Raw genomic sequence first — 288,358 nt, forward strand, 5'->3', positions numbered from 1 at the left:
AACCTCAAGTGAGCTTCGAGAGTGTACTCTGCCATCAGCATCCAGCTGTACGAAGAGTAGGCCATTCTAGATTGTTTTTTAATTAATTAATTTTGGGTTTGGGGTTTTTTTGTTGTTGTTGTTGTTTTGGTTTTGTTTTTGTTTTTTTGAGACAGAGTCTCACTCTGTGGCCCAGGCTGGACTGCAGTGGTGCAATTATGGCTCACTGCAACCTCTGCCGCCAGGTTCAAGTGATTCTCGTCCTTCAGCCTCCCAAGTAGCTGGGATTACAGGTATGTGCTACCACACCATGCTAATTTTTGTATTTTTAGTAGAGACAGGGTTTCACCTTGATGGCCAGCTGGTCTCAAACTCCTAGCCTCAAGTGATCCACCCGCCTCAGCCTCCCAAAGTGCTGGGATTACAGGCATAAGCCACCACGCCCAGCCTAATTTTTTATTCTTTGATAGAACACTTGCTCTCTGGACTCATAATGACCAATTTTGCCATGATCCTAGAGGTATAGATGGGGTCCTTCTCCTCCACAAGGTCCCTGTCTGGATTCAATGCAGCAATCTCCATCAAGAACATCACACAGCAGCTAAGCACATAGCAAGCACCATTAACATATGGGTGATGGTGGATGAGACTAGAGCTGGTGGTAAAGATGGAAATGGTGGACAGAATTTGAGTGAATCTCAGTTTGAGTCTGTTAGAGCATGCTATAATGATTAGTTCCCTTTCCTTTGCCTATCATTGCCTGCAACAGGTTTTCTATACCTACCCCCAGGGCACAACTGTAGGCAGGACATGTATTCTCACGCCATGCAGCAGGGCAGGACCCAAAGACTGTCTGAGTCAGAGAGTATGTGTGGAATGACAGGAATGACCTGTGGTAGGAACTCCTGGGGGAGCATTTTCATGTGGGCTTCCCAGACCAACTCCAGTCCAGCGACAGCAGAGTGCTACCCTGTATTTAGTAGTTCTAGGGACCCCAGGAATTCTGGACATGGGACAAAGCTGCAGCCAATTTCTACTCCAACTACTGCCTCTTTGCTGTCTCGTGAAGGAACTCAGTCAGTCTCCATGGGAAGAGCAGTCCTGATCCACTCCTAAGCCTGTGTCAGCCTCTTATGTCATTTATACATACTTTTCACCAAAACGCCGCATGACATAATTTGTGGATGTAACCCAGTAGATCTACTTCTTAGTCACAGAGAATAGATCACATGTCAGTTTCAGCCCCCCTCACTGCTGACCATGCCCCTGTGGAATACTCAGTTTCTAAAGCAGACTCTCTGTAATGAGGACTGTTTTCTTTTAAGCTGCTGCCACTACTGACTGGTGGCAAACATCTATTATTTTATATCAACTTTCATAAGTACAGATTCTCAATCAGCAAGAATCAGGCATTTTAGCACTTACTATGTGTCATTCTTATGTCAGGTGCTGGGGACCACAAAATAAGTGGTCCATCTCCAAGGTAAAGGATCAGCAATCTAGTGGGGAAGACAGATATAACTTGATTGACATGATACGAAATTATAACATGATGTGGAAGGGCTAAAAAGAGGGCATGAACAAATTGTGAAAATACAGAGCTGGATATAATTAATTTCTGCCATTTTCTGTCTGAAGTGGTTTATAAAATCTCTACAGAATTTGTTGCAAACACAATAAAAATTAGATAGCCTTTTGATTAACTACATCCTTCTGGCATTTTGTCCTTATCCTTTAACCTCATTTCAGTTGCCTCCCAGTTCCCACACTATATTATTAATGCAAATGTTTCCCGTCATTATCCAGCAAGATTGTCATATGGACATATCTGTTCTGGAAGATGCTTGAGAACTTCTTTAGCTGATAAAATAATTAACCTTTTAGACTACTATGGCCACTTACTGCTAGGCACAACTCTCAGGATTCTGACGACAGTACTTAGAAAATACAGAGCATCTGTTTTGCATGTGTATGTGGTATGTATAGCCTAGCAAATAACTACTCATAAAAATAACATTTTCTATAGTTAAAGGATTGAATAATGATCATCTACATAATCATGCATCTGTAACAGTCAAATCTCAATTTTGGGGGCTCCTAAAGAACAGAAATTTTACAAAAAATCATTGGGGGCCAAGGCCAACACTACAGGAACAAAAGAGGCCACCATCTGTATATGATGACTTCAGGACTGTGGAAGAACTATCTGCCCCCCACATTTTTTCCTCAATGACCAGGCCACTTGGTTATTAGTGGAAATGTGAAAACAATGCCCTCCGACATACTGCAACTGAGAAAGAAATGAATCAAATTTAAAAATGCAAGAATCAGGAGACTTGTGAGTATAAACAGATTGGACTCAGACTCTGGGTCCTACGGAAAGATGCCCCTCTTTTCCTTTATTTTTCTCCATACTGTAAAGAACAGAATCCAATGGCTTTGCCCATGCAGTGTCAAGGTCCTCTATCATCTAGTCGCAATCCATATCCCACCTTCCCCATAACAAAGCCTTTACCCCAACCAGACTAGCATAAGCATTGTCCTTAGTTCACGCTTTCCCCTTTCCCCCCAGGTGGAGATAGGGCCCGGCAGAAGTTTTGCTGGAGAATCAGTTCTGCTAGAGAATCAGCTCCATTACTCAAGGGATGTCTCTGCACCATTACAGTGAGTCCCAGAAGCTAAAATCATATTGTAGATAATCAAATTAGCAACTCAGCCTAAGAGTAATCTCAGAAAGAAACATCTAGAAATAGACACCCAACACCAGGTACTGAGCTAAACAATGAATAGCCCATCTGAGGGATATAAATTCTGTGCCCTCAAAGGCATTACAGACTGGCTCAGGCTTTAATCTGAAAATGGTGTGTTTTAACCAAAGATCAGCATAACAAAATTTTCATTACCAAACGAAAGATAAGGGCATCATACAATAATAATAGTTGATATTTATTGTGCACTTACGGAATACCAGGTGCTATTTAAAATCCTTTCCATGTATTAACCTATTTAATCCTCACAGGATCCCTCAGAGGTAGCTAATGGTTGTTATACTTACATTACAGCAAGGAGATAAGGTCAGAGTTTGAGTAACTTGCTCAAATTCACACAATGCCTAGGTGGTAGAACCAGGCTGTCTTATTCTAGAATCCAAGCTTTTACTCAGTAGCCAGTTAAGGAAATGTCAGACTATAGGTAGAACTATATATATGAAATGGATCTTAATGCTTCAGGTATTCCTGGATAAAATATTTGCTGATTATAAGTCAAGAAAATGATACGCTTCTTATTTTCTGTTAATATAATCACTGAATTATTTGCTTTATGGAAGCAAAAAGCAAAAAATAAAAAGCATTGCTTCCCAATATATCTTAAGAAGCAGAAAAAAATGAGCAATGCCTTGTCCCAAATCACAGTAAAGTTTAAAGAATTGAAAGTCATGGCCAGGCGCAGTGGCTCATACCTGTAATCCCAGCACTTTGGGAGGCCGAGGCGGTTGGATCATGAGGTCAGGAGATCAAGACCATCCTGGCTAACACGGTGAAACCCCGTCTCTACTAAATAATACAAAAAAAATGTATCCGGGCGTGGTGGCAGTCACCTGTAGTCCCAGCTACTCGGGAGGCTGAGGCAGGAGAATGGCGTGAACCCGGAAGGCAGAGCATGCAGTGAGCCAAGACCAAGCCACTGCACTCTAGCCTGGGTGACAGAGCGAGACTCCGTTCAAAAAAAAAAAGAATTGAAAGTCAAAATTTTCTCTAAAAACATGGATGAAAGATACACAGCCTGACTGAGGAGGTTTGCTGCAAATTCAACCCATTTGGCAAATGACCTAATCTGAAACAAGTTAATTATTTTTAGAAGCGTTTCACTCAAAGAAAATATTAAATCTAATTATACTTTATATTTCCCTTAATAGTTCTAAACATAAGTCATAAGAATTGATTTATAAAGTATTTCCCATATTTCTAAGTTATACAATGAAACAATATGCACAAATTAAAAGTTATATTTATAAACAGTTTCTGGCAATAGATAAAAAGTCTTATGGTATTAAGTGAAAGATAATACAAAATTTTACATTTAGTCTCTAATACATCTTTAGAAATATGTATTCAAAGGAAATAGGATAGGATAAAATGTTATCACTTTTTTTAATGGTTATCTTTGACATGTTGAGGTTTTCTTTGTGCACTTATGTATTTCTAATTTTCTAGAATAAACATTTATAATTGTAATGAAAATAATTTAAGAGGAAATATGAACAAAAAGTCATTAGCAATGTTTCTATGCTCAGCCCTTTGAAGGAACATTTTACCGTCTAGTTAAGAAAATTCTCTTTGAACCACACACCAGATGTAAGTTTACCTTTATGAGACCTTCCAGAATTTTATAGACAGCCACTAATCCCCAAATAATAAAGAAAATCAGGCAGTCTTTCTCCAGGGGGAAAAAATTTTTTTCTTTAATTTAGAAGATATAAAATGGGCTTTGGACTGCATTTGAATTCTAGCTCAAATGTTCAGCAAATTAGTTAATCTCCCTGACCTTTGGTTTTCCCACATGTAAAAAAATGAAGTTGCCATTATAATTAAGTTCAATAACATAAGTAAAGTAGTTAGCTCAGATGACTGCAGCTCCAGCCGACATTTGACTGCAACTACAATACTATTTTCCTTTTCTCTCTCTTGGCCCTTAAATCAGGTAAAGCATCCATAATTGAGAGGCAACACAAGTGAATTTTACATAGGAACTGTATTTTGGATTCACCTAAAGGGTTAGTAGCTACAAAGTGAGGGATAGAGAAAATTATACATTATTTTCCAGTTAACATATGTTTATTGTTCTTGTCAATGTAAAATGATTCCAGTTCTTAATGAGTATTTAACTTTCAGTGGGAGAATTAAAAATGACGTTACTTGATTTAAAACACATTTGTCATAAAATGTTAAATCTACCCATCTTGTTTATTTCTTTCCTTCTGTCTGACTTTCCTTTGTATCTGACTTTCCTTCTTTCTGTTTTTCTTTCTTATATTATTTTAGACATACAGAGAATGCAATAGTTACATTATTAAACACCCAAAATGCTACGTATTTTGTTATAGTTGGATAATATATTAGGTTCAATTTGATCTATAGTGCTAAATTATATTATAATCCACATATGTCAACAAATATATCCAAAAAAATTCATTTGTTTAGTGTAAATAATTGTTTGGAATGGGTTAGAACCCTCACGGGATATCTATAACAGGAAGTTTTTTCTTACAAACATTTATAATCTCTGCCTCATCTCCTGACCTTCAAAGTTTCCTTAACACCACTCTTGTTCTTCATAATTTATTCTAACCAGGTTAAACAGATTTTACAGATCATACAGTCCTTCTCACTTAGTACCAGTGACAGAACAAATATAGGATTAGATAAGCATAACTGAGATTTTATCATAACAATGTAGGTTTTCTAAGCATTCGTTATTCTCACATTTGTGGAGCTGCTAACTCCTCTCTCCGCCTTGCTGTTTCCTACTTATTTTTCAACCCCTAGAGTAAATAATACCCATTCTGGGAAGCTGTTCTGAACACTTCCCACTCTCACTCCTCCCTGCAACTCACCATCTCCAATGAGGTTGGGGCTTCTTATTATATTTTCTCATTATGCACTGGATTTTTAACTTCATACCACTATCACAAGAGTAACTAAATTATTACTAGTATAATCCCCTGCTTCATGTCTATGTGGATAAACTATAACTTCCTTGGGACAAAGATGTACCTATCTAGTTCATCTTTGCCTCATAGGTCCTCCCATGGTATCTGACCAAGAAAAGACACCCCACAAATAAATATTGAATAAATTAATGAATGATATCTTCAGTTGCTGTCAGGTAAAGTATCAGGGTATATGCTTTCAGCTCTGCATTATCCAGCCTGAATCTCAAGGGTCCATGTAGAATCAAACTGTGGTCATTGTGTAGTTTAGCAAACAGGCAACATATGTCAAGAAACCGCTTTTCTGCTTCCAGTAAATATGCACACCAAGGTAAGGAAAGTCTGACTGCCATTCACAGGAGGTATGTGTATAACAGAAGAATACTTAGAACTACAAAGTTGACGGCAAAAGATGCCCTCTAAACCCAGGTATGTGTAGGCTACTGCTTTCCCAAGTGTTTTTTTTTTTTTTTTTCTTATGCAATTTACTGTGAGAATTGATGGAATGTCTGCTTTCAAATATACCCGGGGCTATTTCTGATAGTTATCAGAAAGATCAAATCCAATGAAGATAGAGTACAAGGCATGAACAAAATTAAAATCAGAAGAATTTAAGTTAGTGTACTTGGAAAGAATATAAAACAGAAATTTCTCTAGTGAATCAAAGTCAGATCTTCAAAGTTGCCTTAAATCCCATAACAGTAAACAAGCCCAGATAGCCAACAAGATCAGTTTTATGGAGCACAGTGGGTTTTTTGAGCTAATGGAATGTTCATTGTGGAGTAGCCTCTAGGTTTATCTATTACTTTAATAACAGGATAATTTAGGTTACTCTCTGTACCTTCTGAAGTCATGATAAACAGCATCATTCCGGGACAGCAACCAGGCAAAGAGTCAAGTGGGCAGCTTCAACTCCTGCCGGGTGCTAAAAAGGAAATAACAACGACACAAGAGTGGAAAGAAAAGCTTCAAACTCTCATTATGGCAGGCACCACAAAATTAACAAAAAGCAACCCCAAAGGTTTTGAAACAATAATACAGGCTTTTTCCTAACTTAGTTCAACAAATAATTATAGACCGTTCTAGTGAATAAGACAGGGATAGTGCATGCCTTTGCTGAATTTATAAAATGCTTTTTGAAATACAAAATAGAATCACTCATTTCTAAAGAGTACTGATAAACGTTCTTTACTCCTTTATAATTAATGATATGCTAGAAATGATATACTGTGTGTATGTCACTTAGAAGCCTTCCCAAGGTTGAACTAAAACTCATGATCACGAATTTCTACAATATAATGACAAGTGAGTGACCCAAAGGATAAAGGTTAGGGAAATCCAAAAATAATGACATGCAGGTTGGCAGGGTGGCAAGGTTATCATTTCAGAGGTCGGACTTGAGTGGGTCTTGAAAAATGGATGAGACTAGAGAAGACGGAAGAGGATGTTGAGGATGTGAGGAAAGGCATGAAGAAGACTTTCTGAAAGCAGGAGGGCAGATGGCATCCAAAAAAAAGTCAACAAGTGGATTTCCCTGAAGCAGAGGGCCCCAGTAATGAAGCAACGAGAGATGGCATTAGAAGGGTAGGCAGAACTCCTCAAATACCCCATCCCTTATAGCATAGTAAATTTCTGAGCATTCAGAAGAGAATATTGGAGGAAGCTTGCATTGAAAAAACTAATCTGGTAGTGACTGGCTCCTAAAATCTGGTTTGAAAAATAAAGCCGGCCAGGCACGGTGGCTCACACTTGTAATTCCAGCCCTTTGGGAGGCTGAGGTGGGCAAATCACGAGGTCAGGAGATTGAGACCATCCTGGCTAACATGGTGAAACTCCGTCTCTACTAAAAACACACACAAAAAAAATTTAGCTGGGCATGGTAGTGCATGCCTATAATCCCAGCTACTTGGGAGGCTGAGGCAGGAGAACTGCTTGAACCTGGGAGAGGGAAGTTTCAGTGAGCCAAGATTGTGCCACTATACTCCAGCCTGGTGACACAGCAAGACTCCATCTCAAAAAAAAAGAAAAGAAAAAAGAAAAAAGAAAGCCAGCTGGATTAATCAGAATCACCTGGAGCACTGTGGCTAATACAGATCCCAGGTCCCTCTTTCCTAGAAATTCCAATTCACATGCCTAAACAATTAATAATATGCATATTATTTAAATATATAACACATATATATTTATAATACATATTTTTAAAACTGGTACGTTAAGTGACTTTATATGTAATTCTGAGGCATAGCCAAGTTTGGGAAGCACTGATACAGAACAAGAAACAAAGCTTCTGACCATATTGACTTAGGGAAAGTGATGAAGGCCAGACCTAGGGAATTTGGACTGGCCTGACCTGAAAGGTAGGCAGGGAGGCTGCTCAGTTTAAGTCAAAACTATAAGGTACAACCGACATCTGGAAATGTTTGTAGGGACTTTGACCCCTAAAACTACATTACTTTTACATTGCTATGTTCAATGTTTGGGTGGGGAGGCAGGTATGGTTTATTGTGTAAGGACTCTAAATGAATCTAAAAACTACCTTTGCACATCTTGGCTCCATCTGTTTTTTGCTATACCCATCCCATAAGGAGAAGGCAAGTTCCTCAAAGGCAGAGAACTTGCTCCCTGTTGTATTGCAGCCCCTACAGTGGTGTTGGCACAAACTAAGCAAGCAATTTCCTTTTTAATGAGTGAATAAACATCAGTCTTTTCAATCACTGAAAAAAAAGCAGCCACCATTCATGGATCCTTGGGAACCATGTCTAAAGCTCCCATTCCCCAGGTGAAAACTAGAAAGATTCAGTGATGTCCACCATGGATTCTGAATACATTTGTATACTCTGGAGGGTTCCAAAATAGAGAAGTGATCTGGGAGAAACTTAAAGAAAGCAACCCGGCAAAATACGGAGGCAGCAAGAGTAGCAAAATCTTTATGGTGGCCCAATTTCAGCCTGATTATAATGCATCTGCCACCTGCCAACAACATGCCTTTCTGAGGGATTTTACCTCCTAAAGTCTACAAGAGAATTTCTGGGTCATAAAGGAATTCCTTCTCTCCCTGTATTAGTCCCTTCTCATACTGCTAATAAAGACATGCCTGAGACTGGGTAATTTATAAAGGAAAGAGGTTTAATTGACTCACAGTTCAGCATGGCTGGGGAGGCCTCAGGAAACTTACAATCATGGCAGAAGGGGAAGCCAACATGTATTTCTTCGCATGGCCACAGGAAGGTGAAGTGCCAAGCAAAAGGGGGAAAGCCACTTATAACACTATCAGATCTCATGAGAATTAACTCGCTATCATGAGAACAGCATGAGGGTAACTGCCCCCATGATTAAATTACCTCACACCAGGTCCCTCCCATAACAGGTGAGGATTATGGGAAATACAATTCAAAATGAGATTTGGGTGGAGACACAGCCAAACCATATCACTTCCCATTTAAGAGTTTAAGAAATCTGACAGACCATCTTCAAATGCCAAGAGTTTAGTATTCGAGAATTGGTAGGCCTTACATATTTATATTTCTGAAAATGGACAAGGCGGTAATGGCTATATAATCAATTATTCCTTCAATCCAGATATTTAAAAATTACCTTAATTTGGCATAATCAGTTGGATTGACCATGCTGTTAAAGAATCTGGCTATTTCCTTCACTAATGACCTTTAAGTACATCAGCCTAACTTTTTTTTTTTTTGAGATGGAGTCTTGCTGTGTCGCCCAGGCTGGAGTGCAGTGGCCAGATCTCAGCTCACTGCAAGCTCCGCCTCCCGGGTTTTTACGCCATTCTCCTGCCTCAGCCTCCCGAGTAGCTGGGACTACAGGCGCCCACCACCTCGCCCGGCTAGTTTTTTGTATTTTTTAGTAGAGACGGGGTTTCACCGTGTTAGCCAGGATGGTCTCGAACTCCTGACGTCGTGATCCGCCCGTCTCGGCCTCCCAAAGTGCTGGGATTACAGGCTTGAGCCACCGCGCCCGGCCCAGCCTAACTTTAAAAGAGGGAAACTAAGACCCAGAGATCTAATGCCATCCCCTGGATCAGTAAGGTCTTTGCATTCAAGAGTAAATCCTACTATATAATGCTGCCTCTTTTATTTTATTTATTTATTTAATTTATATGAGATAGGGTTTCACTCTGTCACCCAGCTGGAATGCAATGGCACAATCACAACTCCCTGCAGCCTCGAACTCCCAGGCTCAAATGATCCTCCCACTTCAGCCTCCCAAGCAGCTGGGACTACAGGTTCACACCACCACACCCAGCTAATTTTTTTTATTTTTAATTTTTTAACTTTTTGTAGAGAGAGTATTGCCGTGGTACCCAGGCTGGTCTCGAACTCCTGGCTCAAGCAATCCTCCTACCTCAGCCTCCCAAAGTGTTGGGATTACAGAGCTAAGCCACTGTGCCAGCCCTGCCTCTTTGAAAGAAAAAAAAAGCCTAGGATTTAATGAATTTCAAGCCTAGTTTTTTTTTATTACATCAGTTCTTTTTCCTTCAGAAAAGTAATCAAGGAGAGACACAACATAATGACAAACTGGGTTTAGATTTGCGTGGCTAAGATTCCTAATTTTAAATAATTCCATTTTTACCAAGTAAGATAAACTAAATTGTCCTTGACATAGGTAAAGGGAAAGCATAAAATATAAATTATGCTTAATTTCTCCAACACAAGTTTCTAATAGAGAGCCATTTGCGGGGAGGGGGCATCTGCCCCTGCAGGTAGGAATATTTTTATACTGGCATTGTTTAGAATCACTGGAGCATTATGACAATAAAAAGCAGACCAACCTGGTTTCATTATTGTTTTTAAATTTTCTGCAGACAATGCACCCGCTAACTGACTGTACCGGAGGCCAACAGCTCCCACCACTGCCCTTGGTGGGCCACTTTTAGGGGCCAATGTGGGAGATGTACTAAGAAATAATCCTATGACACAAATCACTGCCACAAATAGTGTCACTGGAGGTAGAAATAATACTGGAGAAACATAGGAAAACATTTGAGATCTTAACAAGGGATACAAAAATGGGTAGCAATGAATGAAAAGCAGTTCAAAGTATTTCTGAGTGATATGGTTGGCCGAGGGAGCCCTGAGTAGATGGTCCATGGAAGTCCCACAGAATGAAGAGAAGACTGTTCTGGGGGCAGCTCTTCAACCTCCTCAGACCAAAGAATTGGCCATCAGCTTGTCCATTAGGATCAGGCCCTGGTTTGTGCTCACCATTCTTTCTTTTATGTATTAATCATCATTGATAGATAAATATAAAGAATTGATACAATGTAAATACTACAGAATAAATTGTATGAAACTGAAAGGACAGCTCAAACTGTAACATGGAGGAAGGATCTCCTTCCACCTCACCCAGCCTCTTCTATTCCTGACTTCGCGCTGTTCGGAATACCCATCTGTATCATCCATGTGTATCATCCTATGTGTAAGGAAAACACTTCGGAGTCCAGCCTAGGGGTGCTGGCTTAATAGGCAGGTGTCCCTTTCCTCACTCACAATTCAGGTTTTACCCTCCTCTGAGGGAGACAAATAGGAAAATTGGTTTTGGGTAATACGTTCCTCCATCCTGCAGTCAAGGATTCCACTGTGCAGAGTTTCATGTTCAAAACACTTAGGGCAATGCTAAGTACCATATCTCCTTCTCAGAGAGTCAAAATGTGCCCCAGTCATACTATAGGCTCTAAGAAGTGATATGTTAGAGAAACATGTTTATCTTACCTTAGTTTTTACCAGGTATTTTTGCAAAATCAGTACAGCACAGAACCCTTTTTCCTGTTAGTATCAATATACCTGGGAACCAGAATTCTACATTCAGAATCAAGTGGAATTAGGTAATTCATCCTCCTCTGAAACGTATTTTCTAGAAAAAGAATAGTCTTATACACAGCAGGGTCTCACATTTTATTGTATTAATGAAGGAATTACTTGAAATATAGAATTCCAAAACATAAAGACCAGGCTAAATGATGGCCAAACTTGAAAGTAAAAAATGTTTACTCATGCCTGGTGTTCATGTATATGCTAAATGTAATCATAGTAGGACAATGTCGTAATATTTACTTGATTGTATGTACTCAACATTCACATGGATACACAAAGCCTTTGAGTGTTCAGTGGTTCAACTCAACTTTTTATCACCCAAGAATTCTTTTTATTGTCATAAAGTATCAAAAGGTTAAAAAGTGAGTTTTACTTTAATTATCAACTTAAGAATACAGATAAGTATTCTGAACAGCATAAAGTCAGGAATGGAGAATTTTTTATTGTATTTGAATTTAGGGTGTCTCCATTTTACAAAAAAGAAAAAAAAAAAGGCCAGGCATAGTGGCTCATGCCTGTAATCCCAACACTTTGGAAGGCTGAGGAAGGCAGATCACTTGAGGTCGGGAGTTCAATACCAGCCTAACCAATATGGAGAAGCCCCATCTCTACTATATCAAAATTAGTCGGGCATGGTGGCACATGCCTGTAGTCCCAGCTGCTTTGGAGACTGAGGCAGGAGAATTGCTTGAACCCAAGAGGCAGAGGTTGCAGTGAACCGAGATCACACCACTGCACTTCAGCCTGGGCGACAGAGCAAAACTCCGTCTCAAAAAAAAAAAAAAAAAAGCCACGCATTTCTTCAAATGTATGCAATCATTCATTTCATAGTAAGTTTTAAATTTTTGAAAATGAATGGGCATCAATTGAAATAGTGTGCTATTTAACACATTTCTAACCACCTGTTATTCTGACACTACATTTAGTGGAAATTACCTCCAAGGCCAATTAGGCTTTTCATCTGAGAAGGGTCTGGGAGGTGATAGATTATTGTTGCCAAGTAAGAGGAAAACTTTACATTCATTACTATCAATTTACAGCCTATTTTTTTTTTTGACACCTCTAAATTTTTTTTTGTCATATTCATTCCTTTCCCTTTAAAACAACATCCTTTAGTGGACTTTCTCTCCTTGGGGCTGTTATTTACAAGATGCCCTGAATCAGATTTCATTAGCTGATACAACATTCATCTTCTTTCAGGACTAGAAAAATCACCAAATAATGATTAGAGGCAGCGGTTTTTAAAATATCCTAACCATATATCTCAATTCGATATTGATTTAAGTGATTAATTTTTCTATGAGGGTACAGTATCCTGACCAATCAAATGGAATGTTTACAGGGTGCATTAATCATGGTTTACAGTTTTCTTATAGGTATGATGGATAGTGAACTGTTTATGAATCAATAAACTGGCAAAAAAAAAAAAAAAGGTATTCAGGACTAGAGATATGGGAGCAGAGACAAGACCAGCTTGATTTTAATGTTTTTAAAATTCCGGCAATCTTTTAATTATGAACTCCATGGTTTAGTTTATATTTAAGGGTTTCTTTTATCAGCTTGTTTTTACCATTATTATGCACTGAAAAATAAGTTCAAAATGTGGAGCTTTTTCTGCACTTTAATGTGATGTTAAACTGCAAACAATAACTAGTAGTGTGATTTATCCAGAGAAAACAGTATTTTAAGTAGAACTGTATAAAATGATCTGTATGTTTCATTTCCTCAGAAAACAGTCAAGATTTAAAGATTAAACCTAAAGTACAGTAGAAAGAAATAGATCAAGATTTTGCTAAGCAGAACAGATACTGTGACAATAAAAATTTTTTCTTCCTTTCCACAATTCTGAATTGTCATATTTCTTTTTGTTGTTTTCACTCTTCAGCCTAATTCACACATATACCATTATCTTATGGCTAATCAATTCATATTTCTTATGTCATTCTGTTTTTTGCCTCTTTCTTCTTGCACACCTTAGATCCATGTTTTAATCCTTTCTATTAGAACCCAGGAATTACACAGTCAGTTTCAGAAGATCTTCCAGACTCCCAGCTTAACCCCGTTTCTCACATAAGAAAATTGCTCCCATAGTTCCAATGGCTGCTCCTTCCCTAAAGAACATTTTCCAAAGGCAGAATTTTGAGGAGCAGTTCTTTCATGTTGGCACGTGCTGGACTGGAGCTTCTAACTATACAGTGTCTGGAAAGAGGGTCTCAAGGTAAACACAAGTTCATGTGTGTTTTCTCACACCCCCTAGATGGCACTGATACAAAAAAAAAAAAAAAAAGCATATTATGTGAGAATGAACATCAAGACAAAAAGCGATATATGGCAGGTCTCATATTCATGACAGTGTAGCTGCTGAGTTCCCGAAAGCCCAGGCTGATCTGCTCAGTGGGCAAGGTGGGAAACAACCTCGTCTGCCTGTCTGCAGAGAGTACACATCCTGACGTCTCATCCAGTATCCAAGGACCAACCCTTAGACAGTGTGCTTCATCTTAGGAAACAGACTCTTGGAGATTTATTTGAATTCAAAATATTACTTCTCTGAGTTGTACATTTAATTGGTTTCCTTTCAGTGTTTTAACCAAGAAATACTTCCGTTTAATCAGAAGACAGTCCAGTGTTTGAGAAAGAAGAATCTGAAAATTCTCTGATGCTCCCAGTGATATTCTAAATGTGCAATTCATCTAGGGTACGGGATTAATGTTAGAGACGGTAACTTGAAAACACTATTTGATGACACTCTTTCATTTCTTTATTCAACAGACATGTACCTGTCATGCAACAGGCATTTGCTTTACCCTGGGCATTGATTTTTAAAAAGGATAAGACACAGTTCCTGCTCTCAAGGAGCCCAGAGACCAGTGGTGGTGGGAGTGGGGAGTGGTCCAGGTGTAGACAAGAAAACAGATACTTTGAAATAGAAGCAATAAATGCTGTAACTCAAAAAAAATTTTTTTTAACTGCAAGTATTTAAGGTCTGAGTAACTATTATGCCTGAGGAAGTCAGAGGAGACCCCAGAAAGGAACTGAATTTGAACTGAGTGCCAGAGAATTGTTAGTCTTCCAGGAGATGAGGAAATACGTTCCAAGAAGGAACAGCATGTACAACAGCACAGTCATACAAGAACCCGGTTGTCTTAGGAACAATCAAGAAAGAGTCCCTGAAACAATCATGTGAAATGTTTGAGGATTAAAATACTGGCAGGAAATGAAAGTGAAGGGCAGGAAGGGGTAGATGTAAGGCTCCTTACAGTAAACATATGTTGTCTGCCCATTGTTAACTTTTTTGAGGAAGCACTCCCCTACTCCTCCTAGTTAGGAGGCTGATAACACCCTGCTTTCAGCTCCAGCTGTGGGCAAGTGAGCCAGGCCTGGCCAATCTGAGTGCTCCATATACACTTAGATCAAGTAATAGGATCACGCATAGACGCATGACCCAAACTGGGACAATCAGAATCCCTATCAGTGTTATCAGCAGGTCCAGTTTCATGCATGTGACCTGTTAGTTGCAAAGCCCCCGTGCTTAGAAGAGTCTTCCGCTTGGTTTACTGCTCTGCTGTTGCCATTTTGAAATTCTCAATAATTTCAGCTTTGATCTTATGTTTTGTAAGTGATGTCCAATGGGACAATAGGGAATGCACATGAGCAAGGAAATACACACTTCCCTTGCAATATAGCATTTATGACACCCTGTGAGCACAGCAGAGCAGTAGACTCACTTTGCATGGAAGTACCACAAGACGCTGAGTGAGTGCAAATAAGTATGTTATATTTAAAACTGAATAAATGGTGGTACAGACAGCCCCAAGAGGGTCATGTCTTCCATTCAAACCAGAACTTGCTTCCAATGCAGAAGACAAGCAATGGTGTTTTAAGAAACAAGTACAAATAACTTTATCATATCCTTTTCTCACTTGTGTTAGTTCTCTTTATTAGACAAGCTCACTGAAAATGATGGCATAGAAGAAGAGAGAAAGATAGGGCCACCCATAGTTCCTTTCCCTTTCAGTCCTTCCTTACTCATCAGTAAGCTGAAGAGAACAGGTAGATGTAAGTGCATCGGGAACTGAAATATAAACAGTTAAGTTAGTTTTGCAATCATTTCCACTGTTCTAGTAAGAACAAAATACATATGCCAAATATAAATTGTGTAATTTCAGTGATTCCATATATGAATTAAAGGCTCTTATATTTGCATTGGAAACTGGCACTGCACAATATAAATGGTAAGATTCATGTTCATAATTTAAATTTTTAATTTTTCTTTACATAGACATTCAATGGGAAATTTTTAAAACACCGTGACAAACTAAAAGAATACAGAACAAAAGAAAAAACTTTCCAGTTTAGTATATTTAGCACACTTTTTTCCTGCTTTTTGAACATGGGACCCCAAAACTTATGTTGCTAAGGCTCTGGCTATCAGGAAAGATCCTTTATTTACTTCTAGGACCCCGAGTTATAAGGACAATGTGAGCTGGAGTTGCATGTGACTATCTTGCCCAGCCAGATGGATTAAGTCATCTATAGTAAGAGAAATCAAAGCCAACATGCAAAGAGAAACATAGCTGAGAGAAAGAAAGAGAGAACTAACATTGTTGTTGAGCTCCTAAGTGCGGCAAGATCCAAAATTAACCACACACCTGTCCTTCTTTGTTATGTAAGTCAACAATTTCTCCTTTTTTTCTTTTTCTCTTTGAGTTGGCGGAGAGCTTAAATAATTTGAGTTGGATTTCTGTCACTTGCAACCAGAGTACTGAATGGTACAGCCTCATATGCTAGGCATATGTGGATTAATAAGGAAGTTTTTAAATTCATACTTCCAGAGGCTGGTGAACAGAGGCTTCAGAGAGCCAAGAAGAAAAGCAATCTGGATTATTTCTAAAATCATTTTCATAATTTTAAATTATAAATTTTTTATTTTAAAATATGTATAAAAGATATAAATAATACTTGTGAAATGTAGAAAAGTACCAGTAGAATGAATGTATATACTTAACTATCTAATATAGTTTAGACGTTTGTCCCCTCCAGATCTCATACTGAATTTTAATCTCCAATGTTGGAGGTGGGGCCTGGTGGGAGGGATTTGGATCATGGGAACAGATTCCTCATGAATGGTTTGGGCCATCCCCTTAGTGCAAGTAAAGTTCTCCCTCTGAGTTCACACAAGATCTGGTCATTTAAAGGTACGTGGCACCTCCCCCCACCATCTCTTGCTCCTGATTTTGCCATGTGACATAGAAGCTCCCACCTCACCTTCTGCCACGAGTGAAAGCTTCCTGAAGCCTCACCAGAAGCCATGTTTCCTAGACAGCCTGCAGAACCATGAGTCAATTAAGCGTCTTTTCTTTATAAATTACCCAGTCTCATGTATTTCTTTATAGCAGCCCAAGAACGGCCTAATACACCACCCAATTTTTTAAAAAATCTACCAGTGCCTCTGATGTCCCCATAAGACTTCCCCAAATTCTACAAATGCCCACACTCACTCACCTACCCCAAAGTAACCACTATTCTGAACTTTATGATTGCTTTCCCATATCATTTGGTAGCTTTTCCTGGTGGATTGTGGAAGAAGATTTGAAGGGGGCCAGGGGACCAGCTAGGAAACACAGGATAAGTCTGAGTTTGGCTGATTATCATTAATAAGTGCTTTGTGTAGCCACCAGATCGTGTTTCATTAAATAAAATGTTGGCAACAGATAAGTTGATAAAATGACTTTTTCATCACAGTTTTGTTTTGTTTGTTTTTTCCAGTGTCTTCGCCTCTTTGTTTTATAAAATCATGGGCAACTGTTCAATCAGGGCAAGAATCAAAAGCCTCACCATAACAAGACCCAATAACCAGGTCACATGAGCTTTGAATTAGGGCTAGGGGACCCAGAAGGTAGTGGATTTGCACCTGCCTCAGCAATACAGCCAGAAGAGCAGTAGAAGAGTGGGAAATAGGAAGGAAAGAAAAGAGCAAACAACCCATATCTCCTGCTACATTATCTTCTCTCAACATGTGAAAAAGCTACCAAACACACAGTATGGTGATTCTCACTCTTATCTGTGACTGCCCTTCTCTCCATTAATTCATGTTAAATGAATCACAGGGATAAAAATGGTAATATTTAGCCCAAAGGTATTCATGTCTAAATGGAAAACTTTGTGCAGTGTGGCACTTAGTTTGGAGGTAAGTAGATGAGTTTCCTAGAATGTAAGGTGAAACTTCCTTTCACATCCTCACATTGCTGCTGCTCAGAAGCTAAGAACTTCTGCTCTAACAGAAAGATTACATGGACACTGCGACTACCTGGGTCCTCCTCACAGGAGGAGCAATTTTTCTGTGTTGTGCTGAGAATCTGACATCCATTGTTTGACTTTTCTCTGTTGGGTGAATTGGGGGCTCATGATGGTTATCCATGAATGGCCTCTCACTTACGTTCTCTGAGCACAATGGGTGTGAGTCAGGCCATAGTCCTTCAAGAAGATGGCTAGAGGAATATCACTCTGCAGATCCAACCCATCTCCCATGAGGATCCCACCAACTAACCTTATGGGGAAGGGGAATAGGAAGCCCATTTTGGCCCCATATCAAAGCCACATTCTTCAGTTTTAGTCATCATAAAATTCCTATGTCTATTTCTGTGTTCTAGTCTCAGTGTCGATTTCCTACATCTATTTCCTGTGTCAACTGGTTCAGAACTCAGAGGAAAGATGGAATGGACTAATTGGCCCCCCAAAATCCCCAAACCCAACATCCCTTAAATTACTTAATTTAGCTAACTATTTATGAGACTGCCTTATAAATCATAGAAAAATCTCTCTCCTTATGAAGCAAGTTAAATAGTACACTTTGTAACACCATTCTGAGGGGAAGAAAAACGTGGATATGTAAACTTGTACTATGAAAGTCAGTTTTCTCCCTAACTTATAAAGTCTTCGATAAAACAATAAAATTTTTGACCATCCTGTTTTTCTATAAACGATAGCCTCCTTGACTACAGACTTAGCATTTGTAATGCTCTCCAGACTCCATGTAACAATCTCCAAATACTTAAATCAGCAAAACAAATTTACCCAGGAGCAACCCAGGCGCTGCCAGCATCAATTAAAAATAAGTGATGTAAAACAAATTGATGAAGGATAATTTTAATGCAACACCATTTCAACTATATATAATGCCTTCCATCTCTAAAAATAAGCAAACCTGAATAACAACAAAAAAAATTCTCTAAGAAACAAACAAACATTTGTTCCATTCAATAAAAACAAATTGCTTTTCTGTTATCTGAAAGGGGTCAGTCAAACATAAATACTGGCATTGAACCACAACACTTGAATACTTTGGCACAAGTGTTTTTAAACCATTCCTTTGCATGATTTAATAAAAATTGTACTACCATTGGAAAAATAATGAAACAGAAAACTTTGCAACATACAATTGAGTGATAATTAAGCTTCATTATACTATGAATGATTTATACAGGATTTATTCCTTAGTGCTCTTGAAATTATATATTTGAAAAAGATTGGTTTTAAAAATAACATAACTCCAAAAGCTAGAAAATTTTCTACTTTAAAATTGTTTTCTCCAAATAAATAAGAAAAATCTGCTTCTAAATAAGTCATCTGAAATCTTTATGTACTCAGTTCTCTTCAGTACTCAGTTCCTTCCACCCCACCAACTGCCCCCAAGTTTTTCTTTTCATTAGTTCCTATTCTGATTGTTCCAAATATTTTTCAGATTGCTCAGACCTCAGTGCTATCTCCCACCTAAATTGCAGTGATTCACTCATTTTACTGCCACTAACAGGCTTTCATTTCCATTCTCTCCTCCCCAAAATCTCTTTATGTCTTCATGCATTCTCTACTTCTTCCCCAGTTGTGGGTCCTTCCTGTTCCAGACTAACCTTGAGAAGCTTTTCCTTTATTCCATCTTCCCTTCTGCCTATTCCCCCCATCATACAAAGGTGATCAGGACTTCTCTTTTCCTTTCTCACAAACCACCTAACAGCTATTTGGATCAAGTCCAAGTCCCAAATTCACTTGCCTACCGAAGCCATGGAGGTCATACAAGTGAGATACGTGAACTGGGTTTAAAGGATAACTTCCGGGCATGGAGATTGTGTGATGAGTGGGGAGAAAGGATGTCATTCCTAAGGTGGACAACCAATTCCTTGGTGCCAAGGAACCAAGTTCTAGTGCCAAGGAATTGGTTGGTGCCAAGACGGAACAAAGTCCTAGTGTTGTCAGATCTCCCAGTTTTTCAAGAGAAATCGGAAGTTGTGGTTTATATAAAACCTCCCAATTTGTAAATGTTGATAACTAATTTTTTAAAAATCTTTGAACACTCTGTGGACCTCAATCAAAGCACATCTGTGAGGCCCGTGGTCACCCAGTCTGTTGCCTCTGCCTAGCCCTGCTACCTTCCTGTCCTCAGAGTCCTACTCCTTACTTGCTTTGCAGTCCAGCTTCCAGTCACACCACCATGCTGAAACTCACTGCAACCATCTCTGGCTCCTTCTCAGTCCTTACCATCCCCAAATTGCCATAGCATTTCACATCAGTGACTGACACTCCTAGAAGTCCCCTCTCTTGGTTTCCATGACATGGTGTTTTCCTGTTTCTCTTCTTCCCTCCTTGACTATTCCTTCACCAGTTCCTCTTCCTCTTCTTTACTTCCTGCACCTTTCTACACTACCTTGGTGATGCAGTCAGCCACACGTGTGGGAGGTTCATATGGAGAGAAGGCCTGGAAAATGAACTCCACGGGGGCACCTTTTCAGAGGACAATGTTGTTTAAGATAAGCACCAACAGTACTTTGCATGCAAAGGAAGAGATGTGGCAGTGTTTCTGATCCTTGAATGCACAAAAAAATCATCTGGGAAAAGGGTCGGATTTTAATTGGTCTGAGCTATATCCTAGCCTCAGGATTATTTAAAAGCCCCTCAGGTGACTTTTTTTTTTTTTTTTTTTTTTTTTTTTTTTTTTTTTTTTTTTGAGGTGGAGTCTCACTCTGTCACCCAGGCTGGAGTGCAGTGGCGCCATCTCGGCTCACTGCAAGCTCCGCCTCCCGGGTTCAAGCCATTCTCCTGCCTCAGCCTCCCGAGTAGCTGGGACTACAGGCACTCACCACCACGCCTGGCTAATTTTTTTGTATTTTTTTAGTAGAGACGGGGTTTCACCGTGTTAGCCAGGATGGTCTCGATCTCCTGACCTCGTGATCCACCCGCCTCTGCCTCCCAAAGTGCCGGGATTACAGGCGTGAGCCACCGCGCCCGGCTTTAGGTGACTCTTAACATGCAGCAAAGATGAGCACCACTGGTATAGACGGTGGCTAAGTGACTACTCAAAATTGATGGGTTCCACCTAACGCGAATTGCTACTTTCTAGGTCTGCCAGCCAGGGCAGCTCCACTGACTCGTTCAACGAGTATTGTTGAGTGCTCTGATGTAGCCTTGCAGTGGGACTACAGGAAGGAAAGGGAACTGGCTGAGCCAGCACAGGTTGCTGAAGTTGCTCTCTCAGATTGTATCTTGGATCATTTAAATAAACTTTTCCATGAAAGTAAAATGTTTATTTCACTGTAGTATAACGTGAAGAACTTCCTACCACCAAGACTTTTCTTATGGCTTCTAAATGGAAACCTTGCAAATCTGTTTCCTATCTCCCTAACTCTGTATACCCTATGAACTTTACTTCTGTGTGTCCAACTGCCCTCAATTTTCCATTACTGTATAATAATGTTTTCATTCTCCCACCCATTAAAGTGGGAAATCCTGACACAATCCTTGACTCCTCCCTCTAGTTTCTCCTTTATAGATAATAGTGGGTCTTCGTGCTCACACTGTTTCTGCCATCTGCCTGTGTCTTCCTATGTCCACTACCACCTTCCAACTTAAGACATTGCTGCTTCATGCTTGGCCCATGGCAGTGGTTCTCAGCAATCTCCCTGCTCCCAGCCTCCTCCTCAATCAGTGCATTGTGCTCTGGGATTGTGTGTTTTCCTTCTTACAAACTTTCTCGCACCCTACAGGAATAGACTTAGAGACCTACAGCCTGAGTCTGCTGAGGTACCTCACTCTACCACCCAGTGTCTCCATTAAAGAATCAGGGATGTGCTGAGATTGTTTGGCAATAGTTTCTTGCGCCTGCTGAGCAGGTGGGGCTAGAGCCAGAGTCTTCTGAACAGTCAGGCAGGTGGCCAGGAGGCTATAAAATCCCCTGAGAATGCAAGGGTAAGCTTCTATCTCCTGGCCGAATTCTCACCCACAGAAGTGGCTCTGCTGCTGCTGAATCTATTTCTGTGAGTGAGAATTCAGCCAGGAGAATCTAAAGTGTCTTTTGTATGAACTTTGGGAGACCCATGTCTCCACCTGGGGAACACACCAAACAGTCTCCTGCTTTCATAGCTATCATCAGCCCTCTGTACCTAGGATGCAGAACCTACAGATCCAACCAACCATGGATCAAACATAATAATTTTTAAAAATTAAAAAAATACCAATTTTAAACTACAGTATAACAGCTATGTACATAGTATTTACATTGTATTAGGTATTATAAGTAATTTAGAGATGATTTACAGTATATGAAAGAATGTTCGTAGGTTATATGCAAATATTATGCCATTTTATACAAGGGACTTGTACATCTGTGGATTTTGGAGTCTGCAGGGGTCCTAGAACCAATTCTCCATGGATACTGAGGAGAACTATACTTCCAGATGGATATATTTGTGGATTCTTTGCCTCTGAAGGACTTTTTATCATCTCACCACATCTGCTGTCATCTTTCTATATGCTACAACACTCTCCCAAAGTGACAGCCCCATAGATCTGCAGTACCCAACAATTAAGACCCACACTCCTTTGGGTTGGCATTCCAGACCTTTCTAGTTTGGCTTCATAAGTCCTTCTGGCCTTGTCTCCCTCTATACCTGTATACCTACCTGATATGGTTTGGCTGTGTCCCCACCTAAATCTTATTTTGAATTCTAGCTCCTATAATTCCCACGTGTCATGGGAGGGACCTGGTGGGAGGTAACTGAATCATGGGGACAGGTCTTTCTCATGCTGCTCTCATGATAGTGATTAAGTCTCACAAGATCTGATGGTTTTACAGAGGGAAGTTCCCCTACACAAGCTCTCATGCCTGCTGCCATGTAAGATGTGCCTTAGCTTCTCCTTTGCTTTCCACCATGATTGTGAGACCTCCCCAGCCATGTGGAACTGTGAGTCCATTAAACCTCTTTCCTTTATAAATTGCCCAATCTCCAGTATGTCTTTATAAGCAGTGTGAGAACAGACCAATACATTACCCTATGCTCTAATCCCAATGGGCAGCTTGCAACATTTATTAAGACCAAGAAGAATCTGAATCACTGAGATGCCCCATCCAGAAAAAAAGAGTACGGCCTTTCTTATTCTCCACTTATTGAGTTATAAAAACACAACATTTCTGAAGCTGCAACTCCAGTATGATGTGCAATGTTGGAAGCTTTAACGAAAATTATTCCTGTTGAGTTGAATAAGCCTGCCCATTTCTCACTTTAACATTATGATTATAATATTACATAACACTTCATAGCACTTGACAAAGTACTTTGCTTATATTATCTCTTTAATCCATATAACAATCCTGTGAACATTTGCAAATTAGGAAATCGAAGCCCAAGGATATTATTTTGACTTTCCCAAGGTCACACATATCATACCATAAAAACTAAATCTCTTTCAACTACTTTACACAAATACAGATGGTTTTCACTCCCAGATCTTCTGATTTTAAAATCCCAATAACATTTTACTACCCAGTCATGCTTTATTTACTAATGTAAACCTCCACATTGTTCACCAAAACTCACAATGGAAATTAATAAAATAAACTACCCGTCTTTGAGGATTTCAGCGCAAAAGCTATGCTTCCTTGGTGATATCATTCTCTTTTAGAGCTATAATAAGGAGCATATGCCTCTCTGTAGATCAGTGTTATTATAAACTTGATATACCAAGACTATTTGAAGACGGAGAAATGAAAGCTTGTAAAAGGCACTGGAACTGAACAAAAATGATAGTAATGAAAAGGTAGGAAGACAAACAGCTTTCAGCAATTACAATGTTCTGCACAGAAAGCTGCCCAATATCAAACATTGGCCTCTTTATATTGTCATGCAAAAACCTAACTGCACTATTTACCTTCTATAATGCTGAAGAGAGGACCAAAGAAGCCAAGCGTCATTTCTTTATTATTGTCATGTGCCATGGATTCCAACACTAGAAGGAAGAAGTAGAGATTATAAAATCATAAGTATCTGCTCTGTTCTGATACTGGTAAGGATAAAGTGTGTTCCTGGAAAAATCCTTGGCATACAGACAGAATGTGGGGCTCGGTCAGCTGCAGTGAAGGAAGGAGGCATAGGAGGAACTCTCAGGACCCATCTCATGGCACACTCTTGGGAGGGCTCAAACAGCTCAATTTAAAAGTAGTCAAATTTGAAAACCCTTCACAGAAAATATGTACTCACTTTTAAAAAGGAACACCTCCCAAGGCTTTCGCTCAGCTATAAGAATTTAACCCAAAAAGGAAATACACAGACATAGACACACACACACACCCCCCCACACACACACAGACTCACACACATAATAACAATAGTTGAGACTGAGAAGAGCAGCAGAGGGGGCAAATAGTCAAAGAAGGGTTAAAAAGGATATTTAATTTTTACTATATTCTTTTGTACATTCAGGGTTTTTGTCCAATAAATGTGCATTACATATTCAAGAAGTTAAATATAATATGAATTGCAGGTTTTTTAACCTATTCTTCAAATATGCATACCCTGTGACCCAGATATTTCTCTTTCAAATATATGTACAAATAAATGCCAACAAGTCTGTATAAGGATATTTGGTGCAGTAACGTCTGTAATACAAAAGATTAGATGGGATCTAATTTCTCTCCAATAGGAAAATGGTTCAATAAATTCTAGCACATCCACTCAGTGTAAAACTCTGCAACCATGATAAAGAATAATATAGCCACAAACAAAATGCTCTGCAAGATAAACTGTTTTACAAAAAAATTAAAATATATATACAGCATGTTACCACTTTTAGCAAAATGTGTATGTACTTAGATGGATGGATAGATAGATAGATAGATAGATAGATAGATAGATAGATAGATAGCTATAGATAGATAGGCAGGCAGACAGACAAGAAAATGTATATTTCTCTATTTATTTAGAGATATTCTAGAAGACAAAGGAAACTAGTAACAGTGGTTTAGTTGGATTTCTGAGAAATTGGTAATTTTGGGTAAGACAAAAATTTACTTTTTATTATATATCCTTTTTACTTTTAGTTTTCTTATCTTGGTTCACATTAATTTTTTAATTACAGAACGATTTTTTTGGCCAGGTGTGGTGGCTCATATATGTAATCTCAACATTTTGGGAGGTTGAGGCAGGAGGATAACTGGAGGCCAGGCATCTGAGACCAGCCTGGGCAATATAGCAAGACCCCATCTCCACAATAAAGTAAAATAAAAATTAGTCAGACATGGTGGCACATGTCTGTAGCCCCAACTACTTGGAAGGCTGAAACAAGAGGATGCTTGAGCCCAGGAGTCTGAAGTTACAGTGAGCTATGATTGCACCACTGCACTCCAGCCTTGGCAACAGAGCAAATCCTTGTCTCTAAAAAAAAAAATTTTAATTTAAGATTTTTTTAAAATCAGTGTCTCATCACAGTGATAAAGAAAACTCACATCGGCTACCTATACTGATCAACTTTGCTCTTTATCCACAAATCTGAACGATCAAGCATTAACAGTGCCTGTGGAGCCTCAACAATCCAAAAGAGAAGGACCAACGTGAGCAAGGAAAACAATCAACCCAATATGAAAGAAGACTACTTAATATTCCCAGTGATATTTGAGATGATAGATGATAGCACCCCTCCAAAACACTAAGGAAATAGAAAACAAAGTGCTCTTGGAAAGTAAAAATATGTTTAATAAATATATACATATTGCAGAATCAAAACAAAAAGATACCAAAAATATGAAAGAAAAGTTGAAACATAGGAGATAAATCTTCAATAACACACTTTCATCAAATAAAAGTTCTGAGAAGAAAGACCAGAAAAAGAAATGGAGATTAAATAATCAAATAAATAACTGAAGAATATCTCCCAGAACTGAAGAAAGACCTGGGCCCTCATACTGAGAGTCCCAGAGAGAACCACACAGAAGACATGAACAAATCCTTGGGAAATTAAAAATCCCAAAGACAAAGCAAAAGTTCCAAAAGTCCTTCCTCGGGATAAAACGAACCAACAAAAAACAGGTTTCTTACACAGGAATGAGAACCACAATGGCATCAGATCCATTATCTATTGCACTCAACACTCTAAGATAGCCAGCAATAGCCTCAAATTCAGAGGAATTAATTTTAAATCTGAAATCCAATACTAAGGCATCCTACAAAATGTGGGGGGAAGACAGATATTTTCAGACATAAAATAACTGACAAACTTATTTCCCCTGTGCCCTAATATGTACCTAATATGGTTAGCGTACATTAAAGAAATATTGTGATTAAGCAGCTAAACACCCTTAAGATATGATGCCTTTCTCATGTTTAAAAAAAAAAAAAAGAAAAGAAAAAGAATTAGAAATAACAGGAAAAACAAACAAATGTAGAAAAGTTTGTTGACCAAAGAAACAGTGGCATGATTTTGAAAAATTGATAAGATTTTTAAATATTAAAATCAATTTGGGTTTTATACTTAGAATGGTTTCTTTGAACAACACAAGCTTTGCCACATTAAGATTTTGTCTTCTCTATAGGTTCGATCATACAATTTGGTACTGCAGAGAATATTTATATAATCATAACATTATAAAAATTATTTATTGATTTTCCATTTTCAGCATCAACCCACAAAAGAGAGAAGATATAAATAGAATTACCAGACAGAATATAAATCTGACATATCTTGACAATAGAAAAGTAATAACATAGCTGACGATAGTTGGGAGTTGGGTGTAGGGGAAGGGGAATCGGAAAGAAGAACAGAAGTGCTAATTTCCTCTTAGTATAGTGGAGATAGAGGATTTTGCCTAATGTTTGACAGACAAATAAATAGGACTTATGTAAATAATTTAAAGCTACAAAAGTAATCAATTGAAAAGCTAAAATATAATAGCCCTAATGGGTATGGGTGAGGGTAAAGAAGAGTATGTATAAGCAGGTGACATTCACCAATTTTTATGGCATGAAGTCAACTGACAGTAGCCATAAAAACACTTGATGCTTAAAGTTGATAAATCATCTCAATGAATGTTGGCACATACTTTGCATAAAAATTAATCTTAAAACAAGTTTTAGTGGCTTCCTCTGGTTAAGTTTGTAGGGCAACAAAGTCTTTTCATTTTTATTTTATTCACATTCATACTGCCTGAATTTTTACTTCAATGTTCATATGCATTTTTACAATTTAAAAAGAAATGTGCTCTTTGTATAGGTGGGCTGCTTCATAAATTCTAATCAAGATATTTATGTAAGTATTCTTATTATTAATTATAACAGTAACAACGAATAATGGCTACATTTTACTGCGAGTTTTTTATGTGCTAAAGGCTTATTGAGCACTCCCATTGAATTGTCACAACGATTATGATATAGATACTATTATCTCCTACATTTTATGCATGAGGACATTGAGACTTACAGATTAAGTAATTTCCTAAGGTAACATAGTTAGTAAGAAGTAGGGACACTAAGGCCCAAAGCTAGGTCTGTCTAACTCCAAAGGTCATGTTCACAACCACTAAACTCTACTGCCTGTTCTATCCTGTGATTTTGAACTTGCATTATGAAGACTCTTGTCTCCATCGACTATGTCAGCTCTGACAGATCTTTATTTGAATTCACAGGTAGCTCCTTTGACCAAAGACAATTTCGAAGACAGACCATATATATTTATATACATATCAGTTGCACTAAATGCTAGAAGATAGCAAAACAATGACCTCAAATTCAGAGAGAAGGCCAGGTGTGGTGGCTCATGTCTGTAATCCCAGCCCTTTGGGAGGCCAAGGTGGGTAGATAACCTGAGCTTAGGAGTTTGAGAACAGCCCGGCCAACATGGTGAAACCCCGTCTCTACTCAAAATACAAAAATGAGCCAGGCATGGTAACATGCACCTGTAATCCAAGCTACTCGGGAGGCTGAGGCAGGAGAATCGCTTGAACTTGGTAGGCTGAGGTTTCAGTGAGCAGAGATCATGCCACTGCACTCCAGCCTGGGCAACAAAGCAAGACTCCATCTCAAAAAAAAATAAAAATAAAAAAATCAGAGAGGAAATTGATTCAAAAAAAAAATCAAAACAACAACAACAACAACAAACTGCATGAAGCTTATGCCAGAAAGGGGGGAAATGGGACTGTCTACACAATTGAGTCTCTCAAGTTGAAAAAAAAATCTGTCATTCCTCTTTTAGGAAGTTTACAATTAGGAAAACAAAGATTAGCACTCACTTCTTCATGTAGCAAGTTACTAAGTGTCTACTTTTGGCAAATATGAATGGATTCTGGTAATTCTGTCATTCGGCAACTGTTTAGAGAATACAGCTGAATCACACTGCTTGGCACTGGGGATAACAAGGCTGACATAGACCCTGCCTTTCAGGAGCTCACCATAAGCTAAGGTGTAGTTTGAGGGGTACTTTAAACCCCAATCTCAACTAACCCCATACCTACCCTCTCTACCATTATTTTGATTTTTCATAATTATTTTAGCATGGGAAAACAAAACTTCAAGCCTGTACACACCCCTCCCCTTCAAATGGATTGCTGTCCCCAAGCCCATCTATATAAAAATTCAGAAACTATCATTAGAGCTTAGAGTCTAGTAGGGATGGAAAAGCAATTAAGCAAAATTATGTGATTCATTATACATGAATGGGCAGTGAAGTCAAGAGTCCTATCAGATTATTTATGTTACTGTTATATTAAGTGGAAGAACAAGAAGTATGGGCCAAGCCATGCAATATAGTTTCAAATTAAAGGGTAAAAAGCATCAGTCAAATTTCTTGTCTTCAATATACTTTGATAAGTAATGAGCTATATTTTTACACTTCAGAAGTATTTAAAATTTCCACATTTCTCATATAGGTATATATACCAAAATCTCTTTTGGAAATACATATTTCTATTTACCAACTTCAAACGAGCCTCAGGATAGTATGTATTATTAAGATAAGACCAAACACATCATTTTTTCTGAGTCCTTTTCATAAACTCCATGGCCAGATATTTTGCAGAAGGCTTTGCAGCTTAAAATAGAAAATGTCTTCTAGAGATAACTAAAGAAAGATTTTGAGATGAACAAGGTTAACCACTCTTTTGTGGGTCATAGCACTGATGTGCTTCAGCCTCAGAGCACAGCTGAACTTTTAAAAATCACTGACTGAATCAGTTCCCATTTCTTTCTTTCCATCAATGTCTTTAAGCTGAGTTCATTTGAGAACATTAACCTGTAGGCCCATATATGGCCAATTCATTTGATAGTTCTTCCTAATTCCTTCATATCAAATATTCGTTTTGTTAGAGATGGGAAAAATGAAGTTACCAATAATAGAAGAGACACTAATAACCCAAAAAGTTCTCTCTTCCCTCTTGCTAAGAGTGCCCGTGCTGTTTGGCTGTCCCCACTCTTCCATATATCCTGGTGCTCAGGGATGGGGGGCACACTTCCCATGCCCTGATTTCCTGTTCCTACTGCCAAGGATTTGTTCGGATGTGGGCATGTGATTTAATTCTGGATACTGTATAGGAGATATAGGAAAGGCTCTTCTTATTAACAGAAAAAAAGGGATAATTGAAGATCAATATCCTCTGCTGCTGATGTCATTGTGCCCATATGATTCCCAGAGCTGTGGCAGCCATCTTGCAACCACGTGGGGAAACTAAGTCAACAGGTCTAGCATGGCAAAACAGAAAGATGCAAAGAATTTAGGGGTCTGCTAGTAATGAGCAACTGAATCAATCTGGGGCTGTTCCACATTCAGACTTCCTGTTGTGTTAGATAATAAATCTTCCTCATTGCTGAAGTTATTTTGAGTCAGGGTTTTCTGTCACTAAGCTAAACTCATTCAAACTGGTACATATAGATTAGTTCTCTCTGTTACCCCTTTCTTCTTCCACCCAGCCAACATTTTAAATATTCTTAACATAATTTCATTGTTACTGACTTTTTTTTTATAGGTAGAGGTTAGTTTTCCTCAGTGGTAGATGTAAATTTATCTTCATGTTTTATATTTTACCTTGGGAATCTACTATAAGAAAGTGTCCTTATCAAAGATATGTGATTACTATACCTATAGGGAACAAATTATATTTTTAAGGCCATAGAAAAATCAGTGGTGTTTTTTGATAGCCAAACACATTCATTTTAACCAAAGATCCTTTTCCCCTATTTAAAATAAAGAGAAAGAAAAAAATGAGTTATAGGTGGAAGCTTTCTAATTCTTATCTCAATTTTTTTTTCATAAACTTTCATTACAGCAACTCCTCGAAGCCTGACTGTTTGGCTTTCACAGTTTAATTTCTTAGCTTTGAGTTAACATTATTCCCTAAATCTCACTAATCCCCTAAGGAAGATGAACCATAATGGTGAACTTCATATAAAAATATTCTATTAAATTTTGAAATGATTAAATTGTATACATAAAAATAAAAAGGAATGACATTGAATTTATATAACTTCCTACCAAAATTTCTACATTTTCTGCCATCTTTTCATCAATACCACTTCCAAATGTCTCTCTGTGTGAACTTTATCAAGACAAGTGTCAGAATTCATAAAATCAACTAGAGTAATTGAAAGGCCTGTGTTAATTACAAATCATAACACAAGTCAAGGTTAATTGCAATTAGACTTTAAATGTTTTGCTTGAGGACGTTAGACTTATTTAGTCTGGATCATATTAAAATAAAAATGAAATGCTTATGTATGAAATATATAACAGTATAGTATAGTTGCAGGGAGTTTAGGGGACACCACTACCCAACACTATTTAAACATTACATATTCCTGTCAAAAGTAACAAAAATAAGCAGTTTGAATATAAATTATTCTAAGGACTTTTTAGCTCCTAAATGAAAAAGTAAAGGCCATAATCTCTTAAGCATCCCTGGGCAATAGCTATTTTTAAAAATTCGAACTGTGAAAAAACTGAGATGTCAACATTCATTTCTGAAGTTTAGAGCCAATTTTGTCACACAAGTGCCTTACTAATTTTTTTGTCCCTGTGTTATGCTCTAAGGGGAGTTCTCCAGAACAAAACCTTAAGCTTAATCCAAAAGCAAATTATTCAGAACCCACCCTCTCATGTTTTTAGTGTCTTTCTAGCTCCTTGTAATGAAGAATTTGGGAGATGAGATTAGAACTTTTAGAGATAACTATGAAGATATGATAAAGAACAGTCTTACACAGGCTAGAAAGTGGGCATGAGATCTCTAAAGTACAAGATTAGCAGACAGCCTAATATGAAACTGAATGGAGCTATTCCTTAAGTTAAAAAAGAAACTATTTTCTTTAAGGACAATTTGAATGACTTTTGATAAATGTACTTTAGCTATGCAAAATATAAACATCTGGAGGGTCCAGGTGGAGGGTACATAAGCAGTCATAAAAACCAGAAAAAGCCCAGGATCAGATAGATTCACAGCCAAATTCTACCAGTTGTATAAGGAAGAGCTGGTATCATTCCTACTGAAACTATTTCAAAAAACCGAGGAGGAGGCACTCCTTCCTAACTCATGATATGAGGCCAGCATCATCCTGATACCAAAATCTGGCAGAGACACAACAAAACAAGAAAACTTCAGGCCAATATCCTTGATGAACATCAGCGCAAAAATTCTCAACAAAATAGCAAACTGACTAGGCACAGTGGCTCATGCCTATAATCCCAGCCCTTTGGGAGGCCAAGGCAGGAGGATTGCTTGAGCCCAGGATTTTGAGATCAGCCTGGGCAACGTGGCTAAACCCCATCTCTACAAAAAATAGAAAAATTAGCTGGGTATGATGGTGTGTGCCTGTAGTCCCAGCTACTCAGGAGGCTGAGAGAAAAAGGTTGCCTGAGCCTGGAGTGAGTCATGATCACACCACTGCACTCTAGCCTGGGTGACAGAGTGAGACCTTGTCCCCAAAAAACAAAACAACGACAACAAAAAATATGAGCAAACCAAGTTCAGCAGAACCACTACTTTGCCAGAACATGACCAGACTGCTTCTTTAAGTGGGACCCGGGTTCATTTCTCCTCACTGGGCAGGACCTCCCAGCCCTGACCTCCAGCCACCGACCCACCAGTATTCTATTGTCAGAGCTCTGATCTCTCCCTGGGACAGAGTGCAGGAGGAGGAGCAGGCTGCCACCTTGGTTGTTTGGAGGACTCAGGCTTTCCAGTCTGCAGGCTTTGGAGAGTCCAAGCCAACAGAGGCAGAGGCAGTTCCCCAGCATGACAGCTGAGGCAGTTCCCCAGCTGTTTTGTTAAGGTGTGGCCAGACTGCTTCTTTGAGTGGGACTCTGATCCACTCCTCCTCACAGGGCAGGTCCTCCCAGTTGGGACCTCCAGCCACCTCCACCCATGTTCTATGGCCAACAGAGGTCTAATTTCTCCCTGGGATGGAATGCCCAGAAAGCAGGGCAGGCCACCACCTTAGCTGTTTGAGCATCTTAGCCAGTCCACCCTGTGGGCCTTGGAGAGCCCAAACTAATCAGGGTCTGAACGGACCCCGAAAACAGCACAGTTGCTCTATAAAAAAGCAGCCAGACTGCATCTTTGGGCAGGTCCCTAATCCAGTTCCTCCTGACTGGGTGAGACCTCCCAACCAGGGTCTCCAGATACCTCCTACAGGTGTGTGTGGGCCAGCAACAGGTCAGTACCCCCCTGGGACAGAGCTTCCAGAGGAAGTGGCAGGCTGCCATATTTGCTGTTTCACAACCTTCGCTGGTGATACCTCCAGGTGTGGGAAAAACCAAAGTGACTACAGTCTGGAACGGACTCCCAGCAAACCACAGCAGCCCTACAGAAGAGTGGCCAGACTGTTAAAAGAAAAGCAAACAAACAGAAAAAAACAACAACAAAACACACACACACACACACACACAAAATAAAAAAAAAAACTCCATCCAAAGGTCAGCAACTTCAAAGATCAAAGCTAGATGATAAGGCCACAAAAGAATCAACTCAAAAATCTGAAAATTCAAAAAGCCAGACTGCTCCCTTTCCCCTAAATGACTGCAATACCTCTCCAGCAAGGGCTCAGAACTAGGCTGAAATGACAGAAGTAGGCTTCGGAATGTGGATAAAAATGAACTTTCCTGAGCTAAAGGAACACGATGTAACCCAATGCAAAGAAGCTAAGAATTAAGATAAACAATGCAGGAGCTGACAGTCAAATGCCAGTTTAGACAGGAAAAGAACTGACCTGATAGAGCTGAAAAACATACTACAAGAACTTTTCAATGCAATCACAAGTATTAATAGCAGAATAGACCAAGCAGAGGAAAGAACCTCAGAGCTTGAAGACTATCTTTCTGAAATAAGACAGGCAGACAACAATAGGCAAAAAAAGAATGAAAAGAGGCTAGGAGTTGTGGCTCATGCCTGTAATCCCAGCACTTTGGGAGGCTGAGGTGGGTGGATCACAAGATCAGGAGATCGAGAGCAAACTGGCTAACATGGTGAAACCCCATCTCTACTAAAAATACGAAAAAAATTAGCCGGGCGTGGTGGCAGGCACCTGTAGTCCCAGCTACTCAGGAGGCTGAGGCAGGAGAATGGTGGGAACCCAGGAGGTGGAGCTTGCAGTGAGCCGAGATCACGCCACTGCATTCCAGCCTGGGTGACAGAGCGAGACTCAAGCTCAGGCGACAGAGCGAGACTCTGTCTCAAAAAAAAAAAAAAAGAATGAAAAAAAATGAACAAAACCTGCAAGAAATATGGGATCATGTAAAGAGACTGAAACTATGACTGATTGGAGTACCTAAAAGAGACAGGGAGAACAGAACCAAGTTGTAAAACATACTTCAGGATATCATCCAGGATAACTTCCCCAACCTAGCAAAACAGGCCAACATTCAAATTTAGGAAATGCAGAGAACCCCAGTAAGATGCACCACAATATCATTCCCAAGACACATAATCATGACATTCTCCAAGGTCAAAATGAAAGAATAACTGTTAAGGGCAGCCACAGAGAAAGGCCAGGTCACCCACAAAGGGGAGTCCATCAGACTAACAGTGGACCTCTTAGCAGAAACCCTACAAGCCAGAAGAGATTGAGGGCCAATATTCAACATTCTTAAAGAAAAGATTTTCCAACCTAGAATTTCATATCTGGCCAAACTAAGCTTCATAAGTGAAGGAGAAATAAGATCCTTTTCAGACAAGCAAATGCTGAGGGAATTCATTACCACTAGACCTGCCTTACAAGAGCTCCTGAAGGAAGCACTAAATATGGAAAGGAAACACCATTCCCAGCCACTACAAAAAGACAATGAAGTACACAGACCAGTGATACTATGAAGCAACCACATAAAAAAGTTTGCAAAATAACCAATTAGAATCGTGATGACAGGATCAAATCCACACATAACAATTATAATCTTAAATCTAAATGGGTTTAATCCCCCAATAAAAAGACACAGAATGGAAGAAATCACAGCCAGAAAAATGGCAGATAGGAGACAGGACTAACCTGCAGCTCCCACTTGGACAGATAGAACTGTGGAGGGTCATGTGGAGACTCGCACTGTGAACTTTTGCTCCAAGAAACACTGCAGGAACATACCAGGGAAACGGAAAAAATTCACGGCCCCTTTGAAAGCAGTGACTTGCTGCTGCAAACTCCGTTACGCAAAAAACTGTGAGTTCCCAAAGTATGAGAGGGAAAACGTTTGCTTCCAAACACAGTCCCCACTGGGGAACCTAAAAATCCAGACCACAAGAGAAGAATTTAACCTTACCTAGAGCTGACATGGATTTAGGGAGCCAAGCAAAATATAAAAGTAGAAGAAGCAGTGGCAAGAGCCCTGCAGGCAGTCCTGGTCCCCAGCTCGAACCCAGCGAAGCCATCCCTTGCCTTATCTCACAGGGAACCTCAGGAAAGGCCACCAGTAGAACTGGGGAGGGGCCACAGGGTGAAGGAAGCTTCTAGCTGAACTTTATAATAACTTCAATTAAGCATGAATTTTTCTGAGCAGGACTCAGGAGGCAAACAGGAAGTGCAGATATGAGCACAGAAGCCACAGCCAAAGGTGCAGGCAGGTGGAGAGGGGTGAGGGCTGAGAGCTCTGCTTCCTTTCTCAGCCAGGAGGCTTATAACCTAGGGCAAGATCTCAGCTGTGCTGACCAGCTGCCTGGGTATGAACTTTGTGCTGTTCACAGGGCACGGTGGGACTGAGACGCCTTGCTGGCTTCATGGCAGCTGAGTGAGGCCTCTCACTGCCAGCTTTCCCTTACTTCCCTGGTGACCTGCATGACATAGCAGAGCCAGCCATAATCCCCTGGAAACATAACTCTACTGGCCTGAGAACCACCTCCTATCCCCCACAGTACCCACAGCAAGCCCCACCCAAGGAGAGTCAGAGCTCAGACCTGCCTAACTCTGCCCCCACTATGGGTTTTTGCTACCAACCCTGGTAGCCAAAGACAAAAGACATAAACTCTTGGGAGCTCTATGGCCCCACCCATCACCTGAGAAACCCAAGTATTTAACCTGGTTAATGTAGGGCAAGAATATATCGCCCTTCAACTACTGCAGCTGGTGTTGTCCTGAAAGCATCAACTCCTGGCTGGAGGTCAACAAACTCAGGCCATTACAGCAACTCATAACAGAACAATCCTGCTCCAAAGGAGAAAACAACAGCTAATTCCATCATCTGCAACATCTTGACTAACCAGAGGTCCTGAATCTGTCCATGTGACAACTTCACTGCTAGCACAACCAGCATTCAATAAAACCAGTGCACTAAACAAAACTACAACCGAGGACTTCCACAGATTCCACTTCACTCCCTTACAACCTCCACTGGAGCAGATGCTGGTATCCATGGCTGAACAACCTAAAGACAGATCATATCACAGGATTCTTTGCATACATGCCCTGGCACCAGCCTGGAGCCTGGTAGCCCCGATGAATGGCTAGACCCAGAAGGGCAATAGCAAACTCCCTCACTGCAGTCTGGCTCTCAGGAAGCCTTATCTCTGGGGTAAGGGGGAGAGCACCCCATCAAAGGATCACTCTGTAGGACAAAAGAATCTGAACAGCAGCCCTTGAGTTCCATATCTTTCTACTGAAACAGTCTACCCAAATGAGATGGAACCAGAAAAGTAATTCTGGTAATATGAGAAAACAAGATGCTGTAACTCTGCAAAAGATCATATTAGCTCTCCAGCAATGGATCCAAACCAAGAAAAAAATCTCTGAATTGCCAGATAAAAGATTCAGAAGGTTGACTATTAAGCTATTCAAGGAGGTACCAGAGAAAGATGAAAAACAACTTAAAGAAAATTTAAAAACAATACAAGATATGCATTAAAAAGTCTCCAGAGAAATAGATGTCATAAAGAAGACAACTGCAAGTTCTGGAAATGAAAGACAAACTTAGAGAAATGCAAAATACACTGGAAAGTTAATAGAATCAAACAAGAACTTCCTAGCTCAAAGACAAGGCTTTTGAATTAACCCAACCTGACAAAGACAAAGAAAAAAGAATTTTAAAAAATGAACAAAGCCTCCAAGAAATTTGGGATTATGTTAAGTTACCAAACACAAGAATAATTGGTGTTCCTGAGGAAGAAGAGAAATATAAAAGTTTGGAAAAAATATTTGAGGGAATATTCAAGGAAAAATTTTCTGATCTGGCTAGAGATCCAGACATCCAAATACAAAATGCTCAAAGAACACTCAGGAAATTCATTGCAAAAAGATCATCACCTAGGCACATAATCATCGGGTTATCTAAAGTCAAGATGAATAAAAGAATCTTAAGAACTGTGGGGCAAATGCAACAGGTAACCTATAAAGGAAAACCTATCAGATTAACAGCAGATTTCTCAGCAGAAACCCCACAAGCCAGAAGGGATTGGGGTCCTATTTTTAGCCTCCTGAAACAAAATAATTACCAGCCAAGAATTTTCTATCCAATGAAACTAAGCTTCATAAATGAAGGAGAGATAAAAATCTTTTTCAGACAAACGAATGCTGACAGAATTCGTTATTACCAAGCCAGCACTACAAGAAATGCTAAAAGGGGTTTTAAATATCGAAACAAAATCTTGAAATACACCAAATTCAAACCTACTCAAAGCATAAATCTCACAGGGCCTATAAAACAACAACACAAGATTAAAAAAAGACAACAACAACTAGCATGATGAATAGAACAGTACCTCACACCTCAATACTAATATTGAATGTAAATGACCTAAATGCTCCACTTAAAAGATACAGAATGGCAGAATGGATAAAAACCCACCAACCAAGTATCCTCATTCTTCAAGAGACTCACCTAACACATAAGGACACACATAAATTTAAGATAAAGGGGTGAAAAAAGATAGAAAAGATAGTCTATGCAAATGTAAACCAAAAGTGAGCAGATGTAGCTATTCTTATGTCAGACTAAACAGTCTTCAAAGCAACAACAGTTTAAAAAGACAAAGAGGGATGTTATATAATGATAAAAGGAGTAGTCCAACAGGAAAATATCACAATCCTAAATATACATATAACTAGTACTGGAGCTCCCAAATTCATAAAACAATTATTATTAGAACTAAGAAATAAGATAGACAGCACAACAATAATAGTGGCGGACCTCAATACTTCACTGACAGCACTTGAGAGGTCATCAAAACAGAAAGTCAACAAAGAAACTATGAATTTAAACTATCCCCTAGAACAAATGGACTTAACAGATATTTATAGAACAATCTATCCAACAATTGCAGAATATACATTCTTTTCATCAGCACATGGGATACTCGCCAAGACAGACCATATGATAGGCCACAAAACAAGGCAATAAATTTTTAAAAAATCAAAATTTTATCAAATACTCTCTCAAATCATAGTGGAATAAAATTGGAAATTAACTCCAAAAGGAATCCTAAAAACTATACAAATACACGGAAATTAAATAATCTGCTCCTGAATGGACTGTGGGTCAACAGTGAAATCAAGATGGAAATTTAAAAATTATTTGAGATGAATGCTAATAGTGACACAACCTACCAAAACCACTGGGATACAGTAAAAGCAATACTAAAAGGAAAGCTCATAGCATTAAATGCCTACATCAAAATGTCTTAAAGAGCACAAACAGACAATCTGAGCTCCAACCTCAAGGAACTAGAGAAATAAGAACAAATAAAATCCAAACCCAGCAGAAGAAAAGAAATAACCAAGGCCAGAGCACAACTAAATGAAATTGGAAAAAATACATAGAAGATAAATGAAACAAAAAGCTGATTCTTTGAAAAGATAAACATATCAGTAGACCATTAATAAGATTAACCAAAAAAAAAAAAAAGAAGAGAAAAGGTCCAATTAACCTCAATTAGAAATGAAACAGGAGATATTACAACCAATACCACAGAAATACAAAAGATCATTCAAAGCTACTACAAACACCTTTATGTGCACAAACGAGAAAACCTAGAGGAGACAGATAAATTCATGGAAATATACAACCCTTCTAGATTAAACCAGGAAGCAACAGAAACCCTGAACAGACCAATGACAAGCAGCAAGATTGAAGCAGTAATTTTAAAATTGCCAACAAAAAAATATCCAGGACCAGGTGGATTCAAAGCTGAATTCTACCAGACATTCAAAGAAGCATTTGTTCCAATCCTACTGATACTATTCCAAAAGATAGAGAAATAGAGAATCCTCCCTAAATTATTCTATGAAGCCTGTATTACCGTAATACCAAAACGAAGAAAGGACATAACAAATAAAAGAAAATTATAGGCCAATTTCCCTGATGAACATAGACGCAAAAATCCTCAACAAAATACTAGCTAACCAAATCCAAAATCATATCAAAAAGGTAATTCACCATGGTCAAACAGGGACTCAGGGTTGGTTTAACATATCCAAGTCAATAAATGTGATACACCACATAAACAATTAAAAACAAAAATTACATTATCATCTTAATATATGCAGGAAAAGCATTTGACAAAATCCAGCATCTTTATGATTAAAACCCTCAGTTAAATTGGCATAGAAGGGACATACCTTGAAGTAATAAAAGCCATCTATGACAAACACACAGCCAACATTATACTGAAAGGGGAAAAGTTGAAAGCATTCCCCCTGAGAACTGAAACAAGCCAAGGATACCCACTTTCACCACTTCCATTCAACCTAGTACTGGAAGTCCTAGCCAGAGCAATCAACAACAGAAAGAAACAAAGGCATTAAATCAGTAAAAAGGAAGTCAAACCGTCCTCTGCCACTGGTAATATGATTGTATACCTAGAAAACCCTAAAGACTCATCCAAAAAGCTCCTAGATCTGAAAAATAAATTCAGTAAAGTTTGAAGATACAAAATCAATGTACACAAACCAGTAGTATTGCTATACTCTAACAGTAACCAAGCTGAGAATCAAATCAAGAACTCAACCCCTTTTACAACAGCTGCAAAAAATAATAATAATAAAATACTTAGGAATACACCTAACCAAGGAGGTGAAAGACCTCTACAAGAACTACAAAACACTGCTGAAAGAAATCATAGAAGACACAAACAAATGGAAACACATCCCATGTTCTTGCTCATGGATGGGTAGAATCACTTGGGGAAATGACCACATTGCCAAAAGCAATCTATAATTTCAATGCAATTTTCGTCAAAATAACATCATTGTTCTTCACAGAACTAGAAAAATCAACCCTAAAATTCATATAGAACAAAAAAAGAGCCCACATATCCAAAACAAGACTGAGAAAAAAGTACAAATCTGGAGGCATCACATTACCAGACTTCAAACTATACTACAAGGCTATATTTATCAAAACAGCATGGCACTGGTATGAAAACAGGCCCGTAGACCAATGGAACAGATTAGAGAACACAGAAATAGAGCCAAATACAGCCAACTGATCTTTAAGAAAGCAAACAAAAACCATAAAGTGGGAAAAGGGCACCCTACTCAACAAATGGTGCTGGGATAATTGGCAAGCACAGAGAAGAATGAAACTGGATTCTCATCTCTCATCTTATAAAAACATCAACTTGAGATGGATCAAAAACTTACATCTAAGACCTGAAACCATAACAATTCTAGAAGATAACATCAGGAAAACTCTTGTAGACACTGATTTAGGCAGAGTTTATGACCAAGAACCCAAAAGCAAATGCAACAGAAACAAAGATAAATATAATAGATGGGACTTAATTAATCTAAAAAGCTTCTGCACAGCAAAAGAAATAATCAGTGGAGTAAACAGACAACCCAAAGAATGCGAGAAAATATTCACAAACTATGCATCCAAACAAGGACTAATATCTAGAATCTCAAGGAACTCAAACAAATCAGCAAGAATAAAAAACAGAAAATCCCATCAAAAAGTGGACTAAGACAAGAACAGACAATTCACAAAAGAAGATATACAAATGGCAAACAAACATATGAAAAAAATATGCAACATCACTAATTATCAGGGAAATGCAAATCAAAACCACAATGTAATACCACCTTACTCTTGCAAGAATGGCCATAATTAGAAAATCAAAAAATAACAACTGTTGGCATGAATATGGTGAAAAGAGAACACTTTTACACTGCTGGTGGGGATGCAAACTAGTACAACCACTGTGGAAAAGAGTATGGAGGTTCCTTAAAGAATTAAAAGTAGGATCCAGCAATCCCATTTGATCCAGTCATTTGATCCAGCAATCCCACTACTGGGTATCTACCCAGAGGAAAATAAATCATTATATGAAAAAGAAACTTGTACATGCTTATTTATAGCAGCACAATTTGCAATTGCAAAACTATGGAACCACCTTTAATGCCCATCAACCAATGAGTGGATACAGAATGTGGCATATATTCATCATGGAATTCTACTCAGACATAAAAAGGAATTAAATAATGGCATTAACAGCAACCTGGATGGGGGTGGAGACCATTATTCTAACTGAAGTAACTCAAAAGTGGAAAACCAAACATCCTATGTTCTCACTTAAAAGTGGAACCTAAGCTATGAGAAAGCAAAGGCATAAGAATAATATAATGGACTCTGGGGACTCAGGAGGAAGTGTGGGAGGGGGTCAGGGATAAAAGACTACACATTAAGTGCAGTGTACCATGCTTAAGTGATAAGAACACCAAAATCTCAAAAATCACCACTAAAAACTTATTCATGTAAAACAAACACCACCTCTTCCTGAGAAACTATTGAAATAATAAAATAAAATATAAAAAAAGACACAGGATGGCAAGCTGGATAAAGAGTCAAGGCCCATTGGTATGTTGTCTTCAAGCAACCCATCTCACATGCAAAGGCACACATGGGCTCAAAATAAAGAAAAGGAGGAAAGTTTACCAAGCAAACCAAAAATAAAAAAAGCAGGGGTTGCAATCCTAGTTTCTGACCAAACAGACTTTAAACCAACGAAGATCAAAAAAGACAAAGGGCATTACAAAGTGATAAAGGGCTCAATTCAATAAGAAGAGCTAACTATCATAAATATGTATTTACCCAACACAGGAGCACCCAGATTCATAAAACAAGGGCTTAGAGACCTACAAAGAGACTTAGACTCCCACACAATGATAGTGGGAGATTTTAACACCCCACTGACAATATTAGACAGATCATTGAGACGGAAAATTAACAAAGATAATCTGGACCTGAACTCAGTGCTGGATCAAGTGGACCTGATAGATATCTACAGAACTCTCTACCCAATTTCAACAGAATATATATTCTTCTCATCACTAAATGTCATTTATTCTAAAATTGATCACATAATCAGAAGTAAAACACTCCTCAGCAAATGCAAAAGAACTGAAATCATAACTGTTCTCAGACCACAGCAAGCAAATTAGAACTCAAGATTAAGAAATTCACTCAAAACCATACAACCACATGGAAATTGAACAACCTGCTCCTGAATGACTTTTAGGTAAATAATAAAATTAAGGCAGAAATCAGTAAGTTATTTGAAACTAATGAGAACAAAGATACAATGTACCAGAATCTGGGACACAGCTAAAGCAACATTAAGAGGGAAATTTATAGTACTAAATGCCCACATCAAAAAGTTAGAAAGATCTCAAATGAACAACCTAACATCACAATTAGAAGAACTAGAGAACCAAGAGCAAACAAATGCCAAAGCTAACAGAAGACAAGAAATAGCCAAGATCAGAGCTGAATTGAAGGAGGTAAGGACATGAAAACCCCATCAAAAAGTTAACAAATCCAGGAGCTGGACTTTTGAAAAAAATAATAAAATAGATAGACTGCTAACTAGACCAACAGAAAAGAAAAAAGAAAAGATTCAAACAAACACAATCAAAAATGATAAGGGGGATATCACCACTGACCTCACAAAAATACAAACAACCATCAGAGAATACTATAAGCAACTCTATGCACATAAAGTAGAAAATCTAGAAGAAATTAATAAATTCCTGGACACATACACCCTCTCAAGACTGAAGCAGAAAGAAATCATACCCCTCGATAGGCCAACAACAAGTTCTGAAATGAGGCAGCAATAAACAGCCTACCAGCCAAAAAAAAGCCCAGGACCAGATGAATTCACAACTGAATTCTACCAGAGGTACTAAGGAAAGCTGCTACCATTCCTACTGAAACTATTCCAAAAAATCAAGGAGAAGGGACTCCTCATTAACTCATTCTATGAGGCCAGCACCACCCTGATTCTGAAACCTGGCAAAGATACAATGAAAAAAAGAAAACTTCAGGCCAATATCCTTGATGTGCATTGATGCAAAAATCCTCAACAATATGCTGGCAAACCGAATCCAGCAGCACATAAAAAAGCTTATCCACCACGATCAAGTAGGCTTCATCCCTGGAATGCAGGTCTGATTCAACATATGCAAATCAATAAATATGATTCATCACATAAACAGAACTAAAGACAAAAACCACATGATTATCTCAATACATGCAGAAAAGGCCTTTGATAAAATTCAACATCGCTTCATGTTAACAACTCTCAATAAACTAGGTATTGAAGGAACATACCTCAAAATAATAAGAGCCATCTGTGACAACCCATAGCCAATATCATACTGAATGGGCAAAAGCTGGAAGTACTCCCCTTGAAAACCAGCACAAGACAAGGATCCCCTCTCCCACCACTCCTATCCAACATAGTATTGGAAGTTCCAGTCAGGACAATTAGACAAGAGAAAGAAATATGTATGAAATGGAGTTTCTTAAGGAATATTGACTCATATGATCAGAAGGTGAAGTTCCACAGTAAGCTGTCTGCAAGCTGAAGAGCAAGGAAGCCAGTATGAGTCCAAAAATCTCAAAAGTAGGGAAGCCGACAGTGCAGCCTTCCACCTGTGGCTGAAGGCCTGAGACCCCTGGTGTAGGTCCAAGAGTCCAAAAGCTGAAGACCTGGAGTCCAATGTTCGAGAGCAGGTAGCATCCAATAATGCAGAAAGATGGAGGCCAGAAGACTTAGCCAGTCTAGTCCTTCCATATTCCTCTGAATGATGAGAACACATGGACACATGGCAGGGAAAAACACACACTGGGGACTATCAGAGGGTTGTGTGTGGGAGGAGGGAGAGCATCAGGAAGAATAGTTAATGAATGCTGGGCTTAATACCCGGGTGATGGGATGATCTGTGCAGCAAACCACCATGGCACACATTTACCTATATAACAAATCTGCACATCCTGCACAGGTACCCCTGAACTTAAAAGCTGGACTTTTAAGAAAAAAAGAGAGAGAGAGAGAGAGAAAATTTTTAGCTAAAAAAATATATATATATTATTATTTTAGCATGAGAAATCAATTCAATTGCCTAAAAAAATTTTTATTTTCTCAACAGGGTCATAATATAGTTAAAATGGTTAGTGTGCTGGAGAAAAAGCTTCCATAAGTGGTCGGTGGCCTCAATTCTCTTCTTGATTCTCTGTAGTCTTTAAAGACATCAATAAATAGATATATTTTTATTTTCATATAGCTGAGTTCCACCTAAAAGAAATATTTAAAAATCCCATGGAGATAAGCCTGAGTTTGGTTATTTGGAATCTTATTTAATACATTGCTCTTTTACTTGGTAGTTTATCAATTCCTGTCAAATTACTGCATAACATTTCAACATCTATGATTCCTTAAAAAATAAATCACAGGCTGGGAGCAGTGACTCTTGCCTGTAATTCTAATACTTCAGGAGGCCGAGGTGGGCAGATCACTTGAGCCTGGGAGTTTAAGACCAGCCTGGCAACATGGTGAGACCCCATCTCTGTGGAAAAAAAAAAAAAAGTTGCTAGACATGGTGGTATGACCTGTAGTCCCAGCTTCCCGGGAGGCCGAGGCAGGAGGATCACCATCTGAGCCTGAAAACTTGAGGCTGCAGTGAGCCATGATTGTGCCACTGCACTTCAGCCTGGGCAACAGAATGAGATTCTGTCTAAATAAATAAGTAAATAAATAAATCAGGGATTCCCGGGCAAGATGGCCAAATAGGAAGAGCTCCAGTCTGCAGCTCCCAAAGAGACCAATGCAGAAGGCAGGTGATTTCTGCATTTCCAACTGAGGTACCCAGCTCATCTCATTGGGACTGGTTAGACAGTGGGTGCAGCCCACAGAAGGCAAGCAGAAGCAGGGTGCGCATCGCCTCACCCAGGAAGTGCAAGGGGTTGGGGAACTCCCTCCCCAACCCAAGGGAAGCCATGAGGGACTGTGCCATGAGGAATGGTGCAACCCGGCCCAGTTACTATGCTTTTCCCACGATCTTTGAAACCCACAGACCAGGAGATTCCCTCGGGTACCTACACCACCAGGGTCCTGGGTTTCAAGCACAAAACTGGGTGACAGTTTGGGCAGACACTGAGTTAGCTGCAGTTGTTTTTTTTTTTTTTTTTTTTTTTTTTTACATATCCCAGTGGCACCTGGAACACCAGCGAGACAGAGCCATTCACTCCCCTGGAAAGGAGCCTGAAACCAGGGATCCAAGTGGTCTGACTCAGCAGATCTGACCCCACGGAGCCCAGCAAGTTAAGATCCACTGGCTTGAAATTCTCACTGCCAGCACAGCAGTCTGAAGTCAACCTGGAACACTCAAGATTGGTGGGGAGAGGGAAATTCATCATTACTGAGGCTTGAATAGGCAGTTTTCCCCTCACAGTGTAAACAAAGCCACCAGGAAATTTGGACTGAGCCCACTGCAGCGCCACAAAGTTGCTGTAGCCAGACTGCCTCTCCAGATTCCACCTCTCTGGGCAGGACATCTCTGAAAGAAAGGCAGCAGCCCCAGCCAGGGGCTTATAGATAAAACTCCCATCTCCCTGGGACAGAGCACCTGGGGGAAGGGGTAACTGTGCGTGCAGCTTCAGCAGACTTAAACATTCCTGCCTGCTGGCTCTGAAGAGAGCAGTGGATCTCCCAGCACAGGGCTCGAGCTCTGCTAAGAGACAGACTGCCTCCTCAAGTGGGTCCCTGACCCCTGTGCCTCCTGATGGGGAGACACGTCCCATGGGGGGTCGACAGACATGTCATACAGGAGAGTTCCCACTGGCATCTGGCAGGACCAAGTTTCCAGACAAAGGAACAGGCAGCAATCTTTGCTGTTCTGCAGGCTCTGCTGGTGATACCCAGGCAAATAGGGTCTGGAGTGGACACCCAGCAATCTCCAGCAGACCTACAGAAGAGCGGCCTGACTGTTGGAAGGAAAACTAACAAACAGAAAGCAATAGCATCAACATCAACAAAAAGGACGACCACACAAAGACTCCATCCGAATGTCACCAACAGCAAAGACCAAAGGTAAATAAATCCATGAAGATGAGGAAAAACCAGTGCAAAAAGCCTGAGAATACCAAAAACCAGAATGCCTCTTCTCCAAAGGATCACAACTCCTCGCCAGCAAGGGAACAAAACTGGATGGAGAATGAGTTTGATGAATTGATAGAAGTAGGCTTCAGAAGGTGGGTAATAACAAACTGCTCTAAGCTAAAGGAGTATGTTCTCATCCAATGCAAGGAAGCTAAGAACCTTGATAAAAGGCTAGAGTGGTTGCTAACTAGAATAAACAGTTTAGAGAAAAATATAAATGACCTGATGGAGCTGAAAAACACAGCACAAGAACTTCATGAAGCATACACAAGTATCAATAGTCAAATCAATCAAACAGAAGAAGGGATATCAGAGACTGAAGATCAACTTAATGAAATAAACCATGAAGACAAGATTAGAGAAAAAAGAATGAAAAGGAACAAACAAAGCCTCCAAGAAATATAGGACTATGTGAAAAGACTAAACCTATGTTTGACTGGTATACCTGAAAATGATGGGGAGAATGGAACCAAGCTGGAAAACACTCTTCAGGGTATTACCCAGGAGAACTTCCCCAACCTAGCAAGACAGGCCAACATTCAAATTCAGGAAATACAGAGAACACCACAAAGATACTCCTCAAGAAGAGCAACCCCAAGACACATAATTGTCAGATTCACCAAGGTTGAAATGAAGGAAAAAATGTTGAGGTCAACCAGAGAGGAAAATCAGGTTACCCACAAAGGGAAGTCCATTAGACTAACAGCGGATCTCTCTGCAGGAACCCTGCAAGCCAGAAAAGAGTGGTGGCCAATATTCAAAATTCTTAAAGAAAAGAATTTTCAAATTTTCAACCCAGAATTTTATATCTAGCCAAATTAAGTTTCATAAGTGAAAGAGAAATAAAATTATTTACAGATAAGCAAATGCTGACTGATTTTGTCAGTACCAGGCCTGCCTTACAAGAGCTCCTGAAGGAAGCTCTAAATACGAAAAGGAAAAAGTGGTACCAGCCACTGCAAAACAAACCAAAATGTAGAGACCATTGACACTATGAAAAAACTGCATCAACTATTGGGCAAAGTCACCAGCTAGCATCATAATGACGGGATTAGATTCACACATAACAATATTAACCTTAAATGTAAATGGGCTAAATGCCCAATTTAAAAGGCACAGACTGGCAAAATGGATAGAGTCAAGACCCATCTGTGTGCTATATTCAGGTGCTATATTCAGATGCTATATTCATCTCACGTGCAAAGACACTCATAGAATCAAAATAAAGAGACGGATGAAGATTTACCAAGCAAATGGAAAGCAGAAAAAAAGCAGGGGTTGCAATCCTGCTCTGATAAAACAGACTTTAGACCAACAAAGATCAAAACAGAAAAAGGGCATTACATAATAGTAAAGGGATCAATGCAACAAGAAGAACTAACTACCTTAAATATACATGCACCCAATACAGGAGCACCCAGATTCATAAAACAAGTTCTTAGAGACCTACAAAGAGACATAGACTCCCACACAATAATAGTGGGAGACTTTAACACCCCACTGTCAATATTAGACAGAACAACAAAACAGAAAATTAACAAGGATATTCAGGACTTGAACTCAACTCAAGCCGACCTAATAGACATCTACATCTACAGAACTCTCCACCCCAAATCAACAGAATATACATTCTTCTCAGCACCACATAGCACTTATTCTAAAATCAACCACATAATTGGAAGTAAAACACTCCTCAGCAAATGCAAAAGAATGGAAATCATAACAAACAGTCTCTCAGACTGCAGTGCAACCAAATTAAAACTCAAGATTAAGAAACTCACTCAGAACCACACAACTACATGGAAACTGAACAACCTGCTTCTGAATGACTAGTGGGTAAATAACAAAATTAAGGCAGAATTAAATAAGTTCTTTGAAACCAATAAGAACAAAGACACAGCGTACCAGGATCTCTGGGACACACCTAAGGCAGTGTTTAGAGGAAAATTTATAGCACTAAATGCCCATATCAGAGAGCTGGAAAGATCTAAAATAGACACCCTAACATCACAATTAAAAGAACTAGAGAAGCAAGAGCAAACAAAATCAAAAGCTAGCAGAAGACAAGAAATCAGAGCAGAATTGAAGAAGAGACGGACATGAAAAACCCTTCAAAAAATCAATGAATCCAGGAGGTGATTTTTTGAAAAGATTAACAAAATAGATAGACCGCTAGTCAGACTAATAAAGAAGAAAAGATAGAAGAATCAAATAGACATAATAAAAAATAATAGAGGGGATATCACCACTGATCCCACAGAAATACAAACTATCATCAGAGAATACTATAAACACCTCTATGCAAATAAACTAGAAAATCTAGAAGAAATGGATAAATTCCCGGACATATACACCCTCCCCCAAGACTAAACCGGGAAGAAGTCAAATCTCTGAATAGACCAATAATAAGTTCTGAAATTGAGGCAGTAGTTAATAGCCTACCAACCAAAAAACAAACCCCAGGACCAGATGGCTTCACAGCCAATTTCTACCAGAGGTATAAAGAGGAGCTGGTACCATTTCTTCTGAAATTATTACAAATGGTGGAAAAAGAAAGACCCCTCCCTAACTCATTTTATGAGGCCAGCATCATCCTGATACCAAAACCTGGCAAAGATACAACAACAACAACCTTTTAGGCCAATATCCCTGTGAACATCAACTTGAAAATCCTCAATTCAGTTACTGGCAAACTGAATTCAGCAGCCCATTAAAAAGTTTATCCACCATGATCAAATCGGCTTCATCCCTGGGATGCAAGACTAGTTCAACACATGCAAATCAATAAACGTAATCCATCATGTAAACAGAACCAATGAGAAAAACCACATGATTATCTCAATAGATGCAGAAAGGGCCTTTGATAAAATTCAATACCCCTTCATGCTAAAAAACACTCAATAAACTAGGTATTGATAGAACATATCTCAAAATAATAACAGCTATTTATCACAAACCCACAGCTGATATCATATCTAGCCAGGGGATCATATGTGCACCAATCAGCACTCTGTGTCTAGCTCAGGGTTTGTAAATACACCAATCAGCACTCTGTGTCTAGCCCAAGGTTTGTAAATACACCAATTGGTACTCTGTATCTAGCTAACTCTGTATCTAGCTAACTAGCACTCTGTGACTCTGTGTCTAGCTCAAGGATTGTAAATGCACCAATCAGCACTCTGTCAAAACGGACCAATCAGCTCTCTGTAAAATAGACCAATCAGCTCTCTGTAAAATGGACCAATCAGTAGGATGTGGGTGGGGTCAGATAAGGGAATAAAAGCAGGCTGCCCAAGCCAGCAGTGGCAACCCGCTCTGGTCCCTGTCCACACTGTGGAAGCTTTGTTCTTTTGCTCTTTGCAATAAATCTTGCTGCTGCTCACTCTTTAGGTCCACGCTGCCGTTATGAGCTGTAACACTCACCGCGAAGGTCTGCAGCTTCACTCCTGACAGCGAGACCACGAACCCACCAGAAGGAAGAAGCTCCAGACACATCTGAACATCTGAAGGAACAAACTCCGGACACACCATCTTTAAGAACTGTAACACTCACCGCGAGGGTCTGCAGCTTCATTCTTGAAGTCAGTGAGACCAAGAACCCACCAATTCCAGACACATTTTGGTGACCCAGATGGGACTATCGGCTATCGCCACACGGTAAGACTTTCGCCTATCGTCAAGCAGTGGGACATCGACTATCGCTGAGTGGTGAGCACCAATGGACCCCTTTCGCTTGCTATTCTGTCCTATTTTTCCTTAGTAATCGGGGGCTAAATACTGGGCACCTGTCAGCCAGTTAAAAGCGACTAGCGTAGCCACCGGACTTAAGACACGGGTGTCAGGCTTTCTGGGAAAGGGCTCTCTAACAACCCCCGACTCTTTGGAGTTGGGAGTGTTGGTTTGCCTAGAACCAGCTTCCACTTTTCCTGTACTTCTGGGCTGAGCTGAGGGTCGACTGAGAGGAAAGCCATGCAGCTCCAGGGTCCCGATAACAAGTTGGTTGACCCTGTGGCCATGAGCGGAACTCTCAAAGACATGTCGCCCAAACAAGACTCACCCATCTATTCTATCTACCCTGACCCTTGCCACCTGGGTCCTAATAGGCCTGCCAGACAAACTTCTTCTTGCCTCTCTTCTCCGAGGTTAGTCCTGCTTCTAAAAATCTCTGGTGCTTTTCTAGTTTCTCCTATAAGAATGACTTCTAGTATGAACTCCAGGACTCTGTTACCTTCTTTAGGCACCCAAGCTCACCAATCAGAAAAACATAATTTTTGCCCAAATCCCTGTTGTAGGTAGGACTATCTGGAATTTTAGGGTCCCTCCTCAGACTAATAGGCCTAACAAAAGCTATTCCTGAAGCTAGGATATGGGGAGCCTCAGCAATTGTATCCTTCCTATTCATATAAGTGAGGACAAAAGGTGTCACTATTCCAACCCTGGAGATCCCTTCCCTCCCTCAGGGTATGGCCCTCCACTTCATTTTTGGGGCATAACATCTTTATAGGATGGGGATAAAGCCCCAATCCTAACAGGAGAATGCTTAGGACTCTAACAGGTACAAGTTTTTGGGAATGCGTCAGTAAGGGCCACTAAATCCGATTTTTCTTGGTCCGGTCCACCATGTGGTCTGGGTGGACAGGCAAGGGTGCAGGCTTTCAAGAATGCGTCAGTAAGGGCCACTAAATCCGACCTTCCTCGGTCCTCCATGTGGTCTGGGGGAAAAGCTAGTGTTTCTGCTGCTGCATCGGTGAGCACAACTATTCTGATCAGCAGGGTCCAGGGACCATTGCGGGTTCTTGGCTGGGGGAGAAACAAAACAAACCAAAACCGGGCTTCATTCTTGAAGTCAGTGAGACCAAGAACCCACCAATTCCGGACGCAGTACTAGTACCAAAACAGATATATAGACCAATGGAACAGAACAGAGGCATCAGAAATAACACCACACATCTACAACCATCTGATCTTTGACAAACATGAAAAAAACAAGCAATGGGGAAAAGATTCCCTATTTAATAAATGGTGTTGGGAAAACTGGTTAGCATATGCAGAAAACTGAAACTGGACCACTTCCTTACACCTTATACAAAAATTAACTGAAGATGGATTGAAGATTTAAATGTAAGACCTAAAACCATAAAAAGAAAAACCCTAGAAAAAAACCTAGGCCATAGGCATGGGCAAAGACTTCACGAATAAACATCAAAAGCAATGGCAACAAAAGGCAAAATTGACAAATGGGATCTAATTAAACTAAAGATCTTCTGCACAGCAAAAGAAACTATCATCAGAGTGAACAGACAACCTACAGAATGGGAGAAGATTTTTGCAATCTATCCATCTGACAAAGGGCCAATATCCAGGATCCACAAGGAACTTAAACAAATTCACAAGAAAAAAAAACAAACAACCCAAAAAGTGGACAAAGGATATAAACAGATGTTTTTCAAAAGAAGACATTTATGCAGCCAACAAACATATGGAAAAAAACTCATCATCACTGGTCATTAGAGACATGCAAATCAACACTACAATGAGATACCATCCCATACCAGTTAGAATGGCGATCATTAAAAAGTCAGGAAATAATAGATGCTGGAGAAGATATGGAGAAATAGGAACGCTTTTACACTGTTGGTGGGAGTGTAAATTAGTTCAACCATTGTGGAACACAGTGTGGTGATTCCTCAGGGATCTAGAATTAGAAATGCCATTTGACCCAGCAATCCCATTACTGGGTATATACCCAAAGAATTATAAATCATTCTACTATAAAGACATATGCACACATATGTTTACTGCAGTACTATTAGCAGTAGCAAAGACTTGGAACCAACCCAAATGCTCATCAATGTTAGATTGGCTAAAGAAAATGTGGCATGTATACACCATGGAATACTATGCAGCCATGAAAAAGAATAGTTTATGTCCTTTGCAGGGACATGGATGAAGCTGGAAACCATCATTCTCAGCAAACTAACACAGGAACAGAAAATCAAACACTGCATGTTCTCACTTACATGTGGGAATTGAACAATGAGAACATATGGGCACAGGGAGGGGACTATCACACACGGGGGCCTGTCAGGGGTTGGGGGGCAAGGGGAAGGATAGCATTAGGAGAAATACCTAATGTAGATAACCATTTGATGGGTGCAGCAAACCACCATGGCACATGTATACCTATGTAACAAACCTGCACGTTCTACACATCTATCCCAGAACTTAAAGTATAATTTTTAAAAAAAGAAAAGAAAAATAAAATAAAAATAAAATAAATCACAAAAGCTGCCACAGTGGCTCCTGCCTGTAATCCCAACACTCTGGGAAGCTGAGGTGGGAGTTTTGCCAGGAGTTTGAGACCAGCCTAGGCAAATATAGCGAGACCTGTTCTCTACAAAACATTTTTTTATATTAACCAGGCATGGTGATCCATGCCGCCTGTAGTCCCAACTACTTGTGAGTCTAAGGCAGGAGGATTCCTTGAGCCCACAAGTTTGAGGTTGCAGTGAGCTCTTATCAAACCATTGCACTTCAGAGCAACGGAGCAAGTTCCTGTCTCTAATAAATAAATAAATAAAATCACAACATTATAGAACTAAAATGACCTATAATTATAGACTCGCAGACTCTCAGAACTCAAAATAACACTAGAGATCATCTATACTACCAGGGATGTTAAGGGACTTAGGAAAGGTTACACAGCACAACCAACATATCATACCACCTAACACATCACACCACACAACACAACACACCTGCCAACTGCAATGTGGGAATTTAGGATGGATCACAAAAAAATATATTATTGTAACAACTGAAAAAAATTAAATATGGAATGTCTACTACATGATATTACATCATTATGATTAATTTCTTAAGTATAGTAAAGTATTTCCATCATATTTATTCTTAGATGATGCATTTTCAACTATATGGGACTTTACAACTCATTACTAATTTTCACACGGCACAGCACATGTATATGTATGTATTAATATATTGCAAGGGAGACATGAAAATATGACAAGACATGAGCAATTTTTTTTAGATGGAAGACATATGGATATTCAAATTTTCTATATGTTTGAAGATACACACTAGCACTGTACTTCTCTAAAAGCCACAATAACTCTCACAAAGATTGTACAAGGGGCTTTGTTTTGAACCTAATTGACTCTTTTTAAACATACAGTTCTTAATGAAGTTTTTCTGTTTTTCTAGAGTACAACAGATTAGAAGCAGAAAAATAAGAAGAGATAAACGGATGTTGGAGACAATCACAATTCATTCAACGAACAAGTATAAAATGTCTACTGGACTGGGGAAGCATCAACAGCCAAAATATGATCCTAGCCTTGAAGGAGCCCACAGTGCAGCTGGTGGCAGAGACACCCAAACAACCACAATGATAACTAAACACCTAATTGAGAGACAGAAGAATAAGCAGTAGATACAACTGTATTAACATCTAACGCAATAAAGCTTACAGGGATGATCCTAAGTCATAAGGAAAAGGTCAAGTTTTGTTTCATAAACTTTTGGAAAGTTAAGGAAATAAACATATTTTATAAGTATTAGGTAAAATGTTGTGATATCTAAAAGTTTAAAGCTTACAGAGAAATGTTTTCACATATTAAAAAACGTATCTGGATAGGAATACTCAATATTGTTAAAATGTTAGTTCTTCCTAACATAAATTCAGCACAATCCCAATCAAAATCCCAACAACTGATTTTGTGTATTGACAAACATGTAAACTAAAGTTTAAATGAAAAGACAAAAGACTACAAAAGCCAATACTGAAAAAGAGCAAAGTTGGAGGGCTGACATTACCTGACTCTGTGACTTACTGTAAAGCTACAATAATCAAAACAGTGTGGTATTTGTATAAGAACAGACAAATAGATCATGGGAACAGAACAGAGACCCCAAAAATAGACCCACCCAAATATAGTCAACTGATATTAAACTAAATAGCAAAAGATAATTCAATGGAGAAAGGATAGTCTTTTCAATAAATGGTGCTGTAACAACTGGACATCCACATGTATAAAAAAAAATGAAGCCAGACAAAGACCTTACACCCTCACAAAAATTAACTCAGAATGGATCATAGAGCTAAATGTAAAATGCAAAACTATAAAACTCCTAGAAATAAAAATTGGAGAAAATCTAGATGACATTTTGTATGGTAATAATTTTTTAGATACAACACCAAAAGCATAATCAATGAAATAAAAAATTGGTAAGTTGGGCTTCATGAAGATTAAAAACTCTGCTCTACAAAAGAAACTATTGAGAGAATGAAAAGCAAGCCACAGATTGAGAGAAAATATTTGCAAAACATATCCAATAAGAGACTTGTATTCAAAATCCACAAAGAACTCAATACTCAATAAGAAAACAAACAACTTAATTACAAAATGGTCAAAATATCTGAACAGACACCTCACTAAAAAAAAGACATACAGATGGTAAATAAATATATGCAAAGATATTCAACATATGTTACTAGGGAATTGTAAATTAAAATAATAGTGGGATAGGCCGGGCGCAGTGGCTCACTCCTGTAACCCCAGCACTTTGGGAGGCCGAGATGGGTAGATCATGAGGTCAGGAGTTCAAGAGCAGGCTGGCCAAGATGGTGAAACCCCGTCTCCACAAAAATTAGCTGGGCGCAGTGGCAGGCGCCTGTAATCCCAACTACTCGTGGGGCTGAGGCAGAAGAATCTAGAACTCGGGAGGCGGAGGTTGCAGTGAGCCAAGATCACACCACTGCACTCCAGCCTGGGTGACAAAGTAAGATTCTGTCTCAAAAAGAAAAATAAAAATGTAAAATAAAAAATAACAGTGGGATACTACCACATACCTATTAGAATGGTGAAAACCCAAAAAAAACTAACAATATCAAATGCTGGCAAGGATGTGGAACAACATCTCATGCATTGATAGTGGGAATGCAAAATGGTACAGCCACTTCGGAAGATAGCTTCGCAGTTTCTTAACAAAGCTTAAACCTCATCTTATCAATACTATTCAGCAATTGCACAACTAGGTATTTACCCAAATAAGTTGAAAACTCAAGTCCACACAAAAACCTGCCCACAAATGTTTATAGTAGCTTTACTCATAATTGCAAAAAAACTGAAATCAACTAAGATGTCCTTCAAAAGGTAAATGGATAAACAAACTGTGGTATATCCATATAATGGAGTATTATTCAGCAGTAAAAGAAATGAGCTATCAAGCCACTTAAAGACATAAAGCAATCTTAAACTCATGTTGCCTAGTGAAAAGAAACCACCTGAAAAGGCTACCATACTATACATATACTATACTATATGATTCAACTATAGAAGATGTTGGGTTTCAATCAGGCTGGTGGGAAACATACTAAATATAGTTATAGTAATAGTCAAAAACTCTCAGGCCTTTAAAGATAGTTATAGTAATAGTCAAAAACTCTCAGGCCTTCCAAGAGAGTTTTTGACTATTACTATATCTTTAATATTTTTCCCACCAACCTGATGGAACCCCAACAAGAAGACACTCTGAAATAGCCAAAAGGATAGCGACAATGAAAAGACCAATAGTTGCCAAAAGTTTGGAACGGGGGAGTGAGTAAGAGATGAATAGGTGGAGCACAGGGGATTCTGAGGGCACTGGAACTATTCTGTAGGGCACTGTAATGGTGGATACAGAGCATTATACATTTGTCAAAACCCATAGAATATACAGCACAAAGAGTGAACCCTAAACTCTGAACTTCATTTAATAATAAGGTATCAGTATCAGTTCAAAACTAACAAGTGTTAGTGTACAACAGTAACAAGTGTACCCAGGGAAACTGAGACGTAGGTGAGAGGAAATATGTGGGAACTCTCTGTGCTATCTGCTCAAATTCCTGTAAACCTAAAACTGCTCTAAACAAATAACGTATTAATTTTAAAACATTATCTTATGTATAATGCTCATTTTCCCCCAATGCCAAACAACAAGGTTCTATTGGAATAAGCAGCTGTTGCTCACTGTTAAGTCTTTATCTACACTAAACTGGCATTTTATAAATTGTCAGTCACTTTCAGATACGCTCAAATAATGAGCACATAAATAATGGGTAGGCTCTGGGCAGGGTTTTTAAAAGTGTGGTCCTCAAACCACCTACACCAAAATCATTTGGATGCTTGTTAAAAATCATATCCCTACTAAATCAAAACCTCAAAAGGTGACCAATCTGCATTTTTAACAAGTTCCCTGGGGATCATGATGCACAATGCGTGTGAGAAGCACTGCATTAATAGCATATAAGGATACTTAAGGAATACTCCTTCTATTTTACTGCTTGTAAAAAGCAAACAATTAAAACATACCAGCTGCCCAGTAATTGAGAACAGGTTTTTCTTCATCTCTTTCACACAAAATGACAATCAGTGACTTATTTGGCAATTTCAGGAATCTCAGCCATAAGGACTAAATTCTCCAGAAGCCCTCTATTATCTCACACTATGTTAAAGAAATGCTGTTTTTTCAAGAAAGAAAGAACTAGATGGTGAAGATGAGAATAATGCTTATGGGCCTTTTGTATCTTTTTCATTGAAGTCTTATGAATCATACTTTTAATAAAAGATCAAAGAAGACATTTCTGATGCTTTATCATTTACTATTACCTAAATTGAATAAACATTTTTCAATAAAATTTTCACATGACATTGTCAATTCCTTTTTCCCCCTAAGAAAATTAATTTCTATGAAATCGTTTTGGTCTTGACCTTTTCAAGAAGATATAATTTTCCTGCATTTCTATCAAAGAAGGTCACAGTGTCAGAACACAGGGCAGCCTCACAGCAATGCCCTAGAACAATCACAGAATGGACCTGATCAATCCCAGTTATCATCATTTCTTTCAGACTCTCCACCTTGTCCTTTTGTGATCGTGGCAATTTAACTTTAAGCTATATGGTATTGTTATTAGCTCAATTTATCTCACGGTCAAACTTCAAGCAAACTTTACTATTCAGTACATAGCAGACATGTGTCTTTCAAATTGTTGCCTCATATTCCTGCCTCCTTTCCCTCCAACCATCACATTTATAGGCCTTCCTTAGTGAAAATGATCTAGTATTCATCACTTATACTATAATCTAAGGCAGTGCTGTTCACATTTGAGTGTGCATCAGAATCGCCTGGAGGGCTTGTTAAACCGCAGATTGCTAGGCCCACCTCCAGAGTTTCTGATTCAATGGGTCTGGCATGGGGCCTAAGAATTTGCATTTCTAATGTGTTCCCAGATGATGATGATGATGGTGGTCCAGGGACCACACTTTAAGAACCACTGATATAGGTAATTTGCCACCTTTCTTCTGATACTTGTTCCAGATAATGTTGTGTGTTGTAATTTACATAAATTGCTCCATGACTCATCAGAGTGAAAATCCTAATTATTAATAACAACCTCTAGACAGTGTATTATAAACTATGCAAACTGACAACTGATGCAAATTGACAACTCCTTTTGACAGCAGCAGGGCCACCGCACAATTTATTTTCTATTTTCCCAGAGAAGACTATGGAACAAAAATTTCAAGTGAGCATGTGAGAACCCTAGCCTTTTACTAACCAAATCTTAACCAGTTGAGTCACTCATCTGTCTCTGGCTTAAGCACTTCGACTCAATTTCTACTTGCCTGACTTGTCGTCTCAGCTGATCTGTTGGACTTGGCCCCAGTCCATGAAGACCTGCCTCTTTCCACCATGAGCCTGCCCTCACTACCACCCTGCAGAAGCTGACCTGCCTTTCTAGGGTCGAGTCATGGGTCGTCTCCATCTTGGCTCCCTGAGGATGAGGCGCTCCTGCCTAACTTCTTCCAGGGCTCCCAGACTTCTCTTCTTCTTGGCTGCCTCCTCTTGTGTGTTCTGGAGAAGAATGTACACTCTCTTTCAAAGGGAATTAAAAGAATGCCAGAGCTGAGGGGGGCAAGGGCCACATTGGGAACTGAGTACTAGAAAGTTCCCCCTCGGCGGATGGCAGGAAAAAGGGAGCGTTCACACACAGGGGTATACTGTCGAAGAAATGCCAAGTCCTGCTTTCTTTGATTCTCTCTGAGTGTTTCTTCAAGTAAGGTGTCCAGCAGAATGGCTTCTTACCTTCGTATAAGAACGGCACACTCTGCTGAAAGATGTTGCGCCAGGAAGATGAAGATAAAAATCCAGAGGAAACCAAGCAACAAGAAAGCCAGGCGGCTTCACCAGCAGAGGGCACCAGACCACCAGCGGCGCCTCACAGGAAGTCCGGGTCTGTTGTAACCACTGGTAACTCTGGGGACAATGAAGGGAGGGGATACTGGATTATTATTATTATTCCCGTGTTATTAAACTTCATGGCCAGAATACTAACAAGCATTATATAAGAAAAGAGCACAGGACTTGGAGTCTGAAAAGCCAGATTCTAGCATTTTGTAGCTTTTTGACTTGGCCAAACACCCAGAGCCTCCATTTATTTTCTTACCTATGAAATGGAAGGAAAAAATAATAATCACAGCAATGGTATGTGGCTTATCAACTTCAAGGTTTGCTATGGAGGCTGATAAATAAAAGGGAAAAAAAAATCTATAAGCACAAACCTTAGTTATTTCTGGGGATGTGAACTCAAAAGAAAGTATATTAATCTTAAAGAGCAACTCACTCCTCATGCCACAGAATCCGGATGCCCAAGAATTATTTAACCTTATCACCTACTTCGGAAAGATACTTATGTTCCAGCCTGCACAGATAGTGGGGATTTATGGATTAGGGAGTCCATTCAGAGAAGCACCAAATCCCACTGGGTAATTAATGGTACATACCATTCCACCCCAATCTCCGGTACTTAGTGAGACTGGTAACAGAGAAGCCAGGACCCACAGTGTGGAGAATGCAGGGGGAAAGATCTAATAGTAAAACCAAATCCAGGCTGTCCTTCTAAAACAATTACTGGAAAATTGCAGAACCAGTCTGCCCCAGGGAACCTCAGGGAAAATATTACTTTGATTGTGTGATTGCATCTTTCACAGAGCATGCAAGAGCATTGCCAGACACTGCAAGGTAGAAGCTAAGAGCTCCAGTAGTTATATTATGCCTTTGTGGAATTGCTATGCTTAGCTTTTGTTGAAAGCAGCACAAAATTAAAATGCCAAAGTTAAAAATCACAAATTCTGAACTCAACTACAGGACAGAGTTCCAGGTGATTTCATTCTATTTTCATGTGATGGACTATTAATTGCAATCACTGCATAGAATTTTTATTTAGGATAGCTAAGGTTTCTCTTGCCTCCAAGCCCCAACCAACGTAGTCCTCTCTGCTGGGGAAATTTCTCTAACCAATCTTCCTGTCATTTGCCTCATGGGCTCGTTCAAATTGACACCTGAGAGTTAATTTACACCTTCTTATTTTACAAAAACAATCTAGAAGAAGGTACCTAGCGATCTATCTCATTTGAATTAAAACACTAAATTCCAGTTTTCAGTCTTATATGGGTTATATAAATGGGAACCCTTGGGGAGAAGCCCAGATGAACTAGGAAAATTTTTCTGTCCTTTCAATTATTTTTGCAACACATCTGTGCTGGTTACTTTTAAATCTACCACTATCTCTTCCTTAAAATCCAGCTAACAAACAAATCGTTATAACTAGTGCCTTTTTAGAGAAGGAAAACATGTCACCTCTCAGTTCTGCTATAAGGAAGTCATTAATGTAGGTTACTGAATTAGAACAATCTCTGGAGCAGTCATGTCTTTTCTGGTCCTTAGGAATGGGTCTAGGGAACTCTTTAAATTGTAACCATTATGTATTGCAATTTTTTAAAGCTACCATGTATTTATTTTAAGATCAATATAGCTTTATTTTGGATATACATAGTAGTGTGCCATTCACTGACATTGCTTGTTCCCTCCCTTCTGGAGATACAGTAGTACCATGCCTGCCCCTGTGAAGTTAGGTGGGGCCAAGTGAAATGCTCTGGACAAGGACATGAGAGAGGAAGTCCATGTGTCACTTCCCGTCAGAAGCCTTGAAGAGCCCATGCCTGATTGACCCTGTTCCCTCACCCTGTCACAGGGTCCAGCAATGTACCATATGTTGGAGGCTCCAACAGCCTGATCCTAGGGAAATCCTGAATCAGAGACACTTCCAAGTTGGACATGTAGTTTGGACACATGACAGGCAATAAGTCTCTGCTATCTCAAACCACTGAGATAGGAGGGTTGCTTATACCACAGCATAATCCAGCCTACCCTGACTGATATCACATCAGAAAGTCTTGCTCAACAATGCTCCATGACACAGACCTCTGTAACTCGTAGAGGTCAGGGAAGAGGTCAAGGGGCAGAGCTGTAAAGGGATATATGACCTAAATCATAGGTCAAAAGGGATATAGTTTTTGAAATATGATGGGAAATTGTAGAAAGAGACAGGCTTTCAGAGTCAACACAGCCCAGCATTCAAAATTTGGCTCTGAAACCACCCTTAATTACACAGACAAGTTCCTTAAACTCTCTCAATCTCAGTTTCCTTCACCATAGAATAGGAATAATAATACCTTTCTTAAATGAGCACCTACAAGCAAAATACCTTTCACATAATTTCTCAAACTGTAGCTGTTATTTTTATCATCCATTCTTATAGAAGAGAATCTGACAATGGGCAGCGCAAAGCAGAATAAACATTTTCACTTGTTCATCTTTGAAAAATGTTATGGTAAGCCTTGCCACTTATATTTTTTGATTAAACAACAAGCCCTGGTACAGGAAATACAGATTTTATTAATAGCAGTACTGGCATCTTACGAATGCAGAAAGTAACAAATATATAGATGTTAAGTACACAGAAAGTCAATGGTAGAGAGGGATTTATTTATTTACTCAATTTATGAAATCGTGACCTTGAAACTCTTATGCAAAAAAAAAGCCATTAATCCCAATTTGTAAACTACATGAAACTAGCAACAGGAGTGGTAATATAGATAAAAGACAACACAAGAAGAATTAGAATCGCTTTTAAAGCAACATTTGTCTGCTCCTTTCTCATTAAGCCTGTTTTAAAAGGTGAGGCATATTCCTGACCCTAAGAATTAAAATTCCTCACCCCAATCAATCTGGTTTTGCACATTGAGATATATTGCCTTTCTCTACAAGCTCTAAAAGATTGTATAAACCCTGAGGTAAGCAGAGATGAATTTCTTAATAAAAATTCAATTTGTAGGGTTTAGATATTATTTACTTCTTGATTGTAGAGTAATTTGTGAGCCTCACCCAGTGTGGCTACATAACTTCTTCCTCTGGCAATGGGAGTGAAATTGATTGGATCTTTTCACAGAATAACATGAGTTGACCCAAATTTTCTTCTCTCAAGTCACACATATTACCCTGCTATTTACTTTCTGTCAAAATAATCCTAGCATGCCAGCCACCAGGCAAAACATAGATATTTATCTGAGAATTTTCATCTTTGCTTAGTAAATGATTCTGTTGGGTGACAGATTCCTCTGCTCACCAAATCTATTTTAAAAAAAAAAAAAAAAAAAAAAAAAAAAAGTAACTCAGGCTTGTCCATTTGTTTCACCTTTGTCAAAAATTTCCTGAAACAAGTCCTTGCTTTTCGTTTATGCTAAAGACTCCTTTCTTATTTTGCGCTTCCAGAGCTATTAGTTTTCTGCAGTCATCACTCAGGCCTTAATTACACTCTCAAAGTCATAAAACTTCCATACACCAGCCACACCACGTGCCTGCCTCCTGGTACATGGGCCAGTTGGAGGCCCCAGTTCTTTGGATTCAGCCACATTTCATGGAGCACTGGCAAGGCAAGATGGTCCATATGGACACTGCAGTGCAGGACTTTCAGACCCCAGAGAAAAATAAATCCCATTATGTTCTCCCTGACTTGATCCGCTCAGATCATAAATATATGGACAGAGCCCCTCTTTCCAGGGAGGAAGTCGTTGCTGGAATGGGAAGCTGAACACGTGAGGATCTGCAGTGGAATTCCCAGTGAGTTGTGCCTCCTGAATGACCTCTCTAGCCAACTGTTAATCATTCAGCCGAACTTCAGTTGGGGAAAAAGTAGTAATAAAATTAAACCACTCAAATCACATAGCACATTTTAGGATAATTTCAAGCAGAACCCACAAGCCCAATAACATGCAGAGGATATTTCAAAGTCGAAAAGCATATTTAATTCTCTCTGGGGCCAAGGCAGGGACACAGTAAAGGAGACATCTAACTGAAACTGCACAGAAGCCTCCAGTGCTTCAGGCTGGAAGTCACCAAACACGATATGGAAGCTGGCCGGGGAGTCTGCATTTCCTGTGGGCTACATGCTGGGAGACTGGTTGCAATTATCATTATTATTGATCAGAACTGAACCTCGGTTGATGGTGTATGAAGTAGTATAATGATGTGAGCTTTTGGTGTGCAAACATACACAGTTCATTGACTTTACTCGCAAATCTCCACACGGTGCTCATCAACAGGATAGAAGCTGCCCCAGAAAGGAGTATCCATCCAAAACAGTCAGTTACAAGATAAACCAAAAAGATTGTAGCCAGAGAAAGGAGTTCCAAAATGACAGATGTTTGTTACAAGTTCAGAAAAGCAGAGAAAATGAGAAACAGAAGCATAAAGCTGAGGTTCAAAAGGCTTCTCTCTCGAAGGCCTTTCCCACAAAGCAGCTGCTCAGAAAGAACAAATTGCCATGAAGGCAGCCTGTAAGAAGACAGCCAACAAGAAGGCTTTACTCAAAATGCTAAAGACCAGAGCCTCAGGCATTCTGGGTCCCAGCCTAGATTATAGGTCAGAGAGACCAGGCTGAGAAGCCTCTGGTAAGAAATAATAAAAGTTTTTGATAACATGCCATCCAGATAAAATCGTGCCTCCTCCTACTTTAGGACCAGCTGCACTCCAGAGCTATTTTTAAAAATAAACAAAAGCCTAACCCTGGATCGTTATTAAAGATTTCCATGAAGGGGGGGCTGGTTGGGCAGCAGCAGAGGTGTAAGTTACAATACACAACACACAGGAAAACTTTCTGAAATCCTCCTGACTTCTCTCTGCTCCCCCGCCCCTCCCACCCCAGAGTCCTCCCTCTTGGCGCAGCTGCACCTATTCTCATTCTCTGTCTCTGAAAATATTCTAGCATCACTTGGCTGGACGTCTCACTAACCTGTCAGCATCTGCCTTCAGACCTCACGTAGTTTCAGGCTGTTTCTTAAGTGCAATCACCAGTCTTCCGTGGCTTCTTCAGTTTTTGTCTTCAACCATTTCCCTAACTGGATACAGGCATTCTGCGAGGAAGAATCCCCACTCCTGACAAGACGGAAGAAAGGAAAAGTTTATACCAATTGCCCTTTGAATATTACTTTTCCTTTGTACACACACACAGACACACACACACACACGTGTACACCTACAGACACATACATCACAATAGGCTATATGAAGAAGACAAAGTCATTAAAGTATTCAGTTTGGACTGACACTCCTCGTGACAAGATTTATTCACTCCTGTGCTCTCATCAGAACTTTGGTTACTATTTGACAGTATTAGTTTCACATTGTTGCTGAGACAAATTAGACAAACTTAGTCAGTGGTTTAAGGCCACACAAATTTATTCTCTTACAGTTCTGAAGGTCAGAAGTCTGGAAAGAATTCTAGGCCTAAGATGAAGGGATTGGCAGAGTTTGTTCTTTCTGAAAGTTCCAGGAGAAAATCTGTTCCTTGTTTCTTCTAACTTCTAGAGGCTGTGGGCTTTTCCTGGCTGATGGGAAATTCCAGCCTCTTCTGATCTCTCATTTCAATCTCTTGCTTTTATGAACACATCTCCTATTATTCATTCTGATCTCCTGTCCCCCTCTTCTAAGAACCTTTGTGTTACATCAGACCCACCTAGATAATCCAGGATAAGATCCTTAAGATCTCAAGATTATTAATTTAATTGTATCTGCAAAGTCCCCTTTGTCTATAAGGTAACATTCACCAGTTCCAGGAACTAGAACATGGACATGACTGGGGGACAATTATTTCAGTTTACTACACTGGCTCTCACATGCCACAAACTTCATTTTAAAAATCGGTACAAATTCATGCAACACAATTGCAATGTGAAATTGCCAAACTTGCAAAAGGTGAATGAATTCATAAAGTTGACCAAAGTTATGGGTGAGAGCCACTGGAATTACGAGCAAAGCCATTGACAAATGAGCCTCCTGCAGAGACCGAACTCTTCAATCCAGCAAAGCCAGTGTTACTGAAATTCCTCCTGATGAAGAGAGACCCTTAGGAAAACTAATGAAGTGCTCAACTTTTTCCTTGTGATGCAAAAATGTGATATAAATATATATAATCATACAATTATCTTTGAAACATTTTATACCAAAAATGAATCAATCATGATTCATTCTCTGTTCACTCTAAACGTGTAATTATTGTGTTAATTTTATCCCAAAAAGAGAACTTTTTATAATTTTTAGTTTTATTTTCCAAGATAACCAATAACCAATTTAGACATTTTTCCCTATTTACTATAAAGTTTTGGTCCCTATTCTAAGTGGATTCATTTTAAATGGCTGTTTTCTATTAAAAATTATCCCTAGAGAAATGGTGGGGGAGCAGGGGAAAGCCTCCAATGAAGACCCCCAAAAAGGATCCTAAAGGGGTAGACAAGAGGCCTTAGCACAGCTGCGTGGGGAAGCTGTGAAGAGCAAGGCCACGTGCCACCCTAAGCAGAGCCCCTTTCCCTATGTGGCCTAAAGATTATCCCCTTATTATGTAGCCTGAAACTTCATCCGTAAGGGAAAATCACCAGTCTGGTAAGCTTAACATTACAAAGGGATCACTAAGATCAGTGTCACATGGGAAAAGAATTTAACACCTTTCTGAAGGGGTCTGGGGAACATACCATTGATTGAGTGCCTCCAAGTGCCAAGTATTAGGTAGGGCGTAGTCTCCTAATCCTCTGCAAATCAAGTACTGTCTAAAAAAGAGTTTCTGCAAGGTCTCACAGATAGGAAATAACAAAGTCATGAAGGAAACTGGGATCTTGCTAGGCACAAAGCCCGTGCTATTTTGCCACCCCATGCTGGTTTGTCTGACTGCATGCCACAACAGATGTGTCATTGGTTTCCAGGAGCTGCCTCTCCCTGTCATAAGGGCTAGATGAGACTGAGTAGATGGAAGATCAAGCGTATAAGGGAGACCATCTGGGCCTAGGCCCTTTCCAAGGCTTGTCAGTTTTGTGAACTTGAGGAATAAGAAATGTTTTCAACCTCTCAGAAGATTTCTGCTGCCTCTGTAAAATGAGAATAGTATTAATGCTTGTCCTCATATAGTTGTTGACTTCAAGAAAACTCATCTTAAAATTCAGAGGAATAACTAGTAAGACTCAATATTAAATTAAACATGTCCATTCAAAGTTATCTCAATAAAGGCACCAACAGGAATATTTAGAATGAAACCAGCTGATTCTAAGGTTAACATGGAAAAATGAGCTCTAAGGTTAATATGGAAAAATGAACAGTCAAGAACATTCTGAGAAAAGTGAGTAATGAGAAGGTAAGTCCAAGTAGAGAGCAAAAGATATTATAAAGCTATACTAATTAAAACAATATGATATTATGCCTGGAAGAACAGAACAATAGAGCACAACAGGGAGTCCTGGAATGGACTCAAATACATGCAGGAATTTAAGATATGATCAAAGTGTCATTTCAAATCAGTAGGTAAAAGATGGATTGTCCAATAACCGTCAGAACAACTGAATAGCCATCTGAGGGAAACACATTTTGACTTTTGACCTTTCACAAAAAATAAATTATTGATGGATAGATAGATTTCAACGTACAAAATGAAGCCATTAAAATTGCTAAAAGGAAACATGGGATAAATTTTTACAACCTCAAAATCAGGTGGTCTTGAAACTATGTAGAATCTGCTGTAATATTAAAAAAATGAATTTGACTATACAATATTTTTAATTTCTACATGTAAAGAAACCACAGCATGGAGAAAAATCACCCTGTGGTTATTTCTTTTCTTCTTGTATGCCTCAAGATATTTTCATTTGCTATTTCTTCTGCCTGAAAATGTTCTTTCTCCAGCTTACATATAACAAACAGCAAAAATTATTTGCAATGTATAAAAATATTCCAACAAATCAATAAGAAAATATCAACAATACAAAAGAAAAAATGGGTAAAGACAGTAACTCACAAAAATGAAATACAAATGGCTTTCCAGCACATTAGAAAGTAGTCAACCTTACTCAAAATAAGTGAAACTCAAAAAACACTATAAGATACCATTTTTAACTATCACATTGGTGAAAAACAAAAGTGTGATTACATATTAGAAAAGTGAAACAAGGGCTCTTACACTATGTTGGTGAGAAGGTGATTAGAACAATCTTTATACAAGGAAATTTGGGAGTATCTGTCAAAAATATAAATGTACATATTTTTGACCCACAAATTCTACTTACATCAAAATTAAATATCTGTGAAACCTTTACATATACATATTCTGATCCTAGTATATCTAATAAAAATATTTTCACATGTATACAAAAAAGGGAAATTAATGCAATATTTTTTGATAATATAAAATAATACAAATCAAATATCCTTCAGTTGGATACTGATTAAGTAAGTGATAGCACATACATGCAATGAAATAATCTTGGTCAGGCATGGTGGCCTGTAATCCCAGAACTTTGGGAGCCTGATGCGGCGTTCAAGACCAGCATGGGCAGAAAAATAAGACCCCATCTCTACAAAATATTTAAAGAGTAGCCAGGCGAGGTGGTGCATGCCTGTAGTCCCAGCACTTTAGGAGGCCAAGGCAGGAGGATCTCTTGAGCACAGGAATTTGAGGGGGCGGTGAGCTATGATCACACCAGTACACTCCATCCTGGGTGACAGAACAAGACCCTGTCTTAAAAGAAAAGAAAGGAAAAGAGAGGTAGGGGAGGGAGGAAGGGAAAGCTGAGGGGTCTATTTAATCTTCATTGTCCTATGGCCTTCATTAAGATTTTCCAGATCATTTTCTTCCACCCAGGCCACTGAATTTGTAACTTCTTAAAAATTAGAGGAGGAAGAGGGGAAGGGGGAGAAGGAGGGGAAGGAAGGGAATGAAAGAAAGGAGGAAGCTAGGAAGGGAGGAAGAAAAGGAAGGAAGGGAGGGAGGGAGGAAAGGAGGTAGGGAAGAGGAAGGGAAAAAAGAAAGAAAAAGATTCTACAGCAATTAACAGGAGTGAGATAGCTCTAGGTGTGCTGAATGAACTCCAAGTTATACCATTATGTGAAACAAATCAAGGTGTAGAACAAAACATATAGTATTCTACAATTTGCATGTGTATTAGGCATATATGTATACAGCTATATATGTACATTTTAGGATCAAGGATGGAGGAAAACTTGTATTTTTTAAATTTTTTATCATGTTCACATATTATCAAAAAATTAAGAAAGAAAAAATGTTAAGCAAGGCCTTGAAATATTCGGGCAGACTATCCATTGTCAGCACCACTGAGCCTTGTTGACACAAATAATGAAGAAGTTTGCACTGAAATTCAGTAGCACTAGCATGATACAGTGCATATGCACAGTAGGTACTTGGAGTTAGAAGACATGCTTTAGTTCCCAGTTCCACATCTTAAAAGCTGTGTGATCTTGAAAAGGGCACTTACACTTTTGAACCTCGAGTTTCTCAACTATCAATAGGGACAAATAAGACAGGGGTTTCTTTTGAGGTTGCAATTGGGTAATATAGCTGAAAGTATTGTATAAACTTAAAGTGACATAAATGTGCTAGTTAACATCTAATTAATTTCTAAGAATTTAATGCCATGCAAACTTAAAGTGATATAAACAAGCTAGTTAATATCTAATTAATTTTTAAGAAGTTAGAAACTCAGTGACCTGGGTGGAAGAAAATAATCTGGAAAATCTTAATGAAGGCCATATGACAATGAAGATTAAATAGACCCCTCAGCTGCAGCAGACAAAGATGCTCAATGTGTCCAAGTGAGAGCACTGTTCACACATCTGTCCAAAGGGTGGTGTGTGTGTGTGTGTGTGTGTGTGTGTGTGTGTGTTGCGCGCGCGCTGGGGTGGGGGCAGAACGCATACATTTTTTCTTTTCAGTTTGAACCCCAATAAAGAAGTTATTCTTTCTGTTTGAGTAATTCAATGAATTCAACCTCTCCCTCTATACTGGCAGATGTTAAACACAAAGGGACACAGCCCAGAGGCAGCTGGCCATGGAGCAGAGAGCTCAGTGAAAGGCAGAAAACTCTGACAAGCCTTTTCCAGGTAGGTGGGAAGCATTTTGTCAAGGAAATTAGAAAGTCATATTTCCATAAAGTTGTTAAAGGCTTGCTATTTAATGAATTGAATATGAAAACTGAAAAAAAAAATGTGCAGATTAGTACTAAGGACGCTAATAAAGTCATCCCTCTGTCTTCTCGAGGGATTGGATCCAGGAACCGCCAAGGATATTGAAATCCACAGATGCTCAAATCCCTGGTATAAAATGGCATAGTGTTTGCATATAATCTATGCACGTTCTCTAAATTACTTATAATACCTGGAACAATGTAAAGGCCATGAAAATAGTTGTTACATTGTATTGTTTTTTATTTGTATTATTTTTATTGTTATATCGGTTTTTTTCTTTCCAAAACACTTTCCATCAGTAGTTGGTTGTATCAGAGGATGTGGAATCTGAGGATATAGAACCTGCAGATATGGAGGGCCAACTGTATGAGGAAACGATGAGCCACAGGCAGCAAGAATTAATGTAAAACAGAGAATGATCAGCAAAAGACAGAAAAGTAAAAGAGAAGCGGCATCACAGGAAACTGGATGTGAAGATTGTAATACATCTCTGCAAATTATTCGATACTCCTCTCTGCAAAAGGCGAGTTCTCTACATACTCTGTTGGTGGGATTGTGAATTAGCACAAGCACTACAGAGAACAATTTGGAGGTTCCGCAAACTAAAGATAGGGCTACCATCTGATCCAGCAATCCCACTGCTAGCTATATACCCAAAAGAAAGGAAATCAGTATATCAAAGAGATTATCTGCACACCCATGTTTGTAGCAGCTCCGTTTACAATAGCCAAGATTTGGAAGTAACCTAAATGTCCATCAACAAATGAATGGATGGGGAGAAAGTGTTCCATATACACAATGGAGCACTATTCAGCCACAAAAAATGAATAAATAAATAAAAAGAGATTTTGTCATTTGCAACAACATGGATGGAACTGGAGGTCATTATGTTGAGTGGAGTAAGAACAAACAGAGAGGCCGGGCACCGTGGCTCAAGCCTGTAATCCCAGCACTTTGGGAGGCCAAGACGAGCGAATCATAAGGTCAGGAGATAGAGACCATCCTGGCTAACATGCTGAAACCCCGTCTCTACTAAAAAATACGAAAAACTAGCCTGGCGTGGTGGCGGGCGCCTGTAGTCCCAGCTACCCGGGAGGCTGAGGCAGGAGAATGATGTAAACCCGGGAGGCGGAGCTTGCAGTGAGCGAAGATCGTGCCACTGCACTCCAGCCTGGGCGACAGAGCGAGACTCCATCTCAAAAAAAAAAAAAAAAAAAATCAAACAGAGAGAGATGAACTTCACATTTTCTCATTTATTTTTGGGAGCTAAAAAGTAAAATAATTCAATGCATGGAGATAGGGAGTAGAATGATGGTTACCAGAGGCTGGGAAGGGTAACAGGGTGGTGGGAAGAGGGGGAAGTGGGGATGGTTAATGGATTAAAAAAATAGAATAAAAAAGATCTAGTATTTAATAGCACATCAGGGTGACAATAGTAAAAAATAACTTAATTTCACACTTGAAATAAGTAAACAATTGAACTGTTTGTAATACAAAGGATAAATGCTTGAGGTAATGGATACCCCATTTACCCTGATGTGATTATTACACATTGTATATCTGTCTCAAAATATCTCATGTACCCTATAAATGTATATACCTACTATGTATCAACAAAAATTAATTTTTTTTTAATGTAGGTTCTACATCCCTTCCCCCTCGAATCTGACTTTAGTGACTGGCAAACCAATAAAGTATGTTTGGAGTGACACCATGTGACTTTCATAGGCATGAGACCTATGAAATCATAGAAGCCCCATGCTCAGAAGAGCCCTGCACTTGGTTTAATGCTCTGCTGTTACACTCGAGCTTCTTAAGAATTTTTGAACAAGGGGCCCACGTTTTCACCTTGCCTTAGGCCCACGAAGTATATAATCAGTCCTGCTTCTGAGGCTGTGTCATAAACAGCGATGCAGCTTCCTCCTGGGTCTCTGGAACACTCCTGCCGGAGAGCTAAAGCCACCCTGCGAGCACTCGCATTCAAAGAGCCCAGATGGAGAAGTACTGAGACTCCAGCCACAGTTTGACTGCAAGCACGTGAGAAACCCAGAGCCAGACCTGCCCACCTGAACCCTTCCCAAGTCCTCATCAGCAGGATAATAAATCAGTTGTCAATGTTCTAAGCCTTAAAGTTTTAGGCTGATTTTTTACAAAACAATAGTGATTTGGAACACGGGATTATGTCAGACCAGATTTGATTTTTTAAACCATGAGTTCTTAATCTTTTATGTGCAGTAAACAAGACAGGCGCAAGTAGGGACAGGTGGAAACGCTTCTTTAGACCATTTTTCTCCAGCTATTAGCTATTAAGCAAGAATGCGAGATAGTTTAGGAGAGCACATAGCCCTGGGACCCAGGAAACAAGCACGTCTTGACAAGTCACTCCTGGGGTGGAGCCTGAACCTGAAGCCAGATGAACCAGTGGTGCATCAACGTGAGGAGCCTAATTGAATGAGGTAAAGAGTGAAGAGAGATGGAACTTTATTCACCTAATTCATCTTCATTCAGTTTGTGTGTGTCCTGGGATCAACCTTCAGACTGCTGAATCCTTTTGCATTTCTTTTTTTGAGATGGAGTCTCGCTCTGTTGCCCAGGCTGGAGTGCAGTGGTGCAATCTTGGCTCCCTGCAACCTTGCCTCCCAAGTAGCTGGGATTACAGGTGCCCACCACCATGCCTGTCTAATTTTTGTATTTTTAGTAGAGACCGTGTTTCACCGTCTCTAACATAATCTCTAACTACTGACCTCAAGTGATCCACCCGCCTTGGCCTCCCAAAGTGCTGGGATTACAGGCATGAGCCATGGCACCCGGCTTCCTTTTGCATGTCTAACCTCTGATAGGGTTTACAGGGCCAAGGAATAATGACCACCATTCATCAAGGGCTGATTGTGAGCCAGACTCCCCACCTACACTAGCTTGAATCTCACATACAGCTCCATGGTCGGGGGCGGGGGGCTTGTATTATGCCCAGTTTAAAAGTTAGGAAGGGAAGCTTAGAATAATGACGTAGCTTTATAAAGGTAACATCTATTGAGCGCTGACTGTGTGCAGGCTCTGCTGTGTGTTCCATACTCATTACCCCACTGAATACTCACAGTCATGCTCTGAAGGAGGGGATCACATGATCCCCAATGACAACAGATGATACTCTCCTTCAGAGAGGTTAGGTAATTTGCCCAAGGTCACAGAATAGCAGAGCAGGGATGCTGATCTAAAATTACACACAGAGTCTCTCTACTAAGCCCAGGCTCAGCCCAAGGGACACGCTATTGCCTCCTTGAAAAGTTCCCTCTGCAGAAGAGGAAAGGGAAGGATTTACCCCCACGTTGGGAGTTTGGTCTTTGGAGGGCATAGGGGGACATCTCCCTCAACTCCCATCACTCTGTTATTAGATGATTGCAGTACATTACAGTTCGGGGGATACATGAGGCCTATTTTATAAGAGATGTCATTATAAAAAACAACTTCAGTGCATTTATTTTGTACCCCATAAGGCCTTCCATCAGAGGACTGTGCCATTCTGATTAGCTACTAGTCTAAGATTTGGCAGTGACATGGCAAAAGCTCTCTGGAAACATACAGGGTCTGCTTGCCCCCTACTCACATAAAATGTCTTTATGTGTCTCTAGACCTGGATGTCATTTGGTTCCAAGTCTATCAGGCAAGAAAGGTAGACTCGCTTAAAACAAATGCAGTCAACTGCACGTTCCAGGCTGGGCCCTATCTTTTATAAGCGTGATGTGGATCAACACACACCCCAAATTTTTCCATTTCTGTGGCTTATATTCACAAAGTTTCGTGTGTGTTTGTCTTTCTGATAACTGTCAGAGCTGATTTTGCCGGCGGTTTCTAAGGTTAACAACATCACCCCATCAGACACTTCTTTTCCTTTTCCTAGATGGGATCTTACACCATCTAGTCCCAATCATGTTTTCTCGCTTATTGTGTAAATTGCATTCATCACTCTAAAAGGGCTTGAAACACCTTGACTGCTTTCTCTTATGTGGAACTTGAAATGCATTGATTTCTGTTGCTACAGCCCTAGCTATATGTTTATTATCTGTCAGTTCTAGTTTACTTAGAAGTTGCCTGTACAGAACCCAGCAGTCTGAAACTAGCTCACCAAAAAAGGGAATCAAAAGCCATAGTTCATCCACATGTTGACACTTGCCATCCACCCTTGTAGTTCGACTCAGTATCTTTCTCTACTGGGAAGTCCCCTGACATCTGAGGGCTCTGTCTCCTTCAGTGGCCATCAGAAAAGCCCTCTAAATGCCTCCAGCTGCTAGAAGAGAAGAGAACAAAGTTGTCACTTCTTGTGATCAAATTCAGAATATCCTGTTATTGCTGCCACCATCATGAATGTATGTCACACAGCAAAGTTAAGTGAGCCTCAGTTCCCAGGAATCCGATAAAAGGAATATTCCTAAGTTAGGTCCTAGGGAACTACCTCAGAGGAATAAGGACTGGTCTGGAGGACAGAGAGTGAGCTTTATTTATTTATTTTATTTTTTATGTTTATTTTTTCTTTGAGACAGAGTTTCACTCATGTCGTACAGGCTGGAGCACAACGGCATGATCTCGGCTCGCTGCAACTTCCGTCTCCTGAGTTAAAGCGATTCTCCTGCCTCAGCCTCCAGAGTAGCTGGGATTACAAGCACCTGCCACCACACCCTAGGAGAGACAGGGTTCCACCATGTTGATCAGGCTGGTCTTGAACTCCTGATCTCAGGTGATCCCCCCACCCCCGTCCCTGTGCTTTGACCTCCCAAAGTGCTGAGATTACAGACATGAGCCACCGCACCTGGCCAGAGAGTGAGCTTTACAGCAAGATAGATGTAGTATTAGAAAAGTCATTTAACTTCTCTTAGGGGTAGTTTTTGTCTCTGTAAATGTTGATGATGATAATTCAATTCCAGGGTCATATAAAACTTACAAATAATGTCTCAAAAAAGTTTGTCTCCATGCCTAATAGACAGAAGGTCTTCAGTAAAGAGTAATTATTATTATGAAAAGCAAGCAACTATTAATAGCATTCTTTAAAATGATCTATTGTTAATGAAGTTATACTGCATATAGTTTAAATGGTCAAATGAGGCTGTCGGTCTTGTTATGATAGCACTATTCCTTATGTTATGCCTACTTTCCACTCCACAGGCAATGAAAAACTGTTTTCCAGATTAGTTGGAGTCCCTTAACACTCCCATGGGTTCATGAGCTCTTGAATTCTGGAAATGCATAACCTTAAATTTAGGGTATTTAAATTTTATTTAAATTATTTTTGGTCTACATTCTGGCTGATTTCTTTAATTTTATCCTCCTTTCTTTGTTGAAACTAAACATGGATATTAATCATGTTATCAGCTAACATTAAACTTGGATTCTCCCCAAAGCTGGCAAAAGACTCATGAATTTGTATTGTATTCAGAGAAAATAATAAAAGGAAAAAATATATGTGAATGTCACAAACAAGTATCCTATGTAATGAAATCAGAATGACTGGATCAGATCAATGGCTTCCTCAGCTTAGAACTGCATCTGATGATGACATCAAGAACCGTGTTGTAGAAGGGAGCGGTTACGCCCTTGACGTCTGTTTCAAAGTTGGAAATGTAACATGCCTCAGTACTACTCTCCCATAGCCTATTACAGAAGAACAATTAATGGACTTATCTAACGTGTTTTTATTTGTTTGTTTTTGTAGAGATGGAGTCTTGCTATGTTGTCCAGGCTGGTCTTGAACTCCTGACCTCAAGCAATTCTCCCACCTTGGCCTCCCAAAGTACTAGGATTACAGGTGTGAGCCACTGCCCCCAGCCTTAACATATTTTTTAAATAATGTTATCTTTTCTCAGTAGATATGAACTCTTGGAAGATATAACCTCCAAAAGTTTGAATTTGAAGTGTATCTTATTTATTTGTCCATAACTACATGTCTTGAATATCAGGAAATGCCCCTAGCAGTATTATTTAGACTTAACTCAACAAACCTTTATCATTCATTTCCTAGACACATAATACTATGTTAATGTTCTTGGAGGGAATACAAAATTTATTTTAATATTTATGGCCTAGAATATAATAAAATACAGATAACTCTAAAGTCTTTTTTCAGTGATTTGGAGGGCACCCTAGGATCTTGCAATATCCCAGAGTTACCATTGTGGAGATCAGTTTCTATTCTATATGGACATGTTAAGGAAATGCTGAATAAAGTCTACAAGATACAAAATGCTGGCCAAAAAACGAGTTGCTTTCTTCTCTGTGCTCTCACAGCACTCTGTTTTGTATGGAACTTGGAGATTGGCAGTACAGTAACCCGCATGCAGAGAGGTTGCCCTGCTGATTATGAAGCATTCAGTGGTCAGGTCTGCATCCTGCCCATTTTTTCATCCTCAGTCCCTACACTCAGGTGAGGCATGTAACGTACAGTCAGTAACTGGAGAGTTGAATGGTTGGATGAAGGGATAGATGAATGGATCTCTATCTCAGCCTTTTCCTTTCCATTTATTGCCCTAGAAAAGAGATAGCGATAAAGTTGATATTAAAGACATTCTACTAGCACATGGAAGCTAAGCATTAGCATTGTACATAGTGATGCTACCATTTCTACAGCAGTAGGCGTGAGTATAAATAAAGGGTTAACATCAGGCCTCGGCTAAGGCAGGCCTGCTTGAGAATGACCTCAGCTTGCATGGCCCTGTTTCCTTGGAAACAGTAGAGTTGGGATAAATGAGGGTCTCTCCCTCCTTATTGTGTGGAAAAAAAAAAAAAAACCCAAGTCGAGGGATCTGCAAGCTGGCATGCAGACCTCGGGTTTGATGAAAACCATACACAACACTGGTGGGGCAAGGGGGCTGGCCTCTCTGTGACAAGGTTACCCCACACACCTTGGCTGTCACACCTTGGCCATGTGTGGGAGAAAAGACAGAAAAAAAAAAAAAAAAAAAAAAAAGAAAGCTGTCACTAATGTAGCTGGTGCACCACCCCATGATGACAATCCTGAATCTTTTTGCTGTGTCTCCTGCCTTGTTTCCTTCCAGAAAGCTGAATAAAAGTGGTGTTAGGTTAAAGCCTATTGTGTCTCCTGGGCCTGAGTTGCCAACCCAAACTCATAACCACTGCTGAGCTGTTGCAGTTGGTAATCTTCATACTTGGTTCTCTTGTTCCCAAATGTCACTCAGCACAGAGAAGAGGGAGTTAAAAAAGAAAAACAAAAGAGAAAGTAAAATCTTCCATACTGCATTCCCAAGGATGGAAAACACAATGTTTGTAAATATTTGGGGTTACTGTGAACCTCAGGCAAAACCCACACTGGCTCCCAAGAGGGCAGTGCCCTTGATGGTCAGGTCCCAGCCAAGTCAGAGTGGAGGATTAAAGTTAATCCAGGCGGCCATGTCTGAAGTAGGCGCTGCACAATTTAAACCACGCCACCAAAGAAAGGCCATTTGGGAAAGGAAGTGCAAAAGAGAAAAAGCAGGATGAGGGTAATTGCATGACTAGGAAAAGGTCAAAGGGGCATATTCGATGAGGGTCCCTCTGGATCAGTGAAACAAGAGGAAAGAAAAGCATATGCATGTTCATCGAAATTAAAAACCTTTTTAGGTCGTCCTCTGCTGAATTCTAAGGCTTAGAAATGATTTTAAATTCCTGAAAGCAACTCCTTCCCCTCTGAGTGAATGTTTAGCCACTTTAATGTGCTTTACCTGGGAGTTTGGTATGTGCCTGCAAGCCAGGAAAATAGTTTTAACAGGGCCTAATGTTCCCTGCAGGCTTATGTGTTTTTTCAAGCACCAAACGAAGTGGACAAGCTATTGAAGCCTAAAGAGATCACACAGCTGACATCAGACAGGGCAGCACCCAAAGAATCTGGCCTGGAGTCCTTAGAACTCATGTCCACCAGGCTGGTCATTTTCAGTATTATTCAGTCATACCATTCCTGCTTTCCATGTACTGCGAGCTCACAGCGAGCAAATGAAATGGACGCCACATTTCTCTTATTTCAGTTATTCCACATACTTGGTTCCAAGGAGAAATGCACTACAGGTTATTCTCCAGGTATTTTTAAAAATGTAAGCAACCTTCAGTGGATCAATTCCAATAACTACTAATGGTCTCAGTCACATCAACATAAAATTAAGGTAGATGTCTGTGAAATTATGCATCTTCCCCTAAGAAAATCCCAAATGCAACATATTTAAAGTAGTTTATACATACTAATGATATTTTAGGTAACACTGTTTATATTGCTATAGCCCTTTCTATGTCTAAATATTTTGCAGAAATCATTTCATTTGATATTCTCAATAACTGTGTGATGTGGGAAGGTAAGTATTATTATTACCCTTCAGCTCTCTTAGAAATAGAAAGTGGTTTAAAAATGACCATAAGAACCCAGAAAGTTGTTAAGTGTCCTAGAACAAAATCTAGATATTCTGACTTCTGGCAAAATACTCCATTACAGAACTTAATAAAATTAATGAAAAACATTTTCCGTTCATTTCTACAAAATTTCAAAGTCAGTAAAACCAAGCAGAAGTTGTTAAACATTTCTCTTTCCCTCAGTAATAAGGTAACTAAGTTATGAATTTAAAACTTCTAGCTTAGCTATTAATTTAAAATTTCTAGCTTTTGAAAGACACACGGTCGTTATTGTGAAGCCACTGGGTGACGAACTCCTTCTACGTCTTTTTTATTTTCCAGACAAATATCAAGTTAAAAATTCACATAGCTCAAGTGCAAGTTTGAAAATTTAATTCCAGCAATATAAACGCTTTCATTTCCCGGGAATCAAACTCAAAATTTGGACCCACTTCCTTTAGCACTTATTTCTAACAGTTCTCTAAGCTCCAAATTTTGTTTCAGAACATATATAGTGAGCATTTCAATCTATTAAGGTAATCTTCAGATTTACTTGAGGTTCTTCCGGAAGATTCGTACTTTTCTAGTTGGGAAAGGAAATTAATGACTTCTGTCAAGGATAGAAAAAAAAAATATTTTTAATGGGACTTAGGGGCAGGAGCTTTGCAATTAAAAATACCATTTAAACATTTTACCTAAATCCAACCAAACTGAAGTGTCAGCGCAATTCTATTCGTTAATTTTGACATGATTTACTGAATATAATCCCCTTAAGTCAGAGGCTGACCTCCACAGCATCCAAGCTTCCTGTGGGATCAAAAGGAATAAGAAGAAACATGTTACTACTGTAAAATAAGCAAGACTGGTGTTGTGTGCAGGTCTGTTCCTATGTTGTCAAATGGACAAGCTTGCAGCAAATACTCGGCAATAACAAAATAGATGTCCAGGGACCTTTTTCCAGCCGACAGGCAGACAACTCAGCAACTTCAAACAGATTTTTTTTTTTCTTTAGGAGCCAATTCACTTGCAGTGTAGGCTGATAAAGCAGTATTAATCTCCTGCTTTAAATCAAGTTTCTGTCACTGGGCTCCATTAATCTCCCCCCTGTTATCAAGTGTCTCCATGGCAGGAAATTATATTTCTAAATTGAATTTTGTTCTGTTTCGATGTAGTAAGAAATATTTTCCAGACTACTAATAGGACGCATAAAGATTGTGACTCTGACAATACTGTAAGATAAATAAAAGCTATAAATTAAAACCACCTTCATTCACTACCTAGTATAATAGCAAAATAGAAAGCATTGATTACCTGGAAAGAGTAATCAAATAAAAGATTTTAAATGAAAAGTGAGGTAGCAGATGGTTAACTTTTTAATTTACCTTTTTATAGCAATTGCCCATAAAGGTAAAAAGAAAAAAAAATCAATCCAATGAGTCTCTTGGTGCTAATAAAACACATATTGATTCTTAGTGCATATGCTTACTCTACAAAATGGTCAAACTTGGGTCTACCACAGGTAATGGAGGCAGATACTGTTTACGAGCACTTCTGTGGAGGCAAATTTACAGGAAAGAAATGTCTTTGGGCTAGATTTATTATGAAAGAACAAAAACTTATAACCACAGTAAATACTCGTAAGTATTACTTACTTGTAAGTAAGGAAGAGATTTCATTTTAGGGGCAGAGATTCACTCACAGTGAGGCCAGGGCAATTCAGCCAAATGGCAGCTCAGTCTCTAGAAGAAGCCTTCAGAATACAGTCTACCTTTTTGTTGGTGAACAATACAGTGATTTCAATAAAGTTTAGATATTTTTTTCATTGATATAAATTGCTCTGTCCTCTCTTTTTTAACATAGGGTTGTCTTTGACAGTAGCAATTTGGGGAAAGTCTTTTCAAAGTGTAATTGAAAGCACAGCCCCAAATGTCCATTTAAAACTTCCTATATTTAAAGAAACATTGCATGAAAGAAGCTTTTCATTGTGCCTCAAGTGTAAGGAGTTCTAGAATACATAATTAATGCTACCAGTGTATCAAGATGCTTGAAGGACAAGTAGGATTTGACAAACGTACAAAGGGAAAGGGTTAGAAGTTTTCCAGACAGAAGAGAGGTGAAAAAACACCACTACCCCTTTCCCATTCTAACTTCTAACCTACAGACCTTGGACTGAAGAGGTGAGATATATGGATCAAATCATTACATTCTACTTAACTTCACATTCAGAACATCTCAAAGTTAGAATGCATGGTAAACAAGCCATACTAGCTTCACCAATTTAAGTATTTTGATGCTCCAGTAAATTAAACACTTAAAAGATATTTATAATGGGCTGGGCGCAGTGGCTCATGCTTGTAGTCCCAGCACTTTGGGAGGCCCAGGCAGGCAGATCACTCATGGCCAGGAGTTCGAGACCAGCCTAGCGAACATGGCAGAGCCCTGTCTCTACGAAAAATACAAAAATTACCTGGGCATGGTGGCGCACACCTGTAATCCCAGCTACTCGGGAGGCTGAGGCACAAGAATCACTTGAACCCGGGAGGCAGAGGTGGCAGTGAGCCAAGATTGCACCACTATCATCCAGCCTGGCGACAGAGCTAGACTGTCTTAAAAAAAAAAAAAGATACTTATAATGGGTAAATGAATAATAATTTGAAGTCACAGATCTCAATGTTTACAAAAATAAAACTAAGACTTCAAAATAATAAATATTAACCAGAACTGGAAAGCAAAATGAAGCAGAGTAAGTGACTTTCAGCAAAGGAGGAAATACAACATGTTCTTTGACATAGATACAAGCAGGTAGTAAAAGAAAGTCAGCATTTGAAAAACATACATCCTCCTCCTTTACCCTTTCAGCAGATCTTACTTATATGTGTGAGAAAGAAAGAAACTGCAGCATCCAAAAGTAGAGGTCGTAAGTCACATTCCTTAAGAGCAACCAACTGAGAAAGATAAGTTTGGAAAACTATGGAGCATATTTTTTATTTTTACTGTTTAACATAATTCTGACAGGAGAGCAGACAAAAACACAGTCCTGGGAGGAATGGTGGCAAAGAGAATGACAATTATTATTTTTCTATATGCTGCAATGTGACAAACTATTTTGCAAAAACAACCATACCAGATGTCTAGCCTCTGGACTCACTTTTTATTAGGATGGCCAGCCATCTCATCAAGTGCAATGTACACATCGAGGATTTACACCATGCTCCGTTTAATGCCTAAAGGTTTGGTGGCGTTCCACATGGAATTAACTGTTCACGGCAGTCCCAATTTTAAGCTGAGTTCATCTGCCAAAATGTTGCTTCAGATGTGAAATGTACTTGCTAGTGGCTAATTTTCAAAAGCATCTCATAGTCACTTACTGGTATGTAAAATGTACAGCTCAATTGCTATTCATTAAGAGGGAAAAAAATCAACATTGCCTAAATGAATTAAAAACAGAAGTCACAGACAAGGATGTAAAAGCACTTCGGTTTTTCAATAGAGAGATTTTTATACTACACTTATTGGCGTGCTCCAGCATCAGTCATCTCCCAGGCTGAATGTTCAAGATTTTCATTTTCCCCGTTAAATGGGCCCTGTTTAAATGGATCTCCTTACTTGGCAAAACGTATTTACACGCACAGTTGTGCTGGCTCAAAGGCTTCTAGTTCTAAACGTCTATAGGGAAAAAAGAGAAGTGTTAGGAGGTGACTTCACCTTGCCTTTCCCTGAGATCTGAAAAAAAAACTGCTCAGCCACAAGAACAGCAGGATGTGGTCAAAGGCGTCATTCCTCCTCTGTGAGACACAGTTTCCTCAGGAAGGAAATCTTAAGAAAGGTATCAGGAAACTATGGACTATGCCAGTCAGCTGTAAAGGGCTCAAAACTCTTAAGAGAGCAAAATGTTCAACCACGCTCTTTTTCTGAATAGAGAAACCAAATCCTGAGATCAGCCAGTGAGAAAAAGAAAAAGATCAAAAGGGATATTCTATCTCTATCTCCAAAACAAATAGCACTCATTTTCAGTTTTAAAAATGTGAGTGCCTTTAGTCACTTCCCAGGATGGCTTTAAACATGTTGACAGCTTTGCCTTGAATACTGGTGCTGGAATCCTCGTGGGCATGTTTTCCAGGCCATTTTCTTTGAATGTCAAATTGCCCAGGATGCTTCTTTATGGGCACCCCACTTCCAGAAGGCACCAGTCCTTAAAACTTGAGCTGAATAGGAGAACAGATGCTTAATTTTAAAGTATCACTTCAATTTCTAGCTAAGTAGAAGGGACTACTCCCAGGGCTAATATAAACTGTCTTTGAAGATCCAACTTCATAAATGACTGGCTAATCAAGTGTAAAAGTTTAAGGAGGGAAGACAGTTCACTCACATAGCTTCTTAATACCCATCTGGTTCCAAATAGTCTATATTTATATTAAAAGGCTGAAGATAATAACTTTTTTTTTTGTTTATGTCATTCTTAAGATACAGCAAGACCTATAATCTCCTAGAGTTCCTTCAGCTAAACTCTTCAGGAACATCACCGCTCCACTGCATGCTGAAGACAAAGCAGGATGCAAATAAACTAAAAGAACAGGGTCCTTGACGTTAGCAAAGCAGGATACAAATAAACTAAAAGAACAGGGTTCTTGACGTTAGCAGACAAAGCAGGATACAAATAAACTAAAAGAACAGGCTCCTTGACGTTAGCAGAGTTTTAAGAGTTTTTAATTCATTGCTTTCACTTAAAAATTTGGAGGTTTCCCACAAATACGCAGATTTATGTTTGTTTGTTTTAATGAGAAGATCTAGTCACAGTGGGTTCTCATTCCCATCTGGCAACAACTGACTGGTACTGAGTGGCTGCTGCTTAATCCTGGATAATCTCTAAAATCCTTCCAGGAACAAAATCCTGAGTGTCTAAATATGATGCAGCAAGTTTGTTGTTAAACTTTGAATTCAAATGGCATGAACAAAATCGACTTCCCAAGCATGAAACGTAGAATACTTCTATGAAGTAAAGTGAATTTCTGAATTGTGATAATTTAAAATAGAAAGACTGGAGTCAGTAGTGTTACACGAGATTCGGCAAAGACACCAAAGAAACACACACAGACAGTGAAATGTACTTCATTGGACCCCTTGGTTTGATTAGATGTTGGAATGTGGGATCAAAATTGTGTCTTGAAGGACAAAGAAGAGGATGGCCATAACTGGGGGATAAAAGGAAGGAGTAAGCAATCCTTATTAGCATGGTAGAGAGAAAAGGGGGAAGTTACATTCTGGGAAGACCAAGAAATCAGAAGAAATGCCTTCAGGAATTTTTGTTTAATTCCTGTATTAAAGCAAACTCTACACATAAAAGTCCTACAGATAAATTACTACTGTAACCTTTGTGTAGACTGACAAAGAAAACAAAGACTCAAATTACCAAAATCAGGAAAAAAAGAAAGATCACTATCAATCTTACAGAAATAAAAAGTTTTACAAAGGAATACTACGAAAAACCATATACCACTAAATTAGACAACTTAGATGAAATGGAAAAATTCCTAGAAAATGCAAACACAAAACAAGACTCAAGAAGAAATAGAAAATCTGAGTAAATCTATAACAGTAAAAAGCTTAAGTCACTAATTTTAATTTTTCCACGAAGAAAATCTCAGGACCAGATAGCTTCTCTTAGTGAATTCTACCATTCATTTAAACAATACCAATTCTTTGCAGTTTTCTAAAAAAATAGAACAAGAGGGAACACTTCCCAACTCATTATATGAGGCCAGTATTATTATGATACCAGAACCAGGCAAAAGCATCACAAAAAGGAAAACTATAAGCCAAGTTTCCTTGTAAATATAAGTTAGAAAATCTACAAAATACTAGCAAACTTACCCAGCAACATATAAAAAGGATCATACACCATGACCAAGTGGGATTTATCCAAGTAATGCAAGTTAACAGAGTTTGTTTGCAAACAAAAATCAGTGTAATAAACCATATAAATAGAATAAATGACAAAGACCTCATGATCATTTCAATAGACACAGTAAAAGTATTGTATCTAACAAAGTCCAACACCCCTTCTGGATAAAACCACTTAGCAAACTGGGAATAGAAGGTGTCTTAGTCCATTTGTGCTGCTATAATAAAGTACCACAGACTGGGCAATTTATAAACAATAAAAATTTATTTCTCACAGTTCTAGAGGCTGGGAAGGCTGCATTCGGTGTCTGCTGAAGACCTCCTTGCTGCATCCTGGCATGGCAGAAGAGGTGAACGCTGTATCCTCAAATGGTAGAAGGTAGAAGGGCAAAAAGGTCTGCTGAGCTAGATCCCCCCTACCCTTTTATAAGGCACTAATCTATTGATGAGGGCAAGGGCCTCATGACTTAACCACTTTCCAAAAGGCTTCATCTCTTAATACCATTACAATGGAAATTAAGTTTAAACATGAATTTGGGAGGGGACACATTCAACCCATGGCGGGAGGTATCTCCCTCAACTTAAAAAACAGCATTTATGAAAACCTACAGTTAATATCACACTTAATGATGAAAGACTGAATGCTTTCCCCCTAAGAGCAAGAATCGATGAGGATTTCCATCCAAGAATAGGATGTCCACTCTCACCCCTTCTATTCAACATCATAGTGGAGGTTCTAGCCATGGCAATTAGGCAAGAAAAATAAATAAGACATTCGTATTGGAAAAGAAGAAGTAAACTATCTCTCTTCACAGATAATATGATCTTGTGTAGATAAAATCCTAAGGAATTCATAAAAAGTTATTGGAAATAACAAATGAGTTCAATAAGTTTGCAAGACTTGAGATCAACATACAAAAATCGGTTGTATTTATTTTTATATACTAGCAATAAGCATTCTGAAAGTAAAATTAAGGAAAAATTCCATTTAAAATAGCATCAAAAAGAATAAAGTACTTAAGAATAAACTTAACAAAAGAAATGCAACACTTGTACACTGAAAACCACAAAACATTGTTAAAATAAAGAAGATCTAAATAAATGGAAAGACATCCTGTATTTGTGGGTTTCTAGTTAAGATGGCAATAGTCCTCAAATTTATCTACAAATTCAATGCAATCCGTGTCAAATCTCAAGTAGATTTTTGGCAAAAATTGACAAGATAATGCTAAAATTCATATAAAAATGCAAGGGACCTAGAATAGTCAAAACAAACTCCACAAAGAAAAGCAACTTTGATGAACTCACACTTCCTGATTTCAAAATTTTCCACAAGGCTACAGTAATCAAGACAGTACAAGACTGGAATCGGATAAGAATATAGATCAATGGAATAGAATTGAGAGTCCAGAAATAAACTCATACATCTATGGCCAATTGATTTTTCAACAAAGGTGTCAAGATGATTCTATGGGGAAAGAATAGTCTATTCAACAAATGGTCCTGGGACAAGTGGATATCCACATGAAAAGCAAAAGAAGTTGTACTCCTTCCTTAAACCACACACAAAAATTAACTTAAAGTCAATTATAGGCCTAGATGTAAGAGCTAAAACTATAAAATTCAGAAGAACACTTAGATATAAATCTCTGTCCTTGGTTAACAATGTTTTCTTAGATATAATACCAAAAGCATAAGCAACAGAAGAAAATATAGATAAATTGGACTACACCAAATTTTAAAGCTTTTATGCTAAAACCAATATCTTCAAGATAGTGAAAAGACAACCACAGAATGATAGAAAATACTTGCAAATCATGTATCTGATAAAAGAACTGGTATTGAAGATATATAAAGAGCTCTTTCAACTCAATAATAAAAACGACTCAGCTTTAAAACGGACAAAGGATTTGAATAGAAATTTCTCCAAAAAAAAAGATGTAAAATGGCCACCAAGTATATGAAAAGATGTTCATCCAATGATATAGTTTGGATATTTGTCCCCTCCAAATCTCATGTTGAAATGTGATCCCCAGTGTTGGAGGTGGGGCCTGACGTGTGGTATTGGGTCTTGAGGGTGGATTTGTCATGAATGGCTTGGTACCCTCCTTGCAGTAATGAGTAGTGATGCGTTCACATGAGATCTGGTTGCTTACAAGAGCATGGCACCTTCCCACCCCAAACCCCAACCCCCTGCTTGCTCCGTCTCTTGCCATGTGACACACTGGCTCTCCTTTACCTTCTTCCATGATTGTAAGTTTCCTGAGGCCCTCACCAGAAGTAGATGCCGGCACTATGCTTCATGTACAGCCTGCAGAACCTTGAGCCAAATAAACCTCTTTTCTTTATAAATTATCCAGTCTCAGGTATTTCTTTATAGCAATGCAAATGGACTAACACAACCAACCTCATCAGCCACGAGAGAAATGCAAATCAAATCCACTGTGAGATAACATTTCATGCCCACTAGGATAGCTATAATCAAAAAGACAGATAATAATAAGTGCTGACAAAAATGTGAAGAAATTGGAACCCTCATACATGTAAAATGCTCTAGCCCTTTGGAAAACAGTTGGTCATGGCTCAAAAAAGTTAAATACAGAGTTACTACTAATATATGACCAACAGTTACATTCTTAGGTATATACCCAAGAGAAATGAAAACAAACTTCTACACAAAAACATGTATATGAGTGTTCATTGCACTATTATCCATAGTAGCCAAATAATACAAATTTTTATTAGCTGGTAAGTAGATAAATAAAATGTTCTGTAATTCATACAATTAATGTATAATTATTCAGCAACAGAAATGAAGTACTGCTACATTGCTAAACATGGATGAGTTATAAGAACATTATGCTAAGTAAAAGAGACTTGTATCAAAAGGGCACATCTTATGTTATTCCACTCAAATGAAATGTACACAATAAGCACATCTATGGAGGCAGAAAGTAGATTAGTTGTTGCCTAAGACTGGGGAAAGGGGGATGGGAGTGACTACTAATGGATACCTGGGTTTCTTCCTGATGATTAAAATGTTCTAGACTTAGATAATCATGATGGTTGCATAACTCCATGAATATACTAACAGATGGAAAGGGTAACAATGCTCTTTGTTGTGAGGGTAATGGACACCATATTTACTACAATTAAAATTCTGTATAACCAATGCTTTCTGTAGCCTTGGATGTAAGGATTACACTCTTGGGGGATCTAATACTAAGAGGAGAGGAGCCTAACAAACCCAGCTTCTCATCTTCTCCACTTTGAACATCCCAGTTAGCCTCCACAGTCAAAGAGATCAAGAAACATAAACATAAAAGAAGGCTGTGATGAAAGTGAGGCTATGTATGAAATCTTGCTCAACTAGTTTCAAAATTCTATTTATTTGCTGATCCACCACAGATAAGTTGGATGTCAGCTTAATGTCATCTCAGCTTCCATTTCATCTACAGCTCATGCAGGCTGGGAATGTAATTTCAGGCATTAGGCTTAAATTTCACTTAAACTGGATGTTCCACTCAGCTTTTTAAAAACAGGAATTGGATTTTAGCATACTGCTATTTCATTCCCCTTGATGCTATTGTTTCTTCTATCAACTTCCCGAGTCCATTCAGAAAGAGGAAAGAGGGAGATGGCTAGATTTATACCATCTCCTTTCATTGTTCTTCCCAGAAGACAAATACCTTTCATTGTTCTTCCCAGAAGACAAATCTTTTCTGTCCAGATTCTACTCCTGGTCAATGTTACATGAACGTAGAGCAGAGCGGTACCTCAAACATTGTTATTGACTTAGCAGTACATTGGCACAGATCAAGTTGCTATTAAAAGCAATGTACTCCTGCCTCCTTCACATATGCCTGGGGTCACTTGTGTTTGGCACTTACGCGTCCTTATGTTATTACAAAACCATACCCTGAAGTCTTGCTAACTCAGTTTTTTTCTTCACTACATTCGATGTAATTTTCACATTAAGGTGTTTCTATAGACTAGACGGAATGAGAGTTCAGCTTCTTCCAGCCAAAGTGTTTAAATTTGACTAGACAGCAGCAATTGCTTTTTAATCTAAGCAAACTGATCTGTCAAAGACAATCAACTCAGGGAAGTTATTCCTGGAGGATCCTAATAATCCCAATGAGTCACGCTGCCCTATGTGAAACTCAGCCACTGAACTCTTGACATAGCGTGTCACAAGTACTTAGTGGAATAAGTACATACAGCTGAACTCTGTGTTGACACACACACTCTAGCCTCTTGCGTGTAAGTTAATGATCACTGCATTTAGTCTGGTGGAGGAGCACACTCTTGTGTGTGGTGATGTCAATTCATGTTTAATGATGTTACAGCAACTAGGCTTCATGTTGCATAACCCACTGTCCTCACAAGCACTGATCAACAGTATGCTTGATTCTTCTAGATGAAAATAAAGGGTTGTGGTGGTTTTTTTTAATGACCTCCTAGCTTTTTATTTATGTATTCATCTTGAAGCAGGGTCTCACTGTGTTGCCCAGGCTGGAGTGCTGTGGTGCGAGCACAGTTTACAGCAGCCTCAAACTCCTGGGTTCAAGCAATCCTCCTGAGGCTTCTTGCATAGATAAGATGATTGGCATGGGCCACCACCCCTGGCTAATTTACTTATTTTTTTTGTAGAGACTGGGGACTTGCTATGTTGCTGAGCCTGGTCTCAAACTCCTGACCTCAGGTGATCCTCCTGCCCCATCCTCCCAAAATGCTGAGATTACAGATGTGAACTACCATGCCCAGCCTCACCTCCTATCTTTTAAACATGGTCTCCAACCTCTTAATAATACCTGTATTAATGTAGGGCTTTGCAGTTACCAAGAACTTTAAGAACTTTACCTTGTTTAATTTTCACAGCAACACTGAGAGGTGGGTAGATGGTTACATCATTTACCTTATTAGTAAGTGACAGAACTAAGACTCAAACTTCGATCTGATGGTTTCAGGTTTCAAGGTCTTTCCAATGCTTTAAATCATATTATTAGAGTTTCTGTTCTATTGTTAGTGTTACTGGGTACTACAGTTTGAAGTTTGTCCCCTCTAAAACACGTATTGGAAACTTAATCAGCTATGCAACAGTGTTGAGGGTTGGAGGTCTAATGTTTAAGTCATGAGGGCTCTGCCTTCGTGAGTGAATTAATGCTGCAATAAAAGGGCTTTTGGCTGGGCGCGGTGGCTCACACCTGTAATCCTAGCACTTTGGGAGGCCAAGGCAGGTGGATCATGAGGTCAGGAGTTCAAAACCAGCCTGGCCAAGATGGTGAAATCCTGTCTGTACTAAAAATACAAAAATTAGCTAGGTGCCGTGGCGGGTGCCTGAAATCCCAGCTACTTGGGAGGCTGAGGAAGGAGAATTGCTTGAACCCGGGAGGCAGAGGTTGCAGTGAGCCGAGATCATGCCACTGCACCCTAGCCTGGGCAACACAGCAAGACTCAGTCTCAAGAAAAAAAAAAAGGCTTTTGAGGGTGAGTTCATCCCCTTCTGCTCTTCTGCCATGTAAGGAACAGCATTTCTCCACTGGTGGAGAACACAGCATTCAAGGTGTCACCTTGGAAGCTGAGACCAGGACCTTACCAGACATCAAACTTGCCAGCACCTTGATCTTGATCTCCCTGCCGCTGTAACTGTGAGAAATAAATTTATATTCTTTATAAATTATCCAGACTCGGCCGGGCGCAGTGGCTCAAGCCTGTAATCCCAGCACTTTGGGAGGCCGAGACGGGAGGATCATGAGGTCAGGAGATTGAGACCATCCTGGCTAACACAGTGAAACCCCGTCTCTACTAAAAATACAAAAAATTAGCTGGGCGTGGTGGTAGGCACCTGTAGTCCCAGCTATTTGGGAGGCTGAGGTGGGAGAATGGCGTGAACCTGGGAGGCAGAGCTTGAAGTGAGCCGAGATCGTGCCACTGCACTCCGGCCTGGGCGACAGAGCAAGACTGCGTCTCAAAAGAAAAAAAAAAAAAAAATTATCCAGACTCAGGTATTGTTATAGCAGCACAAAACAGGCTAGGACAATGAGGTGGGGAACGGGTAAAGGGATAGAGTGGGATAGCAGTGTTGAGAGTCCTGTTCCTGACTGGGGTCATGCTGCTGGGGTCCCTCTGCTCCCACAGACAACCCTATCAAACCATTAGATAAGGAAACCAAGACAGCAAATGGGGAAGCAGCTTGCTGAGTGGTGTCTGGTTGGGGGCAGGGTTGAAAATTCTCCCTAAGAGATGGGTTAGGTGTTATTTGAGAATGACCTCCTCTTACTAACACTTGGAGGATTGTTTTAAGAGAAATAATAATACCCACTTAATTCAATCAAAGAGCAATGAAAGAGTAGATTGGCTCAAAGGTAACCTTGAAAGAAGAAGAAGAATTACACTAGCTAATGGCCTGGCGCGGTGGCTCACGCCTGTAATCCCAGCACTTTGGGAGGCCAAGGCGGGTGGATCATGAGGTCAGGAGATCAAGACCATCCTTGCTAACACGGTGAAATCTCATCTCTACTAAAAATACAAAAAATTAGCCGGGCATGGTGGCGGGCGCCTGTAGTCCCAGCTACTCGGGAGGCTGAGGCAGGAGAATGGTGTGAACCTGGGAGGCGGAGCTTGCAGTGAGCTGAGATCCGGCCACTGCACTCCAACCTGGGCGACAGAGCAAGACTCCATCTCAAAAAATAATAATGATTATTATTATTATAATTATTATTATACTACCTAATATATATTGAGCACTTAATATTTTCCATGAATCTGGGTGCTTTACATATATTAATGTATTAAATGTTCATCACAAGCCTATGAAGTAGGTACTATTTTTCTGCTGAGAAAACCAAGACAATGGGAGACTGATTAACTTACCTGTGACTGCACAGCTAGTAAATATTAGAGCCAAGTTTCCATCCTAGGCAAACTGATTAGCCAACCTGTGCTCTGACGATAGTGTGATGCTAATAATGAATTTGAGATGGCTTTCTGAATTATGAGGAATGTCATTAGTTTTCTGACAATACAATAATGAATATTTTCATTTCAGGCAGTATTACAACCTACTTTGATTGACCCTTCCACTAAAAACACCCAAAATTGATGCATAAAATTAAAAGAAAAAAACTTTTTAAAATGTGCTGATAAGCTGGCAACAAGGTAAGGAACACTGAGATGCCTAAAATTACATGGAAATGGGGACCCAGAGAGGCATGCTGAACACCAAAGTCAGTTTTCACTCTAATGATATGCACTGATCCTTGATGACCCTGGCTTTTGTTTTTCATAAGGTCATAGGATATGGGGATACAAGGCAAAGTCTAGGGCCTGCCCAAGCCGGGGAGTCTAATAAGAGACCTCAATGTAAAGAATTCATAACAACAAAACAGACTTTCATTTGGGTTTCTAATCCAAACTCCCCCCAGAATTTCAGGTTAAGAATGTGGTTTACAATGGTTCTTTGCTGGAAATGCACTCAGATGTGTGAAAGTTGTCGACATCAAGATGGAATAGCTTGTGTCAAACCCAAATATAATAGGAGGTTAAGGAAAGAGAGGCTCATATACGCGAGCCTATGATACGACTGAGTGAGGGCTCTCATGCACATACGCCTGTGGATTTTCCAAGGACTTTTGCCAAGGACTTTCAAAATGGCAGCTTGCTACTTGTGTCACAAGGACAGATAGTGGGATGCAAAAGAACACTTACCTGACACACTGTCTCCACTAATGAACTGACTTCCACTCCTGAAATAAGCCCCAGTAACCAATGTTCTCTTTGTTTCAAAACAAAAACAAATTACGTGTATTTCTCTCTTCTACCTTTAAAACCTTCCCCTTGCCTTAACCACTTTGGATATGACTCTGGTCCCCATAGTCCACATACCCCAAATTTGGAAATCCTCTGTACATTCCCAAATAAACTCATTGTCTTTGGAGAATCTCTCTCTGTCCATTATTAGGTTGACAGACACCTGGCAGAATCAAAAAGCAAATTTACTATAAAGGAGTCAAACTTAAAATCAATCATCAAACAATTCCCACAGATAAACTAGCAAAGAATAAAAGCTTAGAGCAGAATAAGCTCTAATAAAAAACACAAATAAACAAAGCACCATAAGTGTAGAGCCAATAGGAATGATAATCATAAGAATCAAACCCCAAAAGACATCAAGTAGTGCAATTATACAATAGAGAATGACAGGCATAACCTGGTAGTGCTTTGCACTTATTTCTTGCTCTGTCCCTGCACTTCTCTGCTATCAGTTAGGAAGCCTTCAGAAATAATTTGGCACTCATACATGTATTATCTGGAAGCACAAGGACGTTGTCATACCTGGGGCAATCTTTGATTGATGGGATATGAAAGCTAATCCATAAGTCCCATCTTACATTCTTGGTGGACAATTCCGAGATGTCAGCTCTTCAAAAGGTCCTGATGAAATTAAGCTCCACTTGCTCATAGTGGACAACATCTAAGGCACTCTCATGTTGCCTTTCTCTTCTTCCTTGTTTCACTTTCTCCAGTCCCCTACTCCTGTTCCCTGGGATTACTTCAAGAAACTACCTGCTTGAGAATTTAAAATATGAATAAGGAACAAGAGACTATAAAACATGAAGAGAAGTATCTGGAAAAAATAACCAAATAGAACTTCTAGAAATAAAATATAATTTTCATTAAAAATTCAAAGGGTGGTTAAACAAAAGAATAGATACAATATAAGAAAGAATTAATGAACTGGAAGATAAATAAAAATATTTTGCATAATGCAGAACAGAGACATAAGCATATGTAAAATATGAAAAATGTGGTAGAGTGCAAATATCTACAAAAGTCAAATAGAAATTCCTGAAGGACAGAATAGGGAAATTTTGAGGAAACAATATTCAAAGAAGTAATGGATGAATTTTCCAGATTGAATGCCTCAAATCATCAGATTGACAAATCCTAAATTGCTAAAGAAAAAACATACAAAAGTAGAGCAAATTAAAAAACATAAATTAAGATGTGGAAATAAATATAAATGTACAATAAATAAATCCAAATGGGAAAATAAACCTATTTAAAAGTTAAAATTATCAGATTGAATAAAAAATTTAAATCCACCATTGAGGTATGTTAAAAAGAAGCCTGTGACATAAGGATAACAAATGATTGAAACTAGAAGGATGAAAATAGATACATATTTTAGAGAGAATCAGAAGAAAATAACTATTGGGTACTAGGCTTAGCACCTGGGTAATGAAATAATCTGTACAACAGACCCCTATGCCATGAGTTTATCTATATAACAAACCCACACATGTATCCCTGAACCTAAATTAAAAGTTGTTTAAAAAAAAAATATATATATATATAAAATATGAACAAAGTACAGCTGATATGACTATATTAATATCACACAAAATAGACTTTAAGGCAAAAGACAATGAAACTAAATAATGAAAAAAGGTTAAATTCACCATCCAGATATAAAAATTCCAAACTAAGTTCTAAATAATATAGCTTGCAGCTATATAAAGTAAAACTTAAAAGAATTACAAGCAAAAATATATACATACCAGTAAAACTGAAGATTTTAACATGCCTCAGTGGTTCAAAGCTCACTCAATAAAGCAGAAAAATATCAGTAAGGATATAGAAGATTTGAACAATACAGTTAACAAACTTTACCTGTTGACATATATAGAACATTTTACTCAAAGAGTAGAGAAGCATTTCAAGCTGAAATAGTAATTTATAAAAATTGAACACGTTTGGCCGGGCACAGTGACTTACGCCTGTAATCCCCACACTTTGGGAGGCCAAGGCAGACAGATCACAAGGTCAGGAGTTCGAGACCAGCCTGGCTAACATGGTGAGACCCTGTCTCTACTAAAAATACAAAAGTTAGCTGGTTGTGGTGGTAACCATCTGTAATCCCAGCTACTCAGGAGGCTGAGACAGGAGAATTGCTGGAACCCGGGAGGCAGATGTTTCAGTGAGCAAAGATCATGCCACTGCACTCCAGCCTGGGCAACAGAGCAAGACTCTGCCTCGAGGGAAAAAAAAAAAAATTGAACACATTCGGGGCCATGAAACGAAATTCAACTAATTTTAAAGGATTGATATCATACAGGTTATATTTTTTGCCACAAAGCACACATAGAATGAAGCACAAATGGCCAGTAAATTATAAAAATGCTGCTTAACTTTTTAGTAATTGGGAAAATTAAAATTAAAATATACAGTGATGCCATTTGACACCAACTGTATTGGCAAGATTTTGTAAATTTGACAGTCTCAAGTGCTGGCAAGAATCTAGCAAAACCACATCTCTTAGACACTGCTAAAGAGTATCACCCCTTTGGAAAACAATTGGAATCAGCTATTAAAGTTAGAGATGTACATTAACTATGACTCAGCAATTCCACCAGAAAAACTCGGGCATGTATACAGATGTACAAGAATATTCAAAGCAATATTTTTGTGTGTGTGTGTGTGTTTGTGTGGTTTGTTTGTTTGTTTGTTTGTTGAGACAGAGTTTTGCTCTTGTTGCCCAGGCTGGAGTGCAATGGCGCGATCTCGGCTCACTGCAACATCCACCTCCCGGGTTCAAGCGATTCTACTGCCTCAGCCTCCCGAGTAGCTGAGACTACAGGCATGCGCCACTACACCTGGCTAATTTTGTATTTTTAGTAGAGATGGGGTTTCTCCATGTTGGTCAGGCTGGTCTTGAACTCCTGACCTCAGGTTATCCACCCACCTCGGCCTCCCAAAGTACTGGGATTACAGGCATGAGCCACTGCGCCTGGCCAGCAATATTGTCTTAATAGTAAAAACTGGAGGCAATCTAAATGTTAACCATAAATAAGGCCACAATAAACAAATAATAGTGTCCGCCTGTGAACATGTGTAAAATTTCTCTGGGAAATATGAAGCATGAGATGCTGGGTCATAGGTACATAGATATTGAATTTCACTAAACTTTTTCAGGATTCTTTTCCGAATGGCCCTACCAGTTAACACTCTAGAAAGCTGGTTCAAGAGTTCTCATTGTGCTATATCCTCACAAAAATTTAGTATTTTCTATTTTCTAATACTGTACGTGCTATTCTGATGTGGAATCTAATTTTTATTTTAAACTTGCCTTTTTTGAGTTGCATCTTTTCGTATACTTGTTAGCCAGTCAGACTTATCTTTCTATAAAATGCCTAGCCATATCCTTTGTCCATTTGCCTATCGAGTTTGCTGTCTTATCCCTATGCAAGATTTGTTTATATATTCTGTATGTTTGGACTTAGACATTATGGATAACTTTCCCAATCTGCCATCTTCTGTTAACTTTGTGATATCCTTCAAGTGAGAAAAAAAAAAAAACAAAACCTCATAATTTTGTAGTAATCAATTTTCACCCTAAGGTTTGTGCTTTTGGAGTCTTATTTATGTTTTTCCCCACTCTCATGTCATAATTCCTTTAAGCAGTTTCAAGGTTTTATCTGTATATATTCTTTTGCATTCTTTGAGAGGTTATTTCTTAGAAACTTTACAGCTTTTGCCCTTATTTTAGGTAGTATCTAATTTCCAATTACATTTTCTGCTTGGTTACTGCTGATAAAGATGAAAGCTATCATTCTTATCTCCCAACAGTTCTAACAGTCTGCTCATTCCACATATTTCTTATATACATAAAATCATACCATCTGCAAAGAATTTCAATTTCATCCCTTCGTTACCAATCCTGATAACTCTTAATTCTTTTTCTCACATCATAGCATTGGTCAAGCCTTCAGTATTATGTCAATTAGTAACAATCTTAATGAGATCTTAATGAGAAGGGCAGTTTCCCCATTAACATGATATTTGATGAAGAATTTGTGATATATTGTCTTTATAAAATCAAGGAAATGCCTTTACATTTTGAATTTTATTACAGTTTTTATTAACAAGAGGGGCTGAAGTTTTATCAAGTGTTTATTTTTACAGCAACTGATGTAATCATAGGATTTTTCTCCCTATTCCAAAAATGTATTAATAACAGACTACACTGATTCTCCAATGCTGAACCATCATATACTTCTGAACTCAAACCTAATTCATCATTCTTGGATCCAATTAGCCAATATTTCACTAGAATTTTCATATGCATATCCATAAGTATAATAAGCGTGTAGTTTTAAAAAATTATCCTATTGAAATTTGAATCAGAATTGCCCTAGCCTCATAAAATGAGTCAGCACTTTTCTACATCTCCTCTTTTATAGAATACTTGAATTGGCTGTTTGTTAAATGTTTTGTAAGTCTCACTGTAAAAGAGGATCATTTGTAAAATTTTGCAAGCTGATTCTAAAATTTCTATAGAAACGCAGAAAGTCAAGAAGATCCCAAAAAGAAAAAGAAGACAAGAGTATCTGTACTACTAGATGTCTAGACTTAAGTATGTAGCTATGGTAATTAAAAGACTGTGCAAGGACAATAGACCAATGCAGCACAATAGAAGCAGCCCCATGCACAGATGGACACTAAATAGATGACAGATCGATCAATCAATAGACAGGAAACATAATCCTACCTCACAAAAGATATAAAAATACCTATTCCAGGTGGATTATAGATCTAAATGGGAAAACCAAAAACGTTTTAGAAGATAATATTGGAAAACATCTTCATGACTAAATGTTTTTTTAAAAAGATTTCTGACATAGGACAAAAAAAGCACTAACACAGGGGTGAGGGGTAGGTGGAAATCATGGTCAAAAGGTACAAAGTTTCAGTTATGCAAGATAAATAAGTTCTGGAGATCTACCAGACAACGTAGTGTCTATAGCTAACAGTATCCTATGTATACTTACATTTGAATAGAGGGTAGAACTTAGGATAAGTGTTCTTACCACAAAAAATAAAAGTACTAATAAAGAGATGGCAGGAAACTTTGGGAGGTAATGAACATGTTTAAAATCAATTGATTATATGTGTGTAGGTCACATTTCTTAAAGAGATTGCTTTACTTAATAATTTCGTTAACAAGGTGTTAATATTTTATGCACAGAAATAACAAACTTTCTTTTCTAGCTTATGGCTCACGTTTTCCCTCTGTATACCTCTGAAACTTCCAGGCCTTTTCTGTGAATTGAGTAGATAGATTTTTCTTTTTCTTTCTTTTTTTTTTTTTTTTTTTTTACAGAGTCTCACTCTGTTGCCCAGGCTGGAGTGCAGTGGGGTTATCTGAGCTCACCGCAAGCCCTGCCTCCCTGGTTCACACCATTCTCCTGCCTCAGCCTCCCAAGTAGCTGGGACTACAGGCATGCGCCACCACACTCAGCTAATTTTTTGTATTTTTAGTAGAGACAGGGTTTCACCATGTTAGCCAGGATGGCTTTGATCTCCTGACCTCATGACCCGCCCGCCTCAGCCTCCCAAAGTGCTGAGATTACAGGCGTGAGCCACCGCACCCGGCCAGAAATAAACTTTATCTTTTTTTTTTTTTTTTTGAGACAGAGTCTCACTCTGTTGCCCAGGCTGGAGTGCAATGCGCGATCTCGGCTCACTGCAAACTCCGCCTCCCTGGTTCACACCATTCTCCTGCCTCAGCCTCCCGAGTAGCTGGGACTACAGGCGCCCACCACGACGCCCGAATTTTTTGTATTTTTTTTTAGTAGAGACGGGGTTTCACCGTGTTAGCCCGGATGGTCTTGATCTCCTAACCTCGTGATCTGCCCGCCTCAGCCTCCCAGAGTGTTGGGATTACAGGCGTGAGCCACCGCGCCCGACCACCTTTACCTTTTTAAAGTTTAGTTTGATGTCTTTTTACAAATGCACACAGCCATGTGACCAGTACTACAATCCAGACACAGAACATTTTCATCATTCTAAAAAGTCCCCTGTGTCCTTTTGTAAAGTACTCCCCTAATCTTGAGCCCCTGATGACAACTGATCTGGTTTTTGTTCCAGTAATTTGGCCTTTATAAAACGTCATACAGTATGTCGTCTTTTGTGTCTTGCTTTTGAGGTTCTTTTATGTTGTTGCCTGTATGTTTTTATTGCTGAATAGTATTCTGTTACACTCGGTATCTGTAGGGGATTGATTCCAGGACCCCCAAGGATACCAAAATCTGTGAATACTCAAGTTCTGCCGTGGGCCCTGTGGAACCTGCGGATATGGAATTGGTGCACAGCAAATACATTGCAGTCTTTGGAGGGAGCTGCAGTCAAACTCAGAAATTCCTGGGCAGTCACGCTCTTCTCCCCGCTCCCCCTCCCCCGGAGACGGAGTTTCACTCTTGTTGCCCAGGCTGGAGTGCAATGGCGAGATCTCGGCTCACTGCAACCTCCGCCTCCCGGGTTCAAACGATTCTCCTGCCTCAGCCTCCCGAGTAGCTGGGATTACAAGCGCGTGCCACCACGCCCAGCTAATTTTTTTTTTAGTAAAAATGGGGTTTCACCATGTTAGCCAGACTCGTCTAGAACTCCTGACCTCAGGTGATCCGCCTGCCTCGGCCTCCCAAAGTGCTGGGATTACAGGCGTGAGCCACCGCACCAGGCCCAGCGATGCTCTTATACAAACATATTTGCATTACTAGCCCAGGCACCTTCATTCCTAAGTCTCTTTATCTGAGGCCTTGGGCAAAAATCTTCTCCGTCAAAGCCTTCTTAAGAAGGGGAAATCTTGGGCTGGGCGCGGTGGTTCACGCCTGTAATCCCAGCACTTTGGGAGGCCAATGAGGCAGATCACCGGAGGTCAGGAGTTTGAACCTCGTCTCTACTAAAAATAAAAAATTAGCCAAGTGTGGTGGCACACGCCTGTAATCCCAGCCACTGGAGATGCCAAGGCAGGAGAAACTCTTGAACCCGGGAGGCGGAGCTTTCAGTGAGCTGAGATCGCCCCAATGCACTCCAGCCTGGGCAACAGAGTGGGACTCCGTCTCAAACAAAAGGGGAGGGGAGGGGAGTGAGGGTGGGGGAGGCTTGAAAACACGTTTCCCCACTTTGACTCAGTCCACAGTAGTTTTCAACTCCCAGCTCTCCCCCTTCATCCTCCTACCCAACTTGTCATTCACTGTCCTCAACCCCAGAGTCCATAAAACTACAGGGGCTCCTTCAGCAATGAGATGAGCCCACGTCTGTACTTATCTACCTAACCCTCAACCAGTGCACAGTTCCTTGGGGGAAATGGAAAAGGAAGTCGGTGCCTTCTCCTGTTTTAGCCTCTTGCTTATCCCATCACAGTGATTTAAGACTTCTTTCTTTCATTTTTGGCTTGCCTTAATTGGCTACTGCAACACCTAACAGCTCCTCTCTCTCCCAGCTCAGCTGAGCCCTTGACAACAGCTAATAGTGTCAAAGCTGGAGTTCACATCCAGGGAGTCTAGCCCCTCAGTCTGTGCTCCTAGCGATGCTGCTCCACTGCCCTCTTTTGTGTTAGACTATTGCAGTCTGAGGAACTGAAGGTGGGTGGCCTGGACAAGGGTAATAAAGGTTGGCTAATTTAAAATATATACTAGACAGGTAAGTTCAATAAGACTTGGTGATGGGTTGGACGTACTAGATGAGAGGAAGAGAAGATGTCATGATCTCGGTTTTTGGCTAGAGCAATTAAGTGGTACCCATTTGCTGAGACGGGAAAGATTGGGATGGGGTGACAGACAGCTGACCACATGGAAACAAGAGCTCCTCTCTGGACATGTTTAAAGTTTGAGATTCCTAAAAAACATCCAAGTGAAGATGCAGAGGCCACTGTATATAGAACCTTGGAATTTGAATACCAATTTATTTTTTCTCTATTCCTAGATATTAGGAAAATGGAAATATTATATAAAGGAATACTGTACACACACCATCTTAATTACTCCTCCCCACTCCTACAATAAGCTTCTTTCAAAAAACAAGATTTTTCCCATCTTCTGAGAAAAATGTAGAGCCATCTCCAAATATGATTGCTAATATGAACACATAAGAGTCTCCAAATCATGAAAACCACTAGGATATCGAATTCTCAAGGAATGACCAGAAGCTAGAAGTGAGCAAGCTAATAATTCACCAATAAAAAATTTGAGAACAATTTTATGAATGACTGCCACGCATTAGCCTTATTTTACTATCGTTATCATTTTTTATCCTTTTCAGTTATTTGCTCAATCAACAGGCTGATCAACTTATTTCTCTCTAAAGAATAATGGAGTAATTCATTTAAGCCAGATATCTGAAGCTGCACTGGACACAGAGTTTACATCAAGCCGTTCTTCCCCTGCACCAATGTTTCTGTAGCTGGATTTTAAACACCTAAACATGTGCTATGCTGCACAGTTTTTAAAACTGTTTCAAATACACTTTTCACCTACCCAAGTGAATTTTATTTCCTTTAAGGGTAGAGACTAGGTCACAGTCCCTAAACCAGGGTTAAGGACATGCGAGGCACTAAATGGAATTTGTTGATTTGAAAAGTTTTCTGCACTAACTATATATCCAGCAACCACTCAGGACCACTTTCCTCCGTTTCAGTCAAACAGACTCGATTCACTCGCACAAGTACTACATATAGTAACAGTCATTAGATTCTCAGTTTATAGTTTAATGGTTTTGCAACATTAGATGCACAATATATTTTGAAGCACCAAGTATGCTTGAAATTGAACATTTTTATAAAGATAATAAAAGTTAATGACTACCCATGATCTATGATCTGACAATACATCTGTTCTTTCTCATTTTGCGATGATAAAATACCCACCCTAGCTTGTTGTGGCACAGCGAGAGAGAAGAAATACAGTCCTATTAATCACTCTTAAGTATCAGCTTATTAAGTTATAGTTTCTCAACAGGCTTGTCATACATGACTATTAATAGGCTGCAGGTGTTTCTCTAAAAGTCTTTTTATAATGCAGTTATGTCATTAAAAGACAGCATGGAATAACAGAAACCCTACTGGACTAAGAATCAGAAAGTCTAAGTTTTAAATTCTCATTTGGTTAACAAGTATCCCGGAAACCTTGCACAAGTCACCACCTCTCCGGGTCTCCAATTTTCTCACCTGTAAAATGAAGGGACTAATTATAAATTGAAGAAATAAGAATGTGCCAATTTACACCAGACCAGTAAGCAGGTTACAAAAACTCAGTACCTAAGACTTTTACCAAGGACATTCTAACAGAAATCTGCTCACATTAAAATAGCTTAAAACAAATCATAACATTGGAATTTCTGTTGCTATTGTTAACCTTAAAAGTGAATTTTGTTGCCTAAGAACTGTGGAAGTGCAGGAGAACAGAGAAACATGTTTCACATGAAAAAATCTTGACTACTGATACACACTGATGTACCTTACATTGTGGTAAAAATAACCAAATTTTTATCTATATTTTTTATAGACGGGGGTCTATGTTGCCCAAGCTGGTCTCGAACTCCTGGCCTTCAGCAATCCTCCTCCCTTGGTCTCCCAAAATGCCAGGATTACAGGCGTGAGCCACTGCACCTGGCCTCGTATTTTCATTATTAGCTAAGCGCCTATTCATAAAGAAAGTTATTACACACTCTCCAATTGACAAAAGGGTTGCACCCCAAAAGCTTGTAAGTCTAAGTTTTGGAAACATTGTAAGTGAAGCTAAGTTCTTAGTTCAGCTCACAAGAGCATAAATGATCCTTGACATCGCTGAACTATATAATATATTATAATAGCAAGGGCTCAAGTACTGAGTCCTGTGAATGGGGCTTGTGTCATAAAGAAGATGAGTTTCCTCCCCTGTTCTTGGGTAGGAGACTGGAGGTAGGCAATGATTAAAATAATTTACGTTCATCACACAGCTTTGGCTCCCTTAATAACTTCTTACACTCTGGTAGGGCATTTAGCCCTAACTGTGCTGCTGTCCCACTACCAAAGGGTCCCTCCTTCCAACATCCCTTTCTTGAGCCTTCAAGTAGTAATTCTATGACCACAGAGCAATTGATGGACATTTCAACAAATAACCCAGACAATATTATCCCTCCTAGACTATAAGCAGTTTTTAGAGAGGCTACCTGTTATTTATAAAAGCAACAATATTAGACATCTAAATGTTAATTTTAGAGACATGGTCAAGTAAATTACAATGCATCCATACAACAGAACATTATGCCACCATTCCACAAAATGTTTACAAACAAGCCAGGCACAGTAGCATGCAGCTGCAGTCCCAACCACTAGGAAGGCTGACGTGGGGGGATCGCTTGAGCCCAGGAGTTCGAGTCCAGTCTGGGCAACATATAGAGAGACCTCCATCTCTAGATAAAGCATTTTTTTAATTAAAAAAGTTTTAATGACATGAAAAATGTTGAAAACAAAATGCTAAGTAAATAAAGAAGATACTAAGTGGTATATTCTTTATGAACTCAACTGTGTAAAAAATGAATTGCTATAGAAGAAAAATAACACAATTGTTGGGTAGTAGAATTATAATTTATTGCTTTTTACCAGTTAGTACACTAATCTGCGCTTTGCAGATGTTCCCGTATTAAGTACCCCTTTTGTTATTTAAAAAAGTTAAGGGAGAGAAGTCATAAATCTCTAATTGGTAGAATTATAGAGAGCTAAAAACAGTGCTAATTATCAGGCAATGTGGAAACAACTTTGTGGGCAAGAGAGCATTCCTTTTTTTTTTTTTTTTTTTTTTTAACTGTTTACAAAGAGTTTAAACTTGTTTAAATTAAACACATTAAACAAAATTGTAAGTTTTGTGATTATGAAAATACTGTTTATCACTACATAAAATACTGTTTATGGCACTTTATAGATTCAAAAAACCTATTAATGATACTTCTTTTCTGGATTAAAGATAGTGAATGTTTATATATATATATAAAATACAGAAAATAACACAGGTATATGATTTAGAAAACAGGCGAAAAAAGTTATGAAGTGGGAAAAGTCCATCCCACTATACAACTCATTCCCAGATACAGCAAGCCTCTTATTCACCTCCTGAGAAATTTTTGTTGCCCATAATCCCATATATATTTTATTTCACATCATTCTCCTATATACTTTATTTCACTCATACCTTAGAAACATTTACATATCAGTATGTATTGATCCATTTCATTCTTTGAACATACTAATTAGTATTCTACTCTATGATTGTGACACATTATTAGTCAGCCCCCTACCGATAGACACTGAAGTTATTCTGTTTTCCTCTATCATAAATAAGGCTTCAGTATTATTGGACAAATATCCTTATATACATGAACAAGTGGATCCCTAAGATATAAATTCTTAGAATTTTTGTGTCAAAGACTCTGCGTACATTGAAAAAATCTGGTGGTGCTACCAAATTGTCTTCCAAACAATCTGTAGCAATTTACAATCCAAGGGAACACTTCTGATAAAGATAGATTCTTTAAAGCAGACTCCAATGCTTTCAATGGCCAGGAAGATAACATAAGAGTTGTGAAGCATGCTGGGCTAAGAAAATGGCAAACTGGTCGGGCGTGGTGGCATAATCCCAGCACTTTGGGAGGCTGAGGCGGCGGATCACTTGAGGTCTTTAGGGGTTCAAGACCAGCCGGACCAACAAGCTGAAACCGGGTCTTTACTAAAAAACAAAAATTAGTCGGGTGTGATGGTGCATGCCTAAAATCCCAGCTACTTGGGAGGCTGAGGAGCGAGAATCACTTGAACCTAGGAGGTGGAGGTTGCAGTGAGCCAAAATCATGTCACTGCACTCCAGCCTGGGCAACAGAGTAAAACAAAACAACAAAACAAACAAACAAACAAACAAACAAAAAAAAAATGGGAGAAAATAGAAGGGAGAGAGAAGAGGAAATGGCAAGCTGGATAGGGCATTTAGTTATTCAAAGTAGCAGCATTTACTCAATTCCAGAGTACTAAAAATGCTTTGTAGGAATACGCACCCATGCACCCAGTATTGTCAAATTGCCTCATTGCTCAAAAGGACCCAGAACTCCTGACTTCTGCATGAAATCTTCAGGTTTTGTAAAATGTTGATAACTCATTCAAAATTTTACAGACAGTATGACAAACAAAACATGTGAGTAGGAATCATCTACTGGGCCTCCAACTTGTGACCTACCCATTAAAGCTTGCGTTTCCCCAATACACAGAAGACTGCCTGAACAGTAGAGGCTGTGTTCAGCAGATTATTTCCAAGCTCGGATTTCCTTCTATTACATTTTGTTTTGGGGTTAACTCGAAAATGGATTTTATTAACTATGTGGTTAATAACTATCCCCTCAAACTATTTGGATAACTTAATCTACTCCGCCCAGATATTTTCATCAATCACTTTCCTGTACATTCCCTATATTATGTTCTTTTTGAGTATTTTATTTGTTTTCTTCCTTATATGAAACTACCATGTTTTAAGAATTGAGTCATTTTCCTATTAATATAATCTTGGTTTTCCCAAAGGTAAAAATCTAATCATTTTTCTATACTACCTTGCATTCAACATATCCATCTACATATATAGAAGAAATTGTGAGAATGGAGTAAATTAGAAAGATGCTACCTCCAAATAGTATTTTTAATCTTTGTAAAATCTCTTTATATTAAACTACACTCTCAAAAATGTGAAAAAATAAATCCTGAAATAACCAGATCTATATTTCAAACTATTCAAATTCATGGTTAAAATACTCTTTTTTTTTTTTTTTTTTTTGAGACGGAGTCTCGCTGTGTCTCCCAGGCTGGAGTGCAGTGGCGTGATCTCGGCTCACTGCAAGCTCCGCCTCCCGGGTTCATGCCATTCTCCCGCCTCAGCCTCCCGAGTAGCTGAGACTACAGGCGCCCGCCACCACGCCCGGCTAGTTTTTTGTATTTTTAGTAGAGACGGGGTTTCACCGTGTTAGCCAGGATAGTCTCGATCTCCTGACCTCGTGATCCACCCGCCTCGGCCTCCCAAAGTGCTGGGATTACAGGCTTGAGCCACCGCGCCCGGCCTAAAATACTCTTATATATATGTGTGTGTATATATATACACATATATATATACATATTTTTTTGAGACAAAGTCTCACAGGCTGGAGTGCAGTCACACAATCAGGGCCCATCACAGCCTTGACCTCCTGGGCTCAAGCTATCTCGCACCTAGCCTTCCGACCACAGGCACATGCCACCATGTGCAGCTTATTTTTATTTTTCATAGAGATGGGCCTTCTTATGTTGTCTAGGCTGGTCTTGAACTCCTGGGTTTAAGCAATTCTCCCACCTCAGTCTCTCAAAACGCTGAGATTACAGACATAAGCCACCACACTCAGTTATTTAATATTTTATTATCTATCTCTTTTACATAACTACTTGCAAAAAAACTAATATGACAGAGCCAATGTATTGTATGGTTATAAACAGAAACATATCTGTAAACATTAGTATTATAAGCAATATAGTATTAAAAGTGGTTATCTATTGGAAAACTCAGAAGGCAGTGACTTCTACAATTAAATTTCAAAAAATCAAAACATAAAACATTATTAACTTCAGTTACTATAAATAAAGCATCTGAATCTTAATTTTAGAGCTAATGGTAATTTTTAAATAATTCCTAAATTCATGTAATCTGTTAAGATATATTTTGTTAACATTTAGAAAAGACAAGAGAACCAAAACCAATGTATTAAAGGAGCTTTATAATTTAGCAAAACTTTCAATTTACATGTCTCTCAAACGTTACTGACAAACATAATGGCTGCTTATGAGAAAATTTGCATATGTCATTCTACAAACAGTAATGTCATTAATATACTATTTTTAGTTTCCAAGGGAAGATCCTAAACATTACAAATCCTTCCGTTAGCATTTCTTCGTGTATGCATGTTCCTACTTCCTGTTCAAACATATGCTGTAACTATTCAAGTCTGTCTTTTCAAAATAAAACTGATTACCCAAAAATTCAAAAACCCAACACCCAAGTGATATTAGGCACATATCACTTGAACTTGACAATTTAATGACGAAAAGCAAATTTAAGAAGTAAAAAAATTAACTATTTAAATTATAATTTGCACATCAGATTACTTTTTCAGATGTGTCAAAGCTCACAGATAAAAGTAATGAAAAGAAATGTAGTAAAATACATTTTAATTTTACCTTCATTATAAATTAAAATGAGGCATAAGAAAAACATTGAGACATAATATGTACATATGGAAAACTGGCCACTGAAAGATGCAAATAATTCATACAATATAGTGTAAGCTTTAATATATAAACTAGATGTCATTTCATCAACTGTTAGTCTAAATTTTACAATGTATATTAAAATATTAAAATGCTAAAAAAAATCATTGTAATATAGAATACACTGTGGGAAAATACATATTTGTGGCTTTATAGACAATCTAAATCCATTCTATACAATAGTTTTCTAAAATATAAATGGTACTTTACATGCAAAAGAACATACCAGCTGGATGACCTCATATAATGTATCAGAAATTAGAAGAAAACCTCCTTTTAACAAGACAGTTACACAGCAGAGGTGGAATGTAGAATCAGATTTTGCCTTAATACAATCTTGGATAAAATTAATTACGAAAAAGGACAGTCTCTACTACTTTCAATTAGCATTTTAAAAAATAAAATCTACTGTGATTTTATATTTTCTAATTGTATCACAAACAGAGAAAACATAAAAGGGAAAAGACAGAAACAGAAAACCTGATGATCTTTTATAAATTTGAAGCATCAGCCCTGCCTATGGGTTGCATTTAGGCTGCTTTTTTGTTGACATTTTCCCAAATTACTTCTGCCATTCTGAATTGTGCATCAGTAGTCAGATGAGTTTTCCAGACTTCATTATGCCATTGTGTAACCATAGCTGCCACAATGTAGTGCCACAAGAAGTCTGTCCTTGAGTATTTCCTTACTTGGGTATTCAGGTAACTTGAGCATGTTGATGCTTTAAAAGAAAAATACACCACCATTAAACAGGAAATCTATAAAATTTCTGATTGTTTTGTCTAGAAGTGAAAACACTACTCAAAATTAACATAAAACCATCCTCTCAAATTTGCATTCAAATTGAAAAACCCTAAAGTGGTATTTAAAAAGAAGAAAAAATCTGCTGCATTGCAGTTTCTCTCAGCATGCAAATGCAGTGGAAGAAAATAAGTTCTTTTCAGCTTAAAATAAATAAGCAATAGGGCAATTTAGTTTGAAGTGATGGTGTGTAACTCAGTGCTACTTATGATAGTGTAACTTTGGTGATACTTGAACTATAGTCAATTAAATTGTAGGGAATTAGGGTTTCCTCAAACATTTTCCCTCCCAAAAACAGGGGCACAAAAAACTACATAATTTGTTATCAATGATTCCAAAACCCTGGAGTGAGACCACAGCTGAGGTTTTCCTCTCAATGCAGCAACAGTTAGACCTCTGATCATTCAAAATTAATCAAAACAATTTGTAAAGCATTTAAATAAACCAATTCAACATACCATGTGCTTGAAGTTGGTAAAAGATTTGGAGTATATGGCACAGCAGCGATTGTAAAGTTTTGCAATCCACTTCCACCCATGATATTAGCAAACCCACCATGTGGGACCCTGGAACTAAGAGTTTATATCTTAATACATTGTAATCATGAAAGAAAGATATTTGTGACAGATAAATTTCAAGTTCTAAGTTAGGGTAGAAATATATCCAACTCTAGGACAATGACAACATGACATTTTTTAGTCTACAAAACCCCAACTCATTACTGTAAATTGCTTTGTGATTAGTTAGCAACCTTCCATGGAGACACCCCTCCACATTTCCATAGCTACACTATGCTTGCAACTGGCCACAGCACATACCTCAATATTGCATTTAGCATGCTACATTTACAATTATTTGCTTTCATGTGGCTCTCTATTGAAGTGGGGCTTATTTGAGAGCCCAAACAAGTCATATTTACATCTATATCCCTGGGGCTAGCAAAATGCCTGGAGTAGACATTCATTAAATTGTTAATAGATTAATATTTGATTAATTCAAGCAATAAATGCTCTGACATGTAATCCAAATGATTTCCTTGTTTGTGAAAAATATCTAGGCCCTAAAGGTGTTTTGTTTTGTTTTTCATAGTGGAAAAACTGAAAAATTCTTTATATTCCTCTTTGATTTGATATTCAGAATATCAAACATATTTTTCAAACATCACCAAACATCAAGAGACCACAGGAAGGTTAACATATAATGCATAACACATCAGTAGAAAATTTAATCTTGGGTACATGACTGTAGAGGATGTAATTACAACTTCTCAAGTTATATATACATCGAAAATAAAATTAATATTTCTTCTAAAGTTAGCCTGTGTATGTATCATGATTAAACCGATACTAAAAAACATTCTATTGCTTTTAAAATGAGGTGCTACAGTGCTTTTTGGATAAATAAGAATAATGACAAAGGAACACTTAGTGTATAGATTACTAGATACATACTTGCAAACATCTGAATAAAATTTAAAATACTTTCTTAAAAATATGATTTATAAAATAAAGCACAGTTTAGTTCACTTAAAAAAAAAGTTGAACCTCAAATAGCCTAAACAGTCTAGAAAAAAAACAACAAAGGTGGCAGACTCACATATCCTGATTTCAAAACTTATTACAAAGCTGTGGTAATCAAAATAGTGTGATACTGCCAAGAAAAGAGACACATGAACCAGTAGAAGAGAATAGAGGCCAGAAATAACCCCTCACATACATAATGAAATGATTTTCAACTAGAGTGCCAACAACATTCAAAGGGGAAAAGAGTCTTTTCAACGAAGTGTGTTGGGAAAACTGAATATTCACTACAACGAAAATGAAGTTGGACCCTTACTTTACACTAAGTAACTTAAAAACTAACTCAAAATGGATTGAAGACCTCAATGTAAGAGCTAATACTACAAAACTCTTAGAAGAAAATATAAGGGAAAAGCTTCATAACACCGGATTTGGCAATGATTTATTGAATATGACACCAAATTGATATTGAGAACATATAAAGAATTCCCATAGCAAAAAAACAAAACAAACAAAAAAAAAACAAAAAAACCCAAAACAGCCTGATTAAAAATGTGCAAAGAATTGAAATAGACATTTCTCCAAAAAAAGATAAACAAATGCCCAATAAGCACATGAAAAGATGCTCAACATCACTATTTACTAGGGCAACGCCAATCAAAACCACTTCACACTCATTAAGATGACTATCGGCAAAACATCAAAAAAACAAAATACAGAAAGTCACAAGTATTGGCAAGGATGTGGAGAAATTGCTGCTGGGAATGTAAAATGATCAGCCTCTGTGGAAAACAACATGTAGGTTCCTCAACAAAATTAACAGAATTACAATACAGAATTACCATACAATCAGGCAATTCCACTTCTGGGTATATATCCAAAAGAACTGAAAGCATGGACTCAAAGAAGTATCTGCGCATCCATGTTCATAGCAGCATTATTCACAACAGCCAAATGGTAGAAGCAACCCGAGTCTCCATCAACAGATGGCTGGATAAGCAAAGTGTGGTGTATATATACAAGGGGGTATTATTTAGCCTTAAAAATGAAGGAAATTTTAACACGTGCTACAAAATAGATGAACCTTGAAGACTTTATGCTAAGTGAAATAAAGCAATCACAAAAAGACAAATATTGTATGATTCCACTTATATGAAGTTCTTAGAGTAGTCAAATTCATAGACATAAAATAGGTGGTTGTTAGAGGTGGGTAGGGAAGGAGGATGGGGAGTTAGTGTTTAATGAGTACAGAGTTTCAATTGGGAAAGATGAAAAAATTCAGGAGATGGACGGTGGTGATAGTCACACATTAATGTGAATACTTAATGCCACAAAAGTGCACACTTAAAATTGTTTAAATGATTTTATGATATGCATTTACACACACACACACACACACACACACACACACACACACAAAGTTGAAAAAATGTACCAGGATTGTCTATTTGAAATCACTGATGATATGTATACATCCTCAGGGAAAAAAATGTTTAACAATCCAATATGAAAGAATCCCTAAAAACAGCAATTTTCTCTTCTATCTGGGAAGTCGTCTGGTTTGGTTTACTGATGAAATTCTTGAGCTTACCTTAGTAAACTAAGGCAATATTAAAAGTATGCCTGAATCTTGCTTATAAGACACTAATGCATAAACAATTCCTACTAATAGCAAGGGAATATATAAAGAACATCTGGCTATATCTCTTTGTAAGTTGAAATAAAATTCAACGTTAGTTAATTTATATATTTAACTTTTGCCCCAAAAATTAACAAGGTGACCAAACATAAAAAGGGATAAAAATCAAGCCGTTCTGAATATCCTGTGTTGTAGAATTTCAAATTAAATGTAACTATTTTATCAAGATGAGAAAATAAATGTTGACATTGATTTTTATACAAATTATAGCACAGTATTTCAATATAAGTATGATCAATCTAATGTCCTTCACACAAGTAAATTTTGAACAGTAAGCTAAAAATTCAGAAGATCCTCTAGTTTTAACATCTTAATTAAAATTATTCTACAAGCTGTTATTCATGAGCCATTCCTGAAACCTTACTCCTCTTTTCCTACACTATGAATAAATATGGCTGGCCCCCTACTTATATAATTAGATCTGATCATGTTAAGATAATAATTCATCAGGCGTAAGTATGTATGAGAAAAATAAAGTCTTTGGTTGAATATTATGACACTTAGATTATACAGTATAAATTACAGTAAACAAAAATGGCATACTTCTATTTTATTTAAAAAGTAATTGGCCGGGCGCGGTGGCTCACGCCTGTAATCCCACCACTTTGGGAGGTTGAGGCTGGTGGATCACTTGAGATCAGTAGTTAGAGACCAGCCTGGCCTACATGGTGAAACCCCGTCACTACTAAAAATACAAAAATTAGCCAGGCAAAGTGGTGTGTGCACCTGTAATTGGAGGCTAAGGAAGGAGAGTCACTTGAACCCAGAAGGTGGAAGTTGCAGTGAGCTGAGATCAAGCTACTACACTCCAGCCTGGGCAATAGAGCAAGACTTCATCTCAAAAAAAAAAAAAAAAAAGAAAGAAAGAAAGAAAAAAAAGAAAAGAAAAGAAATCAGCCGGACACAGAGGCTCGCAGCTGTAATCCCAGCACTTTGGGAGGCCGAGGCAGGTGGATCACTTGAGGTCAGGAGATCGAGACCAGCCTGGCCAACATGGTGAAACTCCATGTCTACTAAAAATACAAAACTAGCCAGGCGTGGTGGCAGGCGCCTATAATCCCAGCTACTCGGGAGGGCTGAGACAGGAGAATCACTTGAACCTGGGAGGCGGGGGTTGCACTGAGCTGAGATTGTGCCACAGCACTCCAGCCTAAGAAACAGAGCAAGACTCTTTCTCAAAAAAAAAAAAAAAAAAGAAATCATCAAGTCTGATTCTTAAGGGATTAAGGGATAATGAAACAGTAAAACATTAAAGATGGCCTTATAGAGCTATGAAATATTAATGTCAATACTATAAAAATATTTAAAAATCACTTTTTGTATTAATTCTTGGTTCAACAATTGGAACACATTTGATCTTTCAGTAAGGTTGCACTAAATTATACTACAGACCTGTAGAAAGATACGTCAGTATCTAAATAAAACTAATACAGAATCAGAATTTTCCAAAAATTAAAAAAGAAAAAAATTTGCACTTTTGGTTTTGAACGACAAGTACTATATCTATACTAACGACTGGGAGTTCGAGGTAAAATTTAAAATTTTAAAAAGCTTAAAACTTTCTGTTTGAACTCAAAATACAGAGCTCTAATTAGACTCAATGTTGAAAGGTGGATTCTTCCGTCCAAGGGGTGAAGCTAGCTCCGTGTTGTTTCCCCTCAGCTTCCTTGGCTTCTACTCTTCACCCACATCTTTCACCTCCATTCAAGTGTGGATTTGCCACACTTCATAACTAAATAATGAATAGCACACCTCTTTTCAGCATTGCTAGCAATGACTGTACTATTTAAAGTGGAGAAGCCTTGTATATCACTAATTCTAGTGTTTTACTCTACAGGAGCAGCCACCTAAGAGACAACTTAGTACTAAAAAACTTGAATAACTGATTTCTGCATCTTAAAGACTCATACTGACCAAATCATGGGGAAAATATAATAATTCACTAGATGGTGTTGAAGTATAAACCATTTAGAAAAATATACTTGACAACATAAACCAAAATAAGGTTCAGATGGCTTAAAAATTGGAATGTAAAAACAGAAATTATAAAACTTACATTAAAAAATTTATATAAACATATATATAAAATCTTAGAAGTAGGGAAGGATTTATAAAACCACAAAGGAAAGTAACGATAATCACCTTGGCAATACGGTAATTTAAAACTTACAAGTTCTAAATTTAAATTACATGGAAATCTGTATATTTAACTTTGATAAACCAAGAAAACTATTTGCAGAGTTAATACCCCTAACATATAAACAACACTTAAAACTGAATTTTTAAAGTGATTGTGGAATAACAAAGAATAAAGTCAGGTAATTCATACCACACACAAAAAAATTACATAAAAGAAATTATATGAAAGTAAAAATGGGCCGGGCACGGTGGCTCACACCTGTAATCCCAGCACTTCGAGAGGCCGAAGTGGGTGGACCACGAGGTCAGGAGATTGAGACTATCCTGGCTAACAAGGTGAAAGCCTATCTCTACTAAAAATACAAACATTAGCGGATGTGGTGGCAGGCACCTGTAGTTCCAGCTACTCAGGAGGTTGAGGCAAGAGAATGGTGTGAACCCAGGAGGTGGAGCTTGCAGTGAGCCGAGATTGTGCCACTGCACTCCAGGCTGGGCGACAGAGCCAGACTCTGTCTTTAAAAAAAAAAAAAAAAAAAAAGAAAGAAAGTAAAAATGACTATACCCTGTGCTGATAAAAGAAGTAAGCTCTCTCATTCTCTACTGACATCAATACCCTTCTAGAAGATAAATGAATATGTATCAAGATTATAAAAATTTATATATTCTCATACAAAAAAATTTCCCTTCTAAGAATTTATCTTCTATAATCAGACTGTCCCACTAGGACAGAAGCACAAAAATTCCTTATTTGTACAGCATTATTCCATAAATAGGAAAATTTAGCAATAAAGAATCAATTAAAGGAAGTCCCTAAAAAGAAAACTAGAAAGCCACTAAAAATTACATAGATCTATAAATTGAACAATTTAGTAACATATTGCTAAATTCAAAAAGTTATAAAATAACAATGGTTTTAAAAGTAAAAATTATATATGTGTTAAAAATTCTAGAAGAATAACAAAAATGTTATCAGTGATTATTTTTAGGAATAGATTGGAGGTGGGTTTTTTTCTCCTATCTGAATTGTCAAATTGTCAACTTTCTTACATAAAAAATATAATGATTTTTTCATCCTTAAGTTATTCAAGTCTCTGAGTACTTCTTGGCATTCAGAGGCAAAAAACAAAACCAAAAAAACAAGTTTTTCTTTTATATTTTTAGTCTATAACCTGTTAATTGTTATGTCTTATTTATTTCTTATTTATTTTTTATTATTTTTTTTGAGACAGGGTCTCACTCTGTCACCCTGGCTAGAGTGCAGTGGTGCAATCTCAGCTCACTGCAATCTCCACCTCCCAGGCTCAAGTGATCCTCCCACCTCAGACTCCTGAGTAGCTGGGACTACAGGCATGTGCCACCATGCCTGGCTAATTTTTGTATTTTTGTAGAGACAGGGTTTCGCCATGTAGCCTAGGTTGGTCTCAAACGCCTGAGCTCAAGTGACCTGCCCGCCTCAGCCTCTCAAAGTGCTAGGATTACAGGCACTACTATAAATGTCTTATCTTTAATACCAAAATAAATCTTTAATACCTAAAACAGTGGAAAGGGTGGTAAGTTACTGACAATTCAGAGTAATAACTCCTCATTTTAGTTATCTCTAAGCCATAAAAACAGAATATATTAAATTATTTCCATATTATCATAAAAATACTGCTTACTTGCCAGTAACAAACTGAACTGCAAGAGAAGTACCGTACCCAGACTATTCATTTATTCTTTAAAATTAGATTTCTATAGTGTGGCTCCAACTATTTTTCTAACTATACAGTTAAGAAGACTAAAAAAAAAAGCAAAATGTTAATTGTAGTTATCTCTGAATAGTGGGATCACTTAACATTAAGGATTTTAATTTTCTCCTATTTTCTCCATTGTCTAAATTTTCTACAATGATTAAACATTACTTTTAAAATAAAAAATATATAGATTTTAAAAATTATAGGCCAGGCATGGTGGCTCACGCCTGTAATCTCAGCACTTTGAGAGGTCAAGATAGGTGGATCATGAGGTCAGGAGTTTAAGACCAGCCTGGCCAAGATGGTGAAACCTCATCTCTACTAAAAATAAAAAAATACAAAAATTAGCCGTGCGTGTTGGCAGGCGCCTGTACTCCCAACTACTTGGGAGGCTGAGGCAGCAGAATCGCTTGAACCCAGGGGGTGGAAGTTGCAGTGAGCCAAGATCAAGCCACTGCACTCCAGCCTGAGGGACAGAGTGAGACTCTGTCTCAAAAAAAAAAAAAAAATTACATATATATTTTTTATATAGATATATATTCACAATTACGGTTTTTAAATATGCAGAAAAAACAAAGAAGTAAATATATCAAATTGTTTATAGTGGTTATGGCTGATGGACTGTGGTTTTTCTTATTCTAACTTTGTTTTGTAACTTTCCTAGGAGAAATATGTACATTTATAATGAAAAAAACTAAACTACATTTTCATAAATAGAAGATAAAATTCTGTTATCCAAAATGAAAATCAGACTTTTTTTTACATCTTTCAGAAATATAAGCTAAAAGATGGTTAAAGCATCTAGTTTTCTAATATCTATTATATTTAACTGGTTTCAAAAGTGAACTTTTCATAGAAGTGTGGTACCACAAATTATTTTTTAGGCCATGAATCTTGACACTTTAAAGTTTACTTTGAATTACAGAAAAACTGTTGTGTATGGGTAACATAGAGTATGTGTATGAGTTACCCAGGATAAACTGAACTGCCTTACTATTAAACCAAACCAGCAATATACAAATATTAAACATTTGGCTACTATCCTTGACCGACCTGCAGAGCAAAAAGATTTCCAAATTATAAAGTGCAATATACTAATAGTCCTAATTGGCGATCCTTTTTAATATATCAAATAAACATGATTGATCACTACTATAAATGTCTTATCTTTAATACCAAAATAAATCTTTAATATCTAAAACAGTGGAAAGGGTGGTAAGTTACTGACAATTCAGAGTAATAACTCCTCATTTTAGTTATCTCTAAGCCATTAAAAGCAGAATACATTAAATTATTTCCATATTATCATAAAAATACTGCTTACCTGCCAGTAACAAACTGCAAGAGAAGAACTCTCTCCTCTTGAGTAATGTCTTCTACAACTTCCCAGAACCACTAACAACAACAACAACAAAAACTTAGCTCATATTTCAGAGCAACTGCAGACTTCTCAATACCAGAGAAATATGTAATATTCATAAAGCACATTTTATTCTATGAAAGTCATTTACCAAAAATGATTTCATGCAAAGCTTTCATATGCACTGTTCCCACAAGAATAATTTGGGGAAACACTTCACTTTGTTAATTAATGTAAGTTTTCATTCAATAGTGCTGAAAAGCTTACAAAATTAAACGGCAAAACTTAACTTCATTCTAAGCTCTAGAGAAATTTTACCTGAATAACTGGATCTTCTCTTTCATAGCCACTTGTGTATTCTGTATTTTTTATCCAATCACTCACATCAATTTCTGGCATGCCAGAAAGCAGTAGCTCCTTGGGGGAAGAAGAAAAATATTTCAATAATTTTCTTTAGGGAAAAAAGTTATTACATTTAAATGGTAAATTTGCCTTAATTAGAAACTAATCTCACATGAAACTGATACATTTTAGTGACAGTTCCTGCATGTCATCAATAACAAGCATTACATGAGATAAAATCCTTGACGCTGATAATCTCAAGTATTGTAAGATGTGGAGATGTTTCCACATTGACAAAACTTCATTAAAACATAAGAGATTATAGTTTATATGTTTATGTGTGAACATATGCAACAACAGTTTATGCGTGCAAAAGTTTTATGAACATTATCTTTGATTTACTTTATATTTTTACAATTCTTTGCAAATTTGTTAACTTCTGTAAGGGGACAGTATTCTCAACATGGAAGTGACAACAAAGACCTGAATAAATACTTGACTAAACAAGGGGAAAAGCATCAAGAAATCCTTATCATGAGGAAAAAGGAGGTAATATAAAAATAGTTATGATTTTTAAAAAATATTTAGGCCTTTTAGGAATTCTATTCTGGAATAATTTGAATCCTTTAAAGTCAATTTTCTCCAAAGACAAAAAAAAATAAAAAATGCAATTTTCCTAATGACTTGATAAGTTTCTTTCATACAGGAAGATAATCAAAGACACAAAATCTCAATCATGTAAGTAAAAATGAAATTAAGAACAGCAAAGTATTTGCCTTTTTGTTTTCCAAGGAAAAGAGGACATGAAAAGAGCCTGTCCACTTCTCTGAATCAGTCCCTATTTCACAGTTAGATATGCTTACATAGACAGGGGAGGCAATGATTGGCCTACACTTTACACTGATGAGCCAGAACATCCATCAGGATTGCCTTTTTTCTTTTTTTTTGAGATGGAGTCTTGCTCTGTCGCCCAGGATGGAGTGCAGTGGCACTGCGATCTCGGTTCACTGCTAGCTCCACCTCCCGGGTTCACGCCATTCTCCTGCCTCAGCCTCCCGAGTAGCTGGGACTACAGGTGCCCACCACCACACCCGGCTAATTTTTTTGTATATTTAGTAGAGACGGGGTTTCACCATGTTAGCCAGGATGGTCTCAATCTCCTGACCTTGTGATCCGCCCACCTCAGCCTCCCAAAAGTGCTGGGACTACAGGTGTGAACCACTGCACCCAGCCAGGATTTCTTATTACAGGGATGTAGATACCGTGTGATTCAAAATCACGTCTCCTATAGTAACTACTCATAACATATAGCTGACCTTGTACCTTAAATAAGATAGATATAAGGCAACATCTGAGAACTCTTGAGGGTTTCCGAGATTTTTCTGTGGGTCCATGAGGTTCTCCCTTTTCCAACTTATCTGTATGAGGTTGGATTTTCTTCATATATTTCAACCAAACAACATATCAAAACAGATTATACACAAAAGCAGTTATAAGGGCCCATTTGTCTTCTATTAAGCTAGACATTAAAGAAATTTGCAAAACTGTAAAACAGTACCAGTCTTCCCATTATTTCTGTTTTGTTCTAGAAAATGCAATTTTAGTTTTTCGAATGTTCTCTGTTAACATAATAATGGATTATTTTATGTGAATAAAATATTTTACATTTCTGTTTTAATTTCAAGTACAGTAAATATAGATTGACATAACCCACATAAACAAAAACTCTTTTGTTGCAAGGGGTCCTAAGACCGAAAAGTTTTAGAACTGCTAGTATAGGGTGTGTTTTAGTCCTCCTAGTAACAGTATTATAGAATCCTCTTCCTAGATGAAGACAGTCTAGTTAGTCTACATTGACCACCCCCAAATACATTCTCTAGCTTCCTTTGCACTGTAGACTGGCTGCTTTGCCTGCTGGTTCTCTTGCCAGCTGGCTTTGGATTGGGTTTGGAGCCCGGGAAACACAGGCAGTTAGTTTGGAGGTGAGGGTACTCTCTGCTCCCCCACTGTTGCAGCACCTCTTTGCAGTAGCTATGGCTCCTCAAGTATGGCTACCACCAGGTGGGCCCTCCTTGGTAGTTCAGGCTCCCACGGGGCTCTTCACCGTAACTCCTCTACCTGTCTCTTCAGTCCTAGGGATGATAAAGGCTTTCCCTGTTTCCAGTCTGTGCATGTCTCACTAGACCTTGTTTATCCTTAACACTGCCCATACCTCTGTGATAGTCCCTTTGTTAGAGTTTCAATATTTGAACCATCTGGAGAAATTCTGTTCCCTGGCAGGACTCTGATACAGGTTTGCTAAAAGGGAGTGGGATAGGCTTTATGCATGTCTTACAGTTCATGAGTTTAATCCTTTTCCCTTCTAGGCTGAAGATAAGCTTTTAATAATATTATGCTTTCATTATTCATAATTATGAATAAAAATATCACATTGTTACATTTTTTTTTTGAAGACGACAACGAAAGGATCTTTATTATTCCACCTAACAACTGGGCAAAAAAAGTTACTAAATTGACCAAAAACAAATAGATGAAATGAGAATTCCAGAATAAAAAGTACATATAATAAAAATTTTAAATCCCAATCAATCTTTTTAATACAACAAAATAACTGAATTCATCTGTTGGAACTGTAAGTTATATAACTCATACTAATAGTTAGAAACTGAATCATGCAAGTATTCATAGCCATCAGCTTACCCAGCATCACATGACTCAACGTTTTTATATTCTGGTTCTTTCATGGATAAATTCACAAGCAGCACAGTATGGAAGAACAGCCCATACTCATCTCTTGACTTACAACTGCCTTCTATCTACAATGGATGACTATACCTCCAGTTCAGTACATTGGAGCTATTCGATACCTTCTCCTCACTAAAACTCTAGAATTTAAGCTGAATCTTTTAACTCAGATGCACATCTAGCTTAGACGTTTGCACCAAATTTTTTTACAAGTTTCCGTTCTCAGTGTAGCATAGCGCTCCCCTATGAAAGACACAAAGTCACACAAAAGGTGTGAAGCCACCAAGAAGCAGACTGGCAACACTGATGAGATCTGAGGTCAGGGAACATGGGTTCATAGCCTACCACTAACACATGCTCTATGACCATGAACAATTTCCGTATCTTCTTTGGCCTAGTTTTCTCATATGTAAAATGGGGACAATCGTACTCACCTCAAGAGATTTTTTGTGGGTTTTTTAAATTAATACATATAAAATACTTGGCAAATACTAAACGCTTAATAATAATTATTATCACTGCATAAATCAAGACCATGCCTACAATGTTGCTCTTCCCAAATGTGAATCAGCTCAACTTAGTAAAGTCAGAGTCCAAGACAAACTAGGAATCCTGATCTAAATTTTAATGTAAGAGCCACAATTAAAAACTTACCAGTAACAGACCTAAATGTGAAAGATAAAGGAATAAAGCTTTTAAAAGAAAACACAGAAAAATATCTTCACAGCCTTGGAGAAAGAAACAGTTTCTTAAACAAGACACAAAAAGTTTCTTCCATTAAAAAAAAAAAAAAAACTGATAAACTGAATTATGTTAAACCCCAAAATTTTTATTCACTGAAAAGACCTGAGTAGAAAATATTCATAATACATATATCTGACAAAAGACTCTTATAAAAGAATACATAAAGAGTCCTACAAGTCAGTAAAAAGAAAAAATAAAACAGAAAACACAATAGAAAAATGGACAAATTACTTAAATAGACACTTTGAAAACAGAGTACACAAATGGCTGTAATCATAAAAGGTGTGTAACTTCATTAGCTATCACGTAAACACAAATTAAAATCTCAAGGAAAGACCACTACTGAATTACCAGTAAGGAAATGAAAAAGATGGAAAATTATCAAATGCTAGTGAGAATGCAGAACACCCAGAACTCTCACACCTACTAATGGGAGTGTAAATTGATGCATCACTTGGGAAACTATCTGCTCACATCTACTGAAATGGGATACATGCACAGCCTGTGTCCCAGCAATTCCACTCCAAGGCATATAACCTACAGAATGCATACTTAGGTTTTCCTAAAGGCATGTTTGTAGCAGCAGTACTTGAAAGAGCCTGAAACTGAAAAGTACCCACTAAATGTTCATCAAGAATAGAAAAGACTAAAGGAGACTGAAATGCTATTCAGCAATAAAAATGAACAAATTACCAACTGCATGCAACAATATGTATGATTCCCACACACAAAAAGTTGAGCTAAGAAAGCCAGATAAATTCTATCTACATAGTTCTAAAATAGGCAAATCTCATCTATGATTTCAGAAGTCAAGAGAATGGTTACTGTTAAAGTGGGAGAATGACCGGAGGGGGATGACAGAGTGACATATGGGGGTGCTAGGATTTCTGTTTCTTCATCTGGGTGTTAGTTTCATGGGTATGTTCAGTTTGTTAAAACTTATCAAGCTATATATTTATGATGTGTGTCCTTTTCTGCATGTATATTATAATTCAAAGTTTTATAAACTTACTGATTTCAGTAAATTATAAGGCAAAGTTTTCAACAATTATTTTTGTTGTTGCTATTTGTTTTTTACATACATAAAGGTCCAGCAAACAATTAATTCTCTGTTTTGAATTTCAAAAGGCTAATTTAATCCAAGCACAGTACAGGAAAAGTCAGATTTCAGTCAGGTCTAATAATATAATAGCTCAAATAGTCCTCCATTTTTAAATGCTGAAAATAACTTCTACTGTTACATAAAAACTAGATGAATCTACGCTAACTGAAGCCATTAACTGTACAGCTAAAAAACAATCAAAAAAACCTCAAAACTTACATTTAATGAAACTAAATCACAATGGACTTCAAAATTAATTAGCAAATTTTGTTCACTGTTAACATATACTATGAATGATAAATTTAAAATACTGATACATATGTAAAATTAAAGGTATATATCAGTATCTGTATCCATATACTAAAATGAAAGGTATAAGGTAAAACTAATTTTCTGAGACAGAATAAAAACTAAATAAAATATTTCCACTGATCTGGGACTTACTATTCCAAATTATATTTTTTTAGATAAGAAAGCAGCTATATTCTATTTAAAATACTGTGCTTTATTTAGATTTAGACAACTCAAAGAGTTTAAAAATAATTCTCCAAATTACCAAAACTAAAGAGAAAAAGAAAATGGAGAAAAATGCAACATAAATCATATAAAATTAGAAATCCTGTTGGATCACAGTACAATAAAGGCAAATTAAAGTAGCAAAACAAAACATTCATTAGGGACTACAGGACAGCAAAGACGATGGACTCCATAGGTTTCAAATAAAGAATTATAAAATTATATATATGGCAATATAAGAAACTGGAGAAGAAAATACTATACAATAAGAAAAACCTTCTTAATTCTCTTTAGAAGTTTAAGAAGTTAGTATCAGCGCCCTTTATGTCATGTGATCAAATAAAAAATTCAGAAATAATGTAGAATACTGCACATATAGGAAGACTGGCCTTCAACATCTCCCATACAGAAGAAATAGCAATATATTCCATTTTAGTTTGTCACCACCTCACCTCACTTCACATTAAGGAGTTGCTTATCTGGTTATTAAGCTTAAGAGAAGGCACATCCATAAATTTTATATCAAATCTCTAAAAATGGACATTAAACCATTTTTTCTCATTTATACATTATTTCATTCATTATAGTACTCCACAATTATTTCTGAATTACATCACTAGAGTTTTGTGTTGTTATGTTACAACATAAGAACTGATGTTTTTCCTTACCAATTCATATTCATCAAAAAGCTGTATGAGGGAGGGTGGAATGAACATATGAAAGCCCTGTAAAAAGGCATTGATCTGAGGCTGAATGGCTCTTGTCATTCGAAGTTCAGTAACAAGCTGGACGTACTCCGCCTATTGAAAAAGAAGTTTTCATAATGACTTTTAAAAAATATTTTACATACTTAATACATTTCTTATTTAAGAGGTAAAGATTTAAAATAAAACTGACACCAACACTCATACACCTCAGCAAATCAGCAAGCCACCATTCACTAAGCTGTTCAGGCAAAAATTCTAGGGAATCAATCATCCATGACTTCTCTCACACCCTATTTCAGCTGACACTATCAGATTTACCTTTAAAAAACTATTTTCAATCTGACCTTGTCTCACTACCTTCATTTCAGTACCCTGGTCCAAGCTATCATTACTTCTCATCTGAATTACTGCAACATCTTGTGTCCCTGTTTCCATTTTTGCCCCTGTACTGATGCTTCTCCACATCTTAGCCAGAGTGATTTTAAAAAATATATATGTATATATACACACAGATATGTGTGTGTGTGTGTGTGTGTGTGTGTATGTATATGTAAATAACTCAGATCAGGCAACTCTCTTGCTTAAAACCCTATAATGACTTCTCATGACATCTGGAGTAACATCCAAATTCCTTTCCTAGTCTCTAAGGCCCTAAATGATCTGGCCTCTGCTTTGCTCTCTGATCTCACTTCTTTCATTCTACCCCTAGTTCATTCATTCACTTAATTCTAGTTTCACCGGCCTTCTGGCTATTTCCAAAACACAAACTTGTCCGGGCCCCAGTGTGTTTATACTTCTAGGTCATTCTCACTGAAATGTCTCATTAGAATGTAATCTCTCTGCACACAGGTGCTTTGTTTTACCCGGATATATACCAACTCCTAAAAAGTGGCTGCCACTTTGAAAGTATTCAGAAAGTATGTCATGAATGAATGCACACCATCATCAAATTCACTTAACACATACTTAGAACTTGATAAAATGGCTCTTTGTAGCATAGCCAATTTAATTCTGAGTTAAGGTAAGCTATGTATTCACTCATTTTATTTTAATACACATCATAACCATAGAAAATATTTTTACTTAAAATTTAACTGGTAATGAGCAGAGGGCATGGTGGCACATGCCTGTATTCCCAGTTACTAGGGAAGGCTGAGGTGGAAACATTGCTTGAGTCCAGGAGTTCAAGTATGCAGTGAACTATGACCGTGCCACCACACTCCAACCCAGGCAACAGGGCAAGATCCTGTCTCTTAAAGAAAAAAAATTAAAAAAATTAACTGGTAATTTAAAAACTGTATTTTGGCTTAGAACAAAATGAATTATATACAGAGAGAAAGAGTATGTGTGTGTATACATATACAAACTATGAGATGTTATAATTTATACTGTTTTTAAATCCGTATAAGTGAAACTTTGTGAGTTAAAAACAATATGCTGTAGCAGGTATATAGCTCCCACCTATCAGGAATTAAGACCCTAACAGGGAAGAAAGTCTGTTTTAGCCCTCTTCCTTTATTCTTTTTTTGGCACTCATCTGACGCTCTGTTCAAAAACAAACAAACAAACAAAAAACCCAATCAAACAAAAAACGGGGAAAAAAGACCAAAAAAAAGGCACTGAGCCAGCAAGTTCTGTATGACTGCTAGCTATGAACTCTACACAGCCCTCAGAGCTACAAAAGTGTCACAGTAGACTCCTCACAGCTCTCCCGAAACCCTGTGTGGCTCCTTGTACAATTTAACACAAGGAAAGCTACCATCTCTGCTATTCAATCTAGTCTCACCCCAAATCCCACTTCCCACCAACCAAAGGTGCAAGTTTTTCTCTATTACATAGGAATTAATCAGCTACAAGTCACATACAGGCAGTTATTATAGAGAGGGAGATAGAAATGTGTACCCAACAGTCAAACAGAAACATACACTAAATTTCTAGAGTCCAACCCGAGAAATAACATATATAAAATATTTTATAGTGATTACAGCAGTGATATCTGCATTAGCACATGATTATATTTTAGTTTATGTCTACTCTCACTAACATTGTTCACTGGATGTACTAAAAGTTTTCTGCCCCATTCATATAATTAATTATGCATCTGTGTTTTTTAAGATGCCAGGAAAGACCCTACTCTTCCCTAAAAAGACTTTTTCCCAAGAGGTTCTGGCTTTACAATCTTACAGTGCGACTCAATAATCTCTGTGGAAGACCTTAACAAGTCATGAAGCATAAAAATAAAAGATTTATGAATTGCTCATGTGAACGTTACCTATTTTAATTGCATTCCATATCTATCAGAATAATATATATTCTTTTACCAATTAATTCCTATTATTTCCTTCTACAGTCTATTTTTAAATTAATTTTTACAAATATAATACTTTCATCACACTTTTCCATTTCTTTTAGTATTTGTTATTTTCCACATGTATTTCAGTAACCCAGTTCATAGCTATTGATATCAATTTGTGAAAATCAGTTCCTTCACATCCCAGTCTTCATGCTAATTAAGTAATTTAAATGTGAATGGCAGTTGAACTAAATTATTTTTCAATAAAATAATGAAATCCTAGCTATCATAAACCCTTAATTTTTCAGTAATATAAGAGTTTTTCAAATAGTTGAAAGATAGCTGTGTTTAATGGAAAAATCTAAGTCAAATTGCTTCTAAAATGTTTCCCTGCCTCGCTAAACAGTACATCTTCAAACAGAATAAAACAAATTAATATTATCTTGACAATACGAATATTACTATAAACACCCACTACTGTTACCCATTAACATTTCAAGTGTTCATGTCGTATAGAAATACACTGGCTAAGGGTTCTAAGGGCAGAGCTTTGGCATCTCACTAGGACCGAGCTCCGGGGGCGAGGGGTGACCGCCATGTCTGGGGTTCAGTCAACTCAGCTGCTCCAGTCCGCCGGCTTTGGAGAATACAGGCGGTACAGAAAAGGCAGTGTCCCCTTTAATGCAGCACATACGCTCTACCAAAAAGCAGCCAGACTGCTTCTTTCGGCAAGTCCCTGATCCCATTCCTTGTGACTTGTGGAGATCTCCCAACAGGGGTCTCCAGCTACCTCTTATAGGTGCATGCAGGCCAACAACAGGTAAGTACCTACCCCCTGGGACAGAGCTTCCAGAGGAAGGACCTGCCTGCCATCTTTGCTGCTTCATGGCCTTCTCTGCTGATACCTTCAGGTATGGGAGAAACCAAGGCAACTGGGGTCTGGAGAGGACCCCCGGCAAACCACAGCAGCCCGACATACAGTAAAGTGGCCAGACTACTAAAAGAAAAACAAATGAACAGAAAACAACATCATCAACAAAAAGACTCCACAAAAACCTCAGTTAAAGGTCAGCAACCTCAAAGAACAAAGGTAGATTAAGGCCAAAAAGATTAGAAAGAATCAACACAAAAATGCTGAAAACTCAAAAAGCCAGAGTGCCTCTTCTCCTCCAAATGACCGCAACGCCTCTCCAGCAAAAGCACAGAACTGGTCTGAGGCTGAGATGGCTGAATTGACAGAAATAGGCTTCAGAAGGTGGGTAATAATAAACTACACTGAGCTAAAGGAGCATGTTTTAACCCAATGCAAAGAAGCTAAGAATCATGATAAAACAATACAGGAGCTGGTAGCCACAACAGTCAGTTTAGAGAGGAACATAACAGACCTGATGGAGCTGAAAAACACAACTTGAGAACTTCACAACAAAATCACAAGTATCAACAGCAGAACAGACCAAGCGGAGGAAAGAACCTCAGAGCTTGAAGACTATCTTTCCAAAATAAGACAGGCAGACAACAATAGAGAAAAAGGAACAAAAAGGAATGAATAAAACCTCCAAGAAATACGGGATTATGTAAAGAGACCAAACCTACAACTGATAGGGGTATCTGAAAGAGACAAGGAGAATGGAACCAAGCTGGAAAACATACTTCAGAATATCATATAGGAGAACTTCCCCAGATTATCAGGACAGGCCAATATTCAAATTCAGGAAATGCAGAGAACCCCAGTAAGATACTCCACAAAAAGATCAACCTCAAGACATATACTCAGATGTGTCTTCCCATCAGATTCCCCAAGGCCACCAGATCCCCAAGGTCCAAATGAAAGAAAAGCTGTTAAGGGCAGCCAGAGACAAAGGCCAGGTCACCTACAAAGGGAAATCCATCAGACTAACAGCAAACCTCTCAGCAAAAACCCTGCAAGCCAGAAGAGACTGGTGGCCAATATTCAATATTCTTAAAGAAAAGAATTTCCAACTGAGAATTTCATATCTGACCAAACTAAGCTTTATAAATAAAGGAGAAATAAGTTCCTTTTCAGACAAGTGAAAGGTGAGGGAATTTGTTACTACCAGTCCTGCCTTACAAGAGCTCCTGAAAAAAGAACTAAATATGGAAAGGAAAAATTGTTACCAGCCACTACAAAAACACACTGAAGTACACAGACCAGTGACACTATGAAGCAATCACATAAACCAAGCCTGCAAAATAACCAGCTAGCATCATCAAGACAGGATCAAATTCATACATAACAATACTAACGTTAAATGTAAATGGGTTAAATGCCCCAATTAAAAGACCAAGAATGGCAAGCTGGATGAAGAGCCAAGACCCATCAGTATGCTATCCTCAAGTGACACACACAAGCTCTAAACAAAGGGATGGAGGGAAATTTACCAAGCAAATGGAAAACAGAAAAAAGCAGGAGTTGCAACCCTAGATTCTGACAAAAGAGACTTTAAACCAACAAAGATTAAAAAAAAGACAAGGGCATTACATAATGGTAAAAGGTTCAATCAACAAGAAGAGCTATCATAAATATATACGCACCCAACACAGAAGCACCCAAATTCATAAAACAAGTGCTTAGAGAACTGCAAAGAGATTTAGACTCCCACACAATAATAGTGAGAGACTTTAACACCCCACTAACAATATTAGATCATCAAGACAGAAATTTAACAAATATATTCTGGACCTGAACTCAGCTCCGTATCAACTGGACCTGATAGATATCTACAGAACTTCCCACCCAAATTCAACAGAATATACATTCTTCTCATCACCACATGACACTTATTCTGAAATCAATCACATAATCAGAAGTAAAACTTTCCTTGGCAAATGCAAAAGAAATGAAATCATAACAAACAGTCTCTCAGACCACAGCACAATCAAATTAGAACTCACGATTAAGAAATTCACTCAAAACCACACAACTACATAGAAATTGAACAACCTGCTCCTGAGTGACTCTTGGGTAAACAACAAAATTATGGGAGAAACCAAGAAGTTATCTGAAACTAATGAGAACAAAGAGACAATGTGCCAGAATCTCTGGGATGCAGCTAAAGCAGTGTTAAGAGGGAAATTTATAGCACTAAATGCCCATATCAAAAAGCTAGAAAGATCTCAAGTTAACTACCTGACATCTCAACTAAAGAACTAGAGAGCCAAGAGCAAACAGACCCCAATGCTGGCAGAAGACAATAACCAAGATCAGAGGTGAACTGAAGAAGACAGAGACACAAAACAACCCTTCAAAAAATTCAATGAATCCAGGAGCTGATTTTTTGAAAACATTAATAAAATAAGATAGACCTCTAGCTAAACTAATGAAGAAAAGTGAAAAGAATGAGATAAACACAATTAGAAATTATAAGGTAGATATCACCACTGACCCCAAAGAAATATAAACAACTGGCCAGGCACGGTGGCTCACACCTGTAATCCCAGCACTTTGGGAGGCTAAGGCGGGTGGATCACGAAGTCAGGAGTTCTAGAACAGCCAGGCCAGCATGGTGAAACCTCGTCTTTACTAAAAGCACAAAAAAATTAGCCAGGCATGGTGGTGCATACCTGTAGTCTCAGCTACTTGGGAGGCTGAGGCAGGAGAATTGTTGGAACCTGGCAGGCAGAGGTTGTCGTGAGCTGAGGTCACGCCACTGCATTCCAGACTGAGCAACAGAGCAAGACTCCATCTCAAAATAAATAAATAAATAAACAAACAACCATCAGAGAATACTGTAAATACTTGTATGCACATAAACCAGAAAATCTAGAAGAAATGGATAAACTCCTGGACACATACACCCTCCCAAGACTGAACCAAGAAGAAACTGAATCTCTGAATAGATCAAAAATAATGAGTTCTGAAATTGAGGCAGTAATAAATAGCCTACCAACTAAAAAAAAGCCCAGGACCAGCTGGATTCACAGCTGAATTCCACCAGATGTACAAAAAAGAGCTGGTACCATTTCTACTGAAATTATTCCAAAAAACTGGGGAAAAAAAAAGGGACTCCTCCCTAACTCATTTTATGAGGCCAGCATCATCCTGATACCAAAACCTGGCAGAGACACAACAAAAAAAGAAAACTTCAGGCCAATATCCCTGATGAACATCAATGCAAAAAATCCTCAATAAAGTACTGGCAAATCAAATCCAGCAGCACATCAAAAAGATTATCCACCATGATCAAGTCTGCTTCATCACCAGAATGCAAGGTGGGTTCAACATATGCAAATCAATAAATGTGATTCATCACATAAACAGAACTAAAGACAAAAACCACATGATTATCTCAATACACACAGAAAAGGCCTTCAATAAAATTCAACATCCTTTCATGTTAGAAACTCTCAATAAACTAGACATTGAAGGAACATACTTCAAAATAGTAAGAGACATCTATGACAAACCCATAATCAACATCATACTGAATGGGTAAAAGCTGAAAGGAGTCTCCTTGAAAACCAGCACTAGACAAGGATGCCCTCTCTCACCACTCCTATCCAACAAAGTATTAAAAATTCTGACCAGAGCAATCAAGCAAGAGAAAGAAATAAAGGTATTCAAATAGGAAGAGGGGAAGTTGAATTATCTTTATTTGCAGATGACATGATCCTATAGCTAGAAAACCTCATCACCTAGGCCAAAAAGCTTCTTAAGCGATAAGTAACTTCAGCAAAGTCTCAGGATATAAAATCAATGTGCAAAAATTGCTAGCATCCCTATACACCAACAACAGGCAAGCAGACAGCCAAATCATGAATGAACTCCCATTCACAACTGCTACCAAAAGAATAAAATACCTAGGAATACAGCTTAACAAGGAAAATGAGGACCTCTTCAAGGAGAACTATAAACCACTACTCAAAAGAAATCACAGAGGACACAAACAAATGGAGAAACATTCCATGTTCACGGATAGGAAGAATCAAGATTGTGAAAATGGCCATACTGCCCAAAGTAATTTATAGATTCAATGCTATTCCCATTAATTACAATTGGCATTTTTCACAGAATTAGAAATTACTACATTAAAATTCATATGGAACCAAAAAAGAGCCCAAATAGCTAGGGCAATCCTAAGCAAAAAGAACAAAGTTGGAGGCATCACGCTACCAGATTTCAAACTATACAAGGATACAGTCACATAGACCAAGGAACAGAATAGAGAACTCAGAAATAAGATCACACACCTACAACCATGTGATCTTTGACAAACTCAACAAAAGCAATGAGAAAAGACTCCCTGTTTAACAAATGGTGCTGAGTGCTGGCTGAGTGCAGAAAATTGAAACCGAACCCCTTCCTTACACCATATATAAAAATTAACTCAAGACGGATTAAAGACTTAAATGTAAAACCCCAAACTATAAAAACCCTAGAAGTAAATCTAGGCAATTCCATTCAAGACATAGGCACAGGCAAAGATTTCATGATGAATACACTAAAAGCAATTGCAACAAAAGCAAAAATTGACAAATGGCATCTATTTCAACTAAAGAGCTTCTGTACAGCAAAAGTAACTATCAGAGTGAACAGACAACCTACAGAATGGCAGAACATTTTTGCAATCCATCTGACAAAGGTCTAATATCAGAGTCTACAAGGAACTGAAATTTACAAGAAAAAAAACAACCCCATTAAAAAGTGAGCAGATGACATAAACAGACACTTCTCAAAAGAAGTGGCCATGTGGCCAACAAACATATGGAAAAAAGTTTAACATCATTGATCATTAGAGAAATACAAATCAAAACCACAATGATACCATCTCATGCCAGTCAGAATGGCTACTATTAAAAAGTCAAAAAACAACAGATGCTGGCAAGGTTGCAGAGAAAAGGGAACCCTTTTACACTGTTGGTGAGAATGTAAATTGATTAGTTCAATCACTATGGAAGACAGTATGGGGATTCCTCAAAGACCTAGAGGCAGAAATAGCATTTGACCTAACAATCCCATTACTGGGTATATACGCAAATGAATACAAATCATTCTACTGTGGAGATACATGTTCATGTATGTTCACTCCAGCACTATTCACAATAGCAAAGACATAGAATCAACTTAAAAGCCCATCAATGATAGACTGATTGGATAAAGAAAATGTAGTACATATACACCATGGAATAATACACAGTCATAAAAAGGAACCAGATCATGTCCTCTGCAGGGACACAGAACTGGAAGCCATTATCCCCAGCAAACTTAATGCAGGAACAGAAAAGCAAATACCACATGTTCTCACTTACAGAAGTGGGAGCTTAATGATGAGAACACATGGACACATGGGAGGGAACAACACACAGTGGGGCCTGTCAGAGTGGGAGAATGGGGGTCAGCAGAACATCCAGAAGAATAGCTAATGGATGCTGGGCTTAATACCTAGGTGATGGGTTGATCTGTGCAGCACACCACCATGGAACACGTTTAACTAGGTGACAAACCTGCACATCCTGCACATGTACCCCCTGAACTTAAAATAGAAGTTGAAGAAAATTAAAAAAAAGAAATACATGAGCTACACTTCCACTGCTTATGAACGTACCCAAGCGACTTTAGGCCTTTGCATAACTATCCCAAGTATTGCATATATGCTTTTAAAAGGAAAGAGTGTGCACATGTAGATGACAATTAGTCCATAAAACACTGGCACAAAGAGTTGCATGATTAAACATTAAATATAAACCAAGCCTATCATCTCACTTCATTCTAAGATAATTAAAAGTTTATATATTCTCAACATCAAAAAACATGATTAATGTCAGCCCTCTGTATCCGTGGGTTCTGCATCTATGGATTCAACCAAATTCAAGACAGGAATATTCAGGGGAAAAAAATGGATGGTTACATTTGTACTGAACATGTACAGACGTTCTGCCTTGTCATTATTCCATAAACGATACATTATAACAACTATTTACACAGCATTTATATTGTATTAGGTATTAGAAGGATGTATGTAGATTACATGCAAATACCACACCACATTCTAAAAGGGACTTGAGCATCCGTGGATTTTGATAAACAGAATTCTGGAACCAAACTCCCAGGGATACCAAGGGTCCACTACAGTTGAGGTGATGAATATGTTAATTAGCTTGATTTAATTAATCCACACTGTACTCCTAAGACACAAAATCACTTTTGTCCCATAAATACAACTATAATTTATCCATTTACAATTAAAAATAAACATTTTTAAAAAGATAAAGAGCTGATAACAGTTGGCGGTAGGGTATCTTTCATCTCTAACAGATGGCATATCCTAGGAAAATCATATTTGCTCCCACCTGAGTTTTTGAAGGCATAAAATACTAGAATCAAGGCTGGATGTGGTGACTCATGCCTGTAATCGCAGCACTTTGGGAGGCCAAGGCAGGCAGATCACCTGAGGTCAGGAGTTTGAGACCAGCCTGGCCAACACGGTAAAACCCCATGTCTACTAAAATACAAAAATTAGCTGGGTGTGGTGGCATGCGCCTATAATTCCAGCTACTCAGGAGGCTGAGGCAGGAGAATCACTTGAACCCGGGAGGTGGAGGTTGCAGTGAGCTGAGATCATGCCACTGCACTCCAGCCTGGGTGACAGAGCGAGACTCTATCTCCAAAAAACAAAAACAAAAATTCCTCCAATGGGAACTCAAAATTATGTCATGTTTCTTTTACATGACATAATTGTACATAGATACAAGAAAAAGGAGAGGCACTTTTTAAAGATGTAGCATTTTTCAACAATTTATTCTTTATCAGTATACACTTATTATTGAAGTCACAAACTAGTTATAAGAATTGATCGTCTGATAAAAATCTGATTACTTCAGTTTCATTAGAACAAATTCAGTCACTGAAAATAGTGATCGAAGAGTCGCTTCCAAGATGGCCGAGTAGGAACAGCTCTGGTCTACAGCTCCCAGCGAGACTGACACAGAAGATGGGTGATGTCTGCATTTCCAATTGAGGTGACTGGTTCAATTCATTGGGACTGGTTGGACAGTGGGTGCAGCCCACGGAGGGCGAGACAAAGCAGGGCAGGGTGTCACCTCATCCAGGAAGCGCAAGGCGTCAGGGGATTTCCCTTTCCTAGCCAAGGGAACTTGTGACTAACTGTACCTGGAGGAATGGTACACTCCTGCCCAAATAATCCATTTTCCCCACGGTCTTCGCAATCGGCAGACCAGGAGATTCCCTCCTGTGCCTGGCTCAGAGAGTCCCATGCCCATGGAGCCTTGCTTGCTGCCAGCACAGCAGTCTGAGATCGACCTGGGTCACTGGAGCTTGGTGGGGAAAGGGGTGTCCGCCATTGCTGAGGCTTGAGTAGGAGGTTCTATGCTCACAGTATAAACAAAGAGGCAGGGAAGCTCGAACTGGGCGGAGCCCATCACAGCTCAGCAAGGCCTACTGCCTCTCTAGATTCCACTTCTGGGGACAGGACATATCTGAACAAAAAGCAGCAGACAGCTACTCCAGACTTAAGCATCCCTGCCTGACAGCTCTGAAGAGAGCAGTGGTTCCCACAGCATGGCATCTGAGCTCTGAGAATGGACAGACTGCCTCCTCAAGTGGGTCCCTGACTCCTGTGTAGCCTGACTGGACACCTCACACAGGCGGGTGCCCCTCTGTGGCGAAGCTTCCAGAGGAAGGAACAGGCAGCGATATTTGCTGTTCTGCAGTCTCTGCGAGTGATACCCAGGCAAACAGGGTCTGCAGTAGACCTCCAGCAAACTCCGACAGACCTGCAGCTAAGGGGCCTGTCTGTTAGAATGAACACTAACAAACAGGAAGAGCATCAACATCAACAAAAAGGACATCCACACCAAAACCCCATCCATAGGTCACCAACATCAAAGACCAAAGGAAGATAAAACCACAAAGATGGGGAGAAACCAGAGCAGAAAGGCTGAAAATTCCAAAAACCAGAACACCTCCTTGCCTCCAAAGGAACACAACCCCTAGCCAGCAACGGAACAAAACTGGATAGAGAATGAGTTTGATGAACTGGTAGAAGTAGGCTTCAGAAGGTCGGTAATAACAAACTTCTCCAAGTTAAAGGAGCATGTTCTAACCTATTACAAGGAAGCTAAAAACCTTGAAAAAAAGGCTAAATGAATGGCTAACTAGAATAACCAGTGTAGAGAAGAGCTTAAATGACCTGATGGAGCTGAAAACCACAGTATGAGAACTTTGTAAAGCATACACAAGCTTCAATAGCCGATTCGATCAAGTCCAAGAAAAGATATCAGGGATTGAAGATCAAATTAATGAAATAAAGTGAAAAGACAAGATTAGAGAAAAAAAGAAAAGAAACTAACAAAGCCTCCAAGAAATACGGGACTATGTGAAAAGACCAAGTATATGTTGGATTGGTGCGCCTGAAAGTGACCAGGAGAATGGAAACAAGTTAGAAAACACTCTTCGTGAACAGGCAACGTATAGAATGGGAGAAAATTTTTGCAATCTACTCATCTGACAAAAGGCTAATATCCAGAACCTACAAAGAACTCAAACAAATTTACAAGAAAAAAACAACCCCATCAAAAAGTGGGCAAAGGATATGAACACACACTTCTCAAAAGAAGACATTTATGCAGCCAACAGACACATGAAAAAATGCTCATCATCACTCGCTATCAGAGAAATGCAAATCAAAACCATAATGAGATACCATCTCACACCAGTTAGAATGACAACCATTAAAAAGTCAGGAAACAACAGGTGCTGGAGAGGATATGGAGAAATAGGAACACTTTTATATTGTTGGTGGGACTGTAAACTAGTTCAACCATTGTGGAAGACAGTGTGGTGATTCCTCAAGGATATAGAACTAGAAATACCATTTGACCCAGCCATCCCATTACTGGGTATATACCCAAAGGATTATAAATCATGCTGCTGTAAAGACACATGGACACGTATGTTTATTGCAGTACTATTCACAATAGCAAAGACTTGGAACCAACCCAAATGTCCATCAATGACAGACTGGATTAAGAAAATGTGGCACATATACACCATGGAATACTATGCAGCCATAAAAAAGGATAAGTTTGTGTCCTTTGTAGGGACATGGATGCAGCTGGAAACCATCATTCTCAGCAAACTAAAACCATCATTCTCAGCAAACTATCGCAAGAACAGAAAACCAAACACCGCATGTTCTCACTCACAGGTGGGAACTGAACAATGAGAACACTTGGACACAGGAAGGGGAACATCACACACTGGGGCTTGTCGTGGGGTGCAGGGAGAGGAGAGGGATAGCATTAGGAGATATACCTAATGTAAATAACGAGTTAATGGGTGCAGCACAAGTATACATATGTAAACAAACCTGCATGTTGCACACATGTACCCTAGAATTTAAAGTATAATTAAAAAAAAAAAAGAAAACACTCTTCAGGATATTATCTAGGAGAACCCCAAGCTAGCAAGGCAGGCCAACATTCAAATTCAGGAAATACAGAGAACACCACAAAGATACTCCTCGAGAAGAGCAACCCCAAGACATTAATTGTCAGATCCACCAAGGTTGAAATGAAGGAAAAAATGTTAAGGGCAGCCAGAGAGAAAGGTCAGGTTACCCACAAAGAGAAGCCCATTAGACTAACAGTGGATCTCTCTGAAGAAACCCTACAAACCAGAAGAGAGTGGGGTCCAATATTCAGTATTCTTAAAGAAAAGAATTTTCAACCCAGCATTTCATATCCAGCCAAACTAAGCTTCATAAGTGAAAGAGAAATAAAATCCTTTACAGACAAGCAAATGCTGAGAGACTCCGTCACCACCAGGCCTGACTTGCAAGAGCTCCTGAAGGAAGCACTAAACATGGAAAGTAACAACTGGTACCAGTCGCTGCAAAAACAAGCCAAATTGTGAAAACCATCGACGCTATGAAGAATCTGCATCAATTAACAGGTGAAATAACCAGCTAGCTTCATAATGATAGGATCAAATTCACACATAACAATACAACTTAAACGTAAATGGGCTAAATGCCCCAATTAAAAGACACAGACTGGCAAATTGGATAAAGAGTCAAGACACATCAGCGTGCTGTATTCAGGAGACCCATCTCACCTGCAAAGACACAAAGGCTCAAAAAAGAGGGAAGGGGGAAGATATACCAAGCAAATAGAAAGAAAAAAAAAAAAAAAAAAAAAAAGCAGGGGTTGTAATCCTGATCTCTGATAAAACAGACATTAGACCAAAGAAGATCAAAACAGACAAGGAAGGGCATTACATAATGGTAAAGGGATGAATGCAACAAGAAGAGCTAAATATCCTAAATATATATGTACCCAATACAGGAGCACCCAGATTCATAAAGCAAGTCCTTAGAGACATACAAAGAGACTTAGATTCCCACACAATAATAATGGGAGACTTTAACACCCAACTGTCAATATTAGACAGATCGAGACAGAAGGTTAACAAGGTTATCCAGGACTTGAACTTAGCTCTGTACCAAGCAGACCTAATAGACATCTACAGAACTCTCCACCCTAAATCAACAGAATATACATTCTTCTCAGCACCACACTGCACTTTTTCTAAAACTGACCACATAATTGAAAGTAAAACACTCCTCAGGAAATGTAAAACAACAGAAATCACAATAAACTGTCTTTCAGAGCACCGTGCAATCAAATTAGAACACAGGATTAAGAAACTCACTCAAAACCGCACAAATACATGGAAACTGAACAACCTGCTCCTGAATGACTACGGGGTAAATAATGAAAGTAAGTTAGAAATAAAAATGTTCATTGAAACCAATGAGAACAAAGACACAACGTCCCAGAATCTCTGGGACACATTTAAAGCAGTGTGTAGAGGGAAATTTATAGCACTAAATGCCCACAAGAGAAAGCAGGCGAGATCTAAAATCAACACCCTAACATCACAATTAAAAGAACTAGAGAAGCAAGAGCAAACAAATTCAAAAGCTAGCAGAATACAACAAAAAACTAAAATCAGAGCAGGATTGAAGGAGATAGGAATACGAAAAACCCTTCAAAAAAATCAATAAATCCAGGAGCTGGTTTTTTGAAAAGATCGACAAAATAAACAGACCACTAGCAAGACTAATAAAGAAGAAAAAGAGAAGAATAAAATACATGCAATAAAATTATAAAGGGGATATCACCACCAATCCTACACAAATACAAACTACCATCAGAGAATACTATAAACATCTCTATGCAAATAAACTAGAAAATCTAGAAGAAATGGATAAATTCCTAGACACATACACCCTCCCAAGACTAAACCAGGAAGAAGTTGAATCTCTGAATACATCAATAACAGGTTCTGAAATTGAGACAATAATTAATAGCCTACCAACCAAAAAAAGTCCAGGACCAGACGGATTCACAGCCGAATTCTACCAGAGGTACAAAGAGGAGCTGGTACCATTCCTTCTGAAACTATTCCAATCAATAGAAAAAGAGGGAATCCCCCCTAACTCATTTTATGAGGCCAGCATCATCCTGACACCAAACCTGGCAGAGACACAACAAAAGAGAATTTCAGACCAATATCCCTGATGAAAATCAACGCAAAAATACTCAATAAAATACTGGCAAACCAAATCCAGCAGCACATCAAAAAGTTTATCCACCACGATCAAGTCAGCTTCATCCCTGGGATGCAAGGCTGATTCAACACACACAAATCAGTAAATGTAATCCACATAAACAGAACCAACGGCAAAAGCCACATGATTATCTCAATAGATGCGGAAAAGGCCTTCGACAAAATTCAACAGCCTTTCATGCTAAAAACTCTCAATAAACTAAGAATTGATGGAATGTATCTCAAAATAATAAGAGCTATTTATGACAAACCCACAGCCAATATCATACCGAATAGGGAAAAAAAGGAAGCATTCCCTTTGAAAACTCACACAAGACAAGGATGCCATCACTCACCACTCCAATTCAACATAGTATTGGAAATTCTGGCCAGGGCAATCAGGCAAGAGAAAGCAATAAAGGGTATTCAAATAGGAAGAGAGGAAATCAAATTGTCTCTGTTTGCAGATGACATGACTGTATATTTAGAAAACCCCATTGTCTCAGCCCAAAATCTCCTTAAGCTGATAAGCAACTTCAGCAAAGTCTCAGGATACAAAATCAATGTGTAAAAATCAGAAGCATTCTTATACACCAGTAACAGACAAACAGAGAGCCAAATCATGAGTGAACTCCCATTCACAATTGCTATTAAGAGAATAAAATACCTAGGAATACAACTTACAAGGGATGTGAAGAACTTCTTCAAGGAGAACTACAAACCGCTGCTTTAAGGAAGTAAGAGAGGACACAAACAAATGGAAAAACATTCCATGCTCATGGATAGGAAGAATCAATATTGTAAAAATGGCCTTACTGCCCAAAGTAATTTATAGATTCAATGCTATCTCCATCAAGCTACCATTCACTTTCTTCACGGAATTGGAAAAAACTACTTTAAACTTCACATGGAACCAAAAAAGAGCCCACATAGCCAAGACAATCCTGGGCAAGAAGAACAAAGCTGGAGGCATCACGCTACTAGACTTCAAATTATACTACAAGGCTACAGTAACCAAAACAGAAAGGTACTGGTACCAAAACACGTATATAGACCAATGGAACAGAACAGATGCCTCAGAAGTAACACCACACATCTAATACCATCTGATCTTTGACAAACCTGACACACACAAGCGATGGAAAAGATTCCCTTTTTAATAAATGGTTTGGGGAAAACTGGCTAGCCATATGCAGACAACTGAAACTGGACCCGTTACTTACACCTTATACAAAAATCAACTCAAGATAGATCAAAGACTTAAACGTAAGACCTAGGACCATAAAATCCTACAAGAAAACCTAGTCAATACCATTCAGGACATAGGCATGGGCAAAGACTTCATGTCTAAAACACCAAAAGCAATGGCAACAAAAGCCATAATTGACAAATGGGATCTAATTAAAGAACTTCTGCACTGCAAAAGAAACTACCATCAGAGTGAACAGGCAACCTACAGAATGGGAGAAAATTTTTGCAATCTATCCATCTGACAAAGGGTTAATATTCAGACTCTACAAAGAACTTAAACAAATTTACAAGAAAAAAACCCCAATAAAAAATGGGCAAAGGATATGAACAGACACTTCTCAAAAGAAGACATTTACGCAGTCAACAGACATGAAAAAATGCTCATCATCACTGGTCATCAGAGAAATGCAAATCAAAACCACAATGAGATACCATCTCACACCAATTAGAATGGCAAACATTAAAAAGTCAGGAAACAACAGATGCTGGAGACGCTGTGGAGAAACAGGAACACTTTTACACTTTGGTGGGAGTATAAATTAGTTCAACCATTGTGGAAGACAGTGTGGCGATTCCTCAAGGATCTAGAACTAGAAATACCATTTGACCCAGCAATCCCATTACTGGGCATACACCCAAAGGATTATAAATCATGCCACTATAAAGACACATACACACTTATGTTTACTGCGACACTGTTCACAATAGCAAATACTTGGAACCAACCCAAATGTCCATCAATGATAGACTGGATCAAGAAAATGTGGCACATATACACCATGGACTAGTATGCAGCCATAAAAAGTGAGTTCATGTCCTTTGCAGGGACACGGATGAAGCTGGAAACCATCATTCTCAGCAAACTATCACAAGGACAGAAAATCAAATACCGCATGTTCTCACTCATAAGTGGGAGTTGAACAATGCGAACAAATGGACACAGGGAGGGGAACATCACACACCAAGGCCTGCTGGGGGTGGGGGGCTAGGGGAGAGATAACATTACGAGAAATACCTAAAGTAGGTGAGGGTCTGATGGATGCAGCAAACCACCATGGCACGTGTATACCTATGTAACAAACCTGCACATTCTGCACCTGTAACCCAGAACTTAAAGTATAATTTTTTTAAAAAGGCCAGGCGTGGTGGCTCATGCCTGTCATCCCAGCACTTTGGGAGGCCGAGACGGGCGGATCACGAGGTCAGGAGATCAAGACCATCCTGGCTAACACGGTGAAACCTCATCTCTACTAAAAATACAAAAAATTAGCTAGGCGTGGTGGCAGGCACCTGTAGTCCCAGCTACTCAGGAGCCTGAGGCAGGAGAATGGCATGAACCTGGGAGGCGGAGCTTGCAGTGAGCCGAGATCACACCAACAACAGATTCCAGCCTGGGCGACAGAGCAAGACTCCATCAAAAAAAAAAAAAAAAAAAAAAAAAGAATCAGTCAAATAAGAAATAAAAAATTTCCCAGCAAATAAAAAAGAAAATACTGATCAGGTTACCATTTTATAGATTTGGTGATTTTTAAAGTGAATTTCTAGAATATACTATCTAAAATGCAAGGAAAATGTGTTTTCATTGTTGACCGGAGGATACCAAAAAATCATTCAAATCCACCTAATAACACACACGTATACTCAACATGAAAAACCGTAGACTTACACTATCTGTTTTAAAAGTTTTCAGAGTAGTAAAAAAACAAATCTCATAGTACAGATTGAGTATCCCTTATCCAAAATGCTTGGGACCATAAGCATTTCAGATTTCAAAGTGTTTTGGATTTTGGAATATCTGTATATACAAAATGAGTTATCTTGGGAACGACACCCAAGTCTAAATTACATGAATTTGTTTCACTGAACCATCAGAAAGTAAAGGCATCACTATCTCAGCCACCCATGTGGACACAATCTGTGGTTGTTTGACATTACCATCATTCCTGACCGAATTTACCTGCTACCAATAAGCAATCATTTTCTTATACTTACTCACACCTAACTACTTAATGGTTAAAAAAATAAATAAAAAATAAAAAATAAAAAAGGCATACCATTAATACAGTGAAAAACCTCACATGTTCAGGGTAGCTAAAGCAGCACAGAGGCATCACCAGAATATCTGTGCCAGCTGTTAAACAGAAGCAACAAAAAACAGCAGGCTTTCCGTCTCCACTTGGAATGCTTTGTTTTGATTAGAAGGTACTGTAGGTCAGGCTCAGTGGCTCATGCCTGTAATCCCAGCACTTTGGGAGGCTGAGGTGGGAGGATCACTTGAGGTCAGGATATCGAGACCAGTCTGGCCTAGATGGTGAAAACTCATTCCTACTAAAAACACAAAAATTAGCCAGGTGTGGTGGTGGGCGCCTATAATCCTAGCTACTTGAGAGGCTGAGGCAGAACTGCCTGAACCCAGGAGGCAAAGGTTGCAGTGAGTAGAGATCACACCACCGCACTCCAGCCTGGGTGACACAGCAAGACTTTATCTTGGAGGAAAAAAAAAAGTACTGTACACCGCTTTTTATTTACTTTTTTTTTTTTGAGACAGAGTCTCACTGTGTTGCCTAGGCTGGAGTGCAGTGGCGCTGTGATCTCGGTTCACTGCAACCTTTGCCTCCTGGGTTCAAGAAATTCTCCTGCCTCAGCCTTCCGAGTAGCTGGGATTACAAGCATGCATTACCATGCCCAGCTAATTTTTGTATTTTTAGTAGAGACGGAGATTCACCATGTTGGTCAGACTGGTCTCAAACTCGACCTCAGGTGATCCACTCACCTCGGCCTCCCAAAGTGCTGGGATTACAGGTGTGAGCCACTGTGCCCGGTCTGTACACTATTTTATGTTTTAAGGTGAGAAGAAGCAATTGAGAGAACAGCAAGTGGGTCTTCTAGGAATGAGGAGTCATTCTGCTGTATGAATTTTTAAATGTTTCCTCTAGGGTTATCTGCCTCATTAACAATGGTGTTTGCCTTAGAAACCTCTCTTTGATTTTATAAACTAACATGATTTCTTGTTGTTGTGAATGCCATATTTTCACCATGTCAACTATAGGCACTTCTTCAGTTTTAACATTATCTTCATCATCACTATTATCACCACCACCTTCATTCAGAACAATTTTGGTTATTTCATCATCAATGAATGAGCAACTGGAGCCTCATAACCAGTGTTACAAACTTGTTCAATATCCACTTCTTTCTGCTCACTAACAAACTCTGAAGGTATATTTTTTTGGATATGTAGGGCAGTCAGACATCGTTTCTTTCACTTGACATACAGAATCCTTCAAAGTCACACCTTTGCTCATCAACATCACTGAACATAGTTGCAGGCCAGAGGTTATGCCAGGCATGCACAATTGTGTCTTTACTCACTGTGTTCCAAGCACTGGCAACAGCATATACAACATCCTTCATATTAAACTCCCTTTGAAAACCTTGCATAATTACAATTCTGTTCACTGATGCTAGCAGTCTATGCAATAAAGTGTTATATTTATTTTTCATTGATCTAATGAGACTGATTCAGTCACATGGCTGAATTAATGAAGTCACATTTGAGGGAAAGTACATGGCAAAAACATTATTTTTGATGAGAATTTCAGCTGGATGATGAGCAGAGCAGTTGTTTGGGAATAACAAAGTCTTGCAGTCACCATGCAGTCCAGCTTCCTTGCAGTAAACACAAGCCACTGGTATAAAGTATTTTCCCTGGTGATCCATGCCTTTTTGCTAGCATAATAATGGACTGGTAAGAAATTCATTCCTTGAAGAGATTGAGAACACAAGCTTTTTCCTATCACAGCAAATTTACACTTAAACATCTGCAGGTTGCACTAGCACATCCCTGCACATTTATTCTGTCCTTGGTAGCCTTAATCACCGTAGGGGCTGTCTCATTAGCTGTAGTCAGTGTCCTTCTGAGTCAACAACAACAAAACAGTGATGTTTTAACAGCAATATAGACTTGTTCTGGCATCAGATTTTCATCAGCAATGACCATGGCAAATTCCTCAATGAATTTCACCCGTTTTGTGATCAGCAGAAGCTCTATTGCCACAAATCTTTAAAAAATGAATATCATGTCTTTTCTTAAATTTCTGCAACCAGCCTGTTGAAAAGTCACAGTTCCCTTCAATTTGCACTTCATTATGATAGATCTTTGCTTGTTTTATGATCGGCATACCATTAACTGGCATGTGTTTACTGTTACGCTGACAAATCCACTCTTTAAATACATAATTGAGATCTTCAGTTTTAGCTTTATGCAGTGTTATTCTATTTTTCATTAACTTCTTTTCATCAAGTTTGGCGCAAAACTTCAACAGTTTATTCTTTTGTTTCTTCAAGTCATATAGTGTGGTCATTCCAACACCATACTCTTCTGTAGGACATTTCACATTTATATCGCTGTCCAGTTTCTCCAACAGCTTGACTTTCTGTGCTATGGATAAAGACAAATGCTCCCTCTTTTTCCTGTCACTGTTACCCACAGGGGTATCTGCAGGCCTTTTTGACATTCCCAACAATATCTCTGCACCACAGAACAGAATATAAGCAAAATAAAATAAAATATGTGAGTAATGCACAAATGCACACAGGACTTGGCCCCACATGGGGCACTGTGGGGAACCAGCGCTTGGCATATCCATCCTGCACGTGTGTCATTTTATTACCCTTGTGGGCATGCTTGCATGAGGGAATCTTGGTGTGTTGAAGGAAAAATATATGTGCAGCACAAGGGGGCTGGGAGGGTCTTTTTCCCTTTGGGGATGCTGAAACAACTGTATGTTGTATGCTTGTGTTCTGAGTGCCCCCGGTCATATGAGATCAAGTATGGGATTTACCACTTATGGCTTCATGTCAGTACTCAAGAAGTTTCAGACTCTGGGGTACTCTGAATTATGGATGCTCAACCTGTATACTTTTCTAAAGATGCATATAAAGAATCCACTTTAAGTCAATAATCTATGGATAAAAGTCTGTATTTTGTGCTTGTATGTGCATTAAAAGTGTATGTTAAATAAATCATGCAAAGCTAGCATTAAAAATTTAATCATATAAGACTAGCAATAAAACCATATTAAAATGAAATCGACAAAACATACTAAATTTGTATTTGCTACTTTGCTCATATTCACTGCCTTAGTAAATGAGAAACCTAGTAGTTACACTGTCTTACAGACATCCATTTAAAATAAGAAAACATCAGTTACAAGTTTTGTGCCCTTGGGCAGTTATTTAATTTCTAAAGAAAAGCAGTGTTGTAGTTACAAGCAGGCTTGAGTGCTTGCCTCAGCAGCACATATGCTAATATTGGAACCATACAGAGAAGACTAGGATGGCCCCTGCACAAGCAGGCTTGAAATTTACAGACCGCATGGAGAACGCTACTTAGCTCCTATACGCTTCTGTTTCCTCACATGTAGAAAGGGGTATCTCCACCTCACAGAGTTAAGTATAATACCCATAAGGCACATCAAACAGTGCCTAGCACATTATAAAAACCTAATAAATGTCAAATGTTTTAATGTTAAGGCTGTTTCCACACTAAATAGAGAGAAATAGCTATCTCAAGAGGCTGTTACAGGAAATGAGAAACACAAAGAACATGGTTCAGATATATGAAACACACAAAGTACTCAATAAGTAGTAATTATTATCACTAAAAAACAGAACAAATGATAATGAAGTTGATGAAGAGTAGGATGACAACACTATCAGACATTAGGTGGCCCAATCCACAACAGTGACAGTTATCCTTGAGTCCTTCCTCTTTCTCATCTTCCCGATTACCAAGTTCTATAAATTCTATTATCCTCAAAAGCTTAAAAGCTATCCCATTTTCTCCATCTTCACTGCCACTTGCCTTACATAATTCCTCATGCATGCTTCCCCAAACCAAAATGCCACAGCCTCCTCTCAGTTGTCCTGACTCCAGTACCACCCCATTTCAACCCATTCTTCACACTCAAAGCTGAGTTTGGTTGTTTCTTTCTTTTTTTTTTTTTTTTAACTGAAATTTGATCATGTCACTTCCCTCTTTAACATCTGCAATCATCTCCACAGACTTCAGAATAATTTTCAAAGTACTACTTGTGGATGCAAAGTCTTTCAGAATTTGGCCACTTTCTCCCTTCCCCACATCATCTTTTTCTACTTGCTTACTTTACAATCTAAGCTAAGCTCCACAGCTCTGATCTACTTGTGGTTTCCCAAACACAGCATGCTCTGTCACCTCTGTGCCTTCCTGTAAGCCCAGAGCATTTCCTTTTTCCCATCCTTACTCCTACTTGACCACTTAATGTTTCACCTCTGTAATTCAACTTCCATACCACTTCATCCATTCCCTGATATCCTGCCCCATTCCATCTTACTCCTATCTTCTTTTTTTTCCTCCCAGCCTGGAAGAACTTTATGACTAATATTATAAAAGTGAAGCTAACATTTAAACCCCTATAGCTTCAATTTTAAACACTAGAATTGAAAATATGAGCAAAAGAGGCCATATTCTAACTAAGAGATTCTATTTCAAATGTGGAACTAATATATATATACATCTGCCTATATTACTTGTATTTATTTAACATACTGCTTTTTAAATTAAAGGTATTTTCATCTATTTAGTTTCACTTTATAATCACCAAAGTCTTTTAATAAAACTTGGGAATAAGTGCCTCCCCCACGTGGAGATCAGTTTACACAGGCCCTCTAACAAGTTTAGCAAGTCATTTAAGGTTCAATAGTTCAAAATTACAAAAGTTGAACTCTAAACATGACGAAAAAACTTTCTACCTATAAAGTAAAAAGCTGACTCTAAAGTAACAGAAAAGTTCATAACAGAATGTATAAGCAAAAAAAAAAAAAAAAAAAAAAACCAAAAATCAATAGTATTTCTAAGAAACAGGGTTTGAAAATTTTAAAGTAACATTTTGTAAATTGAATATCTTAACAATTTTAAGCAAGGTAAAATGTGATGTGTTTCTAAAGATTTTTAAGAGTTTTATATAAATCAGGTTGCTTATTAAATAAGCACTATATGTTGAAACCTCAATAATTTGATACACAATTACTATACTGGTAACATTAGAAAAAAGAGGCTCAATTTATTGCAAGAAATGTTTATACCAAAAAAATGAAAGCTGAGAATGTATAACATTAATAATCAAGACCCTGCTATTAACACTCCTAATTATTTTAAAAAGTTAGCCTCTAATCACAAGCAATTAAACAAAATGTAAATATATAAAGTATTAAACTGAGAAACTAAAGTTTCAAGCTCTTTAATATTAAAATAGTATTCCCGCCTCTGGTGAGATGCACAATGAAGGGTATATTGAGGAATGTGAAGGCTCACATTGAGGAATGTGAGCATATTCTTATTCTTATTTAGTCAATATTTTCCTTCTTTCTAGATTTCATTAAAATACACAAATATAAAAAAATTAACAATATTTTAAAAATCTAAACAAAAATCATGTCACGGTAAGAGGGGGTGCTGCTAGGAGATGCAAGTATAAATATAGATATACCTCATACAAACATTTTTTTTCTTTTTTAAGAGACAGGATCTTGCTCTGTTACTCAGGCTGGAGGGCAGTGGTGTCATCTTGGCTCATTGTAGCCTGGAGCTCCAGGGCTCAAGTGATCCTCCCACCTCAGCCTTCAGAATAGCTAGGACTGTAGTCACATAAAACTAAGCCTGGCTAATTTTTTTTATTTTTTGTAGAGACGAGGTCTCACTATGTTGCCCAGGCTTGTCTGGAACTCCTGGCCCCAAGCAATCCCTCTGCCTCCCAAAGCACTGGAATATCATTGTTACTGGATCTTTCTACTTTGTCATATAAAATATAACTGAAAGGAGTGACAAATCTCACCCAGATATAGTATTCACAGATAAGAATCATGTTTATAGTTCTCTTATCAAAGACAATCATTTGCTTAATAAAGATTCTGTGACTTCATTACCCTTAACGGAGGGTAGGTCTCCAGTGTAAAATAAAAAAATAAACATGCTAAGGCCGGGCGCGGTGGCTCAAGCCTGTAATCCCAGCACTTTGGGAGGCCGAGGCGGGCGGATCACAAGGTCAGGAGATCGAGACCATCCTGGCTAACACGGTGAAACCCCGTCTCTACTAAAAATACAAAAAGAAATTAGCCAGGCGTGGTGGCGGGCGCCTGTAGTCCCAGCTACTCCGGAGGCTGAGGCAGGAGAATGGCGTGAACCCGGGAGGCGGAGCTTGCAATGAGCCGAGATCGCGCCACTGCACTCCAGTCTGGGCGACAGAGCGAGACTCCGTCTCAAAAAAAATAAAATAAAATAAAAAAAATAAACATGCTACAAGGTGAACAATCTAAAAAAAGATTCTAAAAATATTTTCATTCACTGGCAAATCATATAGGTTTAAAAATTAATTTAAGTGTTTCACTATTGTAATCTTCTACAGCTTAACATGATTTACATTAAAAATCAAGTAAGTTCTTCCTCAACACAACTAATTTTGCATACAGTATGAAGAACATTAGACTTGAAATTAGGAGGCTTGGGTTTTGGCCCCAGTTTTGCCACTAATTCTTTAGGCCTAGTGTCATTTCGTGTAAAATGAGAGAGTAGAATTTAAAATTTCTAAGTATGAATGTGAAAGAACTCAGCTCCTGACTTTATTTCCAAGAATTCAATCTCATTTTTTTTGTATACTATAGTATCTTAAGTTTCAAAAGGTAAAATTACGTAGCTTGCTAATAAGTTTCTAATTCCCTTTATATATCTGAAACTAAGAACCTATTTTTATAGAAAACTACCCAATACAACTAATTTTTGTGCTGTGTTTTTCATTTTACAAAATGCTAATAACAATTCTGTATGGGAGGTACTATTATCCCAACTCTACAGAAAACTGAATTCGAAGAATTGTTAAACATAACCCTTTTTAAAATAATCCACATTTTACTAAATCTATAGTTTTAAAAATGGCTCAGTGAACATTGTTTCTTATAGCTAATTGATTCTGAAGATGTCTTGGAATTATAATTCAGCTTAAAAAAGGGGAGTTCAGCATTGTTTAACCAGAAGTTGCTACTTGTAAGCAACAGAACTAGAAATTATACGATATTTTCTAATTCCAAATATCCCATGTAACATATTAAAACATCAAACCGTATTAAATCTTAAAGTCATATTATGACTTTGAACAGTGAAATTTAAAACACATGCAAAGATTTTTAAATAAAACGTATAGAGGAGATGTAATAATAAATAAAAAGAAGGCCAGGCGTGGTGGCTCATACCTGTAATCCCAGCACTTTGAGAGGTTGAGGCAGGTGGATCACCTGGGGTCAGGAGTTTGAGACCAGCCTGGCCAACATGGTGAAACCCCGTCTATACTAAAAATACAAAAATTATCTGGGCATGGTGGTGCACCCCCATAATCCCAGCTACTGAGGAGGCCAAGGCAGGAGAATCGCTTGAACCCAGGAGGCAGAGGTTGCAGTGAGCCGAGATCACACCACTGCACTCCAGCCTGGGCGACAGAGTGAGACTTCATCTCAATAAATAAATAATCAAGTTATAAAGTCAAAAAAATATCAAAAGGTCGAACAAAATTACTGGATCCCAAAAGTATGTGGAAAGCTTAAACACTGGCATTTCTTTTCTCTATTAGAATTATTTAATATCACACTTTAAAAACATGAAAGAGCAATTTTTGCAAATATTATCTTCATTTAAGTTTACATTTCTAATCAAATTTCTCAAAATGCATATGCCCAATTTATATTATCAGCTGAAGTGCTCTAGACTTTTTTAGGAACCACCTCAGCACAGCTAGCACAATTATCAAAATAATCCTTTCTAATTCAAAATCTAACATTTGATGGTTTTATTAACTTAAATGTTTTATCTGTTATGATACTGTAGTTTTTCTACAAGCGCCAGAAGAATTTAGAGTAACTAGCAAACTATCAGAGCCAAGTTACAAACAATGGTTAAGGTAAAAACTGAAATACTCACTTTGTTATTTTGTGTCACAAGAATACTCCCACCCCCAGGTTTCAAAGGCACCTCTTCCATTGCTCCAAATACATCAGTCTCAACAGAAAAAGTTAGCTCTAGACCCAGATCACTTATATCATTATCTAAAATCCATTGCAAATTTTTGGCATATTCTGGATCAATGGATGCCACATCTTGGTAATTTACAGGAATACCTAAAAAATGCAAACATACAACAGTTATAGTCTGTTTCTGCCTTCCCTTATCTATTTAATGGTAAAATACTGCCCTCTACAGATATTCTGCAAAACTGCAAAATATAATATAATCCTATTCACAGCATATTTTAAATGGATTCCTGAATTTGAAAGTCTGTTAAATTAAGCCTGTGTTTCTTTCACATTGTTACAATGTAATATTTCTTTGAAATAGCTATTCAGGAAGTTATTATAAACTTCAAAAGTGCCAATTATCTTAAGTATATTCATATTGAAATGTATTCTTAGCATAAACATACACACACTAAAATTAAAAAAAAACCTAACTTAGCTGAAAGTGTTTGGAAAAAAAAAAGGTACGTCATTTTTTTTTCTCCTTCAAACCTCAAATGCCTTACATATATAGATGGTCTCCAATCAAAATAAAAATTATCTCATCCAAAATGCTACTGCTTATCTAGTTTTCCTCAAACTGAAAGGAAAACAATATAAATAAATGTCTACAGAAATAATAATAGAGCCATACCAAGAATGTGCTTGTAGAAGGATCGTGTGAAGTAAATATTGACCAGCTGCCTATGGTTCAATGCTAATCCCAAGATCTGCCCAGCAAACCGAAAATAGTTCAAGTGATCAGGATTTACGTAAGAGTTGCTATTAGGCTGAAAAGTTGTTCCTATTGAAATAAATACAAAATAATATATTATTAAGAATCTATATGCAGAAGAAAGATCACTTCAATGCAGATAAACTAATTCACATACAACTTCAGCAAAGCTAAGGTGACATTGTGTACAAACTTCCAGAGAAATGTTCTTTGTGGAATATATAACAGGTGGTAAGTAGAATTGTAAGTATAGATAACCATTAATTCACACATATTTATCACAGTAATCTACACCAGAGAGAAAATTTTAGAGTACTTTTGACTGAAATTAGTTGCATGATCATTAGAGACACTCCGGAAATAATACAGCAGAGGATTGCACACACACACACACACACACACACACACACAAGCACATATACACAGTTTCCTAGGCAGTATGGCAATAGGCTGTTCGCTAGGACAGACATTATCCCATTCATCTGTATGTGCCAGTGCAGTAAGTATTTTTTGCTTCTTCAGGAGTAGAACGCTATGAGAATAACTAAAAATTGTAAATGTACAACTGTTAAGTGACAGGCCTAGTCAACGAACTTGATGCCTGTTAACAATGATTAGAAAATCACCTCAGTCCACAAGGTAACCAAGTCTTTCTAACAATTACCTCTGAGGTGAAAGTAAACATGCGGGGCAATAGTTACCAATTACAATGAAAATCCAATGCAATGGAATATGAATCCACTTTTATAAAACATCTAGAATAGGCAAATTTATAGATAAGTAAAGTAGATTAGTAGTTACCTCAGGCTGAGGAAAGGGGATATGGGAGAGACTGCTTGATGGGTACAGAATTTCTGCTTGGGGTGATGAAAAAGCTCTGAAAATAGATAGTGCCCGATGGTTGCACAACACTAAATGTACTTAAATGCCACTGAATTGTACACTTTCAAACAATATAAATGGTAAACTTTATGTGTATTTCACCACCATAAAAAAAGAAAAGTCTCAAAAAAAAATACTACTAGTTAAAAGTTAAAACCTAATGCCAAAACCTCAACTTTAAATAACTTTCTTTTCCTATTTTTCCTATTTTTCCGTGATGGCCACTAATTCATATTACAAATTCACTCATTCATTCAACAAAGACATAATGAGCTCATGCTACATACTACTATTGTAAATGCCTGGGCTAAAAGAAGTAACTGATAAACCTAATGAAATAGCATCAAAGAAAAATAAAAGGTAGAAATGTGCTGGAAAGTTAAATGTTTAGTCATTTTGACAATAATTCACTCTGTGTTTCATTGATCTTTGATTTCTCAGTGCTGACACCAGGTTAAACTGCTGACTAGTTTATTTAGATATTAAGGTACAAATTTGGAAGCCTATGGTATTAGTAAGTCATGTGAGTCTCATCATTCACTGTTAAGGACCTTTGGAGAATAATTCCCTGTCATGAAGCAAGACTTGATATTAAAAGCCAAAGCAAAGCTTTGTGAGATAAAGGCAGACTTCAAAGACAAATATAATCATAATCCCAAAAATATAATATTCTGAGAATAACCACAAATATTTTTTACCTGTTAAAACAATGAATGATTAGGGCTACAAAGATTTTTGATGACTCTATTTTCCTCCCCTAGCTCTGTGTTTAATTCCCTCTCTAATTACTTTCTGAGAAATCTAGATACTTAAAAAGGATAAGGAGACTTTTTTTTTAAAAAAGGAAACATATAGGGAGAAAATCTTCAGAAAAGGAGTAAGAAAATTCTAAATAGAATTAAAAGTTTATGATAAATTTTAAGTTCAAAAAACATATATATAGCTGTTACTCCCCCAACTGTTTTCATGCTCTCAGAAAAATCCTAGTATACAATAATATCATTTTCATGTAATGATAATAATAGCATATAATATTTATACTTTCTATATGCCAGGCACCGACAAAGCATTTTCACATATTAGCTAACTGAATTCTTACCACATTACAAAACACAGGTTATCATCTTTTTTTTTTTTTTTTTTTTGAGACGGAGTCTCGCCGCGTCACCAGGCTGGAATGCAGTGGCGCAACCTCGGCTCACTACAACCTCCGCCTCCTGGGTTCAAGCAATTCTCCTGCCTCACCCTACCAAGTAGCTGGGACTACAAGCACATGCCACTATGCACAGTTAATTTTTGTATTTTTAGTTAGAGACGGCGTTTTACCATGTTGACCAGGATGGTCTCAATCTCTTGACCTTGTCATCTGCCCACCTCGGCCTCTCAAAGTGCTCGGATTACAAGCGTGAGCCACCGTACCCAGCCAGGTATCACCATTTTTAAATGAGGACACGAAAGTTCAGAAAATTAAGTTTACTGGCCCCAAGATCATATCAAAAGAACAGCAGTCAAGATTCTCACCATGTATAAACCCAAATGACAAATTCATAACAACTACACTATTTCACTACTGTAAGCATCTTAATTTCATTAGAAAACAAGTTTTTAAAAAAATTATTATAGATAGCAGGTCTACCCAAACATTTGCCACATTTAGAAATTCTTGATTCCTATATGTAATTCTCTTTGTCAACTAAACCTAAGAGCGTGAAAATATTTCAGCTTGATTTTAATTTATTAATACTATGACCCCAAAGAGGAGACCGATATGGCTTACAAAAGACATAAATCAAAATGTCTGGCCAGACATAGTGGCTTACACCTGTAATCCGAGGCGGGTAGATAGCATGAGCTCAGGAGTTTGAGGCCAGTCTGGGCAGCATCGTGAAACCTCATCTCCACAAAAAGAATAGAGAAATTACAAAACACAAAAACTAGCTAGGCACCATGACTGGTCTCCCAGCTCAGGTGATCCTCCCACCTTAGCCATACCAGCTACTCGGGAGGCTGAGGTGAGACAGTTCCTTGAGCCCAGGAGGTCAAGGCTGCAGTGATCCAAGATTGCGCCACTGCCCTCCAGCCTGGGTGACAGAGTGAGATTCTGTCTCAAAGGAAAAAAAAAAAAAAAACAACAACTTTATGGGTCTATGTACTTCAACATTTGCTCTGCTACAAATCTATAACATTAAGGAAGTACCTCAACTAATGATTCCACACCAAATCTGTTTTTCAGATATTAAGCTAAGTAGACTTAGAATAAAGGATATAAAGAGAAGAAGTAAGTCTAAAATATAATGCTAGATCTAGCTTCAAAGATTAGGCCTAAATAATTAAACTCAGGGGTTCATTGAACTTGTCATTCACAAAGACACCAAATTCACCTCAGAGCAAAGAATCAAAGGTTACCAAGTTAAAGCAGGCAGTTCCATGTTCCTATGCAATTGCAAATACTCAAAAAGTGTATCCAAGAAGCCCATCACAGGGATGAATGCCTGCAGCAGCCTAGCTCTGTTGCAGCCCGCTCCCACATGCCTCCCTTAAAATCATCCTTCTTATCAAATAGGGATTTGCTGTTAGTTTGGTTGGAAGCAATCAGAAGCTACCATTAATGAAGTATTCTCTCCTGATAAAAGAATGTAAACATTTGGGGAAAGAAAAGATTTTCAGGAAAAACGAGCGACTGTGCAAAGCATTTGAAAACTGAAATCCCACCTTCACTTGGAATATGTCTTTATTAAGTTAGAGAGCTCTCAAATATGCCTCACACAAATGAGATAACTATTTCCATTTAGTCTACAATAGCAAATTACAACTCTATAGGTCACAAGCACCATTTCAACAAGGAGGGTTAATTATCTGTTGTATATGGTTAAATAAGAGCTTTATAGTAGCCAGGTCTTGATCTCTTAAAATGACTGAAAATAAAGTTAGTATATATAAATAGATTAAGAGTTGAAATTTTACATCATGATTTCTAGACTTTGGTTTTCCTAACCAATATATTTTAAAACTTGGAAACTCAAATAGAGTTAGCAAATTTTTATTTTTCCAAATAGGGACTTGTATTTGTTTAAGGCCATCTACAAGCACCATTAATTTTAATAAAATGAAAAATCTAACTCAAAAAAAGTAGACTAAAGGATAATCCTTAAATTGAGCAAATTTAGTTTTATTTTATAAAGGACTGATAAGAAACCTCCTTGGGGCCAACACTAGTCCTTGAGATAAGCATCTGGGAACCAACTGTTAAGAGGAAAAAAGGTTAGACTGAGTCAGGTTCCACTTATGATTCTACTACTTATTAACTGTGTGAATGCAGATAAAAACTCTGAATTTCAGTTTTCTCATCTATAAAATAAGAATATCCCACCTAGCTCACAGGTCTGCTGTGGAAATCAAAAATAAAATGTACTGAAATAGTGTGAAAAATGTGACAAGCTGCAGAAAAAGTCAACTAGACCGTACAACTTACCATCAGCTGACTGGGTAAACAATGCATAATCAGGATTGACTATCTCATTGGACAGAATATCAAACCATTCACGCACAACACCTTGACCCTGAATTCAAGAAATAAAATTAAGCATCAACAGAAATATGTTATACTGGGAAATTTTTTTCTAAATAAAATTTAAATATAGTTTCTTCCTTTATCAACTGAACATTAAACTTTATTCAAAAGGCATTTCAATCTTTCTTTACATACAGTGATTTCTACATCATCATCTTTTATACCCACCATGCCTTCTTCTCCATGGAACCGTACAGCAATCCCTTGCTTTAGCTTTGCACAATTTGCTTTTGACACAACTTCACAGCTACTCCTAAAAATAGAATCTAAATATGTAGCATTGGTTAATTTTACATATTAAAACTTACAATAACAAGCACTTTGTGGTTCACACATACATCAGCTTCTTTGTTAAGCATACCTCTGTGAACCAGCAGGATATCATTTTCATTCACTGGCCTATGTACCATGTCTGAATCTGGCTGTCCTGAATGCAGATGTTCATAGAACCATTCACAGCGATCTTTAAAAGGCTAGCTCAAAAAATAAGAGTAAAATATGTTAGCAGTATATCAGTTATCTAATTATCAGATTTACTAGTATGTTAAATGCCTTTTCTACAAATAACCATCCTTAGATCTTTATTTATAATAAGGAGTTACTGAATAATGTGTTTTAACATTTCAGTAACTATTCACAAAAAGGCAGAACTTAGCTGAAATAGCTTGGCTACCTAGAGAAATGTATTTTTTTTAATTCCTACATTTTCAACACAAAAGACTTGATAAATTTGGTTATGTCGCAGAACTTAATATCAGATATGTAATTGAACATATTTATTCACACCCAGAAAAATTATGTTGCATGTTCCATTTAATTTTTCATGAAAATAATCTCTTACACCTAATCTTATTTATTTATTTTGGTTTATTGCTGCTGCTGTTGTTGTTTTGAGACAAAGTCTCACTCTGTTGCCCAGGCTGGAGTGCAGTGGCGTGATCTCTGCTCACTGCAACCTCTGCCTCCTGAGTTCAAGTGATTCTCCTACCTAAGCCTCCCAAGTAGCTGGGATTACAGGCACTCACCACCATGCCTGGCTAATTTTTGTATTTTTAGTAGAGATGGGGTTTCACCATATTGGCCGGGCCGGTTTTGAACTCCTGACCTCAGGTGATCCACCCATCTCAGCCTCCCAAAGTGCTGGGATTACAGGCATGAGCCACCACTCCCAGTCTCTTACTCCTAACTTTATTCTTATTTCTATCCTTTAGAATATATGCAGAAACTGGAATGGAATTTGTTATCCCTTCCCATTCTCCACAATAAAAATTGAAGAACAAGATCTCTTGAATAGCAAAGAAAATCTCTCCTTTTTGTTCCTCTGCCAGGTAAGCAAACTGTAAGTGATCTATAATTTTTGATTAATCAGAAAGTATTGAGTACGTAGTATGTACCAACACTGCATGTAACATAAGAGCAGTAAAAACTCCATGAACTTGCTAAAAACTGTTTAATACAGTTAAAGAGATGAGACTAACATAGAGTAACACAATATAATATATATATATAAAAATAAAATATCAAGTTCTAAACAATGAAGCATGAGCTATAGAAGCCCTGGTCGTGGTAGCAAAGAGGAACAATGAAGTCAATCTGAGAGATACTACTCCTTTGAATAAGCATTAAAAGTAAGAGAAGAGGCTGGGTATGCTGGCTCATGCCTGTAATCCCAGCACTTTGGGAGGCCAAGGCAGGAGGATCGCTTGAGCCCAGGAGTTTGAGACCAGCCTGGGCAACAGTGAGACCCTGTCTCTACCAAAAAAAAAAAAGTTTTAATTAGCCAAGCGTGGTGGTATGCGCCTACAGTCCTGGCTACTCAAAAGACTGAGGTGGGAGGATCCTTGAACCCAGGAGTTCAAGGCTGCAGTGAGCTATAATTGTAGTGTGCTCACCTTGTCACTCCAGCCTGAGTGACAAAGTGAGACCTTATCTCTACAAAAACAAACAAACAAACAAAAAAGTAAGGTAAGAGCTCTGCAAGATAGAACTTATTAATAGAAATAACTTAAAGCGGAAAAGCCCTTTCCCCATAACCTACCCCCACACTCCTAGAAGGTGCTGGTGGAAATATAATGAGTAAGATTTTACGTATCGTGAGTTTAAAGATATAGTGGGGTGTAACTATTAGGGATTTAGAAAGAGATACTGGACAGTGATGCAGCTGAGACACTGAAAATAAAGCCATGAACAAAGGTGAAGTTGGAGACAGTATAAGGTTCAAGAGATGAAAGACACAGAGAACAAACACCAAGAATAAAGAAGTTTATGATCACAAGTCACGACTGAGAATCTGCTTAGCAAATGATACAGACAGCGGGAAAAGTCAAAGGAGAACCAAGGTGGTGCAATACCATCACAAAAGCTAAGAGTTTCAAGAGATCAATATGATGAATACCATCCAACACCACAAAAAAGTTATCTTCCAGGTGGCTTTTAGGACACCAATAAATTTCTTCATCTGAGCTAAATTAAATAAGTTTTTTTTAAAGATTCAAATATCACTTGTTATTAATTCTTAATAAAAACACAGTATGATTGATGAGAGAAGAACTTCTGCCTTTTAATATTTGCTTTCAGTAAGAAAAAGATAAATGCTACCTTTTTAAAGTTAAATGTGTAATTCTGTCCATACTTCTAACAGTCTTCCACATTCTTAATAAAGCACTGGTGTTACATGTTATATGCATTACTATACATATAAATTAAATATTTCATTTTCAGTTAACAAGTTGAAATATAAAGCACTTGAAATTCTAATGCTAACTATTTCTAAAAGTTTGGTTTAAGAGGAAATAAAAAACATTACACAGAAGCAATTATTTAAGTATGGGCTTTGAAGTCAGATAAACATGGTTTGAGAATCCCTCACTCTGTCATTTACTAGACTTATCTTAAGGAAATTATTAATCCTCACAGAACTTTAGTTTTCTCATCTGTAAAACACAGAAAAGAATACACCTACTTCAAGAGCTGTTAGGATTAAATTAAATAATTCAAATAAAGAAAATAATTATGATAATTATAATACTCATAATTATAATAATAAATTAGCAAACATTTATTAAGCACCTATAAGCCGGGTACTTTTTGAAGCACTTTACAATGCATTACCACATACAACCCTCACAACACTATGAGAAAAAGGGACTTTTGTCCCCATTTTACCAAAGATAAAAATAGACTAAAAGCATTTATACTAATGCTCTAATACTCAATACCTGGAATGCTCAATAAATAGATATTGTTCTTATTGTCATTCACAGCAATGTTAAAATTACTGTCAATAACTATTTAAAAGAAAACTTACTGCCCATTATAAAATATTAAACTATATCCTTTATCTATGAAATGTGAACCGAGAAATAAAAACAAATGGACCCTTTTCAAGTAATTCAAGTGTAACATTAAAAGGTACAAACTGCTACCTTCAAAAACTAACACAATATCTATAAGATCAAAACACACACACATATACAAACACCTACACAGCCAAAAGGCACATTTTTGTATGTAAACTTTCTAGAATACCTGCATTTCCATAAATAATTCACAAAACAGGACTGATTATAGAGGCTCCTCTTAATAGCATTTGTATAGCAAGACAAAATGTTTCTCCCTTTAAGTACTGGCCACCTGAAAACCACCAACAGAAGAAGAAGTCTATCCCTCAGCAGAGGTAGTTGCTGTTTTTAACTTTCTAGAGGAGGACAATCTCCAAGTTACAGAAAACTTCTAGGTACAGCAGAGTACAAGGTACTTTTTTTTTCCTCTGCTGTGAGAGAAAGTTGCCAATATAATGTCCAGTCCCCTATAAACACTTAGGTGTTTATTTCCTACAAACAAGGGAAGTTTCCTCCATAACTAGATAACAACCATCAAAACCAGAAATTAATTCATCTGATAACATCACTACGATCAGACCTCACTTCAAGTCTTGCCAATTTTCCAATAATGTCCTTTTATTGCAACATGATTCATGAACTGCCTTTAATTGTCCTGTCCTGTCTCCTTCACTCTGGTATATTTCTTCAATGTTTTCTTAATTTTCATAACCTTGATAGTTTTAAAGATTACAGGCCAGTTAATTCTGTAGAATGTCCCTCAACTGTATTTAGTCTGATGATTTCTCATGATTAGATTTTAGGTGTGTATTCTTGGCAGGAATATCACAGAAGTGATGCCATGTTGTCCTCAGAGCATCCTATCAGCCGGCACACTGCTATGTGTGTTTTGATCACTGTCAAGCTTCTCTCCTGTAAGGCATCCTTTTTCTCTTTGTAATTATTCTGTCAGGAGATAATTTGAGACTGTGTAATCATCCTACCCTTCATCAAACTTTCCATTTATTCATTAATTTTTTCAGTACAGACTCGTAGGTTCCTATTTATGTTGCCATCATTCTTTATTTTGATGTTCAAATTCTTCCAAATTTGGTAGTGCAAGTCCATTCAAGCTGTCTTCTGAGTCATGTTAACATAACCCCATCAGTCTTTGAACACTTCCTTACTTTCTTACATAATAAGATGTTGCAGGCTTATTTTATACTTTCCCTGATCTAGCCCTGGAATTAGCCATTTCTCCAAGGAGCCCTGGTTCATTGAGAATGGCACTGAGAGACCAAGAGCTAGGTGCCAGGTTTGCTACATGTATCTATGCAGATTTAAAACTAAATTCAAACTGGTAACTCTAATTCAGCAGAAGGTTCCTTCTAGTTTCCTCCATTTTGTAACTCCTTTCTCCAACAACGAGAAGTTAAGACTCTCATACTTGCTTATTTGATCAACCTGCAACCCCACTCCCTTGGTATGTTACCAATCCCCAATAGCTGGCATGGTCCCTCCACTGCATAGATGCCCTCTACCCCACTGGGGCTTCATCAGACAGCACTGATCAGCTGCAACCACTCCCATATGGAAATCCTCCTTATGCCACTCTAACCCGCATGACTCACACTGGGACCCTCTTCTACACGGACACCTTCTTAATCACATCCAAACTCCAAAACCCCACACTAGGCCATCACTACACATGTAGACACCCTCCTCACCCTAGTCAGGCAACAAACACCCCGCTCTCTGGGTCGACAGAGTGGATACCTAATACAGATGCTTTCTGACTAAACTGTCCAGGAAGGGAAGAAGGAATAGAAAGTAAAATCAGAGACAGTATTAAGTTGGTGCAAAAGTAATTGTGGTTTTTGCCATTTTAATTAATTTGACAATTTTAACTTGGCAATTAAAAGTAATTGCCAAAAACCGCAATTACTTTTGCACCTACCTGTATTAAAAACAGAAGACTCTCTCTCAAAAATAGTGAGATTTTACCTGTTATCTCACCTTCTTTCACCTGTTATCTCATTTGCCCCAGAACAGTATCATATAGTGTAGGTCAAGAAACAACTTGGCCAGGAGTGGTGGCTCATGCCCATAATCCCAACACTTTGGGAGGCTAAGGCAGGTGGATCACTTGAGCTCAGGAGTTCAAGGCCAGCCTGGGCAGCATGGCAAAATCCTGTCTCTAGAAAAAAATACAAAAATTAGCCAGGTGTGTTGGTATGCACCTGTAGTCCCAGCTACTTGAAAGATTGAGCTGGGAGGATCACTTCAGCCCGGGAGGCAGAGGTTACAGTGAGCTGAGATCAACTACACTCCAGCCTAAGTGACAGGTGAAACCCTGTTGTCAAAAAAAAAAAAGAAAAAAGAAAAGAAAGAAATTGAACTTGAGAACCAGACAGACTTTTAAATTGTGGTTTTCCCATTTAGTAGCAGAATGACTTAAACAAGTTACTTAACCACTTCAGCTTAGAAAAAAAGAGCAGCCATCTTACACAATGGTTAAGAAAACAAAATAATTCATGGAGGCAAATACACAGCACCTGACCTAAAATTAGCATTCAGTAAATGTAAATTATTATTACTGCCTTCTCTTTCACATTATCATTATTAAACAGATGTCAAAAGATCCCTCTATACACTTGTGCATAATTGTATAAAAATTAGTTCATAGGTTAACTTCTGAAAGGACAAGTGTCCCTAAAGATATTAAAAACCACTTATCATATTTATTATCTTACAACTACTAACCAAACCATTGCCTACAGTCTGTCCTACATATCTGGCAAATTATTTTCTAAAACTTTGCCGGAATTATGCCATTCTCCTAAAGCAAGGGTATCAGTGGCTTCTAACAGCCTAGCAAACCAAGAAAATTATTTGATCTGGAAATCAAGGCTCATCATTGGATGACACCAATCTACCTTTCCAGAACTCTATCGTGCTCCTATCTACACAAAATTTCTGCTGCAATACTACAGTTTTATACACTTTTCTGTCTACATGCTCCAGCCCACAAGCTGGCTAGAAAGTTCTCCCTCCTTGTTTACTCCCATCAAAATGTTGCATATTTTTTCAAGCTTTCTCAACGTAACTTAAAATCTGCCTCCTCTGAAATTTCCCTTGACTACAGATGCCAGAGCCAGCTCTTCCTCCCTTAAACTCCTAAAGATCCAGGTAATGTAGTCACTGTTTTATACGTATGTTTATTATCTCCCCAGCCAGACTGAATTAGAATCCTCTTAGAGAAAGAAGTTTTCTATCTCCAAAACAACTACCATTTATTGAGCATATATCACAGTCATTCTTGACAATTTATTCTTGACAATAGTTATATGAGGCTGCTGTCATTATCTCTGTTTTGTAGATGAAGAAACCAAGGACTCAAGGATGTTAGGAAATGTGCCCAAAGTTCACATAGCTGGTAAGGAGCAAAACAAGTTTTCCTCCAGCTAGCTTCATGTAACATGAGATATATGGAATGAACAGATACACATCTGGTAGGGGAAAGGTGGTCAGGTCAAATAAGTTTGGAGGATTAACAAAGCTAAATCACTATTTTTACTAAAGGGCTTCTCAAAGCCTTTTAACATGCTGCCAATGTGATTTATAAATTTTCAAAGGGCATATGTTATGTAATTTCCCAAGTGTATTTGGGGCTAAAATCCTTTTCAAAAGGACAATCAGCCTTATAGGACTAAAGAGTTTCATTAAGCTCCTTTCAGGAAATGTGGCAATGTGTTCTGTTGTTTTTGTACAGACCTCTGCAAATAATAGGCACTCTATACGTATTTCTTGAAGAAAACTTACTTCTCATATTAAAGTAACATGCAATCATTCCTCTTACAATAGAATGTCTGAAGTGTAATAATTATTCCACTAAACAATATTATAATTTTAGAAATTAATTTCATTAGATAGAATAAAAAGATGAAGAAAAATTTCTACCTGTGCTTTTATGATATGCATGAATCTTGACATCAACTCAGGACATTCAAGGAGAAAGTGAAAGTGGTCAAATATAATTTTGGGATTTCTAAAAGAAAAATATTTTGTTTAAATGGACAAGAAGCATGAGTAGAATTAAGTGAAATGCAAATTCAGATACACTGATACTGAAACAGAAGAAAAATATAATAATCCACATCTATTAAACTTTCATTTGTTATTGAGCATATTTTGAATGGTAAGAGAAATAGTATTTTTTCTGTTTAGATGAAACTGTAAGTAAAGAGAGGAAAGGCTCCAGGGTAGTCCACAAACCCCAGAAAACTTACCTATTAACAAAGCATTTTAAAACTTCATCATGTTTGCAGACAAATTCAATGAAACGAGGTGAAGTCATTCTGTGGGGGGTAAATATCAATCAGAATACATAGGCAAAAGTTTGTGATAAAACAGAGTACTCTTGATAAATATATATTGAACTGGACTGGCTTCTAAACCAAAAAAAAAAAAGAATTTGGTTTTGGATCTTCTTTGTAAGTTTAGGAAACTGAAGTATGCCTAGCCAATTTGTAAAATGATTCTAATTTCTCATCAGCAGACAATATCAACAAGTGACTTTTTAAAAATCTTGAAATTTGGTGCATTTCTGCTCTACACATTTCAAATACATAATTAAGAGATCCTATACAAGGTGACATTCACCACTTTACAAAGTAATAATATATATTGCTTGTTTAAAATTTAAATATTCCCTACTAGATCTAGATTAGTATGAGCATCTTAAAACAAAAAGAAAACTTTAAATCAACAAATTATTATTTGTTGTTTTTGAAATTACAAAAATATCACTGCTTTTCATCACATATCAGAGAAAAAATAATAATAAGCCAAACCTGTCTTACCCTGGAGGCATCTGACAAGAACAGCACATGTAAAAAGCTTGAATGACAGCACTTAGCCGGTTGGCTGTCATAGAAATAACATCCTGACAATCTGCACTGGCTTCCTGTCTCCCTGCAAGAGCATCTGGTTTAGATTCCCTTGTGCCACTGGACAGATTTTCATAGCTCCCAGGTCCTGGAGGTTCAAATGGAGGAATGGAAGCAGCATCTTGATCTTGGCCTTTTTGTTTCAGTAAAATAGAAGTGATCTCTGTTGAGTCTCTTTTGTTTTTCATCAATTCTGTGGCTATTAAAACTAGCCATTCATCTAATGAGTGCCAAAGCAATTCCAGAGGCTGAGAGAAAAACAAAAGTGTTTTTTAAACATCATTCTTAACTATAGGATCAAAAAAAAAAAAAAAAAAAAAAAAAAAACCCACATACCTAGACAAATATTATAAAAGAGAAAATTTACTCTAGATATTTCTATCTTCCCAAGTTAATGTGATGGTAATGCCTAAAGATAAGTAACAAAATTATACAAATGCTATATAAATGACAATTGCTTCATTTATGGTAATAATTTAGTTTGTATGTATGTATTCCTTGGAATAAAAAGGAAAAACTAACAAAAAGTTCACAAGCAATCTTTCTTCTTTTAATTTTCAAATATTTAGTTTTAAAAGCACACATTATTATTATTTATAATCAGTCTTAACATTTTCTGTATTAATATGATCAATGTCAACCACTTTCAATTAAACAAATGTCTTTTCTCATTAAAAAATGAGAATCCCTAAAGAACCTAATGAACAGCTTTTTTACTGTGCTCTTTTTGTTACATATAATTCCTGGAATTTTGATAATTATTGACAAGAAATTATAAAATGCGACACATTTATGTATATATGTATATTTACAGACACAATCCATTTCTAATAATTAGTGTTTTTTAAAACAAGAAATACAATTACCAAACTTCTATTAAAATATTGACTAGCAGACCGAGGATGGTGGCTCGCACCTGTAATCCCAGCACTTTGGGAGGCTGAGGTGGGCAGATCACTTGAGGTCAGGAGTTTGAGACCAGCCTGGCCAACATAGTGAAATCCCATCTCTACTAAAAATACAAAAAATTAGCCAGGCATGGTGGCACACCCCTATAATTCCAGCTACTCGTGAGGCTGAGGCAGGAGGATCACTTGAACCCAGGAGGCAGAGGATGCAGTGAGCTGAGATCACACCACTGCACCCCAGTCTGGGTGACAGGGTGAGACCCCATCTCAAAAAAAAAAAAAAACACTGAGCAGCAAATTATTAATTCCAAGTAAAGACTAACAGCTTTCTATTAAAGAAAAAAAAAGATAAGGAGAGAATAAACCATTTCCTATTATTATTCTAGCTGGGTACAAGGGCACGCACTGGTAGTCACAGTTACTTGGGAGGTTGAAATGGGAGGATTGCTTGAGTCTCGGAAGTCAAGGCTACAGTGAGCTGTGATCGTGTCACTGTACTCCAGCCTGGGTGAAAGAGCGAGATACTGTCTCCAATAGTTTACAAGTGCTACAGTGGTTAAACAATCCCTTCATCCTATACTATTTTAAATATTCTCATTGAGAATGACGAGCTATCTTTCTGCAAATAAATATACAAGTTAATCTCACTTTTTGAATCTGACATGATTACAGAATGCTACAAACTAGACCATGTGCTACAGGAAGACTCACCTTTAAAATATTTCAAGGAAAGAAATCATCTTTCTTTTAAAGATTGCTATGGAAGGAGATTATACAAACATATTTGGAACCTTAGAAAATGTTTGAATAACCTATTCTGTCAGGAAATTCTTCCCAATTATTATCTAACAAATACCTTCACTGCCATTTTCAGCCTTTCTTCAGATTTCTGTAACATCCTCCTTTTGAAAATATTTTACTAACTGAATTAGCAAATAATTCAATCACCTCAGGCCTTCATTTACACGTTCAACCAAAAAGCAGAAAAACACAATAAAACAAACAAAACCACCACTACTACAATCAACAAAAACCTAGTTCACTCACTCAACCTGTACTATGCACTAGGTAGGTGGGTAAGTACAATGTTTCCTTTTTTAAGAGAAATTACACCCTCCTTTGAAGTTAAAGTAAGCACCCCTCTCACTCACAATGAGGGCTCTTCCATACTCACAACTGTTGACAGATTTGGGGTCCCTGAACTGCTTAAAGAAGGGCAAGAAGCACCCAACTGCCATAAATACTGACAGATACCTTCACTGAAAATTCTAATCATGACCCAAGTTGAAACTATAGTTTCTCTTTATGAGCAAAACATTGAACCTGCTGTAGAAGATGAAAAGAACTTATGTCAGCACAGCTATTTAGCTTTATATCAGAAAATGAACTTCTGAAATGGAAAGAACAGGTGGTGATATAAAACTGCTAGAAACAGAAAGAAAAAAGAATAATTGGCCTCTAAATGAGAAAAGATAAAACCTAGAAAGTCAATACACTGAAAGGAGGTAAGGCCTAAGGCAAGAAATAACACAGGCTGATCATGCAGATGAGCACTGAGTCTAAACCAACAGCAACCCTATTTTCAAATACTGACAATGTGTAAAAAATGCAAGGGTACAGAAATAACACCAAAGAAAAAAATGGATATGTGCAAAAATGACAATAAAGATACTGAAAAGCCAGAGTTTTAAATAAAGGAACACAGCAAATAATTAGAAGAATGAGAAAAAAAATAAGTAGTAAGCCACACTGGACTTTTCTTTACTTTTCTCTCTTTTCTTACCTTTTATTTCTTCAATCATACATATACTAAAACTAAATCCCAACCCTGAGGTGAGTTTACCTAGGAAGTTTCTCTTTGAAGATCTATTCAGAAAATTCATTCTTCAATCACAAAAAGAATACTATGAAAATAACTTTATTTTCTAACTATGGTAGCAGCCACCAATAAAAAGGATTCAAATAAATTTTAAAATTAAAAATAAACCACTGCATACTGTATCTATGATACTTTCTATATTCATAAATAATCAAATACATTAAATAAGATACACCATACATACCAATTGTTACTGAACAATGAGTCAATTACTACTGAAAATATTAGCAGGTTTCTTGGTACTGTGAAAATACTGCTTCACATTCATTATTATTGAGTGATCCTTACCGAAGAATTATATTCTATATATAGTAACAATGATACGACAATCATACATTATTTATAAGCATGTTAAGTCATATTTCAAAATATACAATCTCGAGCTTACTGAACGATTTTTTAAAATTTCAAGAAGTGCCGAAATGAGGAATAAATTTGGCAGAAAAGTATTATTAATTTAATGTTCATTCATAGTACCTTGATATCCTGTTAGTCTGACTATTCTTAACCTGATAATGTCAAATGCCACAACCCACAAGATAAGATCTTAAAGTTAAAAGTTTCACAATCTTTCTTGGTTACCAAATTTTCCAAATTGTAAGTCACAGCTTACTATTCACAAAAAAAGAACACAGCAAGACTCAGGAAGCCTAAATTGTCTTCCCCATGTTTACTGTGCTTCAAAAATAAAAATGACCTTATCCTTCAAATGCTCCAAAGTTCCCAAGGCACTAGATAAACATCTCTTAATGCTGAAAGAATGGCTATGTGTTAAGACTAACTTAAAGAACTTCTAAAATAAATCAGAAAACTAATAACAGGATGTTAAACAATTTCACCGACTAAAAACACATGGCCTATAAACCCACTCATTCTTAATGGAAAACCCATTAGTTAATTTGAACAATAAAGTAGCATTAGAGTACCTTGTTAATAAAATGGAAATTAGGGATCAATTGCTACCTCAGACAAAATGTGGTAAGAATTAAAATGGTATTTCCAGTCTAACATCACAGCAACTCAGTAACTAGCAAAGATTTTTACAACTTGAAATCACCCCACAATGAACAGGAGACCTCATTCACATGGATGACAATGTACAGTTTCTATTTTTATCCTTGTAAATGGAAGGCAGATCATTTTGTCAATCCCCAAAGATTCCATGTTTCATTCATAAAACTGGATGAAAAGAGACAAATTCTTTAACAGTTAATACTCATTAATGTGTTTAAAAACTAGCTGAGTTTTGCAATTAAGTGTTTTACCAAAATGAAAGTTGAAAATTTAAGAGAAAATAAGTGATGAGAAGAAACAGTAGTTGTCAATGCTGTAGAAAGTATACCTTAAAAAAATGAAACAAAGATACTAACAAAATTCTTGAAATAAGAAAGTATTTATATATTATATACATCACAGATATATGACAAAACATAAAGTCTGGGTTCTATTTTTTAAACATAAGTTGAAAAGGAAAAACAGAGATATCCTTTGCTACTCTATTATTTCTGTATTGACTGATTAGGTAGAAAACTAACATTTAAATCAATATTTAAATCTTTTAAATCACCTATAGAGAGGCTACTTAACACATACTTTCTGATACTAGCTAATAGGTAGCAGATTGAAACTTTACCCAAAGAAATCAGACAAAATTAAATAAATCTGACTCAATTTGAATAATACTGACCACAGCCATACCTGATTTGATTTTATATTCATCATTACAGGTGAGTAGAAAGTATGAGTCAAAGTCAAATCAAGGGTAGATTCCGTCACTAACAAAGTAAGCCAAGTCAGAACACATTAAAAACAACTTTGTGTGATATGAATGTTTGAAGCAGTAAAGCTTGCTCAAAACAGCCCTGACAAAAAGACTAGGTCAATAATGTAGATCAAAATCTTACAAAGACAGTAAGTCGTCACTCCTAACTAGAGTTCAAGGAAGTGGTACATGAAAAGCCACATGAATTACAAAAATGCATAACTTCATTCTTCCAGTAGGTGGCACAATAAGGAAAAAAAAAAAAAAAAAAAAACCAAAAATACACACTCAATGTACAAACATACATACATAGCTGAAAACTTCCCTTCCTAGACTGACTTTTTTTAAAGAGAGTAAAACAGATGGACATTTATACATAACCTTTCTAAAAGATTACCATATCTATTCTAAGTATTAATCTACTAGTGTCAAAGTTCTTGCAAACTTTATTTTTACCTTTCTGCAAAAATTTTCCATGTAAGAAAAGAATCATTTAGTATAGAACACTAATTTAGATTTGAATTTTACAAAGAGCAAAGCTGTCAATCCTAACTAGTTTTCAAGGAAGTGGCACATAAAAACATTTATATCACTTTTTTGATAAATAACCTATATTTTATACTCAAATGATTGTTTAACGAAACATAAGTTGGCTGGGTGCAGTGGCCCATGCCTGTAATCCCAACACTTTGGGAGGCAGAGGCAGACAGAGAGCTTGAGCCCAGGAGTTCGAGACCAGCCTGGGCAACATGGCAAAACCCCATCTCTACTAAAAAATACAAAAATTAGCCAGGTATGGTGGCATGCACCTCTAGTCCCAGTTACTGGGCAGGTTGAGGTGGGATCATCACCTGAGCCCAGGCAGGTCGAGGCTGCAGTCAACCATGATTGTGCCACTGCACTGCAGCCTAGGCAACAGAGTGAGGCTCCATTTCAAAAAATAAATACATGAATAAATAAAAAACATGAAGTTATTAAATTACATATTTTTCTAAAATCTGTTATTTTAAAATGTCACCCAAAAACAATTAACAAGAGCAATTATAGTCATATTTATTTTGTTTACTTCATAAAATTATAATTTAACATGAGTAACAACACTCCCTTGGGTTTTACACGAATCTTCCAAGGACTTCACCCGTATGTGCTTAGAAAGGCAGCTGAAGCAATACAAAATGTTTTAAGAAAATTATCTCAACAACTCTTCCTTGCAGTTATCTCAGGAATTAACTGTTAGCAAATCCAGTAAATGAAAGAACCTTACTATAAAAACACATACAGATACACCTAACACACATATCATATTAAAATCTAAATAAAAACTGTGCATTTTATTTCCTCACTAATAAGAAATAAATTTCTTTCAAAAGCATGCTGGCTGCATATTACATTAAAAACCTCTAATTTAATGAAATTAATTTTAAACTCTATTTCTACCCTTAGAATAAAACACCAATGGAATAAAACATTTTATTTGTAAGAAAAATACAGAAAGCTCACCAACTTGCTGTTGAGTAGACTAAGTTGAGAGGAGAAAGGTGTGCCTAATTTTAGAAGTGATATGGGTATAAACCAAACTTACAACCTGTTCATGAGGTTTCTGATTAATGAATGCATGCTTTGTCAAATTCATCTCTTCCACGTCTATCTTCCTAACAATGCCATATACTTTTCTCACCTTGAACACCTGGCTTCTTGGAGTTTTATTCCCATTGTAGCCCATATCAATTCCATTACTGGGGGAGGATGGACCAATTCGAAAGACGTGACAAAACATTCTCACGATCCTTAAAAGGCTCTTCATTTGAGCATCGTAATTGCTAGATAGGCTGAAAATAAAAATTAAAATATGAGATTAGATGGAGTAAGACAAATTACATCTTAAAATACTTATTTTAAAACACTTTCATCCCACTGACCATCTGTTTCATATTATAATAACTGGAGTAAAATTCCTTTCCTATCATGATAGGAGGCAGAATGGTTTAACAGGAAGTTACATTATTTAAATTGCATATAAATAACTTACTATTTCTTAAGCACCCAGAATATAAGCAATAATCAAAGCATAAAATATGAAGAAAATCACTCCTTTAGAATAGTTTGGTTTCTTGTGGCAACAACTTCAAGGCAACCCCTAAACTTTTTACTTTCAAAAGTATATTTGTAAATTAAATTTATACTTTAGAAGTCTGACTGTATTTTCACAGAGAAGCAAAGGTATAAATCATCATATTCTTAGGCCAACCCACAACTGTTTTAACGAACAAGCTAAACTGAACTCTCCGCCACTATATCCGTAATCCCATATCCCCTTCCCACCCCAGAATAGTAACCAATTATTCACATATAGAACATTCATAAATTGAATAATTTTAAAGTTGCTATTTGCATTAGGTTTGTTCTCTATATAATAGGCTGCCTTATGACTCTACATAAATATAGGAAATATTCGCCTACCATGAAAAAAGACTAAAATTCAATTAACACTAAATCATATTAAATTAACATAAACTCACTTTTACTAATCAGAAAGCCCTTCAGAATCCCACAGTATAGTGATTGCTCAACATTATGAATACCAATCATTACCTTTCCACAGAAAAACTGTAGGAGGTAGGCTAAATTTGTACTGAATCTAATAATATATCTTTAAACAAAATATTTTTGTTGGTTGATGGTGGTTTTATTTTGAAATCTCTAACATCAGTTATCTTGTATCACAAATGTTGGAGCAAAGCAAAGAGTTGCATGAACTTCCGGGCAGAACGGCAGGATTTATCTTTGTATGTTGGAGGCCGAAAGAGTGAGGATTGTGATCAACTCAGTATACCACTGGAGGCTATATGAGTAAGCAGCAAACTCTTCTCATAAATGCAGGATGTTGGCAAACCGACAAACTGCGTCTGCCACCCAGAAGGAATGCTGAGGGCAGTCACGACCTTCTTGTGATTAGGTACATCTGAAGCCTGTTAAGCAATAATATGAACCTGTGAATCAAGCAGCTGACCAATTATTAGCTCCTCCTCCCTGCTCTTTCTACCCAGTAAGTACCAAGGGCTGTAGAAGCTCAAGGTTGTTGCTGCCTTTGCTCACTAGAAGCAGGGAGCTCTCTTCTTCTTTCCCTGGCCCCTTCCTTTAAAATAGTTTCTTTTGGCTGGGCGCGGTGGCTCACACCTGTAATCCCAGCACTTTGGGAGGCCAAGGCGGACGGATCATGAGGTCAGGAGATTGAGACCATCCTGGCTAGCATGGTGAAACCCCATCTCTACTAAAAATACAGAAAATTAGCTGGGCTTGGTGGTGGGTGCCTGTAGCCCCAGCTACTCGGGAGGCTGAGGCAGGAGAATAGCGAGAACCCAGGAGGCAGAGCTTGCAGTGAGCCAAGATCGCACTACTACACTCCAGCCTGGGCAACAGAATGAGACACCTCTCAAAAAATAAAAAAATTAAAAAATATATATATTTTATATATGTTATATATATTATATATAATATATATATACAGTTTATTTTGTCTCAAGTTTTGATTTCTGTGTTCATCCTACTTTGTTCAGTCTCATAATGACGGTCTCAAGTAGTAACAGTAGTAACTGTCATAGTGATGGTCTCAAGTAGTAACCATGGCAGTAAGCCACATTTGTATAATTTAATTATCAAAAACTTGCTCTCTCTTCCCTTATATATATTTTACCCAGTTCATTGAAATCTTCATTTATGATATCTGTAGGTATTCTTCAATTTTTTTTTTAAATAGTATTAGTAAGATGGTAATGACAAATGTCCACTTTCAAGTATTTGTTTGATAAGTACCAAATTAGAGGGCATTTTCAACCATGGTTACATGAACCAAAATTTCTTGACATTTTCACTTCATTAGCCATGTTTTTTTCTCATTGTAAGACTCATTAAATTGTTTTAAAAGTCAATAAAAATTAACTTTCAGTTACCAGTGTTCGTAAAACATCAATAGCTATTGCTGTCACTATAGCTATAGCACATTAGCACAGCCTTTTTTGCCTCAATAATTTTGAATCAAATGTGTATAGAGTGATTAATTTAGCTTGCACTGATTTTTACATATTTGTCTTTATGAAATAGTGATTCTAATTGCATATCATAAGTCTGTTGACACTAATAAAATAGAAATGTAGTTTGGTTGTAACCATCTCCTTCTTTTACTGTATTCCAGCTCTAGCAAAAGTGTTCCAGACTCTCAAATTCTGTAAGAGAGGTGTGAATTCGATTTTCTCTTTTTTTTTTTTTTTTTTTGAGAGGGAGTCTCACTCTGCCACCCAGGCTGGAGTGCAGTGGCTCAGTCTTGGCTCACTACAAGCTCCACCTCCCGGGTTCACACCATTCTCCTGTCTCAGCCTCCCGAGTAGCTGGCACTACAGGCGCCCGCCACCACGCCCGGCTAATTTTTTGCATTTTTAGTAGAGACAGGGTTTCACCGTGTTACCCAAGATGGTCTCGATCTCCTGACCTCATGATCCGCCCGCCTCAGCCTCCCAAAGAGCTGGGACTATAGGCGTGAGCCACCGCACCCGGCCAAATTTAATTTTCTTCTGCAAAAGTACCACATACACAAATATTTGTTTTAAATATCTTAGGGAATACATCATGAGTTATCTTACTTTAAGGTAAAATATATTTTCTTAAACCATGGAATCTGGTTATTATTAATTATAAATACAGTCTAACAATTTTGTATTACTTTACTCAATTGAAACTTCTTCTAAGATGAATCACTGGTGTAAAAAATATCATTTTCTCACTTTCCCACCGGTGAAGTATCCCTAAACTTCATATACCCTTCTCCAGTTGATCATAAAATGGTCATTTGTTTCAAAGCTGCCATGCCTCAATTTTAAAGTTTAAAAATTAATTTCTGGCCAGAGGCAGTGGCTCATGCCTGTAATCCCAGCACTTTGAGAGGCCAAGGCGGACGGATCACAAGATCACGAGATCGAGACCATCCTGGCTAACACGGTGAAACTCCGTCTCTACTAAAAATACAAAAAATTAGCCAGGTGTGGTGGCAGGTGCATGTAGTCCCAGCTACTTGGGAGGCTGAGGCAGGAGGATGACATGAACCCGGGAGGCGGGGCTCGCAGTGAGCCGAGATCATGCCACTGCACTCCAGCCTGGATGACAGAGCGAGACTTCATCTCAAAAAAAAAAAAAAAAAAAAAAAAGAAATTAATTTCCTAACTCAAACCCCTATCATTGTAAAATTCTTGCCTTTGGTTTATATGAGTATATTCTTATTCAGGGTCTTACTTAGCATATAGTTATGATTTCTCTGTTCATTTCCACATCGTTAACTACCTTTACTTTCAATCACAAATACACAGAAAGATAAAATTTCATTTCAATATAAACATAACATTATGTGCAAACGCCTCAGTAAATGTTTATTATCTTTAGCAAATATTCCTGAAATCAGTTAGATAACAGGCTACCAATTTTTCCAAAAGTGTGCTGGATAACACCTGAGTTGTCAATAATTAACATATATTTGAATCAGTTATTTTCTTAAAGAAAATTTCTATTAAAACAAGGGTCAACATTACTTCACATAACGGGTTAAGAAACATAAAATAATTCACAAATAAATGAACACAAATGAGATACTCTACAAAAATACCATTAAACATAAATCAGCAGGGGGAAGCAATTTGTATTTGAAATCATCTTAAGAATTACCATTTAACAGTACAATAAATTCTAACTAATAACCAATACTCACTACCAATCCCAACAATGAGATATTTACAGGCCAAAAATGGCCATAAAAATAAGATTCTATAAAGCATTTGGAAGGCAGCACTGTAAGTGGTGAGACAGCACAGTGTAGCAGAGTAATTTTTTAAAAACTACTATTGTTTTGGCCATGGATTCCTTTTTCCTACCCTGTTTCTCCTGTCCCACTAACCACCCCTGTCATTTTTAGAAGCTAGATTAGAACCTAGAATCTGCTACTTACTACTGAGGATATATATCCAGGTTTATTTATTAGCTTGGCAAATCATTTAACTTCAATTTTTTTACACGTAAAGTGGAGATAACATCTAAATTACAAAGTTACTGTAAGGTTTAAGTGAAATAATATATTTGAATGTTCCTTAGCTTCGTACCTGCTTAATAAGTGATGAAGGTAAACTTAAAAACATAGACACATAAAAACATAAATGCTTTCTAATTACTGTGGAAGTATATACAATCTGACAAATATTTAAGTAGAAAAAACAAGTTTTCTAATGTAGGAAAACAGGTTAAATGGTATTATAGGGGTACTTAAAATAATAACTATCATCACCTCTACTATATACTGGACCCCTTACTTTGCATTTTACAGAATTATCTTATTTCACTCTCACAACTCATTAAGATATTTATTACCAGTTTCCAACAAAATGGAATAAAATCCAGTAAAATCCTGACTAGACTGTAATTTCAACATAGAGATCTTGTCTGTTTTATTCATGATCACCTCACAGATGGCCTAATGGATGGTAGGCCCTCAAAAATACTGGGTGCATTATTTGGCTGGGTGCATTGGCTCACACCAGTAATCCCAGCACTCTGGGAGGCTGAGGCGAGCCAATTGCCTGAGCTCAGGAGTTCAAGACCAGCCTGGGCAACATGGTGAAACCCCATCTCTATTAAAAATACAAAAAATTAGCCGGGCGTGGTGGTGCGTGCCTGTAATCCCAGCTACTTGGGAGGCTGGGGCAGGAGAATTGCTTGAATCTGGGAGGCGGAGGTTGCAGTGAGCCAAGATTGTGCCACTGTACTTCAGCCTGGGCAACAGAGTGAGACTCTGTATAAAAAAATAATAATTATATATGTGTGTGTGTGTGTATATATACATATATACATACACATATATATATGTATATATATATTCGATGGATGGGTGGATGTTGAAGGGAAAAGTTAGTTGCTAAGGTAACACAGTAAATGATGATGTCTGGATGTAAGTCTGAGTCTGGCTGACTCCAAGCCCATGCTTTTAGTTAGTATATCTGAATCTTACAAGGGTTCCATGAAATACACGGATTACTGGGAATAACTAAATAAGAGCATTACGGAAAGCTAGAATTCAATGACTGTTATAGACAGAGTCTATGAGTAGTCTCAATGGTAGAAATAGAATAATTTTTAAAATGAATAAATGGTATATTGAGTAGAATTGCTGAAAAAAGACTAAATGGTTAAAAGAATATAAGAAGGTGATCTTGGAATCACGAAGTATAAGGAACCTAGCAAAGGGCCTTTTAAGTAAACAGTACAGAATGTGATTCTGATCTGAAATACATGAAAAGTCCCAAAGAAGACTGAAACAAATGGCTAGAATAATAAATTTAATAATACAGCTGATTTAAAGAAGTAGCATGGTGTTGGGTGGAAAAAATTTCAGTTGCAACTACAGAGATGGGAGAAGATCCTGACCTGTCAGTCTACTAGGAGTGGAAGTAATTAGTAAAACAAATAATATGAAGGGGAAAGCATCCAAATTAGAAAGGGGTCAAATCTGCAGGATAAGAAATAATAAGGGAATAATCATTTCTCAGTGGCTGCTTATTCCTAATTGGGGTAGCCAGCCACATAGAAAGAAGTGTAGCTACAGAAAAACACTTCATATATAAATTCAAGTAATATAAGGCATTAACTCCATGAACTTAGTGATGAGCCATTAAAACCACAGGATCTTTTAGAAACAATAAAGAACTTAACTGAGGGGGACAGTTCAGAGAAAAAAACTTTATGAGGGGGTCATGAGAGTACACTGAAAGGTTAAACAGTAGCTTGTACCTACTTTTATTTTATTCATTAGTGGTCAAGATTCCTGAACTTTCTCGATTCTTCTTCATGTACATTTACTTACATGTCTACGTAAGTAATCATTTCACAAAATTCTAGACACATATGCCCAAATTCACTCTCTTCAGAGAGATTAAAATCTCTTTAGCAATAGTTGACTACCCTGGTCCTTTCAAACAAAACAAACCAGAAGTCAGCAAATTTTTATAACATCGTTATCACTGACAAAAGGCGTCCCACAGAATAAACTACTTAGGAGGTGAAGCCAACAGACACTGCTACCTATTGATTTCCTCTTATTGCGAAACACTTACCTAAGCAGTTTATGACCATTTGTTGTAGCAACTTCAGCAAGGCTTGTTAGAATCTTTAGGTACTGACTTTCACTTTGCTGAGACAAATGCTCCAGAACTTGCCGTAACTAAATTTTTTATAAATAAAAAAAATGTGATTACATGGCAATCCATTAAATCTTATTAAACAATTAAGTACTTATTAATTATCTTAAAGCCAATTAGTCTAAATCAAGTCCTTTAGTTATTCTGCCTTGCATACATTTAAAAGCTAATATAGAGATACAATGATACACAATAAAATCTTTGTTGAAAATCACCCAGTTACAAAACAATAGTAAATATAGATAGAATTTTAAAAACACCAAGTATAGTTTTGGAAATTTAATTCTAAACTTCTAAAATAAAAGAGAAATTTAGAGCAATTTTTCTGAGACTTAAACTATCACAAACACATAGCTGAGTAAACTAGTGATTACCAATCATAATGATATTCCTCCACAGTCTTTTCCTCTTGCCATGGGAACATTTTTTTTTTTTTATTTAAAGACACAGCATCACTGTATCGCCCAGGCTAGAGTGTAGTGGGCAGGGACATGATCTCGGCTCACTGCAGGCTCAACCTCCTAGGCTCAATCCCTCCTCCCAGCTCAGCCTCCCAAGCAGCTCGGACTACAGACGCATGCCACTACATATAGCTAATTTTTGTAATTTTTTTTTTAAGAGACTGTGTCTTTGTTGCACAAGCTAGTCTCAAACTCATGGACTCAAGCAATCCACCCACCTCAGCCTCCCAAAATGCTGGAATTACAGGCGTGATACCACACCCAGCCTATTCTAGTTATCTTAAGGAGAGACCAAAGACCCATAGGGCAGAAGATTTATATGGCCAAATATTAGCAAAAACTGTATTAATTATTATCTAACTCATACTTATCCTATAATGCAGATAAGCTAATTATTAAGATATTTGTGACAATAAGGAAAATTACTAAGCTAAGCACATTTGTAAAATGTCATATATGCTAAGCAGAAATAAAGTGTCTTCATTTACAAGCTACTAGCACAAATACATTACCATGTTTTCTCGGAGGTCTTCATTCTGTGTCATTTGAATAATAGTCTGAAAAAGCCTCGGGTGATACTGAATTAACACTTCACAAGTCTCTCCATATCCACCCTAAAAACAAGACTTCAAATTACCCAGGTTTAAAAACAGTTCCTTTTAAAGTTTATATTCTTCACACAATAAAAATCTTTGCACCTACCCTTTCATTGAAAAAAATTATAATTGTTACCACTCCAGTTTCTATTATAAAGATAAGGGGCTCAGAATATAAATTAAAAACATACCTGCACACATAAATCCAGAGGAGTTACTCCATTTTTATCTGGCAGATATTTGGCCCCTCGTAGTAGTAGAATCTGTGCTGTATCTCTCTGACCATGACTGTGTAGAAAGAGAAGCAAGTTAAAAAGACAATCTTTTTAAAAGTCTTTCTCTACGAATTATGGATAGTCATTTATTATGAGTCAATAAAAACTAACAATTTTAAAAATTAAGACAAGAGGATGTGAAACACATGCTCACAATCAGAAAAACTTCTCTCAAAGTTAAGCCATGCTTTCACTATGTAGACCAGAAAGTGGCCTACTAAATTTTAGAATTGAATTTGTGTCACATTTCCTAAAATAGGCATAATATTTTGGGGATAAGTAACTACTACTGAGCCTTCTGCTTTATTTTTTTCTTACATTCACTTCCTAATCTCTCTCTCCACCTTAACTTGACCATTTGCAACTTTAGCCTCACCTTCTTCCTACTACACACATCCAAGTCTCTAAGCTTCTTAATCCAAAAGAACCTCAAGAGTCAAAACAAGAGTACATTTTATGGCACACTTGTAATACGTTGTCAAAAAAAAAAAATTAAAACAAAGGAAGGAGAAAAGTAAAACCAATGGAAGAGAATCTGGGGAAAAAGGGAACATGAAGTGGGGTTATTAGCCAAAAATACTATCTAGCTTTTGACCTTCATTTTACCAACCCACTCAGTTTGGCTTCTGCAGATGGGTATTCAATCTGTCCTAGAATGAACTCTCCTATCCACATGCCTCATTCCCTGATTGCTCTCTCTTGTAGAAATAGAATTGGTAACTATCACTCCAGGGAAATTAATGTTAACGGCTGATTCTTAAGAAATGCCCAGGGCCAGGCATGGTGACTCACGCCTGTAATCCCAGCACTTTGGGAGGTCAGGGTAGGTGGATCACCTGAGGTCAGGAGTTCAAGACCAGCCTGGCCAACATGGTGAAACCCCGTCTCTATTAAAAATTCAAAATTAGCTGGGCGTGGTGGCAGGTGCCTGTAATCCCAGCTACTTGGGAGGCTAAGGCAGGAGAATCACTTGAACCCAGGAGGCAGAGATTGCAGTGAGCCAAGAATGCCCCATTGTACTCCAGCCTGGGTAACAAGAGCGAAACCCTGTCAAGAAAAGAAAGAAAAAAAAAAGAAAAGGGAAGGGATGGGATGGAAGGGGAAGGGAAGGGAAAAGGAAAAGGAAAAGAGAAAGAAAGAAAGGTCCAAATAAGTCGTACAGTTTGGAAGAGCATGAATCCAAAAAGTACTCTGTATATGAGAAAAGCAAGTAATCAAAGCACAGGTGAAACTAGAACTCAGGCACCTGGGCTTCTAGACCAATAGTCTTTCCACAATAACATTACCTAAAGAGGCATGTGATTTCACAAAGAAAAACACTACACAGATTTCTCAGAAACTTAAAATTCTCTTTCACAAAATGGCACTGTATGAAAAATAATTTATAGCCAATTGGAATTAAAGTGTTTTTAAAAAAAACTTAATAGTATCCTACTATGAATCTAGTGCCAGAAAACCCTGCAACAGTTATTATAGGTCTATCACTCTCTTGATACTTTATTATTACACTGATTATCTTCCTTAATACCAATAAGCCAGAACTTAAGAATAATATCTAATTTATTCGAGAAAAATCAAAAAAGTAAATCAGCAATCCCTTTGAAAGGAACAATAATCAGCTTTACCAGCATCAAGCAAGAAGTCTTCATCAAGCATTACTTGTCATTCAGCTCAAAGTGTTGGTCAAGATGTTATAAACAATAGCTAACGGTGATTAATGTTTAATTTACACTGTTCCTTTCTTTCACATACCTAAAAATAGAGGCCAAGTGAAAAGCAACTAACTTGAGCTTAATTTATTTAGGGATATAGTGATACTTTTGCTAGTAGCCAAGGTTCTGAGGAATCCATCTTATAAAACTGCTGAGTTCAATTTTAATGATATCTCTTTTACAGTTCTTTAACATCCATGTGTCCAATTTTTTCCAATTAAATTGTAAACCTCTTGACAGTAGACCTGTTCCATACCACCAAGCATGGCAGTTGTCTTATAACATGTACTCGATACATTCAATGAATTGTATTATAGGCTTTAACTTGAGACACCGTTCATTTGACAAGTAAGTATTAAAGACAACACCGCACTATAGAAAATAACAAGAGACCTGAAATACAATTTATATAGGATACACTAGGTAACAAGCATTATGCTCAGTCCTCTGTCCAAAGTCTGACTTAGTGCTGACACTGTTATAAGCCTCCTTAAATTAAGCAAACAGGAGGCCATTAGCCTGAGACTGTCACTATACTTCTGAGTTCCTCTGTAACAAACTTCAGCTTAACTTGGGAGTATGTATTTTGCAACAAAGAGCGGTTTCAAGAAATTAGACAGCCAATTCTTCACACCATGACCAAATTAGGCAAATACATACATAAGGGTAGCCAGTCACGTGATTTCTCTACTTTGCTTCCATATTCAGCCTATAAAAGCTCATTACTTAGAAACTGCTGGGAAGAGCTCTCTCACCCGCTTCTGATTCTGAGTGCTGCCTGATTCATGAATCGTTTTTCATTTAAATAAACTTAAAACTTATTTTTTCTAAGATTTTTATTTTAACAATATTCACCCAATTTTTCAGATGAGAAAACCATGGCTCAAGAATATAATGGAGTTGCTCAAGATGAACAGTTACATGGCAGACCAGAATTTGAATCTGTATCAGTCTGACTCCAAAATCCTTCATCGATATCATGCTGCTCTAGCAAGATAAACAGAGATTGTCCTTTATGTTTTGTGACCTGTAAAAGTAAACAATTTAGTCTCAAGACTCCCATTCCAAGATGGCCGAATATGAACAGCTCCGGTCTGCAGCTCCCAGAGTGATCGACACAGAAGATAGGTGATTTCTGCATTTCCAAATGAGGTACCTGGTTGATCTCAATGGGACTGGTTGGACAGCAGGTGCAGCCCACGGAGGGTGAGCCGAAGCAGGGCGGGGCGTCGCCTCACCTGGGAAGCCCAAGGGGTCGGGGGATTTCCCTTTCCTAGCCAAGGGAAGCCGTGACAGACTACCTGGAAAAACGGGACACTCCTGCCAAAATACTGCACTTTTCCCAAGGTCTTAGCAAACAACACACCAGGAGATTCCGTCCCATGCCTGGCTCGGCGGGTCCCATGCCCACGGAGCCTTGCTCACTGCTAACGCAGCAGTCTGAGATTGACCTGCCAGGCTGCCAGGGGCATCCGCCATTACTGAGGCTTGAGTAGGTAAACAAAGCTACCAGGAAGCTCGAACTAGGTGGAGCCCACTGCAGCTCAGCAAGGCCTACTGCCTCTATAGACTCCACCTCTGTGGGCAGGGCATAGCTGAATAAAAGGCAGCAGACAACTTCTGCAGACTTAAATGTCGCTGTCTGACAGCTCGGAAGAGGGCAGTGGTTCTCCTAGCATGGCGTCTGAGTTCTGAGAATGGACAGACTGCCTCCTCAAGTGGGTCCCTGACCCCTGTGTAGCCTAACTGGGAGACACCTCCTAGTAGGGGCCGACAGACACCTCATACAGGCGGGTGCCCCTCTGCGACGAAGCTTCCAGAGGAAGGAACAGGCAGCAATATTTGCTATTCTGCAACCTCCGCTGGTGATACCCAGGCAAACAGGGTCTGGAATGGACCTCCAGCAAACTCCGACAGACCTGCAGCTGAGGGGTCTGACTGTCAGAAGGAAAACTAACAAACAGAAAGGAATAGTATCAACAACAACAAAAAAGACATCCACACCAACACTTCATCTGTAGGTCACCAACATCAAAGACCAAAGGTAGACAAAACCACAAAGATGGGGAGAAACCAGAGCAGAAAAGCTGAAAATTCTAAAAACCAGAGTGCCTCTTCTCCTCCAATGGATCACAGCTCCTCACCAGCAACGGAACAAAGATGGATGGAGAATGACTTTGACGAGTTGACAGAAGTAGGCTTCAGAAGGTTGGTAATAACTACTTCTCCAAGCTAAAGAAAGATGTTCTAACCCATCACAAGGAAACTAAAAACCTTGAAAAAAGGTTACATTAATGGCTAACTAGAATAAACAGTGTAGAGAAGACGTTAAATGACCTGATGGAGCCGAAAACCATGGCTGGAGAACTCTGTAACGCATGCACAAGCTTCAATAGCCAATTTGATCAAGTGTAAGAAAGGATATCAGTGAATGAAGACCAAATTAATGAAATAAAGCGAGAAGACAAGATTAGAGAAAAAAAGAGTAAAAAGAAATGAACAAAACCTCCAAGAAATATGGGACTATGTGAAAAGACCAAATCTATGTCTGATTGTTGTACCTGAAAGTGGCGGGGAGAATGAAGCCAAATTGGAAAACACTCTTCAGGATATTATCCAGGAGAACTTCCCCAATCTAGCAAGACAGGCCAACATTCAAATTCAGGAAACAAAGAGAACACCACAAAGATACTCCTCGAGAAGAGCAACTCCAAGACACATAATTGTCAGATTCACCAAGGCTGAAATGAAGGAAAAAATATTAAGGGCAGCCAGAGAGAAAGGTCGGGTTACCCACAAAGGCAAGTCCATCAGACTAACAGAGGATCTCTCAGCAGAAACCCTACAAGTCAGAAGAGAGTGGGAGCTAATATTCAACATTCTTAAAGAAAATAATTTTCAACTCAGAATTTCATATCAAGCCAAATTAAGCTTCATAAGTGGAGAAATAAAATCCTTTACAGACATGCAAATGCTGAGAGATTTTGTCACCACCAGACGTGCCTTACAAGAGCTCCTCCTGAAGGAAGCACTAAACATGGAAAGCAACAACCAGTACCAGCCATGGCAAAAACATGCCAAACTGTAAAGACCATCAATGCTATGAAAAAACTGCATCAATTAATAAGCAAAATAATCAGCTAACATAATGACAGGATCAAATTCACACATAATAATATTAACCTTAAATGTAAATGGGCTAAATGCCCCAATTAAAAGACATACTGGCAAACTGGATAAAGGGTCAAGACACATCAGTGTGCTGTATTCAGGAGACCCATCTCACATGCAGAGACACACATAGGCTCAAAAAAGAGGGATGGAAGAAGATCTACCAAGCAAATGGAAAGCAAAAAAAAAAAAAAAAAAAGCAGGGGTTGCAATCCTGGATAAAACAGACTTTAAACCAACAAAGATCAAAAGAGACAAGGCCATTACATAATGGTAAAGGGATCAATTCAACAAGAAGAGCTAACTATCCTAAATATATAAGCACCCAATACAGGAGCCCCCAGATTCATAAACCAAGTCCTTAGAGACATACAAAGAGACTTAGACTCCCACACAATAATAATGGGAGACTTAAACACCTCACTGTAAATAATAGACAGATCAACACAACAGAAGGCTAACAAGGATATCCAGGACTTTAACTCTGCACCAAGCACACCTAATAGACATCTACAGAACTTTCCATTCCAAATCAACAGAATATACATTATTCTCAGCACCACATTGCACTTATTCTAAAATTGATCACATAATTGGAAGTAAAGCACTCCTCAGCAAACGTAAAAGAACAGAAATCACACACTGTCTCTCAGAGCACAGTGCAATAAAATTAGAACTCAGGATTAAGAAACTCACTCAAAACCGTACAACTACATGGAAACTGAACAGCCTGTTCCTGAATGGGTAAATAACGAAATTAAGGCAGAAATAAAGATGTTCTTTGAAACCAATGAGAACAAAGACACAATGTACCAGAATCTCTGGGACACATTTAAAGCAACATGCAGAGGGAAATTTATAGCACTAAATGCCCACAAGAGAAAGCAGAAAGATCAAAAATCAACACCCTAACATTACAATTAAAAGAACTAGAGAAGCAACAGCAAACAAATTCAAGTTAGCAGAGGGCAAGAAATAACTAAGATCAGAGCAGAACTGAAGGAGACAGAGACACAGAAAAACAATGAATCCAGGAGCTGTTTCGAACAGAGCAACAAAATAGCTAGACTGCTAGCAAGACTAATAAAGAAGAGAGAGAAGAATCAAATAGACACAGCAAAAAATGATAAAGGGGGTATCACCACCTATCCTACAGAAATACAAACTACCATCAGAGAATACTATAAACACCCCTACACAAATAAACTAGAAAATCTAGAAGAAATGAATAAATTCCTGGACGCATATACCTTCCCAAGACTAAACCAGGAAGAAGTTGAATCTCTGAATACACCAACAACAGGCTCTGAAATTGAGGCAATAATTAATAGCCTACCAACCAAGAAAAGTCAGAATAGATGGATTCACAGCCGAATTCTACCAGAGGTACAAAGAGGAGCTGGTACCATTCCTCTGAATGGCTAGTACCATTCCTTCTGAAACTATTCCAATCAATAGACAAAGAGGGAATCCTCCCTAACTCATTTTATGAAGCCAGCATTTTTTTTAAGATCACTTTGCTGAGGAAACAAGAGACTGGAGGGAAACAACATAGGAATCAGGGAGACCAGTGTAGAGATTACTGAAGTACTCTAAGCAAAAGGTAACAACATTAAGGTGGTTTTGGTTGAGTTAGAAGTTGAGATTCCAAACATATTCTGAAGGTAGAATTTACAGAACTTACTAATAAATTCCAAGTTCACAAAGAGAGAGAGAGAAATAAAAAATAACCTAATTATTTCTAATTTAAACAACTGAGAGGATAAGGTTTCTATTGATTAAGATGAGGAAAAACTAGAGGAAAGGTTTGAGGAGGAAAATCTGAAGCTATATTTTGACATGTTAATATCTGAGATTCTGCGGTACTTCTAAGTGATGATGTTAATCAGGGAGATGGACATTCAAATCTGGAGCTTCAAAAAAAGGTCTGATCTAAAGATAACCCTTCAAGATAGGATATGATTACAGGGGATCAAATGATGGTATTATTCATAAATTCAGGACACTATGGAAGGAACTGGTTTTCTAGCCAAGCAACCAAATCATAAATATAATGTTAAGAAAGTGGCTGGAATCAGAAAGATCTGCAAGTCTAGAAACCCAAAAGCCCCTGAATTCTAATACAGGGTTGTTAAACAGATGATCTGAATCGGTCTCATCAAAGGAACATGAGAGACCCCAAAAAAGAAGCTAAACAAGAAAAAATGCAGGTCTTTCAACCTAAAACCAACTTCCAATAAAATGATATAAAACAGAAAAAAAGAAGAAGAGAGGAGCTTTCTGGAGAGCTCTATATCGGGATATAAAGGCCGAAATAAATATTACAATTCATACAATTTAAATCAAAAAGAAGAATCACTATAGTGTTCTGTGAACTGATGCTAACTGCAAACTACATTTACATAATACAAAATAGATAGGTGTGTATATATTTTTATATATGTGTGTGGGTGTGACAGCATGTGTATAATTATACTATTAGCTCCTTAGGGACTAGAGTTTATTACTGTTTTACACACCTACAACAATGCATGACACAGTGAGTGCTAACTAAACATTTGATGAATACATGAATGAATAAGTGAACGAAATGCACACGTCAAGAAAATGAACCAATACAGAAATACGAAAATAACTTAATGTATAACAACATCTAACAAGACTGACTCAAGATATTTTTTTGGTTATAGATACAGAGAAATAAAGACATGGCTTTGGATCAAGATATATTCCAATAGCTTATCCCACTGGAAATGACCTGGTTACAGAATACAGTAAACTATGGGAATTACCAGGTTACCAATTTGTCTTTTGTTAATAAGTACTTAGTCTAAAATTGAAGTAATCAAGCAAATGAAAAGCTCCCACATATAACATAAAAGCAATGGCAATTAAATATAACAGAAAATACTTTTCCTCATGCAGTTAAGTAATAGAAACATAACACTTCATCTTAAAAGAGAGATTATACTTAATCTTAAAAGAGAGCACAATATTTGTGGGAAAACGAGAGCTTTAGAAAATACACAGAAATATGTGTGTCTAGAAATAGAGTATACATACATCTGGAAATATATTTCTTTATATACATATATATACACGAGTATACACAGCATCTGGAAATATAAAATATCATACCTGCAAGCAAAGTACAATGGAGTTGCTCCTGATACATTTGGCCTGTTAATATCAGCACCACTGTCTAGCAAGCATTGCACTGTCTGAAGGGGAAAAAAATAATTAAAAGTAAAGCCAGAGGAATGAAACAAAAGATACAATTACCACAATTTTAGTCCATATAAGGAAAGTTCTTTCCACAGCTTGAAGCTTTACATAGGAACTGACTGGACATGTGACAATTCCTAAGGCTGAGCAAATTCAACTTTTTGTAAGCTCTAAGTTTCTCAGGCACAACACAATACATGTGGAATTCTCAGTGTAATAGAAATTGTGCTAATCTGGAAGTCTTTAGAGCAGCACTGTATCAAAAGTAGTCAGTAGTCACATATGGCTACCAAGTACTTGAAATGTGGCTAGTACAGCTAAGAAACTAAAATTTTAATTGTATTTAATTATAGCTCATTTGAATCTAAATAGTCACATGTGGCTAGTGAATTGGACCCTACTGCTTTAGACATTTAAATTTAAATTGCTTTAAATACCAGAATTCTTCACCTCTAAAAAAATAAGTACCAGAGTAAAACTTTCCCAAAGTCAAGAGAATAATTATTAAAATACAAAATTTTAAAAAGCTAAGAAACCCTTTTGCTATTAACAGTAGCATATACAGGCTCAATTTCACTGATTGCCATTAATACATACTTAGTCCCCTAAGTTCTACTCCTCCAATCATTTGACTCATACTAAAAGAGTACGCTAATATAAAATCTTAAAAATACATATCTGTTGATTAAGGACAGGATAGGGCCCAGTTGAAAACCTTTTAAAAAAAAAACTTACATGGTTTTATTCCTAAAATTCTAATTTGAGTTTTTCCTGCAAAAAGGAAGAAAATGTAAAAACATAAAACATGAGGCAATAGGTGGCTTGAGGCCAGTAGTTTGAGACCAGTTTATTCTATATAGTGAGACCCCATTTTTACAAAAACATTAAAAAATGAGCTAGTCATGGTAGCACATCATAGTAGTAGGCCTAGCTACTCAGGAGGCTGAGGCGGGAGGATCATTTGAGCCCAGGAGCTCAAGGCTACTATGAACTATATTACACCACTGCATTCCAGCCTGGACAACAGAGCAGGGCCCCTTAATAAAATAGTTTGAAATTAGACATTTATTACTTCTGGATTGAACATATCTGTTCATCTTTTTTGCTGCTTTTAAACAAAGCACAATGTCCGTAAAATAATAAAACTAAACACCTAAAGGAAGAAGAACAAGAAAGAAAACAACAGCATACTGGATGAGTCAGTAAGTTTTGGAAATACAGCAAGCAAATGGAGAAATAGTAACTCACTTGGCAGATCAAAGAAAGCTGAAGTCTAACTGCCCACAAACGGAGATTCCAACAATAAGCAACTAAATTCTTACTCCAGAACACACACATTAAGAAAAAAAAAAAAAAAAGGAATAGAGGAAATTGGAAGTACCAGGTACCTTGGAACATAGGAATGGTTATGTAGAGCTAAAAATAGGAGGAATAGTTGAAAGTCAATAAAAGAAACAGACTCTCCCTTAGGACCTTTCTTCCCATCCCATCCAGTTAGTTACTATCCCTCTTTAAATTGTCTCAGAAGATGGGAAGTTTACTCTCTGCACAAAGTGAACAGAGAGTCTCTGGAATGGGAGCCAAGAAACACAGGTGGAGCAAAGATGAGGAGCCATCGTGAAAACAACAAATTAAGTGAAAACCTCCAGCCTCCACGTTCCAACTAGGCTCCCAGAAATCCAGCAGGCAGGCTTAAAAACCTCAGGTAGAAGGAATTAAAAGCTTCCTCTCAATACTGGCATCAGAAAAGAATCTTACAGATACTGGCATTAGACAGTCCCCAGAGAAACAGCTCAGTTCAGACAGACACAGTGGCTCATGCCTGTAATTCTAAGACTTTGGAAAACCAAGGTGGAAAGATCATTTGAGGCCAGGAGTTCAAGACCAGCCTGGGCAATTTAGAGAGATCCCATTTCCACAACAAAATTTTAAAATTAGCCAAGCATGGTGCTGCATGCAAGACACTATCTGTAAAGCAAGACCCTATGTCTAAAAAGAAATAAAAATTAAAAATAAAGAAACAGCCCAATTCGGAACAATGGGTCTATAGCAGTCGTCCCCAACCAAGGTTAAAATTTCCCTCTGAGAACATGAGGCAACTTTTTTATTTTTATGACCGCGGAAGGGAAACTGCTATTGGCAGCTAGTGGATAGAGGTCAGGGATGCAGCTAAACATCCTAAAACGCAGATGACAGCCACCACAACAAAGAATTATCAGATCCAAAATACCAATAGTGTTGAGACTGAGAAACCTTGGTATACAGTCAAACCAAGTAGTCAACAAACTCAACTCACGTACACAACACTTCCAGTCAACATTTGAGTGCCTCACCATTATACACGAATGAACAGACAATATTTAAAATACAACTGAAGCAGGCCTCCTGAAAAACAAAAATTACAACAAACCAAAAAATGGAACTCAGAATAACAAAGACAGTAAAGGGAACCAAAGAAAACAGTAAAAATTAGAAAAGTAACTGACAACCTCAAACAGAAAAGAAATTATGCCATGGAATGAGAAAAGGAAGTTGGGTAGAAAATATTCAGGGAATGAGAAATCAAAAATACAATGCAATAAGTAAAAATTCAACAGAAGTTTAAAAAGAAAATGTTCAGGAATTCTACAAAGTAGAATAAAAAGACAAAATAGAAAATAGGAAAGATGAGAAAATTTGTGAATCAATCAAGGGAGACATACTGAAGAAAATGAGAATAAAGAAAAAAAAGGGGGTGAGGGATCAAAGGGGAATAACCAAGAAATAACACAAAAAAGGTTCCCAGAACTGAAAGACATCAGGTACCAGGTTTAAAAGGCTCAACAAATGTCTAGTCTATCAAATTAAAAGACCTTCAACAAGGCATGTCAAAGTGAAATTTCATGATAACATCAGGGATAGAAGATTCCAGAGATAAACAAAAATCATGTGGGCATTAAACTTCTCAACAGCAACACAGAAATCTAAAATGTAAAAAGCCTTCAAAATTGTAAGATATATTACTCTATATGCAGAATTCTACAGCCAACTACACTATTATTCAAATAGATGCTTATAAATAAAAACGTTTAACTATTTTATTTTTTAAATTACCTTCAATGCACCTTTTCTCAAGAAGCTACTGAAGTATATCCTCCTCCAAAGAAAGAGAATAAACCAAAATAGAAGACATGGAATCTAGAATATGGAGATCAAACACGGGAGAGACATTAAGATTATTTCTAAGTTTAGAGGGTGATATGGTTTGGATTTGTGTCCCTGCCAAAATCTCCCGTTGAATTGGAGGAAGGGACCTGGTGAGAGGTGACTGGAGCATGGGGACAGATTTCCCCCTTGCTGCTCTCATGAGATCTCATGGTTTAAAAGTGTGTGGTACATCCCCCCTCACACTCTTTCTCTCTCTCTCCTGCCACCATGTGAAGAAGGTGCTTGCTTCCCCCTTTGCCTTCCACCATGATTGTAAGTTTCCTGAGGTCTCATAGTCATGCTTCCTGTTAAGCCAGCAGAACTCTGAGTCAATTAAATGTCTTTTCTTCACAAATTACTCAGTCTCTAGTAGTTCTTTATAGCAGTGTGAAAAACTGACTAATATAGAAAATTGGTACCAGGAGTAGGACACTCCTATAAAGACACTTGAAAATGTGGAATCGACTTTGGAACTGGGTAAGGGGCAGAGGTTGGAACAGTTTGGAGGGCTCTGAAGAAAACAGTAAGATGTGGGAAAGTTTGGAACTTCCTAGAGACTTGTTGAATGGTTTTGATCAAACTGCTGATAGTGATACGGACAATGACGTCCAGGCTGAGGTGATCTCAGACAGAGATAAGGAACTTATGGGCAACTGGAGTAAAGGTCACTCTTGCTATGCTTTAGCAAAAAGGGAGTGGAAGCATTTTGCCCCTGCCCTAGAGATCTGTGAAACTTTAAACTTGAGACAGATGAATTAGGGTATCTGGTGGAAGAAATTTCCCCCCTTTTTTTTTTGAAACGAAGTCTCACTCTGTCTCCCAGGCTGGAGTGTATTGGCATGATCTCGGCTCACTGCAACCTCTCAGGTTCCAGCAATTCTCCCGCCTGCCAAGTAGCTGGGATTATAGGTGTGCACCACCACGCCCCACTAATTTTTTCTGTTTTTAGTAGAGATGGGGTCTCACCCTGTTGGACAGGCTGGTCTTGAAGACCTCACCTCAAGTGATCCACCCACCTTGGCCTCCTAAAGTGCTGGGATTACAGGTGTGACCCAGCATGCCCAGACTCTGGTGGAAGAAATTTCTAACCAGCAAAGCATTCAAGATGTGACCTAGCTTATTCTGAAAGCATTCACTTATACGCATTCACAAAGAGATGGTTTGAAATTGGAATATGTTTAAAAGGGAAACAGAAGGCCAGGCACTGTGGCTCACGCCTGTAATCCCAGCACTTTGGGAGACCGAGGTGGGCGGATCACCTGAAGTCAGGAGTTTGAGACCAGCTTGGCCAACATGGTGAAACCCCATCTCTACTCTAAATACAAAAATCAGCCAGGCATGGTGGCAGGTTCCTGTAATCCCAGCTACTCAGGAGGCTGAAGCAGGAGAATTGCTTGAACCCAGGAGGCAGAGATTGCAGTGAGCCAAGATCACCGCATTGCACTCCAGCCTGGGCAACAAGAGCAAAACACAACTCAAAAAAAAAAAAAGAGCATAAAGGTTTGGAAAATGTGCAGCCTGACCAGGCAGTAGAAAAGAAAAACCCATTTTCTGGGGAGAAATTCAAGCCAGGTGCATAAGTGTACATAAGTAACAAGGAGTTGAAAGTTAATAACCAAGACAACAGGAAAAACATCTCCAGGGCATGTCACAGACCTTCACTGCAGCCCCACACATCAGAGGCCTGGAGGCCTAGGAGGGAAAAATGGCTTCACAGGCCAGACCCAGGGCCCCACTGCTCTGTGCAGCTTCGGGACTTAGTGCTCTGCATCCTAAATGCTCCAGTGCCAGCTCCAGCCATGGCTAAAGGGGGCCAAGGTACAGCTCAGGTCACTGCTTTAGAGGGTGCAAGCCCAAGCCTTAAAGCTTCCATGTGGTATTGGGCCTGCAGGTGTGCACAGAAGGCAAGAGACGATGTTTTGGAACCTCTGCCTAGATTTCACAGGATGTATGGAAATGCCGGGCTGTCCAGGCAAAAGTCTGCTACAGGAGTAGAGCCCTCATGGAGAACCTCTACTAGGGCAGTGCAGACGGGAAATGTGGAGTTAGAACCCCTCACACTGAGTCCCCACCGGAGCACTGCCTAGTAGAGCTGTGAGAAGAGGGCCACCACCCTCCAGACCCAAGAATAGGAGACCCACTGACAGCTTGCACTGTGCACCTGAAAAAGCCACAGGTACTCAACGTCAGCCTGTGAAAGAAATCTAGGGGGCTGTACCCTGCTGAGTCACAGCGGCGGAGCTACCCAAGGCCTCAGGATCCCAATCCATGCATCAGTGTGCCCTGGATATGAGACACGGAATCAAAGGAAATTATTTTGGAGCTTTAACAACAGCCCTGCTAGGTTTCACACTTGCATGGGGCCTATAGCCTCTGTGTTTTGGCCAATTTCTCCCACTTGGAGCATTCACTCAATGCCTGTACCCTCACTGTATCTTGGAAGCAACTAATTTGTTTTTGATTTTACAGGCTTATAGGCAGAAGGGACTTATCTGTCTCAGATGAGACTTTGAACTGTGGACTTCTGACTTAATGCTGAAATAAGTTAAGACTGGAGGACTGTTGAGAAGGGAAATTGTATTTTCCAACGTGAGAAGAACATGAGATTTGGGAGGGGTTGGGGTGGAATGATATGGTTTGGATTTGTGTCCCCGCTAAATCTCATGTCAAATTGGAAGAGGGGCCTGGTGGGAGGTGACTAGATCATAGAGGCGGATTTCTCCCTTGCTGCTCTTGTGATAGTGAATGAGTTCTCACAAGATCTGTAGGTTTAAAAGTGTGTGGCACGCCCCCCTCACACTCTCTCTCTCCTGCTGCCATGTGAAGAAGCTGCCTGATTCCCCTTCATCTTCCACCATGATTGTAAGTTTCCTGAGGCCTTCCAGACATGCTTCCTGTTAAGCCTGCAGAACTGTGAGTCAATTAAAACTCTTTTCTTCTTCAATTACCCAGACTCAGGTACTTCTTTATATCAGGTGAAAATGAACTAATATATGGAGGAGAAAAAAAGATGTTACTGACAAACTATCTAATGAATCTGTCTTTGTAGAAGAGAGTATGAAGAGATATTTTATAGGAGCATATAGATGAAGAAATGCTGATCCATACAAAGAAAATTGAGCAAAGCCAATTATTCAAGAAGAATAGTCATCCTCAAAAAAGAACGTTATTACAGTATTACTGACTGAGCAGTAAATACTTTAACTATATATAACCAATATTGTCTAACCAAAACTTATAAATCATTTACCATAACAAGAAATGATTAAATAATATCTAAAAGTCATAAACTAAGAAAGAGTCACAGAAGCTTATCATTTGGAAATACGTACTAAAGGAAAAGTTTAAAAAGTTGAAAATTGTTGCCTCTGGTGATCATGGCTTGACAAAGAGGAAGGGTGGTTCAAAGGACTAGCATCCTTATTAGAAGATTTTAATACTAATAAAATATTTTTAGGACGTAGTATTAACATGTCTATTTAAATTTACTTCTATCTCAACATTAATTCTATAATCTATGTAATAAAAACAGTTATATAAAACTACATTATTATCTATGTAATTCCTCTAAACTGAACGAGTAGTCAAGTATAGCTTATAAATATAAGAAAAACAAGTATTTCGGTCACTATTTTATAAGAGGACTATGTGGGCCTTCTTATCATGGCTTTCCTCTGATCATTGACCTAGAAGCAGTGTCTGTAAGGTCCCAAAATAGAAGTAAGATGGAGAGTAGCAACAGTGTTCCCTACTGTTATAGAAATTATAGAAAATAAGCCTGCCAACCAAAAAAAACCCCAGGACCAGAAGAATTCACAGCTGATTTCCACCAGATATACAAAGAAAAGCTGCTACCATTCCCATTCAAACTATTCCAAAAAATTGAGAAGGGACTACTCCCTAACTCATTCTATGAAGTCAGCATTATCCTGATACCAAAACCTGGCAGAGATACAACAAAAAAAAGAAAATGTCAGACCAATAGCCTTGATGAAACTGATGCAAAAATCCCTAACAAAAACACTGGCAAGCAGAATCCAGCAGCACATCAAAAAGCTTAAACACCATAATCAAGTAGGCTTCAACCCAAGGATGCAAGGTTGGTTCAACATACACAAATCAATAAATGTGATTCAGCACATAAGCAGAAATAAAGACAAAAACCACGTATCTCAACAGATGCAGAAAAGGCTTTTGATAAAATTGAACATCCATTTGTGTTTTTTTTTTTTTTTAAAAAAAACTTTCAATAAACTAGGTATTTAAGGAACATAGCTCAAAATAACACGAACCATCTATGACAAACTCACAGCCAGTGTCATAATTAATGGGCAAAAGCTGGAAGCATTACCTTGAAAACCAACATAAGACAAGGATGCTGTCTCTCACCACTCCTATTCAATGTAGTATTGGAAGTTCTGGCCAGGGCAATCGGCAAGAGAAAAAAACAAAAGGCCAAACAAATAGGAAGAAAAGAAGTCAAACTATCCCTGTTTGCAGATGACATAACACTAGATTTAAAAAACCCCACAGTCTCAGCCCAAAAGCTACTTAGGCCAATTAACAACCTCAACAAAGCCTCAGAATACAAAATCAATGTGGAAAAATCACTAGCATTCCTATACACTAAGAGTCAAGCTGAGGGCAAGTCAGGAATGAACTCCCATTCACAACTGCCACAAAAAGAATAAAATAACTAGGAATACAACTGACTAGGGAGGTGAAAGATCTCTACAAGGAGAACTACAAACCACTGATCAGAGATGATACAAACAAATGGAAAAACATCCCAGGCTCACGGACAGGAAGAATCATTATCAGTAAAATGGCTGTACTGCCCAAAGCAATTTATATAGATTCAATGCTATTCCTATTAAACCACAATTGATTTACTTCACAGAACTAGAGAAAACTATTTTAAAATTCATATGAAACCAAAAAAGAGCCCAAATAGACAAGGCAATCCTAAGCAGAAAGAAAAGTTGGAGGCATCACACTACCCAACTTTAAACTATACTACAAGGATATATAGTGAGCAAAACAGCATGGTACTGGTACAAAAACAGACACATAAACCAATGAAACAGAACAGAAAACCCACAAATAAGACCGCACCCTGACAACTATCTGATCTTCCACTAAACCTGACAAAAACAAGCAATGGGGAAAGGAATTCCCTATTCAATAAATGGTGTTGGAATAACTGGTTAGCTATAGTTAAACAACTGAAACTGAACCCCTTCCTTACATCATACACAAAAATTAACTCAAGATGGATTAAAGACTTAAATGTAAAACCCAGGCCAGGTACAGTGGCTCACGCCTATAATCCCAGCACTTTGGAAAGCAGAGGCAGGTAGATCATGAAGTCAAAAGTTCGAGACCAGCCTGATCAACATGGTGAAACCCCGTCTCTACTAACAGTACAAAAATCAGGCAGGCATGGTGGCACGCACCTGTAATCCCAGCTACTCAGGAGGCTGGGGCAGAAGAATCACTTGAATCCGGGAGGTGGAGGTTGCAGTGAGCCAAGATCGTGCCACTGCACTCCAGTCTGGGCAACAGAGCGAGACTCTGTCTCAAAAAAAAAAAAAAAAAAGCAAAACTCAAAACCATAAAACCCTGGAAAACAATGTAGGCAATACCATTCAGGACTTAGGCATGGGCAAAGATTTCCTGACAAAGATGCCAAAAGCAATTGGAACAAAAGCAAAAACTGAAAAGTTGGGATCTAATTAAACTAAAGAGTTTCTGCATAGCGAAGAAAACTATCATCAGAATAAACAGAAAACCTACAGAACAAGAGAAAATTTCTGCAAACTATGCATCTGACAAAAGTCTAATATCCAGCATCCACAAGGAATTTAAATTTACAAAAAACAACAACCCCATTAAAAAGTGGGCAAAGGACATGAACAAACACTTCTCAAAAGAAGACATATATGTGGCCAAAAATCACATGAAAGAAAAGCTCAACATCACGGATTAGAGAAATGCAAATCAAAACCACAATGAGATACCATCTCACACCAGTAAGAATGGGTATTATTAAAAAGTCAAAAAACGGCTGAGCGTGGTGGCTCACGCCTGTAATCCCAGCACTTTGGGAGGCCGAGGCTGGCGGATCACGAGGTCAGGAGATCGAGACCATCCCAGCTAACACGGTGAAACCCCATCTCTACCAAAACATACAAAAAAATTAGCCGGGCATGGTGGTGGGCGCCTGTAGTCCCAGCTAATTGGGAGGCTGAGACAGGAGAATGGCATGAACCTGGGAGGCGGAGCTTGCAGTGAGCCAAGATGGCACCACTGCACTCCAGCCTGGGGGACAGAGCAAGACTCCATCTCAAAAAAAAAAAAAAAAAAAAAAAAAGTCAAAAAACAACAGATGCTGGCAAGGTTGTAGAGAAAAAGGAAGGCTTATACACTGTTGGTGGGAGTAAATTACTTCAGCCATTGTAGAGGACAGTGTGGTGATTCCTCAAAGACCTAAGGACAGAAATACCATTTGACCCAGCAATCCCATTACTGGGTATAAACCCAAAAGAAATATAAATCATTCTTTTATAAAGACATATGCACACATTTGTTCACTGCTGCACTATTCACAATAGCAAAGACATGGAATCAACCTAAATGCCCACTGATGGTAGACTGGATCAAGAAAATGAGGTACACATATACCATAGAATACTATGCAGCCATAAAAAAAGAATGTGACAATGTCCTTTTCAGGGACATGAATGGAGCTGCAGGTCATTATCTTTCACAAACTAACACAGGAACAGAAAACCAAATACCGTATGTTCTCTCTAATAAGTGGGAGCTCAATGATGAGAACACATGGATATAGAGGGGAACAATATACACTGAGGCCTTTCAAAGGGGTAGAGGGTGGGAGGAGGGAAAGGATGAGGCAAAATAACTAATGTATACTAGGCTTAATACCTACGTGATGAAATAATCTCTACAACAAAGCCCCATGACACAACTTTGCCTATGTATCAAACCTGTACTTGTACCCCTGAACTTAAAAGTTAAAAAAAAAAAAAAAAAAAAAAAATTATAGAAAATAAGTCTTCAACTCTCAACTGGCTCAGGAGAGATGAAAGCCAACACACTGAAAATATATATCAATACGCAATTAAAACCTAGCAATCCAGAAACTGTAATAAAGGAATTTTAACAAAATATACTATACATTTATATAAATTATAATGTTAAAAACTATGTAATGATATAATGTAAATAACACTAATATGTACCCAGACAGTGTGCTAATAAGCATTTATCATTTCATTTAATGCATCTTGTGAGAAAGGTGATATTCTCTTCACTTTTATAAGCACAAAACTGAGTGTCAAAGAGGTCATGTAATCTGTACTCCAACACACAAACAGTGAAGCAGGGATTCAAACCCAAGTCCATGTTCATAATCACTACTCCACTGATCAAAACATAGGCATTATAATTCTTCCGAATTCAGATTACTAAATAGTATTATGCCTAATCTGACGTATCTTCATAAACTACATTAATCACAGATAATCTAGTAACTCCCTACTAAATAACTATTACAGAATAAAGCTTAAGTACCTAGACAGCTACTTGTGTATGGTTTTAAAGTAATGCTATTTTTATGCCTGTAATCACAAGGCTTTGGGAGGCCAAAGTGGGAGGACTGCTTGAGGCCAGGAGTTCAAGACCAATCTGGGCAACATAGTGAGACCACCATCTCTAAAAAGGAAAGTTATAAATTTTTTTAAAAATTATCCGGGCGTGGGCCACGCATGGTGGCTCACGCCTGTAATCCCAGCAGTTTGGGAGGCTGAGGCGGGCGGATCACAAGGTCAGGAGATCAATACCATCCTGGCTAACACGGTGAAACCCCGTCTCTACTAAAAAAAAATACAAAATTTATCCAGGTGTGGTGGCAGGCACCTCTAGTCCCAGCTACTCGGGAGGCTGAGCCAGGAGAATGGCGTGAAAACAGGAGGCAGAGCTTGAAGTGAGCTGAGATCGCACCACTGCACTCCAGCCTGTCTCAAAAAAAAAAAAAAAAATTAGCCAGGTGTGGTGGTGTGTGCTTATAGCCCTAGCTACCTGGGAGGCTGAGGCAGAAGAATCACTTGAGCCCAGGAGCTCAAGGTTACAGTGAGCTATGATCGTACCACTACACTCCATCCAGTTCAACAGAGTGAAACCCTATCTCTAAATAAATACAAAATAAAAAAGTAGGCCAAGCGTAGTGGCTCACACCTGTAATCCTAGCACTTTGGGAAGCTGAGGCAGTCGGATCACTTGAGGTCGGAAGTTCAAGACCAGCCTGGCCAACATGGTGAAACCTTGTCTCTACTAAAAACACAAAAATTAGCCTGGCGTGATGGTGCATATCTGTAATCCCAGCTACTTAGGAGGCTGAGGCAGAAGAATTGCTTGAACCCAGGAGCCAGAGGTTGCAATGAGAGGAGATCGTATCACTGCACTCCAGCCTGTACTCTGTCTCCAAAAAAAAAAAAAGTAATGGTATTTTTAACCATATATTTTTTATAGTGCTTCTGTATTTCTATTTATACTGTAGAGCTTACAGTATAAAAACAATTTAGCCATTAGACTAACATATTCCTCTACTGTTCTCAACAAACTGGTGAGATAAATTCGAAGCAAGTCTTAGAAAAAAAGCGTGATTTACAATATAAACCTTGTATGTGGTTGGTGAAAAAAGTAATTGTGGTTCTTGCCATGACTTTTAATATATCCTACAAAGACATTAATTTTTTTTAAGAGAGAGAAACACTTGATTAAAATATTGGAGGCTGGGCGCGATGATTCACACCTACAATCCTAGCACTTTGGGAGGCCAGGTGGATCACCTGAGGTCAGGAGTTCAAGACCAGCCTGGCCAACATGGTGAAACACCGTCGCTATCAAAAATACAAAAATTAGCTGGGCATGGTGGCGGGTGCCTGTGATCCCAGCTACTTCAGAGGCTGACGCAGGAGAATCGCTTGAACCCGGGAGGCAGAGGTTGCAGTGAGCCAAGATCATGCCATTGCTCCAGCCTAGGCAACAGAGAGAGACTCTGTCTCAAAAAAAAAAAATAAAACAAATTGGAAGTTACTTGCTCCAGTATTTTATTTTCCATTCATAAATCTTTCTACTTTTCTATTTTTTTTAAAAAAAGCCCAATTAAGATCCTCAAAATATGCAACTATTAAAAGAAACATATTTTTATTAAAGTTTTCAATAGCTGCACTTGCAGATAAAATGTTCCTCCAATCCCCCAATAAAAAATAAAAATCAAAAAACAGAAAAACCTACTTCCCTTAGAATAAGAATAAAAATGTATAAAGGAATTTGAAAGAATAAAAAATTGCCTTGCAGCACTGAAATGAGTGCAAAGTCATCTATCTTTGTGACTTAACAAAAAAAAGATGTTTGCTTGCTGTTTTCTTTTTGAAAAAGCTCTAAACAGGAAGGGAAAGGAAAATGCAAAATTCAGTCAATTATTGATTAAATGGCATAATAAGAAAAGCTGCTAGAAAGTCACAGACAATCTGAATCACAGTTTTATAAAACTCTCCAGTCATTTCTCTGAGGACAGCAAGTAAAGATAATTCAAGTACAGAAGGAACTTAAAATGTACTCACCTCAACAATTAGCAGACTGCACAGTGATGAGTAGTAAGGAGAATAAGGAAGGTCTAATTAGTGTTAGGCGAGGGGACAGAGGCTGTTAACACTTATCTAACCCATCCTATTATTATTCTGGCTGTTTCTACTGAGCCTTGTTCGGAGGGTGAGCCCTCCTAAGTCTCTTACTACTCCTTAATTGGACATACACTAGTGTGCAAAATGGATTCTCATTCTCAAATAATCCAGAGAAACAATATTTCAGTGGTAAAGCAAAAGGTCTAACCACAATAACAAATTATTTTCTTGTTGACAACACACACATACGATATTGAGATATCATGAATGACAAATAGGTATATAGAACTGTAATGAGGTATTTATTGCCTGGTCTTAACAACTGGAATTTAACAACGGAGTTTCAAGACTCCACATACACTCTTCCAAAGTGCTACAAGATAATCAATGTTTTCAACTATGTGAAAACTGTTCATGTGTGCCCAAAGGTTAAAACTTAGGTAGAAGAAAATGTACTCTGAGCATTTATTAAGTTAAAATAAATACATAAAAGTTCTTGAAGAAACAACACTACCTGAGAGTTTTAAATTGTATCAAAGCATAAGGCACAACATAATTCAAGAGAATAAATTCTAGATTAAACTTTTAAAATCCCTAAGGATTCTCAAAAGGAGATATTTAGCAATAGATACAAATGGATACAACCTCTTGTAAGAATCAGCACTATCAATATATACTCCACTTAAAGATATAAAAGGAAAAAAGTGACAAACATTTAGAAATGCAAAGAAAATGGCAGAATATATTGATCAAAATGATACTGCATTTGAGTGGTTTTGAGGCAGAAGAATAGGGTCTGGAGGCAGGGAACCTAAGGCCATTTCACCTTGACTTTCCAGAAATAAATTGAAAGGAAAACCCTAACTTTCCACGCCTAAGTAATAAAAGGACCAGAGACTACTCCCTTTTTCAAACCCCCACCTCTTTTGCGAGGCAGATGGGAAATTGAAAGTACCACTGATAGGTTGCAAAAAGCAACCAATCAGATGTTTGCATAGGAGTGTAACTCTGTAACTTCACTTCAGCCTCTGATTGGTTGCACATAGCAACCAACCTCTGATTGGCTGCACATAGCAACCAGTCAGACTAACTGAAGGTAACTATGTGCAACCAATCAGACTGAGGGCCAAGTCTTCAATTGCACAGAAGTGCAACTTCCTAACTTCACTTTAGCCTCTGATGAGTTGCTTCCCACAACCAATCAGATGTTTGCATAGGGGTGTGACCTCTGATTGATTGCAGGCCACCATTTCATTTACATGAGGTGAATGCCAAGTGGCCAATGGGAAACGTATATAGGGTATTTAGACCCCAGAAGATTCTGTATCCAAACCCTTGAGCAGCTGCTCGGGCCAATTCCCACCCTGTGGAGTGTACTTGTTTTCAATAAATACCTGCTTTTGATGCTTCATTCTTTACTTGTTTGTGCACTTTGTCCAATTCTTTGTTCAAAATGCCAAGAACCTGGACACTGTCCACCAGTTTCTACCATCTTTCAACAAAAATCTATACCCATTATGTACTATGCCCTCCTCTAGATAGTGTGTTACACACTACTCTAAATCAGGGGTCCCCAATCCCCAGGCTGTTAGGAACCAGGCCACACAGCAGGAGGTGAGTGGCAGGCACGTGAACATCACTGTCTGAGCTCTGCCTCCTGTCTGATCAGCAGTAACATTTGATTCTCATAGGAGCATGAACTCTATTGTGAGCTCCCCATGAAAGATTTAGGCGTAAGTTCCATCTGAAGTAGAACAGTTTCATCCCGAAACCATCCCCCCGACTTCTAACTGTGGAAAACTTGTCTTCCACGAAACTGGTCCCTAGTGCCAAAAAGGTTAGGGACCACTGCTCTAAATTATGTGCTATGCCCTACTCTAGATACTCGAGTTCAAACAATGAACAAAATAGACAAAAAAACCTGCCTTCATGAAGTATATAGTGGAAAGGGAAGATAAAGTGACAAGATATAAATAAACAAAATTTGTAATGTACTAGATGGTGATCAGTGCTATCCAGAAAAATAAATCAGGATTTTCTATGATTTGGATTCAATTCATTTTAGCAAATTTCTTGCCCCTAAAATCCCACAAATACTTTTGTGAAAACTGCACTAATCTATAAGCCATGAAGTCCAAAAAACCTAACAATTGTGATTTACAATGATGGTCACAGCTTCTATTTTTAAAATTATATGGCTTCTCATTTACTTGCTAAAATTAAGTGCAGTAGCTTACAATTTACTAAATGTAAACATGTAAAAGCATGCCAACATAAATATGTGACTGATGGCTGATTACCTATGTATTTTTCAAATTAATATAATTTTAAGAGCTACACTACATTAATATACATAATTTTAAGAACTATATGCCCAAAATTGGATCGACAAAGCACACTTTTTAAAAAATTTAGAATTGCAAATTCCCGGCCCAATTCTGCCCCTTCTCTACCCACCAAAAAAACTATTCTAGTCATTGATTATCTAGAATGGGACTCCCTCCTCCTTACAGAATAAGAAACTATTGTGGAGGAACCGAAAAAGAAAAGCATAGGGGATTTTCATATGGCCTTCAAGAGAGCCTTAAGAAGAAATGACATATTTCAACAGACTTCATAACCTTTCAAGTGATAAAACAATATCCTGAGTAAAACGAACGTACAAACCTAATGTGTAGGTCAATCTCAAGTCATTTAATTGAAGGCAGTGACTAACCAAGACCACCTGTGCCCAATACACTGATAAATTACAAAGCAAGAAATCCAGGGCAGCCCTACTTTATCAATGTCAACTCTCAAAACACTGATCAAAGTAAAAAGGAATAGATATTCAATAATAAAACTCTAAGTAAAAATCAAAGTTGTGGTATTATCACTAGCTAAAAGGAGACCAAACAACAAAGTGTCCTTACTTAATTTTTTAATTAAAAATAATTCTGATGACATGAGTTATGGCAATGCACAAATAGCTTATACACTAAGTAAAACTCCCAACTCACTAATCAGTGACTGGTTTACACACATCTTTTCTAGAAACCTGTCCACTTTCACCTATTAAGAACTTTGAACTCTTACGATGTATCCAGTAAAAATCATTATCATCCAGTTGTGTTATAAAAGTAACAGTGGTAAGAGAACTTTCTACTATTTGCTTCAACTTCTTAGAAAGGATTAAAGGAGAATTCTAGCATTAGAATAAATACAATTACTCTGACCCTAGAAATATACTCTGAAATGTTAGGCTACCTACCTTTATGCCTCAAGGCTGAATCCAATTAATGTCTGGAAAATGTTTTCAATTAAGTTTGCACGGCTGTCCAGTAATGGATGAAAAACTTGGAAGCTGGCTAAAGACACCAAGAGAGCTAACTGAATGGAGGGTTGAGCACTGTTTCTTAACAAATCTATGATTTTAGTTAAAAAATGCAGTCAGTTCTATCTAATATAGTCTATTATACGAAGGGTTCAACTATCATTTTCTATTGTTTGTGAAGCTTTGTATTTAGTTACAAAAACTTAATAAGGTTTATTCTGATAAAAATGAAATTTATTTTTAAATAAATTACAAATTAGTCCCTAACTAATCCTGCCATGTAATCTAACTTACAGAATTTTAGACTGAACTATTTGACAGTTCTCTACGGTTTCTAAATCCACGTTATTCTGAGAAGACTGTAGTTAATCATTTTTGGCAATTCAACACATTTATAAATCTTAAAGAAAAAGTTACCAAAAACTAGGTTTAATTTATGGTCCAAAGAGTATTAATAAATTATACCTACAGGGAACAGTGTTAGGTTTTACTCAACTTTCTAAAACTGAAATTAAAAATCAACAAGGCCCAGCTTCTTGTATAAGCATAAATGAATAAAGGGTCTAGATACTGATCTGTGTACTTTTACAGAATCACATCATGCATATTAATAACAATCATAAGAGCAGTAGTTATTACTGCTGTTAAATGCCTTCCAAAGTGTTCACAACATTTTCCTTAATTATATCACCAGTAAAATTACATCATCTCCAGTTGAATAACCAAACTTTGAAATGATTTTTTGAAATTAGTATCCAAAGACATACCAGAATTCTGATATCCAAAGACATACCAAAATTCTACATATTTAATGCAGCCTGTAATGCACAGCTAAGAATGGAGTTTAACAGTTGATCTAAGAAAAGTTACATAAAAATAAAATTATTAGGAAGTTGTTATGATTCCTTTCATCTGATCATTATTAAATAGGGATAGAAGTAGTTTAAAATCACGGTGCTATTATGCTACAATGACAAAAAACAGAGTGCACTCTTCAACCGCCCAAACCACTTCCTCCCAACAAGAGGAAAATGAGACCTTTATCATGTTTACCGCTAATGCAAAGCTGCATCTATATGAAATCATAATTAAGATTACTCAATTTCTTAGTTATGACAAAAATGAATCTTTCTTCCAAATCTTTTATTCTTAAAAAATGTAATATAAATTTGAAAAAGCACTTCTTGTCACCGAAGCAAGAATATAGCATTTAGCTACATAATCTACAAAGTTTAAGGGTGCTTAGCTAGTTGCTCAAAATGTTTTCATGCACTCCTCAGATTTACTCTAAAATGAGATGAGAAGGCGAATTTCAGAGGATTTATCACCCATGCCTCTGTGAAAAGAGCTGATGTGCTTTATTTCTTAATGGAGTTTCTTCCCCATTTAAAGTTTTCTATTTTATTCTATAAAATATATATAATCAGAATTATGTAAGCTCCTAAGCTTAAAAATAAAATATTGAAACTTACATGCACTGGTATAGGTCTACATGGACATCAGTTCTGAAGACTTTTTAAAGAATTTATGGAAGAAGTGGCTACTGAGACAACAAAAAGGCCATACTGACTTGCCACTGAGTCACTAGGATACCTGACAAAGAATTATACACTCAGTGTTCAACTTATGGAAAGATATACAAATGGTTTTTAATAAATCAGTAACCCTTATCCTATAATAACATCATATTTTATAGCCCAGTAAATCACATCAAACTCAAGATAAAACAATTAATGCTTATACACTGAGATGTGAATGTGTCCCAGAAATATATGAGTAATTCTGAAATAGGCAGTATTAGCACAACTATGAACACAGATTTGTAGAACTATAGTTCAGCCAGGAGGCAAAGAAATAGACTAATTTTTCAAGATTCCCTTTTGTCCTAATTGAAAAAGGAATAAAGATACATACAATGATTGAGAAAATAATCAGTGCTAAGCATTCCCTTTACAATTATATGATCATCGTAGACAACGATTCAGAAAATAATCAGTCCTAAGCATTCCCTTTACCTGTATATGATCATTGCGGGTAACTATAATTGACCAACTATTATGAATCCCGTTGGCCATTACAACCAACCACAAGTCAACATGACTTTTTCTACCCTTCCTCCTCTACTCTGTCTGCAAAATCTCATTCTGTGAAACTCATCACCACAATGAAGTCAGGCTCCCTATAAATCTTCTCAGAATATAATTGTTCAAAGGCATCTGACTATGAGGAATTCTCCATTACTTTACCACATTTGCTTTAGGTTGTAAACCATATGGAGTATATTATACTTATACCACCTAATTTTCAGTAACTTCAGAAGGCAATTCTAAATTTTTAATGCAGCCTGTAATGCACATGTTTTGAACAAGGTTTTCTTAGTAATTCCTGCTTCTGTACTGGTTCAAAGCAGCTAAAATTAGCTTTTACAGATCTTTTTCTAATCTGAATCCCAGTATTTTCCTATCCAAGTTCCTGGGCAACAGGTAGGGTATGCAAGTCTTAGTAAATGACACTCTGCTCATCCGTTATAGCAAAGGGTGTTTATATTAAAGTAGGTGCTCTTCTGTCCTCTGAGAGCTATTGGCTAGACTCATTCTCTAATACGCAATAGTGCCTTAAAAACCTGGGTCATTCAAGATTAGGACATTTCACGTCTTTTTTTTCCATATAGAATACTTTTTAAATTTAATAATGTTGACTCTAAGTAGTAAAAACTAATGAGAAGAATATACCTGAAAACACTGCATTGGTTTTCAGATGATAAAAGACAAAAAATACAAATGAACAATGCTGTTCAGAAAAAATTCCAGGAAACAGAAAAAGGATCCTATATCCCTCCACTTTTTCAACACCATATTAAACATAAGACAATGTCAACCTTTGTCTACTATCTTGAAGAAGTCCAATATTCTGTGAATTGTGATCATACATCCTGAAATCAGGTTAAGGAAAAAGTGTTTGAAGAGATGAAAGTCCAGATTCCACTAGGAATTCTCCCTTCTCCCAACAAGAGATAAGACTCGGAAAGTTTGCAACAAAAATAAATAAACAAACTTTGTATCCTTGTAGCTACTGGTACAGACTTTGCTTTGAGTTGGTTTCGTTGTTGTTATGGTCAGCAAGAAAATAAATTACATGCTTTTTTTTTTTTTTTTTTGAAGAGATGAGGTGCAGTGGCAATTCACTGACATGATCCCACAAACTGACCAGCATGGGGGTTTTGACTTGCTGTTTCTGACCTGGTCTGGTTCACCTCTCTGGCAATCTGGCATCCTGAGAGGTCACCATATTCATGCCAAACTTAGTGTGGACATCCAACCAGCATAGCGTACTATGACCCACAACTCCTGGGCTAAAGGGATCTCTCTACCTAATCTTGACCTCTCCACCTCAGCCTCCCAAGTAGCTGAGACTACTGGCACACACCTGTACATTCTATTAACAATAATGTTAAATGTTAAAAAAAAAAAAATTAAAAACATAAACAGGGTAGAAAATTATAGCAAAGCAGAAACTCAATCTAAAATCTTAACTTTCAATCTTTATATAAGGCAGTAAACTCTCTTAATGAGAGAGAAATAGCAATTTCAAAAGCCAAATGTCAGGACACAGGAATAACAGGCGAGCACTGTCCTAAAACAAATGCATGATTTTAGAAACCTAGAGTAAGAAGGAAAATAGCCAGGCACGGTGGCTCACACCTGTAATCCCAGCATTTTGGGAGTGAGGCAGGCAGATCACTTGAGACCAGGAATTCAAGACCAGCCTGGCCACCACGGCAAAACCCCATCTCTACTAAAAATACAAAAAGTTGCTGGGTGTGGTGGCGCACACCTGTAATCCCAGCTACTTGGGAGGCACAAGAATCATTTAAACCTGGGAGGCAGAGGTTGCACTAAGCTGAGATCGTGCCACTGCACTCCAGCCTGGGTGACAGAGTGAGACTCTGTCTCAAAAAAAAAGAAAAAGAAAGAAAGAGGCCAGGCACGGTGGCTGACGCCTGTAATCCCAGCACTTTGGGAGGCCGAGGCAGGTGAATCACGAGGTCAGGAGATTGAGACCATCCTGGCTAACATGATGAAACCCCATCTCTACTAAAAATACAAAAAATTAGCGGGGCGTGGTGGCACATGCCTGTAGTCCCAGCCACTCGGGAGTCTGAAGCAAGAGAATGCCGTGAACCCGGGAGGTGGAGCTTGCAGTGAGCCGAGATCGCACCACTGCACTCCAGCCTGGGTGACAGAGCGAGACACCATCTCAAAAAATAAACAAATAAATAAATAAATAAATAAATAAATAAATAAATAATTTAAAAAAGTAAAAGAAAGAAAGAAAGAAAACAACTGTTACTTGGACCACACAAAATCCAAGTAGAAAAATAGGATAACCTGACTCATACTATTTAACCAGTGTCATTGCTCACTTTCCTCACTACCTAATCCTCAAAATTGAGGCTTAATGGCAAAAGATAAAATAAAATATGAAGTTTTATTTGCTAAAACTGAGAACAGAATGAACATTATAAATGTTAAAATTAAGTGTGAATACATGACATTAAAAAATTTAGTATATTCGGTTATTAAAACCTATGAATTGGAAATAAAATCAAAATGCAAATTACAAATATTTTGAGCACATATAAAAGCACTATTTTCCTGTTTTTGTTGTTGTTGTTGTTTGAGACAGGCTCTCACTCTGTCACCCAGGCTGGAGTATAGTGGCACAGTCTTGGCTCATTGCAACCGCTGACTCCTGCGCTCAAGCAATTCTCCCACTTCAGCCTCTGGAATAGCTGAGACTACTGGTGCATGCCACCATACCCAGCTAAATTTTTTTGTATTTTTAGTAGAGATGGGGTTTCACCATGTTGCCCAGGCTGAACTCCTGAGCTCAAGCGATCCACCCATCTCAGCCTTCCAAAGTGCTGGGATTACAGCTGTGAGCCACGGCTCCCAGCCCAAAAGCACTATTTTCTATTTCTTCTAACCATACACAATATATTTATCAGAAGTCCATATGGGCCAGGTGCAGTGGTTCACACATGTAATCCCAGCTACTCGGGAGGCTGAGGTGGGAGGATCACTTGAGCACAGGAGTTTAAGGCCGCGGTGACCTAGGATACCACCATTGCACTCCAGCCTGGGCAACAAAGTGAGACCCTGTCTCAAAAAAGAAAAAGTCCATAAGATGCAGAAAATAAGATTTTGCTATTATGCTTCATGTTCCCAAACATGCACAGTGAAAAACTTTTCATGAGTTCAATTTTAAAAAACAAACACATGCAGCTTAAAGTCCTCATGGCTGAACTTACCGTCTTGTGACCGTTCTGGCAGGCAACATGCAGTGCTGTCTGCCCCATGGCATCCTCAACATCAACATCACTGACATGCTGCACAAGGTCATGGAGTAGTTCTGTCCGCCCATTCACAGCCAGCCAGTGTATCTGTGAAGCCATTTAGTTACTTAACGTTTGTGTAGTAGTGTTTTATATAAAAACAGCAGATAAATAATGTTATTTCTTAGCTGAACGTGACTTGCTCATGCAAATCTAAAGGCATTTTAAGTCCATATAATGGTTTAAAACTAAAGGTATTTTAAGTCCATGTAATTTTTTTCCTTTTTTTAATTTGTTTAAGTTTTATTTATGGGTTTGGGGTTCTTTTTAGAGTTGGGGTCTTGCTATGTTGTTCAGGTTGGACTCAAACTCCTGAGCTCAAGTGATCCTCCTGCCTCAGCCTCCTAAATAGCTGAAACTAGGTTTTATATGAGGAAAATTTCTGTATCAAGATGCAGATTACATTACCACAGATTTCAAAATCAAGAACCCAATGCAGCTGGAAGTGGTGACTCATGTTTGTAATCTCAGCATTTTGGGAAGTTGAGGCAGGAGGATTGCTTGAACAAAATGAGTTCAAGATCAGCCTGGGCAACGTAGCAAGAACCTGCTTCTATAAAAAATTTAAAAATCAGCTGGGCAGCCGGGCGCGGTAGCTCACGCCAGTAATCCCGGCACTTTGGGAGGCCGAGGCAGGAGGATCACGAGGTCAGGAAATCAAGACCATCTTGGCCAACATGGTGAAACCTTGTCTCTACTAAAACATAAAAAATTAGCTGGGCATGTTGGCGTATGCCTGTAATCCCAGCTATTTGGGAGGTTGAGGCAAGGGAATCGCTTGAACCCAGGAGGTGGCAGTTGCGGTGAGCTGAGATCGTGCCACTGCACTCCAGCCTGGCAACAGAGCAAGACTCCGTCTCAAAAAAAAAAAAAAAAAATTAGCTGGGCATGGTGGCATACACCTATGGTCCTAGTTTCTCAGGATGCTAAGGTGGGAGGATCCCTTGAGCCCAGGAGTTTGAGGCTACAATGAGCTATGATTGTGCCACTGCACTCCTACCTAGGTAACAGAGTGAGAACCTGTCTCAAAAAAAAAAAAAAAAATTGTTTTAAAATAACTCACAATGGTTCAAAATAGTATACTAAGCTTCCGATCATCAAATACTCTGCTTCTCAGATAATCCTGGACTCTATGCATAGCTTGTCTCTGGAGAAAAGGTATTAGATATTTTTCCTTTCCCAGAAGCAAACGTTAAGTTAAAAAGTAATTAACATTGCAATGCTATCTCCCTTACTTCCTATATTTTACAAGTAACACACGTATCTTGCATAAATAAAAAAAGGAGGATAAAAATATATATAAAACACCTATGAGTCTACCACTCAAAGATAATCAATGTTAAAACTTTGGACTATGCTATCCATTAATTTTTCACATGATTTTTTTTTTCATTAAAAAGAAAATCATGAAATCCCTGTTTTAAAATGGCAGGTTTAATCCATGCATCAGTCTCTACTTCTTCCCTAAACCCCACAGAAATGACAGTAAAGAGTATTTCCTTAAAGACTAGATCCATAAAGATACAGAGAGAACAGCAAGTTTTGGAAGCAAAGAAAATAGATGATGCTTTTTATCTTGTCAGATTATACTTGTTAACTTGTCAGAATGTTACACCAGTATTAGAGAAACCCCCCCAAAAAAATGTGATTCAGATTACAGGACTCCCAAAAGGCTCAAGAATCAATAGTAAGCACCATGCACCTTTTGAAAAGAGGTTGAAAGTTTATCTAACAAGATTTAGAGCCTCATATCTCTAACCCTCCCCAACTGTGCAAGGCCAGTAATGGCCCCTCCTCAATCAGATAGAATGCAAGAGGCTTGAAAACAGTCTCTAGGTAAGAGACACCAGGCACACTGAACCAGGAATACCACATTAAGAAGGGGAGATTAAGTGCAAGTTTAAATACTGAATATTGATTTTACAAAGCATTCTTCTCTATCCAGCACACAGACTGTTAACATCTTCAGGGCAGTTGGAAGAGTCTTCTCTGAGGAGTATGACCAGCTCAAGAGTAAATGCCTAAAGAGATCGACACTGGAAAGGTCCAAGAGGCAAATGTCCAAGGAGATCATCCTACACTGAAGGCCCTAGTGAACAAACCTCACTCATGCTGACAGTCTTCAAATAGCTTTTTCCATTTCCACCAAACATTTGATAAACGCATCTAATTTGAAAGACAAAATACAAAAATTTTTTAAAGCAAAAAGTAGGGGGAAAAAGGAACCATGAATATTCAAGAAAAAACTATATTTAATACTGTCAGAGAGAGAACATACTGATTGCGTCCTTGAAATGAGAAAAGGATACTATTTTTTGAAAGAAACAAGGAAAAAAAAAACTCTTGGAAATTAATACTATGATAGAGACGTGCAAACTCAAAAGAAGCTTTAGAAGAAAAGATTGAGGAAGTCTCCCTAAAAGTAAAAAGATAAAAGAAATGAAGAAATGAGAAAAAGTAGGAATATTAAAGGGCTAGTGTGAATAGGTCTAACGTTTAAATAACAGGAGTTGGGGAAAAAATAAAACTGAGAAAAGACAGAAAACAGAAAAAAAAATCATGAAAGTAATAATTTACGAATATTTCTCATAAGTTCCCATTACATGAGTTTCCAGGCTGACAGGGTCTCAATATTATCCAGCTAAATGGATAAAATAAAGCCAAACCAAGATATAATAATCACAGGATTTTAGAACACCATGGACAAAGTAGATTCAGTAAGTTTCTAGAGAGAAAAATCAAAACAGATTTCATATAAACAATCAAGAATCAAAATAGTACTAAACTTCAAAACAAAGTAAGAAGACAACAAAGCAATGCTTTCAAAATTCTAAGGAAAAATGATGTCTCGTCTAGATTGTCAGCTAAACTGTCAATCACATAATCAGACTCAAAGACTTGAGTCATATCAAACATGCAAGATGGCAACACATCTCCCATGCACACTTTTTCTCAGGAAACTGTCAGGGTTGTGCTCTATCAGAATGACAGAATACTTACCAGAAAAGATGGATATGAGACCCATATAACAGAGAACCCAAAGCAAGAAAAAAGCAAAAGGAATCCCCAGGATGATGATGAGACATTCCAAACAACTGTGCAGCAGACCTAGGTATCAACCAACCCAGCCAAGAGAGCACAGAAGTCTCCTTAAGAGACTCCTTCAAGACATAATCAAGGACATGAAAGGTACTGCATACTATTAAGAGGATATTTATAAAGCTGAGAGAGACTTTGGTAATGAATTAGTAATAAGTTATAAGAAAACTTTAATAAAGCAGTAGGGCACAAAACAGATATCAAAGACATACAAACTGGAAAAGAAAGAAATAAAGGCCTGGCGCAGTGGCTCATGCTTGTAATCCCAATACTTTGGGAGGCCGAGGCAGGTGAATCACCTGAGGTCTGGAGATCAAGACCAGCCTGGCCAACATGGTGTAACCCCGTCTCTATTAAAAATACAAAAATCGGCCGGGCGCGGTGGCTCAAGCCTGTAATCCCAGCACTTTGGGAGGCCGAGACGGGTGGATCAGAGATCGAGACCATCCTGGCTAACCCGGCGAAACCCTGTCTCTACTAAAAAATACACAAAACTAGCCGGGCGAGGTGGCGGGCACCTGTAATCCCAGCTACTCGGAGGCTGAGGCAGGAGAATGGCGTAAACCCGGGAGGCGGAGCTTGCAGTGAGCTGAGATCCGGCCACTGCACTCCAGCCTGGGCAACAGAGCGAGACTCCGTCTCAAAAAAAAAAAATTAAAAAATTAAAAAAATAAAAATACAAAAATCAGCTGGGCGTGGTGGCGCACACCTGTAATCCTAGCCACTCGGGTGGCTAAGGCAGGAGAACTGCTTGAATCCAGGAGGCAGAGGTTGCAGTGAGCCAAGATCGTGCCACTGGACTGTAGCCTGCGTGACAGAATGAGACTCTGTCTAAATGAATAAACAAACAAAAAACTGTCTCTACATGCCAACAACATGACTGTCTATGTAGAAAATCCCAAGCAATTTGCCCAAAATCGCCTAGAACTAATAAGCGAGTTCAGCAAGATTGCAAGACACATAATTAACACACAAAAACCAATTGCATTTCCATCTGAACATGCATAAACTCAAATTAAAAATACAATGCCATTTACAATTATGCCAAAGAAAATGAAATAGTTATATGCTTATGAAAACAATGCACAAAATCCCCAGACTGTGCTGTACAAAATTCTAATGAAAAAAATCAAAGACCTAAGTAAGTGTGGAGACATACTGTGTTTATGGATTAAAAGACTCAATCAACATAGTAAAGATAACAATTCTCCCCAAATTGATCTATCAGTTTAAAGCAACTCCAATCAAAATTCCAGCAAGGTTTTTTTGTTGACGTAGACGAGTTTATTGTAAAATTTATATGGAAAGGCAAAGGAATCAGAATGGCTAACACAATCCTGACAAAGAAAAATAAAGTGAGAGGAATTATTCTACCTGTTATTAAGACTTACAGCTACAGGCTGGGACCGGTGGCTCAAGCCTGTAATCCCAGCACTTTGGGAGGCCGAGGCAGGTGGATCACGAAGTCAGGAGATTGAGACCATCCTGGCTAACACGGTGAAACCCCGTCTCTACTAAAAATACAAAAAATTAGCTGGGCAAGGTGGCGGGCGCCTGTAGTCCCAGCTACTCAGGAGGCTGAGGCAGGAGAATGGTGTGAACCCTGGAGGCAGAGCTTGCAGTGAGCCGATATCGTGCCACCGCACTCCAGCCTGGGCGAAAGAGCGAGACTCCATCTCAAAAAAAAAAAAGAAAAGACTTACAGCTACAGTAATCAAGACAGTGTGGTATTAGCAGAGAGATTAGTAGAGACACACAGATCAGTGGAACGAATAGAAAGTCCACAAGTGGATCCACACAAATATGCCCAACTGATTTTTGAGATAGATGCAAAACCACATTCATGCAGAAAGGACAGCCTTTTCAACAAACAGTGCTAGTACTGGACATTCACAGGCGGAAAAAAAAAAAGGAAGCCTTGACCTAAGCCTCATATCTTATGCAAACAGTAACTCGAAAGAGATCATAGACTTAAATGTGAAACACAGAAACATAAAACTTTTAGAAAAAAAGATAGGAGAAAATCTTTAGGATCGAGGGCTAGGCAAAGAGTTCTTGATACCAAAAGCATGACTCATAACGTGAAAAACTGATCAATTTGACTTCAAAATTTAAAACTTTTGCTCTTCAGAAGATTTAACTTTTGCTCTTAACACCATTACTAAAAACAGTACTGGAAGACCTAGCTAGAGCAATCAGGGAAAAGAAAGAAACAAAAGACATTCAAATTAGAAAGAAAGATGTCAAATTATTTTTGTCTGCAGATGATATGATCTTGTATTGGAAAAACTTAAGACTCCACCAAAAAACTGTTAGCACTGGTAAACAGGTAAGCTGCAAAATAGGAAACCAACATACAAAAATCAGTAGCATTCCGATGTCAGCAGCAAACAACCTGAAAAAGAAGTAAAGAAAGTAATCCCATTTATGACAGCTACAAATAAAATAAAATACCTAGGAATCAGCTTAACCAAAGAAGTGAAAGACATCTAAAAGAAAACTATAAAAAAAAGATACAAGAAACTGAAGGCGGCACACACAAAAATGAAAAAATATTCCTAAGGGTTGGAAGAATCAATACTGTCAAAATGTCCATACTACTCAAAGCAATCTATGGATTCAATGTATTCTCTATCAAAATACCAATGACATTCTTCACAGAAACAGAAAAGATAATTCCAAAATTTATATGGAATCACAAAAGATCTAGAACAAAAGCCATTGTGAGTAAAAAGATAAAGACTGGAGGAATATCATTACCTGACTTCAAATTATACTACAGAGCTATAGTAACCAAAACAGCATGGTACTGGTACAAAAACAGACACACAGACCAACGGAACAGAGCAGATAACCCAGAAACAAATCCATGCATCTACAGTGAACTCATTTTCTACAAGGTGCCAAGAACACACACTGGGAGTAGGGACCATCCCTTCAATAAATGGTGCTGGGAAAACTGGATATCCATAAACAAAAAATGAAACTAGCCCCTGTATCTCTTGCCATATACAAAAATCAAATAAAAATGAACTAAAAACTTAAATCTAAGACATGAAACTACTAAAAACACTGGGGAAACTCTCCAGGACATTGGTTTGGGCAAAGCTTTCTTGAGTAATACCCCTTGAGCAAATTTCTGGAGTAAATCTGCTTTTGAGTAAAAGCAAAAGTAACCAAAGCAAAAATGGACAAACGGGATCACTTCAAGTTAAAATGCTTCTGCACAGGAAAGGAAACCACCAACAAAGTAAAGAAACAATCCACAAAATGGGAGAAAATAACTGCAAACTATCCATCTGACAAAGGATTAATAACCAGAATATATAACGAATTCAAACAACTCTATAGTAATAAAAAAAAAATTCGATTAAAAAAAGAATGAAAGATCTGAGTAGACACTTCTCAAAAGAAGACATACAAATGGAAAACAGGTATATAAAAAGGTGCTCAACATCACTGATCATCAAAGAAACTACAATGAGGTATCATCTCACTCCTGTTAAAATGGTTTATATCCAAAAAACAGGCAATAAGAAATGTTGGCGACGATGTCAAGAAACAGGAACTGTCATACACTGTTGGTGTGAATGTGAATTTGTATAGCCACTATGGAAAACAACTGCATTCCTGGACATTTATCCCAGAAAAACAAAAACTTATGTCCACACAAAAATGTGTACCCTAATGTTTTTAACAGCTTTACTCATAATAGCCCCAAACCAGAAATGACCCAAATGTCTTTTAACAAGTAAATAGTCAAACAAATGGTGGTATATCCACTACTAGATGGAATACTATTCAGCATTATAAAGGAACAAACTATTGATAAGTATAACCTAGGTAAGTCTCCAGGGAACATGACAAAAAAAAAAAAAAAAACAATCCTCAAAGGTTCCACACAATATAATTCCATCTCTGTAACATTCCTGAAATGACTAATGGAAAACAAAGTAATGGTTGCTATAGGTTAGCCATGGGATATGAAGGACAAAGGGAAAGGTATGGTTACAAAAGGGCAACATGACATATCTCTGTGGTGTTAGAAATGTTCAGAATATTGACTATGGTGGTGAAAATATACCATGTACAGGTAATAAAACTACACAGGTAGCCTACACAGGTAATAAAAATGAATAGAACTTAAAATACATAAACATACACACACATACAATTAAAACTGAAGAAGGCCAAGCACGGAGGCTCACACCGGTAATCCCAGCATTTTGGAAGACCAAGGCAGGTAGATCACCTGAGGTCAGGAGCTCAAGACCAACTTGACCAACATGGTGAAACCCCATCTCTAGTAAAAGTGCAAAAATTAGCCGAGCATGGTGACACACGCCTGTGGTCCCAGCTACTTGGGAGACCGAGGCAGGAGGATTGTTTGAACGCAGGAGGCGGAGGTTGCAGTGAGCCGAGATTGCACCACTGCACTCCAGCCTGGGCAACAGAGTGAGATTCTGTCTCAAAAAAATAAAATAAAATAAAACTGAGGAAATCTCAATAAGATGGATTGTATCAATGTCCATGTCCTTATTGTAATATTATACTATAATTTTGCAAAATGTTACCACTGGAGGAAACTAGGCAAAAAGTGCAGGGCATCTCTCTCTCTCTCTCTCTCTCTATTATTTCTTAGCACTGCATGTGAATCTACAATTATCTTAATTTTTTAAAAAAGACAATCATTAACTACAGGGAAATAAAATGTCATGCAAGAAAGGAAAGCAACTATAACCAACTATTTGGCTTAACTATGAATAGTTTTTGTGTAGTGAAAAATATAAAAACACACAAAAATGATCTAACTAAATTACAATAATTTTATTGGAGGGATACAAGGGTAAAGTGCTTATACATGACAGGGTGGGAGGAGGGGCTGAAAAAGAGAACAATCGCCTCATCTTCCAGAAAATCAACAGGCGATGCCTAAAACCAAAAAACCAAGAAGTAGCATTTAGCATGCTATTTAAATATACAGAGACAACATTTTAAAATCCATTAAAATAGCTGAGAGAGGCTGGGCGCAGTGGCTCACACCTGTAATCCCAGCACTTCAGGTGGCCAAAAGGGGATGGATCACCTGTCGTTGGGAGTTCAACACTAGCCTGACCAACATGGAGAAAACCTGTCTCTACTAAAAATACAAAATTAGCTGGACGTGGTGGCTCACACCTGTAATCCCAGCATTTTGGGAGGCTGAAGCAGGCGATCACCTGAGGTCAGGAGTTCAAGACCAGTCTGACCAACATGGAGAAACCCCAGCTCTACTAAAAATACAAAATTAGCCAGGCATGGTGGCACATGCCTGTAATCCCAGCTACTCGGGAGGCTGAGGCAGGAGAATCTCTTGAACCTGGTAGGCGGAGGTTGTAGAGAGCCAAGATAGCACCATTGCACTCCAGCCTGGGCAACAAGAGTGAAACTCCGTCTCAAAAAAAAAAAAAAATTAGCTGGGCATGGTAGCGGTGCCTATAATCCCAGCTACTCGGGAGGCTGAGGCAGGAGAATCACTTGAACCCGTGAGGTGGAAGCTGCAGTGAGCCGGGATTGTGCCATTGCACTCCAGCCTGGGAGACAGCGAGACTCTGTTTCAAAAGAAAAAAAAAAAAATAGCTGAGAGAGGTTGTTTAGGGAGTGGGAAGTTTGGAGGTTGGGGAGGAAGGCCAAGAGACTGTTTTCTGCAAGCCATGTAGAATATTTGATTCTTTAAATACATACATGAATAATTTTGTTAAATAAAAATTTTATTTTTACAAATTTTCTATTCCACCTCCCTTAAAGTACAGGAAAGAAGGGAAGAAATTAACAGATAAAATCTTTTTTTTTTTTTTTTTTTTTTTTTTTTTGAGACGGAGTCTTGCTCTGTCGCCCAGGCTGGAGTGCAGTGGCCGGATCTCAGCTCACTGCAAGCTCCGCCTCCCGGGTTCACGCCATTCTCCGGCCTCAGCCTCCCGAGTAGCTGGGACTACAGGCGCCCGCCACCTCGCCCGGCTAGTTTTTTGTATTTCTTAATAGAGACGGGGTTTCACCGTGTTAGCCAGGATGGTTTCGATCTCCTGACCTCGTGATCCGCCCGTCTCGACCTCCCAAAGTGCTGGGATTACAGGCTTGAGCCACCGCGCCCGGCCAGATAAAATCTTACGCAATTAAAACAGATTATATTAACACTGAACCATCATGCCTAAACTGGTTAGTGTCCTAAGGAAAGATACATGTTATTTCTAGGGTTTCATAACGCTCTGTTGTACCTACCATGTCACTAAGCATCCTACAGATATTCAGAATACAGTCTTTCCTTACAGAATAGGTTGTATTATATTATTAATATATAACAAAATCTGAATTTTTATAGGAATTGTAGACTCCATATAATAATCGTGATTGAGTTTATTCTATAATAAGCCATTCAAAATCTTAGGAAAGTTGTTTTTCTATACCTCATCCCCCAATTTTTAATCATAAAGGCCTTGAAAATCAGCAAGGTAAGTAAACATTCAATATTATTCTCTATTCACAAATTAAAAGATTCAAAATATAAATACTATCAAAGGAATGTATAATAAATAAAACTTAACATTTTCTGCCATGATTTCAAAACAACTGCTCAACAGCAACATAATTCTATGTTATCTCTACTTCTTACTTATTTATTTATTTTTTTGAGACAGAGTCTCGCTCTGTCGCTCAGGTGGAGTGCAGTGGCACGATCTCGGCTCACTGCAAGCTCCGCCTCCCAGGTTCTCGTCATTCTCCTGCCTCAGCTTCCTGAGTAGCTGGGACTACTGGCATGTGCCACCACACCTGGCTAATTTTTTGTATTTTTAGTAGAGACAGAGTTTCGCCGTGTTAGCCAGGATGGTCTGGATCTTCTGACCTCGTGATCCGCCTGCCTTGGCCTCCCAAAGTGCTGGGATTACAGGCACGAGCCACCGCGCCCAGCCTGTTATCTCTACTTCTAAAATTAATAATGCTCCATTAAATAATGACAATTTGGTTAAAACTTTGGGACTTCAACAATCTCTTCAGCAATATCCCATACCACCTCCATGTGATTCAAAAATATATAAACTTATTTTTCCAAAGAAAGTGGTATGGCAAAATGGCCAATACTACTTTATATAAAATATAAGTCTAATAATAGAACAAAATGTTAACAGTGACTTTATCATTGGGATGCAGAAGTGAAAGGATTGCTTGAGGCCAAGAGTTCAAGACCAGCCTGGGCATCAAAGCAGGACCCCAACTCTACAAAAAAATACAAAATATACTAGCCAAGGGCAGTGACACACACTTATAGTCCCAGCTACTTGGAAGGATAATGCTGGATGATTTCTTGAGCCCAAGAGTTTGAGGTTGCAGTGAGCTATGATCATGCTGCTACAGTGCAGCCTGGGTGACAGTGAGACCCTGTCTCTAAAAAAAGGTTTTACTGGCTGGACACAGTGGCTTACGCCTGTAATCCCAGCACTTTGGGAGGCCGGTGGGTGGATCACCTGAGGTCAGGAGTTCAAGACCAGCCTGGCCAACACGGTGAAACCCCGTCTCTACTAAAAATACAAAAGTTTTTTTTTTTTTTTTTTAACCGTGATTATCTCAGAACGTAAGGAATATAGGAAGTGCTCATTCCCTCTGTTACCTTTTTTCTTCCTTTCTGACTAGCTATCTAATTCTACAATGACCATATTAAAAGTACTTAAAAGAACATAATGAAAAACAGCTCTCCAATAATGAACACATAACACACCTCAGCAGAGATGCTCCTAAGAAGTCCCTTAAAAGTCAGTAACAAAGGCTAGGGAAATAAACTTCAAAATAAATGAAAGTTATAAACTTAAAAAGGAGAAGAGAGAAATACAGTGAGCCATAACTTATCTTAATATTGCTAAAAACTTTATCTCAAATCATTCTACACCTTCTTAATCCCTATAAAGAAGTAACACAGTCCAGGTGTGGTGGCTCACACCTATAATCCCAGCACTTTGGGAGGCCAAGACAGGTGAATCACTTGAGGCCAGAAGTAAGAAACTAGCCTGGCCAACATGGTGAAACCCCATCTCTACTAAAAATATAAAAATTATCTGGGCATGGTGGCGCACACCTGTAATCCCAGATACTTGGGTGGCTGAGGCACAAGAATCGCTTGAACCAGGAGGCGGAGATTGCAGTGAGCAGAGATTACACCACCGCACTCCAGCCTGAGTGACAGAGCAAGACTCTGTCTCAAAAAAAAGTAACTTGCAGAAACACTTGTGCTACACTTTGCCAAACTCTCACATTCAATATCATTTTCTAAAACGTACTTTTAAAGCATCAGATGAAATTGATAGCACTTACTGCTGTAAGGCCTTCATTATTACAAATGTTGACATCAGCACTATATTCTAATAATTTACTCATACATTTCTTCTGCCTGAAAAGGAAAAAGAGTCATGGATAACTGGTACTAAAAAACACATGCAAATGATAATTAATTTACTGAAATATTAACTATAATCAATAACAGCTGAGAACATCATAACATCTTTATCTGTAATATCAAGTGATATCTGCAATATTTAAACAAACACTACTTGAGGCAAAATACAAAACTGCTTCTATGATTCAAAGATTACAGGAGAAAACAATGACACAGTCAGGTTTTCATATCATTGGGACAAATCATCATTCAAACTGTAGAGAAATTTCTAGTATTGACTAAGTTCATAAAACAGTAATATTCATCAGAAACATAACAAAATACAAGTCTAATGGAAGGGGAATGAATAGAGAAAAATGATGTCTCAACATTGTATCCTACATTCTTGTCAGCAAAATATTTAAAAGATAACACTAAGATGTTATAAAATCATACTCAGAATATCAATGAAATGCATGTCTATGTATCCCTCTACTCACTGGGGGATGAGGAGGGGGATGCAGAGACTCTTTATTTTTTTTTCAGTTATTTGTACTGTGGTAAAATACATATAAAATTTGCCATCATAACTTGTTTTTTTTTGAGACAGTGTCTTGCTCTGTCACCAGGCTGAAGTGCAGCGGCAGATCTTGGCTCACCGCAACCTCCGCCTCCCGGCTTCAAGTGATTCTCCTGCCTCAGCCTTCCGAGCAGCTGGGATTTCAGGCATGCGCCACCATGCCCAGCTAATTTTGTATTTTTAGTAGAAACAGGGTTTCACCATGTTGGCCAGGATGGTCTTGATCTCTTGACCTCGTGATCCGCCCCTCTTGGCCTCCCAAAGTGCGGGGATTACAGACATGAGCCACTGTGACCGGCCCATCATAAACATTTTTTTTTTTTTGAGACAGAGTTTCGCTCTGTGTTGCCCAGGCTGGAGTGCAGTGACGCCATCTCGGCTCACTGCGACCTCCGCCTCCCGAGTTCAAGCAATTCTCCTGTCTCAGCTTCCTGAGTAGCTGGGATTACAGGTGCCTGCCACCAAGCCTGACTAATTTTTGTATCTTTTAGTAAAGCCGGGGTTTCACCATGTTGGCCAAGCTGGTCTCGAACTCCTGACATCAGGTGATCCACCCCCTCAGCCTCCCAAAGTGCGAATTACAGGCATGAGCCACTGCACCCAGCCTTCATCACAACCTTTTTTTTTTCTTTTTTTTGAGACAGAGTTTCGCTTTTGTTGCCCAAGCTAGAGTGCAATGGCACAATTTCAGCTCACTGCAACCTCTGCCTCCTGGATTCAAGCAATTCTCCTGCCTTAGCCTCCTGAGTAGCTGGGATTACAGGCACCCGCCACCACGCCCAGCTAATTTTTCATATTTTTAGTAGAGACTGGGTTTCACCATGCTGGCCAGGCTGGTCTTGAACTCCTGACCTCAGACGATCCGCCTGCCTCGGCCTCCCAAAGTGCTGGGATTACAGGCGTGAGCCACCACGCCTGGCCCCTATCAAAACCATTTTTAAATGTACAGTTCACTGGTAAATAGTCCAGTGAGTAAACAGTAATATATGCACTATAGTGTGTATATATAACACATATGTATTATATACATATTATATAATAAATATAGTAGTAACATAATATGAGGTTGGTGCAAAAGTAATGGTGGTTTTTGCCATTACTTTGAATGGCAGAGTATATAGTATATATGAACATATTACCATTTATTCAACTAGATCATAAACATCTTCATACCATGGATTGTATCATATTTCTTTAATCAACTCAGTACTAAGGATAGCCAGCCTCATAGTAGCTCTCAATAAAACTTTGATTATTAATATTCAATCTTGTAAATCAATAGTTAAAATTCTCATTGACTGAATAAAACTTTTAAGAAAAAAGAACTGACAAGTTACTTGCTTTGATTTTTGTACTTGTAATGAAGTTAAATGTCACTTAAAATTAGCATTATAATCAAAGAAACTGAAGAAAATAAAGCTCTGGGTAAACTTTTAAGATCAAACATTTACAAAGTTCCTTTATCTAACACACTGTTAGGAAAACCTTAAGAAATAAATATTCAATACTCATGAGACCACAGACCAGATAGTTCCATTAAAATAAATGCATTGTTTAAATGTGTGTTCGTGTGTCTATACCCATATGGGTAGATTTCTAAAACCTTTCAGAAGCCTATTATGGACCACTGGCCTAAGCCAATAATGCCAAAATAAATCAATAGGTAGGAATGGGCCAGGGAAATAGGCCCAAAAAAGGGTTTATTGTAGGGGTTGTTGAAGAAAAGCAGTAATCTATAACGCTTTTCCTCCCAAAAATGAATTGCAAAAGGTACAGGGAATATAGGAGAGAAATATATCCTATCTTTCTTATTGAACAATCATTATTACTATTTTCCAGGATCTGAATAAGTCAAATCAATCCAATAAATAAGTGCTATTTTGCTAACAGAACTAAAATATTATGTAACAAATGGGCCCTACCCTTTATGAGCTCATAATCACCTAAAAAATAAAGTCTTCTTTCAAATCTGACTAAAACACAACCTAAGAATACATAATAATTTCAAAGCCTCTCCTTTTAACATTCTCACATAAGCATGAGCAATGCTGAATCCCCCTGTACAAAGAAGCAACTATATTCCTGCTCAGATATTGCACCAATTATAGGGAGCCTATGACAACCAAAATTACACAGGGACCAGTCACCCAAGTGCTCTGTGGAAGCTTAATGGGGCTTCTTTTGGAAAGGAGGACAATCCAATACAGCACTAATGGCAAAGAGAAAAATGCTAAAGCAGGTCAAGAGAAATACAGCAGCCATCTGATGACAGCTGAGGGAACAAAACAAAAAGCTGGCCCCAAAACGCAGATGGACCAACAAAATGGGAAGAACTCTACTACGACTTCTACTTCAGTATGGATAAATGTGAACTCATAAAGAAATTATAGTAAAAAGCTATTTCTGAAAACATCAGCTACCACAGGAAGTACTCAAGTCACTTAGCAAACATTGAGCACCTCTAAGTTGTACAAGGCTTCCACTCAATAAATAATAAAAACCAAAATATTTAAGTATCGAATGTCAAGAGTCATCTTTATAGAAACATAAAGGCATCCAAATTAAAGAGAGGGTCATCAATTCTTTTTATTCCTTTTCTTCTTGCTGAATGGCTGTGAATCATTTAATATCTGCCATATTCCTTCACTTTTAAAATGTAATGGTCTTCAATCACTGTTGACAGAGTGATCAAAACTATATTTTCTCTGTGCCACTTTGTTTCTGAAAAACGGTACATGAAAATTCTTTTCAGCAGACCAAGAACATCCTGTCTTTCAAGTCTAAGACCTACTTCTTGCTCTTCACACTGAAGTCTTAAGACTCAGTTGCCTACTGAAATGACAGCAGAGTTTTTATCCCTGCTCTGCACTAATCTCTCCTTTCATTAACACGGTTGTTGAAACACAGTACTAAGATATTTTTCTACATGTAACCTTTTCAAGACCTTTATCAATACCCTATCAACACTTGGGATAATGTACCTAGACCTGAGATCAATTCAGCAAGGGAATGAATGATTTACTCTATGACCTTGGGTGCGACACACTACAAGATACCTAACATGGCTAATTATAAAAACAACTGTTTAATCAGCACATTGTTACCTATGAGAACAGTGGACAATTAAACTGGCGCACATGCTAAATCAGGAAATACGGCAGATCAGAAAGGGTCAACAGACTACGCCTTTCCCCTGTCCAACCTAGGCATCACTATAGCTGCCTTTTTTGTTCTATTTTAATCTTTATATGCAAAAATTTGGCCTCAGATTGATGTAATGGACAATTTTAGCTCCCATATCCATCTTATTAGGCAGTCAACTCAAATATCTAGAAGCACAGTTAAGAATAGGAAACAAAAATATCTTCAAGAGTAATTAAAAAAAGAAAAAAAAGACACCATATATTTGTACACCGTGTCCATAGAGAAGTTTTTTTGGGTTTTTTGTTGTTGTTTTGAGACAGAGTTTCCCTTTGTTGTCCAGGCTGGAATGCTATGGTACAATCTCCACTCACTGCAACCTAGTTCTCCCGGGCACTTAAGCGATTCTCATGCCTCAGCCTCCAGGCTCAAGCAATTTTCATGCCTCGGCCTCCTAAGTAGCTAAGATTACAGGCATGCGCCAACAAGCCTGGCTAATTTTGTATTTTTTAGTAGAGACAGGGTTTCACCACTGTCTCAACTCAAAAGTTGGTCAGACTGGTCTCAAACTCCTGACCTCAGATGATCTGCCCGCCCTGGCCTCCCAAAAGGCTGGGATTATACAGGCCTGGACTCCATAAAGAAGTTTTACAGTGTTTGAAAGGGTTTCAGCTGGATGCAGTGGCTCACACCTGTAATCCCAGCACTTTGGGAGGCCGAAGTGGGCGGATCACCTGAGGTCAGGAGATCAAGACCATCCTGGCCAACATGGTGAAACCCCATCTCTACTAAAAATACAAAAATTAGCTGGGCGTGGTGGCGCATGCCTGTAATCCCAGCTACTCAGGAGACTGAGGCAGGAGAATCGCTTGAACCTAGGAGATAGAGGTTGCAGTGAGCCGAGATTGCACCACTGCACTCCAGCCTGGCGACAGAGTGAGACTCCATCTCAAAAAAAAAAAAAAATAAGTAAGTTTATAAAATATAAGTTCTTCAAGTCCTGAATCAAAAACTACTTATTTTTGTTTTAAACATAATTCCAATCATTTTTGTCTGATTTCTCAGACCAAATAAAAACTAATGTTAGCACTAAAAGGAGTAAACTACCCTAGTATCTAGGAAGATTACTCTGGTACAGCTTATCCAGAAACAACTACAAATAAACTGTGTACAATATATTAAGTCTGTGTACAATTCCATTAATAAAAGTAACTAAACAAGCAATTTGCAAAATGAGCCACAGAGTTAGGAGTGGCAAAAGATTAGCAGAAAAAAAGCACACTAAAATAGAGGTGAAAATTATGCTTTTCAGAAAATACAATGTCACTATAATACAAGTAATAATGAACTTCCACATATATTTCCAAGAAGAAAATCAGTGAGCAATCCAATGAATTACTAAATATGATAGCTATTTTAAAACTGAATATAATGACCCAAGATCCACTATCAAGAAGAACAGTATCATCAATAATATCTTCGAGAGACAAAAAAAATTATAGAAAATAAAATATACACATCATTATTGCAGTTTTTCCCAAGGTAAATATTGGGGGTGCGGGATGAATCATCAAACCAAGGTAAAGTGACTTGAATAACTGATAATACAACTTAAACCACTTAAGAAAACTAAATAGTTACCCATTTCTTGCTGCCAGATGAAGGGGTGTACAGCCTGAAATATCTTGATAGTTAGGATTTGCTCCTTTCTTTAACAGCAAAACCAAGCATTCCACCGATCCACAACTAAAACAATATTAAAAGACAGTTCAGATACATTCAACATACAGCCATACTTAATATACTTTAATTAAAAAACAAAATATTCTATTACACACAATTTTCTTTTTGTTTTTCAGACAGAGTCTCACTCTGTCGCCCATGCTGAAGTGCAGTGGCGCCATCACAGTTCACTGCAGCCTTGACCTCCTGGGCTCAAGCAATCCTCCCACCTCAGCCTCCCAAGTAACTGGGACTTACAAGCATGAGCCACCACAATTTGGTAATTTTTTTTTTTTTTCCTTAGAGAAGAGGCCTCATTATGTTGCCCAAGCTAATTTCAAACTGCTGAACTCAAGCAATCCTCCTACCTCGGCCTCCCAAAGTGCTGGGTTCACCGGTGTGAGCCACCATGCCCGGCCTTAAACACATTTTTTTTTCTTTCTTGATACAGAGTCTCGCTCTGTCACCCAGGCTGGAGTGCAGTGGCTCGATCTCGGCTCACTGCAAGCTCCACCTCCCAGGTCCACACCATTTTCCTGCCTCAGCCTCCCGAGTAACGGGGACTACAGGCTCCTAGCTAATTTTTTTTGTATTTTTAGTAGAGACGGGGTTTCACCATGTTAGCCAGGATGGTCTCGATCCCCTGACCTCAAGATCTGCCCGCCTCGGCCTCTCAAAGTGCTGGGATTACAGGCGTGAGCCACCGCGCCCGGCCATTTTTTTTCTTTTCTTTTTTTTTTTTTTGCGACAGAGTCTTGCTGTGTCACCCAGGCTGGAGAGCAGTGGCACGATCTCGGCTCACTGCAACCTCAGCCTCCAGGGTTCAAGCAATTCTCTTGCCTCAGCCTCCCAAGTAGCTGGGATGACAGGTGCATGCCAGCACACCTGGCTATGTTTTATATTTTTAGTAGAGATGGGGTTTCACCACGTTGGCCAGGCTGGTCTCGAACTCCTGACCTAAAGTGATCTACCCACCTCGGCCTCCCAAAAGTGTGGGATTACAGGTGTGAGCCCCTGTGCATGGCCTTTTAAACACATTATTTTTACCTGTAATTTGTAATTTAACTTCTGACACGAATAGTAAACATTCTCTATTTTCAAGATGGTCCATTCTACTATGAAAATTATAAAGTATTTGAGAAATTCAAATACTTCAAAGAAACCGTATGGTACTTTCAACTTTCTGGCCTTTCATAAGCCAAATTATTCATGAACAATTAATTTCAACATACCTACCTAAATCCTGAAAAGAGGATAGGTACCAGTTAGTTAACTGATTGATTACATACTAGGAGACTGTAGATAAAAATCATTCTCCCACCTATGTAAAAAATATAAAGCCAATTACTTCATCTGCAGACGCATATAAAATATCATATTGCTGGGATAAAAAGACAATTTTGGTGAACTGCACCATTAAGTATATCCAGGAAAGACAATCTCCATGTCTAACCTACTGTGATCTGGTATAAAACAAGCTAAGGCAAGAAGGACATGAGATTTACATACAATCCCAAAGTTAACAGTTTAGAGAGAAAACAGCACACCACGCCCTCAAATAGGATAAACAACACTCAGCTGTCTGTTCTCATCTCTCCCCACAAATATCATGTGACAACGCTGTTCAAAGCTTACTGATCCTTGCTCTAGATCAGAGTTTAACTCAAAATATCTTTAGTCTTACTTTGCTGCAATGTGAAGCAAGCTTCTTTTCACACGTCCAAACGCATAATTGACATCAAATTTTGAATTTGATAGTAGTTCAGAAACAGACCTGTGCAAAAATAAAAAGAGGAATCAATGTGTAAAAACAGTTTTTAAAAACATAATAAATCAAGTTAACAGCTCTTTAGCTACTCTGCTTGCCTGTGTGTTTTTTGAGACAGAGTCTTGCTCTGTCACCAGGCTGGAGTACAGTGGCGAGATCTTGGCTCACTGCAACCTCTACCTCCCTGGTTCAACCAATTCTCCTGCCCCAGCCTCCTGAGTAGCCGGGACTACCGGCGCGTGCCACTACGCCTGGCTAATTTTTGTATTTTTAGTAGAGAGGGGGTTTCATCAAGTTGGCCAGGATGGTCTCTATCTCTTGAACTCGTGATCCGCCCACCTCAGCCTCCCAAAGTGCTGGGATTACAGGCGTGAGCCACCCCGCCCAGCCTAGCTACTCTTACTGATTCTTCAGGTTTTGTCCCACACCTACCACAAAATACTGCACTATTCTCTTAGTATGTTAGCCAGCACAGTATCATCCAAAAACCAAATGCCTTGGCCAATAAGCTGGTGCTGAAGGTTTCCTCATCTGCCACTTGGATAGTCCTATGTTACCTGCTCTTAGGATACACAACAGAGTAAGTTGGCTTTAGCTTTCCTTAGATTCTTGAGAAACAAACGGTGTAGGCCTGGCTCCTCCCCTTGCCAAAAGTTGAGCCTAGCTATATTAATTTTGACCAAATAAAGAAAATCAGACAAAAAACATTTTTTAACTATACCAGGTAGGAAATTTTTAAAAAAATTTTTAACTTGTTTCAAAATAGTTTATCTTTACATTCTTACTATATCAAAAAATCCAGTGGCTAGCCATGGCAGAGCTGACTGGTGTAAGTCTAAAGACCCCCTCACAAACCCAAACAATTGTATTTCATATATAGCCCTGTAAGAGCGTGTCAACACTACATCAATAAAAGGAACATAAAAGTAAGTAGCACATAAGGGAACTAAGTTGTCCCTCATCCGTAATCTTTTGCTATAAAGATCAGTAGTGACCTCCAAAAGAAATCATCACAATGTATTTTTCTATGTCAGTGACCAACCAAATACTTAATATCTCAATATTCATTAAGAAAATCTCTCACCATAAAATTTTACAGCTCATAAGATCTTGGAAAATCATATTCCTTATTTCACACACACAAAATTATAACAGAAAAGTTAAATAACTTGCCCCAGGATAACATCTATGCCCAAACTCTGTGTGTGTGTGTGTGTGTGTGTGTGTGTGTGTGTGTGTGTGTGCGCGCGCGCACGCGCGTGGGAATGCAGTACACATTTAGAACAATGTATGCTTCTTAAAAAGCAAAAATTTTTGAAACAAGCACTCACCTGTGTTGATCAGCCATAACCATTGGCATTAATGTATAAACAGCAGTTTCATTATCTGAGTAAAAAAACCAGAAAGAGTTCATTTATCCCCTACTTTGTCCAAGGTGATACTTAAGATTAGTTTAGAATTTTTCTAACTCTATACAAAAAGCAAAAAGGAGAGGAAGAAGGAGGAAAGAATAATGCAGAATACTACAGGTATTTCAGAATTTATGATAGTGCAGAATCTTTCATCCCCCACCACTGCTTATCCCTTTTACGTCATCACAGAAGAGCTTAGCTTCTAAGGAAAATTAAAGAGTGACTCTTCAGAAGGTTTTGTCCCATTATCCACCAAAACACAATTCTCTAAGTGTAGTATGGTAGCCCGTGCATCATCATCCAAAAACCTTTCTGTAGCTTTAACAATTGAAATTTATTTTACTTCCAAAGAGGTATTTACAGGCATCATGTTTTATCATACTTACATGTACTTTGGGGGAAATTTAAATATATATGAATATTAAATATATATGCTAAAATAATTATAAAACCTTAAATATATACAATACTGGCTTCTTGTCAATATTATTACAAAAGAAATTAGTTTAGAAGCTTTTATGAAAGAGCACTGAAGTCTTCATTGTACTTATCACTTTACTTACAACATTTTTACTCGTACGTGCTATGGTTTGAATGCATCTGCCAAAAGTTCATGTGTTGGAAATGTGGTTGCTATTACGGCAGTGTGAAGAGGTGAGGTTTTGGTGAGGCAATTGAGCCATGAGGGCTCCTCTTTCATGAATGGATTAATTCTGTTTAATCCAGGAGTGGGTTAGTTATAGTGAAGTTCAGTCCCCTTCCCTCTAGCCCTTCCTCTCTCACCCTTCTGCCTTCCACCATGGGATGACTCTTACTTGATGCTGGTGCCACGCTGTTGGACTTCCCAGCTTCCAGAACTGTGAGAAATATATTTGTTTTCTTTACAAATTATCCAGTCTGTGGTATTGTTATATCAGCAGAAAACAGACTAAGAGAGACCCTTTACACAATAAGTTCGCAAAAACATGAAACAAAAGAAAAGGTTAAAAATCAACATCTATGATGCCATATTATACTTACGTACATTTTAGCTAGTGTTTTGAATTGATTTTTATATATTACTAAGGGTCATTTCTCAATTCAATGTATTTTGGAGGTTTATGTTTTTTAATAAATTATTTACAAAGACGAAACCCTGATAACCCCCACTCAGTCATTTAAAAGTTAATGCTGATGCTCAGTTAATAGGTTAAAGTTTAAGGAGAAACAGGATATGTACATAGTATCGAGTACCTCTTAAAAATATTGACTAATTACAAAGGAAAAAGAAAATTTATAGTGAAGAACCCAGCAGATACTATCTTAATCAACTGACAAAGGGTAACGTCACCAAAAATAATATGTATTCAATATCATATAGTTCCTGATAGGAGCCACTGAGGACACATCACTTTTGTAGTACAGCAGTCCTCCCTTATCCACAGCGGCTATATTCCAAGACCCGGAGTCAATGCCTAAAACCGTGGATAGTAACAAACCCTATGTATATGATTTTTTTCCTTACATGATAAAGTTTAATTTATAAAGTGGGCACAGTAAGAGATTAACAACAATAAATAATAAAATAGGACAATTATAACACTATACTGTAATGAAAGTTATGTGAATGTGGGCTCTCTCCCTCTCTCTCAAAATATTGTGCTGTGCCTCCCGCAACTGAAACCTCGGAAAGCAACGCTTGCAGATAAGGGTGGACTACTGTTCTTGCCAAAAATGCATAACTTCAATCTAATCATGAGAAAATGTCAGATAAGCCCAAATTAAAGGGAATTTCAGATAAGCCCAAATTAAAGGGAATTCCACAAAACACCTGATCGGTCCTCTTTAAAAGTCTCAGGACCATTAAACACAAAGAAAAACTAAAGTACTATCACAGTTTGGAGGACACTAAAGAAACATAACTAAAGGCAATGTGGTATCCTGAATTGGATCCTTAAACGACATTAGTGGGAAAGCTGGAGAAATTTTAATAAACTCTGTAGTATAATTAATAGTATATACAAATGTTAATTTCTTATTTTTGACAACTGTACTATGGTTGTACAAGATGTTAACCTTAGGGAAAGGTGAGTGAAAGTTACATGGGAGGAACTCTGTGCTATTCATGCAAGTTTTCTGTAAGTTTAAAATTACTTTAAAAAACACTTTTTTAAAAAGGAGGAACTGTCATAGATTAAGAGCCTTAAGAGACACATCAACCATATGTAATATGTGGCCCTTATCTGGATAGTGATTTAAAAAAAAACAACTGTAAAAGGACATTTTTGAGACAATTTTTGAGACGAGGACAAACTGTATATGGACTTGGTATTTTATTTCAAGATAATACAAAATTACTGTTAATTGTATTGGCTCTAGTAATGGTATTATAATTGTGTTTGAAAAACATAATTCATATGTTTAGAAATATAAACTGAGCTGTTTATAGGGGCAATGGAAAAAAGTTATCAATATTCCTTCACATATTTGTTCATTATTTTACTGTGAGTGTACACATGAAAAGCAATTTAGTCCTTGTCAACATTCACAAGTTCAGTATGCAGATGCAACAACTTTTTCACTATAAAAGTAAAATACTAAATCTTACTAATAACTAACATTTAAGAACCATTATCTTAAAGGCACTTTTCTAAACACTTTGCATATATCATTGCTTTTCTCCTCACAACCACCCTATGAAGTAGGTACTATTATCCTCATTTTACAAATGAGAAAACTGAAGTACTAGTTAAGTAACAAGTTGTGTAACAGTGGCATTAAATGGCTGACTCCAGAGCCTCTACAAATAATATGTCCTGGCCGGGCGCAGTGGCTCATGCCTCTAATCCCAGCACTTTGGGAGGCCGAGGTGGGCGGATCATGAGGTCAGGAGATCGAGACCATCCTGGCTAACACAGTGAAACCCCATCTCTACTAAAACTACAAAAATTAGCCAGGCATGGTGGTGGGCACCTGTAGTCCCAGCTACTCGAGAGGCTGAGCCAGGAAAATGGCGTGAACCCAGGAGGCAGAGCTTGCAATGAGCCAAGATCGTGCCACTGTGCTCCAGACTGAGCAACAGAGCAAGACTCCGTCTCGGAAAAAAAATAAAAAATAAAAATAAAAAATAAAAAGATAATATATCCTACAATGCACCCAGTATACACCACATAACCAGAAGGTCCACAATAGAATACTATTCTTTTTTTTTTTTGGAGATGGAGTCTTGCTCTGTCTCCAGGCTGGAGTGCAGTGACGCAATCTCAGCTCACTGCAACCTCCACCTCCCGGGTTCAAGGGATTCTCCTGCCTCAGCCTCCCAAGTAGCTGGAATTACAGGCTCATGCCACTACGCCCAGCTAATTTTTATTTTTATTTTTTATTTTTGTATTTTTAGTAGAGACAGCGTTTCACCATGTTGGCCAGGATTGTCTTGATCTCTTGACCTCATGATCTACCCATCTAGGCCTCCCAAAGTGCTGGGATTACAGGCGTGAGCCACTGCGCCTGGCCAGAATACTATTCTTAATATGTAAAATAGACTCTGTTTTATCATCTTATATTTCTTTTTTTAAATGCTGACTACAACCCACTAATTGCTCTCAGAAACTACCAATGAGTCACCACCAGGAGTTGAAAATACTACACTAAGCCTCCCTTGGCATGACAACATTCTTTATCGTTCATATAATAATACATGTCCCAATAAAAATCTGAATTTCTAAACCATGAGAATTTCCATTAAGTTACTCCATAATAAAGTCACAAAAAACACTGTTATTTGTGGGTTTAAACTTAAATCAAGATAAATTTTAAATCAAGATAGTGCCTAATTTTAAGTGAGCATTAGTGAGCATAATAAGGTTCACAATGGTTGTATTTGTTTTTATTTTTTAGATAAAAATTAGATTTGCATCTTATTTAAGTCACATCTAACCCAAAGAAAAAAATAGGTCACATACATTAACAGGTAAGTATGAAGAAATAAATCTAACCACAACTGTGGTGCTAGAAGGAGACTATCCAAGAAATACTATACTAAGAAAGGACAGAATAAAATTTGTTGCCAGATATTTCCTTCTCTATTCTTGAAGGCACCTTCAGGATTAGGTATATAATTAAAGTCTTCAGGGTGACAAGAAAACTTTAATCTCTCACTTTATTAGACATGTTTGCCATTTTTATCACTACAGTTTCAAAACCCAACTGTTACCAAAAAAAGTGCTCAGAGCAATTAATTATATACAATTTCTCTTCAAACCATCACATGGGAGTAATTTTTTTAAACACAATTATCCTAACCACATATGCTAAAATGGGCTCAAATTGTATTATTTTATTAAACAAACTGCATTCACTATATTGTAGTTTAAACTTTACATACACTAACAACATACACCTTCCTTTTATTTATTTATTTTTATTTTATTTATTTATTTATTTTATTTATTTTATTTTTTTTTTTTTTTGAGGCTCAGTTTCACTCCTGATGTCTAGGCTGGAGTGCAGTGGTGCAATCTCAGCTCACTGCAACCTCCACCTCCCAGGTTCAAGCAATTCTGCCTCAGCCTCCCGAGTAGCTGGGATTACAGTCACCCGCCACCACGTCCAGCTAATTTTTTATATTTTTAGCAGAGCCGAGGTTTCACCATGTTAGCCATCTGGTCTCACACTCCTGACCTCAGGTGATCCACCCACCTCGGCCTCCCAAAGTGCTGGGATTACAGGTGTGAGCCACTGCACCCGGCCTCCACCTTTTAAACACTACTAAGAATCCATATCCCTAAAGTAATTTCTTACTCTTCACCTCTTTTTCTCTCAAGAATATTCCTGTGTTAGGCCTGCCTAGAGTGACTCAACTACCTGTACTCCATTACTTAGGGTAATACTCAGGTTTTTATCAAGGAAACATAGCATCCAACTCAGTTTATCAAACATCTATAGTTTCGACCTTTGCAACAAAGTTAATTTTAGAGTACAAGCTGACTAAAAAGTTTACAAGCTTAATAGTTTGTTATAATTAGATGCTTATTGATTATTGAATTCTAACAAAACAAAACAAAACTGAAATTTTTTAAATTTAGAGACATCTCAGAGTTTCTTTTCCATTCAGTCCTTAAAATGTAAGCACAAAAATGTAAGCACAAATGTGGATTTGTATCAGTAGAAATGATATATATATCATATATATATATTCCTGTATGTATGATATACTTGAAAGAGCCAAGCTCAGAGAATTCAAATACTCATCAGAACTTAGAGACAAAGATAAATTAAATTCAAGTAACAAAATGAACAAATTCATTATAATCAAAGAAAAGCAAATGCAAACAAGATGCCATTTTTGCCTATATGTGGGAAAGTTTTACTTTTACTTATCAAACTCTAGTTTCTGGGCACTCTCAGACTGCTGGTGGAACTTTCCAAGAAGTAAGTTGAGAAAATAATACGTTGAGCTTTAGAAATGTATTGTAGACATTCTTCTTGAGAGAATTAACCCTAAGGAAGTATTTAGAGACAGACTATGTCTTAAATATAAAGCTGTTTCTCATAAAATCAGTTTAAAAACAGTATTTAGATTCAACATTTGTTACGTGCGTCTTAGGAAATTCCGAAGTCATTAAGCATATTGAAGAATATTAAAAAAAAAAAAAAAAAATTGGGGGCCAGTCACGGAGGCTCACGCCTGTAATCCCAGCACTTTGGGAGGCTGAGGCAGGCTGATCACGAGGTCAGGAGATCGAGACCATCCTAGCCAACACGCTGAAACCCCCGCCTCTACTAAAAATACAAAAAATTAGCCGGGCGTGGTGATGGGCGCCTGTAGTCCCAGCTACTCGGAAGGCTGAGGCGGAAGAATAGCGTGAACCCCGAAGGCGGAGCTTGTTGCAGTGAGTCGAGATTGGGCCACTGCACTCCAGCCTGGGCAACAGAGCGAGACTCTGTCTCAAAAAAAAAAAAAAAGAAAACATTTGGGATGTTTTCTAAACACAAAATAAAAGGCTATATGCAATATGACGTTAACTTGTTAGGGAGAGAAAGAGAAAGAAGTAACAATGGTAACACTGCTTATAATTGGGTGGTGGAATGACATTTCTTTTTCTATTTTTATTTTCCAAATTTTCTACAATGAAACTACGTTACTTTTAAAACCAAGTAACATTATCAGAGTCTTCTAAATCACATTTATGTAAAAAATATCGAGATTCAAACTATACAATATAAATTATACATGTAGTCTTCATCAACCTATACCAATAATTTGACTACGAAAAATAAGCAAGAGTAGCACTGAAGAAATGGATTCAAATGTGGAATTTGGAAAGGAAATAAAGAAAAAATTGAAGCTTGAATCTAGTTATCAAAATCTGAATTCTAAATAGAAACTAGAGACCATTTTCTCAAGAAGATTATCCCCAGGCCAGGCGCGGTGGCTCACATCTGTAATCCCAACACTTTGTGGGGGGGCGGAGCAGTGTGCGGATTGCTCGAGCCCAGGAGTTCAAGACCAGCCTGGGGAGCATAGTGAGGCCTCATCTCTATAAAAGAAAGAAACTTATCGCCGAAGTACCCAATCCCACATTTCTTTCATGACCGTTGCCAAGGTCCCCTTCCCTATCCTACAAATCACCCAGCAGCAATTCAAAGAGAGTTTTGAAAAAATAAGATAAACTACTACAATTAAGAAAAAAGCTATTCACCAGCTATAACCTCCTCCCAACCCTTCTCTCACTTGGGCATAAAGAGCCAAAAGCTTCTTAGAAGCAGCACTGCTATCTCCCATCACCATTAAAACGTCTGAATTCCTGACGCTGTAAACAAAACTGTTTATTTTCTCTCGTTATTAGTAGAGTTTTACCTGTTCTGAAGGAACCCTGGAATGCTGAACTGAAAGTCCTGAACTTCAGGCACCATGGCTTATCCCTATTTGCAGATGTGTCCTAGTTCCCAGCTAGCCCACTCAATACTAGTCTGATGAATAAATGAAGTCAGGCATGCATATTAAAGAAAAATGTATTGTGTTTACACACACAGTACTTTTAAGAGTACCTGTTTGATGGTTGACAACCCTTTGTCTTAGTGTTATCAAAACAAGGCTGTGCCCCACATTTTTAAAAATAACAAAAATAAAAGCCCGCCTGGCCCCCCGATGCAGCTTAAACACTATCTTTGGATCATCTCTATCCCCGGCGACAGTGAAATGACCCGCAATTATGATGTTTTCTGACTCCGGGTCTCGGGTCTTTGGCTGGTATTCCTGCCTCTTTGCCAAGACCCCTAATCGACAGACGTTGAGAGACCTTTGTCTCGCTCCTCCCGGCAGCGGAACCCCCACCAACCCAGTTTCCTCCCGCAAACTCCCACCTGCCGGGGTGGGAGCGGCGGGCCAGGGGAGTCCAGGGCCCGGGGCCGCCTCTCAGCTCTGGAAAGTAAAAGTGGGCGTTTTCTCAGCTTTCGGTTAGTTTTTCCACCCGACCTTGACGCGTCCGGAGCTCCTGCCCCCTCCCCCGGCCGCCCCCTGCCCCGCGGACAGCCCGGCCCCACGACCCCGCTCACCCTCGGGCAACTCCACGGTGCGCGCGCGGCGCAGAGAGCGCGTAAGGCGGTTGAGTTGCTCCATCGCTCTCTCCATCCTCGGCGCGCCCTCCGCGATCCCCCGCCGCACCGGCGGCCTCCGCTCCCAGCGCCCTACATCTCGCCCGGGCCACTCCAGCAGGCGGAGGCGCGGGCTTGCCCTGGCTACAGCACTGAGCTGCAAGGGCTACCTGGGGCCACGTCCTGCGTCCGGGGGCCCGGCTGCTGCGGGGCCGACCACCCAGGGGACACCCGCCGCCGCCTCCGCTCGCGCCTTTCCTGCTGCCACCGCCGCCGCGTCCCTCCCGGGCTCGCGCGGCCTTCTGGGAACTGTAGTTTCCAGCTCGCGGAACCGAGCGCCCTGGGCGGAGTCACGCTGGGGGCGCCCCGGCCACGCCCACGCGGGCGCGCGGCTGAGTGTGCTGGAAGCCACGCAGCGACTGGGCGTATTCCTAAGTCCCTGGAAAGGCATTGTCACGCCCTGCTCCTCCTACCCTCCAAAGTTGTACAGGAGTAGCTTCCTCCAATTCTGTAACTTTACTGTAAAACAGATTGGAAATTGGCATAATTGTTCTTAAATCCGTCACCACCTCTCTAGTACTGTATTAGTGCCTTTGTTCCAGGTACATGAACTGTTTAAGTATGGTATTTTCGTATGTCAAATTTAAAGAGTAATAAAATCAAACAAATCCAAAAGCACAATATGCTTTTGTCGTCATTGTAAATAACTTGACAATAGCTTAATTAGTTGTTTTTCCTGCCTGGCGACTTTACGAGGGCAGGGACATTTAATTTGGAACTGTGTTGATCCCTGTACTTAACAAGGCACCTGGCACAAAGTTAAAGCTCTGGGGAAGATGTGGATGATGACAACCTGAAAAAATTTTTTCATTTATTTGGTACAATGCTAAAATGTCAATGTGATGACAGAGCCTAGTGGCAAATCCAAAGGATGTGACTTTGTAAGTTACAAAAAACTTGGATACCTACATTGTGTAAGAAATGAACTCAGTGGCGAAAAATCATATTCATAAGCTGTGCACAGAAGTTGAACACTTGATAATTGAAACAACAGAAGTTGGAACTTGAAAAAATATTAACCCAATCAAAGCGGTAAATATGAGCCTGGCTAACGCCACTGACTATGAATATCTTGGATATATTATCAGTGCCAAGATGATGCCGGAGTGAGGGAGAAGCAAAAGGCTTGTCTTTTTCAGCTCCTCTTTCCTCAAAGAGGCAAAGCTGTTCCTGTAATGAATGGGCACATGTACGTCGATGATGTATGTTGGCTGGCCAAGAGAAAGAGAGTCTCACCTGCCCATTCAGGATATGAAGGGGCAGGTGGTGGTTGGCTTGTGTTTTCCCTGCCAGTGCCGTCCTAAATCAGTTCCAGCTAGTGACCATTTGTGCCAGTGGTGCCACAGGCTCGGGAAAGACCTCTGTAGTCTTCACCTAATCAGATGACACCTAAATCAGTCTGGCAACAAGGTGGTAGAGGTCAAAGTTTCAAAAGAATACCAGAGGCTGGACACGGTGGCTCATGCCTATAATCCCAGCACTTTGTGAGGCCAAGGCAGGCGGAACACTTGAGGTCAGGAATTTGAGACCAGCCTGGTCTTCATGGTGAAACCTCGTCTCTACTAAAATATATATATATATAAAAAATTTAGCCAGGTGTGGTGGAGCACCTCTGTAATCCCAGCTACTCGGGAGGCTTAGGCAGGAGAATCGCTTGAACCCGAGAGGTGGAGGCTGCAGTGAGCTGAGATCCTGCCATTTTACTCCAGCCTGGCTGACAGAGCAAGACCCTGTTTCAAAAAAAAAAAGGAAAGGAAGAAAGAAATACCAGTCTAGCCCAGGCTCAACCGTTTGCAACCTGGCTTCAACTAAAAATGTTCCAGTCTTGCTTGGCCTCTTACACTATTCAGAAAGTCAGGATTCCCACTGCTGTACAGAAGTCAGCCCCTCAGCTGCTGTTATCACCATTGCTGTCTAGGCTGTTGCTCTATATAAACCTCCACTGTCCTGTGAGGACCAAGCCTGGAGTTTGTGGGCAGGGGCAGGAGCCCCCAGCAGCCTCCATGGTGGGCATTGCACCTCATGCTGGTCACTCTTCACCACAGGAGCAGAAGATAATGGAAGAACATCACAGAATGCTGATGTAAATTGTCAGTTCCAAATTCTGTAATATGATGCAGTCTCCCAAATAGCTCTGCTTCAAAATGTATAAAGCTGCAGCACTACTATCAGCTTATCACCTCCTGTCCGATAGAACTTTCTACAATGATAGAAATACTCTGTATTCTACAATGTCCAAAATAGCATCCACTAACCAAATGGGGTTACAGGGTGCTTGAAATGTGGCTGGTGCAACTGAATTTTAAATTTGTATTAAAGTACAATTAGTGAAATTAATTAAGTTAAATAGCTGTATGTGCCTCGTGGTTACCGTGTTAGACAGGGCAACTTATCACATCAAGAAGAAAGCTGCCCAGAAGAACATCAAAACAGCTAAACAACTTCTTATAGATGATTATTAGCTAAAGAGTAGAAGATTTTGTCGCCTGTCACCAACACCAAAAACATCAAGCAGAGATTTCAAAAGGACACTTTGTATCATAAGTTCCATTAACAAAAACGTAGAGTTTTTCACTAATGATAATACAGGTTATTCTGTGGTCCAGACAGTTTTAACTTTCTTTTTTGTATATCTGGTATTTTTTTCTTCCTGGAAATTGGTTTTATTGAAGATTCCCAAGCTTTAAGGGAAGGAGAAGAGAAAAACAATCTGTTCAACAAAAGGCAGGAAATGGGTGGGAAGCAAAGAAAAATAGTCATAAAAACAAAACATGAAGTAACGGTAGAAATAAATCTAAATATACCCATGGTCACAGAAAATATAAACAGAGTAAGCTCAATGTTTACTCTAAAACACAGAGGTCTTAGATAGTGTATTAAAGAAAAATAAAAATGGAGGCCACAGTTTAGATATACCCAAGTCCAACTGTGTATAACCACAAACCAAAACTCATCATCCTCATTTCCCCAAAATACCATCTGTAATAATAAACACAAAACACAAGGTTTACATCCTTGTGAGCATGAGTCAGTGAAACTAAGCCAATCAGCTATAGACAAATCAGCTTAAATAGTTGCCCCCAAAAAATTAATGTATAACAGCCAATCATGAAAAAAGATCAAAGTACTTCATCTTTATGCTTTATAAGCTGTACTGGAACTGCAGTAAGGCAAGCTTCTCACCACTGATTCAAAATCTCCTGGATCACAATTTGTACTTGATCTGATTTATTTCTTACATCTGAAAAGATCAAACAAAACAGCTGTTTGCTGTTTCTAAGGGACCACCATTTCCAAAAGGAAATGGAAAAAAGGATACCATAGAAAATATTAGCCAAATAAATGTGATATAACAATATATCAGGGTTCTCTAGAGAAACAGAACCAGTAGAATGTGTGTGTGTGTGTATATATATATATATAGAGAGAGAGAGAGAGAGAGAAAGAGATCTGTTATCAGGAATTGACTCACATGATTATGGAAGCTAGCAAATCCAAAATCTACAGTTTGGACCAGCGGGCTCAATACCCAAGAGACCTGATGATGCAGTTCCAGTCAAAGGCCAGGGCAGCTAGTAAGGCAGATGAAGTCTGGAGGCAGTCTGCTAAAAAATTCCCTCTTGCTGTTTCTTCTATTCAGGCCTTCAGCTGATTGGATGAAGCCCACCCATATTATGGAGAGCAATCTGCTTTAACCAAAGTTTACCAATTTAAATGTACATCTCTTCCAAAAACACCCTCCAAGTTGATGCAGAAAGTTAACTATCATGAAAATATTAATATCAGCAAAATAAATTTTAAAGGTAAAAACATTATTAGAGTCAAAGAGATTCACCAGAAAGTTTATGCTAGTCCTGAACCTATACCTAAAAACACAGACTAAAAAAAAGCTACACTTGACAGAATTACAAGCCTAAGTTCCACACCATGGTGCTAGATTTTTCACACCCTTCGCTCTGAAATGAATAAAGCTAGCAGGAAAAGATAAAGATACAGAAGATTCAAAAACTTCGACTACAAGTCTCATTAAAGGGCATGGGTGAACATTCATTTCACTACTAATGAAGGGGGAATACACATCCTTTTAAAGCACATATTTTACAGTTACAAAAATACAATGCATCCGAGTGCCCTTCTTCACAGTAGTGTTAATGAGGTGGCAACTAGGAAGACTATGGCCAAAGCCAGGGTAGGGTAGGATGAAAATCCCAAGAAATGGAGTGGACAAACGAAGCTATCAAAGAAAAACAAAGCAGACTGTAGGTCTGGAAGTAGAGGCAGGAAATGCAGGGGACACATAAGCCAGTAGAAGGGACTTTGGACTTAGCAATGAGAGGCAGCCACGGGTCTCACTAAACTACACTCTTGTCCAGTACTCATGCTACAGAATTTCTTAATCAAAGTGAAGGATCCTACATTTGTCCTGCTGGATTTCATCTTAATTAGGTTTTGTTGTTGTTGTTGTTGTTGTTGTTGTTGTTGTTGTTTTGAGATTGAGTCTTGCTCTGTTGCCCAGGCTGGAGCACAGTGGTGTGATCTCCACTCACTACAACCCCCGCTGCGACCTCCACCTCCCAGGTTCAAGCAATTCTTGTGTCTCAGCCTCCAAGTAGCTGGGACTACAGGTGAGCACCACCATGCCCGGCTATTTTTTGTATTTTTAGTAGAGACGGGGTTTCACGGTGTTGGCCAGGCTGGTCTCAAACTCCTGGCCTCTGGTGATCCACCCACCTCAGCCTCCCAAAGTGCTGGGATTACAGGCGTGAGCCACCATACCCGGCCTGAGGTCACTAGTATAACCTGAAAAGATATTGTTGGGTCCTGCATCTATTAATCACTTGTCTGGTATCTTCTGTGCTGTATATCATGTGCAGACTTGACAAGCTCCTTCTCTATATAGAGATTCAAGTCACAGATCAAAATGCTGAAACAAAAGAAGGTGAAAAAAAAAAACTCACTGAAATTACAACCTAAAACTTTCCCAGATTATCTTTGATTCATTAATGGGTTATTTAGGGGAGAACACATCATTGACTATCAACACATCTAACTGTCTATGTACTAAAAGCCATTAGAAATGTGTGCAGGCTGATTACGGTGGCTCATGCCTGTAATCCCAACACTTTGGGAGGCCAAGGCGGGTGGATCACAAGGTCAGGAGTTGGAGACCGGCCTGACCAACATGGTGAAACCCCATCTCTACCAAAAATTGGCCGGCACATGCCTGTAATCCCAGCTACTCAGGAGCCTGAGGCAGGAGAATTGCTTGAACCTGGGAGGTAGAGGTTGCAGTGAGCTGAGATCGCGCCACTGCACTCCAGTCTGGGCGACAGACCCAGACACTCTGTCTCAAAAAAATAATAATAATAATTGTTGTGTACCTTTTGATTCATTCATTTCACCTCTGGGCATATAGTCCAAAGAAACAACCTGAAAAAAACAAAGATGTATAGATAAATATAGTATTTATTTATACAGAACTATTATTAAATTCCTAGTACACAAAAAAACATACTGTCTGTAGGAGGGGAATAGAGATATTTTTTAAATAATGTTTTTCATATAATTATGCTCATGGATATATAATTATAAATAGAGATAAGTGTTCTGAAAGGCTGGAAAAAACATGCTGTGAAAGACTAAGAACATCTAGAAAGGATTTCAAAAAAACAGACACTTCACCTAAGAATCAAAAGATGAATAGAAGGTATCCAGGCAAAGGAGATAGGGTGATAAAGAATATTCTTGGTGGGGCGCAGTAGCTCACGTCTGTAACCCCAGCACTTTGGGAGGCTGAGGCAAGAGGATCGCTTGAGTCTGGAAGTTTAATACCAGCCTGAGCAACAGAGCGAGACCCTGTCTCCACAAAAAAATTTAAAAATTAGCCAGGCATAGTAGCATGCCCCTGTAGTCCCAGCTACTCCAGAGGCTGAGGCAGGAGGATCACTCAAGCCTAAGAGAATGAGATTGCAGTGAGCCATGTTTGTGCCACTGCACTCCAGCATGGGTGACAGAGTGAGACCCTGTCTTAAAAAAAAAAAAAAGAGGCCAGGTGCAGTGGCTCGTGCCTATAATCCCAGCACGTTGGGAGCCTGAGGCAGGTGGATCACTTCAGATCAACAGTTCAAGACCAGCCTAGCTAACATAGTGAAATCCTGTCTCTACTAAAAATACAAAAATTCGCCGGACATGGTTGCACGTGCCTATAACTCCAGCTACTCAGGAGGCTGGGGCAGGAGAATCGCTTGAACCTAGGAGGCAGAGGTTGGAGTGAGCCAAGATTGCACCACTGCACTACAGCCTGGGTGACAGAGCGAGACTCTGTCTCAAAAAAAAAAAAAAAAGGTCAATGGAGAGAAGGGAATTTGCAAAGATCCTATGGTGCATGAAATGTCCAAGAAACGTAAAGAAAGTTGTATTTTGGTTATGTCATTGAAAGTCAAGGAGTAAAAGGGAGTACACTATGAAATGGTGAGAGAGGAAGCAGTCCATGCGGGGCTTCACTGGCCGTGATAGGGCCTTTAGCATAAGAACAGTGGAAAGGTATTAAAGGATCTTAAGCAAGTGGAAATAATATGATCAGATTTGTGTTGGGAAGGAAAACGTTTACTCCACCTGAAGGATGAAGAATGAATTAGATTGACAGTTGAATAGATAAGGAAAAAATAGTTTGTGGGCTACTTACTATTTAGTCCAAAAGATGATTGTCTTTTGGACAGCATAGTGGTTATGTCAGTAGAGAGAAATGTTTTCGTAATAACATTGAGAAATGTTTTTGTAATAAAATCAATAACACCTAATGATGGATTGCATATAGGAAATGGGAAACAGAAAATGGCTTATGCAATTGTATGTAGGACAGTACCATTCCTGGGAAAAGAGAACACTGAATAGAACCAGGTTTGGAAAAGGAGATTGTGTCATGGAGAGTTTGAGGTGCCTTTGAGGTACTGAAGTGGAGATATCAAGTAGATGACTTGACATACATGGCTATTCTGGGCTTACAATATACATTTGGAGCTATAACTCTACAGATAGTGATTGGAAACTAAAGAGAAAATATAAAGTAGAAAAGAAGCATCAACTTGTTCAAGACTAATCCCTGCAGGTTGACCTCCCAAAGGGAGTTCGCTTCCTGAACGACTCAATGATTCAGGCAGTCTGTCCTGCTAAAATATTGATATGTTGGACCAGGCTGTGGAGTAAAAAGAGCAATAGAAAGGTAGCTGGAGTGGGACTGGGGTTGAAAGTTTTGGGGTTTTTTTTTTCAAGTTACCAAGTAATTGAGGAATTTTTTTTTTTTTTTTGAGACAGAGTCTCGCCCTGTCGCCCAGGCTGGAGTGCAGTGGCGCAATCTCGGCTCACTGCAAGCTCTGCCTCCCAGGTTCACGCCATTCTCCTGCCGCAGCCTCCTGAGCAGCTGGGAGTACAAGCGTGTGCCACTACGCCCAGCTAATTTTGGTATGTTCAGTAGAGACGAGGTTTCACCATGTTGGCCCAGGGTCATCTCCAACTCCTGACCTCAGGTGATCTGCCCACCTTGGACTCCCAAAGTGCTAGGATTACAGGCGTGAGTCACCTCGCCCAGCCAAGGATATTTTAATCAATTGAATATTTCCGAGAAGGAGAAATTATTGATAGTGTAAGATCTAAAATACAGAAAGCTCTCTAAATAAGAACAACATAAAAGTTTAACAATAAGAAAATTGCTCAATAAGTTGTGGTATGTTTATATATGCAATATTTTGCAGCAACTAAAAATGGTGTATATGATAAAAGGATAGCACTGATTACAAGGGAAATGGAGAGCGCAGCTATGGGGACGGAAAACGAAGTAACAAGGGCCCAGCATGAGAGGGAGACTTCTTCCTGTGTATCTTTTGAGATCTTTATAATTTTTACCTCTGTAAATTCATTGCTTATTTGAATATGTAAAAATAAATAAAATAATTTTAAATAATCAGAAACAGTGATATAAAAGGATTAATAGAGTGGGAATTGCTGTTGCCTCCAAAACATCGTCTCCCTATTTTTGGTGACAATCCCTATTTTTCATTTTTTTAAGTAGGGGCTTTTAAATCTTATTAAGGAATTTTCTAAGTAAAAGTAAACAAGGCCGGGCGCGGTGGCTCACACCTGTAATCCCAGCACTTTGGGAGGCCGAGGTGGGTGAACCACGAGGTCAGGAGATCGAGACCATCCTGGCTAACATGGTGAAACCCTGTCTCTACTAAAAATACAAAAAATTAGCTGGACGTGATGGTGGGCACCTGTAGTCCCAGCTACTCTGGAGGCTGAGGCAGGAGAATGGCATGAACCCGGGAGGCGGAGCTTGCAGTTAGCCAAGAACGTGCCACTGCACTCCAGCCTGGGCAACAGAGCAAGACTCCTTCTCAAAAAAAAAAAGAAGTAAACAAAATAGCAAAAATGAAATCTGATATATTCATCACCCAACCAATCTTATTTTGCCCATATCCCAATACTCTCACACTGGGTTACTTTAATGTAATTCCCAAACATCATAGCATTTCATTTATTACCATTTCTTATGTATCTCTGTAAGATGAGTCCAAAAAATAACTATAATACTATAATTAAACATAAAATACTTAAAAAGACATAATGATATTGTCAGATATCCAGAGAATGTTCAAATTTTCCCAATTGTCTTAGACATTTTTAACAACTGGTTTATTTGAATCAGAATCCAAATAACACTCACATATCACATTTTGTTGTTGTGATTGCAAAGCCTCTTTTATTCTATAAAATAACTTTTATTCTATAAAATAACTCTCCTCTTCCCTAACTCTCTTTACATATGTTTATAAGTCCTAGTTTCATTCAGGTGTCTACACTTCTGCACTGCCCATATGCTGACTCTAACCCTGACTGTAGGGGCACGTGGCTAAGGTGTAATCTCATCCCAGGCCACTATAGTTCAGAATTCAGATCAATGAGAAATGGGGAGAAGTTGCTGAGAACCTTCTGGAAAAAAGCTTTCTTACTCTTCTGAGGACCAGAACCTCAATCTCCCTCTCTCTTTCTCTCTCTCTCTCTCTCTCTCAATCCCCTGTCTCTCTGTGCATTGTATTTATGGTAAAATATCGATTGCTTTCCTTCTAAAACCAGGAATAAGGCAACAATATCTGTTTTCATTACTTCTATACAACGTTGTACGGGAAGACCTACCGAGAGAAAATGATTCCAGAGTAGTCGTATATTCATTTGGGAGAAGAAAACACCTCAATTCCTACATCACATCACACACAAATTAATTCAAAAAGGATCATAAATCAGAACATAAGACCTAACTATAAAGCTTCTAGAATAAAGCATAGGATGCTATTTTCATGATCTGGGAGAAGTCAAAGACTTCTTACAGGACACAGAAAGTAAAAAAGCAAAAAAGCAAAAACTTTATATTCATCTTAAAAACTTCTTAGCAAAATATACCATTATGAAAATTAATAGGTAAATTCTCTAGGGGAGAAAATATTCAGAAAACACGTATCTCATAAAGAATTTGCAAAAAAAGGATTCCTGTCACTCAAAAACAACCTAGTAAATGGAAGATTTTCATGCTACAGTACTCAGTAAATATAGTCTCTGAACAGAAAGACATCTGAATACCTCTCATGACATGCAAAGTTAATAAGTGCATATTTTATCAATGCAAAAGTTTCTTCTCTGAGACCATGATGAAATAATATACAGGGATAGAATGGAAGATGTTCACCCTTGCAGAATTCACATATTGCTTAATATGTAGGAGAGATTTCATACTGGAGAAATCTCACTGCACTAAAATGTTCCGTTTTCTTGAGTCCTGAGAAAACATGCTACAAATACTGAGGACAAATAAATTGAAAATCCATATCTAACTCTATGTATTTAGAGCATGATAGATGTCAATCTTCTTCCCTGTATATCAACAATGGGAGCCGGGCGTGGTGGCTCACACCTGTAATCCCAGCACTTTGGGAGGCGGAGGCGGAAGGATCACGACATCAGGAAATCGAGACCATCCTGGATAACACAGTGAAACTCCATCTCTGCTAAAAAAAATAAAAAGCCAGGCATGGTGGCAGGCGCCTGTAGTCCCAGCTACTCGAGAGGCTGAGGCAGGAGAATGGCGTGAACCGGGGAGGCGGAGCTTGCAGTGAGCTGAGACCATGCCACTGCACTCCAGCCTGGGCAATGGAGTGAGACTCCATCTCAAAAAACAGACAAACAAACAAACAAAAACAATGGGAAGAAGTACATGATAACTAACGGCAGCTGGTCCTCATGGCTATAAATTGCAAGCCACCAGAACTTTCTCAGGAGTAGATTATTGCAAGCCTACATGCATCTTATGTTAGGATTTAAAGTGTATTAGTTCTCGGGGTGGGGGGAGGGGAGAGGGATTGCATTGGGAGTTATACCTGATGTAAATGACGAGTTGTTGGGTGCTGACGAGTTGATGGGTGCAGCACAGCAACATGGCACAAGTATACATATGTAACAAACCTGCACGTTATGCACATGTACCCTAGAACTTAAAGTATAATAATAATTAAAAAAAGAAGAAAAAATAAATAAATAAATAAATAAATAAATAAATAAATAAAGTGTATTAGTTCTCAGGAGAAATGTAAATTTTGGAATTTCCATGAATCAAAAGTCATAAATTGTGATTGCATAAAGTAGAAGCTTTTGGCTATGCCTAAATAAGTTTGATCTTTCAAATTTTCATATACCTATTGCAAAAGTTTCATGTTTTATGCTAATATTAAAAGTAGCCCTATGTTTCCCAAAGTGAGGCATTAGGGTATCAATAGACAGACAACATCCAAAATGCAACTCATACTGAGACGTTAAACATTTTAAACCATTAAAACATTTGTAGAAGTCTGTGACTTCATAATAAATGAAACGAAATCAGTAATTAGTCCTATGAAAGTGTTTTCTGAATTTTGTAGTAAGTTCAATGACCTTAGTAATCATTTCAGAGAACAGCGTGAAAGATCATGTTTCCTACAAAAACAGTAATAGTGTCAAGAAAAACAGTATGGGCAGGGCGCAGTGGCTCATGCCTGTAATCCTAGCACTTTGGGAGGCCATAGCGGGTGGATCACTTGAGGTCAGGAGTTTGAGACCAGCCTGGCCAACATGGTGAAACCCCGTCTCTACTAAAAATACAAAAATTAGCCAGGCATGTAGCATGCGCCTGTGATCCGAGCTCCTCAAGGGCTGAGGCAGGATAATCACTTGAACCCAGGAGGCAGAGATTGCAGCGAGCTGAGATTGTGCCACTGCACTCCGGCGTGGGGGACAAAGACAGACTCAGTTGAAAGAAAGAGAAAAATAAGGAAGGAAGGAAGGAAGGAAGGAAGGAAGGAAGGAAGGAAGGAAGGAAGGAAGGAAGGAAGGAAGGAAGGATCATTTTAGCTTGTGTATTTAAAAATATTTTAATTTGTATCAAGTTTTTTTTTCATTTCAGTGAAATGCTGCCTTCTTTAAACATTCCGTTTAAATTAGATAAAAGGTGTTAGTGAGTTCATTCCATCATCAGTAACTTAGTTTCAAATTCAATACATACATTTATGTGCAAAATGCAAGGTAGAAGTACACTAAAGAATAAAAACCTGCACATGCACCCCCAGAATAAAGACTTTTTTTTTATGCTCAAGAAGTTCAACTTCTAAAACGAGAGTTAAGACATAGACAAATATGACAATAATACACAGCAAACTGTGCAGAGTCCTTCAAGTTGTACCAAAATCCCTGAGGAGGTGAGAAAGAGAATCATCACTTCAGTGTAGTGAGGGAGTAGAATCAGGGAGATTTCATGCCTGAAAGAGGTCACATTTATACATGGGGAATAGAAACAAGCAGGACAATCTGATTAACAACAAATAATAACAGTGGATACTTGTTGAGCATTAATAGCTGATTTAGCTGAGGCTTATGGGTAATTGGGGAATTAAGGCTAACATATTAGTCAGATTTCAGTTAGCCTTGAATGACATGCTTAGCAGCTTGAAGCCAGTTCTATAAGCAGTGAGGAGCAACATAATTAGGTGGCAGTCGGAGAGAGTGGCAACAGCTGGATGAGTTAAGAGGCTATTGCAATTATACAAGTGAGTGGATACAAGACACCATATTAAGGTGAGGGTGAAAAAGAAAGACGTATATGAGGATACTGTAGATTGGCAGGATGCAGAATCTGGAATCCAGATGATCAATGGGATAAATGGGTTAGAGTGATTTGGGATGACTCCAAAGTCAGTAACAGGAGTACAGTGGTTCTTTTGAGGGAGAAAAGTTAGTTCAAAAGTTGTTAAGACACTTTTTAACAGATTTTTATGGAGAAAGACAATTATTTTAACTTGAAGTCATCCATTTCTCATAAGCTAGGTTATAGGCATTGAAATTAGTATTATATATGTTTGATTCTGTCTTTCCTCTACTTTGGTACAGTAGACTTATTCATGAACGTGTGTTACTGTGTATTTCACTATTTATGTGAACATGTTATGCTTCTTTTTTTTGAGATGGAGTCTTGCTCTGTCGCCCAGCCTGGAGTGCAGTGGTGCAATCTCGGCTCACTGCAAGCTCCGCCTCCCGAGTTCACACCATTCTCCTGCCTCAGCCTCCTGAGTAGCTGGGACTACAGGCGCCCACCACCACTTCCGGCTAATTTTTTGTATTTTCAGTAGAGACGGGGTTTCACCTTGTTAGCCAGGATGGTCTCGATCTCCTGACCTCGTGATCTGCCCGTCTCAGCCTCCCAAAGTCTTGGTATTACAGGCATGAGCCACCGCACCTGGCCAACATGCTAGGTTTCTAACTCCAAATCATTAGGTAGTAGAATGCTGAGGAGCCTTGTCAAGTCTGATCTGAAGCATGGGATGGTTCTATACTAGATTCATTTAATAAATGCATCTGTCATCTGAGTACTGGTTTTCCACATCTATTAGTATGGAATTAATTTACATAAAATCATCACTTTCAATTGCCCATGAAGAATTGATTTGTTCACTTTTTCTTCAAGACAAATAGTGCAGTGAAAAAGTGAAAGGTCTAACTGCCCAGGGTACAGCGGTTTAGGGGAGTGGGGACATGGACAGTCTAGTGCTGACCTTGACACCAAAAAACTGAGTTTCATTTATACTCTCTGGTTTTAAGTTTCCTCCTCTGCAAACTGAGATTTATTAAGCAGGATTTTTTTCAGCTTTAACTGACAGGAATGCAATTTCAGCTAGCTTATGTTAAATAAGGAATTTATTAATATAGTAAGATGGCTCACGAATGCCAAGGGCAGGGGTAACCTTCACAACTCTCTGGTCTCTGTCAGAGTTATCTTCCTATAGAACAACTTGAAACATTTCATTTCCCACCTCAGAATCTCTGCAGCTGTCCCCTTTTCTCCAACATTTAAAAATCTAAACTCCTGAGAATGCTATTCAAAGTCTGGCATTGTCTATTTTCAACAAACCTTTTCAGTCTTATAATTGCCAATTAATCGAACCCTTTTGGTTTCAGAGGAAAACAACCTGGGTTAGAATTCCTGGTTCTGCCCCTACTAACCTTGTACTATGGAAAAACTTCCTTAATACCTGGAAGCTTCCATTTTTGTCATTTGCTAAATGGGAATAATAACATAATCTGTCTTATTTCCCTTATTTCATTTTTTATTTCATGGTGACAAACACAGTCTCTCATTGTAGATCTTTTCTTTTCCTTCCTTCCTTCCTTCCCTCCCTCCCTCCCTGCTCTCTTTCTTTCTTTCTTTCTGTCTTTCTTTCTTTCTTTCTTTTTCCTTCTTTCCTTCTTTCCTTCTTTCCTTCTTTCTTTCCTTCCTTCCTTCCTTCCTTCCTTCCTTCCTTCCTTCCTTCTTTCCTCTCTCTCTCTCTTTCTCTCTTTCTTTCTTTCTTGACAGAGTCTTGCTCTGTTCCCCAGGGTGGAGTGCAGTGGCACGATCTCAGCTCACTGCAACCTCTGACTCTTGGGTTCAAGTGATTCTCCTGCCTCAGCCTCCCAAGTGGCTGGGATTACAGGCACACACTACCACGTCCAACTAGTTTTTGTATTTTTAACAGAGACAGGGTTTCACCATGTTAGCCAGGATGATCTCGATCTCTTGACCTCGTAATCTGCCTGCTTTGGCCTCCCAAAGTGCTGGGATTACAGGTGTGTGCATATCTTTTCATCATTACCCATTCTTGAACCAGAGTGCAAGATCAAACTATTTAAATAAGCTCCTCTCTTAGGAAACGTATGCATGAGAGATGCAATTCCTCAAAGGGTGGGAGCCTAGACTTGTAAAATAATTTGGCTAATGCAGAGGATATGCACTTATTTATTCAATTCTAAAAGTCTGTATCTAGAAAATAACATCCATATTTGGCACATTCTTCTTCTTTTTCCTTTTTTTAAGACAGGGTCTCACTCTGTCACCCAGGCTGGAGTGCAGTGGCACAATCATAGCTCACTGTAACCTTGAACTGCTGGGCTCAAGCGATCCTCCTGCCTCATTCTCTCGAACAACTAGGATTACTGACATGGGCTCTCAAACCCAGCTAATTCTTAATTTTTAATTAATTAATTTATTTATTTATTTATTTTTGTAGAGGTGAGGGTCTCACTGTGCTGTGAAGGCTGGTCTCAAACTCCTGGCCTCAAGTGATCCTCCCACCTTGGCCTCCCAAAGTTCTGGGATCACAGGCATGAGCCATCTCACCCAGCCTTGACATATTTGGCACATCCATGATATCCATCATTTTGAAATCATCTGCTAATATTTTTTGCTTCTTTTATATATCCTTCTAGCCTTGCATTTATTCCCTGAATCCTTCATTTTTAGCTCCCAAAAAGTCTCAATTAATTGAATATCTTAGCACTTGTTGCTTTTAGGAAAAAATAAGCTGATATAACAGAAGTTGCTGTCTCCTCTTTCTCTGCAACAGCCACTATAGAAGGCTGTGCTTCCCCACAACTGTCTTGATCCAAATTGGCCATTTCAGACAAGGTCAAGACTACTTGATCAGCCTCCCCACTCTGAGCCTCGGAGGTGGTAAATTTCAGGTGATCAAAAATGGAGAAATTTCCTTAACAGCTTTGTTTCAGCTAGATATATCTCACTATTCCAAAATCCTTATCCTAATCTCAGCTCTACCATAATTAATCATTGACTTCTGTTCCTTAACCTGCTCCCTGCCTAATCCTACACTTCGAGTTTAACCCCGACATTTCAACATTTAGGACACTTGCTCTTTAAAATTTCACCTAGGACTTACTATGCCTACAGCATTTACAAAGGCGGGGGCTCAACTTCCTATGCAAATCCATGTAGAAAGACAACAGAGATAGCTGGATCTCTTTTCTCTGTAACTACTTGTAACATGTATGCCTGGTACTGCAATTACACAGATTTATAAGTAGAATTTAGCAAAGCTTTGATGCTTCATGGTACTTTCCTGGTTGAGCACTAAAGATAAGTGATTTTTCTCTCATCTTCCTAAATAATCTATACAGAATCTTTAGATTCTCTCTCCCTGAATTTCAACACAATAGATCCAATTATACTTCCTGAGTCACTGTGGGGAGAGTTTAGGTGAGGATGGGGATAGGAGGACAGATGAATGGAGAAGTGGATGCTCTAGATCAAATGCCTGTGCAACAGCAGGAGTAATAATCAGCTGCACTCCTGTGCTCAGATCTAGTGCTGCTTGGAAGAGCTTTCTGTTAGAGGATTCTATGATGCTGACTGCCCTGTTTCTGGAAGGAAATGTACCCAGGAGCATTGAGGGTGGGAAGAGGTCTGATTCTCACTCAGGGACCACAAGGCCATGTACTGCATATACCGTGATTCTCAGAGAAGTGCTACTAGGCTAGCGCATGGGCTTAGGGCTACTGCATAGTTATTCTATTTCTGAACAGCTTTTTATATTCATATCGATTATAACGTTAAATATTTTTGGAAGATATAATCGGACTGTGAGACTAAAAGAAATGGGGTTTCATCCTGTTGATGCCGCTTTATTACCATGTAGTCAACACATGAAACAGGTGCAAAGCCTATGTTTCAGGCCAAAGGAGATTCTGATGCATATAAGGTACTGCTGTCCTTGTCCACAAGAAAATAACAAATCAGAGCTAGTGGTACAGATGGGAAAGAGGCGAAAAGATACCACAAAAACAGTTAAGACGTGTACATTTTTATTCACTGAACGCATATTTATTGTGTATTTCATTCCAGACACTGTTCTGGTTATTGAGAATATAGTATTAAATAAGACAGATGGCTGGGCATGGTGGCTCATGCTTGTAATCCCAGCACTTTGAGAGACTGAGGCGTGCAAGTCGCTTGAGCCCAGGAGTTCGAGACCAGCCCGGGCAACATGGCAAAAACCCATGTATACAAAAAAAATATTAAAAAACTAGCCAGGCAAGGTGGCACTTCTTGTCCCAGCTACTCAGGAGGCTGAAGCAAAAGAGTCACTTGAGCCTAAGAGGTCAAAGCTGCAGTGAGCCATGACAGTACCACTGCACTCCAGCCTAGGTGACAGAGTGAGACCTCATTTCAAAAAAAAAAAAAAAACAATATCCCTTTCCTCCTGGGTTTACATTGTAGTAGAGAAAACAGACAAATAAAAATAAATAATTTTAGCTACTCAAATGTACTGTAACTAGTTAAATAGTGCTATATAATACGCTTCCATGTGTCATAAAAACAATGAGGAAGCTATTTCTTTATATGACATAGAACTCTTCACCGATCCAAAATAATTTCCAAGATGGATTAAGTGAGAAAAAAATCAAGGTGCAGAAGATAATTTAGAATATGTTAACGTTACAAGAAAATAAGGGCCAGGCACGGTGGCTCATGCCTATAATCCTAACACTTTGGGAGGCCGAGGCGGGTGAATTATGAGGTCAGGAGTTCAAGACCAGCCTGGGCAACACGGTGAAACCCCGTCTCTACTAAAACACAAAAAATTAGCCAGGGATGGTGGCATGCGCCTGTAATCCCAGCTACTCGGGAGGCTGAGGCAGGAGAATCACTTGAACCTGGGAGGTGGAGGTTGCAATGAGCTGAGATTGGGCCACTGCACTCCAGCCTGGGCAACAGAGCAAGACTCTGTCTCAAAAAAAAAAAAAAGAGAGAGAAAAGAAAATAAGGATAAGACTACATATTTGCTTGTATATGCCTGCACAACTGCTGACTGACATTAGTTGTCTCTAGATTGAAAGATGAATTGCTTGAGAGACAGAAACACTGTGTGCACTCTTTTAGCTTCTGAATTGTGAACTTATATAAATGTATTGCTGGGGTCAGGTGCAGTGGCTCACGCCTGTAATCCCAGCACTTTGCTAGGCCGAGGCAGGTGGATCACCTGAGGTCAGGAGTTCAAGACCAGCCTGGTCAACATGGTGAAACCCCGTCTCTACTAAAAATACAAAAATTAGCCAGGTGTGGTGGCCTATAATTTCAGTTACTTGGGAGGCTGAGGCAGGAGAATCGCTTGAACCCAGGAGGCGGAGGTTGCAATGAGCCGAGATCGCACCATTGCCCTCCAGCCTGGGCAAAAGAGCAAAACTTCGCCTGAAAAATAAATAATAATAATTAATTAATTTTTTAAAAAGTATTGCCTAATGACTTTTAAAATAGAAAGACAGGGTGAGAGGTGAAGTAGTGACAGAGAGAATAAATAATTCTTTTTTTTTTTTTGAGACGGAGTCTTGCTCTGTCACCAGGCTGGAGTGCAGTGGAGCAATCTCAGCTCACTGCAACCTCTGCCTCCTGGGTTCAAGTGATTCTCCTGCCTCAGCCTCCCAAGTAGCTGGGACTACATGCGCGCACCACCACGCTTGGCTAATTTTTTGTATTTTAGTACAGACAAGGTTTCACCATGTTGGCCAAGATGGTCTCGATCTCTTGACCTGGTGTTCTGCCTGCCTTGGCCTCCCAAAGTTCTGGGATTATAGGTATGAGACACTGTGCCCGGCCCAGAATAAATAATTCTTTCACAATAGTTTTATTTTATTTTACCTGAGACAGGGTCTTCTCTGTCGCCCAGACTGGAGTGCAGTGTCATGATCTTGGCTCACAGCAACCTCAACCTCCCCGTGTTTAGGTGGTCCTACCTGTCCCTCCCAAGTACCTGAGACTACAGGGACGCACCACCATGCCTGGGTAATTTTTGTATTTTTTGTAGACACAGGGTTTCACCATGTTGCAGGCCGGTCTCGAACTCCTGGGCCCAAATAATCTGCCTGCTGTGGCCTCCCAAAGTGCTGGATTACAGGCATGAGCAACCGTGCCCAATCCAATTAGTTTTATTTTAAAAGGGACTAGAGAAATGGGGATAGCAGGTAGGCTCAGTGTGGGGAGGAGGCAGTGGCAGGTAGTTTTTTTTAAGTTGGACAATATTAAAACATGTTTGTATACTGATAGAAATAATAAATTTAGAGGAAAAAAAGTGGATAATACCAGAGAAAGGACAGTTACCCTTTGTGAATAGGGAAGTGAGGATGGAACCCAGTGCTTAAAAGAGGCCTCAGTTAGGAACATGAACATATACCATATGTAACAGGAGGGAGGGGGTGCAAAATTCATCAGTATAGGAGCAGACAGTTAGTAGATGTGATGTTGGGAACAGGCAGCTACTTTCTTCTTATTACTTCTATTATATCATTGAATAAATAGCAAGCTGAAAGTAGAGCACAGTAAACAGCAGCTAGTAGATGTGATAATGGGAACATGCAGATATTCTCTTATTACTTCTATTATATCATCAAATAAATAGCAAGCTGAAATTGGAGCGCAGTAAACAGATGTTGGGGTTAGTAGAAAGAGAAGACAGTATGGAGATAGTTGCTTAGGAGAATAAGAGCAGGAATAAACTAAGGAAGTGTACTAGTTCTGTTAGGACATACATTTAATGTGAGACTAGTCAGCATAGGGTTGTATTTTTATCAAATTCAGCTGCTTGGGTATAATTTCAGAGCGGGTGGAAAGTTGTATTTAATCAAGCCTCAGGTATTGCTGGTGAGAATGGTGAGGGAGGAGAGGGGCAAAGAAGTTCAAAAATAGGTGCAAGGGAGTATCTACAGTGATGAATCAAAGAGTCAAAACCAAGTAAGGAGCTTGGCTGTCTAGCTCCCACCAAACCAACACTCCTACAGAAAATGCTGGAAAATACATATAAAAAAAGAGCTACCTAAAGGCACTAGAAAGGGAATAAACCAGGAAGAAATTGAAAGGGAGTCAACATTTGGAAGAAGATATCAAAAAGTGAGTTTCCTGCTCTTGAAGGAACTGAAGCAGGTTCCAATCGGCAACGAGAGCTAAAATTAAAGTAGAAAATCACTGCCTTACCAGCTTGAAGAACCAGAAAACAGATTACAGACAAGCTCAGCTGCTAGAAAGTTAGTAGGGATACTCTGGAAAGGATGAGCCAGTGCAGGAGAGCCCCAATTTGTGTTTAAATTCTGCTCATATCTCTGGTTGGTCCATGAGCCACATACAAGGGTCAGAACCCAAGCAAGGCTAAGGTTAAAGGAGCTGAACTGAACTGGTCACTTGTGTTGCTCCACATTCTTTGGAAGCATGAGGCTCCTTCTGAAGTTGTTTGGTTGCTGAATGTTTGGACTGTCTTCAGTGGAAAGCATACTCGGTGAGAAACAGGACTTGGTGCAATTTTTAGTAGTCATATTGACCCAAACGGAATCACAAAATTCACGTGTCAGCCAGGCACAATGGCTCACACCTGTAATCCCAGCACTTTGGGAGGCCGAGGTGGGTGGATCATGAGGTCAGGAGTTCGAAACCAGCCTGGCCAACATAGTGAAACCCTGTCTCTACTAAAAATACAAAAATTAGCCAGGCATGGTAGCGCACACCTGTAGTCCCAGCTACTCAGGAGGCTGAGGCAGGAGAATCACTTGACCCCAGGAGGCAGAGGTTGCAGTGAGCTGAGATTGCCCCACTGCACTCCAGCTTGGGTGACAGAGCAAGACTTTGTCTCAAGAAAACAAAACAAAACAAAATACACGTGTCTGCTGGTTAACTTGGGTATTCCTTTCTGTTAATGGTGTAATCCTCTTCCTTTTTTCTCCACCATCTCCCCCATATTTACGCATACAACATTGAATGTAAGTATTGTGGCTCGTGTACTACAAAAAAAGCAGCCAACATATGTTAAATGTGTTCACTGTCCCCAGCACAAACAGCCCTGAGACTCCTGACTAGGAAACAAAATAAGATTAAGGTCAAAGATACATTAACTTTGCATTCTTCAAGGTGTCCTCTCAGCTCTCATATACCTGAGTTTACTGTTTGCCTTAGCAGCCCAGGCTACAAGAGCACATATGTGTGCTGAGTAAGAAAGAGAATCCCATCAGCAGCCAGCCTGGGTGATGAGCACAGATCCCAGAAAACAGACTCATTCTCTTCTCTTATCAGACTTTAAATGGCAGATAAGTTTCTTTTCTGTCCTGCACGCAGAGAGGATGTCTCCCAGCACAGACAAAAGAATGATGACATTGGAGGAACTCAAATCACACCCCTGATGTTTAATTGGAACAGAGGTATCAAAAAAGTTGTGAACAAGTGTTTTTTTTTTCATTTTTCTGAAGCTTTCAGTTGGGGTTCACTCTATGCTCCCAAACGGTGCTGAGAGCTACTATTATCCTGTCAATCTCTTCTTGCTTTGCCCCAGATGTTCATACAGCTTATTTTCTCACTTCCCTCAGGCTTCTGCTCAGATATCTCCTTATCAGAGAGATCTTTCTTTCTCTCTTTTTAAAAAATTGTGTCAAAATTTACATAACATAAAACTGACCACCTTAACCATTTTAAGTGTGCAGATAAGTGGTATTAAGCACATACACACTTGTTGTACAACCATCACCACCATTCATCTCCAGAGTTTCTTTCATCCTGCAAAATTGAAATTTACCTATTACGTACTAACTCCTTCACTTCCTCCTACCTCTAGCCCCTGGCAACTTCCATTCTACCTTTTTTTTTTTTTGAGATGGAGTCTCACTCTGTTGCCCAGGCTGGAGTGCAGAGGTGTAATCTCGGCTCACTGCAAGCTCCGCCTCCTAGGTTCATGCCATTCTCCTGCCTCAGCCTCTCGAGTAGCTGGGACGACAGGCGTCCACCACCATACCCAGCTAATTTTTTGTGTTTTTAGTGGAGACAGAGCTTCACCATGTTAGCCAGGATGATCTCGATCTCCTGACCTTGTGATCCACCCGCCTTGGCCTCCCAAAGTGCTGTGATTACAGGCGTGAGCCACTGCACCCAGCCTTTTATTAATATTATTATTTTTTTGAGATGGAGACTCCCTCTGTTGCCCAGGCTGGAGTGCTGTGGCATAATCTCGGTTCACGGCAACCTCCCTCTCCTGGGTTCAAGCGACTCTCCTCCCTTGGTCTCCCAAGCTGGGATTACAGGCGCCCGCCATGATGCCTGGCTACGTTTTTTTCATATTTTTAGTAGAGACAGGATTTCACCACGTTGGCCAGGCTGACCTTGAACTCCTGACCTCAAGTGATCCTCCTGCCTCAGCCTTCCAAAGTGCTGGGATTACAAGCGTGAGCTACCGCACCTGGGCTACTTTCTGTCTCAATGATAGATGTTTCTGGACCACTATCCTATATAAATTAATAGTACTCTTTCTTCCATCTGACTCCTCCTGTCATTTTCTGGACCTTTCATCCTGTTTTATTTTTTCCAATTATATTTATCTCCACTTGACACATATAGTTGTATATGTCACCTCCCACTGAAATGTATGATTTTTGAGAGCAGGACATTTGTTTATTTTTGTTCACGGCTATGTCTTCAAAATGTAACATAGTACCTGGCAACTGCAGGAACACAAGTATTTGTTGGTGTGAATGAGGTTCAAGAGGAAAAGTGTTCATTGTCTAATTTCCTGGTTACTGGATTAGAACCTGTCCTTAAGGATACGTATTCCCCAGCTGTTGAACTCTCAGTTCTTTGCTCCCGTTTCTCCCCAACTATGAGTCCTCAACCAGTACAACTTTTTTCTTAGCACAACTTTGATCTTATTTCTTCTAGTTTATTACCACCCCAAATTCTTAATCTCAGTTTTAGTCCATTTTGTGTTGCTATAACAGAATACTGCAGACTGGGTGATTTACAAAGAAAAGAAATGTATGGCCTGCACGAGGATGTCATCCGCACCAGCCAGGACTGCCCCATCTTCTACATGTGCAAGAAGGTGTGGAACGACCTGGAGGACCAGGAGCAGCTCCTGTGGCACTTCGGACCCTGGCCCTGAGGCCTGGTAACCTTGCAAGCATCCCATGGGGTGGGGGCGGGCCCAGGGAGAATTAATAAAATTCTGGACTTTTGCTAAAAAAAAAAAGAGAGAAAAGAAATGTATTTCTCACAGTTCTGAAGGCTGGAAAGTCCAACATCAAGATACTAGCATCCAGTGTCATTCTTACTGTGTCATCCCACGGAATTCTCTATTTAATTAGCCATAAATTACTTTTCAAGTTTGTTAGAACCAAGCTTCAGTGATATTTGCTGTGCCCTCATTGTGCAAAAACAAACATATTTTCTCTGCAGCCCCATATCATTTACTCTCCAAGTTTTCTAGTATCTGTTAACGACTTCATTGCATGCAATGGAAACTTACTCTGACTTAAGCTGAAGAAGAGTTACAGGGAAGCCTAGACAGCCAGGCAGGAGAACTAGGCATGTCCCAGGAAACTTGGACAGCAGCTAGGGTTACAATGAGGATTACTCCACAGCAAGTGTCTGATGGGACTGACAACGAATGCCAGCTACCAGAGCCACAAGGCAGCTATTAGCTATTACCTGCTGGCAGCAATCCTGGGTGCTATAGCAGAACTTCTACTACTGCTACTGCCACCACAAGAAGGGATTAGATAACCCATCCTTTATATCATTGGTTTTCAGTGTAAACTCTGAGACTAGAGCATTTGATTGGTTAGGCCTAGGACACATGCTTGTGCCCTACCTGCATAGGAGGCCAGGAGAGTGAGACTGTCTTTTTAGTTTCTACAGTGGGAAATGAACTCTGACTATAGCTAAGACTTATATATACTATGGAGAGCAGGCCAAAAACAAAAAGAAAAAAAAAAAAAGGAGGGATTTAAGATGCCGAGTAGCCACAAAAATAACAAATATTCCTTTTGTTATTTTTGCTACTCTATCTGTATTCCTTATCTCAGTCTTTATCTACATCCATCCAAATGCATAAGCCAGAAATCATGGCATCAGCATTGCATTGTTCACCCCTACATACAATAGGTCTCACAGTTCTCTTGCTTCCATTGGCCCCCCTAAGCATTTATTTTATCTATTTTTTATCTCTGTCCCCATTACTATGACCACAATTGGCCTTTATCATTTTCTCCTTGGATAATTGCTATTGTATCCTACTTTGTTCCCCTGAGCCAGCCCTCATCCCCTGCAATCAATCTTCCACACTGCTCTCACACAGATGTCTTTCTAATATTTGATCTTATTGTTTTCCTACTTTGTTAGTAATTGTCTTCAGATCATATTGTTCTCCTACTTTGTGAGTAATGGTCTTCATCACATTAAGAACAGAATTCAGATGATTGGAATGGCACACAACATGATTTTGATCCACTCTTCTTTCAGCTTCATCTTCTTCCAATATTCTACTATATGAGCCCATCATTCTCATAGTGAAACAAATACTTGTTCTCTAAATTTATAATCCTCTCTCACACATCTCATCTATGCATGTGCTGTTATTGCCTCTCCCTGGAATGTCCCTGCACCCTCACATATGTGCACAACTCCTACTCTTTTTTCAAGACTCAACTCATGCTACTCCCGGAGGATTTAGGGGGTGTAGCCTATTCTGATGGCAGCAGCGGCCCATTTGGAGTTGCTGCTGCAAAGACGCCGGCTACAGCGGGGAAGGCGTGCCCCGGGCTGCACACTTTATGGAGCTGCACGCTTTATGGAGCCGGCAGGAGCCGGGAACAGATGGGAGACACTACCCATTCCGAGTTGGTGGGGCAGGAGCCCCATGCTCCTGGGCAGTTGCAACCAACCAGCTGCAGCTGTGGACCCAAGTATCCCTGCTGCCCCCGCAGGTTCCACAGTGGCTGCTCCCGCTGCCTGGCCTGGCCCCACTCCCAGTTCCTGCTCCGATTTTGGAGCAAGGTTGTGGCTGAGCCCCGGTGCTGTCACGACCCGGCTGGGTGTGCTGCCTTCCGAGTGGCAGTGACACACCAGCCACCTGCTGCCTCAGAGCCCTTCAGATTTTGGGCACCTACACGCAGAAGAGGGAGGCCAAGGTGGGGCTGAGGGCAGCTCAACACAGGTCTGCAGGTGCCCGTCAGCACAAACAGCCTGGGACCATAAACGGCAGCAGGAGGCAGGTGCGAGTCCCGGTGAAACCCCACCTTCAAGCCAGGGATGGCCTGAGGCCTGGGGGCCAGGCTGCTAGTTCTGCAGACCAGAGTGGGAACTTAGGATGCTTTTACCAGGCCTGCCCATGGCCGCCCAGGGACCAATCAGCACGCACTTCCTCCCGTCTGAAGACCGTAAAAACCCCTGAACTCAGCCAGACTCAGGCAGACGATGGAATGACCTGCCTGAGGAGAAGAGCTACCCCACTCTAGGTCTCCTATCCTCTGAGAGCTGTGCACTCGTTGGGACAACCTTCCTGCAGGTAGGATCTACCCACCTCAGGTCTTCTCTCCACTGAGGCTCTTAGTGGTAGAAGTCGACTCAGCTCCTCAGGAAAAATTGTCCAGGTTTTCTATTGATACACACAGGCTGGAAGCAGTGGCTCGCGCCTGTAGTCCCAGCACTTTGGGAGGCTGAGACAGGTGGATCACCTGAAGTCAGGAGTTTGAGACCACCCTGGCCAACATGAGGATACTCCATCTCTACTTAAAATGCAAAAAATTTAGCTGGATGTGGTGGCAGGTGCCTGTAATCCCAGCTACTCGGGAGGCTGAAGCAGGGGAATCGCTTGAACCTGGGAGGTGGAGGTTGTTGCAGTAAGCTGAGATCGTGCCATTGCATTCCAGTCAGGGCCACAAGAATGAAACTCTGTCTCAAAAAAAGAAAAAAAAGAAAGAAAGAAAGAAAAAGAGAGAAAAGAAGAAAATTCTCCTTCCATTAATAACGGGGTTATTTACCAGGCTTTTTCAATCATCTGTGGCAAACTTATTTAAAATCCAAGTCTCCTAAGATTTCCTCTGTCCCTGTAACAATTCAAAAATATAAAATTCCTGGGCAAAGAATTACAATGATAGTCATATATATAAAGCTGTCAGGGTGCATTGACAGATAGTTAAATAATTGAATAAAATAGATAGGATCAGAAAATAAAATTTGGAAAAAAGACTTAAAAGTTGTGTCCACACTTAAAATTTTTATTTGTGTTCTAAGCATCTTTTGGTCAAATGAAAATAACTCAAGTGGCAGGTGCAGGCCCAGTTCACTATTACAGTGTGTTCACATAGTATCTTCCTGAAGTGCTTTACAACTTAAAATAGTGTTCTTGCTCAGTGTGTGGCACAGTAGAACTCAGAGGCCAGGAACATGAACCAGCCTGGAAAACAAGATGATTGGAGTGTAGGCAGATCAGAAAAGCCAACACCACTGCAGTGTTATAGCAAATTCAGGACCATGGACAGTAATGCACGGCCCTCACCTCTCTTATCACTCCCCGGTGCGTAATTTGCTCAGTCTGTTACTGTGTATCTGGAGTGTCTGTGAAACTCATTCAATAGACACATTGAAAATTATTTATTTCTTTCTTTATTTTTTTTGAGACAGAGTCTGGCGCTGCACGATCTCGGCTCACTGCAACCTGTCTCTCCCGGGTTCAAGTGATTCTCCTGCCTCAGCCTCCTGAGTGGCTGGGGCTACAGGCACGTGCCACCACACCCAGCTAATTTTTGTATTTTTAGTAGAGATGGGGTTTCACCATGTTGGCAAGATGAACTCTGGACCTGGTGATCCGCCGGACTTGGCCTCCCAAAGTACTGGAATTACAGGCATGCACCACCTCACTGGCCTAAAAATTATTTTAAAGAAACATAGAAATTGACCCTTCTGATATTAAAGCTTGAAACTTACATTTGTTTATCTGAGTTGCTTCCTCAGAAAGGACCCCCAGACCTCTCAAAAAGTACTGGAGAACTGAAACTGACCAGATCACAGCAACTAGACAATGAGATGCCAGACTGCTCATTTTGTTTCCTTACCCCTCCCTAGTTCCTGTTTTCCAACACATTGTTACATTTCTTCCCTGCTACATAAACCCCTAATTTTAGTTGGTCAGGGAGATGGATTTGAGACTGATCTCCAATATCACTGGCTGCAGCACCCGATTAAAGCCTTCTTCCCTGGCAATACTTACTGTCTCAGTCATTGGTTCTCTGTGTGATAAGCAGCAGGACCCAGGCCGAACCCCTAGCATTCTGGTAACAACTTGAGCAAGACACAGGCAAGGTTCAGAGGCCAATTGTAGAGGCCAGTGTTGCATCCACAAAACTCAGGCAGAGGCATGATAAAGCTCATAAAATCCAAAAATTGATATCCAGGGTCACACTCGAGGAAAAGAAAAATCAAATCTGAGAACAAAAGGAAGGACTGGGATAGGAGCTAAGGCTGAATAAAACAAAAAGGAAGGCATTCAGACTTAAAGACTAGAAACAGCACTTTCAAGTGCAGCAGCAGGCAAGCAGGTCCACACAACAGTGCAACCAGAGTAAGGTCTTCCTGCCCTTTGATCTGAATTTAATTCCATTTAAAGTGATTCAAATCCACAAGCACTCAATGCATGTCAATAATAGGGAGATCATGATGTTAAGCAGTAATCCCGGTGTGGACAGATAAGAGCTAACAGATTTGCAGTGCTCACAGGCATAACAGGATTGAATAGATGCTATTGATTATATTTGTGGCCTATGTCCTCTGGAGCCCTCATGATATTGACATTTGGAAGCAGGTATCTTAATTCACTACCAATTCTTTTGCACTAACCCAGAGACAATAAAGAAAACTGAATGAGAATAAGAGTGAGGTGGTTGGGAAAGGGAAAATTGATGAGTGCTGACATGATTATTCTCACCCTCATCTTAGTTCTTTCCCTTTAACATTTAAAAAAATCTCTCAAGACCAAAAAATGGCTTTATATGAACCTAGTTTAGGGAGAAAACTACAAATATGTATGTGTGTGTGTGTGTGTGTGTGTGTGTGTGTGTATACATGTACATATATGTTGAGAGAAACTTTTGTCTTGATTTTATCCAAAATGGATAAAGGGGTGCCAACACAGTTGGAAGAAAGAACAAGTAAGCATGGTGTATAGAGAAAAGTTTTTCTATTCAAGAATAAAATTACTTAGGGTAAGAAGAGAATCTTTGCACCTTCTTTCTAAATATTTTACAGAAAGGACAGTCTTCTTAGTAGAAACCAAAAGTACTGTAGATAAGATTCTTAACATCAGAGAATCCTTTCTCAGAGATTAACAATGCTGCCAATCTAGTGGGAAGAGATGGTAAACAGAAGTACAAGAGTCTGGCAAATTAGCAAGCAGAAGTAGCCAAGGACCATATACCCACTTCATTTTGCTGCATAACTGGCACAATTATCATGGATGCAAATATCTTCTGGTACTAGCATAAGTCTCTTTATCTACCTCTATGATGGAATTGGTATGACATAACTATGTGGATGTCCTCAAACTTCTTTGATGCTCCATGTGTTCCTCAAATTTGTGTTTTGTTGGTTATAGAATATCTTCCTGGATAAGAGTATCATTTGCTGGTTAGTGATATACTGAAAAATATACTTCTTCTAAAATCATATTCAGGTCTTGCCTAATTTCTAGGAATAATAGGAGGCAAGCCTAGACCATTTTTCTTCTGTAGATGCTATGATTAGGGGCTTTGAGTCAACTCCTAGAATAGAGATCAGCAAACTTTTCCTGTAAAGGGCCAGATACTAAATAGGCTTTGTGGGCTACATATTCTTCTCTGTCACATATTATCCTTTTAAAAATTCTTTTAAACAACTATTTTAAAATGTAAAAAAGCATTCTCAGTTTATGGTCTGTCGAAAAACAGACCACAAACCAGATTTGATCCACAGGGCATAGTTTGCCAACCCTTGCAAGGAAAACGATTAGGGGAAGATTAAAGTAGCTTGGCCCAAAGGAAGTACTGGGGTGAGGATACATCACTGAATTCAGGGAAATAGAAATAACCTTCTAAAGAAGATATGATACTCCTTTTCTCGAAGGAATGGTATGGCCACACCATCTGTATATTGGTTTATTTGACAACTAAAATTATTTTGTCCCTTAGAAGCGTATATGATTTGTCCTTTCCATATAGGCAATGATGTTTGTAGGGGTAAGCTAATAGACTGCTGACAAAGTGGAGTATTCACCATCCTTCTTGATCTTATTTCCTGACATGACAGCTATGTAAGCAACAATCCAAGAGAAGAAAACTTTCCTTCTATATTATGTTGTAAAATACACATGTGTTTTTATATATGTGAAATATATAAAATATATGTGTTTGTATATGTTAATGATATAGAAAATATGTGTGTATATATAATCATATATAAACACATATATTTCCTGTAGATTATACAGCTACAGGCCTGTGTCACTATGCCTGGCTTTTTTTTTTTTTTTTTTTTTTTTTTTTTTTTTTGTAGAGACAGAGTTTCACCATGTTGTCCAAGCTGGTCTCAAACTCCTGGGCTCAAGTTATCCACACACCTCGGCCCCTCAAAGTGCTGGGATTATAGGCGCATGAGCCGCCATGCCTTGTCTCATATATAATTTCTTTTTTTTTTTTTTTTTTTTTTTGAGACGGAGTCTGGCTCTGTCGCCCAGGCTGGAGTGCAGTGGCGCAATCTCGGCTCACTGCAAGCTCCGCCTCCCGGGTTCACGCCATTCTCCTGCCTCAGCCTCCCGAGTAGCTGGGACTACAGGCGCCCGCCCCTGCGCCCGGCTAATTTTTTCTATTTTTAGTAGAGACGGGGTTTCACCGGGTTAGCCAGGATGGTCTCGATCTCCTGACCTTGTGATCCGCCCACCTCGGCCTCCCAAAGTGCTGGGATTACAGGCGTGAGCCACCACGCCCGGCCCTCATATATAATTTCAAAAGATATATAAGGGTGCTAATATAGTATAATAGGTAAGTGGGAACAGCCATCTGGGTACACCTCCATAAAGTACTGGACATACCCGGTGATGTAACCAAAAGGTCACTTACAGAGCAGTACTCATGTCTGGAGTGAAAGGGGCTCTGCATTTGTCTGACCATCATCACCAAGGTATACCTTACCCGTTGCCTGTAATCAATCAGCTATTCCTTTTGGGGAAGGAAGTTTTTTTTTAATGAATGTATATATTTGGATTAAACTTATTGTCAAGGAAGTAACACTGCCTGCTATGAATGGATCCCATATGTGCTAATTACATTACAGAACACAGAAGCTATAGAGAGATTAGGGTAATGACTTGGATGGATGAACAAATAGGTCAGCTAGAGATGAGTGAACTGATTTGTCTAATATTAGAAGTGAGCCCTATAAAACCCCTGACTGGACTAAATTATTCAGTTGCTTCTGTAGCTTTAGAAATTCAAGTATGTTTTAAATCTTCAGCGTTTTAAATTTTCATATTTTTGCCAGTTTTCTGTCTCTAGAGAACTACAAGAGATGCAAAAACATACTCTTTCACAAAACTACATTTCTAGAAGTTTATGATTTGTCAAAAGATTCTCTATCATCTTGTAAGGCTTTCATAATTTCCCTAATAATACCTTTTGTAAAAAGGCTCCGAACATGAAAATCTCCATCAACTGCACGGACTGTAGTCATGAATAAATGCCAAAAGTAACATAAATATGTTCTTCCAGCTGGGCTCAGTGCTGACGCCTGTAATCCCAGCACTTTGGGAGGCTAAGGTCGGAGGATCGCTTGAGCCCTGGAGGTCTAGACTGCAGTGAGCTGAGATTGTGTCACTGCACTCCAGCCTAGGCAACAGAATGAGACCCTGTCTCAAAAAAAAAAAAAAAAAAAAAGAAAAAAGAAAAAAAAGTTCATCCATAACATTTATCAAGAGATTGGATTTTGTGATTCGAATGGATAATGCAAGGTCATAAATTAAGCAGTCAAGATAGAGGGTTTGTTGATCCAGGAATCGAAGGACACAGACTCAGTTCATTTTTGTCTTAAGGGGCTGTGTGAAGACATTTAACCCCTCAGCACCTCATTTTTCTCCTTTTATAAAATTGATTTCAGATGCTAGTATCTGTATCTTAGTTAACACTAAAGTTATCTAAAACAAGGAAAAGAGGGTTCTTCATGTTGCATTCTCCCTTCCTTTCTTTCTTTCCCTCCTTCCCTCACTCCCTCCCTTCCTTCCTTCCTCTCTCTCTTCCTCTCTCCCATCTTCCCTTTCTCTCTTTCTACTCTTATTCCCCAAACTGGAATGCAATGGCGCCATCTCAGCCCACTGCAACCTCCACCTCCCGGGTTCAAGCAATTCTCTGTTCTCAGCCTCTGGAGTAGAGGGATTAACAGGCACGCGCCACCAGGCCCAGCTAATTTTTTTGTCTTTTTAGTAGAGATGGGGTTTCACCATGTTGGTCAGGCTGGTCTTGAACTCCTGACTCCATATGCTCCGCCCCCCTCTGCCTCCCAAAGTGCTGGGATTACAGGCATGAGCCACCACGCCTGGCCTTCTCCCTGCCTTTCAAATGTACCATCTCAATCTTTTTTTTTTTTTTTTTTTTTTTTGAGATGGAGTCTCACTCTGTTGCCCAGGCTGAAGTGTAGTGGTGCCATCTTGGCTCACTGCAAGCTCTGCCTCACGGGATCATGCCACTCTCCTGCCTCAGCCTCCCCAGTAGCTGGGACTACAGGCGCCTGCCACCACGCCCAGCTAATTTTTTGTATTTTTTTTAGTAGAGATGGAGTTTCACCGTGTTAGCCAGGATAGTCTCGATCTCCTAACCTCGTGATTCTCTGACCTCGTGATCCTCCTGCCTCGGCCTCCCAAAGTGCTGGGATTACAGGACTGAGCCACTGCACCGGGCCTACCCATATCAATCTTTACCTGAGACCCACAAAAATAGAAATACTAGATTCAGTTCCATTATCAGAAAGAATATGAACTAAACACATTGGTATACTATTTAATAGTTTAATGGAATTTAAAACTTATATATAATTAATTTTATATTTTATCATTGGTCAAGCAAATAAGATATATACCCATCTACACCCATGGAAATAATTTGATAATTTGTTTACCCATCCATCTATTGATAGATATTTGGGCTGTTACAATCCCAAAGTTCACCGATGTTCTTTCCATAAAAAAACAAAATCCAGGCCAGGCACAGTGGCTCACACCCTATAATCGCAGCTCTTTGGGAGGCCGAGGTGGGAGGATCGCTTAAGGCCAGGAATTTGAAACTAGCCTGGGCAACATAGCCAGACCCCTGTCTCTACAAAAATTTTAAAAATTATCCTGATGTGGTCGTGTGCACCTGCAATCCCAGCCATCTGGGAGGCTGAGGCAGGAGGATCACTTGAGTCCAGGAGTTTGAAGATGTAGCGAGCTGTGCTCACGCTGCCATACTCCAGCCTGTGTGACAAAGTGAGAACCTGTCACAAAAAAGAAAAAAAAAACTTCTTTTACTCTTTGGGTTTCATTGTCGATAGTTTCTATTGCTACATTGTCAAGTTCATCAGTCTTTTCTTCTTCAATGTCTAATTAATTATTAATCCAATCTAGTGTATTTTTTTCATCTCAGACACTGCAGTTCTCATATCTAGAAATTCTATTTGGGTATTTTTATACCTTCTATGTTGGTGCTTAACATGGGATATAGTTAAAATAACTGTTTTTGTTTGTTTGTTTTTGAGACAGAGCTTTGCTCTTATTGCCCAGGCTGGAGTGCAATGGTGCGGTATCAGCCCACCACAACCTCCGTCTCATGGGTTCAAGCATGAGGCAGGCGCGATATCAGCCTGCCTCAACCTCCTGAGTAGCTGGGGTTTCAGGCATGCACCACCATGCCCAACTAATTTTGTATTTTTAGTAGAGATGGGGTTTCTCCATGTTGGTCAGGCTGGTCTTGAACTCCCAACCTCAGGTGATGCGCCCGCCTCGGCCTCCCAAAGTGCTGGGATTACAGGCGTGAGCCACCACGCCTGGCCTAAAATAACTGTTTTCCTATCTTTTTCTGCTAGTTGTAAACTCTATATGTGTTCTGAGTTAGTTTTAATTGACTGATTTTTCTTATTTGTCTGCTTTATATTCCTCATAGTCTTAGACTGAATACTATATATTTTACCTTGTTGAATGTTGCGTTTGTTTTCATTCCTATAAACTTTCTTGAGCTTTTTCTGAGACATAGTTTACTTGAAAACAGTTTGTTCTTTTGGGTCTCCATTTTAAGATTTTTTAACGGTGGGGCCAAAGCAGCATTTAGTTTAGGGTTAATTATTCTCCACTACTGAGGCAAGACCCTTCTGAAAATTCTACCCAAATTATGAATTTTTTCCTGTCTGGCTGGTGATGACTGGCACTATTTCAGTCCCTGTGGGTATAGAATACTATTCCCTCTAATCCTTTCAGATAGTTATTTTGCCAGCCTCAAGTAATTTCTTTATATGTATATGCTGATCAGTGCCCTGCTAAATACTCCAGAGCAGCTTTTTGCAGAGCTTGGAGGTTCTTTCTCAGCGCAAATCTTTCCTCTGTGGTGCTTTGTCCTGAGAACTCTTGTGTTGGTCTTCATGGGCTCTCAGCTTTATCTCCTCAGTTCTCAGAGTTCTGGACTCTGTCTGGGTTCTCCCTCTTTGCTCCATGGCCTGAAACCCTTCTCAAGGCATTAAGCTTGGGCAGTTACCAGGCTTGTCTCATTTATTTCTCATCTCTTAGGGATCACTGTCTTTTGTTATCAGATATCCAGGGTCTAGAAAACTGTTCTTTCTTATGTTTTATCTGAGTTTCTGATTTTTTGGAGGTGGGCAAGTAAATCCAGTTTCTGTTATTGGAAGCAGAAGCAATTACTTTTAGTTTTAGTAGAACTTATTTCATCATAAATTTATGTAACTGAATTTTTAATGATGGCTGTGCAAATCAACTGGCTCATAAGACTCCTGAAATTTAACAATTGGCACTCACAAGCCAATATGAGCCACCTCTAGCAGGCCTCTGCTAGAGCTTCATTTTTTACATTTGTAAGACAAAGAAATTGGTTTATGTGATTTAGGTTTATGTTTAGTTTATCAAGTCTAAATTTGTGGCCTTAGGAAGAACTGTTCTGATCAGATACATTCAATAATTTTAAAACACAAAGCAAATAAAATAAAACCAATAAATCCTTAAGGATTCAGACCCAAAACTTTATTGTATTGCTATCTCTTCTTTTTTATTTTTATTTTTATTTTCATTTATTTATTTTTACTTTTTATTTTTTGAGATGGAGTTTCGCTCTTTCACACAGGCTGGAGTGAAGTGGCATGATCTCGGCTCACTGCAACCCCTGCCTTGTGGGTTCAAGTGATTCTCCTGCCTCAGCCTCCTGAGTAGCTGGGATTATGGACACTCACCACCATGCTCAGCTAATTTTTGTATTTTTAGTAGAGATGGGGTTTCATCATGTTGACCAGGCTGGTCTGGAATTCCTGACCTCAGGTGATCCACCCACCTCAGCCTCCCAAAATGCTAGGAGTACAGGCATAAGCCACCACGCCCAGGCCATCTCCTCTTTTTTTAATAGAGTCTCCTGCATCTATGCATATATGGTGGGCAGGGGACATTTCCAGTTCAGACTTTTGTCATCTATAGACTAATAAATTACTGCAACTCATCTTTTTGCTTCTAGTCTCTTTCCCTGTCAATTCTGCCTTTCATGGTATCAGGAGAACCAGCTTTCTAAAATCACAGATTTGGTCAGGTCTTTCCCCATTGCCTATGGAATGAAGTCCAAGCTCCTTAGGATGATACATAAAGCTGTTGTGATAAAAGACACATTACAAAATAAATCATTCCAAAATCTCATTCCCCTTGGTAGCACTGTATAAGTCTACACCATGTGATGGCTCTAGGGAGGCACAGAGCGCCTCCTGGCCCTTTGACTTTGAACTCAATCGATCATGTGGTTGCTTTGACCAATGGGATGTTAGGGATGTGACATGAGCGAAAACTTGAAAGGAACTTGCATGATTAGACCTTTTGCTTCTGCCATTACCATGAGAAAAACATACCCTGGTAGTCTCTGTCCCTATAGTCTGAGCCCAGAATGAGATAAGTGGGCTAGACCCACAACCTAAAGCAGAATCCTCTAGCCTAGCCAACCCTAGCCTAGCTCTGCAGTTGGCCTGCAAATCAATGAGCAAGAAAATCATACCACAAATATTTTTGTGGTTGTTTATCAAGTAGCAAAAGCTGATGGATACAACTAACATTTTAGTCTTCAATCCACACAAGGAACTTTAACATATATTAGCTCATTTAACTTTCACAATAACTTGTGAAACAGTCTTGCATTGTACAAATGGGGTAAACAATATTTTGTAAGCCTATGTTACTTTCTTAAGTTATATAGCAAGTAAGTGTGGTAGATACTAGATTTGATATCAGATTTGTCTTTCTCCACTGCATAGCTTCACTTCCTACTGCTCCCCCAATTTCTTCTATTTGCCGCTCTAGCGATAATATGCTCTAAAATATCATTTATATCTCTAGCCTTTGCACATTCTGTACCCCATTAGGCACATGGTAGGTGCTCAATACATACTTATTGAGTGGCTAATGAATAAGTGACTGTCTAGAATGCCTATCTTTTGTCACCTTGGTAATTCATGATCTTCAAGACCTGGTTTAGAGATCGCTCCTATGTGAAGTTTTTTCTTCATCCCTCCAATTTCTTCCTATATGTTTTACATTTCCTTACCATAGTTCACCTATTCTGCCTGTCATAATAAATTGCAATTATTTCATGACATTTGTTTTTCTTACCTTAAAATTGGTCAACAATAAGGTGTACACGAATTCATCTTGTGTCCCTAGGGCAAGGCTAGGAATGGCACATGCCTATAAGTATGTTTTCATTCTTTTTTGGGTTCTTGCTCTGTCACTCAGGCTGGAATGCAATGGCACAACCTTGGCTCATGGTTTACTGCAGCCTCAACCTCTTCAGATCAAGTGATACTCCTGACAGCCTCCCATGTAGCTGGGATCACAGGCACACACACCACCACACTTGGCTAATTCTTTTCTCTTTTCTTTTGTTTTTTTTTTCTTTTTTCTCAGAGACAGGGCTTCACTTCACTTTGTTGCCCAGGCTGGTCTCAAACTTCAGGGCTCAAGCAATCCTCCCTCGGCATCCCAAGGTATTGGGGTTACAGGTGTGAGGCACTATGCCCGGCCTGTATCTTTTCATTCTAAATGCTCTTTGTGATTATCAAATTGTACCAAAGCTAAGCTTCCAGGAAATCCCAATGAATTTAAGCATCATGACTATCCAGTGATTCTATCTGCCTTCCTAAGCAGACACAAAAGAAAAACTTAAAAATAGTAAGTTTCAAGGGGTTTGGAAAACTTCTTACTCATCTCTTAGGAATTCTCATCTCTCTTCCAGGCCCTTGTTGAAAACCATTGCATGCAGCAGGATGTGATCATGGAAAAGTACTGTACTTGTGAATGGCATACTTGCAGGGGAAAAAAGTTTGAAAACTGTGTTTAATTCCAGAGTTTCAGAATGATTCTTCTTAACCAAAGTATTTCAAATGCATCAGTTTTATAAAGAGAAATAGTATGACCTAAATTTTGAAGTAAATACTTTTAAATCAAGTATTATGATGTAGCCAGCATCATAATATGTACTACCTAAATAGTACTTTATCAAAGATAGTAACAACCAGTAGATGTCAGCACTTATGAATTGTAATCCAGCCAAATACTCCGATGGTTTAATTTTTTCCTTATTTTTAAGATTATGATTTATAATAAAAGATCATTAGAAAATAAGTACAAGGCCAGGTGCAGTGGCTCATGTCTGTAATCCCAGCACTTTGGGAGGCCAAGGCGGGCAGATCACTAGGTCAAGAGATTGAGACCATCCTGACCAACATGGTGAAACCCCGTGTCTACTAAAAATACAAAAAATTAGCCAGGCGTGGTGGTGGGTGCCTGTAGACCCAGCTACTTGGGAGACTGAGACAGGAGAATGGCGTGAACCCAGGAAGCAGAGGTTGCAGTAAGCCAAGATCGCGCCACTGCAGTCCAGCCTGGTGACAGAGCAAGACTCGGTCTCAAAATAATAATAATAATAAATAAAGAAATAAATAATACAAAATGTTTGCTTGAAATATATAATATATTTAAAAAATAATAAACTCAGTTAAAATCTCATTTAAAATGACCATTTTGCAAGCCCTGGAGCTCCACGAATTGGTACTTTGACAACACAGGACCAAAGCAAAATTCTACATACAAGGATTTTCCATAGGTAATACCCTATCATCTCAAGAGCTGAATAAGTGGACTTGAATCTATGTATTCAGGATTTTCTTCAGGTCATGAGAGCAAGATACTCCTCTTCACAAAAGAGCCACATGTTATAGTTCCGAAGTATGCTCTCTAGGTACCTCCTTGCCACCTACCCAACAATTGACTTGAGTTTCTCCTTTTAAGTTTAAGCTATGGAATCACTAAATTCCCTGGCACTACTCTCTTGAACATATTCAACAAAACAAATCAAAATCAGTGCATGGACAAGGCTGCTTAAAATACTTTTTTTTTTTTCTAGGACACAAAAATCTCTCTTGAGCTGCCTCTGAATAGCAAAATGAAGTGAGATGCACCATGAGCAAGGGTCATGCCAAAGGTGTGTCCATTGGGTGGGATCTGTGAGCCTGTGACTGAGAGTAATACAAGTCTAATTAGCTGCTTAATGAACCATTATGAAGCTGTCTGGGGCTGAGTGAGGAATGTATACACTTGGCTCAGCTGACTGGCATTATTTTGATCAGTCTGAAATGAAACAATAGAATGTGTTAATCCATTAAATATTTTCATAGATAGCCTCAGAGATTTCTTCCATAGCTGAGGTTCTGTAACACCCTGAAGCTAAGAAGCCCCACTTTCTAGTACCACCTGAACTTAGTTTTAGAAAATGAAAGTGGTTTTGTTCATATTTTACTCATATTTAAAAATAAAATTACAGTAAAATCACATCACTGAATTAGTATTTCTATTCTATTCTATTGTGTGTTTTATGACAGGGAATATGGCTCCCAGCTTTCCAACTTGCAATTTTTGTTTGCATGCTCTGAGAATTTTGTCCTAGATTATTACAGTTAAATGATTGTCATTATACACTAAGATTCTTCTTTAATAGTTACAGGATTTACATTCTTCTCTCTTACCATTTACCAGTTATGTAAGTTTAATTCTGTGTTTAAAAAGATTCAATATATATCACTAGTCCTTTCCTACATAGGATGAACGTTTATTTTTATTTATCCCTGAAAGATGATGAAAAAAATTATTAAAGTGAATTTTTTGTTCATTTGTTTTAGTAAAGGTTATGTGGATAATTAGAGATAGAGTTAGGGTTATTGGACATTTTTTTCCTGTTTTTGTAGAGCCCATGTGTTCTTTAATCTACTTGAGAATCAAAGCAATTATGTAAAATTTTCTTCTTCCCAAGAGTGCGCTTCACCTGCAAATTGCATCCTTTATTCCATTCTGGTTTTGTTTCAGCATTTCTGTATAAGTCCTATGTGGGTGTTTCTTGGTTTTTGTCAAAAAATATCAAGATATAATTATCTTTCTATTTTTATTTTTTATTTTTTTATTTTTTTGAGATGGAGTCTCACTCTGTCGCCCAGGCTGGAGTGCAGTGGCATAATCTCGGCTCACTGCAACCTCCACCTCCCGGGTTCAAGCAATTCTCCTGCCTCAGCCTCCTAAGTAGCTGGGATTACAGGCTCCCGCCACCACGCCTGGCTAATTTTTGTAGTTTTAGTAGAGATGGGGTTTCACTATCTTGGCCAGGCTAGTCTTGAACTCCTGACCTCGTGATCCACCCACCTTGGCCTCCCAGAGTGCTGGGATTACAGGCGTGAACCACCGCACTCGGCCGTATCTCGCTATTTTTCCACAGAATCATCTTGACGGTTTTTTTTTTTTTTTTGTGGGGGGGACCATTTTAATTCTTACCTTATAATATGAGCTAGAGGTTTCATTTTAATGCTTTTTATTCTTTAGTCCCCTCATTACCTAAGAGGATTAGGTAACATGTCTGGGGTTATAGGTAATCATGGTATTAGGACTTTATGTTAAAAACATCTACCACTGCCCAGTTATGCCAAATTATGAAAAGTATCATTTGTATCTTTCCTATTCAGTGGGATGTCCTTAGGTGTTGGTTTATTCTTTAGCTTCAGAATGAGTTATACAGTTTTGTGAAAAATCAGGTTAGTGTGACATCCCATGATTTATTAGCCACTTTCTTTTTCTAAACCTTTAGCTTTCCCTTTTTTTTCTTTCTTTTTCATTGAGTGGGCCAACTTATCTTTTCTCCATCTAATCATTTTTGCTCCTTTGCAGCAAATGTGGATCCTAATATAGAATCCCTTGTCTTTTCCCCTCTAGAGCTCTCATTGTGATTAAGGAGTCAGATTAGAGAATGTTTAATATGGTAGCTAGTCATCACAAAGTCTATTACAACTGACCAGCTGCACTGGGGGGAATGGGCTCCAAGTGGCTTGTCTTTGCCTTTCTTGTTGCCTCTCCAGGCTTTCAGCCTTTCATCTTCAAAATAGGGGATCACAGAGGGTGCCTTATTACCTTGTAGTCCTACAACACTACAAAATGACTTCAGGTAGGGTAATGCTTTGGAAAAAGCACATACCAAAACAAACCCTTAACCCTGTGAATTCTACTTATTACTTTATATACTCCATCATGTTCTAATGTTTTTCAGTAAACTTATTTCATTTTAATAGTTTTAAGATCAAAGGTTAAAAAAATTTTTTTTTTAAGAAATGAGCTCTTGCTATATTGCCCAGGCTGGCTTTGAAATCCTGGATTCAAGGGATCCACCCACCTCAGCCTCTTCAGTAGTTGGGGCTACATGCACACATCACTGTACCTGGCTTAAGATTCAAGTTTTAAAAAAATCAACTTTAATATTACTGCAAATAAAAATTTAGTACACTGGAAATTTAAATGTAGCATAGCTATGGCAATACTTTGCAAAAAAAATTGGATAGAATTACGATTGAAGAAGTAGCAGTAATGAACATTATCCCAAATGAAGATAAATACACTACAGCAAGTACATAGACAGAGGACAGGCACTAATTGTATTGAAATGTACTGAAAATTGGATTCAATATCAATATAAAATTGAAAAATACTGAAGGAAAGGGAGGCTAGAGGTTATTATTGAGTTAATTGATTTACTTTAGAAATTTTCAAACATTTGAGGATGCTGGAGGTATTTTTGCTTTATGAGCATGCTCTGATTTTCCCAATTATCAATGAAAACTATTTCAGCCCAGTAGATCACAGGCATCCATCATAAGCACTTGAAACAAACTGACAGGTATTTCAATGAAATGATGGTTACATTATTGACACTCACACACACGGATACTGTAATTTGAACCAGGCAGTTTCCTCATAATGCACTAATTATTATCTAAACCCCTTCCATGTCACAATTCAACTAAGTGTGGCTGTGTTTCAAGCCCTTAGGGAAACCTGCAGAAATCTGAGAGTAGGAAACTTGAGTATCTCCACACCACTCTGAATAAACTATTTATCGTATGGCTAAGTGCCCCACAGGTTTACTTTGAAGACAGACTATCACTATAGCAGAGTGAATTGTTTTAAAAAAAATACTGTTCTGCTGGGCGCAGTGGCTCATGCCTGTGGTCCCAGCTACTTGGGAGGCTGAGGCAGGCAAATCACTTGAGTCAAGGAGATAGAAGCTTCACTGAGCCATGATTGCACCACTGCACTCCAGTCTGGGCAACAGAGATCCTGTCTCTAAAAAAAAGAAAAAAGAAAAAAAAAAACCCCCACTGTTCTATGAACCAATATCATAGATAATATATTTTTAAATTTCTTGCCATCTTTTAAAAAAATACTATTTTTAGAGCACTTTTGGTTTCACAACAAAATTAAGATGAAGGTATAGGCCCAGTGCGGTGGCTCACACCTGTAATCCCAGCACTTTGGGAGGCTGAGGTGGGTGGATCACCTGAGGTCAGGAGTTCAAGACCAGCCTGACCAACATAGTAAAACCTTGTCTCTATCAAAAATACAATGTTTTAATATGGGCATGATGGCAGGTGCCTGTAATCCCAGCTACTTGGGAGGCTGAGGCAGGAAAATCACTTGAATCCGAGAGGCAGAGGATGCAGTAAGCAGAGACTGCGTCATTGCACTCCAGCCTGGGTAACTGAGGGAAACTCCATCTCAAAAAAAAAAAAAAAAGAGAAAAATAAAAAAGATGAAGGTATAGAGATTTCCCATATATCCCCTCACCCTACAAATGCATAGACTCCTCCATTATCAATATCCACCACAGAGTGACATATTTGTCACAACTGATGAAACTGTGTTGACACATGATAATCAACCGAAGTCCATAGTTTACATCAGCTTAGCTCTTGTATTTTACATTCTACGCTTTGGAAAAATGCTTAATGTCATGTATCCATCATTTGTATCAAACACAGTATTTTCACGGTCCTAAAATTTTCTGTGCTCCACCTATTCAACCTTTCCTCCCTCATTAACCCCTGCCAACCACTAATCTTTTTAGTGTCTCGAGTTTTGCCTTTTCTAGAATGCCCTATAGTTGGAATCATCCATCCATTCATTCATCCATATAGACATACATACATCATACATTCTATGATGTATAGTTGGAATTATATATCAACATTTTCAGATTGACTTCTTTCACTTAGTAATATGCATTTAAAGACCCTCCATGTCTTTTCATGGCTTGGTAACTCGTTTAATTTTAGTGTTTAGTAATATTCCATTGTCTACAAAACTACAGTTTATTTATCCATTCACCTACTAAAGAATATGTTGGTTGCTTCCAAGTTTTGGCAATTATGAATAAAAAATGCGGTAAATGTGGGTGCATATAAGTTTTCAACTCCTTTAGGTAAATGCCAAGGAGCATGATTTCTGGACAATATGGTAAGAATATGTTTAGTTTTGTAAGAAACAGCCAAATAGTCTTCTAAAGTGACTGTACCATTTTGCATTCCCACCAGCAATGAATGAGAATTCCTGTTGCTCCACATCCTCACTAGCATTTGGTGGTGTCAGTGTTCCAGATTTTGGTCATTATAATAGGAGTATGGTAGTATCTCTTATTGTTGTTTTATTTTTCATTTCTCAGATGGCATGTGATGTGGAGCATCTTTTCATATGCTTATTTGCCATCTATATGTATGTTTTGGTGAAGTCTCTCTTCAGGTCTTTGGCTTTTTTTTTTTTTTTTTTTTTGAGACGGAGTCTCCCTCTGTCACCCAGGCTGGAGTGCAGTGGCGCGATCTTGGCTCACGGCAAGCTCTGCCTCCTGGGTTTATGCCATTCTCCTACAGGTGGTGGGTGCCTGTAGCTGGGCCTCCTGCCTCGGCCTCCCAAAGTGATGGGATTACAGGCGTGAGCCACTGCGCCCAGCCCATTTTTTATTTTTTTATTTTTTATTTTATTTATTTTTTATTTTTTTATTATTATTATACTTTGAGATCTAGGGTACATGTGCATAACGTGCAGGTTTGTCTTACTCTGTTACCCAGGCTAGAGTGCAGTGGCGTAACCTCGGCTCACTGCAACCTCTGCCTCCTGGGTTCAAGCGATTCTCCTGCCTCAGCCTCCCAAGTAGCTGGGATTACAGGCATGCGCCACCATGCCTGGATAATTTTTCTGTTTTTAGTAGAGACGGGGTTTCACTATCTTGGCCAAGCTGATCTTGAACTCCTGACCTCAAGTGATCTGTCTGCCTCAGCCTCCCAAAGTGCTGGGATTATAGGCATGAGCCACCACCCCCGGCCACCCAATTTTTAAAATTGGGTTATTTTTTCTCTTACTGTTGAGTTTTAAGAAGTGTTTGTATATTTTGGATAGCAGCCCTTTGTCAGATGTGTCTATGCAAATATTTTCTCCCCATCTATGGCTTATCTTCTCAATCTCTTGACATTGTATTTTTGGGGCAGAAGTTTTGATTGTTAACTAAGTCCAGCTAATCAATTAGTTCTTTCATGGATCATGTCTTCAGTGTTGTCCCTAAAAAGTCATCGCCATATCCTAGTTCATCTAGATTTTCTCTTACGCTATCTTCTAGGAGTTTAAAAAATTTGCCTTTTATATTTAGGTCTATGATCCATTATGATCCTTTTTCTTTTTAGATGGAGTTTCTCTGTTGTCACCCTGGCTGGAGTGCAATGGTGTGATCACAGCTTACTGCAACCTCCACCTCCCAGGTTCAAGCAGTTCTCCTGCCTCAGCCCCCCAAGTAGCTGGAATTACAGGTGCCCGCCACCATGCCCAGCTAGTTTTTATACTTTTAGTAGAGACAGGATTTCACCATATTGGTCAGGCTGGTCTCAAACTCTTGACCTCAGGTGATCCTCCCACCTCAGCCTCCCAAAGTGCTGGGATTACAGGCATGAGCCACTGTGTCTAGCCTCTGTGACCCATTTTTAGTTAAATTTTGTAAAGGGTGGAAGATCTGTGTCTGGATTCATGTTTTTGCTCATGGATCATCTATTTCTCTATTTTTTTCACCAGTACCACACTGTCTTGATAACAGTGGCTTTATGGAAAGTCTTGAAGTCAGGTAGTTTCAATCCTCCAACTTTGTTCTTCTTTAATATTGTGTTGGTTATTCTGGTTCTTTTGCCTTTCTGTATAAAATTTAAAATCAACTGGGTATGGTGGCTAATGCCTGTAATCCCAGCACTTTGGGAGGCCAAGGTAGGCAGATTGCTTGAGTCTAGGAGTTCGAACCCAATCTGTGCAACACAGCTAAACCCTATCTCTACACAAAATAAAAAACTTAGCCAGGCATGGTTACATGTGCCTGTAGACCCAGCTATGTGGGAGGGTGAGGTGGAGGGATCGCTTGAACCTGGGAGGTCAAAGCTGCAGTGAGCCATGATTGCACCACTTCACTCCAGCCTAGTGAGACCCTGTCTCAAATAAGCAAATAAACAAATAAATAAATAAAATTTAAAATAACTTTGTCAATATACACAAAATAACTTGCTATGATTTTGATTGGGATTGTATTGAATCTATAAATTTAGTTGGGGGAAACTGGGATATTGAAAATATTGTGTCTTCCTAACCATGGACATCGGATATTTCTCCATTTATTTAGTTCTTTGATTTCATTCTTCAGAATTTTGTAGTTTTCCTAATAAAGATCTTTTACATATTTTGTTAGATTTATACCTAAGTATTTAATTTCACCATGCTAATAATGTACATTAATGCTAATATAAATGGTATTTGTGTTTAATTTTGAATTCCACTTGTTCACTGTTGGCATGTAGAAAAGTGGTTGACTTTTGATATTAACTTTGAATCCTGCAAACTTGCTGTAATTGCTTGTTAGTTCAAGGAGCTTTTTTGGTCTATTCTTTTGAATTTTCTACATAGATGATCATATCAACTGCAAACAAAGACAGTTTTACTTATTTCTTCCCAATCTGCATACCTTTTACTTAATTTTCTTGTTGTATTGAATTAACTAGTACTTCCAGTAAAATACTGCAAAATATTGAAAAGGAGTGGTGAGAGAGGACATCCTCATCTTGTTTATGATCTTAATGGGAAAGCTTTGAGTTTCTCACTATTAGGTATGATGTTAGCTGTAGATTTTATAGATATTCTTTATCAAGTTAAGGACACTCACTTGTATTCCTATTTACTGAGACGTGTTTTTTTTTTTTTTTTTTTTTTTTTTTGAGACAGAGCTTCGTTCTTGTTGCCCAGGCTGGAATGTGCAATGACACCATCGCGGCTCACTGCAACCTCTGCCTCCTGGGTTCAAGTCATTCTCCTGCCTCAGCCTCCCGAGTAGCTGGGATTACAGGCGCCCACCACCATGCCCTGCTAATTTTTGTATTTTTAGTAGAGACAGGGTTTCATTATGTTGGCCAGGCTGGTCTCGAACTCCTGACCTCAGTTGATCCACCCGCCTTGGTCTCCCAAAGTGCTGGGATTACAGGTGTGAGCCACTGTGCCCGGCCAAGAGTTTTTATTATCAGTGGTTGCTGAATTTGTCAAATGCTTTCTACATCTATTTATATAATCATATAATGTTTCTCTTTTTTTTTCCTTTTTTTTTGAGATGGGGACTCGCTCTGTCGCCGAGGCTGGAGTGCAATGGTGCAATCTCAGCTCACCGCAACCTACCCCTCCCGGGTTCAAGTGATTCTCCTGCCTCAGCCTCCCGAATAGCTGGGATTACAGGCACCTGCCACCATGCCCAGCTGACTTTTGTATTCTTAGTAGAGATGGGGTTTTACCAGGTTAGCCAGGCTGGTCTGGAACTCCTGACCTCAGGTGGTCCACCCACCTTGGCCTCCCAAAGTGCTGGGATTACAGATGTGAACCTCTGTACCTGGTATAATTTTTCTTTTTAAAAGTCTTTTGATGTGATGTATTACATTAATGCATTCTGAAAATGTTGAATCAGCCTTAACACCTGGAATAAATCACAGTTGGTCATGTGTATAACTCTTATACATTGCTGGATTCCATTTGCTAATATTTTGTTAAGGGTTTTTGCATTTATACTTATGAGAGGATAATGGTCTGTAGTTTTCTTGTAATACCTTTGTCTGGTATTACAAGAAAATCCTTGTGTAATCCTGGATTCACAGAATGAGTGAGACAGTATTCCCTCTGTTTCTATCCTCTGAAAGAGACTGAAGATAATTGGCATAATATCTTCCTTAAATGTTTGGTAAAATTCATAGGTGAACCCATCTGGGCCTAGTGCTTTCTGTTTTGAAAGGCTATTATTGATTCAATTTCTTTTTCTTGAGACAGAGTCTCGCTCTGTCACCCAGGCTGGAGTGCAGTGGCATGATCTCAGCTCACTGCAAGCTCCGCCTCCTGGGTTCATGCCATTCTCCTGACTCAGCCTCCCGAGTAGCTGGGACTACAGGCGCCCGCCACCACACCTGGCTAATTTTTTGTACTTTCAGTAGAGATGGGGTTTCACCATGTTAGCCAGGATGGTCTCGATCTCCTGACCTCATGATCCGCCTGCCTCGGCCTCCCAAAGTGCTGGGATTACAGGCGTGAGCCACCGTGCCTGGCCATTGATTCAATTTGTTTAACAGATATAGACTTATTCAAATTGTCCATTTTTTTCTTGTGTGAGTTTTGGCAGATTGTATCTTTCAAGGAATTGGTCTGTTTCATCTAAATTAGTGGCATAGAGTTGTTTATAATAATCCTTTATTATCTTTTAACATCCATGGGATCTGTGGTGATGCCCTTTTTTCATTTCTGACATTACTAATGTGTGTCCTCTTTCTTTTTTCCTCTTTCTCACTTTTTTTTTTTTTTTTTTTAAAGATTTGTTGACTTTATTGATCTTTTAAAAGAAAAATCCTGGCCAGGCACGGTGGCTCACACCTGTAATCCCAGCACTTTGGGAGGCCAAGGCAAGTGGATTACTTGAACCGGGGAGTCAGAGGTTGTAGAGAGCAGAGATCTTGGCACTGCACTCCAGCCTGGCGACAGAGTGAGACTCCATCTCAAAAAAAGTAAAATAAAAATTAAAAATAAATAAATAAATAAAAGAAACGTATTTTGGTTTTGCTGATTTTCTCTGTTTCCTATTTTCAATTTCTGTGATTTCTGCTCTAAATTTTTTCACTGCTTACTTTGGATATCATTTGCTTTTATTTTTCTAGTGTCCTAAGATGGAAAGTTCGATGGTTAATTTTAATCTTCTTTTTAAAAATATGCTATAAATTTTTCTGTAAGCACTGCTTTCACTGCATATCACCATAGATACTTTACTATCAACCTTATTTTTAAATTATTATTATTTTTAACAGGTAGATAATATATTTATAATTGAGCTGGGGGAGAAAAAAAAGAACATGAAGCTTTTAGTAATAGAAACATGGAGAGGCAGAGCAAGATGACTGAATAGAAGCCTCCACTGATTATCCTCCCTGCAGGAACACCAAATTAAACAACTATCCACACACACAAAAAAACCATATTCATAAGAACCAAAAATTAGATGAGCATTCACAGTACCTGGTTTAACTTTATATCACTGAAGGAGGCATTGAAGAGGGTAGGAAAGACAGTCTTAAACTGCTGACACCACCTCTCCCCCATTCTCCAGTAGCAGTTGCATGGCATGAAGAGAGAATCTGTGCGTTTGGGAGAAGGAAAGCACAGTGATTGTGGGATTTTGCATTGGAACTTAGAGTTGCCCTGGCACAGCAGAAAGCAACACTGGGCAGAACTCAAGCAGTGCCCATGAAGGGAGCATTTAGACCAATTTTAACTAGAGGGGAACTGCCCATCCCAGCAATCAGAACCTGAGTTCTGGCAAGCCTCACCAATGTGGGCTAAAGTGCTCTAAGATCCTAAATAAACTTGAAAGGCAGTCTAGGCTACAAGGACTGCAATTTCTAAGCGTGTCCTGGTGCTGTTGTGGGCTGGGAGCCATTGAACATGTGGGGTACATGGCTCAGTGAGATACTAGTCAGGGCAGCCAAGCAAGTGCTTGAGCCATACCTCCCCAGACCTCAGGCAGGACAGCTCACAGCACTGGGAGAGACTCCTTCTTCTACTTGAGGAAAAAGAGGGAAGAGTAAAGAGGACTTTGTTTTGCAACTTGAATACCAGCTCAGTCACAGTAGGATAGGGACACTGGTAGGATAGGGACACCGGGTAGAATCCTGAGGCCCCCATCCAGGCCTTAGAGCCCAGGTGACATTTCTAAACCTATCCTGGGGCAGGAGGGAACCTGCTGGCTTTAATTTAGTACTGGCAGGATTCATCACCTGCTGACTACAGAGCCCTTAGGCCCTGAATAATATAGCCAGGCAGTACTTGCTGTGGGCATTGGGTGAGACTCAGAGACATGCTAGCTTCAAGTGTGACCCAGCAAATGCCTAGCTGGGGTGGTTAAAGGAAGAAGCTCTGTCTGCTTAAGAAAAGAAGAGGGAAGAATAAAGGAGACTTTGTCTTGCAACCTAGGTACTAGCTCAGCCACAGTGGGGTAGACCACCAAGTAGGCTCTTGGGCTCCCTGCTTCCAGGCCTTGGTTCTTGAACAGCATTTCCGGACCTGTCTTGGGCCAGAGGGGAGTTCACAGTCCCTGGTCTGACAGCATTTACCACAAGCTGACTGAAGAGCCTTTGAGTGAACATTGACAATAATCAGGCAAATGGCCCTTGGGAGTGGTGGTCATAGGGAGGGACTTCTCTGCTTGTGGAAAGGGGAGGGAAGAGTGGGAAGGACTTTGTATTATGCATTAGATGCCAGCTAAGTCAGAGTAGTGGAGCATATGGTAGATTCCTAAAGTTTCTAACTCCAAGCCCTGGCTCCTCAATGGCATCTCTAGATCCTCCCAGGGCAGGGGGACCTCACTACCCTGAAGGGAAGGAAACAAGCCTAGCTGGTTTTGCCACCCACTAATTGTATGGCCCTAGGGTCTTCAGTGAACTCGGGTGGCAGATGAGAGTGGTTACTGTGGGCCTTGGGCAAGACTCTGTGCTGGCTTCAGGTCTGACCCAGCATAGTCCCAGTGGTGGCAGCCACAGGGGTGTTTGTCACCTCTCCTTGAGCTCTGGGCAGCTCAGGACAGAGAAAGAGACTCTGGGAGAAAGTAAGGGAAGAGCACAAAAGTCTATACCTGGTAATCCAGGGAATTCTACTGGATCGTATCAAAAACCAGCAAGGCAGTAGCTCTACAAGTGTGCAAGAGCCACAGTATTACTGAGATTGGGGTGCCCCATAATGCAGATATGACTGCAGTGAGCAAAAACTTAGATCACAAAACTCAAGTAACTTCAAATACCTGGAAAGCCTTCCCAAGGACAGGTACAAACAAGCCCAGACTGTGAAGACTAAAATGACTACCTAACTTGAACGAAATAAAGCAACAGTGACCAATCACAGAGTGACAGAAATATGTGACCTTTCAGACAGATAAGGCAAAATAGTTGTTTTGAGGAAACTCCGTGAAGTGCCGATAGAAATTCCGAAGATAACACAGAGAAGCAATTCAGAATTCTATCAGATAAATTTAACAAAGAAATTGAAACGACTAAAAAGAAGCTGAATTTCCGGAGTTGAAAATGTAATTGATATACTGTAGAATGCAACGGAGTCTTTTAAAAACAGACAAAAGAAAAAAGAATAAAAAAGAATGAAGCACACCTACAAGACCTAGAAATAGCCTCAAAAGGGCAAATCTGAGAGTTATTGGCCTTAAAGAGGAGGTGGAGAGATAGGGGTAGAAAGTTTACTCAAAGAAATAACAGGGAACTTCTCAAACCTAGAGAATGAGATCAGTATACAAATATTAGAAGATTATAGAACATCAAGCAGATTTAACCCAAAGAAGACTACCTCGAGGCATTTAATCAACAAATTCCCCAAGGTCAAGGATAAAGAAAGGATCTTAAAAGCAGCAAGAGAAAAGAAACAAAGAACATACAATGGAGCTCCAATACATCTGGCAGCAAACTTTTCAGTGGAAACTTTACAGGCCAGGAGACAGTGTCATGCCGTATTTAAAGTGCTGAAGGAAAAACTTTTATCCTAGAATAGCATATCTGGTGAAAATATCCTTCAAACATAAAGGAGAAATAAAGACTTTCCCAGACAAACAAAAGCTGAGGGGTTACAACACCAGACCTATTCTTCTACAAATCTCTACAAGAAATGCTATAGGGAGTTCTTCAGTCTGAAAGGAAAGGAAATTTAATGAGTAATAAGAAATCGTCTGAAGGTACAGAATATTATAACACTGTAATTGTCGTGTGTAAACAACTCATATCTTAAGTAGAAAAGACTAAAAGATGTACTGACCAAAAATAATAAATATGACAACTTCTCAAGACATAGATAGTACAACAAGATATAAATAGAAACAACAAAAAGTTTAAAAGTGGGGAGACAAAGTTAAAGTGCAGAGTCTTTATTAGTTTTCTTTTTGCTTGTTAGTTTATGCGATTAGAATTGTCATCAGTTTAAAATAATGGTTTATATTATTTGCAAGTCTCATGGTAACCTCAAATCTAAAATCATATAATGATGTATAAAAAATATAAAGCAAGAAATTAGTGTATATACATATATATGCTATATACACACACATATATGTACACACAATGGAATATTATTCAACCATAAAAAAGATGAAAATCCTGCCTTTTGCAACAACATGGATAAAACTGGAGGACATTATGCTAAGTGAAATAAACTAGACACAGCAAGACATATACTATATGATCTCACTTCCATGTGGAATCTTATAAAAGATGAATTCATAGAAGCACAGAACAGAACAGTAATTGCCAGGGGCTGGGGGGCAGGGAAATGAAGTGATGTTGGTCAAAGGGTACAAACTTTCAGTTATAAAATGAATAAGTTCTGGGGGTCTAACATATGGCATGGTGACTATAGTTACTAATAATGTATTGTATACTTGAATTTGCTAAGAGAGTAGATCTTAAGTGTCCTCATTGCTGCCTACCCGCCCCGAAAACATGGTAAGTGTGATGATAGATGTGTTCACTTGACTGTGGCAATCATTTCACAATGTATATCAAATAATCATGTTGTACACCTTGAATATATACAATTTTTTTTTTTTTGAGATGGAGTTTCGGTCTTATCGCCCACGCTGGAGTGCAATGGCGTGATCTCAGCTCACTGTAACTTCCGCCTCCCAGGTTCAAGTGATTCTCCTACCTCAGCCTCCCAAGTAGCTGGGATTAGAGGCATGCACCACCACACCCAGCTAATTTTTGTATGTTTAGTAGAGACGGGGTTTCACCAAGTTGGCAAGGCTGGTCTCAACTCCGGACCTCAAGTGATCTGCCCACCTCAGCCTCCCAAAGTGCTGGGATTACAGCTGTGAGCCACCATGCTCGGTCGAATATATACAATTTTTATTTGTCGAATATACCTCAATAAAACTGTAAAAAAAATAAGACATTAAAACATACAACCAGGCCGGGCGCAGTGGCTCACGCCTATAATCCTAGCACCTTGAGGTCAGGGGTTGGAGACCAGCCTGGCCAACATGGTGAAACTCAGTCTCTACTATAAATACACAAAAAAAGTAGCCAGGCAATGTGGTGCATGCCTGTGGTCCCAGCTACGTGGGAGACTGAGGCAGGAGAATTGCTTGAACTCAGGAGGCGGAGGTTGCAGTGAGCTGAGATTGTACCACTGCACTCCAGCCTGGGTGACACAGCGAGACTCTGTCTCAACAACAACAAAAACAAACAAACAAAACAACAAGAAAAAAACATATAACCAGAGAAAATCACCTTCACTAAAAGGAAAACAGGAAGGAAGGAAAGAAGGAAGAGGAGACCACAAAGCAGCCAGAAAACAAATCACAAAATGGCAGGAGTAAGTCCTTACTTATCAACAATAACATTGAATGTAAATGAGCTAAACTCTCCAATCAAAAGACACAGAGTGGCCAAATGGATGAAAAAACAAGACTCAATTATCTACTGCCTATAAGAAACACAGTTCCACCTATAAAGACACATATAGACTAAAAATTAAGGGATAGAAAAAGATATTCCATGCAAATGGAAACCTAAAAAGAGCAGGAGTAGCTACACTTACATCAGACAAAATAGATTTCAAGACAAAAACTATAAAAACAGACAAAGAGGGTCATTACATGATGATAAAGGGGTCAATTAAGCAATAATTTTAAATATATATGCACCCAATACTGGAGCACTCAGATATATAAAGTAAATATTAGAGAGAAAGAACGAGCTAGACCCCAATACAATAATAGCTGGAGATTTCGACACCCCACTTTCAGCATTGGACAGATCATCCAGACAGAAAGTCAACACAGAATTATTGGATTTAATCTTCACTATAGACCAAATGGACCTAGTAGATATTTACAGAACATCTCATCCAGTGGCTGTAGAATACACATTCTTCTCCTGAACACACGGATCATTCTCAAGCTTAGACCACATGTTAGATCCAAAAACGGGTCTTAAAACATTGAAAAAAAAAAAAATTGAAATAATATCAAACATCTTCTCTGACCGCAATGGAATAAAACTAGAAATTAAAAACAAGAGGAATTTTGGAAATGATACAAACACATGGAATTTAAATAATACGCTCCTGAATGAGCAGTGGGCCAATGAAGAGATTAAAAAGAAAATTGAAAACTTTCTCGAAACAAATGATAATGGAAACATAACATACAAAAACCTATGGGATACAGCAAAAGCAGTATTAAGAGAGAAGTTTATGGCTATAGGTGCCTACGTTAAAAAAGAAGAGGCCAGGTGTGGTGGCTCACGCCTGTAGTCCCAGCACTTTGGGAGACCGAGGTGGGTGGATCACTTGAGGTCAGAAGTTTGAGACCAGCCTGGCCTACATGGTGAAACCCCATCTCAATTAAAAATACAAAAAATAGGCTGGGTGCGGTGGCTCAAGCCTGTAATCCCAGCACTTTGGGAGGCCGAGACGGGTGGATCACGAGGTCGGGAGATCAAGACCATCCTGGCTAACATGGTGAAACCCCGTCTCTACTAAAAAAATACAAAAATCTAGCCGGGCGAGGTGGCGAGCACCTGTAGTCCCAGCTACTCGGGAGGCTGAGGCAGGAGAATGGCATAAACCCGGGAGGCAGAGCTTGCAGTGAGCAGAGATCCGGCCACCGTACTCCAGCCTGGGTGACAGAGCGAGACTCCATCTCAAAAAAAAAAAAAGAAAAAAAATACAAAAAATAGCTGGGCATGGTGGCAGGTGCCTGTAATCCCTCCTACTCAGGAGGCTGAGGCAGGAGAATTGCTTAAACCCAGGAGGCGGAGGTTGCAGTGAGCCAATATTGCACAATTGCACTCCAGCCTGGGTGATAAGAGTGAAACTCTGTCTCAAAAAAAAAAAAAAAAAATAAATCAAAAAAAAAAAAAAAGAAGAGGAAGAAAAATTTCAAATAACCTAATGATGTATCTTAAAGGCCTAGAAAAGCAAGAGCAGACCAAACCCAAAGTTAGTAGAAGGAAACAAATAATAAAGATCAGAGCAGAAATAAATCAAAAAACACAGAAAAGAGTAATGAAATAAAAAGTTCATTTTTTGAAAAGATAAACAAAATTAGTGAGATTATGTAAGAAAAAGAGAGTAAAAACCCAAATAAATAAAACCAGAGATGAAAAAGACGTTATAACCAATACTGCAGAAATTCAAATGATCATTAGAGGCTACGATGAGCAACTATATGCCAATAAATTGGAAAACCTAGAGGAAATGGATACATTCCTAGACATATACCACCTACTAAGATTGAACTATGAAGAAATCCTAAACCTGAACAAACCTGTGACAAATAGTGAGATCAAAGCTGTAATAAAAGTCTCCCAGCAAAGAAAAGCCTGGGACCTGATGGCTTCCCTGCTGAATTTTACCAAACATTTAAAGAAGAACTAAGACCAATCCTTCTCAAACTATTTTGAAAAAATAGAGGAAAGAATACTTTCAAACTCATTCTATGAGACCAATATCACCCTGATAGCAAACCAAAGATGCATCAATAAAAGAAAACTACAGGCCAATATCCCTGATGAACATTGATTCAAAAATCCTCAACAAAATACTAGCAAACCAAATTCAATAAGATCATTCATCATAATGAAGTGGGATTTATTCCAGGGATGCAAGGATGGTTCGACATATGCAAATCAATCAATGTGATACATTATATCAACAGACTGAAGGACAAAAACCATGTGATCATTTCAATTGATGCTGAAAAAGCATTTGATAAAATTAAACACCTTTAATATAAAAACCCTAAAAAAACTGAGGCCAGAAGGAACATACCTCAACATAATAAAAGCCATATATGACAGGCCTGCAGATAATATCATACTGAATGGGGAAAAACTGAGAGACTTTCCTCTAAGATCTGGAGCATGACAAGGATGCCCACTTTCACCACTGTTATTTAACATAGTACTGGAAGTCCTAGCTAGAGAAATCAGGCAAGAGACAGAAATAAAGGGCATCAAAACTGGAAAGGAAGAAGTCCACTTATCCTTGATTGCAAATGATATAATCTTATATTTGGAAAAACCTGAAGACTCCACCAAAAAAAAAAAAAGAACCAATATACAAATTTAGCAAAATTGCAGGATACAAAAGTCAACATACAAAAATCAGTAGCATTTCTATGTGCTAACAGCAAACAAATGGTAAAAAAAAATTAAGAAAGTAATCCCATTTACAGTAGCTACAAATGAAATTAAATATCTACAAATTGGCCAGGCGCAGTGGCTCAAGCCTGTAATCCCAGCACTTTGGGAGGCCGAGACGAGCGGATCACAAGGTCAGGAGATCGAGACCATCCTGGCTAACATGCTGAAACCCCGTCTCTACTAAAAAATACAAAAAACTAGCCGGGTGAGGTAGCGGACGCCTGTAGTCCCAGCTACCCGGGAGGCTGAGGCAGGAGAATGGCGTAAACCCAGGAAGTGGAGCTTGCAGTGAGCCGAGAGCGCGCCACTGCACTCCAGCCTGGGTGACAGAGCGAGACTCCGTCTCTAAATAAATAAATAAATAAATAAATATCTACAAATTAACCAAATATGTGAAAGATCTCTACAATGATAACTATACAACATTGATTTAAAAAAATTACAGAGGACATAAAAAATGGAAAAAATATTCCATGTTCATGGATTGGAAGAATCAATATTGTTAAAATGTCCATACTACCCAAAGCAATTTACAGATTCAATGTAATCCCTATCAAAATACCAATGACATTCTACACACACACACACACACACACACACACACACACACACACACACACCCTAAAATTTATATAGAACCACAAAAGACCCAGAATAGCCAAAGTTAATCTTAAGGAAAAAGAACAAAACTGGAGGAATAACATTAGCTAATTTTCTTTTCTTTCTTTTCTTTTCTTTTCTTTTTTTTTTTTTGTTTGTTTGAGACGGAATCTTGCTCTGTTGCCAGTCTGGAGTGCAGTGGCGCGATCTTGGCTCACTGCAACCTCTGCCTCCCGGGTTCAAGCAATTCTCCCGCCTCAGCCTCCCAAGTAGCTGGGACTACAGGTGTGTGCTACCACGGCCAGCTAATTTTTGTATTTTTAGTAGAGATGGGGTTTCACCATGTGGGCCAGGATGGTCTCTATCTCCTGACCTCGTGATCCATTCCCCTAGGCCTCCCAAAGTGCTGGGATTACAGGTGTGAGACACCGCGCCTGGCCCCTAATTTCAAATTATACTACAGAGCCATAGTAACCAAAACAGCCTGGTACTGGCATGAAAACAGATACATAGACCCATGGAACAGCAGAGAGAACCCAGAAATAAATCCATACATCTACAGTGAACTCATTTTCTACAAAAGTGCCAAAAACATACATTGGGGCAAGGATGATCTCTTAAATAAATGGTGCTGGTAAAACTGAATATCCATATGCAGAAGAATGAAGTTGGACCCCTATCTCTTGCCACATACAAAATCAAATCAAAATGGATTAAATATTTAATTATAAGACTTCAAACTATGAAACTATTAAAATAAAACATTGGGGAAACCTCCAGGACACTAGATGTGGAACGTTTCTTGAGGAATATCCCACAAGCACAAGCTATCCAAGCAAAAAAGGACAGACAGGATCATATCAAGTTAAAAGCTTCTGCACAGCAAAGAAAACAATCAACAAAGTGAAGAGACAACCCACAGAATGGGAGAAAATATTTGCAAACTATCTATCTGACAAGGGATTTATAACCAGAATGCATAAGGAGCTCCAACAACTCTATAGGAAAAAAATCTAATAATCTGATTTAAAAATGGGCAAACGATCTGAGTAGACACTTCTCAAAAACAAGACATACACATGGAAAACAGGTATATGAAAAGGTGCTCAGTATCACTGATCAGAGAAATGCAAATCAAAACTACAATGAGCTATCATCTCACCCTTGTTAAAATGACTTATATCCAAAAAACAGGCAGCAATAAATGCTGACGAGGATGAGGAGAAAAGGAAACCCTTGCACATTGTTGGTGGGAATGTAAATTAGTATAACCACCATGGACAACAGTTTGGAGGTTCCTCAAAAAACTAAAAATAGAACTACCACATCATCCAGCAATTCCACTGCTAGGTATATATTCAAAAGAAAATAAATCAGTATATAGAAGAGACATCTGAACTCCCATGTTTATTGCAGCACTATTCACAATAGTCAAGATTTGGAAGCACCCCAAGTATCCATCAACAGATGAATGGATAAAGAATATGTGGTACATGTACACAATGGAGTACTATTCAGCCATAAAAAAGAATGAGGTCTTGTCATTTGCAACAATATGAAAAGAACTGCAGGTCATTATGTAACGTGAAATAAGCCAGGCAAAGAAAGACAAGCATCACATATTCTTACTCATTTGTGGGATCTAAAAATTAAAAGAACTGAACTCATGGAAAGAGAGAGCAGAATGATGGTTACCAGAGGCTGGGAAGGGTAGTGGGGTGGGAGAAGTGGGGACAGTTAATGGGTACAAAAACATACATAGAATGAATGAGATCTAGTATTTGAAAACACAATGGGGTGACTGCAGTCAACAGTAATTTATTGTACATTTAAATATAACTAAGAGTATAATTGGATCGTCTCTAACACAAAGAAAGGATGTGATTGAGGTTATGGATACATCATTCACCCTGACATGATTACTATGCATTGTATTTATATCAAACTGTTTCCTGTACCCCATAAATACATATATTTACTATGTACCCATAAAAATTAAAAATTAAAAAATAATAGAAATGACCATGCATGCTTGTTCATTTATAAATAGATGAATGAGTTATCAATGAAAATACATCATCAGGTCTTTTGCACACTGATTATCATAAAACCATAAATATGAAACAATCCATCATTGAATTTCATGCTAAGAGAACATCTATCTCTTACCTCTCATTGTCTGTTGAATGTTTCTTTTTAATTGTTTTTTTAATTTTAACTTTTATTTTTGATGCGGGGGGTACATGTGCAGGTTTGTTACATGGGTATATTGCATGATTCTGAGGTTTGGGTTATGAATGATCCCATCACCCAGGTAGTGGGCAAAGTACCCAAATAGGTAGTTTTTCAACCCTTGCACCCCTCCCTCTTTCCCTGCTTTAGTAGTCTCCAGTGTCTATTCCAATCTGTATGTCCATGAGTACTCAATGGTGAGCTCCTACTTATAAGTGAGAACATGTGGTATTTGGTTTTCTGTTCCTGTTAATTCACTTAAGATAACGACCTCTAGCTGCATCCATGTTGTTTCAATGGACGTGATTTTGTTCTTTTTACGGCTGCATAGTATTCCATGGTTTATATGTATCACATTTTCTGTATGAGCACCTAGGTTGAGGCCACATCTTTCCTATTGTGAATAGCACTGCAATTAACATATGCGTGCATGTGTCTTTTTGGTAGAATGGCTTATTTTCCTTTGTGTATACACCCAGTAATGGGATTACTGGGGTGAATGGTCATTGTTTTAAGTTCTTTGAGAAATCTCCAAACTGCTTTCCACAATGGCTGAACTAATTTACATTCCCACCACCAGTATATAAGCATTACCTTTCCTTCAGCCTTGCCACATCTGTTATTTTAAAAAAATTTTAATAATAGCTAATCTGACTGGTGTGAGATGGTATCTCATTGTGGTTTTGATTTGTATTTTTCTGATGACTAGTGATGTTGAACATTTTTCCTATGGTTGGCAGCTTGTATATCTTCTTTCAAGAAGTGTCTGTTCATATCTTTTGCCTATTTCTTAATGGGGTTATTTATTATTTG

The 288,358-nt window shown here is 38.6% G+C and overlaps 1 protein-coding gene, 1 long non-coding RNA gene and 1 pseudogene across 10 annotated transcripts; 1 reads left to right on the forward strand and 2 right to left on the reverse strand.

Moving 5' to 3' along the window:
- Nucleotides 1-23,714: 23,714 nt before the first annotated feature.
- On the reverse strand, nt 23,715-63,003 carry LOC126952250 (uncharacterized). The gene is made up of 3 exons (XR_007724827.1): nt 62,865-63,003; nt 57,818-57,988; nt 23,715-23,793 (listed from the first exon to the last, which is right to left on the reverse strand). It is a non-coding gene; the product is annotated as an uncharacterized LOC126952250 (long non-coding RNA).
- Nucleotides 63,004-103,577: 40,574 nt separating this feature from the next.
- On the reverse strand, nt 103,578-231,377 carry HACE1 (HECT domain and ankyrin repeat containing E3 ubiquitin protein ligase 1). 9 transcript variants are annotated; one of them, XM_050786698.1, is made up of 24 exons: nt 231,058-231,377; nt 223,441-223,495; nt 222,026-222,115; nt 220,261-220,365; nt 214,838-214,913; nt 203,315-203,446; nt 181,708-181,790; nt 173,603-173,699; nt 173,328-173,429; nt 172,271-172,377; nt 165,805-165,955; nt 159,491-159,825; nt 158,918-158,986; nt 158,589-158,676; nt 151,670-151,781; nt 151,477-151,574; nt 151,210-151,297; nt 146,775-146,924; nt 146,049-146,245; nt 119,871-120,002; nt 114,072-114,170; nt 113,718-113,788; nt 105,761-105,874; nt 103,578-105,222 (listed from the first exon to the last, which is right to left on the reverse strand). In XM_050786698.1, the coding sequence occupies exons 1-24, from the start codon at nt 231,131-231,133 to the stop codon at nt 105,120-105,122; spliced, it is 2,730 nt and encodes a 909-aa protein (XP_050642655.1). In that variant the 5' UTR covers nt 231,134-231,377; the 3' UTR covers nt 103,578-105,119. The 9 variants fall into 9 exon arrangements, with proteins under 9 accessions (XP_050642655.1, XP_050642653.1, XP_050642656.1 ...); XM_050786696.1 differs by having other exon boundaries at nt 105,761-105,888; nt 231,058-231,376; XM_050786699.1 differs by lacking the exon at nt 231,058-231,377 and adding an exon at nt 230,866-231,017 and having other exon boundaries at nt 105,761-105,888.
- On the forward strand, nt 141,326-141,396 carry LOC126954026 (uncharacterized; annotated as a pseudogene).
- Nucleotides 231,378-288,358: the final 56,981 nt, after the last annotated feature.

This window comes from Macaca thibetana, chromosome 4, assembly GCF_024542745.1.
Source record: "Macaca thibetana thibetana isolate TM-01 chromosome 4, ASM2454274v1, whole genome shotgun sequence".
In the NCBI taxonomy this organism is placed as follows: Eukaryota; Metazoa; Chordata; class Mammalia; order Primates; family Cercopithecidae; genus Macaca; species Macaca thibetana.

Excerpts from the sequence above, each read along its gene's own strand:
- HACE1 (XM_050786696.1), bottom strand. The coding sequence starts at position 231,133 with ATGGAGAGAGCGATGGAGCAACTCAACCGCCTTACGCGCTCTCTGCGC. Across the intron at positions 151,782-158,588 it reads TGCATATCATAAAAGCACAG|CCTTTTAAAGATCGCTGTGA; the intron begins GTAGAAATTTTT and ends TTTTTGAGCTAG. Across the intron at positions 151,575-151,669 it reads TATCCTGCTGGTTCACAGAG|ATTCTATTTTTAGGAGTAGC; the intron begins GTATGCTTAACA and ends CTACATATTTAG.